Below are 288,358 nucleotides of genomic sequence, written 5' to 3' on the forward strand. Positions count from 1 at the left end.
GAGCTGCTTTCTAAAGCTGTCTGTTAACACTATGGCCTCATCAAAAGACATGCAGATGAGAATTATCCTTTTATCATCCGATGAAAGTTTTGATCTCTAAATTCATTTAATTGGGTGGAGGTCTTTTATTTCATTTTTAGTGTGCCAGGCTGACTTTTACTGGTCACACATCATACTCTCAGCAACCATGAACTGGGCTGATTTAAAGTCATTTCAGTCATTCTGGATGCTCTTTCCCATGCTTTTTTTTCACAGCTGGGTGGTTCCTTAGATTTTACCACTTTTTAATGAGTTGAGAGATTCTGGTCTAAAACTGGAGGGAAACTGCCAAGACCTCCACAGATAGTGAATTAAACTGAACAGGCTTCATAAATTTTAAAATTAATCACAGGGTTCACAGCTCTCTGTCTTAATTTTTCCACACATCTTTTATCACTCTTTAAATTAAGCCGGCGCTCTGAAGCTTTTTCATCTCAAAGGTTTGTTAGATGAGAATCAAGTCAAACCAACACTTTGACTTTAAAAAGAAAAATAATATTGTACTATTTGTGCAAATCACTTTAAAAAGTCCAGCTTATCATTGTATTTTTGTATAAAGTGATTCAGTAAGACAGTCAGTGTGTTCATGTTAGAAGAAGTTAAATTACTGGGTTAGTCTGACAAAAATGTAAACAAGTTAATCCAGCTAAAATCCTGCTAAATCGAATCCCTTAAAGTTGGAATAACACACCCATCTCCTCACAGGATCTCTGCTCAGACAGATTCTTGGTCACTTCTCTAACTAAGGCCCTTCTCCCTTGATTGCTCAGTTTTAACAGGTGGCCTCTTGGAAGAGTCCTGCACTCTAAAATGGTATTTGAATGTTTGTTGAAGTAATAATATAGTCTTTTTTTTATTATTTTGTGCTTGAGTGGCAGTAGTGTATTTTTGTGAGTCATTTTGACTTGAAATTGGGAACTGTTTCTTTAACTTTGAACTACATATGCTCAGGTAAAGCACATCAAGTTTGCTTTGGTAACTGCCTAATCTGCAGTTTTACCAAAATGCCTTTGGGCATTAGACACCTTTGCATCATAAGTGAAGTTATGGTATTTTTATGGTATTTTGGAACGGTATTTTTTCACCTTTCAACATACAACCAGTTAGCTGAATGCTAACTGTTAGCACAGTCAAGAGAATGATGGTTCATAACTAGTTGAGAGTGGACAGATCCCCCACCCTATTTGAGGCAGACATTTTCCTATTAATAGATTGATTCTCCGGTTGTACATTCATGCTGGGATATGGACAGTTATCCATTCAAATTTCTTTGTCAAGCTTTAACTCCAGTCAGACTTTGCATGCTGACTGAGGATCATCAAACGCTCCAAATTCAAAAATCAAAAATCTACTTTTACCTTTTTGGGTGTTTACAATCAAACTGTTGTTTGCCACACTTAGAAAAGGGCATTGTGTGATTAAGAAAACACCAGTTGGCCATCAGTTCAGTGTTGACAAAGGAGGAAAACTTGGGACTTTTTGGACTCCCAACAGGGGAATTAGCTGCACCAAAGGCAGAAAAGCTCTAGCTTCTAACTTAAATCAATAATCTGTGAGATGAAGCAACTATGATGGGTGTTTAGGACTTTATTGAACAGAATCAACTCAAAACTGATACTTCTATGACCAATAAGAGAAAAGTAAACCATCAGCAATATGATTATGTATATAATTTTTTTTTTTTTTTTGGGGGGGGGGGGGTTGTTGTTGTTTTTATTTTACAGTGTGGTGCACATGCTCCCATCCCAAATTTTTTTAGAACAAGTTGTAGGAATTTAGTTCCTAATTCAAGAGTTTATCAGTTTTTAAAAATCTCTTCTCCGTGTTATATCCAGTTTTTTATCAGTGGAAAATTCTTGCAGATTACTGTGGATCCTCCAAGGGCTGGAAAAACTCGTCCAGTGGGCTCGGATGGGCTTCAAGCAAGCTTAGTCCAGGTCACTAGTGTTGAAGAAGGGCAAGATCACGGACGAGGTTCCATTTCAACATCAAAGGGTCACTGATTCCAACAGTTTCAGCAATGCCGGTGAAGAGCTTGGGCTAGGTGTTAGACAGCAGCCTCAGGGACTTCTCTTCAGTGCAGTCCACCTACCGGGAAGTGGACAATTGGTTAAGATCAGTCGACAGATCCGGCCTCCCAGGCAAGTTTAAAGCGTGGATTTACCAGCATGGTATTTTGCCAAGGATACTCTGGCCACTGCTTGTCTATGAGGTCCCCATTTCCACCTTGGATCTTGGAGAGGAAGGTGAGCGCTTGTCTCAGGAGACACCTGGGGTTGCCTAGAAGCCTCAGCAGCATCACACTCTATGGGATCACCACAAAGCTCCTGTTGCCCCTGAAGTATTTGGAAAAAGAGTTCAAGGTTACATGGACACAAGAGGTGCTGATGTATAGAGACTCGAGTGACCCAAAGGTGGCCCTGGCAGGAGTGGAGGTGAGAACAGGCAGGAAGTGGAGTGCCCAGTCTGCAGTGCTAGATGCAGAGTTATGACATAGAGCGGGCTTTGGATTGGTCCCAACACCACCTCGGCACAAAGAGAGCAAGGAAAAGGAGAAGCAGAGGCAGATCCAGGAGGAGGTGAGGGCTGCAGTGGAGGAAGGAAGGATGAGCAGAGCGGATGGTCTGAGGCAGCAAGGGGCCTGGCGACGGCCTGGGACTGGCAGCTCTCAGAGGATCAGGAGAAACAGCTGAAATTCGCCCAGCACGTTGTCAGCACCAACCCAAGGCCAGATATCGTCCTGGTCTTAGAGAGCACCAAGAACATCATCATCATGGAGCTGACGTTGCCGTGGGAAGACTGCTTGGGAGAAGCACATGAGAGAAAGATGACCAAATACGACCATCTGGTCATCAGCTGTCGAGATCAGGGCTGGAAGGCGAGATGTGTGCCCGTTGAAGTAGGCTGCAGAGGATTTGTGGGGCACTCACTCCACAAAGCCCTCAGTGCACTCTGCATTACAGGAGGAGCAAGGACCAGAGCCATCAAGAACATCACCGAAGCAGCTGAGAAAGGCTCGAGATCCAGACAGGAGATCCATGGGGACAGGCGAATGCCACCTGAACACAAGCTGCAGTCTTGTCAACCACGGCTGGGTCGCCTGGGTGAGGGTGTCTGATGTTGCGAGACCCGGAACACCCTATGACCCCAGGAAACATCACTGATGATGTGTTCAGGTGCATCAGAAGATGTATTCAAGAGCTGTATATTGTCTTATTTTAAGCACATTTTATACAACGTCTGAACTTTTGTGGACTTGTGGTGTGTAAAATGATGTGATGCAGAGTGAATTTCTCAGAAATGTTTCTGTTGTTATGTTTCAATTGTAGAGTCCCAGCTTTATAGTAGTGGTAACCCTGAACCCACAGGATAGTGACCAGACTGACTGTAAAGGTCCTCTGTGTAAATGAGGTCTCTAAATGGTGATATTGAGCTTGTTAAACATTTCATTTTCTGTTTTACGAGTCTTTTTCATTTGCCTTTTTGTCCACTTTTTTCTTGTTTCATTTCAGATGTCCTTTAATTAAAGTCAGCTAATTACCGACTGTTGAAGGACTTCTGAATCCCCAGCTGGGCGTGGGAAGGAAAGGAATCTGGCAGAGCTAAAAGTGAAACAGCAGCTGACACCCAGACATTTTACACTGTTATAACACAAAACCAGATCTTTATGGACTCAAACGTCATATGCAGAGGCTTCAGGCTGCTGCTGGTTTAGTGAAATATTTCTATATTATCTAAATATGATCTAAGAGCACAACTTTATTTCTTTTTTTATGTAAGTTTACTTTAATAGTATCAATATTAAACAGTTTTAAACAAAAGAGGTGATGTAGATGGTGAAGATGGCTAATCTACAGTAACTGAGGACATAAACTCCTGTTATCATTGCTGAAAAAGTCTGAAAAAGGCATGTTTGGGCCAAAAATTGAGGCTGCAATAAGGCGTAGATGTGGTGAGTAATTATGGCCAAGTGTACCGTCCAGGCAGGTGTAGGGTTGCCACTGGTCATGCTTTGGAAAATGCTGGTGGTCTCCAGGCGTATCACCAAGGGAGAAAAAGGGCCCTGTGATGAATCCTAAGCACACTACATGGATAAAACTTATGTACATGACTGTATTTATTTGGAATGCATTTTTTTATGTTGATTTTTCTGACAAGAGGACTTTTTTTATTTGTGAACTGCAGGGGTTCATCCTCTTTTGGTTAGAGGATGAATGGAAGTAAAGGAAAGCTGTAAGCAACAAAGATTCCATTGAGAGAAGGGACTAATTTTAGATTTGGTAGCTGGTACCCATAATGGTACTTCACATATCTCTGTTAAAGATATCACTCTGGGACCTGAACAACACCTCATTGTTGAAAAATTAAGCCAATGCAGAAGTGCATAAACATGCAGTTCCTTGAGTGCCCACTTGGGGCTTTCTCCAAAGTCATGAAAGGATCATACACACCCCATGTTTAAAAGCCCATTTTCACAGCAGAGATACCGAGGACAACTGCCTGTGGTAGTTATATGTCTCTGGGAGGAGTACTATCACAGGACAGTGAAAGTACAGGGGTGGGTTAAGAAGGACTAGGGTGATTTTTGTGGTCATATATAAAATCAGCTGGTGCAAGATTTACAAGCTGGTTAAACTACTAACATCATCATTTTTCATAAAAATGGACCTGAAATCCTGATCAAATGCACTTTTAAAACTGTAATGAAGCCTCCTGCCACTAGTAGCTGTTGTAGCCTTAATTAATGCCTTCCTGTCAGAACTTTCTCCCAGCTCTTCACCAGACATAGATATGAGAAGCTAAGTGGCAGCCATACCGTGCATGTCATAGGAACAGCACGGTATGGCTGTTTTTTTAACTAGAAAATGGGAGTAAAGTTGCATAGGCTGTTGAAAGTTAAACTGGCATATAACTACTCAACTGAAGTGACAAGTAACCACATTTAGCATGATATTTTTCTGCAAAGAGGAACGAAGGCTGGCAGAGCTAAACGCTAATTTTAGCCCTGCTCTACACAGAATACCAGGCTCACATCACTGCGGACTGAATAACCTTGTGATGAATTTGAGTATTCTCTGAGCATTTTGTCCTCTCAGGACAAGTTAGTAAAAGCAATTTGAGTGGCCGTTTAGCCAAATAGGTACATACGCAGATGCCTGGTAACATCCTTGTTTTACACAGTCAGTGGATCAGATCCACTTCTAAACATTTTGTCCTTTTTCCTGTGATAAACATGTGATTAAAAACCCCTTGATTAAATTTCCACATCCATTCTAAGGTTGCAAGGCTTCCACTGGCTTCATAATCAGTATTAATTATCAGATCAATAATTCAAGCAGTTGTAATGAAAATTTAAATAATCCTCCCGAATAGATATACAAATATAAGAAGCAGAAACATGTGAAGCATTTTACTGTAAGTGGAATTAGCACTGACAGTAAAAGTTAATCCATATCTGCCTCTGAGTCATAATAATTTTAATAGCTATGTCACCATGGAAAATTTATGAACTGGTGCAAAGACATTCTGACAAATACAAGTCAGTGGAGCCTCTTAAACAATACTTGATTTTCCATTATTCAGCCTGTTAAAAATGTAAAACTTTGCTTTTCTACACATTTCTGTGATGTGGTTTCACACACTGAAAAGGAGAGCTAAAATAATGCTGTGTGTTACCTGAAAATAACAGCGATCACCTGCTTTGACAGGCCTGCACAGTCCACTGGTTTGTCAGAGAGAAAAAGGCAAATAAGTTGAGGTGGAGAGTGGTGAGGTTACCCTGAGAGCTGTTAACAAATCCCTCAGCTATGGAGCTAAGTGGGGTCTACAGACTATGAGTGATCTGTGCTTGCTCCACTGAACCTGTCCATATCATCCACAGCTCCAAGAAAACATGTGAACATCTCAAGGGACCCGTTAACTGTTCACATTTAAAATCACACTGTGCTAACAGGGCTGCTGAAAAGAGGGGGATTGAGGAAAAGGTTTTTAAAATGTCTGTCTAAAACAGAATTGGTTATTTAGGTCATTGTTGCTTACGTTAAAAAGCCCCTTTTTCATGATGTTTTACCCCATTTTGATGAAAATAATACAGGTGATGTAATATTATTTCAAACCAGAAAGACCACATGTTACCCTAACTGCAAGGCCCGTGACTCTTGTAAAAACCCAGCACATGTCAGAGTATCAAAAAAAGTTGAGATGGAACAGAAGCAAGCAGTGATCTCTGATGAAGAAAAATGAAGCCAAAGCAGAGATGCAAAAAATAAATGTCCACATGAAGTTGCATGCAAAAGCACTTGGCATCCCATGAACACCCATGTAAGAAAGGTCCATTTTGACAGCAGATAAAAACATGCATATTGTATTAAGTAAAGAAATTGTTTTAATCTTGTTCCATCTCTTAATGGGTGTACTGAACTTTGTGGTTGATTTTTTAAAATTATCATGTTGGCACCTTAATAGGTTAGCTGGTCAGACTAACAGGTGGGAATGTTGTAGCTGTTTCACAGAAGTTTACAGGCGAGTGACATCACTGAGACTACATCCATATTTTTATACAGTCTATGAACAGATAAGGCTTTGAAAGGGCTTTAGACCAAAATCATTAGGTACCCTAAGCCCAGAAATATGCCATGAGTAAGGCTAAAGAGATGATCGATGATCATGGCCTGCCTATAAACATAGCTGGGCCCCTTAAAGAAGCAGAAAATAGGCTCTCTGTAGATGTCATTGAATAACATGAAGGTGTGCCCATTGGATTAGTTATGCCACTTAGACCTAGTCTCCTGGCTAATGTTAACCTCCAGGGCCTGGCTGAGCTTTTGGTCCATGCATCATCCATCCATCAATCTTTTTCTGCATATCCGGGGCCAGGTGGCGGGGGTAGCAGGCTAAGCAAGTCCACCCAAACATCCCTTTCCCCAGTCACACTTTCCAATTCTTTCTTGGGGATCCCGAGGCGTTCCCAGACCAGACAGTAATCCTCCAGCACATTCTGGGTCTTCCCCGAGGTCTCCTCCCAGATGGACATGCCTGGAATAGGACTTTGTGCTTAGGATGCGGACACAACTCTCACTTTGGTTATAAAGAGACCTGATGGCTTTCCTCAGCAGCCACGGGACCTCATATTCCTGCGGTACCCCCTTCAAAACCCCACAAGGGACATGATTGTAGGCCTTTTCCAAGTCCAAGAGGACTGGATGAGCAAACTCCCATGCTCCCTCAAGAAGTCCTGCAATGATAAAGAGCTGGTCCACTGTCCCACAGCCAGGACGGAATTCGCATTGTTCCGCTTGAATCCAAGGTTTGATAATCGGCTGGAGCCTCTTTTTCAGGTAAACTTTTCCAGGGAGGCTGAGGGGTGTGATACCCTGATAATCGAGCACACCCTTGGTCCCCCTTTTTAAAAGTGGGGACCACCACCCTGGTCTGTCACTCCACAGGGGCTGTCCCAGCCCTCCACGTGACACTGAAAAGGCTTGCCAGCCATGACAGCCCAACAACATCCAAAGCCTTCAGCATCTCAGGGCCAATCTCATCTGCGCTTGCCGCCTTGCCACTGGGGAGCTTTCTGACTACCTCGGTGACCTCCGCCAAGAATATAAATGAGCAATCCCCTGAACCCTCAGACTCTGCCTCCTCCTCGGAGGATGCATTGGCCGGATTAAAGAGTTCTGCAAAGTGTTCCTGCCACTGGCCAACAACATCCCCAGTCTGGGTCAGCAGTTCCATATTCCTGCTGAGAACAGCCTGAGAGGAGCCCTGCTTTCACCTCCTGAGCCGTCCAATGGCTTGCCAGATAAACCTTGAGGCCAACCAAAAGTCCTTCTCTAGAATCCAGTTTGAGCTTTTGTTGTGGCTGAGAAAAAGTTTGTTGCAGGTCCTAGCAGGACTACACACTGTCAGACATCACTGGTCATCCAGTTAGGTTCAATGGGACTGCCTATGCTGTTAACATCAAAACAAACATATCAGGCCAATTTAGCAATAGAGGTTTACATTTGAAGAGGCAAAACAAATGAAATGACCATGCTTTTTTCATCGTCCATGCTTTAATAAGTAATGGTGAAGTTTAAAATAGAAACTGTTTATTATCATAAATTCCAAATTTAAGCCCTAAAATATCGCTGGTGGACATCCCAATACTTCGACATTCCGAAGGAAGTCGACTGAAGTAACAATAAATGGTTCCTTGCACCATGAAGGGTTAACAAGGGAGTGGCACCAATGAAAACATCAACACTTCATTTACCAGTGAAAAAGAGAATGATGTAAATCTGGTAGATTACAGTGAAAACTTTAATTTCAAAAACAACTAGAGAGCTACAAGTTGACCTCTCCAGATAAAATATCAGGTATCACCGTGTGACACACAAAGGGGTTATAGTGGGGCAGACTTATCCTTCTACTGTGCTCCTATCCAAGGAAGTAACAGAGGAGTAACAGGGGTACAACATTTGCAATATGTAATGCCCAGCTATAAAATCTGATGTGTGTTAAAGTAGGAGAGAGCATGTAGCGAGGCCATTTTATGAAAGGAGTAGTCATATGTTGGGAGGTCCTATTTACTGGACCTTTCAGGAGGCCCAGCCATGCTGACACTGCTCTTATTGGAGGATGATAATCTGCTTGTTTGATCTTTTTTGCATATAAAATTACCAATTGTTTTAGCAGACATACAGATAAACACAATTTCACAGAAAGTCACAGGAAATTGTAAGGCATTGGTGCTTCATTTGTCAGCTTTAAGGACCTGCAGCCCACAGATGCATCGTAAAAAATGAATTTATTAATTCAAATGAATGGACATGACTTCTTTTTGGTTGATAAATTACTGCAGAAAAGTGTGAAAAATTGAACTGAGTCGCTCTGATTGATGCTGCGGCTGTCAGTGAGCGCCAGGCCTGTCTGGCACATCAAAGCCACCCAGAACACAAGAAACTGGTGGCATTTCTAACAAAAAAGCACAATCTTCATCATTCCTCCATCATCAGTAACTTTACCCCATACTCAGAACTGATCATTTAGTCTGAACTGAGTCACACTCAATAGGAGGGGGGGGTAGCTTTGAAAATAAACTCTTTATCTGTGTGTTGCTGTTTTTCTGCCAACACCAAAAGAGCGACTGGACCATTTATCAGTAGATGTTTTTAAAGGAAAAGAAAGGCAAAGAAAAAAGGCGAGCCTACCTGATGTTTTCTCTCTTTTTTTCATGAGGCGCTGTCTGTGGTTGCGATCCCTTTATCTGCCTTTCATTAGCGCCTCGCTTGCCCTCTTAGTGGGGCGGGTGTCTGGGAGACAGTCACTTTCTCCCAGCCTGTGATGTTTCTGCAGATTACAGAGGGCCTTTGAAGCCGCTGCACTCCTCATTGCCAGGGCCTCAGACGGGCCCATGCCATCTGTCAGACTGACGACAAAGTAGCGGAATGGGGCTGAGACACCCTCTGTTGATCCACACTTTTGTCTTTTATGTGTCACATTTGGATGTCGTGTGAAAGCCACACCTTTGTAATCTGCTGCTGGGCCCCGCCTGAAACACTGGCCTCTGAAGCATACAAACACACACACGCTCCCACTGACAGGGGGAATAATGGTTCCTCCATAATTACTCTTACCTGTGGGCATCAGTCTCTAAAAGACACAATTATTGTTGTCCCCTCACAGTGATCTCTGGTTTCTTCCTGCTTTTCCAAGGCCCCTGAAATCACTGTCATGTGGGTCTTTTTATGCCAAAGCAGTGGGAAGGATTTGATTGTTCATGAGTTTAGGGGACAGTAAGTTTGTCTGTTAAAGGCTGAACTCGACTGCAGAGCAACCAGACACCAGCAGTTCAAGGTTTACTTTACAACTAAATTTTAAAACAGGAATAGATACAGTGAACTGCAGTTTTCTCCTAAATGTTGGGAACAACATTTTTGTTGATGCTCACTTTGCACTCCCTTCCCACCTGTTGCATTAAAGAAATGCATCGCTGTACAATGCTCAGAGTAAATTTTAATCGGTCCTTTTATGCATAAACACAAGCCTCACATTTCTAGGTGTTAATAGTTAATACCGACAGATGGAGAAGTTCATTACAGGAGTTTTGATCTGGTATAAAACAGATTGAAATCAACACTGAAGCCTCTGTATGACCTATAAAAGTAAACAACACCATCAGCATAGTGACTGGCTGTTTCCATAAAATTATTTTTAATGTCTGTTGCTGCTGCCAGTAGTAGATGTCAGATGAAATGATCAATGTCTGGATCAAAATTCATATTTTTTTGTCTTCTATGATGGCACCATGTCAGACTCGGTCATAAATATTGTCCTGTCTTGGCTGAGAGACTTGCAACGCTGTAAGTCCAGTACCCATCAGTTATCATCCTTTTTTCAAGGCTGGACTGGGAAGAAATTTTGGCCCTGGCATTTTCAGCTCAAACTCCTTAAAAGGGGTCAAATACGACGTAACTGTAGACACTTTTCCTTTATCCCCCCACCCCCCGAAATGAGTTAAACTTTCCCAACTCAAATTAACAGGCTGTATTGACACAGCTCATTGAAGTCACATGTATTTATTTTTTGGTTATCAACAATCAATTATAATTGTACTTTTATGTTTGGTTAACTAATATTTTTTAAGTTAAACTTCACTGTGGAAAATTTACAACACTAAAAATTATGTTTGAATCCAACTTAGAAAACAGATTTAAGTATTTTTTGTACAGCTACAAATTGTTTTTAAGATTTATTTTGGGCTTTTTGTGCCTTTATTTGATAGAGGAGGACAGTGGATAGAGTTGAAAACGGGAGAGAGAGTGAGGAGAGACATGCGGCAGAGGGCCATGGGCCGGATTCGAGCCCAGGCCACCCGCATACATGGGTAGCGCCTTAGACCACTGGCCATCCGTGCGTCACAACTACACAATTTTTCCACCTAAATTATACTCATATTCATTCATAAGGAGCTTTGCACTGGCCATTTATGGTTACATCTAGGCGTGTAAAGGTTGAAGCAGGAGGCAGATCTATGTGAGCACATTTCCAGGTGGATCAGGATTTATAAAGGGATGGCGTGTGTGCAGTTTTATAAATCTGAATTATTTTTGACGTTCGCCATTCCTGAGGTTTGGGTCCACACTTTGGGCCAATCTCATTTCTACCACTTAACCCTTCTCATTAGCCCTTTCCCTTCGTCCATCCCTTGCCCCTTGAAACAGAGTGGTAAGGGTTAGGGGTGAAAAACTTCCCTTAAGAAATGAGGTGCCTCTTGATTGCAGTTCATCATCACACATCACCGATAAAATCGGTGATGTGTCACATCATCAGAGGTGACAGTAAAGCTATGACCATACAGTGCATAATGGATCTCCATGTTGTTCTCTATTAATGTACACAGTTACTAGCTCTGGTTTACATGTGTACATCCTAAAAATACAATAAACTCCCATCCCTTTAGTTAAAGACTGAATATATGAGAAAACCTATTTTTCACTAATCATTTATAAAAGCAGAAAATGTTTACATTTACTCGCCTCCTACATTGTCTGTTGTGCCATTAAACAACTGAATGCAGTGAATGGGGGGAAACTCATCAAACCCCTTGGTTTCAATTGTGGTCCTGGAAAATATCTGTTTTAAGGACCATGCAGCCCTTGACCCTTAGCCCTAGCCCTCGATTCAAAAGAGAATTGGGACACCCTTTCACCTGACATGAATGTGCAAAACCAAGGAGAAGGGCTAAGATAAGGGCTAAGGGGAAGAAATAGGATTGACCCTTTTACTCTTGATTCTATGCACAGATTTATAAATGACACCAAGGTTATAATAGTTTGGGATTTTTCATTAGTTTTCATTTTTATTTAGTTTTTACCTTTTGTTTAAATTTTCAGTTTAGTTTTTATTCATTTTTACTGCTGGTTTGTTGGTTGGGTCTAGTTTTTATTTTACAAAAATGCTTTGGTTAAGTTTAGTTTTTGTTAGTTTTAGCATTAGTTTAAGTTTATTCAGTAATATGGGATGTTTGTTAGAGGCCAGACCTAAAAGGGCTCCTCACTTTTCCTTTTATGTATTCAATTTTGATATCTTATAACACTTAAGACCTAAAATTAACAATTTTGTTTAGTCTTATTTGATCAAATCAGGCCATTCTACTCTCTCCAGGCTTAGGTTCACTTGTCAGACAGTCTGCTGCCGTCGAAGACTAAAACTAAGGAGATTTTGTCTCTAATTTTATTTTATTTTAGTTAGTTTTGTTAGCACAGAATTAAGTTTTAGTTAGTTTTAGTTTTTCTTGTAAAGCCTAGTATTTATTCAGTTACAGTTAACTAAAATTATGTTTATCTTTTGTTTTGAGTTATTTAGTTAGTTTTAGTAGTATACGGACCTTTAATGAGACCCCTGAGCTCTAAGAAGAAGGAGAAAAGGGTGAATACAACAAAATAAAACAGGAAGTGAATACAATGAAAACCTTAAGTGTCTGTTGTAATGTTAGACAGCCAACCATTTTTAGCTTTATATGAAGAAATACTCCAAGGACAAGGACTTGGCAAAGGTAAAACCATCACCCTGATACTTAGGTAAATAGAATAAAGTGAAGGAAGGAGTTACATGACTCAAAAGTGAATGGTTTCCATCTATACGATTATGCAGTATCACAAGCTGGACCTGCAGGAAACAGGAGGATCCTACTGTCTGTACTATCACATACAATTCAGTTCTGTATATAAAGCAACCAGATCCATAACTTATATCATCACTTGTTTGTTTTTCCTTTAATATCCTATCTGATCCCCTGATACTTCACTTACATTGTCTCCTCTACACTGATGCCAATGAAGCAAAAACATAATACACAGAGGAAGTTATTCATAATTCAGTTTCAGGTCTTTAGAAGTTATGCTGTTATTAGGATGCTACGGGCTATAAAGTGAGATACCTTGCTTGTTTATCAGAATCCAGGTTAACTCGTTTTTAGGGGGAGGGTGGGGTCCCCGATAAACCTCAGAGGGAGAGCGAGATTAGAGGCAGCACGTTTCCACCTCAAATAGTGCCTCTTCCTGTGTTGAGATGATAAATTCTCATTGAATTTGGAAAGACCATTTCCCAGTGGCTGTCTTTTCAGTTTATATGAACTTTTCAAACGGCTTAGGATCTGACAGTGGATCGTCACCAAGCTCGCAGGCTTTTAACACAAACTCCCCTGTGTATTTTCCCACCCCAGGACCACTGTCTTCAGAGGCACGCTGAGAAGAAAGGCACAGATCGACAACCTCCCCCACCCCCCATCCCCACTTTTTTTTTACTCCTCCCTTGTCCTGTCACACAAACACACACTTGCAAATTTATGACGCATGTAAGCATTTTGATGTGTATGTGCTTCATGAAAACGCACACAGACAGCTGCCAAGAAGCATCCCCTGCAGAGTCAAACATCAGACCGCCTCCTTACAAAAAAATCCTCCATTATAATGGGACTTTTTAAAAACAGAATAATACATTAACCACCTTAAAGCAGAGGGTGATGCTAAACTACAAAAGCATTAAGTAAGCCCGATGAAATATACATTAGAGTAATTGGATCAGAGGAGACTCTGGCTAGCAATTGTAGGCAGATGCTGAGACGAACACATTTAGCAACTTCAAATAACTTCAATGTGGCGTTATATTGGCTGCAAGATACTCGCAGTAAACCCACCAGTTCACAGTGTGATGATCTTATTGTTCACCGTGATTTTTATCACTTCTTTGTCTTTAAGCTTGAAAACAACTGTCCTCAGGTATTAGAATGGCAGATTTAAGTATTTTCAAGCAGGATTTGGTAAATTAAGACATGAAAGTTTTGGAGAACCAATCATGATTGGTGCAAACCTTCATCCACAGACCTGAGTGGGATCCAAGAGGACCACATGACAGGAACATCTTAGCAACCAAGATGAACTGTTCAAAATTGATCATCAAAGCCACTCACAAGAGGTGTCTCGGTCACAGATAAAAATAGTCACTATCCGCACAAAGCTTTGACGGAGATGACTGACTGATGCTCAAAGATGCTACCATGACAGAGTGGCAGGCGGGAGAAAAACAGTGAAGCAGAAGATTGGCTTCTTCGCTTTGATGTTTGTGTCTGACTTGCTTGTGATTGCTGGTTACATCTTCAAACCCCTTCAGCGTTGACAGTTGTAATGACCCCAAACATTTCATCTGTCATATCTGAACAGAGCTCTGACAACTTCCAGTGAAAAGAGAGTACTTCTATGACCACACTTCACACTTTATTCTTACATTTTTCTTTAAGAAGAGAGGTTATTCGTTTAAAAATGTCACAGGGTTTTAATCTGATGTTATAACCCCCACAGCCTTACAACTTCCACCTTAAAGGTCTTTAATGTGGTGGCGATTCTGGAGTCTGGTGGGGTCCTGTAGGCAAGGCCGTCCATAGGGGGTGGCACAGGGGAGAGCTTTCTGCCCATGTAGAGCCAGATAAATTATATGCATAATCATGGTCCATTGTAAAGTTAGTCTTTAACTACCACTTTTATCAAAGCAGCATTTTTTATCCAGGTATGCAGTAGTATAAAGCCTTCCTAAAAACAGTTTTTCTTAAAACAGAATTAAAATGGGTTCAAATTGACAGAAAAGATGGTTAATGGGATTTGGAAAGGGACAGAAATGGGTTAAGAACAGCAAAACACAAAAGTGGCAACAATGAGTTAATAATTGAAAAAAATAGTCAGAAAGTGGCAAAAATATGTAAAAGTGGCAAATACCAATGCAAAAAAGTGGAAAGGGGTTAAAAGTGGCAAAAATGGGTGGAAAATGGGTTGACATGATATTTCAAAGGCAGCAAAAATAGGTTGATAATGGCAAAAAAAAAAGGAATAGAGTGGCAAAAAACGTGGGGTAAAAAGTAATGACTAATAATGGGTTATTACAAAAGTGGGAGAAAAGTGGTACATGGGATTTTAATAGTAGTAGAAATCGGTTAAAATAGCAAAATGTGTTTGAAGCGGCAAAAATACATTAACAGAGGAAAAAAAATGGCAGAAAGTGGATAAAATTGGTTTGAAGTTGCAGATATTGTCAAGACAAATGGTGAAATCCTGTTGAAAGTAGCAGAAATGGGCAAATAGTGGTGAACAAGGGTTGATAGTATCAAAAATAGGTCAACAAAGATAACAGGCGGAGAGAGACAGAAATGGGCGGAAAAAAAGGTGGAGAGGGTTTAAAAGTGGCAAAATTGCTTAAAAAGGTAAAAATGAGTGGTATAGATGGTGAAATGGGAATTTAAAAAGTGTCAGAATGCGTTTGAATTAGCAAAAATAGGCAGAAAGGCTGGTGAAATGGAATTTGACAGGAAGCCAAAATTGGTTTATAGTGGCAAAAATATGTGTGTATGTATGTGTGTGTGTTTTTCGGGAGGGGTGCAAAAAAAAGAGTGAAAAGAAGCAAAAATGGCCAAAATTGTGCAGAATTGATGAATAATGGCAAATAATAGTCGCAAAAATGGGCGGGAAAAGGTGGTTTAAAGGGGTACAAATGAATGATTTCAACACCAGAACCCGATTATAGTTTGACACACTTTCCAGCTCAAAATGAAGTAACTGTCAGCCAGGATGCTAGCACCAATAGTCCTGATTCAGCACACAAATATTGATGCCTTCCATAAATCATAACAAGGGGAGGGGTTGAATCTGTGGGCAGTCCTGCCTATAGGTTGCAATTCATGAGGCCCTAAAAAACAGCGCTCATCCTGTTCACGTTATAAACAGTCTGACACAAAAAACTCTGAACACACGCAAGGACCAAGATGATTGGTTTGTGGTGTTATTACAATAACAAGGAGCTCTTCCAGCCTGCTATCTAGGGTTAACAGCACACTAGATGATGTTCAAATCTAAACTGACTAAAAAAAAAATGTGGAAGACCGCAGACATAGGAATACTTTCAACAGACTGTAAACATTGTAATCCTCACAAACATACACATTAGATGATCCGGCCTGACCTCCAACCACACCTCTGGCGTTTTTGGAATTGATTTTACACTTAAGAGAATATGAATGAAATCCTGGCTGAGATGAAAGTATATTTATGTTGATGTTGTTGAGTAGTAAAAGTACGTAGCATTTTATAGAGCCGTGGTTTTCAAACGTTTTTTGCCCAAGGCACACCTAAAGTTAAGCCAAAATCTCAAGGCAGACCATATCCATATTGATACAAAATAGATTCTTTAAATAATGTAACAGTCAAGGCTGCCTATAAGGGGGGATGATGGCGAGAGCTTTCTGGGGCCCAGCCAACTAGGGGATCATGGAGGTCAGCAACACCATGATCCATTGCTAAGTTAAACTGTGATAACCAATATATTTAACCCAAATCATAAACACTCTTATCAAAGCAACAAAAAATTGAAACATCAGGATGCCAGAAAATAAAGTAGAAGATACTGAGACAACTTTAGTTGAGAAGAACTGAGTAATTGTAAAAAGAGACAACAAATAGGTTGACATGGCAAAATTGGGCAAAATATGGCAAAACATGGGCAAAAATTGGTTAAGAATGATTATTTTAAATGTGACAAATTTGGGCAAAAAAAAGTATCCAAATAAAGACAAAAGTAAGCAAAAATTGGCAAAACGACTGCAAAAATTGGTTGGAAGTGTAAAAAGGTGGGCAAAAAAATTGGCAAAAAGTCGCAAAAAAGAGTTAAAAGTTGACAAAAAGTTTTTCAAAGTGATGAAACAAATTTGCAAAAAATGGCCAAACAATAGCAAAACTAGGTGAAACTGGCAAAAAAAAAAAAAGTATCATAAATGGGTTGAATGTGGCAAGAAAGTTCCAAAAAGTGGCAAAAATGTGTCAAAAGTAGCAAAAGAATTGGCAAAATGGGTAAAGAAAAATGCCACTTGGTTAAAAGTAGCATGTATAAATCATTTCAACACCCAAACCCAGTAATAGCTTGTCACTATTTTCAGCTCTAAATGAGGAAACTGTTAGCCAGGATACAAGCACCAATGCTACTGTTCCAACATGAATGCATTGATATCAAGAAATCACAACTGGGGAAGGCCCATTCTCTGGGTTTTTTTCAGGGACCCAGCCAGGTCTGTAGGTAAGCCTGGATACAGTGCTTGTCATAGAGTTGTAATAATAACATACAGTTGTACAAATTCCCAAGGCACACCTAGACTTGCCTCAAGGCACACTAGTGTGCCTGACCACACCATTTTAGAACCACTGGTCTAGATGACTCTTCCCAGTCAGCTAACTTTCCACTAGTCCGTCTCCAATCCATCACAACTGCGCTGAGGTTTAACTGCATGCCCTGCTGTCTGTCAGCACCCACAACACAACAGTGGTTTTAAGTTCTTTGGCCCTCAGGGGCCTCATCCTGGCCTGGGGCCACAAGCATTTGCCTGCTTTGCCTGTTGAAAAACAACGCTTCTGTTTACATTCAAGAATAGAGGAAAATATCAGAGTTACAAAAAAAATCATTAAATGTATTTACATTTATGTGTTTAAAAAGTTAGCGCTACAATCAGAAACATTTTCCATTTTAATCATTGATAATCAAGAATGATTAAAATAAAAATGATTTTGTTTGTTTGTTTGTTTAAAATGTCTTCCTGTTTATTAAACGAAAAGGTCCAAACAAGATATGACTCTACATACATTATATAAACAACAAATGTTTGAGTGCAAAAGAAGTGGATTTTTTTTAATTGAATTGAATTGAATTTTTTTTAAACATATACTGAAACAGATAATTTAATGTAAAAATGTAAAAGGACTTAGCTATATGGCTTAGTAGCAATAAACAGCTTGTTGTATCTCGTTTGTGGCCCCGTTGAACCATGTGGAGGGCCGATAAGCTGTTCAAAGCTGTTTGTATTATTGTTGTGTTCATGCAGAGAGACCAAACGTCCCGGTTCCATCATTTCCAAAAGAGGGGAAGCAGTTTCCCATGGTTCTGCTGGGTTGTCGCTTTCATGTGGAAACAGTCTCTGGGTCCCTTCAGCCCCTCTGTTGTGACAGAGGATAATGAAATTCATGACATCTGCCATTTGTTAGCGTGTTTGGTGTAACTGATCTCCTTTTAATCTGTGGACTTCTAACGTGTGTGCAGCTCCACAGCTGGACTGAAGCAGATGGATCCCACGGTCTCTCTGGAGCTGCAGCGGGCCGGACTGGGGCTGGCATGTTTCCTGTACTTTTCTCCCAAAGCTTGAGACACATAGTGCTGAAAACATTACATTCAACCACTGTGGTCATAAGCACATTTTAGAAAAAACAATGCATTTTTTTAAACATGGTCACCTATTGTACTCTTCCTGAACTGATCCAAAGTCTGCAGAAAAACCTGTATGTGAATGTAAAATATACTTGACCTTATGACATTAAGTCCTCTATAGAAAGTCAAGTCACACATAAAGTCTCTGAATGAAACAATGTTTAATATTACATTTTCAGGTATCAAACACCCTTTTACATCAACTCTGATCACAGGAAAGACTCACTATGTTTCCTATTACCAAAACCTATGTCATCTAAGTAGCTGATAGGAACTTTAATGGTTTCAAAGATATGTGAGGCAACTTTAAAGCTGCAATTTTCATGACTTTACAATCAGCAAAAAAGCAACATACTAGCTAACATATTTTAAGCTAAACTCACAAAGCAGCTATGTTATCTACATAGCTACAGTGCTTAACAAATTTATTAGACCACCCTAACCCTAACCAAAGTAAGGTGTATGCTGCCCTACATGAACAGCATTGGTAATTACCAAAATCATTTTTTATGTTTCTGCAATGGTTAATACATCAATATATAGAAGCTCTTTAACCCAAATGATATTTTTAATGCTAAAATATATTGTTATCCATGAATTTTCAAATTTACTGATTTACCAAAAAAAAGAAAAAATAGCAAAGCACATTAATATTTATTGATTAATATGTCAAATCATAGTTATTTACTTGCATTCCTGAACAGAAAAATGAGTTTTAGTGGTTGTTTGTTATGCTTGATTTATTTCTGACTTGTCAGAGAAGCCCAGTGAGCCAGCTCAAATTTGGGTGAATTCAGTTTGAAATTCCTCATTCCTGTCCAAAATGGTAAAACATGGAGAGCTCACTGAAAATGAAAGAGTCCGCATTAAAGCACTTCATGATGCTGGATGGTCTCTGAGACAAATATGACAGGTGGTCTAATAACTTTGTTAAGCACTGTATGTAGCTAACGTAGCAATATAGCTAACATAGTTAAAGCTAAGCTCACAAAGATGCTATGTTAGCTATGTAGCTGCATTCTCTATGTAGCTATGTTAACCTTAGCTATGTTTGCTAAAGCTCATGTTGCTAAATCTATCTATCTATCTATCTATCTATCTATCTATCTATCTATCTATCTATCTATCTATCTATCATCCCAGTAAATTTTGCTTACTGCACTGGCAGACATGTTCAGGTTTTACAACCCATTAAAGCTTTTGTGTGTTTATCTTGAATTAAGATTTCTTATTGAGACATATCACAAAATAAGCATAATAACTTTTCTTGTTTTAAACTAGAAAATGGATAAATACATCTGCTCCTGTTTGGGTTTTTGTAGTGTAAAGATCCCTGACTTTCAACTAAATGCTCTTCATGTGCATATTCATTTTAAAAAGTATACTAAACCTTTGTTTAAAAAGGGTTAAAAAACTTAAAGCATTCCTCTCCTCCCTGGTTGGGTTACAGGAATACATCAGGCTAACATTTATCTGACCCTTTAATACCATAGATAAAACCTTGTTGGCCTTGTAACTGAACCTTTCTCCATAACATTATCTTAAAAATTTGACTGGTATGTGAAAGATGGGGCAGGTATTCCTGGAAGCACATCAGAAGCTAATTTGTTGTGGATGGTTTTGCTCAGATAGGAGACTGAAACATCAACAGTGTCAGAGTCAGCTCTTCATCTGAGAGCAGGAACGGCTGAAATGGATTCAGTCAATCTTCATTCCTTTCAAACCTTCTTCCCCCGTCCTCTACCCTCTTCATAAAACCTGGAATGTGCTTCAAAGAATGCACACTATCTTTCCTCCATGAATAAAACATCTGTCACTCATCAGCTGGTACAATATGTGCCGATTTAACAGAGCATAACAGCTCTGCAAGGAGAGGAAGCTCCAGACTGTACAGACTACTACGGATCCCAAACATAACCCGGCAGAATCAGCCACACTTTGGAGCTTATTTTGGGTTATATGGGCATAGATTTGGTCAAAGTGGAACAGAACATAAAATGTATTTTAGTTTGGTATCTTCTTAAGCATACATGTCTATAAATCAGTGCAAGTGCATGGTCTATTTCAGTATCTTTTATATTAAAAAATTTCCTGTCTGATTGTCTGACTCCAACGTAAATTCTGCAGGTTTTCACTGATTGTGATTTGATTAATTGAATGTGTGAACAAAAATAGCGTAAAGGTCCCCTGTTGATAGTCTGTGCTTTGTTGGCACAGCATGGTTCAGACGGACTCGACACACCTTGTTTGAAACATTAGCATGTCTAGTGAACCTTTTAGTTTTCAGAGAGTAAGAGTCTGGAAAAGAAGTCATTCTCATTTACCTGACTTAACATAACATTCCATGAGTAAGACTTTTATTTACCTTTATGTTTGTTTAAGCTAAATCTCAAACATAAAATTATATTTGCAAGCATTACTTGCCATGATGTATAAATATCAAAATCCAGTAACATCATAGCACTGGTACCAACACATCCGATACCTACTGTACTGAATTACATTACAGATTTCTGTGCTTATTTCAGTACTTCACAACCCCAGTGTGATCCCCGTCATTCCAATGGAAAGTCATGAAATACATTATGTAAAGAAGTAACACCTGTTTCCTTTACATATATGTTATATTGGCATCTTATTTCTGAATCAGTAATGATGAAGATGATGAATGAAAGCTGTCTATAGACACTTTCTATTCAGCTGCCAACTTTAAAGGGGGGGGGGGGGGTTGTTATGTTTTGTTTTGTTTTTTTTCTTTAAAGCATCAATTCATGCACCACGTACGCACTAGCAACTTTTAAAAAGATCTAGCACTGGTATCAGAAAAAATCCAAATGATACCCAGCCCTGCTTGTAATTATGTCATCTGATACATCTGCAGGTGAACTCAAAATAATGTAAGTACTAGTATAAACTGAAAGCTGGTTGAGTCACTGGAATTAACTATATTGCTGTATGGAAAACTGCATTTTTAGACCAATGTCTGTGACAGTGTTAAAGTGTTATACTACAAATTTTAGCTCTAGACTTTTCTAAGTCATTATGAGTTTGAAAGATATAGGTAATTTCCAAGAGTATCTGATAAAAGATGCTATTGACTTCCAAATGTCAAATTTGGAGATCACAAGGGCTGATATTTGCTCAAGGCTAAATATCTCTGACACTACTTCTTCAATTCTGACTTTCATTTGAAGTGCAAAAACTGAGTAGGAGGTCAACTGCCTTAACTTAAGAGTGTTTCTGTGTGCAGGGGATAGCAATTTATCTGCCCCCAAAGATCTTCTCATCTTGTTTTTTTTATTTTTTTATTTCTTCATTCTGATATTAAGACTATTTGAGCATATACAGCACATTTAGACCTAGGAAGCTGGCAGGAGCTCCTTGTTTAGTTTTAGGTTGTTTTGACCATTTAAGATGAAATCTGCTTGACTGTGTTGAAAGATTGTTATAAATAAAAAGAAACATTTCTAAATGTCCATATTGCTGGGTCTAACTGACAGAGTGGTAGTAGAGCCAAAGGGATGTTTATAAAAAATAAGTTTTCGAGGGTTTGGAATAGGGTTGAAGTTAAAAAACTGAGCGCACAGCGCCACCTACCGACGATGTAAGGGGTTGTATCAGCTCGCATTTTCACCGCCCATAAGACAGGGGGCGCTTGTGTTCTACATCGCTCTGCGTAGATCCCACTGTAGTGCTTCCGCTACAACTGATACATTGAGCAACCGGTTCCGATACAACATACAAACAATGGGCAAGAAGCACAAAAAGCACAAGTCGGAAAAACACGGATATGACGGTAATACCAAAACATATTTAAATGTGTGGTTAGTTAAGCAAATTTTAAATATTTTTTATTTAAACTGATTTTATTTCCAGCTTTCGCGGTTAGTCGACCATAGTGCCAATATTGCTAGCTCGCTAGCGTGTCATTCTACTTTAACTATCCGAGTGATTTACCTATTTACGTCCCGTATATTTCTATACAAATGCCGAGTATTGTTGGTAACAAAGTACCGCTGAAATAAGTTTTAGCTTTAACTTTTGTTTGTTTTCAACGTCCCACAAGATAGCTCGCTGCTGGCGGTGTTGTGGGTTTAAGGAGTGACCGTGTCAACTGGCGACTTGCAGCCAAACGTGCTGTGGTTGGTGTAGTTCTAAAAGCTGTTGTTTACAGAAAATCAAAATTTAGAGAATGTGGTATATATTTATTCGATGTTATAATTCTGTTATTGACTTTGAGACGAAAAAAAATGTTCAAAGAGGAATTTGCGGTATCTTTTTTTTGCCTTTGTTGAACTCGTAACCACAGACGCCTTCAGCTGTCCCTGGTTAACACGGTCACTCGTTAAACCGTTACACCGGCTACGCTTCTAGCTGTTCAGCCTCTACCATCTGTCAATTACAGTTGGCTGCGGATCCCTGTCTGATCCTTTTGTTGTTTTGATATCTGTAGACTACGGAGAGAGACCACTGAAGCTTGTGTTAAAAGTTTCTGGAAACGAAGTGACCACGGGAAGTTCCAGTCGGGATACTTTTTACGACGATCAACCGGTGGACTACGACAAACCAAAAGACAAGAAAAAGAAGAAGAAGAAGGATAAAGACAGGAGTATCGGGTCACCAGAGGATGACAGAGGAAGGAAAAAGGTATCGTCGCCCACAGCAACCTTCCACTCCGAAGAGTTTACAGACATTTTACAGGTAATATTATGTATTGTATGTACTATAATTTTAGATGACAAAGAAGAAGAAAGGACATGATGCGGATGGAGACGACGACCAGGATCAAAGCAGAACTCCTATCCGGTCAGAGTTGGACAAACTGGAAGGTAGTTTTTAGTTTACTCTTCTTAGCAAGTAACGTCAGTATCTTCTCTTAAATTTTCAACTATTTTTCTATTTTCCTCTCAGAAAAGGAACAAACGCCCTTGCAGGAAGCTTTAAATCAACTGATCAGACAGCTCCAAAGGTAAAACATTTTTCATGTCCTCTTGTCTTGTTCGGGATCAAGTAATTGTTTTCATAGTTCTTGAAAAGTTAATGTTTATTTTTCTCCGTAGGAAAGATCCCAGTGCATTCTTCTCATTCCCCGTGACGGACCTGATTGCTCCTGGCTACTCCTCCATAATCAAACGACCAATGGACTTTAGCACCATGAAGGAGAAAGTAAAGAAAGAGTGCTACCAGTCATTGGATGAACTCAAGGTACCTGCATGTGTTCTCTGCAGTCTGCTCCAACTAGGCACAGTGTTTATTCATAGCTTAACAGTTGAAAATCCCCAGCAAAACTTTCAAACATATTATCAATGGATACTCTGTTTTCAAACACATTGTTTACAGATATCATAGGCTTTATGATAGAAATATTGCAAACCTTTGCCGTATGATACCACTTGCAAATTTTGTTTCCAGATATTTTTCTGATAACGAAAATATTTCTAAAACTAGTAAAAAGTTTAAACTAAATCCCGATGTTTAAAGAAACATACACAAAGAAACGTTTAATCTCTTTTATTCCGACACTATTTATATTTTGGCAAATACATAACATAGACACAAATATGACATTCTGAAAGGTTAAACATTATTTATTATGCTAAAGTTGATTTTAGCTCATTGTCCATTTAAGCAGGAGAGGCTAAATGGCGATAAACTGATGATGTGCACAATGAAAAAGCCAACAAACATTAGACAGTGAACAGGTTGCAGCATTCTCTCTGCGCTGTAATATTTATCAACCATTATTTCTTATGAAATTGATCGGAGGTGCATTATTGTGCTTCTGAATATCCCTAAAATTTTTCATTTTTATTTTATGTATTATTTATTTTTAGATTTACTTTTGGGCTTTTCATGCCTTTATTCTATAGAGGAGGACAGTGGATAGAGTTGGAACGGGAGAGAGAATGGGGAGAGACATGTGGCAGAGGGCCACAGGCCGGATTCAAACCCAGGCACCTGCATGCATGGTTAACGCCTTAGACTGCTTGGCTAGCTGTGCACCCCACTTTTTAAAATTTAACCTTTATTTAACCAGGATTCATTTCCCATTGAGATACAAGAATCTCTTTTACAATGGAGTCCTGGCCAGGAAAGCAGTAGCAAAATAACAAAATGAAACGTGACGGACAGACAGGCCGCTGCAGTGTTTGGCTGCATCATCATGCTGATGATATCTGTGTAAATACTAAACGGCGAAATTAACTACAGTGTAACAGTTGAACTTCACTCTGTATATTGTACCACAGTGGTACAGTGATGTGTGTACAGTAGGCTATACATTGTTCAGCCGAAGTGCTGCACCCTTTATTCCCACGCTGTTGTCCGTTACTTGTTATCAGGGTCCGTATCACCCGCTCTGTGTGTCTGTGTCCAACATTACTGTTGCTGTTTAAAGTCCTTTTAATCCTTATCCACCCCGCTTTTTGCCGTGTTTGCTTCCTCGTGGGCACAGCAGGTGATCTCACGTGTACTGATGTAGTGCCGCCCTAGACCTAACCATCCGTGGGCAGTGTGTGGGCTGGCAGCAGGTCGGCACAGAGAAAATGCAGAAGAGCAGGTTGTAGTTTAACAGACATCAGAGCAACTCCACCTGGTGGAGATTTGGAGAGTACATGAGAGGGGAGTTCTTACAGTTTAGAGTCAATGCAGTGACACACTGATCATTAAGCATGCCATACACATTTACTATCAATGCACAGCTGGTTGAAAATCTGTAAATTTGTCCCTGAATGTCAAATATGCAGGGTTTAATGATTTAAAAAACACCCTGGCAAACAAACTGAAAATTAGATTCAACAAATATGATGTTTTAAATTGTTTGATGTGTTTTTGTCGTTGATGCAGGTGGACTTCAAGATAATGTGTGAAAATGCTATGATTTACAACAAACCTGAGACCATTTACCATAAAGCAGCTCGGAAATTGTTACACTCAGGAATGAAGATCTTGAGCCAGGTATGATTGTGAACATCTCACAGGCTACATACAAACCACACAGGAATAACAAACTGCTCAGACTGGTTCATTAAAAACAACCCTTTTAGCACCAAACAACCATTCAGCCATACAGTCATTTAAATACTTGTGTTTTGGTTAATATTTGCTATTTTTTTAACAATGCACAGGTATACGTTGATAATTAGTTAGTCACAATCAGACTATCGTAAGTCTAAAAGTCAGTGTGAGACCTTTCAACAGAAACGTCTTTAAACTCAGATAGTTTGTTCAGAAATTGTGTATATCTTATTCTCTGTCACATTATCTCTATATCATTATTTTACTTTCATCACACTGCAACAGTCTGTTTCTTGCTATAATCAACACATGGGGGCAGCAGACAATCTCTCAATCATGGATCACCAACCCTCCAGTTTGAGGAAATTTTCTCAAGCAAACATCTAATGATATGGTCTAAAATGAAGCTGTTTTACAGTAATGATTATTATGAATGGGGGGGCTGCCTGGTAATGAAACAATAATTACATAATAACAGTAATACAATATTGGAATTAGGATTTTATTGTTTCAAGTAGCCTAAAAGATAAAACCACATATTTTGTTTTAAAAAAGTATTGAAATAAAAAGGCTTAATTAAAAAAATAGTAATTAAAAGATATAGATTAAGAAGGTTCACATTTTCTTTCACTTTATTTTTTATTGGCGAACTCATTTTAAAACCTATTTTACAACCAAAAGTCTCAACAAATAATAAATATTAAACACCTTTTACACCTGCTTTTGTCTATCATTCCTTCCTCTTTCTCTCTCTTGAACTTCCCCTTATTTAGTGGCAGAAATCAGCTCAACTTAGTCTGAGAAAAGTTCACATCTGAGCTGACATTGTTTTGGAAGTCTGTGGTTGTAAAATTACTTTTATTTGACCCCCAAACAAAGCAGCTGTAAGGGACCTTTTGACAAGTTGTTGGGCTCCTAGTTCAAGTGGCTCAGATTGGATGTGAGTGCATGTTTGCTCAATAGATTTGTGTTTTGTCTCCTAGCAATGTTGGTAGGGTTTGATATCATTTGGGTTTTTTCTTGTACTGGTGTTTAATCGATACTATTTGTATGGTGCAGGTGTATTTTTTACAGAAAATAGTGTGTTGAAAGTCAGCAAAAGAATAAAACAGTCTGAGTATCATAAATGACTTGCAGAAATATCTTCATAAGATGCCAGTCCAACTTGGGAAAAGAAAAAAAAAACAGTGTAACTCAACACAGTAAAAAACACAAATTCCACATTTTTTCAATAGTATCAATATCTGGTTTAGGATGTGTTGATACCAGTACCATTTTGGTACAGGATTTCAATAATCATACCTAAATGTTTGATGAAATCACATTAATCAATTGTAAGGGGATTTAAATATACGAGGCATTCTGGTTTTAAATATCCTCTTGGGAGGAATGAATGTATAACAGGCCATCCATCCTTGATTCAAAGTTCATTTTTTTGTTGTCTCCTTTTGTAGCTCTTTGGGGTCCACGATCACGCTGGCGTGATTTCATCATACGCTACTTTTGTCGCTTGACAGCCTGAAAACAAAGCCACACTTTGCATTGCAATCACTTGGTTTGGAGAGCATGGTCTTTGAGCTTTCTTTCAGTTTTTGTTTGATGTCAATAGGCCAAGTAAAAGGAAGTATAGTCATTTTAATTTGATATAAAAATTAGTGTTACACATAGGAGACAGTGGACTACATGGTCTACAGGATTGGCAATGGTATTTTTTTTTTCATAATTTCAGCATATTGTAATTTCTTTTTAAAATGACAATATATTGTTTTAAATAACACTTTTTAAAAATCAGTTTTTGTGTGGTGTTGTGTTTTTGAATGATCTGTATCTAATACAGTAACTTAAACTTTAAAAAAAAGTAGTTTTCATTTTATAAAGTTGAGGTAGTGCCGAAAAAGATTATACCAAACATGAGCATAGTATTCATTTTCTGAGTGGTTTATTTTGTCAAAAATTAACAAAAGAGCCAAATAGCCAGTGGACCGCTAAGGGCTAATGTAGAGCATCTCATGTCTGCTTTCCCAGCCTCACTTTGTGTCTCCCGTTGTTTTCCTGAAACCTTACAATCAGCTGATTCCATTACGTGTTTCTGGACTCTCACACCCGCTATATTCATTCCCAATGCCTCATCTGATTAAATGATCTTGGTCTTTGAAATTGCTACTGTTAAAACAAGCATCAGTTGTACTATTTGAAATAGATTTTTCTTTGGTGCAGGTAGCCTGGTGGTTATGTGCACAGTCCAGTGGCTGCCGTCCTCTAATTTGGTAGCCCAAGTTCCGATCTGGCCCATGTCTTCTATTCTGCACTATTGCCTACTCTCTCTCTACCTATTTTCGTACTTTATTCACTGTATTTTATTTCAAATAAAAGGCATAAATAGTGTCCAAAAATAAATTCCATCATCATTAATGGATATTTTTTCTTTTTTTTCCCAAATCATCTTTCTTTAGGAGAGGCTGGAGAGTTTGAAGCAGAGCATAGAGTTTATGTCTGGCCTCGATCCCTCTGCAAAACAGACAGTGAAGCCTGAGGACCAGAGTAGCACCAGCCTTGACCAGAATGGAGAAAGACCAAGCACCGCCACAGACAGTAGCGAGAGCTCCCAGACACCCAGCACACCCAGGTACTTCAATCAATCAATTCTTATTTGTATAGCAACAATTCATAACACAAGATATCTAAAGACACTTCACAAAGACGGCAGCTCTAGACCATACCTTTTGTGTCTCAGAATAATAAAGACCCAAGGTTAATCACCATGAGATTGAAAAACCTTCACTTTAAGAGGCACGAACTATGAGCAGAACCAGACTCATGTTGACAGCAAATCGCCTGAGACCGCACTGAGGTTCAAAGGGGAAGGGGGATAGGTGGTGGAGGAGAAGCAGGAAGAGAGAAGAGGGGGTAGCAGAAAAAGGGACAAGAGAAACAACAAAACAAAAAATGGAAGCAAAGTTCATGGCTGTCATGGCCATGCCATTTTGTTGAATATGAATTAGGGCTGTCAAGATTAATCAAGTTAAATAGGATTGTTTAATGTCCACAATTAGTGCACTAATGTTTTTCAATCGTGGTCAGTCACATGATTTATTGACCCTCTCAGCACACTTTGGTTAATCCACATCACTGTCTTCCTGTAGGCACAGTGATGTAAAATAAATCCTGCACTGCTCCTTGATGGCTAATTTCACTGAAAAAAACACAGACAGCTCAGTGGAAAAGCCAGAAGTCATCATTCTGCACATTGTGTTATCAAACATTTATCTTTTTAATGCTCCTGTCTTTTCAATCCATAACAAGTTCCTTTTTCTGTGTTTAAGTTCGTATCTTAATCTCTGATCTACCAATAAAAGCAGGCCTGTATCCAAACAGGAAGTCGGTTACCTTTTAGTTTAAGAAAGTAGAAAAATCCAAAATGACACAAAAAACAATATAAAATGCAAAATATAATTTTGAAATGCAAAAAATGTGCGATTAGCTACACAAATTCTGATATTAATTAAAATTGAAAATCTTAATCATTTGACTGCCCTAACATGAATCTTATATCAATACTGATGATTGCAATATGTAAAGAATTAGCAATAACAACTATGGCTGATAGAAAACAGAACAATGTTATATGAGCATTAGCAGCTAGGATGATAATAACATAAAACTATTATTAATATCACTAAGAGTGTAGAGTTTCTCTTAGACTGTTAGAATAATGAGAATAGAAGTAAGGATGGTGTTAGTAGATGAAGAAGTTGTAGATGCAGTCTTATGGCTTGAATGCATACAGAGATAAAGAGAGAGAAGCTCAGTGTGCTCTAAACCTGAAGCTGCATAACTAAGGGCTGGTCCAGACCTGAGCCAGCCCAAACTTTAAGTCTTATCAAAGAGGAAAGTTTTAAGCCTACTCTTAAAGGTGGAGAGCGTCTGCATCTCCAACCCTGACGGGTAGATGACTCCTAAGGAAAGGGGTTAATAACTGAAGGATCTAGCTCCAACAATACTTTTAGAGAGGGTGCCACGATCAGGCCGGGTCCTTGCCTCTGTTGCCATCACACATGTTTCCTTTACTCAGAGCCATGTGGCACAGCAGCAGCTCTGAAGCAAGGATTTTCCAGATTTAAATGGGAGCAGTGAAAGGATTTTCATTCAGTAATGAGCTGTTTTAGTTTCATGGTTTAAATAAAAAGTGAGCTATCTTCTGCTGATCAAGACATGACAACATTCTTTTAATTTGAATATATAATAATAAAACTAAACTGAAGTGACCAGCTTGATTGCCACAGTTGAAAGCTTAAAGAAGAACTATATTACAAAACAGGGAGGCAAGGTTAAGGCCAAGTTGTCACATCAGCTAGAGGTCAAGATGCAGCATGTTGATGGAAGCATTTTTTAACAGTATCAGCTCTGTTGGTCTGTTTTTCTCTCCCACCACATCAGAGTTAAAGTCAAACAATGAAAGGAATGCCTTGAAGCATGCTTGGTTTTGTTTTCCCTCATGGCTGAGCATCCTTGAAATCAGTGTTGTTTTCTGGTGGTGTAATCAATCCTGACGATGAAAGTTGCGTGTCAGATATGACTCACCGTCAGAGGAAACAGCAGCGAAAGCTTTACTTTGCTGTTTTTCATTCTGATTTCTCGTTCTGTGTTACATCATCTGAGACCTGCATATGAAATCTTCCAATGGCATGTATTGGTGTCAATGTTGCTCTCACAAGTAGATTACCTAAAGAAATCAGGTTGAACGTAGGAGTTTGATGAACAGAAACACTTGTCACCCTGCAGCATTTTGCTGCTGTGTGCAAGTTTTCCATTCTCACGACAAAAGAAAAGCTTCGTCATTCATGGTCGATGTGTCTCAATCGCTGTCTTTCGATTTGTGTTTCTTTATAGACAGGACAAGGACTCCAAGGACGAAGCAGCAAAAGCAGAGAAAGAGCTTGAGGAAATTCGCAAGGTCATCGAGGAGTCTGGAGGAAAGCTGTCCAACAGGATGCTGCAGTGTGATGTGAGAGCTTAGGGTTAAACAATGATTCTATTCCTCTTACCTAACTTAAATATCTGCAATGAAAAATATCCTGACTCCTGCTCTAGCATGATGACAACATGAAAGAGAAGTATTAGATTTAAAAACCTTGGCTGTAATAATTTCAGCTCTTCTGTTTAGGTGAATGAAGGGTTTGATGTTTAAGACACTTTGAACCATTAGCTTAGAGAAATAAGAATTTGAGTCCTTGAAGTTGAAGCCATTAAGTGATCACTATTCATGCTCTCCAAGTCTGTCCCAAATGTTTGGCAGCAACATGGCCTTTTCTCTGAATCCTGATATTATAAACCATTTGTTGTTTAGTTGGAGTTTGCAAGACGGAAGTCTGATGGCTCCACCACTCTGGCAATCCTCAACCCAGCAGATCCATCAGTGGGAGGTGAGTCCAGCTGGAATAAACAAAGAACTCAAATAAGCAATGCATTCATCCAACAGAAAACTGAAAGGCAACTGTTAAAGTCCATTATTTTTAATCTCCTTTTTTAACTTAACAACTCAACTCCTGCATCAGTTTGTCTATTTCCAACACATCTGCACAAGAAAACATGGGGATTTAACAAAATGTAAATCACCATAACTATGTTGAACCAACGCTTGAGCTCAAAAGTAGCCTAGTTTGAACAGAAGTTGGAGTTTACCCACTACTGACATTTACTGGTGTGGATCAGCTGAAATAGTTCAACTTGGGTTTAATTTATAACTTAGACCTTTTACCTGTAGGTGTAAAGTTTTTGTAAAATACCGTTGTCCTGCTGCATCGTTTTGAGGGTGGGAAAATTTGGACAGGGAGGAGAAAGTGCATAGTTTTCCCTTAAATCCCCTCCTGCTTTAGGCCCTGTTTACACAACATTTTCAGTTGAAAACGCAAAACTTTTGTAGCCTTTTGCCTGTCCATTTATACAAGAACGGCGTTTTGAATGCCTGAAAACAGAACAATTTGGAAATGGGCTCCAGAGTAAATAGTTTTCAAAACTCCCCCATCTCCATGTAAACAAGGAAAACAACACTTTCTGAAAACATTTTGGATATTTTGCCCGGTTCAGAACAAAAATTTGCGATGAACCAAGATAGTTTAAAATGTCACTTGGGAAAGTTGCAGCTGTCTGAACTGAACAGCTCCAATCTGATAATGTTGCCTGTGACTCAGTTCTTCACATCGCAGCAGATGGTTTTTGATTTTGCAAGCAGATAAATGTTAAAAAGGAAACCAAGGTTTTGTTTGAATGGACTATAAATGCTCTGGAATACATGTTCAAAGTAGAATATTTCAGCAGATAAAGCACACTGTCAGTTTTAGAAATGATTCTGTCTCTTTTTTTTCTTATTCATGCACACAAACGTCAGACTCTCACCTCTATCGGTTGTAATCACTTGTCCATGAGAAATTCAAGGCTGTGGGAGCTAAATTTGAAAAGGATTTTTCCGAGCAGATATGCAAGTTATAACAAGACTAAACTTGCAAAGCATTTTTGTGATTATTTGTGCTGTGGAATTTTACTGCTATGCTACAGTGGTGATGACTAAGGAATCATCCTGCTGATAGTGTGATATTAGACATCAAGATGATAAAGATACAGGAGAAAACCAGTTAATGTGCAATACTGTCCTTCTTGTAGAGACAGATTTATTGAACAGTAATTTAAGAAATAATTCACGCTAAACTGAGTGACTATGAGAGTATGGAAATAATGAATCAAGTCTTCCAGTCACAGCGATCTGAACTCACAAGTTTTTAGAATGTTTCAGAAAAGGCTGTCGCAAGTAGTCGAGAGTTTTGCCTCGTCTCATCAGGAATCTTTGGTCTGGACTTGGATTGGGCAGTATTCACATTTTGATATTGTCCTACTCTCCCCACATTCTACAGGGGTATACAGGATTACTGCCAGGTGTTTAAAACCAGTGTTGCTGAAGCACTTGTCAGCATGCAGGCGCAAGCACAGCGAGCAGTGCGTACACCCTTACTGCATTCATACCTTTACCAAAATACTAAGAGTCTAAACAAAAATGTTTATGAGGCAATGCTTACAGGATGGAAGTGATTTCTAGTTGAAGCATTATTTTTAAACTTAAGTAAAATTACCAACATTTAAATAGAGGATCAAAATAAAGTTTCACTCTTTTTTCCTCTCAATCTACAACACATAACAACCTCTCTTTTCTTCCCTCAAATATGAATATTTATAATAAGGACGGTGGTGTAGATGTCCTTATTACCAGTGAACTGCACATTTTTTTCCTGTTTTCAGTTATCAATTGAATTTTATTAAAAGTCAACAATATTAAACATTCACTGGTACAAGCTTGAAAACAGGAACTTTTCTTGTTTTCCAATCCATGATTGACAACTATTTATAGATTTTAGTCGTGCTAGCACCATAAAGTGATTGCTTTGTAAAAAATGACCCAGAGCTATTGTGAATCAGTTTATATAAAATAATAGGATTTGGGAGAAATATTTCTAGAAGTTGGTAAAGTGTGCAATTGTCTTTGTTACAGATGCTGGTTACTGTGCTGTGAAACTGGGCATGATGTCCAATCGGTTGCAAAGTGGTGTGAACACTCTACAGGGCTTCAGGGAGGACAAGAGGAACAGAACCACTCCAGGTACATCATGTTTCTGCACACTTATAAAATCAGACCTCCTCTTGTTGTTTGAGCTGACAAGTTAGATAACGAGCCGTTGATCACACTTTCCATAGTGTCCTACATCAACTACGGTCCGTTCACCTCCTACGCTCCCACCTACGACTCCAGCTTCGCCAACATCAGCAAAGAGGAGTCTGACCTGCTTTACATGTCATATGGCGAGGAGTCCAGCCTGCAGGGCTCAGACAGGTATGTGCAGCAAGACCACAAATGCACTCACAGCTCTGTGGCATTCACACAAAACGTCACTGGAGGCATTCCTGGCTGATTACTCTCCAGATGTTTCTCTTTTGCTCCGAGGTCATTCAGCCCAGAGGAGGGGCTGCTGCCGTTGGCTGCAGACTGTGCCTCATCATGACTTCTAATGCTGTTTCATGTATATAATCCTCCCACTGTACACTCATGACAGCCCTGAGTTACTGCATCTCCTCCAGGAACTCTGCTGATTGACTTTGAAGACTTTGCATGGTTCATACTTTTAATATCCTGAGTGTGTATCTGGGCCAAACATCTGCAGAGTCAGTTAAATCTTAATCTTAATATTAGTAAGTCCTTTGTAATTGTACTTAATTATTGTTAACTTAATTATTTACAGTTGTTACTTAACATTTTCTTACAGCTTTACTAAATTCAATAACTTCTTCAGATTCTTTCAGCCATAGGGTTGCTATCTGGTGGGCTTCTTAAGAAACTCTGGGGGGTATACCACAAAGCATTTCAGCATACCCAGGCTTTCTTTAAGTACACTGGCTTGGGTCAACAAAGCCTTAAGCTGTAGTTGGAGAAAACAGATACCACAAAGCTGGTTAGCAACTTTCTCTGTAAACTCAGGTTTTCTGCTTTAAGCTGTGTGTGTGCTCTCAGAAAAAGGAGTGTTTAGCGCATCATTGAACACTTATTCTGTTTTTAGGAGGAACACCCACCAGTTGTCTGATTCTGTCAGAATAAAATAATAAAAAATGACAAAGAGGCTTACAAAAATGTGACTGCAGTTAAACCATGCCTCACTAGGCTTTTCCGGGTTGAGTAGGGACCAGTGGTGCTCAGTGCACCAACCTGTGCTGTTAATGTCTTGTTTTGAATTTAGGACTCTGTTCATTAAAAACAGAACTCCATATGGTGTTTTTACTAAACACTAATCCAACATTTTTGTTTCATGGATGGTTTCATTTTTCATGAAGGAGAAAAGCTGTTTATAATGGCCTTTCTGGTTTGTGCTGCAAGCATGACCCAGAAAGACGACTATTAACACCTTTTCTCTGTCATGTAAATTTCATCCAAAACACTGGTTTATTGTGTACAAAACAATGTCGTTTAATCAAATATTTGATTAAAGTTCATTTAAATTAATCTTTTGAATTAATTTTATTCACTAGATTACAGGGTCTATTAATTTCATTATAGTCTGAGTTTTTGTTTAAAACCAGCCGTGTTGAATGTCCTTTACAGCAGTAGTTCTCAACTGGTGGGTCGGGAAACAAAAGTGGGTCGCAGAGCTGTTTTAGTGGGTCAGGAAGGCATGCCTGAAAAAAAAAAAAAAAAAAATGAAATGAAGTCCATGATGTGTGGAAGGTCTAAGCAGACAGATACATTTGGTTTTACTCTGTTTTTCCATGGTAATGAGTATATTTCAAGATCTTAACTTAATTAACTCCTTTTCTGGGGGAAACAAAACTGTTTTTTTCATGTTAAAGTTCTTGTTGGTCAAGATGTCAAGAAATCAACCACAAAAAAAAAAAAAAAAAATACAGTGTATTCAGGCATGTCAGTTAAGGGTTTTATCAATGGCACATTTGTCCTGTCTCTTCAGTCACACAGTGCTGTGAAAAAGTATTTGCCCCCTTTCTGATTCCTGATTTTTTTCTGTGTATTTATCACACGTAAATGTTTCAGATCATCAAACCAATTTTAAAGACCACCCTAGTGAATACAAAATGCAGTTTTTAAGTAATTATTTATTTCTTAAGGGGAAAAAAGTCTAAACTTATCTCTAGGGCTGCAGTAATAGATTCTTTTTGTAATCGAGTACTCTATCGATTCTTCTGGCGATTAATCGAGTACTCTAAAAAGAAATATTGCATTTTTTTTATCAGTCACTTTTGCTTTTTCAAGAGAAGTAGTACTTGACAAATGAGAAAAGCGGCTGGGTCCCTTAAAATGAACTACCTCTTTATTAAAAATTGGTATTAACAGGTTCTCTAAAAATATTTAACAAATTGCAACCAAGTTCTGATGACAATTTACATTTCTTGAAGTTACAAAGAAAAGAAGTTAAATAATTACATTAGATTATGCCATATTTAGGGTTTTAGGGATCCTCACATTATAGCAAGAATAAAGTTTTATGATTCACACAGTGGCCTGATGATGTCTGAAAGGGGAACCTTTAGATTACAGGAATATGGTCTATTTTTTCAAAGAGACAGACAGACGGACCCAAAAAGAGAAATAAAAGTGGGAATTTTACTCAAAACAAATGAGTAACAATAGTGCTGACACCCTCCAGGGTTTGTCAGTTAGTTGATCAATCAGCTGTCATCCATCTAAAAGAGAGAGAAGTGTGAAGCAGTGGGCGATTAAGTAGATAGAGAGAAAGAGAGAGTGTCAGTTGTTGCAAACCAGACAGTGAAGGAGAAAAATAAGATGTTATTTTCTGATTGTCTCATAGCAGTTATGCTCTGAAGAACTTGGACACTCATTGACAACTCATATATATATATAAAGTAAAGTAGTAGGATTTCATTACAGACAGGAGAAAGACAGACATTTCAATTTCTGGTCCCTAAAAGTTTTTTTTTTACATCCCAACCTGTGGATTTTTTTTCTCCAGTTCCCCTCAACAAATACAAGCTGCATGCTGTCTGGGCAGTAATTATATATTGCGATATTATATTACACAGGATGAAACAAGTGGGTCCTATAACTTGTTGTCATTATAAAACCAGACAAACGTTATCTGAAAGTTACATTGTATATGATTAAAAAGTTATTGTGCAATAATCAATACAAAATCTGACAGACGATTTTAAGCCAACTGAGTAGCACGTCAGTTACCATGGTGATGGAGCCAGATTTAAGAGAGCCAGCCTCATGACACTGAAACCTTTGAGTTTAGGTTCAACAGATGAGGCTTATCCTCTAATCTCGCTCTATGGTACACCCCCCAGATCTCTGTGTTTTGAATGATTGTGGTGAAAACATTTCTCATGACTCTGTGGTAACAGCTGTACTCTGTCTAAGCCTTTATTTCTCTTTATGTGAAACATGCTATATGGTTTAAATACTGTTCATAGCAGGTCTTTGGCAGGCTCAGTTAGGGTAGGAGTTTGCAGGAGGATAACTTTTTTCTTCACTGTCAGCAGAGTCAACAGCTACTTCACATTATTCTTGGCTGAGGGAGTGATGTTAATTTTCACCCTGCTGCTGTTAAGGAAACATGAACCTTTAATGTTGTGTATGTGTGTTTGGCAGCCTGTCGGAGTTTTTGGCCAAATCAGACGAGTACATTTTCAAACTGGCAGATAATATCTTGGATGCGATGACAAATGGAGAGCATTCAAAAACCCTGAAGGAGACGGAGAATGTAAGCACCTAATATGAGATCTGGACTGATCCAGGTTCAGGCTAACGGCTCAGAATACAGCCTAAAAGAGTTTTCACTGAGTGATTGTTGTTTCTTTGCCTGTTCAGCAGGTGGAGGAGGATACAAATGCACAAGAGGAGAAGGATGACACAGAGGTGAGTGAATGCTGAAATCTGGAGCTTATTCCCACCAAAAAGCTGTCCTCTGTGATTAACAGCATCCACGCCTCTCTTGAGTAGCTCTAATGAAACAAACATTTTACATAATGTGATGTAAGGACGTGGAGCTCCTGCTGCTCAGCTCATGTTTTTGTATTTTGCCTCGTGTGTGGATGCTTCATTTTACTTTGACGTTTTAGATGACCTCTGCAGATGGTTACTGCATCAACCAGCTGTGTCAACATAGCAGAGGCCTGCCTTCAGCCATGATCCATCCACACATGGAAAGAACATTTCCCTTTAAAAAACAGCCGTGCCACTCATTCACTGCTCGCTGTTGAAGAATTTGGAGAGGCCCATGTTTTCTTCCAGCACTCGCTGGCTGCCAAGGAGCTGAATTGCTCCTCAGAGCAGCGCAGGAAACCAAGGAACATCCCCCCCTCCATTGCACACAGCAGCCTTCTGTACTGCCCGATTGCTGTTCTTGGCTGCTCTCCAGTTTACTCTCATCCCCTGCCCGGGTGTTGCAGCTTTTCATTAGGGTTTGATTATATCGGAATGAGGTAGCAGCGTGACTAAAGAAGCATCAAAAGGCCTGGATGTTCCCTTGAAGCGTCAGCTGTCTGTTGTGGAATGTTTTTTTTAAGTCTGACTCAACATGTTGCCCCCTCTCCTTTGTGTCTTGTAGGTAGCTGAACCCGAAGCACCCATCAGTAACAGGCTCGACTTCCTGCACTTCGCTGCAAGCCTGCAGGAGGCTGAGAAGCTTTCTGGGGGTAAAACTTTTCTTTTAGTACTTTTTACATAAACCTTTCATTTTCATAATTAATCAGAAAAACTGCAGCAATTAAAATCATTTCAAACACAGAATTAATCTCTTTTAAAGCCGTTAAAGAATTTATGTTTTATAATTTCCCACCAACTTGTAAACATAGTCATCTACTAATAAATAATAGTCATTAATTAATGACAACCCACTCTTATTGAGGCCATGAATATGAAATGCCTAACAGGAAACAGCCTGGTCAGGCCTGAATGCGTGAACAAAGAAATTCATAATTACCCTCTTAATGCTGTTTTGCCATTTAGGTTATTCAAACAACAAAAAAGCAGCTCTCATCTAAAGCAGCTGATAGATTTTTTTTTCTTTCCATTTAGCGTCCCATTATGTTTCCTCTTAGATCTTTCTAACAGCCCATCAGAGTTGTTTCTCTCCCTCTGCTCTCTCAGCACTCAGACGTTAATGTAACAGTGGAAAAGAAAGGACATGTTGTGTTCAACACTGAGGACAGGTGGGGTTACTGACCAGGTAACACGAGGAACTCAAAGAAAAAAAGCAATAACTGAATGTGTGTCGTCTTTCTTCTCCCCTCCGTCCGTCACAGAGGCCCTGCACTTCCAGCAGAAACTGGATGAGACTACAAAGCTCCTGCGAGACCTGCAGGAAGCTCAGCGGGAGCGCCTGAGCACCAAGCAGCCGCCGAACATGATCTGCCTACTCGCCCCGACAGCCAAGGAGCTGGAGCTGGGTAAGAGCCTCTGATAGACCTTTTTGTTCTTTATTATAACAACTGCCACCACCACTGTTGCCTTCTAACACTTCAATTAGCTCTTCACCATCCTGCACAAATGTTTGTGTTTTAGCTTAGATTTTTTATTTAAATTGCCACTTAGTGCCGGTGTGACTTTTCAAATCAAATAATAGAGCTGGCTATCTTTACTACTGATTAGGTAAATATTTAGCTAAAATTATTTCCTGGTTAGTGTAGCTTATTGTGGATACAGGAAGTGCACACAGGTGGGCTGCTATCATAATTACATCATTGGACAGGCTTATTACACCTGACATCATCAAACAGAGGCAAAATTAATTTGGGGGATGTCAGAGCATTTTCATGACTTTACAATCCTGTAGAAAAATCCAAACTACTATTTTCTCTTGTTTCTTTTCCATCTCTCTGTCTACAGCTGAAAAGGTGACAGGAAACCTGGCTGAGTTAACAGGTCAGGTGGCCCCGTGTGATGTCAGCAGTGTGTATGGCATCAGGAGAGCCATGGGCGTCGCTTTACCTCCAGAACCACCTGAGCCATTCATTGACCTCACAACTGGTAACAACTGTACTAAAAATATTGGCACCCATGCTGTTTTTACCTCTGTTATCTTAATAAAACACTTTCAAGATGTTGCACATCTAATTTATTCTCTCTGTGTTTCAGTTCAGGAGATGGTTGAACCAATGGAGACCTTTTCCAGCTGTTAGGATACAGCTCCAGTCATCACTGTGTAATCAAATTCCACATTTCCATTTTCATAAGTTGATAATTGTAGAAAAAGGTGCTCTTTGTGTCATTTGTATGTATTTCATTTAATAAACTTCTTTTCTATAAACAATGGCTGTTATGAAATAATGGAGACTTCAGACTTAGGAAAACATTTATTACATTCTGTAACTGTACAAAAGTAAATGCCGCTTTTATTCACATAGAGGCCAATACTTAATTATTATTAATAAGTAACAACACTGAGAGAAACATGGTGGTCTCATAAAGATAAGGCCATTAGGTCAGACAGGTCAAGTTTTCAGAGACGGATCAGGATGAGTGTGAGCTGAGTTCAGAGAAAAGTTCACAGCAGGCAGGTTGTTAGGTCACACAGACAACGACAGCATCACAGCTTTCCCTCTTCGCAGCAGAAATGCAGACAAGCAGCAGCACTTTAACAACTGACGTACAGCACATGGATTTTGACATTTGTCTATTTTCTCCTGAAAAGCAGCAAATATATTGTCATAAATGTAATCTGAAATAGTTCTCTCTGACTTAAAGACAAGTGGGCCTCCAGTTACTGAGTGGCCAGTTGTCCATGAATGGCTTTCTGTTATGTAAGAATCTCTGAAAAGGCATGAACAAGTCCTCCTACATGTCTCTATAATGCTCATTACACAGTAACAGAGCAGTGGGTCCAGACTTGAGTGTAAATGATCTAAACACGATCCATCCTTTAAAGAGCACAGAGGTCTTCAAAAATCCCACAGCTCTATTTGGCATTAGTACAACACACATCAACTACTGAGAAACATCTAAGTTAAAGACAAAAGTAAGAAAGTGGCTGAGCACTGGACGTAAACGTGTTTATGAATAGAAAAAGATGATTGTACGTTCAGACATTCCCTCCACCAGCCTGAGCTGTCTGATGGCTCCATGGTTGAAGGTGGTGCTTCACTGCGACATCACAGGAGCGCAGCTGTATGAGTCACGTTGTGCTGTCCATGAGTGTTAAAACTCTTGGCCTGTTTACACGAGTCTGTTTCCAGTTCTGTTTTCTACAGCAGCCTGACCTCAGCTCAGCCCCATGCTCTGCTGCTTGCTCATGTCCGTACACACAAAGAAGGTTTTCAGCTCCCCTTTACCCTTCACGCTGATAAATCCACGACACTCACAGGAGTAGCCCAGCTTTTGTAGGACATCAGATGTTTCATCCGTAACCTGGAAAACACAGAGGGCATGACTACAGCGACTTAAATGTCTGATTTAGCACATCTGGGAAGTTCCCTGCAGCTACATTAACTGACAGAGGGTTAGGACAGAGCATGAATCACTTATCCACACTACATCTAAAAACACTGAATAGAGTGGAAAATTTCATTTTTCCATGATATAATCTCAAAAGTGAAACTTTCATATATTCTGCATTAGTTACACTTGAAGTGAATTATTTCAAGCTTTATGTTTTCAGTCTTGAAGATTTAAAACTTACTGCTCATGTAACTCAAAAATCAAGTTTCACAAAACATTAGACTATTACATCTTACCAATCAAAAAGCATTTTAAATACAGAGTTGTCAACCTTGGCTGAGTTGACACTAGGCTTCACTATAAAGACATTAGAAGCATCGTTGACCAACAGCAGCAGAGGACATGGCATCCTAAATTGTCTCTACCTAACGCTCCACATCTATTCCTCCTTAGCCCAGGTAGGATGCTTATGACTTCTGTGATCCAGGAGTAGCTCCACACTAGGAACATAACACTTGTAGTCCATTTCTTGCACCCGTCTGTGTGTGGGGACTCGTGATCCACTGACTCCAGCCTCAGTCAGCTCTTTGAGAAGCTCCCCTAAGTTCCTGAATCTGCTTTGTTTGAGCTCATCCCTGTTGCTTATGCACCTTTCCTTACCACACTTTTCTCTTCCAGTCAACTTTCCATGAATATGTTTTGATTAGGGATGGGACCGATCCGATCCGATATTGGTATCGGGTCCGATATGGACGTAATTAATAGATCGGATATCTGACTGACGGCGCCGATCCAAGAGACCGATCCAAATCCATCCTACAGTTTGCCGTAGACATGAACGCACCGCAGTCTAACACCAGGCGGTCTGTGTGTAACTGAGCAGGTATTAATTAGGATGTTCTTAGCGGGGTAATTACCTAATCGATTAAACGTAAATCTATATTTAGAATAGTCAAAACTAGTCTAAAGATGAGAGAACACACAAAAAAAGCGTGTGTGACGTTAGCCTGATAACTGGCGGCGCTAGCATTGAAAGCTAGCGCTGCCCGCCTTCGTTCCTCTTTGCAGATTGATATCCTGCTTTGATATTTGGCCTCTTTTCACTTCGGGTGAGTAGTCATACTTGAGCTTAACCCTCGACAGCCCACATACCACTTTATTTCCATTTACTACTTTGGAAAACTGTCATACCGCAGTCTTCCTACTATACCCTAACAGATTAGCTGTTAGCCGTTAGCCACCGCCGTCCTTCCCATTATTTATATCCGGTGAAGGGTCAGAGAGGAAGGCTGCGGCCATTAACTGAAGCTACAGCAGTCTCTAGTGGCGGGGGGTTCATTAAAGAGCATTATAGACAGAGATTTATAACTTACACTCAGTTGTTGTTTTTTTTGGATAATGCTGATATTTATTTTTTAGTAGTAGTTCAAATAAATTTGTTTGGAATACATTTAAATTCAATTCATTTTTGTATTTTTTTTGCTTTTTAACAAGAGGAGCTGGGCGGTTTACTACAGCCTCATGGAACCTCACATTATATCAACAACGATAATTGTAAAAAAAAAAATGTGTGTATATATATATATATATATATATATATTTTTTTTTTTTTTTATGGAATCAATATCGGCACATATTTATCGGAATCAGATCGGAACTGAAAAAAAGTGGATTGGTGCATCCCTAGTTTTGATACAGCCTCTGAGACCAGCCGACCCTTCCAGCAGTGACCTTCTGTGGCTTATCCTCAGATTGTCTTCTGGACAAGAGTCAAGGCAGCAGTCTTCCCAAAGGTAGTGTTTTGTGTATCAAACCACAGTGAGTGAACAAAGGCTCAGGAAACTTTTGCAAATTGGACTTTTCCACAATATTCTATTATTTTGAGAAAGGGTATTCTTGATTTTTGTGAGCTGGAAGCTGTAATCACCAAGATTAAAATAAAAAGGTCTTGAAATGTTTCACTTTGTTCGAGATTAATCTAAAATACACTATAAAAGTTTCACTTTTTAAAGTATATCATGGGGAAAAAAATGTTAAATTTGATAGTCTTATTCCTAAGATGCACCTGTATTCTTTATATTTGTTTGACTTGCTGTCAAAAGGACTTTGTCATTGTTATAAAAGTAATAATTTAAAATTAGAGTGAGATTATTAAAAAAATATTCCTAACACCATTCATGACCTATAATAGTTACATCTGTGTGACTGTACCTGGATCTTTCCCAGCTCCCCTGTGCTCTCCATCCTGCTAGCCACATTCACTGTGTTGCCCCAGATGTCATACTGCGGTTTCCTTGCCCCGATTACTCCAGCTATCACTGGGCCATGATTTATACCTGAGGAACACAACAAAGAGTTACAATCTAGATTTTAAAATGTGTGACGGTTATCATGAAAATGAAGAGGAAGTGAGTGAGTATAAAGAGGAGAAATAGGATGAGATCAGATTCAATAAGAATGAGGACAGGTCCCCTACAGATATCAGGCTGCATATGGGATCAGATCCTTCATAACATTTAACCTATTGAAAAATGTTTCATTTATTAACTCCACTCTATTAGTTGGCAGACATTTTTTTTCAAGGACATGTTCTGACTAGCAGAAAAGTCTTTCAGAGCACTATAGCAGTCTGCAAGGACTTTTGTAAAAACACTTTATTAAACACTTCCCCGAGGACCTGACAAGTAAAGAAAACACAAATTCACAGCATCTGTTAAAAAGTTTGAGTTATAAGACTACAAAAATAATCTTTTACAGCTAATATTAATAAACAAACAGATCTCTGGATTTGCTTAACATGTAAAAGAGAGACTGAACTGATCAATTAATTAGAGTATCTTATTAACCCTTGATCTGACGCCCTCCAACCATTTTAACATCAGAGCACTTAAATACTTTTAGAGCAGGGGTGTCAAACTCAAGGCCGGGGGGCCAAATCCGACCCGTGGAACATTTATATCCGGCCTGCAAGATCATATCATATTTGTATTATAACTGGCCCACTGGTATGAGGTCTGCAGATTTCCTCCAGTATAAAAATGTTAACTTCAGCTTGATTATTTAAAAATCCTTGTTAAGCCTTAAAAACTTGAAAAAGTAAAGAGTAAGAAAGATTTCCTAAAAAGTCAAGAATGTGGGGAAAGAAATGTGTTTTTATTTCATATTTTCAATTTTGTATCTCAAGATTATGACTCAAAGTTATGATTTTGACTCTTCATTTCATACTTTGACCTTTTCGACTCACAATTTGGACTTTATATATCACATTTTTATCTTTTAGATTCCCAATTTTTAATTTTCAGTCATATTTTGACCTTTTCAACTCTTTAATTTGGCTTTTTAAGCCGATATTTTGACTTTTAAACTCATGGTTTCTAATTTGATCTCATATTTTGACATTCTAAATTATCACTTTTTATATCATATTTTGACCTTTTAGACTCCCAATTTTAAATTTTAGTATTGTTTTTAACTTTTTAAGTATTCAATTTTAATTCTAGCTCTTATTTTGACATTTTTAACTCCTAATTTTGGCTTTTTAATTCCCATATTACGAGTGAGGGAAGAATGGAGCTGGAGATCGACAGGCAGATCGATGCGGCGTCTGCAGTGACGCGGTCTCTGCATCGGTCCGTCGTGGTGAAGAAAGATCTGAGTCGAAAGGCAAAGCTCTCGATTTACCGGTCGATCTACGTTCCTACCCTCACCTATGGTCATGAGCCGTGGGTTGTGACCGAAAGAACGAGATTGCGCATACAGGCAGCTGAAATGAGTATCCTCCACAGGGTGTCAGGGCTCTCCCTTAGAGATAGGGTGAGAAGCTCGGCCATCGGGGAGAGACTCGGAGTAGAGCCGCTGCTCCTCTGCGTTGAGAGGAGCCAGATGAGGTGGCTTGGGCATCTGGTCCGGATGCCTCCTGGACACCTCCTTGGTGAGGTGTTCAGGGCAAGTCCCACTGGGAGAAGGCCCCGGGGAAGTCCCAGGACACGCTGGAGAGACTGTCGCTCGGCTGGCCTGGAAACACCTTGGGATCCCCCGGGAAGAGCTGGACAAAGTGGCTGGGGAGAGGGAAGTCTGGGCTTCCCTGCTTAGGCTGCTGCCCCCGCGACCCATTCTCGGATAAGCGGAAGATGATGGATGGATGGATGGATTTTGACCTCTCTGACTCACAATTTTAAATTTTAAGTAATATTTTGACTTTTAAACTCATGATTTCAAAATAGATCTCATATTTTGACCTTTCGAACTTATGATTTTAACTTTCTCCTCATATATTTGCTCTTTTAAAACATTATTGTTCTATTTCTAATATTATGTTCTGATCTTTTGAACAAATACAATGGAATTTTATCTCAGATTCAAGCCTTTAAACTTACCATTTTACTTTTTTTTAAATTTCCAAATGATTGATCATTAGTGCTGTTTTTTCATATTTTATTAATGGTGAAATGAGGTTGACAGTTATGGTTAAATTTGAACCCTGTTAGGCTCTCAGGTTAGGCCTAAATCCAGAATCTGACCCCTGCTGTGATTGAGTTTGACACCCCTGCTTTAGAGTAAACTATCAAACTTCTGATAGAGATCTTCCTCTTATAGAAAGGTTGAATTCATTGGATATTTAGAAAAAAACTATTAATTTCAGTTTACTCAGAGGATAACTTGCTTTCTTGTATCACAGCAGTAGATAATGTTGGTAATCTTTAGCAAACATGAATATTGCTCATGGGAAACAGGATGTGGTCCATGTCCCCTGGCTATGACACAATGCAGTGGTCAATCAAAGTATATCATCATGTTACCAAAGATGATATTCAACATGAGTGAACAAAACCATTCCTAAATAAAAGTTTCAGGAGTAGAAACTGTTTACACAGTCCAAAATAGAGCAGAGGAGGCTCAGGGCAACAGGGTGAGTTCACATTTCAAACACCACAAATAACTGAAACTAACAGTCACCGACAAAACACTCAACAGCGAGTGAATCAGAATAACAAAAAACATCCTGCAGATAGAATAAAAGGATCAGTTAGATAATGTGTTTCCTCTTTAGAAACATTTTCAGATATTCTAGAGACTGAAAGTATGAAAGCCTTTAAAGAAACTGCCTTTGAGTCGTGTTTGGGCTCATATGTAGCTGAATCATTGTGATAAAAAAACAAGGTTTTTTAAACACTCTGCTGACCCTGTCTTTACCTCACTTCTTGAGTATATAATTTAATTTTATGTGTTTAATGTGTGACATAAGTAAGACACAGTTATCCATGAGTGGGAATTTAAAATCAGCCTCAAGCTCCTGGTCAGAAGAGTCAGCCATAGAGCAGAGGATCCACATTTCCTGAGCTTAAAAAGATGGCTTCAAAGAGGGAAAAATAACTCAACATGTCAATCATTTTTTGCACAGTGTAACCAGGGAAACCTATCAAGTTTTTTTTGTCAGCTGGATACAGTACAACGCAGTATTCATCAATGAAAGGTTCCTGTTCAAGCTGCCAAGTAGCTGAACACACTCACCCACACGCAGCCTGAAGCTGTTGAAGGAATGTCTGTTGATGCCGTCCAACTTGCCGATCAGAGCGATGGCAAACTCCACCATGATCCCGATCTGTGCTTGCTGCCGCTCTTTGTCCTGAAAACCCATTTCATTCAAGAGAATCATTATGGCAGCTTAGTGTTTATATAAAAGCCTAAAATTGTGTTTTAAAAAGTTGACAAAGGCTTTAGAAACCAGGCCTGACCCTGAACTGAAGCAGCAGATACTACACCTGATTGTTCTCCTGACCAGGCGTCCCACTGAGCCCTGCTGCAGCCATGTATGTGCTGCCGATGGTCTTGATCTTCTCCACACCGCTGAATTTGGGCTTGGACAGCAGCTGTTGAGTTAGATAGAAAACACGATAGTGAGATTTATTCCTCTTGGCATGTAAACTGTCAGGATTCAACTCTTATTCTTAATCATTAGATCAGATAACAAACTGCACTGACAGAAATCATCTATCACAACTGACAAGACATTAGGGATGAGAAAGAAAAGAGCTTTTTTTTGTCATCTTTCGTCTCCTTCCTAACCTCGTCAAAGTCAGCAATGATCTCGTTTAGGAGCCTTAGGCATTCCAGTCCGTCCTTGTTGATATCACACTCAGTGTAAAACTCTTTGAAATCCGGCACTGAGGCGAACATCACACACACACAGTCATACGACTTGTAGTACAAGTCCTGTTTGGACAGAGAGACAAAGGAAATAAGAAAGGAACAATAGTTTAACTCAGGAGGAGGCTGCCTTTGTTATGCTATCATTTTGTACCAAATAAAAGCTCATCGCTAATTTTAGCCTGAAATTTACATAATTATAGGAAAGACCAGAGAGTAAAAACTACACTTATAATAAATGTAGGCACAATTTACTGTGAATGCACACAGCATCACATTTAAAAGATAAAAAAATCTCACCCTTTGGCCTTTTTTTTAAAAAAACAAAGCTACTGGAAACCCATTAATGATTTCTTGATCTGCTTTTTTGCTGGTCTCATTTCATGTGCATGACCCAAAAATATCAGAAAGAAAGTGTGAACCATCTTAGAAGTTCAGCAAGACAAGCATCATTTGACAAACTTCGTCAATTTTTTATCAAGAATACTTGAACTGAAATTTAATATCTTAGTTACAAACAGGGCTTGACATGAACATCTGTCAACCAGCCAAATGCAGGCGGGCTTCAGCTGTTAAAGGTGTTGCTGTGACTCCCACTGACCACTTTGGCAGTGAGGCGGTTTTGCACATGGGTCAGTTTTTACCCAAAATGAATGGAATTAATTGTGCCCCCTTCACACTGGACCACATAGTTTGTTGGTCAATGTGTATTTTCTCCAGGGTGGATGAGAAAAAAAATCTAAGTCAGAAGTACAGTGTTCTTTACATTTCAAAGAATTGCTGTTCTAGTTCAAGTACATTTTAGCAATCCTTATCATACATAATGTTATTCCCAACAAAAAAATTGGCTTGTAACTTTGGGATACTACTAGCCACGGAGGCTGGTGAGCAAAAAGGTTAATGCCAAGCCCTGGTAACAACACATTTAACTCTAAAGTAATAATCATTCATGAAACAGGCTTATTCCAGGGAAGTCTTACCTCGTTCTTTTTATTTTCACCCACAAACAGAGCTGCTACATGAGCAGGCAACACATTCTCCAGCAGCAGCCGGTTCAGGTTTTCCCTGGTCTCGATCTCGTCCTGTTCTGTGCGGTTCTTATACTTCAGCAGAAAGTCCTGGCGGAAGCACGACTCATTCTAGTGGAAGGAAGTGCAGTGAGTTAAGAGCAAATTAAAGGCTTTTTCCTCAGTAATTTTTCTCGTTCGGGATTTCTTCTCATCCTCAATTTCCTGCTCTTCATCGTTGCCAATAGAGATATAAGCAAAGACATCAAGAGACATTTGAACAATAAGATATTTAAGCTTAAAACCTTAATACTAAGTCAAAATTTCACCAGTGTCATCTGTTTTTTTTATTTAGTAAGTGATTCAGGATTTATTTTTATTTCACAATTACTGGAAAGGATATGTGAACAAATAATTAAAAATACAGATTAACTTGTGTTGGACCAGAACTGTTGTCATTTGACTAATTTGTGTTTTTTAAGAATGTGTGAAGAAAGAGATAAAAAGAAAGAGAAGGACAGAGAGGTGAAGATTGTTATTACCTGTTGTGAGATGATGAGCATAGTGACCAGGAACAGGGTGATATATATGCAGCTCATCACCTGAGGGTGTTTGACCAGCCCCAAACATTTCAGCTCTGATTCACCCTCACTGCTGCAGAACAAACATGAACATCCATATCTTTTTACATGTTTTAAACACAGAGCTCAGGCACAGGTTTTTTAATCTGTTAACAGTTATTTATTAACATTACATTTATATTAACTTAATATGGATGTTTATTTGAAAAAAAAAAAAAAGTCAAAACCTTTTACTTCCATTAAATTCATTCTTTGGTTGTTGTTCTGAACAAATGCGTGCTGGGTTTACCCACAGTCTTTCCCTAAACAGAAGAAGGATCCAAACCCTGCTCTAACATGATAAGATGTTTCCCAGACAGCCTGAGCAGGAGTACACAGCCTCCTGAACTTTTGAGAGTTCACTGAATAACATGCCAAAATATCCCAGGCACTTTTTTTGTGAAATGCTGCTTGGCCTTCGTGAAGTTAGGTACTTCCAGAGCCCAGATCGGTAATATGTCTATAAATTTCAATCAGTTGTGGATTTGAAGTAATCAGTGGATCTTCATGGATGTCATGTGTTTGGATTAAACATTTTACTGGATTTAGATTATTGGTACCCTTTCCAACTGAGCAGGAATTCTCTCTGTTGAAGTAATATGATCAGGAGGGCTTCAAATGATGTTAAGCAACCTTAAATCATTGTGTGTTGGTGGTCTAGTGAAGTGGTTCTCAACTGCTCGGGCATTAAGACCCATCTCCACCTCTTGAGAGAAATCGTGACCGAAACTTTTGAAAACTTGTTTACGTAAACATTTTGTAGTTTGCATCTAAAACAAAGAATGATTGAACTAAGAGGCAGGGCAACACAAACATGTTTAAGAAGCACACCATTACAGAAGGACAACTTATTTTACTAAATTTTCCAGGGAATTTTGGTCATTTCTTGTGGAATTTCCTTGTTATCATAATAAAACCTGCTGTGTTATCCATAGAAAGGAGATGAATAAGTTGAAATCTTAAGACAAATACTTCAATTTAATCATCATCATAGAAAAACCTAAAAAATACAAGTATGAGTTTACCATAGGTCCCCTTAGTGTTTTGTAGTCAGACTTTCGCCACATTTTTTTTCTCAGCAAAAATTTACGATCAACTGGAAAGAGCTCCATGACCCAAAATTGGATCCCGACCTACCAGTTGAGAACCACTGGTCTAGAAGATGCATAAATTGTGGGTGCTGTGTTCATTGGATCTTTAAATGATTGGAATCACAAGAAACACAACTTTATAGTTATGTATGGCATGAGTCTTATACATAATAGTAAATAATTATAATAATAGGGAGAAAACACACTGATGACCATACGTCTTTTACCAGGTTTAATGTTAACTTTCATTAACTTTGGAGGGAGTTAACAATTGACGAAGCAAAATAAACTCAGCACAAAAAGTAAGGAAATTTGTGTTTGGTAGATTATTTCTTTGTTGTAACAATGCTTCTTGGCAAGAAATCTCATACTGTTGGAAAGCCTGTTGATTTCCCTTTTAATGGTGAGACATTTGTACGCAACATGCATTTGTGGGATGAGCAGCAGAGCTGCTATGTGGGTTGTGCCCATGAAAAATGTGCCAAATCTTCTCTGCCAATGCCAAACAGCTTACTTTGCCTTTGACTCTTTTTTGGTGCTTGGTTGATTGGATGATTGAAGTTTGAAGAAACAAGACATATTGGCACTTTAACAATTTATTCATTTTACAAACAGGAGCCTCAGTAGCTTGTGGAAGCACCATACACAGCCACAACAGGCTGGCACCTCCTCCTCATGATGGTCACCAGCTTGGTCACACACTGCTGTGGGATGGCATCCCATTTTCAACCAGCATTTGTCGCAAGTAAGCCAACGTGGTTGTGCTGGTCACAACAGCACGCCCAAGCTGATCCCACAAGTGTTCAATGGGGTTGAAGTCAGGACTGCTGGCAGGCCATTCCATCTTCTTCACTCCCAAATTCTGGAGGGAGTCTCTGATAAACCCCGCTCTGTGGGGGCGAACGTTGACATCTTGGAGGATAGAGTTTGGTCCCAGACTGTGGAGATATGGGATTGCCACTGGTTGCAGAATCTCATCTCAATATCTCTCAGCAATGAGCTCTCTGCTGCTTCTCCACACTTTGACCCTACGATCCAGCTGCCATGGGCAGAATCTGGACCCCTCACTGAACATAACGTTCCTCCACATGTTCAAGTTCCAGTGCACGTGTTTGCATACCAGTGCAAACGGGCCTGATGGTGAAGGGCAGTCAAGGCAGGCCTCTGGCAGCCCTATGAGACCAGAGATTGGCTGCGTGCAGTCTGTTCCAGATTGTCTGGGCAGAGAGCCGTTGGCCATATCGTCCTGCAAACCTTAACTGCAAATCTGTAGAAGACAGCCTACGGTACCTAAGTGCTGACAGGGTGAGGAAATGGTCTTCTTGGGGTGTCGTCTACTTGGGATGCCCACTTCGCGGCGTGTCTCTGACATTCCCCGTTGGAACTTGGCCTTCAGTTTGGAGATGGTACTAGGGCTCACTCCAAACAATGCTGTAACTTGGTTTTGCGGGACAAGTTGCCGCATCGCACAGGCCCTAACGAGATCAGTCAAACATGGCATGCCAATCAGGCACCTGCTTGGCAGCACCTTGGGATATCAGAAGCTCAAAACAAGCTGTTTGGCATTGGCAGAGAAGATTTGGCACATTTTTCATGGGTGCGACCCTCATACTCAGCTCTGCTGCTCATCCCACAAATGCATGTTCCTTACAAATGTGGCACCATTTAAAAGGGAAATCAACAGGCTTTCCAACTGTAAAAGATTTCTTGCCAAGAAGCATTGTTACAACAAAGAAATAATCTACCAAACACAAATTTCTAGGGCTGTAGTCAACCGAAGAAAAATTTGGTTGACCAAAATCGCACCCAGGCACCAACCAATCAATTGGTTGTTCAGGTAAAAATAAATAAATAAATAAATAAATAAATAAATAAATTTTAAAAATCACCTCATTGGGGACCTGTTTAATCCATACAGGTTCCTCACTGCACCTGCTTGGTACTCTAAATAATCCTTAAATGAACGTAACAAGCCTTTCGAAGCATTAATATACATTTTTCAGGCCCATCACGTCATCCTAAAAATATAATTAATTAAGAGACGATCAGCGTTGATCTCCGTGATCCCAGCGCGGTATCTCTTTAAACTCATACAGCCCACAAAATAACCTCAGATCATTGTTTTTGATTCAATTATAACGGTAACTATTATCATTTGATCACATGATCATTTGACCCAGCCCATGGCATGTCATTTGCAAGCATAAAGCAGACAGCATGCAGCATTTATTTGGAGGTGAGAGGAAAAAAGTTCACTCATCTGGACTTAATGACCAGCAGACATCGCCTTTTATGTCCTCTGCTTTCTGCCTGTCTGTAAGAGAAGCTAACGCTAACGTGAACACTTTAAGGAGATTATAATAGGAGATGATACTACGCAGCCTATTTACCGACAGGTGAATTAACCTGACGCGGGAGATGGGGGTTGATGCAGTGAAGGAGGGCAGAGCAGAGACACTCAGGAGCACCACAATACAAACAGCCTGCAACTTTGTGATGAGTTGATGTGTTGTTTCTGAGCATTAGTGCTGTAAAATATCAGAAAATATCCCACTCTGCGTAGCTTTGTGTGCTTCTCTACTTGTAACTCCTAGAGCTGCATTGCTCCTCGTCCCCTGCAGCACATCTCTCTATCAGCCAGCTGCACACTACGCGTCTGCCCCTTGTCCAGTGTCTTGGGGTAGGGGGGCGGACAATTTACTGACCAGAGTGATCTCGGTCAAACAAAAGCTTTTCGACCAAACAATTGACCATCGAATTGAAGCCGTCAGCCCTACAAATTTCCTGAACTTTTGTGCTAAGTTTATTTATTTAACTGTGTTATTATAATAAAACTGGGACTCTGACCATCAGCATTGATTGCTTAAGTAGTTTTATGGTTGTTTTCTCTAAACTGTGATACACTGATTTACACCAAGTTCAGTCCCACCTGCTACAGTTCCAGCTTTCACTGATCTGAGTGTAGAGGAAATCTTTGTAGTCTTCAAACAGTTTCCTCTTGATGCTGAGGATGATGCTGTAGTATGCTGCAGAGGCCACAGCGAGGAAGAGCACTTTGAGCTCAAAGCTCACTCGCAGGAAGACTCCACATGCAATGAGTGAGAGGATACAGCAATAAACAGAGTACTGAGGAGGAGAGAGGAGAGGCATAGAGTTAGACCACTTTTAAAAAGCAGAAGAAACAAAATCACGTATTTGAACAGCCGTGTAATGTCGCATCACCTTTCCTTCAAACAAGTATGAAGGTCACTTGAAGAATAACAAAGCGGGTCTGTTAATATGCAAGGAAACATTTTTTGTTTTTTTAGATTACAAAGTTGTACATTTTTTGGGAAGTCAAACTCTGAATAGCTGAGTTCACTGAGTCGTAAACTCACAAGTAAAACTATAGACAACACAGACAAAATTCCTTCCAAGGATGTAATCCAGTAATCCATGCATTTGTGACCAAAAGCTCCTGATAAACTATATCAAACTGAACCCCAGTTTAAATCCAAATAAAGCACAATTTTAACTAAATTTTAGTATGTACAGAAACCTTTGGGTATCATTCTTTTCTGGCAGACCAGGAGACACATTAACATGTTTGAAGGTGCTCATATTTTCAGAAATCCACTTAATTAAGATTTAGGGTTCATAAATTCATCACTCACAGGCAGACAGAAGGTTGGCACACACAGGTTGTCATTGTCACCGGAACATTCTGTCCCATCAGTCTGAACGAAGCACTGCGGGGAGATCAAACAGATCTGACTGACAAGCAAACACTGAACGGCATGCTCTGAATTTTCTGGCATGGCAGTTATTAAGTATAGCACAGCTAGAAATAGCATAGAGTATATAATGAGCGCCTCTTATCACTGAACATGTGAGCATGGCCATACCAGGTTGAACACTGCCAACACAATGATGACCGTAGTTGTAATGGTGGCCAGGGGGAGGCGCACACATGGACGCTTTACCACCGCCTCCGACACAGCTGGCAGCCACTGGCATCTGGACAACTTCTCTGGAAAGAGGCGCTGCAGAATTTAAGGAGAAGTGAGGAGAAAGATGGAATCAAACTGGTATGAAGAGCCAGCATGTGGAGACATCCCAGGACAGACACTTAGTGCTGACTATTTTAAGTGAGGGAATCTGTCAGAGGTGAACACAATGTCTGTCAAGAACCCAATGTCAGGAGTCGTCTGTAAGTCAAAGGTTAGCCAAAGAAAGCTACAGAGGCATGAATGTAAAGGATAGCTCACATGACATGCTTCCTTTGTCACACACTCTAATTCCAGCACAGTGTAACACATACGTATGTGCACCTTATTCATCTTTTCCTTTCTTCTTTAATTTACCAACCAACTGCTGTTTATAATATGTCTATGCTAATGTTCTTTATAAACCACGTGCAACTGGCAGTAAGTGATGCTGGATATTTCACTGCTGAAAAAGTACAGTGTGAGAACACACTGATACTGTCTTACATGACTTTCCATGAAGCATGGTATTATATTAGTGTCAAAGATCTAGGGCTGTCAGCATTAATGCGTTAATTGTGATGGAGTAAGGTCAGTAATTAGTGCATTCATTTTTTAAAATCACAAGAAACTGCATGCTTTATTTTCCCTTTCAGCACACTCTGGTTAAGTGACTGCAGCATCTATTTTTTGGGGCTTTTTTACCTTTATTTTGATAGGAGAGCTGGAGAGAGGAAAACTGGGGAGAGAGTGGGGTAAACATACTGTACACCCAACATGCTGCAGGATCAGGAACTGGTGTGGTGACCAGTGTGCCAAGGACTTTAGCCTCATTATGTGGTCATCTGCTCTACCAAGCTTAAAAAAAAACACTGGAAACAATAACACTTTTAAATGTAAAATAACTGAATTTTAAAATGTGACACTAGGGGAGATTAATCACAACCAACTGCTGAACTTTGAGATTAAATTCTGATTACACCCAAGAAAGAACATTTGAAATTTCTAGTTTCATAAAACATAAATATGTATTGTAAAATAGGACAAAATATTATACAACTTAATTTTATGTATAATTTTACAGGAATAAACCAGCTTTTTTAGAATAAAAAACTTAAACCATTTACAAATCCAGCACCCTAATCCATAATAAGTGATTTTTCTCTAGATTTTAAAAGAAAGGTCATTCCTTGACCTGGAGGTGCCAGAACAATCACACCAGGTAAACATGCTAAGTTTATTCTCTGTACATTTTATCTTTTACATATAATGCCCTACTTTTTATAATTCAACCTGAATATGTATGACTATGGAGGTCTACTAACAGTTAATGAGTAAAATGACATCCTTCCCTGCATGCTTCCTGTCCTTTACGTGCACTGTGTGGCCTTCAAAGTAAAGAAATATAATTTTCTACAAAAATTCAGCATTTCTGTTTCTCTTTCTGCACAGGGAAATTAAATTCATAAATACCACTTCGGAGCAAAACCCATGTGAGTCATGCACATGTAATTCAGTTCAGGGCCAGGCCAGAATTATACAGCATGGAAATTTTACACTGAGCCACTTTTAGTGTGGGTTGCTATAAGAGCGATGACATGTTTTCTTTGCCTGTGAGAACTTTTTTCCTCTTTCCATAAATGTAAATGTTAATGGAGACAAACTGCCTGAAAGGAGCTGAAACTTGCACCTCTGTCACTTGAATATCAGAAAGTCAGAAAGGTTAATGCAAGACTCCAGACACACTGACCTGAATGTGATTGGCGAAACAGATCGCCATGATGAGCAGTAGCACACAGACTAATACTCCAAACATGACCCCCAACATCTGCCGACTGAAAGGCAGGGCATGTCAAAGATGAACATTTTGTGATCTATGTTGGATATTAAATGACAGAAAAAAATGTCTGCATACTCACTCCTTTGTGACAAACATTTGAACCACAAAGATGCAAAGGAAGATGACGGTGGCACAGCCAACATAATGCTTGAACATTGGCAGATCCAGCGCCCGGTACTTAGGGGAGGAACCACATGACATACAAGCCTTTATTTAGCACCAGAATGATATTTGAATATTATACATTTTAAGCTTTGTGAACAACTAACCTGTTTTTCTAGATCTTTCTTTGGAAACCACAAAGCTAAACTGCCAGTCTCTTCAGACTTTGACCACTGTCTGAGAGAGGAAAAGGAAGGCAAAAATAAAAGAAAGATAGAGAAGGAAGACAGGAGAGAAGGGAAACAAAAAACAAGATTGCAATTCAATTAGATAATGACATGTTTGTTAATCAGCACTTGACCACACAGGAAATAAACAGCTGCTTGAATAACTCTTCACACAACTCCAAAAAGGAAAAATAGCAATGTCTTGAAACGGCTAAATTTACAACTGTTGCCTCTCACTCTTTACTTCTTCACTAATTTCACTCATCTTAATGTAAGCACTACCCAGCGTCGATTGGGCCTGGAGCACTGCAAGTGCAGGCCAGTGGGGGAACAAGGAAGGGGGACAAAAGGCTTCAGCACAAGTGTGGGCCCTTAAGCTAAGTGCTAACATCAGTAGAGTTAAATGCTAACATGCCCATATGATGCAGGCACAATGTTCTGTTCTTATAATGGATGATAGGAGTTTAGTTTTGCAGGTATTGTGTCAGTAAAAAATTTTTTGGAGATTAAGTTTCCAGGTAAAAGTAGTGAGATAGCCAGATGTATTACAAGTTATCCTTGTCAATAAAAATGTTTGTACTAGGGATGCACCGAAAATTTGGCCACCGAAAATTTTCGGCCGAAAATTCGGCCCAAAAGTGTATTTTCGTTTTTCAGCCGCAAGACTTTTATCACCAAAACAACAAGGCCGAAACACAATGTTGTGATGACGCAAGCAAAAACCGCGGCCAGCACGCACTTGGATCAGTGGTTCTCAAATGGGGAAAAATAGCGCCTTTCTTTGCACGTCAGGAGCGACACGATTTTGCGAGTATATTACATTCTAAAATCACATTCGTGCTGCGAACATCTGCGGTGTGTTTTCTCTGTCCTCTGATAAACAGTGATATTTATTGATTGGAAGATAAAAGGAGGTTTCTTCCTCTCTGTCCTTCACTCCATGTGTAACGCGGCACTTTTACGCACAGCCAGGAGGTCAGTGCCGTTTTGTTTTGACTGTTTCATTCACTGTGCCAGTCAAGTTTGTAAGAGGAGGGACTGACTTTTAATTCATTTTATGTCAAATATGATCAATAATAGTATAAGGGCACAGCTGAGGCTCACGGTGAGAGGAGTTAACTCCCCTACAGCGCACAGATTGGCTCACCTGTTTGTGTTCCAGACTGGTCAGAGGAGTCATTTCAGTGAGCTGGTTGATCCAGAGTATTTGTAAGTCGTATGTCTGAGGTCAGAGGAGACTGTGTTGGTAAACATTTCACTAGACTAAAGTCCCGTTAGTTTAGAAACAGCTCCAGCTCTGCGAGTACCGCATTTACGTTCACATGGACATGTCGGGCTGCCTGCTGCCTGTCTCCCTCTCTACCAGGCTACATGAGACAAAAACACAAGCACTGATACAGACAGATATGAGAGGACAAACATCAGGTGGTATTGGAGAGGAGGATGTTTTAGTTCCTCTGTCTGCCTTAAAAATCAGCACCACCACCATGTGCGCTCGTCAGAGCGAAACTTTGAAAAAATATCCGCAGCAATGTCGCACTCCATTCATAAAAAGGTTCATGATTCATTTTTTGTGAAAAAATGCTGATCTATAACTAAGTTCATGATTTCAGCTTGAGAAGAGATCTTTATTATGATCCCATAAAGGGGCACTAAGCTGTCTTTTTTATAATTTGTTAATTATTTACAGGTTTTTTAGTTCTTTCTAGCTCTATGTCTTTATTTCCAAATTGTTCCAGAGAAGACCACTGCAGACCACTGCAGCTGAGCAGTGTTTTGCACACCTCTGGGTTTAAATGGTTTATGCCTTTCCACTCACAGTTTTCACTACATTAATTTAAATTCCCACATTTAGTGAGGAGAAGATGTGCCATGAATTTAGTCATGCATTTTTAACATTTAAAATGTTTGAAAAAAAAAATCTAATATTTGTAATTTGAAAGTGTTTAACAGTTACAAAGTTTGATAAATCAGACGGCTGTCACAGCACTGTTTAATGTCTTTCTTTTTAGCCAAAAATTTTGCGCTGTTTAGGGGGTACTTGGCTGAAAAAATACTTCACAGGGGGGTACATGACTGATATTAGGTTGAGAACCACTGATTTAATGTATACATGAATGGAGTCAAGTTAAACATTTTATTTTGTATTTTATCTTATTTTACATTGTGCATTGTTGGAATGCCAGTGCTTATTAAATATTTACATAATTTTTTTAATTGATTTATTCTTTGAAGCATTAATATTAATGTATGCGACTGCAATTGATTTTAGTGAGGTTAGTACACAGTCATAGCCATAAATGCAATGGTACTAATAATTGGCATAATAATTTATTTCGGTGTTTTGGTTTTCGGCTTTGGTTTCCTCATTTTCGGTTTTCGGTTTCGGCCAAGAATTTTCATTTCGGTGCATCCCTAGTTTGTACCCAAAATTCCAATCTAGTAGTTGTTCAGTGAAAATGTGGGCTGAAAGTTATATAGTAAACCTCAGGCTGGAGCTAAAGAAGGAGTCAGGAGACCGCCAATATCTTGATTCTTCCTCTGGAGATTTTAAGAGTCTGCTGAAAATTCCATGTAATTTCTTTTTATGGCTGCTTGAACACTGAAGTCAGTTTCACAGTGGTTGACAGACAAACCATAATAAGCAACAAAATAGCAAAGCTCTCCCTGGAGTTAAGACATTACACTATTATAATGGTAAAAAGTGTAACAATTTAATGTCTTATGAATAATAACTTGTCCTACTTAGTGGCTTCTCCACATGGGTTCTGTAGCATTGATTAAATATCATTGTCATTAAAATGAAACATGCATTAAAATGTTAACACACTACACAATTAAGCAAAGGTATGTGCACTCTGTGTAGTATTCCTTTTTTAAGCGATTTTGTGGAAAGTTATTTAAAGTGACTATAAATCTCTTTACATGCACAAAATCTGACTGACTTTTAAACATGGACATACTTGCTGCTGAGCTCATCTATCGTAGTCGTCATCTCATTGTGCAGTTCTTCATCAAACTTACTCTTCTGGGATTTGTTCCTGTACCAGAAAGCAAAACAAAATAAAAGAAAGCCAAGAGAGATGCTGAAACACTCAAAGAGACTATAACAAATGCCTAAAAACCTGATCAGGCCATGCAGGTTACTTTGGGTCAGATCAGCCGTGCATACGGGCAACTTGGTTAATGCAGTTCTGAGCAGTAGTGAGAAAAATAGTTCAGGTTCGTGTCTGTTAGAAAGTTACTTAAAGGGAGTGAGCCAGATGCAGAAGTGTTAGATTTTCTCTGCGGGATTCAGCGGGAGTGTCACTGCTGTGCTTCTGCTTGGAAACCCCCTACTCGATCAGGAAGGAAACACTCTCACAGATGCACAGGCCCAGATAGACTCAAGCCCCAGCCGGCGATCAGTGTTAAAAGGAGCATGTCGGTCTAGGTATAGAGGGTTACATGGTTTCTGACTGCTTTTTAGCTGATATGTTGGCAGTAGCAGTGAGAATCAATGATAAAAGAACAGTATTACACCACTTCTTAGTGTTGGGATGGCAAGGCTCTCCCCTAAGGCAATAGTTCTCACCCTGTGTGCGACTGAGAAAATCATTCAAAAGGGTGGTACAGATGATAACATTTGAAGCGTATTGAGCAAATTTTCCCGCAAGAAAAGAATCAGTAATTTCAATAAAAATAAAATGGCTAATTTTAACAAGAGTTTAATAACTCCTTTTGGGAAACAAAGCATGCTCATAACTTATTGCTGCCAGCTAATTAACTGCAGATTATAAAAGCTCATTATATTTAAAAAACAATAAACATGAACAAGATTCATTTGACTTTTCATGCCTGAGGTTGAAAACTACTGCATTAAGGAGATGAAGACCTTGCAGGGCATGAAGGCCCAACTCACTTATAGCTGCTGAATGGAGGTGTGGGCAAGGTGAATGGCTCTTCTACAGACTCATCTAAGCTGTCAGGGCCCAACGATAAGATAAAAAATTCATCATCATTCATCACAGCAGTTAGGAAAAATAAATCCAGGTAAAAAACAAAACAAAACAAAAAAACACGTGGAGTCCATCAAACACAGAAAAATACACTACTTTTACTGTAACCACAATTCAAATAAATTTAGCACAAAAAGTAAGGAAATTTGTGTTTGGTAGATTAGTTCTTTGTTATAACAATGCTTCTTGGCAAGAAATCTTTTACAGTTGGAAAGCCTGTTGATTTGCCTTCAAACTTCAATCATCCAATCCACCAAACATCAAACAAGAGTCAATGGCAGAATAAGCTGTTTGGCATAGAAGATTTGGCACATTTTTCAAAGGCACAACCCACATACTCAGCTCTGCTGCTCATCCCACAAATGCATGTTCCTTACAAATGTGGCATCATTTAAAAGGGTAATAAACAGGCTTTACAACATTGTAAGATTTTTTACCAAGAAGCATTGTTACAACAAAGAAAAAAAATCTACCAAACACAAATTTCCTCACTTTTTTGTGCTTCTGCCCCTTAATGTCATCAGGCCTGAGTGGGTGCTCTTCATTTTAAGTGCAGACATGTTCATCAGCTGCTGCCTCTGCTACAGTGGACTGTGCATAAATGAATAACATTAATTCTTTTCTGCTTTAACACAAACCCTTTCATGTGTACGGTGTCTGTTCTTTAAGGCATACGCTTATCTTTTCTAATAATATTTCTACAGCCCACACTATTGCTTAGTTGACCTACGTAATTCATGGCTTCTGTTTAAATATTTGATCATACTCTTACATAAGATGACTACTATTAGAAGCTCTAATCAAAATCAGTTTATCTGCAAATGATAACAAGACTCACCATAGACTCCCACCACTCAACAGGAATCACATCAAGTACAGCTGTAGATCCTCAATCACAGAGAAGTCTACTGTTTGCTTCCAAGTACAGATTTTGATGCCTCTGGTATTGGCTAACAATGATCATTATTTGGGTACCAGTGCAAAAAAATATCTTAAATTTGCAGACAAAAGGTGATTTCTGACATGTTTCTTATTTTGCCAACATCACAACATCACAGATCAGTGATAATTAAGGTTTTTCAGTTATAAAAATGTATATGCAAATACACAGAGATGAGGACCAAATTATTATTATTAGCCTGGTATTGACCCTGGTAGTTTTTGTTTTCTATGAAGCATAGAATTAAACTGAGCACAGAATAGATTCTTGTTTGCTTAACCTGGAGGGTTTTTTTTGTTTTTTTTTTTCAAATTCTCTTTAATTTTTCCTCAAAATAAGATAGGTGTGCTCACATAATATATTTTTCTGTGCTCAAAGCTTCCTTGCTCAGAATTGTGGCACAAATATAACTCCATACATAGGAAGACTAATAATTTTGTCACAAGTTAAGACTAACTCCTTGGGTGATCTGTTAATGGTTAAGTTTAAGAACAAATTCAGTATCATCCCCACATTCATTGATTCTTTCATGGGTTTAAAGTGCAAATAATGTCGCACTAACATATTGAAGGTCTAGCAATGGCTACAGGAAAACAAAAGCTTCACAAGATTATGCTTCACATTACTTCACACCATAAGCAAATATATTGTATTGTACTGTATTTTTCCCTTGGGTGTATGTATTTCTTTAAATATCTGAAGTGTTTTGTGTTCTTATGATCCTGAAAAGTTTTTTTCATTTTAATCATAATGTCCATGTAAAAGTATAACTAAGTACAACAGTTTAAAAATTGTGAAATACTGCAAACTTGGTGAAGCACAACAGTTTCACAATAGCTCTGTAGTGGAAATGTTATGAATATTATCATCATCGTCAAAAGTAAACAGAAGAGAAGTATGGGTCCAAAGTGTACTCAGGGGATACTGTTAGAGAGAGAGAAGCCAGTCTGCTTTAAAGATTAGCTCACATGTAAAGTAATAATCTGGAGCTTTAACATACTCTACATGTTTATGTCTAGCTGAACATTGTCTGGGATGTGACAGCTGCTAGAAAACAAATATGTCAATATGTTGTATTACAAATAATTACGAATATAACATGACAGAGCAAACAGTTAATGTTTTATGAGTTAATAGGAAAGATCTGGCAAGAAAGCTGATGGGAAACACACTTCTTGGTTCATCAAGATTGCTGTTGAGCAACAGTGTTGTCATCCTGGATGACTTCCAGGGTGTACATATACACATGTAGACTAATTCTTTTAAAAATGCTAACTTCTTCTAGATATCAACAAAATTGGGGCTTTGGGAGTAAGTCAAGGTCCTTACCTCTCAGTGATAATGGTGCCAGGGGCTGATCGTAGGGGGATGTCCTGGGAAAACAGCAAAAACATTCACACAATAAAAATGCATGACAATTGAGCGCTGATGGCAGTACCCACAAAATCTCAATATATGTAACTTTTTCATGAATAAATAATTGAAAACCTCACTACTTGACTACCACAAGTCACTGTTTGTTGTTTTTCTTGTCTTGGTTTTATCTCTAAAACATTTTGGAAGTAAGAAACTCATTTGAATTCTCTCTATCTAGCCTAAAGCATTTAAACCCTGAAGAATTAAAAAGTTACCATTTTTCCATTGTGTGTGTAGATACCCTTCTATATTAGAACAATCTGTAGTTACCCTATCTTTATTCTTTCAGTTATCACAACACATTGTCTTGAATCTGTGCATTATGATTTAACGTGGTCTTCAACAAAAAGTGATTTTTTACTTTAAAAATAACAAAAATTTTTACCTTCCAGCGTGGCTTGCCTTTGACGATGCTGCCTGGTGGGAAACCCTCTCTGCTCTGAAGATGAGCAAATGGTTTGACTGCACCCCACGACTCCAGGTAACGGGTCATACGAACAGAAGCTCGCATTTTCAGCCCATCATTCATCCGTGGCTTGGCTGCACTACGACTGTTTGATGATGGGTCCTTTGACTTGAGAAACAAACACAAAATTAATATTTCATTGATAGAACAATTTGGACATTGAGCTCAAGCTCTAATGCTGAAAGAGTACACCCTAATCATAAAGTCATAAAGAGCACTCAGGGTTGGAAGACTTCTTACTAATGCTGTGCAATTCTCTGGATTTTATAATGGGAGTTTCAAACTGCTCTGCATCTTGTTGTGCATGAGTTTTGAAATACTTGGTGGAGTGGCATTGATTTTTGAAGGATTGTTCTGAGTCAAAAGGTGTATGGGTCATCTAAATTTATTTGCAATTGTGCAACAACTGGAGGAGTTTTCTTTACTAAATCTCACAGAGAACGAGAGGAATATGTTGTCTTGTTATGAAGGGAAGGATTTGCCAGAAAAAAGATAACACCTTTGTAGAAATGGCTGCTTAAAATGAGAGGTATCACACAAATTCAAACATTTTTGCTATATGATTGATCCCAGGCAAAACCAGTTTGCAAAACTAGATAAGAATATAACACAAAAAGACCTCATGCTGTCTGTACCCAACAAATCAAATCACTGGTTTTAAAGCAAAAAAGACTGAAGGGAATATTTTTCTTTTGATATAAAACATGTGTAAGCACTTTGATCATTCACCCACTAAATACATGCATTTCTAATAAAGACGGACAGAGAAGTTACCCTTGGATCTACGACCAGGTAGGTCTGGACGTTGAGTTCCTTTAAGTAGGGGTCTCTGCTTTGGCCATCGCCTTCTTCCACTTCATACGCATTATTAAGATGTTTCAATGTGGCTTCTGTGATGTGAACACGCCTGACAGTGAGGAAAACAGTAAGACAAGCAATCAAAAACTTGACTTTGTATGTAAAAAGATCATCTAAATTGGTGATGTTTAGAGTTGTTGAGGAGGACATCGTTTTAATAATTAAGTAGCACAGCTAAATAAAAACAACAACAAACAGCTTAATTAGCTCACAGACAAATTTACTTTCAGTCACATTATTGAAAGCGTAAACCAGGGAGGCAGCTAACTGAGTCTGTAAAGAATTTATTATCAACTCTGATGTATACAAATGAGAAGTGAATTTGAACTAAGACACCAGCCTTTGTGATGTGATTTCACTGGTTGACAAAAAATAATTATACTGTATCAAACTCTGTAGCTGAAATTGAAATTTGCAACTTGATTTATTCATCAGTAGACAATGAAAAGGAAACTGAAATGGAAAAAGATACATATGTTAATAATGAATGAACAAATTTGGGGTTAAACATTTGAAATATTACCAGATTTTTATCAAACTAATACTTAAATGTGTGTGTGTGGGGGGATCTGCTCTAAAGGTTGTCTAAATAAGTTTACATATATCAACTAAAATCATCATAAAACACTCTTTTAAATAGTTTAAACAATACAACAATGTTTCTTACATTTGGTAAGAAACATGCTGGTATTTTAAATCCGTTTTTTAATCATTGAAACAACTAGAACAGACGACAGAAATGTATCATCTTTTTTTCCAGGTGGGTCATGGGGGGCTCAGCTTATCTTTGATACAAGTAGGGGGAGGCTCAGAGTACTGAAACCAATTAGCTCTGTGTTTACTGATATATAGTTGGTAATTTGCCCTGGAATTTTTACTTTACAAATTACAGACATGATCAATAGGATGAAAAACAATTATGCCCTCCACAATTATAAATTTTCATAGGTCCACAGGTAATACTGATCTTGTGTGGTTCTACATTAGAATAAGTTGTTACCAAAAGTTTAGCTGACGTCTTTGGACTAAAGATAAAATCGGACCATGCAGATTTGTGTATGAATCATTAGTTATAGCCACCCCTATGCTGATATAACCCAATTATTACATAAAACTGAGTTATAATTATCCATTTATGATTTGTTTGACACTCAGTCAGCAAGGCTGTCAAAATCTGAAAACAATCTGAAACACAAATGAAACAAAGGAAATGTCACAAATTGATTGAACCAACCCTGGAAGGCCTCCTGACTCCATATGATTGGCCAGCGTGACATCATGTGACCACACGTCAAACTGCCACTTGCGAAGGCCAATCACACCACAGAGCACATTGCCTGAATGCACGCCTACTCTCATGTTGATTTCCACTCCTGTTGCATCCCGTACCTGCCTGAAAGAAAATTCAAATCAACACTGTAACCCCCTGAGGTTGAATATTGTCCCTCAATGTAGAGCATGATCCTTTCAGGTACACTGGCAGTCCAGAGACAATGCAGTCATAAAGTCTGTCCTTTCCATATGTGTCTATTCTAAGCCCTTTTATGTGTGTGTAAGTAAACATGTAAAAACTGAACTGGTGCACCACTCAAAAAAAGATACATCCTTGACTTTGCTAAGTGAAGGGTAAAGTCATTCTCAGTTTAAGCAGTGGGGTTATAAAAGAGGCCTCTGTCACTCCAGCATTTGAAAGTCTTATTTTCACACCTGGATAAAGACTATGATCAACCAGGACAAATATTTATCTTAGCCTTCCTCATGTTTTCATGTGTTCTTTAAAATGATGTGTCAATTTCAGCATGTTCAACTCAAGGCATAACTACAGACGGTTTTTGCCGCTACAACTAGAGACATGACTGAGCAAAGCTTGATTTATAGCCATTCCACCCGTATAAAACACTTTTATGTGAAATATTCCATAGAAAGCTTTGGAACATTTTAATCTCCTAGTCACTTAGCCTGGTTTAACTTCACCTAAAGATGTACATTTAAAGAAAAAATACTGTATATTTCAGTCAAGGTTGAGGGTAAACATTGGCACAAACTCACTTAATGGCTTCACACATGTCTAGACCCATCTTGACACAGTTCTTGGCATGTTTAGGCAAGGAGACAGGCAGCCCTGATACACAGTAGTAGCAATCTCCAAGGATCTTGATTCTCATGCATTCATTTTCCTTGAAAAAAAAAAAAAGAAAAAAGAAGAGAGAAGAATACAGAAAATATAGTTTAGAGTGGCTGGGCAGCTAAACAGGATATGACTGTATACATGACAAATGTGGGAGCCATTAAATACCACAGTCTTTAGCTGTTGATATTTAAATGTTTTTGTAGTGGCTAGATAAGAAGTGAGTCTAGATTGCTCATCAGATTCCTCATGGCATGTTAGAACTTAAGCAAGTGGGGTTTTTCCCATCAGAAACTCACTACTCTATTCTTCACAGTACACTGCTACAGTTAACTTTGCAAAGCAGATGGATTGGCCAGATCCCATGTCTGTCATCAGGCGGCACCATCTTCCAAAGCTCTAGTCTAAAAACGACTGTGCCAGGTCAGACCAGATTGGACCAATCAGAGTCATTTGAGGAGAATGAGTTAGTAGCTATGGGTTGGGTTAGTTTTACTGCAAGCTAGTAGTAATGACTGCTCGGATGTAGCAACAGTATATCAACAGTTTTAGCAGAAATGTACAATATTTCTTTACTAAGGGAAGGGCAAAGAAACAATAAAAGCTTTTCATGACAGAAAAGATTTTTTTGTTCTCTTTTCGACCTACTTCAGCTTGAGTTTGGATAGTTATGGACGAGGTTTAGCTGTGTTGGTAGTAATAACTGCTGCCAATGAGGCAATTAGCCTGGATGCAGCTTCAGTGGCAGATTTCAATCAGACCTGGACGGCATTTCTTCATTGAAAGAGGAGCAAAGAATCACACTGAAAGCTTTTCTGGAGAAAACAATTTTGCTCTTCTCAACCAGCATGACTGTGACCACCAACTGGCTCCACTGTTTGTGGACTACGACAACACCTGCCTGCTAAGCTCACATTATTTACGTGTTATTTAGAGCTGCACATGTCTGCTACCTCATTTTGTCTTGTCACTCTGGTAGGTCCATAATGAATGTGACAGAACATTTGTCCAATTACCCTCTGAGAATTTTTTGAAAAGTCTTGCCCATCCCAAACACTTTGGGAGGGAGATATCCCAGATGGATGTGAAATATATCCATGCAGTGGACATATGAAACAGTCCATCTGACGTGTCAGGTGATGTTACAGTTTCTTAAATAAGTAAACCACCAACTGTGAGTTGAAGGGTTTCTGTTTGTAGTGATTAAAATGGAAATGTGTTGACTGATGTCTCACCTTGGCAATCTGGTCAAACTTCCCAAACAACTCATTGAGCATAATGACCAGCTCCTTGGGAGAACAATCACTGGCCAACTGTGTGAAACCGACGATGTCAGCATACAGAATACTGAAAGACAAACAGACAAAAGTAAAAGATTAACACTAAACATACTGACAAACAGAAATAATGTCTGCTCAGACATGTAAAGTGCAAACTTTACAGAAATAAGATTGTAAGTGTTACTAGTTTGGCTGACTCTGCACCTTCCTAAACAGAAAAATAATGAAGACCAATAAGGAGGTTTGGTAATGATGCATCACAAGATCTGAAAGGAAAATCAGAAATATATTCTTAAATACTAATGTAACTGCTGTCTGTAAAGGCCAGCTGGATGTAGCCTTTATTCAGAAGCAGTTAGTCAGTGATGTTGACAGGTTTTCACTGCAGTGACAGTGACAGGTGGGGATTTGAGTGGGTGGCATGGAAGTCAAAAGAATTACAAAGAAAGATCTTTGTTCCTTGTGAAATGAACAATTGTGAATATAGTACAATTGGAGACAGTACAATTAATTCCCCAGGAAAAAAAGGCAAACTCTTTTACTTCTTTATTCACTCATGCTCTGTCATGTTGAAAATGTAAATGTATCTCACTTTAATAATAAATATCTGGTAGTTTGTGCATGAACATTGAAATTAGGCTAACAAAAAGTACAGTTCTATCACTCATGTAGTGTGCTCTTTTGTTATTCAGTTATCTGGATTGTGCAAAGGGCATTCAATGACACAAACTTTCTGTCTGTGTCCACAACAAATTCAAGAATTTTTTTCAGCACCATCCCCACACCTAGGTTTGGCAGAGAGCTGTTAACATAGGCCTGGGCTGCTCAACAGTCCTGCCCTATAGTTATGGGAGGTTTATGCCACCACTGTAAAGGGGCTAAATACTGCTAGCGCTGTACTCATGCTGATTAACGCTAGTCTTCATTATAATAGGGTATAGCCTTTATTATATTATTAATGATTTAAAGTGTAAATAAGAGAAAAAAAGAAGGAGACCTAAAAACAGACTTTTAAGTTGTATAATTACAAACTCTTTCCTCTTCATCTCTCTCTCTACATCAGTCACTGTTTGCGACAATAACACATTTTGTTTTCTTGATTTCTTTGTTTTCTTCTGTTTATTATAAAAAAGGTATTTTTTAATACAATTTCATAATATTGTAGCACGTTGTTTTTATTTATGAAATCTTTCTTGGTGTGGAGTCTGCTAATATACTCAAAGTAATAGCTGTCTCATATGAGATCCTTCTGCAGACTGAACATGTATTTAAAAAGACACAAATCATTCAATTTTTTTGACCAAAGTGTTGGTAGTTCTCTTTACCCTCCCTAGACAACGTTTTAGATTTGATTACAACAGATTACTGACACTTCATCTGTGTAATGCTCTGATTTTAGTAAAAAAATGACAAATACACCAAAAGCCGTATGTCAAAATACCATGTTCTTTATGAAAACACTAGTCAAATTTGGATGAGAAATGGGGCCAAAAATCTGAAAGGTAATGCCCTGTTTTGAAAGAGTCTGTGTTTCAAAATGGATTCTTCTGTTAGGGAAAGGTGAGGTTTATCCTTGGAACATGTTAACTGTAGGTGTACTGTGTCTGTTTTATAACATTGAAAAAATGAACAAAAACAAAAAATTTGAATGCTTAAACATGAAATAAATTAGATGTATAATGCAGATGTTAAGATGTCATTACATGACATGTAGCCATAATATAATGATAATAATATCAACATATTTACTCATGAAATACTTCTAAATGCAAGAAAAATGTAATTTGGAAGCATCTTATTTGTTCACTATGCCCTTTAGCTGAAACAGTCACTAATACCAAAGCATTACGTACAGTAAACGTAAATAACGATGAGTTTTGGAAGTGTATGCAAAGATGATTCTAGTCCTAGCTGTGAGAAAGATCCAAAAGAGAGGTTATTGCTTGAGAGAAATCCAAAGAGAAGCCACTTAGAGAACTGTATAAATCACTCCAATTAGTAATCACTGCTGAGAAAAACACAGGCAGGTACTGAGGACAATGGCACAATTGTTGTTGTTGGGTAGGGGGGATGATATTAAGTGCTTTTAATATTCACATATATCTGTTACCAATCTGGACACCAAGCTTCCTCTTTTTTACACAGGTCTTGTTTAGCGCTGATCCCTGCTGGGAGCAGGTGGATGCACGGTGGATTGTCTCACTGAGTCTGTACAAGCCCACGACATGTCATTACAGGTGTAATGAGTTATATAATGCAAGGATAAATTACTCTTCCCTGTGTTTCACCTTGGCAGCATTTAACTCCACATAAGTGTTCGATATGGGGGGATTTGCAGTGAGAATGTGTGTCCCAGGGATGAAAAGCCCCATTGGGACAATATGTTAATCTTAATTAATGTTAATGGTTAAGCATTCAGGGTGCAGAACACATATTTAAGAATGCCCTGTTTACAAGAAAGGATCTAAGTGTCAAAAAATTAGTTATTTTCAGTCTTTATTCATCTCATTATTTTTTCTCTTTTACCATTGAGTTTTGAGAAATGATTCTACTGAAGTTTTAGACATATACAGTGGTGCTTAAAACTTTTGATGAAACCAGAAGTTAAGAACATCACTTAACATATAAAATACAAAAATCCGTTCTTGCATAGCTGAGCTTGAACCTCTTTAGCTTGTCTAGCCAATTGACTGAGTTTCTCACAGGTTTTCCAGACTCCCTGCTAAGGCTTTGTATTTTATTGCTCTTTTTCCTTCTTTACGACTCAGTTTATTTTTGGCTGACCACTGAGGTCAGCCCTACATATGGCTATGTCCGTATACTGACTGACTGACTGAGTGACTGACTGAGTGGGTGATGCTTTTGTATGAGCCATATAATACAGAGTTGCATTTGCTTAGACTGAATGCTGTCACTAATGGCTGCCTCCACTGTGTTAACTAGAGCCATACATACAGAGTTGCGCTGTGGGTGGGTTTTAGGGGGACTGAAAGCCCTCTAATGGCTGCCTTCACCCCACAAAATCACTCCCAAGCCGATTACTCCCTCCTGTTGTGGTGGGGACATGGTAAGGCAAAGCATTGGCTTCGCTACGTGTAGAAGTCATGGCAGCGGTTGAATATTCCTCTTTTCCTCCCAGCAATGTGAGTATTCTCGCTACAATTTGCCGTCTTTCTCTGTGTTACATTCCGACTCATCTCCTCGACTGGGCATGTGTCTTTCAAACTCTATAAACTCCAAAACTTTGAATAAGTTACTCATGTCCGCCATCTCCTGGTGTAAAGTGGTGACAGCTCAGACCTCTGCCATTAGCCCTATCTCCCAATAGTCCAGAATCCTTTAAAAAATTCCTGGATCCAGACAATGATCCGGATCAGTCCCAAAATCCAATCAGTTCTTCCTCATGCCATTTCTGACATTTCCTGAAAATTTCATGAAAATCCTTCCATGACTTTTTGAGTTATGTTATGAGTTATGTTACTAACAAACGAACAAACAAACAAACAAAGCCACCCAATCCCATAACCCCCTTGGCAGAGGTAAATATTACCTTAATACTATATATTTTTGGGGAACAAATAAATGTTAAAATCTACGTATTTGCGTTGTTAAGAGAACTTTACTTAAACGTTAACACGTCTTCATTGGCAGGGAATATGATAAATGTGCTGTTTATAGATAATTAACGGATATAAAAAACGATATGAATGCTGAAGTAAAAATTCAGCTCAATTTTACACATATAAAGACCCTTACATACCTGTCTGAGGAGAATTAGAAATGTTCATGACACCTGCTGCTGTTTTTATTTTATTTTAGAACAGTTCTTTAACAGTTAGTGTTTTTGTGTTAATATAAAATGACTACCATTAAAGACTTATATTTGATAAAAACATTTAATCTCCAGTAACACTGTCTGTACACGGAGAAGAGTTTTATTAAGAGGAGAGACAGTGAGAGAGAGGGCAGCATGTAGCTATGTACATTTAAGAATCCACCATAAAAATGGCTCACAAAAAATAACAATAATGACAAAGAGACATGGAGAGTGATGAACTATCTCCCTCTGGTGCGATCAGGGCTTAATTGCGTTCTGTCTGTATACTGGGGACCACAACGTATCGTCTCCTCCAGATTTGAGCCTGATTTTCTCTAACCAGTCTGCCTATTATGACATTACGACCCATTATGGCTTTTATGGCCACAGAGGATTTGAGGCAGAAAAACCTCTCAACCAACCAACCCCAGTGCTCTAGCAGACCTGATCAGTGAATGATTTAAAATAGCTGTCTGGTTTTATGCTGAATCATCATAGCCTTCTAATTGTTGAAGCTGCTTGTCAGCAGATCACAGAGTGACACTAATATCCTGCTCATCTGACCTCTGAAGGACCCCTGGACTCTGGAAAGAACAGCTGGAAGTTTGGCAACAGCCCAACCCATAACGGAGCACCTGACCTGCCTCTTTGTGTTAGCATGGCTGGAACTGAAACTCTAACCGCTGCTATGAAAGTATCAGTGAACACTGTGCTCAAAGCAGTGAGCTACAGAGCACCATACCAAACATTGTTAAATGTTGTAATAAATGCTGTGCATGTAAATTACAGCAGGTAAAGATATATTTAATTTTACTCTTAGTTGGGCACTGATGGAGACCTAGTGGTTATGATTTCAATTTGACATTAATGTAAGCCCAAGTAGCATTTCCATCATTTAAAAATATATATAGTAAAACAATCCAAACAAAACCAACTAATGCATGCATCTATTTGATACAATTTATCCTTTGTGCATTACATGTAGGCACACTGCTTCTACTGGCTATCTAATAGTCTTATCCCAGTATTAATACAGCTGTCCTTCTTCTGGTGGACCCACCTCCTCCATCTGGCTGACTGAAGCCTGCCAGGTGTTTCAAGAGACATATAACAGAAGTAATGACTGGTCTATAACCAGAGTAATTGCAGGGAGAGGTCAGGGATGCAGTCTATCATTCAACACCTTTTTAACTAGGGGGCCAGATGAAAATGTCTGTTGCCCTACACAATGAAACTCTTGATTGACTCTTGACTCTATCCTAATGAATGCTATTTGTCTTTGCTGTCTCTTTATCTGTTCAATCTATCTATATAATCACTTTATGGTTAATTCAACAAAGTTTCAAAACTGAAAAACCATTGAAAACTAAGAACCTGCAGTCAACATTTTTCCCAGTGTATCCACTTTTCTGTGAAGAGATTTTAAAATGGAATTCCCTTATTGACGTAAGAGACTGAGCCTTGACTACATTTATTAAATAAAAGAAAATCTGATGAGCCATCTGTCAAAGTTCGATTCAGGCTGACCTCATATCTGTCAGCATTTTCTAAACTAATGAAACCATCATAAAACAAAGAGCTGTAACTGGGTCAGTACTCTGAAAACAAGCAGACACACAGTTATCATTGCCATCATCAAAAAGCATTCAGGGAAATCTTCTTTGCACTGTGCTTTATCCACTCTTGTGGATTTGATGTTCTTGCAAAAAGAATTTCAATAAGTTCAGTCAAGTTGAAATATAATTCTCCAGTTAAAAAAGTTTTTGCTTTTTCTTTCAGATAAAACCAGAAACATAGCAAGAACCAATATTTGGACAAAAAAGTCTTGTTTTTAACTGTAAAATGCCAGAGCCTATCCCTTGTGTCAAACGTTTTATTTAACCTGTTTTTGAATAAGGAATAGGGTCTTATTGGGGTTAAAAATCTTTTTTAAAGAGTGACTTAGCAACACAAGCTTTAGATATTAAACACAAAACAGAATAATCTCAAACTTCAGTGCTGACAAAATTTCAAATAAAAAAAAACATAGAAAAACACTGAAAAAATCTACAGCCAGATGTCAATCCAGCCAAAGCAGCCGGAATCACTATCTACCTTCAAACAGTTTCTTTAAAATATAAGACAGGAAAGTCAGCATACTTCAAACAACACTTAATCCATTTTTAGCTTTTGATCAATAAGACGAACTTTACTGAAGTGCATGGTTTGTTTGGCAAAAAAAAAACAATCAAACCATGCACTTCAGCATGGTTTGATTGAGCACAGAGGTGACTGAGAGCAGTTGACTGTTCAGAAAAATGCAAAAGAAAAAAAGGAATCTATATCTTTGTGTATTTAAAGGCGGTCTGTGGTGGTACCTGACATTCTCGTGTCTCTTGACATAAAGACTGTGGAAGTTATTGTCTTTGACCAATCGCTGCTGCTCCTCTTTGTCTTTACAGTCCTGAAGGCGCTCCATAATAGCTAGCTTCATCTTCATGGAGATGTAAACCGGCAGCACAGACTGCAGCAGATTCTCCTGCAAAAACAAACATTACCAGCATGATTGCAAGCACACCAACTCAACAATTCCAGACCCCTCATCAACAGCTCATTCTCCTCATATTTACAAACTTTTGTACTTTTCCCTAGTAAGGACTTCAACAGAGGGCTTTTGGATTTCATTCAGTTGAGTATCTTTCAATTTTTATGGGTAAGGAATTAAATTTTCTTTTTAATTTTATTTAACCTGTTTAATGAGGAATAGGGTCTTACCGGGATAAAAAATATTTTTTTAATGAGTGACTTAGCAACACAAGTGCATAGCTATGGACATAAAACGTAATATATCATAGTCTCAAACTTCAGTGCAGGCAGAATTTCCAAATAAAAGAAACGATATAGAAACACTGGAAAGATCTACAGCCAGAGGTCCCATTCCCTGCTTCTTCCTATGCATTATGCCATTGTAATGACACTGAAACACAAGCACCAATATCTGTTTAGACCATTTAAATGTTTCAGTTTCTAATAGGACTTGAGAGCAGCAGCCTTTAAAATGCCCTGGCCTGATATACTGGTTTGAAAGTGTGGTGAAAATAATTTTATCAACATGCTGTCTTCATAGCCTGCTTTGGGAAATAGAAAATAGTGAAAGACTATTACAAACTCTGTAAGGATGTGCACACATTAAGTCTGGAAGATCTTGACTGCCAAAGTAGCCAGAGATTTTTTAAAAGCTTTATTCAGACAAAAATCTGAGGAAGAAACTTCTCATGAAATAATGAACTTCCTGTTCACAGAGAAGTGTCAGGTACAATCATCTTAGCACAATGGCAGAGTCAAGGTCTGCTATGAAAATTTATTAAAGCCATGCAATAGAATAACCGCACTGAATTAGAGGATGTAGAAAAAAATATTCTTTCATGTAGTCAGGGAGCAAATAAGACAAATGTACAGGTGAGATTCCAACAATGCAAAGTGGGTTTGTCTTTGCGTGTGTGAGGGGTAGGATGGGGTGAACCAGATATGTTTTAGTAAGAAAGAAGAGATTATGCTTGTGTTTGCTTTTATATGCACAAATAAATAAAAAGGCGTGAAAACAATTTTGAAGTATTCAATATCCTTCACTTTTCTTATTATGAATTGCTGCAAAGTAAATTTCAAAACAGTCCAGTCATTTCTGGACAAAATTTCAATTTTCTTCATGCTTTCAACTTTTCTGAACTGAAGTTCAGATTTTTCATTTCATCCTACAGAAGTTAAAATAATATGAGCCATGGACATTAACTGAAGTCTGTCAAATTTGTATGTTGCCGTTTTATAAACGTGTTCTTTCATACTGGTTAAGATTGTTCAGGTGGAGTGAGAAGAGAATCTGTATATAAACTCTTTTCAGTATCTATACCGCTTCTCCTGTTTAGCTCCTGTAGGGGGCTGGAGCCAGTCACAGCTGCCTTTAGGGGAGAGGCAGGGTACAACCTGGACTACTGCCAACACACATTCACACTCACACCTATGGGCAATTAAGAGACATCAATTAATCTAACAAGCATTTCTTCGGTCTATGGGAGGAAGATGGAGAAGTCTCACACATACAAGGGGAGATCATGCAACCTCCACACAGAAAGGTGCTGCCTGAAGGCAATTTGAATCATGAACCTATTTGTGCTTAGGCACAGCCCTTGTTTGTATAAACTGTTGCACTTAATTTCAGAGTATTGAAATCCAGTCTTCTTTTGGCTGTATAATCCAAAAGAAACATTTTTTTTGTATTCTTATTACTAATACTGATCTATGATGCTGCCACCATTATTGATTGTATGCAAGTTTTGTTGTGTGGCCACAGACTTTCTCACAGTTTTGGTTGAACATGGGGTTTTGCATTAGAGCAAAGTTCATATTACCTTTAATACACCATGCTTGTGACAGCTTTTGCCTGCAAAAGCTTTCACAAGCCTTTTATTTCCCCAGAGTGTTTCTGGATGCTCTCCAGGTTGTAAAGAAATCTCAAGGACTTAAAATAATGATATTGCATTGTAATTTAATTTGAAGTGTTATTGCAATAAGGTGAATCTATTTTGACTGAAAACATTCCAGTTTTTCATTTTTAATTACTTTCTAGAAAAACTAAAATGAAAACAAAAACAGAAACTGAGATTCTGAGTTAAAGCAGGCAAACCAAAAACAACAAAACAAGTTTATCCATTTTAACACTGGGTTTTAACAGCACAAAATGTGGAAGAGATCAAGGCATGGAAAGTTGTATGCATGATTCTGTCAGACAATGAGAATTTGTGTGTGAGAGTTTGCTCCACTGTGCTGCAACCTGAACTGCTTCTAGTCACTCTGGCTGACCTCTTACAAGGTTCAAATGACCCGCTACATTTTCCTAATACACAAAAATACCTCTCATCAAAAGGTTAGAGTACCAATGATAGAGAAAACTGCAAAACTTTGTGCTGCTGTTCATATTTTTTAATTTACTTTGGATAAGTCATGTATATTACAAATCTTAAGGCAATAAACAATTAGTTTTAGAGGACAGTGTTTGCGTCACAGACTTTCAAAGTCATTTATGACGTCCTTCATATGCTGCCCACACACATTTCAACAGGAACACACTCCTGCTGCTGAAACTAATATGGGAACACTATATGAGTTCATCATTGGTTAACCATTTAGAGAATTTCTAGGGTTTCCTTTGCAATATCTCTGACTGTTCTCTTTTGCCAACTCTGTGTACCAGTCCCATTTTCAGCAGCAATGCAAATACAACAGCAAGTTTAAATGTTAATGACTATATCATTCCTCTCTTTGTATCCTGCTAGGCAACACAACAGCTTCCCTGTCAGCACATTTAATGACCCGTACTAAGCAACAGCCAAAACAAATGACAAAAGGGGAACATTTTTAAAATGTCTCCGAAGTCAAAGCAAGTGAGCACAGATGCATTTAATTTAAAAGGCATCACAGAAAAAATCTAATTTGAAAAGGATTTGTTAGTTGCAATGAAAACATCCATGGGAGAGTCAACATGAGGCCAGCCAAAGGCAAAGCTTAAAGATGAAATAAAATTATTAAGAGCAAGCAATAACAGTTAGTGAAGAGACAGTTTCATTATTTGTCTGTAATGGTGTTTTTTTCAGCAAGTTCTGCGAAGTACAGAAGAATGCAATCACAATGTCCTGAAATTTATGGCAAAACTTTTAAAAACAGTCGTATACAATTTCAAAATCTACAAAGAAATCCTACATTTATTTTCTCATAAGTTAGGATTATGATCATTAACTTAGAGTTAATGAGAGAGTTGTATTGACATATTCTGGCTTAATTTAACTAAACATGTATTAAGAAGAGGAGCCAACTACAGTAAAAGATGCAGAAATGCTTTTCCTCAACTGTATTTTTCATCTTTACTTGACTGATGTTCCTGTTTCTTTTTGATGCATAGTGAATTGCTTCTTCATTCTTCAAGGCATGTTAATCACAGGGGGCTTTGACAGTGTCAGTAAGGATATATAATGACAGCTGTGGTAGTAGGGCTCTGGACACAAAATAGTGGCAAAAACATTTTAGTTTTTAGGACACGTGTATTTTTCCAAATGCTGAATGGCTATACCAACTTTCTTTATGTTTTCATACTTAAATCTTTAGCTTTTCTTATACTCTGTTTAGTGGCAAATGAACAACACCAACCTGCTGTCTCTTTTCTATCTCCAGCTTCATCCGCATGCTCAGGCACCTCAACGTGTCTTGAAAGGTCTGTCTCAGAGTTCTCTCCATCAGGACCTTGTGAAAAGCCCCCACCACACTGCCACACAGAAATACAACTGCGTTTGACAGCAGCTACAGAAACAGACAAAAGGCAGACATTAGAGTTGAAATGTTAACAGAAATACATACAAACATGAATGTTAATGAACTCCTGTTTCCTGATGGAGTAGGACATGAGAAATTACACATTTGCTTTGTCTGTGGATTTACAGTCCAAATGTGTCTGATATTTTAATATCTTATTCCAAGTATTCTATTAAAGCAGAAACGAGTCCACCATCAGCATTTATACATGCAGCTTTCTTTTGAAATGAAATACTCTCTCACTCTTAGTGTTTATTATAATTATGTTATTAACAATAAAAACATGTATTAATGATACAAGAATGACCAACGGATTCATAAGGAGGATAAAATGGGCCATGAGATAATCAATATTGGCTCAGTCATTACAGGAACTTTACATAAATTAGCACTGATAAAATATATCCACAACACCTTCCCATATTTTCATGCAACTGATTCTACCTGATTGGTAAGGTAGGGTACAGGCTCATCACTGTAAACGGTGAGGCGCACTGTGAGGACCAAGATGTGGGACAGCGAGGTGATCACACTCAACACCACAGCGTACCACAACTGGAATGGCAGCATGGTGTACACAGTAAAGATGATAAAGAGGAAGAAAGGCACCTGGAAAATAAAAGTTGGGGCATCAAATGTTTGGTCACTTTTCATCTCATAAAACACTGGAGACACTTACTGTACTATATACTTGGTTATGGACAGTGCAAGATAGAATATTAGAGAACTTCAGTTCTACTAATAAAAATGAGAGAATAGTTGTAGGTTTACAGGACGTTCATGCTGCCAGTCATTCTTTTAAATAATGACAGGTTAGCTGTCACAGGTTACCTGGTCCCAAGGCAGAATTAAAGGTCCACTGAAGATAAAAGTGTAAGCCATGGTGAGATGTGTGGCCCAGATAATCAGGCCCAGAAGAAGTCTCCATCGCTGCGAGAGCACCTCTGTACACACCAGCACAAACACGGCCAGGAACACACTCAGGCTGGTGCTTACCACGCTCACAAAGGCACAGTGTTTTTCTGCACTCTGCTCCAGCAGCAAAGTGTGTAAGAGAAAGCGAGAGAGAGGGAGAGATGGAGAGGGAGAGAGGAAAATATATCATTGCAGGTATACAGTTATATCTGCTTATTTAATTTGGTTTGGTTATATATAAAATGAGAACAAGCAGTTAACATATATTTGCAGTGAATGTGATTCAAGCAATGTTATTTCCTACTTTCTGATATCAGTATGTTATACTGCAAGTATTGATATGCTTTAATGTAAGAATGACCATTTTATGAGTTAGTTTTTCAGACAAAAATGCACAGGGACAAAGAGGCCATGCAGTTGTTGCATAACCTAAGTAAATCAGTTACAAACATTGAAGTATTGTGTTGTTTGTGTTTGTTTAAGAGAAAAAGGTGGGTTTCCCCAAACTTGATTACAGCAGAAATATTGTATATTTACTGTTAATTAATCCAAACCTCTGAAGAATGAACTATTAGATTATGAACTATCAAATTTGTATAATCCACAAGGACTTGTTCACTTGTTACATGTTTTTCTTGCAAATCTTTGCAGTACAATCTGAAGGTAAAGCTGAAGCTTTAAGAGAAAAAGAAGCATCTGAAAGCAGCTGTCAGATCAGTGAAGCTTCTGGAGGATATTTTTTTTCACAACTGTCTGAGCGCCATGTCCTGTTTTGCTCCTGGCCACCATCTTCCTGATTGAGTTACAGTAAGAGGCAAATATTTTATTGGAAGAGATTGTGTGCATGTATTTGTGTGGAAATCTGTTTGTCTGGACATCGGTGTGCATGTTTGTTTGTATTTTATGCCTATTTATGTATGCATAATTCCAAACTGCAGATGCGCACATCGTTGAAGTGGGTGTGAAAGAGTAGGCACCTCAGGGAAAGCACAAGAGAAAAGAAAGGGTTAAAAGAGTGCTCACGAGAGACAGATACACAAAGTCAGTGTTAATAGAGCTCTGCTTTAGAGAAGGCCATCTCTGCATTGTATGGTGAGCTTTCTGGTTACCATGGCAGCATTGGAAAAGGCCAGATCTCAACTAAGGCACTTTCTACTCTCATGCTGCTGTGAGTCTTAACAAAAGATTTTTGTGGGCGGAAAAAGAACAATTACTCCATATTAAAGGAGCTAAAACACATGTGAGCAGATACAGCTGGATTAATCAACCCATCGCACACCAAGAACTAAAGAAACAAAGAAAAATAGATGTACTCTTCTGTTCTTTTGGCATGCTATTTTTTATTCATTGTTACCAATTAATTATTGTTATAAATCAATGTATATTATCTGTATAGCATATAAGTTGGCTTACTTAAAAAAAGCTCATTTACATAGAAAACTATCATATTTACAGTGTGCTACAGCTTGTTTTTGCACTAAATTTTCCTGTTGTTACTACTGCCCATGTAAGGACAACATTGAGGTATTATACACAATGTAAACATCCTATAGACACACTTGAAAACAGAAAGATCCATTGTATTCAAATAAAATTTTAAGTACTTAAAAAAGCAGGCTGCTTAATTTCACCTCTTCATCCAATCACAGTCTGACACTGAAGCCTCAAGTGGCACTCAGAAAATAGGCTCAGGCTGTTTTCCTCTCAGCAGTGCTCTCCTTTTGATGTACCCAGGGAGGAGTTATATAAGTTGATAGTGACTTTTTGACACTGGTAACCACCCCCTGACAAGCATCTAGCCCCTCCTTTACATTTAACAACTCTGTTATACAATCTCTATGCGAGCATTTTCTCTTAACTCTCCTGTACCCCTGGCAACTGTGTGTGCAGGAAGACAGCTGAAAAGAAAGAGGACATGAAGGAGTGAGGGATGATATCAACATGGATGGAATAAGGAGGGAGTATTAAGGTATTTGCATAAAAACATCCCACTCAGTCTAGGAATAACTTAAATAGAAGTGCAGTTTGGCGCTTGTGTTTTCTGCATGAAGGATAGCATTTGAAAGGACTGTTAGAGGGTGAGAGATCTTTTGATACAATGATGAGAAAAAGGGAGTGTGCCTGAGACTCAGCAATGACACAATAGAAGGAAGGTTAATACAGTTTTTCCAACAGGGGAAAGTAAAATAATCGCTGATGACAGAAGCTAAGTTCACTTAATGAACTGGTCACTCTGCTACTCACCATCTTGCCAAAATCAACAGCATGTTGCTGTCAGCCAAAGTCAATGAATACCAGCCTTTTTCCTGTCCAGTCAGAACAATTATTTCACTCTCTGGACTGACATAGCCACATTGCGTCTTTTTTTATTTTTTAATCTGTTTTTTTAAAACTGAGCTTTTGAAGGTGGTTGTGTGTATCAGGGTTGTGTGTGAAACAGGAAGAGAATGGCAAAGTCTGTGAACAGACTGTCTGTGCTGAAGTCCCCATGTCAGCATCCTGCTATGTGGAAGTATTTTTCAACAAAACTGAAGTGTGACTAGCTGCAGGGCAACTGTTCAGTAGCTGACCCAGACTTAAACCTCTCTGCAGGGAAAGAGAAAACAATTTCCTAACAGAACATTCAAAGTAGCATTAGGCAACACATGTCTAATGTTCTTTAATAGCTGCATATCTAAACTGCCTCCTCGCCTTCTTCTGTTCCCTATGGGGAGTAAATTAAAAATGTATTTTAGTAACACTTTATTTGAAGGGGTTATGCATTAGACTGACTAAACACTGTCATACTCATGACATGACACCTGTCATTCACATGAAGGAGGCTTTATGAACATTTATGAACACTGCCATTAAGTGGATATCCACTTCTACACACCACGACACCACTGGACATCCCAAATCAAGAGTGGAAGTTTTCAGTATACCTTGGACTCTGCCTGTTTTTTCTTCAGCTTTATTAATTTCCTGGACAGTCACATAAGTAAAAATTAGATCTTACCCCACTCTCCCCTTTTGTTTCCAGTGCATTTCTTATGCAATGATTCGATATTATTGCAATTTTAAACATTCTGCAATACATGGAGTATTACAATACCATATATTGCAATATATTCTAATCTATACCATTTTTTCAACTGTTCAGGTGATTTGGCATTAGCTCTGCCTTCATTTTTATGATATTACTGCAGTACTTTAATTTCATGTGGCACTTTTTGCAAACGCCATGTGTCATGTCCATATTGGTTGTACTAACTTTCTCCTGCTGTATGGCCATCACCTCTGCCGACCTCACCGGACAAAGGGCACAACGGCATCATCAAGTGGAAAGAAAAGCAACTGATGATATTTATCCAGTATCATAGACTTCAGTTTATATTAACAATTAATCTAAAAAAAAAAAAAAAAAAAGAAAAGATACTTGGCCAAAGATACATCGCCATGCAAAATATTGCAATAATATGCTGCATTGATTTTTTCCCTCACCCCTAATTTTCTGAGTCCATTTGCATTTCAGCAAAGTCTTGCTTCACATGCAAACTGTAACACTATTACTCCCTCACTAATGCCTTTGGGCAGCTACACTGGTAGTGAGAAGGAGGCACTCATACATTAAGTGCATTGTTTAAGTATCTGTGGATTAAATGAAAGTTCATGATTTTAACCCACCACTCAGCTGCATTTTTCTCAAACCATAACTCTGTTGCTACTATCTATATAATCTATATAATCTATTTAATATATAATCTAATATACAACATCAATTCCTACACTTTATCAAACGCAAAAAAAAAAAACTTTGCACTATGAAAGGCAAAAGAAACATGCTCAGGGGAAATTAATATATTTTCTCAACACATCTGCACAAATCTTTTTGTTTGATATATGTATATTTCAATATGATCAACTGTTTTTTTATAATCTGAACAAAATACAGTATACCACTTTCCCACTATCAATAAAAAGATATTCTCTGATGGCAGAGGATACTATTGAGTTCCCATCTGTGCAAGTTCATTTCATTCCAATGCATCCTCACATTGCAGGATATAATATTCAGGAGTATTTCAGCTGGGGAGCTGGGAAGTGAAATGCCAACCTTATGATTAAGGGGGGACTGACTGTACCTGAGCAACAGCTATCACAGGTTAGACAGTTTCAAACAAGATAAACAGAAACAGTTTTTATTTACATGCGACTATTCCAACATCCTGAGCCATCATACCCAATATTTCATATCTGTGTTAACTGGGATGGAAAGTAGAGACACAAAGAGCATTATAAACCTGAATATGTTGTTATGTGTAGTAAAAACAGCTAATGTTGTATGTTATCTCAAAATTAGTTGATGGTTGGCAAAAGTGACAAACTTAATTCAGCTAAGGATTCAACTGTAATATTAATAAGTCAGCCTCATATCTAGAGCATCACCATCCATTAGATAGATGATTTCAACATAATAGTGTCTTAATTTGCTTATCTGGAATAATTTTATCAGTCAGCTTTCAAAGAAGTAGAGATAGAGAGGAAAACAAAGATTAACTGAAAAAAAATCTAACAAGGTTCTGGATAGTGTTCAAAAGTTGATGTGACTGTGTACTATGCATGTACATAACACAGAAACACAGAAAGGGCTACCATAGCCATAATTTTTACACTGATCATGAACACAACATGGGCTACACAATTAGTGCTGACTCTGATAATGAGTCAGCACAGCCTGAAGCCAGGTCATGTGTTTCACAAAGGTACTGTGCATCAGAATGATTCTGTATTCAAGAGACAATAAAGTGCATGATGTTGACATGTGTAGGTTCAAATGGAAGAAAACAAGAGAAATCTTGGTAAAATCCAACATCTGTGAAAGTTGTTCATTTTCTGTGTAATCAGTAGTGGTGTGACCATATTTGCATTTATCCAAACTGTAACAGTTCAGACACTGCAGTTCCTTACATGCAAACACACAGCCTTCACATGGTATCCCCACTCCAGATGGCAACAACAACAAATGAACAGGAAGCAGGCACAGAAATGAAGAAAAGTTACATGCAGTAGCAACTAGCTAGAGGACTTGGTGGAGCTATGACACTTGCCAACATCTTATCCTCAACTCTTCTGCATTGTTTTTAAAAAACCTCTGGATGTGAAAACAGACAGCGTTGATCCCAGTACAGATACCAATCCATTTTTCAGACTACATGCATATTAAGGATGGGAATTACTAGTGGCTCTGTGGTACAACATCATCATGATATTTAGGTCACTATACAATATTAAGGATGTCTTTATTTCCATTTTCTACCTCAAACAGTAATACCGTGCTGTTCTTACTACATGCTAACTGCTAATCTTCCCATGTTTACGTCTGGCGAAGTGCCAGTGAGAGCTCTGACAGGAAGGCAGCAGCCATTAACTGAAGCTACAGTGGCTTCTAGTAGTGGGAGGCTTCATTAAAGTTGAAAAGAGCATTAGACTGGAATTTCAAACCCATGTTTAAGAAAAATGATTGGTAACTAGTTTAACCAACTTGTAAATCTTGTGCCAGCTAATTTGATCATTTAACCATGCACATCCCTGTACAATATTATTGGCATTTTAACATTTTGAAATACATTGAGTATCGTGACACCATATATTGTGATATATTGCAGTTGATACAATTTTTTCAACTGTTTAGCTGATTTAGCATTAGCCGTGCCCTCATTAGCTATTGCTACAGGCAAAGGGTGCCACATCATCATCAAGTGGACGTAAAAAAAACTATTGATTTTATTTTCCAGCATTATAGACTTCAGTTCATGTTGGCAACTAATTTGAAAAAAATCAATACTAGGTTGGCATGAATCGATACAATATCTCCATGTAAAATATTGCATTACTATGCTGTATCGATTTCTTCCCTCACCTCTAGTGCATATACAACAGTGGAGAAGACTGGCTTCAATAGGACTTGGGAACCTACGTCACAACATGTTACATTGTGGGATGCAGTTGCCATGTTTGGGGCTAGGGTAGTAAACAAACAGAGATAGAGAGTGCTTGAAAGAGGTTGATGCAGTTCTCAGATAAGCAGCTTAATTGAGGAAGGAGAGGCAGCCTTTTGGTTTAATGCTCCCACCTGTGGATAACTTCTGAAATACATGAGTTCTGCTACAACCCTAAGCTCAAAAATCCAGAGCTATGAACATAAGTTTTTGTGCCTTTAGAAAATGTTTGTCAATAAAGTTAGTTTAATTCAGTTATTTTGCCTCTTGTTTTGATGTAAAAATTTTACTTGCAAATTTGTTTGAACATTAATAACTTGTCACCTTTTAATTTTTTTTTTAACTTTGTTTTTTTTTCAAATGTTATTTCTATAAACATCTATCAATCAATATCTATCAAACATAACACAAAGCTTTAAATGGATACACATAAATGTACGCAATTTTAATATTTTACTGATGAATGAAAGACAGACAAGAGTCATTTATTCATTTACTCAGATAAAGCCCTCTCAGCACCTGAATGAACTCTCTGCTACAGTATAAGTTGAAAGAAGACAGTAGTTGTCAATTTTTTATAATTATGGTCATAGGACACGGTGCCACACCCTGTCACAAAGCAACACCTTACCCTTATTGTGAATTTAAAATGCAAGAAAACAAAATAATGACAACAGACAGAGAAAGCTTGCTGCTGCCAATGCACTGCTAGTGGGCCAGACAAACCACAGTAGCTACCAACATGGTGGAGCTCCCAAAAAGCATCACATATTTCAGGTGCTCAAGCCTCACCACAATGCCCTTCCTGTGTGATCTCTGTGAACCATTAAACCCCTAGATATCAGTTTCACTGAGTGAGCACATGTTGTTTAAGTCTTCCTGTCAAAAGACAGTAGCAAATTTCAACACTCCCTTTTGCAAGCCATCATCTTATACCACCCCTCTCACCCTTACAACATGTGTACTGTTAATGGCCTTAATATTGAGAGGCAAGTAAAGAAGAAATAAGTCCGGCTTAGGACTGCACAGGTGAAAGACAAACACAAAAGGACACATCTACACAAGTGTTGATCTCTGATTTCTGGTTACAGCAAAGGGATTCTATATGCAACAGGTAATTAATGATCAAAACCTTAATCGATAACTTATCTGTCTGAGCTGCTGTATATTATCAGTGTTCTGCTACATAAGTTATAGTAATCAAAAGGTTTGAAGTCAAAATTACATTAAAAACACACACTCATTTCCACATGTCAATAACCTGAAGTGCTCACTTTGACTCAATTTGAAATCTGAAAGGTTTAACATTTCTCTCTGAGAATAAAAAGACTCACCAGTCCATGCGAGAAGAAGAGTATGAGGAGGATCCCACAGGACAGCATGGAGAGGCCCAACAGCAGCACCAGCGGCTGATACTGGCTGTTGCAGGAGAATTTGCGGTAAAGTGCCTCATTTTTCAGCTCCTGGTCATTCAACAGGTACTTCCCCTTGGCCGGCATGGTTTGAACTTCTTAAAGAAGCATATCAGGTGTTAAGCCCTGGAGAGCAGTGTATGTCTCCACAACTTCGGCGTGTTTTAGAGCCGGGGTGTTGAGGAAGAAGTTTGTGAGGAAGAACTCCACCGTTTAGGATCTTTGTAAGACCTTTTGCTAGCTCATGATGCACAAGTAAAATTTGTATTTTTCCTTCGGCATGGCATCTTGAATGTTGCAGCTCTATCCACCAGTCGCCCTCTGTGTATGCGCCTCTCTCTCTAATTCTCTTCTCTTCGCTAGTCCTTTTGTGTTGTCTATCCTCTGTCTGGAGTTGGCAGGCAGGCCCGCTTCATCCTCTGCCAGCTACTGTGTTGCTCCCTTCAGTGGGTTTGAGTAATAAGTCCAGGGCTGGGAGACAGAGTAGCAGGGGAGGGGACTTTGAGAAAGGGGGGGTTGAGGGACACCAAGGAAGAGTTGGAGGAAAACAGGAGCTGGTGAGGGCAGCAAAAAAGGTCATCAGCAATCCCACTAGCTGTTATGGAGTGGTGACATCAGCAGCTCCAATTCTCTAAGGTACCTGGAATGAGAGGACAGGACAGGGAAAGAAAAACATACATACATTACTACCAGTTTGATACCAGCTCCCTCAAACAGCACCTGCTTTAAAACTAACAAGTATTTTATCTAACTACTGCAATGTTCTTATTGAAATATAACAAACATACAAAAGTGGTCATAACTTAAAAATGCGGAAAGTGAAACATAAATATCTGGTTTCAAAGATGAGCTTCTGCTTGTTCATACCTGAACCCTGAAATTTTCACAATTCAGAAACCCCTGTTTCTGTTTAATCCAGGGAACAAGTTTGTTTTTGGCCAGAACTCTCACAGAAAGCTACCATAATGATGGGCCGCACCGCTAATGAGAGCAGTTCTTTGGGTCTGTTTGCTGAACAATACAACGTTGTGGAATGAACTTCCACACAGCCAAAACAAACCACAAAAAACCACTTTAATCTCCCGCAGCTGAAGAAACCCACAAGGCAGATCCACAGCCAGAGTTACAGTAATAAAAGGAGACAACAGACAGAGTGTAGGTAAGAAGTCTCAAGATGTAAGCTTGAATGCAACCAATAACAGTATGCATTTACACTCGTGTAGGTATGTTAATTACAGTTATTAGAGGACAGTACTCACAAAGAATCAAAGATCACAGAATCAGAAAAATTCTGTTTGATAATCCCTACTAGTTGGACCTTTATGACAAGAAAACAAACTGTAAATGCTATAAAACCTGCAAAATTAGCATCTCTGTGTGTTGTATTTACACCAGTAAGGCTGAAGTAAGATGCCAGGAAGGATTTGGGGAACCACACACTGTAGATATCTCTCCAATCTATTAGAGCACTTTAGCCAAACTGTAGGAAGCCCTGATAGGGCACATGCAGTGAGGTAAGGCGGCGACACTATGGCGATAAAAATCCTCCATTAATTCGTCCAAAAAATGAGTTTTCATCATAGTGATGAAAATAATCAGGGGGATCATGTATATGTAGTCTCTCTAGCAAATAAGAGCTAAGAGTATTAATTAAAAACACTGAAGAAGACATCGTATTGGCTTAAAGCTCAACAGACATGTGAACTTTGCACTGCTGTCAATAGAAACCTCATTTCCTCTAGTTGCTAATATTGTTGTGTGCAGTGTGTGACTCATTGCCTCGTGTTTGTCCCTTGAATAGCAACAGCAACATACGCTAAGTGCCATAAGAAGTAGAGAAGAAATAAAGACTCACACAAGCACACCTGTTGCATTGTTAACAATTGAGGAGTCAGCTTCAGTGCCTCCATCATGTCACATTAAAACACACATCATCATTGTAAGCATTTCTATGACGTTGCCCAAAAGTTTACAACCACTTAAAACTTTCCATTTTACTCCCGGTGCTGATTTGAGCAGCATCCAGCCAGCTACCGCCAGCCTCAGATAATACACCAGTGGCAGTCTGAGGACCGTAAAATCAAGAGGGAGAGCAGTGAGCTAAAACAAAGCACATAGTGCTGGTAGGGGATCCTGTCTTCATCTTGCTTCAATAACAACCATATGCAGACTTGCAAGAAGGGAGCCCTGAGTGAACGTTTAGTTTGGGGAAATCAATTACTTCCAGTAACTTCTAAATGGCACTTCAAAATGTTAAACCTGGGAATGTTATGTATGTATGTTAATGTATAAATGGTATAAAAATGGGCAGTTTATTTAACAGAAATGTTGACAATGTACTGTGTGATGAAGATAAAACTGCCTGTGTGTCATTTATCATTTGGTTTGTTTGGATCTGAGTTAGAACTGGCTTAGTTTTTAGTATTTCCTTAAAGAAAACAAAATTACCATGATCAGTCCTAATTTTCACCAGTTGTGAAAATTAAGGCAGATTGCAATACCAGTGTTTAACATAACAATTTAGCTTATGCTGATACCTATGTTTTTTTCATGGCTCCTCTAGGTGTCAGAATCCTGGTATACCAAAATACTCTGTTTGACCATGAACACAGTTGCTGAAAAAACACTCTAGTATAGTATAGACCTCTGTTTTAGCCCTTCTCAGAACGAGCCATTTCTGTGTCTGTGGCTTTAAATATTACTGAGCTGTCTGACTCCGCCCCTGACCACAGCCCTCTCAGGAAATGGATGTGGCACTCCTGATGTTACAATGTTACAGACACTTTTATCCAAAGTTAAGGACCTGCCTAGGATTCAAACCATGAACCTCCAAGACCAAAATCAGCAGGGTAACCCAAAGAGCTAACCCGCATCTCAGCTGGCAGCTGAGAGGAAGATCAGCAGAGAAGGCTGGAACTTTCTTCCAAGCGGGGCGGGCCAACCAAACCTGGGGGCAGTGCTTACTCCCAGAATGAGGTCATGAGGGGAAAATCTGAGAACAGCTTGTTTCAGCACACATTTTCTGAAAGGTGGAGAAAAGAGGGTGGAAGAGAAAGGATTTTTCTGGTATTTGAAGGGATTGTGGACAGGCCAAGGGCACATATTTTTGATAGAAAAGCCTGATAAAGTGATTTTTGCATAATATGTCCCCTTTAAACTCCCTTTCTGATACTCGGTTTGCACTTAACCAAGTGGTCATAACCACGTCAACATGCCTAAATGCATTGAGTTGCTGCCATGCGATTGGCTGATTAGCTATTCGTGTTAATAAGCAATTAAACAGGTTTACCACATAAAGTGGCCAGTGAGTGTTTATTATGTATCATTATTCAGCTAAAAAATATAAATTTTGGTCTACATTGCTCAGCCTTAGTCTGAGACAAACAATAGCATTGTTCTCTTACCTTCAGAAAACCTCAGTGGACATCAGCGATAGTTTCATTCGTATCCACCCAAACAAAGGAACAAGTACATGAAGGTATAAACAGTAAAAAAGGACTATCAGATGTTTCTTTTAGTGCAACAGCTAGATTATGGATTTTTACTCTGACTTTTGTTCCAATTGTCTGGATTTTTATTGTGTCTCAGGAGCTCTCAGACTCACAGATCAGCCGGTAAGTGACAAGACTGAACATGATCAGGGAGCAAGCTCAAGTGCAATCATGGACTAAAGTCAATATGCCTTAAAGGTACTCCACCACATTTTTCTTGAAGACTGAGGACAAAAGGTGAGAAAGAAAGAGGTTAAGAAAACGCCTTAAAGTTATTGATAAGGGCCAGATCCCCCAGGAACATGTGGTCTTCTGACAGTCATTTGGCCCTGCAATAACTCTCATTATGTCTAAGATCCTTCCCCCGAACATGTCTTTTTTGCTCTAATGCAGTTACCATGGCAAAAAAGCAGCACTGTCAGACCCATGGTTTTAGTTGAACGTGGTGACAGGGATGTATGCTTCACTAGAGCCGAGTCTCTCAACAAGCACAGATGAATAGCTGAGACTGTGCTGCAAGGACTGCCAGGTCTTTTACTATGAAAGCTTGGCAAATGAGGGAATCACAGCAGCCTCATAAACTGGCGTCACTGAATGTTGGCAGCCATACAAAACCAACTGACGTCACAGCGAGCCTGCAGCAGAGATGCAGAAACATACAGTGTCTGTTCCTAGTGTCTGTCATGCATACATGACACAAGGAACATTAGTGTGTGCATCTTTTACTGACAGATTTATAAACACAGCATCATGGTTTTAGGAAGAAAACAGTGTTGAGGGAGTTTTCATTTAATACTTTTTGGCAGACTTCAAAGTTCAATGATTGACTTTTTGGTACTTTAAGATCTCACATTACCAGAGTCACCAAAGAAGAAAAATTTCTGATTCTTTGGTATTTATTTATTCACTTTTTAATTCCAAGTCTTGATTAGAGATGCAGTGATTGTACAAAATTAGAGCCGATGTTGATACTGATGTTTGAAATCAGCTGATGGTCGATACCAGTGCCAATGTTTTTTTAATAACTTCTTTTGGTGTAAAACTACTACAACTCCAACATGTTCTGTCATATTTGACCATGAAAACAGATAAAGGAGTTTTTCAAACAGGTCACATCCTCTGCCCAATAAAAAATCTCTTCTAAGAATCTGCTCAACAGATAAACATCTAATACCAACATTATGCTCACGTTATTTGCCAATGGCTGATGGTCCATGTCTGTCAAAAGAAACTGATATTAAACCAATACATCTGTCCATACCTAGTCTTAACTGTTTTTTTCTGCACCTATATTTATGACAGTCTGGTTACCAAGTGCTTGTTTAAAATTCACGATTCCATAGTCTTCATATGGAATCGTGTTGGTTTACTTCATTCTCTTGCATTTATGACCGTGTAAAAGATCATTTCCTAATGCCTAAGAACATGTTATGTTATCATGGACATTAAAGGCCTGCTGCTTTGGTTCAGCCTGTCTACAACTTTTTCATCTACCCAAACCATCCTTACTTCCATTATCATTACGAGAACAGTTATTTCAATCTCAGAACAACTCTAACTGCTACAAACATTAAGAAAAGATCTATTCCATTAGCATCCAAGCTGTCTATGCCACTACTGCATAGTTCTGTTTTCTATCAATCATGGTTGTTATTGCCAATTCTTCACATATTGCTACCACCATTATTGATGTTATAGCAATACCCACAATACCTACAAAATGAGAGGTAGGTTTATGGTCACAAATTTGTCTTCCATTTGTTGTTTTGTCGTTTCTCTTGTCCCTTTCCCCTTCCTGCTTTTCCCTCACGCCTTACCTCTGCTAACCCTTTCCAACCACAGCACAGCTTCAGCAGATAGGTGTCAACATGGGTCTGAATCTGCTCAAGATTCCTGCCCCTTAAAGGGAAGGTTTTTCTTGTCACTGTAACATGGGGATTTGTGCTGGTCTTTGTAACAATAGGCTAAGTCAGAGAGTACAGTCTGGACCTGCACTAACTTTGTTTACAGAATGACACTACAAAAACAAGGCTGATTGATTGATTGATTGATTGATCGATTTTTTTTTTTAGAAATAACTTGGGCATTAATTTTGGGATCAGTGGTAAGTCTGACAACAAACATGATCAGGACTGTTATTGTGATTTTACAATGTACAGCAGCCATTCCCAAATGGCGGCCCGCCATCAGGTGTCATCTGGTCCGCGAGACATTTGTGAAAAAAGACAGAAATTTTTAAAAATATATTCATTTTCATTATTTACCTTCTTAGGTGTTTACAAGAAAATTGTTCACTCATTTATCATGATCTTTCTACAATTATAGCAAGGAAAGGTCATAATACTATGCAAAAAAAGAGTCAGATATGGTATGTTGGTATGGGAGAAGCATCGTAAAAAGACGCACGGCAGAGCGGCAGCAGTACAACTGCTTCACCTCAGCTTCACAAAAATGCTGTCCAAAAAGAGTCTGATACAGGTTGCATGATTTTTAAGACTGAAAGAGAAAGATTACTTTGTCTAATTTTGATTTTTCTTTTTTAAGATGAATTGTCCGTCAGCCACAAATGCAGACATCGTATCTCGCTTTGGTGAGTGATTTAGTTTAATCTCCAGCCTGATTTAACCTCTCATTATGAAAATGTGTGATGCCAAACTAATACCAACTAAATTTATTTACATACAATTTAATTTTATGTCAATAAGGCGTGCAATTATGGTCTTGATCACTAACGTTTAAACGGGAAATTGTTTATAAATCCTGTGGCGTATTTAACTCCAGGTCGCATTAAACGGTAAAAATTACTCTCATAATGATAGAACAAATTCTTTATAACCAAACATCTAATGCTAACCTGAATACAGGCTGTCCTATGACAGGAGAGGTCAGCGTTTTTGGTCTTGATGCAGCGTGAAAAGACATAATTACGCACAACGATGCATACTTCATGACACGCACAGGGATGTCAGGGGGTTCAGAGAGAACGGACATGCAGAAGAACGACTGTTGTAGCTCAGACATGTGTTTATAAGTCAAGTTTTAATTCAGTAGGTGAGGGTTTATAGCATTTTGAGCAGTATACTAATAGCGCAGCAGTCAGGGAAACAGGAACGCAGGATCCTTCTTTCTCTCTCAACGCGGTGCACTGATATTTATGACTGACCAGTTTAGATTACTTGCAAGGAAATCCTCTGTCTAAATAAGCTAATTAACCCATATACATACATATACATACACATACACAAACGTTTATATACATATATATATATATATATATATATATATATATGTATGTATGTATATGTGTGTGTGTATGCGAACATCCAAGAAATTTTAATGGTGTCATAAAAAAAACAAATAAATAAAATCCATGTCCGGCCTTCGGCTTTCTGTCCTTGCAATATTTTGGCCCCCAGGAAAAAGTAATTGGGGGACCCTGATATACAGTATATTATGCACCAGGGAATACTTCAGGAGCAATTTGATGCAAAACGCTCTTGAGGAAAGTCACAGCTGTGCTGATCAAACCCGACTCCTAACACCCAGGGCGCAGCTGTACAGCACTCTCTCTGTCCTTACTTCAAACCTTGTACAGGGTGAATCTGCAGAACAAGTCTTTAGACTTCAGAGAAGATGGATATTTGAGGGATTAATGTTATGAGCCAGTCCCAACACTAGACACCAAGGCTCCTGAGGAGCTACTCCAGTTCACAAGCTTTAATTGTAACGGAGACTGCAGCAACCCCCCAGGGTGCAGCTGAAAGAAGAATGGTGTAAAGTGTAGCTCAGCATGCAGAGGTTGTAAAAGTATTGCATGCAAAAACTCTATACATGATAAAGTACAGTCTGGAGAAGACTTAGACCTAGACTCCTGAGACATTAGACATTGTGGAGCAGTAGTGTTTTTTAAACAGTGTTCAAGCAACTGACCTAAACAAATAAAGTGGCTTTTAAATTTTCATTTAGAACTGGGCATACCTGTATGTCCACCAAGCGGTGACTTTGATCAGTTATGCAGTATTCTGTGAAAACAGGGAGAAGTTTAAGGGGAAAAGGAGCCGGTGTTTAGAAACAGTCTGCTGATGGCGCCTTATCTATGTACTTCTTGTGTCTGTGTGGCTGCTATGTAAGTGTTTGGCTTGCATAGCATTGAAATGCCTCCTGTGTTAAGCTGTGAGTCACTCAGGACTGGCAATTCCTGTGAAGACTGCTCCAGCGGACAAAATCAGCAGACTTCAGGCAACCACTGATAATCAATAGGCACAGGCAATTAATTTAGAAATGTCAAAGATTAGAAGAAATAGGCCTGGATATACATCTGAGTTTGTTAACTTGATTAAAAATAATAATAGAATTGTCATTAATAGACTAACATAGATAGCAGCTCTATGTGCGAAATTTACCTTAAATAGTTATCCATTTCCCTTGACTACATTAACAGATCATTTAAATTATCTTTCATATGATAGATCATATCTCTCAAGTACAGGAAGCAAAGTAAATTTCTAAGCACCTCAGTTGTGTCACTGGACATTAAAGCTTTCTTCTAGTTATCTAACAGTAGTTAACAACCTCAGGTGATGCTATTCTGAAAAAACATGACAAATTCCTCATCACTGATGGTGCCATTTACTGTAGAAATTTGTCATTTGAATCCTCTCTTGGAGAATGGTCAATCTGTTTTTCCGTGGTGAGTGATCTCATAGGTAACAAACCAATCTTTTTAAAACAATCTTGTCAGATCTTTTCAAAGCAACGCCTGCCTCGAAAGCTTTTCAGTGTGAGCAAACAGGCAGATCTCTTTCCTAAGCAAATCACTCTGCTTTTATGGCTGTCTTTGTGTTGGCATTCAATACGCCTGGACAAAAAAGGGACAAAGAGTGACCTCTGGAAAGAAAACAGCAAACCGCATTTCTCAGCCCAGGGTGAAAGGCACTCAGGGTAAAGGTCAGTAAAACCAAAGGAAACTTCAGATGTTTAGCTGGCTTACTTCCATCAAGCATTACAGCAAAAAACAGCCCAAATATGCTTCTGGTTCTTTTTCCTTTTTACAGTTTACAATCTGGTATTGAATGCGTGTTCAGCTGAATTCATAACAGAGTGTACTTTGATGGCTTTACTTCTGTTTAAAGCAATATAAATATACCCTATTTACTGAAATTGGAAACACAAATATAATAACTAATTAAGTACAGATATACTTGGCTTCTCAGAAAAAATACCATGTGTTAATCAGAATATACATCTGGATTTTCTTTAAAATCAGAACTGATTTAGAGGTAAGCCAACTTTTTAATCCTGCAGAAGCTTGCTCATACACAAAGCCTTTCCATAAAAAGATGACTTATCTATGTACAGCAATGCCCAGTGCTGATTAAATTAGACCTCCTGTCCTTTCCCATCTCCCCTCCTCTTCTCCCAGTGCTGTCTACTGGTATTGAATTAGCCCCATTTGCCAGAAGGAGCTGCTGAAAGCTAACAATATTAACAGGATGCTATCTCAGTACTGATATAAGCTTCAAATGCCACTGCTTTTAATAAATAAAGGAAGTGCAAGCTACAGTGCCACATGTTCAGAAGATGGTCATTAGTGCTGAAGTGTACTTCCACATAGTGTGGCCGAGTCACACCAGCACAAGTGAAACCATAAATTTTTCTGCTTAATATAAACAGAAACACAAAGAGGGCTCTACTGAAAAGATAAACAGATTTCAGATACAAACAAATGGTTTAAATCAAGTATTGAAACAGAGATTTGAATAATCCATGTTACTGCACACGTGACTGTTAATTGGGTTAAAAAAGAGACAGGTATAAATGCTGAAAAATGTAGCAGAAAAACCATAGAAATTGGGTATACCAACTACTACATCCTGGATGATGCTAGAGTGTTTCAGGGCTTGACGCTAACTTTTTTCCCAAGGAGCACATGTGCTCCTGAGTTGAAAAGTTAGGAGCACATAAAGAAATTTAGGGGCACAATGAAAATTGTTCAAATAATGTGTTTTCTGTAATAAACGGGATGCAAATAAACATTTACAAGCAAAATTATTTAATGATTTTGTATACAAAATGTACAGAAAGGTAAAATCATCAAGTTTTGACAAAGTATTACAATTTAATTTTGTCTTTAATGTTACTAATTTTGGTTCTTCAAATTTGGCAACTTCAGTCAGAGTCGGTCTAAGTGACTAATAGGTTTCATTTTTGCGTGTTTTGTATAGTCCAGGGGACTTGGTCCGTTTTGGAACGGAAAGTGCACTTTCCTTTGGTTTGGTTTGCATTCATACTGCTCTTGGTCAAATGGACCAAACCGTCTGAACACCTACAACCTAGGGGCACTGTCGTCACAAACGGCAGCCAAGAAGAAAAGCTGGCGTAGAAGAAGATGAAACGGGGAAATCCAGCTCCTTCAGCCAGTCTTTTTTCCACATAAACAATGAAAAAACACCGAATTACGCTGTCTTGGGGTTTCTGCTCTTGCATTGGGGCATTATGAGCAGCCAGCGAGATGGTGAGCTGTCCAACATGTCGTTCTTAACATGAGATGAATAAGTAAGCACGGACGACGACGTGCTGCTACGGCTACACAGACGCCAAGCAAGATACCGACATGTATTTGAGTATATTAAATCACATATAAATCCGTATATCATCACACTTAATTCCACTTACTGCCTTTGGGTCACAAGTTGGTCCACTTTGCTTTCACATTTCAAACGAACTGCACCAGGGTTCATTTGGAAGTGGACCAAGACCCCCTGTTTTCAAGTGGACCAGAGTCCGCTTGTTTGGTCCGCATCAGAGTTCATACGAGCTTTCACACCACTCCAAATGCACCGGACTATCCAGCAAAACGGACCAGAGTTCGTTGAAAGCGGACCAAACAGCTCTGGTGTGAATGCGCCCTGACTTGCCTTCTTTCTGTCCTCGCTCACCTTCTTTGAAGAAAGTTCGCGGGCTTCTGCTGACAAGCGGATCATGTGATGCTTCTCTACGGACCACATTGGTCCAGCACAGTAAACTCCTCCCTCCCGCTCCCTCTTCTATGCGCACATGTGCCCTTAAATATTTTTTACAGTTCACACACACCTATTTTTAGGCGCAAATGCGAGTGAAATGCTCACACTGTCAAGCCCTACTGTTTGGATGTTTGAGTGGGTGTTTGCAGTATGTTTTGAGTCTTAAACTTAAAATGCATATAATTTACAAAACACAAGTAAACTAGAAAAGCACCCTGAGAGCAAAGATCTTCGTCATTTGCCCTATCTCCCAATAATAAATAATCCTTTAAAAAAATTTAAAAATTCCTGGATCAGACGGTGATTCAGATCACTCCCAAAATCTAATCAGTTCTTCCTTATGCCATTTCTGACATTTCCTGAAAATGTAATCAAAATCCATCCATAACTTTTTGAGTTATGTTGCCAACAAACTAAAAAACCCTGCCGATCACATAATCTCCTTGGCAGAGGAAAAAAATGTCAAGCATCTTATGGTGTTAATTTCTTTACCATGCAGGCAATTAGTTGTTTTGTACTTAATTTAAAGCGTACTCAAAGAACCGAGTTGCTATATATGATATACCCTTAGTCTTAAGTAAAATGCACCAGCTGTTGTGGGATGAAATGTGGAATCATGCTCTCACAATATGCTGTCATGTGTTGTCGAAGCCAAATTACAGGCCAGTCTTGTGATGTTAGCAGAAAGCTACTCTTTTTCTATATCTCCCTCTTTTACTGCATCACCCTCTTCTCTGGCTGTTTCCACGACCGTTAGAAATGCACAAAAACTAAATAGCACAATAAAAAATAACTGGTAATGGAAACACCTAAATTTCAAAAAATCTCTCAAATATTGCTAAAAAGTTTTTTACGCTCTCGTGAGGAGGTATTTTAAATGTTTTGATACAGAAATATATCGCAAAAGTGCAATGGAAACAGTTTTTCCACATTTACAGGTCTCGTATGATGTCACATGACCAGTTCACTCGGAGACAACAGGGCACGGTACATGTGTACCCGGGTGGACTTAACATCATTCTTATAACCTTAAACGTGGCTTTTGCCATAAATATGGACTTTGCCTCAGATCTATCATCTGCTACCTTCGTCTTTTGTTCAATATTATCAAGGCAATCACTGTATATGTAATCATAACCGTACCAACATGCAACAGGTTTTGAGCATCCAGCTTCCTTGCACCGAATACTTACGAGATGAGAATTTACGAGAATTACGAGGCTCATGCCCAAAACACTTGTCAATGGAAACACATTCAAAGCGACATTGTACTTTGTCAGAATTTCAGAATTATCACTTTTATTTTGCGAAAAATTGTAATGGAAACCCAGCTGCATCTCCCTCCTCTCTATTTCTGCATCTCATCTCCCTCTATCCCTTTACTACATCAACACAGCTTTGGCGGATAGTTGTTCAGTATGAGTGTGATTTAGCTTGAGGTTTTGGCACATCCAAGGGAAGTTTTCCTTGCCACTGTAACTCTGTTAAATATTGTTTAGTGGTGAGCTTACTGTGGTGATCTAGACCTGACCTCTTTGTAAAGTGTCTCAAGATAAAATTGGTTATGAATTGGAGCTAAACAAATAAAGATGAATTGAAATCTGATGCACATAGTGCACAACATGCACATTAACAGATGAGCTTCATGGTATGCTTTGTTTTTCTTTGTTAACATGTTTACAAAAAATACATCATATAAGCAGAAACATGAGAAGAAAAACATTTAAAACTATCTGCCACTGTGAAAGAGAGCATTGTGTCCAGCTGGTGTAGCTAGCTACATCCTCATCTTGCTTTCTCATGTGGACCTGCTCCATTCTGTGACTGTGGAGCTGTAGGGCCTCTCTGCATGCCCAGCCCCCCTTCCTCCACCACCAATAAGAAAACCATAATTACCCCTTAGTACGCCAGCCAGTTTACTGCTGGCTCTGCCATTCAAAGAAAAACCTCAAACATTTGCAGCCTGTACAGCAGAGACCTATCTACATAGCAAAACAAAACCTAACGTAGAGATCATGCAGAGCTGCTTCTCAGACACGGGTGGCAGCTTCCCATCAGCCTGATGATGGTAATTTTCCTGGCTACCATAAAGCCCTGGCTGCTGCTGACAGGGCCATCTGGTCTGTGTTTATTGCAATCAACTGTCATAACTAGTGTTGTTTTTACAATGCTCGTGTTTCATACTGTACATGCACCCATACTGTAACTGCATTGACCCTCACTGTCAGACAGTCTGTTGTCAATGAGGACAAAATTACTTTTATCACCAGTAGCTAATATGTGTATACAATGTAGGTGTACAAGCTTGTAATGACGATTCATTAAAATACAGAACGATTCAATCCGATCCGATTTGATCCAGTACAATTTGATCATAGAATCAAAATATATTTTTGCTTTAAGAAAAATTAGCAAAAAAGGGGAAAACAAGATATTTTCATAATAATCCGGGTTTATTTGATCTTATTTATAAAACAGACTAAATGCCAGGCCTCCTGTGCTAACATTCTGAAATTATGTTTAAGAAAGTTTTCATCACACCCAGGTGCCCAGGTGTCTTACTTTGACATTAAATTGGGAGATAAATATTAAAACAAGTTTTAACTGGTACGTGTTCGTCCTTCTGTACCTGTAACTTCCTTAGCATTATTTATCCCCATAACATAACAAACTAAATATTAAATTTTCCCAAGAAGCACAAATTGAAACCAATTTAAAGTCACAAGGAGATTTGGACAGACAGAGCTCTGTGTGTCTGCTAGTACAGGAGAAGAAGGGGTTAAAATAATATTGAAAACAGTCAAATTAAAACAGCTTTCCGTACATTTCTTTCCTTTCATAATTCCTCTTAATGTGAGTAATCAGTCTACATGTCGCAAAACATGGTTATTTCCTTTTTCTGTGTATCTGACCGTTCTTGATTGTTTTCATTCTTGAATTAATACAGTGGAGAACAGCTGATCTCCAGTTCAGTGAAGTCCTCTCTGTTTAATATCATATTAGTGGGCTCAGATGTATTGATTATGTCACCAAATCAATCACTCCCAACAACATGTTACTGTGGTAAACCCTGTGAATAAAGGGGCTGTTGTTGTGGGGATAACTGAAGAGTTTTAACTCAGAAAAGTCTTTATTTTCAGGTCTGTTTGTGCTACATTTGGTGTAAGCATCTTATCTAAACTTTAGCTCTGCTGTCTCAGCAGGTGAGATTTATGAACTCCGTAGTTCTTAATCGCTTTTCTCTTAAGCGCACAGACGGGGGGACATTTCGAAAGTTATCCTTCCTTCATATTAAGTCCACATGGCGTCTCCCTGAGGTGCAGAACTGTAACTGAAAGACATTTAGGTGACAACCGGTGAAACACATCCAGCTACCTAGCAAGCACCTACGGCGAATGGAACTCTCTTTTAAAGGTAAAAGGTCACCGCGGGTCACGCGAGATTACAGACGTTGAGCCAGAGCATGGTGGAATGGGCTATGAAAACGAGCCTCATGAACCGATCTCTAACTTTAAAACTGGTCCAAAGACCGGTTCGTGCTCGGAGCGCTGACGTCAAGATCAGTTAATCAATCCATATCGAATTATCTTTACACCACTAAGGGAAACATATTCCATGATGGTCCTTCTCATTAAACACGCTCTCTGCAGTCCTGCAGTACTCAAGTCCCAAACTCAGAATCAAGTCCTGATTTGGTGGACTTGTGACTCGACTTGGACTCGAGCGCTGATGACTCAGACTTGGACTCGGACTCGAGCTTTAACTGCGTCAGGAGTCGAGGATGAAGAGGAGGACTCGGACCTTTATTACTGAAGACTATTTTTATCAGTATTATTTATTGTTTACCTGTGAGAAAACCCCTCATAACTGACAACTGTGTTCATGCAGCGCCCAGTGCGCTCACTTGCATGCGCGTTCACGTGAGTCTAACCTGCTGTCTGTTAAAACAACAACCAGGGAGAGAGCAGGAGAAGCGGGGGAGTCTGGGTGACAGAGAGAGGAGCTGATAGGTTGATAGGAAGCTTAGACCTGTGGCTCTTCTCTGTATTCCCACGGTAATCTTTACAAGAAATTAAACTAAAATACAGCCAGCCTACCTTTGAAAACCTGAAAATCTCCATCAGCTGCTCAGACTCGTCGTATTAGCTGCTGTTGCTACTGTACAGTAATCCTCCTCAGTCTTGGACAGAGTGATAAAAACTCTTAAACCTAGTAGTGAGTCCGTTAGTTAGAAATATCAATCCAACGTTGAAATCTGCATTAACAACGACGGAAGTAACGCTGATCAGTGAGCCAGTGGCATGTGGTAAAATTATGATGTGTTTAATGACTGCTCAGACTTCAGACTAAAGTATCGAAGGGGGGGCGAAGTTAAGACCTTTTCATGATGTTTTCAATGTCACAAGGAGAAAATTGGAATTTTAGTTTTTAGTGAGAAATCTGAATAAATCCAGTCATTTTAAAGGCGGAATATTTAGTATAAGATAGATGTAAAGCATGAGTTCAGTTAAAAACATGTTGTCTCATTTTTCCACCCTAAATATACAAATAATCCTGTTAATATAACTAATATTATAGAGGAAGAGTGTGATCATTAAGGAATATTAATAAGAGTATCATTATCAATAAAAATCAGTGATCTTTATCCTGGACTGGAATATTTTTTAGATTCCATTGACTAAAACTAGACTAAAACTATGAAGGGTGATCAGGACTAAATTGTGACTAAAAGTATTTTTGTCTAAAGACTAAAACTAAAAACAGTTGCCAAGCTAACCCTGTCTCCCATGTCTACTCCACCACTGGGTCGTAGATGTTTGGTTTTGGTTTTCTGTAAACAGCTCCTCTCATCCTTTATAATAAAAAGTTGAAGGAATTCATACATAAATAAAACACATCAATGCAGCCCACCTGGAAAGCTAGAATGGCTTGAAAAATAATAAAATAAATAATTTAATTTGGCTCTAGGTTTAAGGTCATGGAGACTAGTCTAGGACTCGAACACAGATAATGGGGATTCAACTCGGACTCAGGTAAAGGGGACTCGACTCGGACTCGACTCTTTTTTTTCCTTTGGTGACTCGGACTCGACTCAGACTTGAACACTAAGGACTAGGGACTCGACTCGGACTCCAGGTTTGGTGACTCGACTACAACACTGGCTCTCTGTCATCCTCGGAAAGTTCCAACAATAGAGGTCACACAACGAGACTGCAAAGCTGCAAAGGTTTTAGCAGTAGGAAATTACCTGTAGTGTTGTAATTTCCAGCTGTCTAAACCCCATTCTGCACCTCCCTCTTTGTCTGCATCTCCATCTTCTCTTTCTGCATATGCCTCTACGCTCTGTTTCTCCCTCTACACTGTTTCATACTCTCCCTCTTCTCTTTTCTGCATGTCCCTCTACACTTCTCCCCATCTTCCACTGTCTCTGCATCACCCTCTTCTCTTTCTGCATCACCCTCTTTCTTTATCTGCATCTGCTTCTTCTCTTATTCTGCATCTTCTTCTCACTCTTCTGTATCTTCCTCTTTTCTCCCTCTGCATCTCCCTCTTCTTTGTCTGCATCTCCCCCTTCTCTCTTTCTGCATCTCCCTTTTCTCTATCTCTACATCTCATCTCCCTCCATCCCTTTACTGCCTCTACACAGCTTTGGTGGATAGTTGTTCAGTATGAGTATGATTTTGCCTAAAGTTTTGGCCCATTCACTGAGTTTTCCTTGTGCTCTTTCCAAACACCATTTATGGGATATTTTTCTTCAGTGCCACAAGCAAAAAAAGAACTGAGACAATCAATCAGAGTTGAGAAAGACAATAATCAAACAAGGATCACAAATAGATGTACAGGTATAAAACTAGCACTACTCTGTTTTAGTTAAACCAATTAGACAAATAAGAACAGACTATATCATACGGCTGATCTGAAATCAAACACAGCAGTGCATCAAAGTGACAATAAAATAAAACTAGGGGGGCACAACATTTAGGGCCCTATGAAATTCATTTTATTTTTTTCCAAATTCCATTTTTTCCGTTTTAATTTTTTGGAATTCCGTTTTTTAACCTTTCCACTAATTTTACCATGAAAAAGAGTGTCCTGTTTATGTAAATGAATAAGATGTTCACTAATTAAATAGAAACAATCTTAAATCTATTGAAAAAGGCCACAGGTGGCCACGGAGCTGTAATTTAGGTAACCCTGATATAAAAAATTTACAACCAGTGAAACAGTCAGATATTTCCAACATTTTATGACACATCCACATGTATAATCACGTCCTAACTGGTTTATAATGTAAATGTTCTCTCAAACAGAGAGTGATAGTAACTTAATTAGAAGGTAACATTAAAGTTAAATGGTTAAAAATAAACCTGTTCTCTAAGCTTTCCTTTACTCTCTCAGTCTGTAACAGTCCATGCAGTGTGATGCTGCATGTGTTCTACTCCTGACTGTAACAATTTTCTCCTCATCTCTCTCCATACATTGCTGTCTGTCCGTCTGCCTCATATCAGATCGCTACGTTAATGCAGACATGTATTGCCTTGTTAAGCAACCAAAGGGAACAACAGTATACACCAGAGGAATTATTAAGCTAATTGTTACTCAAATTTAACAGCATTTAGACTACGGGACTTCATAAAATCTCGAGTTCGTCCAACTCGAGTTTAAGGCCTCTGAGGGGTGAGGAGGTCTTATAGTTGTGACTTCAGCTGTGTGCCTCGTGCACAGACACACCTCTCTCTCTTCCTGACTCTCTGGTGTGGTGAGGTAAAATAACTTGAAGCACAGATGAGTTTTCTTGTAGATGCAACATTATGTCACATGGTACTGCCTAGGGGTGGAGAAAAAATAGATACAGCATAGTATCACAATATTTTGTCTGGTGATATATTGTATCGTCTCATCCACCAAGTATTGATTTTTTTCAAATTAATTCTAATATGAACTGAAGTCTATGATAAAGGAAAAAATATGTGGAAAAATATGTGGAGAACGACATCAGGAATGCAAGCAGGGCCAAATGAGATGGAAATGACACGAGGTTTGCAAGAAGTGCTACATGAATAAAAAATACTGAGGAAATTCAACAAACATGAGGGCAAGACTAATGCTAAATCAGCTAAATAGTTGAAAAAATGATATAAATCACAATATGTATGGAATCGCAATACTCACTGTATTACAAAATGTTTAAAATCGCAATAATATCAGATCATGACCCAAGTATCATGATAATATCGTGTTGTGGGGTAACTAGTGATTCCCACCTCTAGTATTGCCCCGTGTGGAGATACGTGATGTTTGCCGGTGTTTCGTGCAGCAGCTTTGACATGCTTTGTATTATTTAGGAGGGAGTGTTTGTGAAGTGAGGCACAAGTTGTGCCCGGCTTTAGTGATTCCCGGAACATATTCCCCAGATATACATTCCTCTTTCTAAAAAACACAGCATTTCAGTCAAATTTATTCAATTTCTGCAATTTCCACGTTAAACGGTAGATTCTGTTTTTATTGGCCAAATCCGCGATTACGTCCGTGATTCTGTTAACATGGAAATCATAGGGCCCTAAATATTAGACTTCTGCCGATATCCAACATGCTGATACTTACACTGATATTTAAATGTAGTTCAGACCTAAAACTTCGGTCCTTAAAACACCCTGTAAAGTGTAAGGAATAATGATTGAACAAAAAGAAAAGACTCAAATTGACGTAGGCCTGTTGGTTAAGCCTAAAACTCCACTAACATATGTGTTCCTACGGCCAATAATTAAAGCTGATATAGGCAGATTGTTATAGCCAAAATATAGGTTGTAAATATTGGCAGAAATTTTTATATCTGCTGTTGCCAATATTTCACTTTTTCACATTAATACCTGCCAATACCAATATCTCACTGATATAATATTGTGCATCCCTGACTAAAATATTCAGATTGAAGGGATTAAAATTCCCTGTTGGGTCCATGCACAAACTGTGACATCATCCACAGAAATATTTAAACCTTGTGTTACTGTCAATATGATAGGGCTCTAAAAGCATTCCCCACATTGTTGCACATTATGCTCTCCTCTCTTCCTGACATTTTAAAGGTACTTCTACAGAAGCTGTACAAACAAAGTGACAAAATATAATGAACTCGAGGCTTGCTGATCATGGCTGAAGCTCTCAAGGCCATATCTGCCACCTTTTATCAGTACAACATGTTCAATCTACAACCACAGACAGTTTGGTTTAGAAAGATATATAATTAAGAGTTAAATCTAATTGCATAGTGCTCAAATCAACACATAAAGGTTTATGATATAGGGGAGCAGGTGGCCTAGTGGTCAAAGGCACTCCCCATGTACGCGGGCAGCCTGGGTTCGAATCCGGCCAGAGGCCCTTTACCGCATATCTCTCCCCCACTCTTGACCCTGTTTCTGATTCTATCCACTGTCCTCCCCTATAGGATAAAAGCACAAAAATGACCAAAAATAAATCTTAAAAAAAAAAAAAAAAAGGTTTGTGATATATAGAAATACAAAGGTTTTCTATGGACTGGAAAAAAAATTACATGATCGAAGAAACAATTAGTAATGTCTCTCGGGACACAAAAGCTGTAAATTGTGAAAATCTGGCCAAATGTCTACATCCTACTTACTGTGCTTTGATGGTGCTTGTACTTTTAGTGCTTTATAAATGGCTTCAGGAATCTGTGTTTTGAATACTGCGGTCATCATTGACCTGTCTGAACTTGCTCCTTGGTCATGTTTGCTTGAAGTCATTTTCTCCACTACAGCTGCTGCAGACATCTGTGGGTGGAGAGCCAGGAAAAATGCACTAGTTTTTTGTTTGTCTAAGTATCTGTGCAGGGGTGTGGGAAAAGAGGTAGTAGAAATTTCAGTGGATGCAACTTTTCTTGTAAAAAATTATCAACATTCAATTTGAATCCTTAACATTAGTGAAACTAGTGTTGGCCACACAGTATGCCTCGGCTTGACTATGGTAATCTGTAATGTTGAGCACTGATTAAACATACATAATTTATGCCAACACATTAACTGTCCTCTGTCAATGAACATCAGGAGGTGGGAACAGCCATAGCTGCAGATTCTAACATAACAGCCCTGCACCTGCATTAACATTGTAAAAAAAGGCACAACACACAAAAAGCACTGCTTAAAAATACAGTGAAACAGAAATGAGATCATGCATGAGGGAAATCAACTGGCTTCAAGTATAAACGTTTCACAGGGGTGTACAGAGAGGAGTCGGCGGGTCTGCATAGGATAATAGCTGCAGAGATGTGACTCAAACATAAAGCATCAGTGAGTGTTGTCAAACACATTTTGTCCACACACTCATGTGCATGATTACATACACCATCCAGCCAAAGCAAAGCTTCATGGTTCAGGCACAGACTGTGACAGCAGTCAGAAGTGCTATCATAAGAGGGGTGAAGTGGCATAAGGTGACAGGGCATTAAAGCCACACACTCCCATCCCTAAATACTGCTGATTGTTTGCCCTTCAGCCAAGCACTTGCCAGTAAGTGCTCCAGCAGAGGTACTCAGGGCCATTAGTAAATATCTTTGATTGGTGCTACACTGGTAACTTGTTGTGCACTGTTTCCATGGATTTCCTATTATGTATTAATAAAAAAAACCTGTACCCTTGGACAAGGCCCAAGCATCATGACCGGAGCTGATGCACTGTGTTATGGTTACTGGACTTTACAAGATAGGCATTGGTGAATAAGCTAATAAAAATCTTTATTGTCAGACTTCCAACAAGTCAAAAGTTTAATTTTTACCACAGCATCTCACTTCTTTTGCTCTTCGCTCATTTTCAGCAACCAGTCGCAATTGTTTATACTTGGATTTCAAAGTACAAACAGAGAGGACATCACTTCTGATCATAAAAATCATACTTATGTTTACAGATATGACAGTCAAACAGAAAAAGCACATTTCCCCATAGAAGTAATTGCAAGTATAAGCTGTACAGGTTCTACTTAATCCAAATATTTAATACATAGCTACCCAAGCACAACTAAGTCTGGTGACTACCTGATGTAGACGTGTAAAATTGCATGGATAGTTGTGCTTAGAAACATAATACCTTTTTGACAGGGAAAAGAAATGCTGACTGTATATTCAATAAGAGCTACATGGCATGGCACACTCTGCTAAGCCTTCAATTACAGCTGTGCAGCAGAGGAGAGGTCAGACGGTGGGAGTGACGCAGAAGGAGCACAGAGGGATCTTATTACCTCAAATGCCTCCTGAGAGCTCTGAGTGACTGTTGTGGATGAAGCCTGAGGATCTATCTAACTGCATCCATCATTACCAAGTAGCTTCATTAGCAATCTTAACATTTGTGTTCCCATACTGCTTCTTCATAAATGCAACTTGTGTTGAGCAACCTGAATTGAGCCTCTTTACCTTCTCAAGGAGGCTTTTCAATGACTGGCTTCTCCAGTGGCCCATTCCTTTTCCAGACTCTTAATGGAGACCTTGTCTATGCCAGCCTTACAGTATCGAGCATGGCTAGAGTTGCACATTTCGTGAGAGCCATCCCCTATGTTGTGCCGCTGACAGCTCAGGAATGTGCAGGAGAGCATTGCTGTTTCACAGCCTCACAGTCAGGAATGTCTGCCGGCAACAGCGCCCTTCTTGGGGTTTCTGCGGCTGAGTGGAAGTAAGAGTTTTTGGCTGAGTTAGGTAAAGTACAATTACTCCCTCTTGCTTTCTCAAAGGGATTGGCTAGAGATGGCTGGGGTTTCCTTTGTGGCTGCTCCCTAATGTGTCATAGACTCTTTCTGTACTTCATGTAGGAAATCTCAACCAGGTGTGAAGTGCTCATCCTGTGGCTATAAAGTATGAGCCACACTAGGAGTGAAATATTATTTCTATTTTTTTATCTAACATGGTGTGTTTGGTGGTGTGTGTCACCAATTAGAGCTCACTAACGACTAGTTTTAATTAGTGATGTACTGATCTGGTCCTGGTATCAGATATCATTGTGATCTTAAATCAAATTGCTTGGGTATGGTGACAATATACTAACCCATGGGGCTGATCCATGAAGCCAAAATATATACTGCTCAGTTTAATCCTATTCTGTGCTTGCAGCAAGCAAGTGCTTACACCAAGACACTGCCCTACATTCTCCTGTTGGTCTGTGCATGGCATGGAGGAAGTTGAAGCTTCCATGACAACAAGCAATTAATGCACAGCTCGTGCTTCAAGGGGTGGTGGTTTAACCAACCCCAAAAATCCACATACTTAGCCAGGGCTGCATTTCAAGTGCACAGTGCTTTGTCTTGACCCATAGCTAGCAACCTAGCACACAGGAAATGGAGTGGCACACAGCCCTGGGCAGCTGGAGATTCGAGACCACAAGATCATAGGGGGAACTACGAGGTCATATGGGAAGGCTATCTAATTTTTTTCTCCTTTTTGGGTTAATTTTTCATTCATTTTGACATTATTCCATGATTTTCTTTTGCTTCTTACATGACTGAGTATATATATATAAAAAAAAAAGTTTTAAAAATCAAAAGCAAAACAGACAAAACAGACGGACTTGCAATGCTTTTAAAACACTCAGTGGACACAGTTCATATGACACATATGGTAACATTTATCAGTAGAGTTAACAGATGTCAAAGCTATATTAAACTATGGTATTAAACTGTTCATTCAATGAATATCATAATAGCAGAGTAATAAACAGATGTAGGGCCCTATTAAATCTGTTTTATTTTTTTCCAAATTCCGTTTTTCCATTTTAATATTTGGGAATTCTGTTTTTTTTTTTCTTTACACTACTTTTACCGTTTCAAAGAGTGTCATGTTTATGTAGGGCTGGGTATTGTTAAGAACCTCACGATTCGATTCGATTTCGATTCTTTAGGTTGCGATTCGATTCGATATGAATTCAATGCGATATTGGTTTAAATGCTTCAATGTCAATTCAGTAAGAAGTAGAAATACACAAATAACCTGTTGACAAATTTTTAATGATTATTTTCATGCCAGTGTGAACATATGTGGTAAGTCACCTCACATTTTTGAGCAATAAAACATCTGAAAATAAAATATTGCACAACAATAACTTATTTGTGCATATGGAGTACAAAATTTAAAAAAACATGACAGTTCTGTATAAACACTGAAAAAGTAAAGTGCATGTTAACTTAGTATTTCTTTCCTCTTGGAAACCGTGATAAACCTCACATAACATGGTTATGGTTGGTTGTTGTTTGGTCGAGTGTGGCCTTCGTCCATACAACGTGAATCACACGCACAGCGACCCCCACTGGCCAGGGGGTGAATTGATTCAGAGGATTTGCTGAATTGATATTGAATTGGGGGGGGTATTGCGATGCATCGATTAATCAATGATCTTACCCACCCCTATGTTTATGTAAATGAAAAAAATGTTCACTAATTAATCAGAGATAACCTTTGATTTATGAAAAAAGGCGGCAGTTGGCCCAGGAGTCACAGTTTTGATAACCCTGATATAAATTAATTATAACCAGTGTAACAGTCAGATATTTCCAACATTTCCAAACTCCAAACTGATCTTTATAATGTAAATAAAGAAATCCTTCTGTTCTCTCAAACACAGGGTGATAAAAAGGAGGTAACATTAAAGTTTAGATAAAGTAACCTGTTACCTAAACCTTTCTTTAAGCTAACAATATGTAACAGTGCATGCAGTGTGATGCTGCATGTGTTCTACTCCTGACTGTAACGGTTCTCTCCTCATCACTCTCCATCCTCGCTGTCTGTCCGTCTGCCTCATATCAGTAATGATGATTAATGATTAAATCCACACCAATAAACCCGATATTGAACATCTTTTAATCCATTTTAATTGAATTACAATCATTTCTTACCACTAGCTCGAATGCTAACTGCCATATTGTTACTCTCTTCGAGTGTCTGTCAGCCAATAGCAGGCTGTTCCGTAATCATGTGATTCTGCACAACATAGCAGAAAAGAGAGATAGAGTTCAGTGCACTTGATGATTTATACAACTGTATACATTAAGTACACATCTGTAAACAAAAATTGTTAATATGCAAATTATAAGTTTTATATTGTATTTGGAAAATTGCAATAAAGTTTGTATTAAAAAAAAGAGAGAGATAAAGAGAGCTTGTGATGCAGCCCCCTGTATTATTGTTATTTTAATATTTAGCAGCAAAACCCAATAATCAGCAGGAAAACAACGTTAGGGTCACAGAGATGCTGTACATTTACAGTTCTATTTGTTGAGCCATGTTTTGAGTAAAATGTAGGTCCAAAATAATTTGCTAGTCTGAACAGTCAGAAAGTTCAGACTGGTATCGGATCAGTACTCGGTATCGGCCAATACCCAACATCTCGGTATCGGAATCGTATCGGGAATGGAAAAATGGTATCGGAACACCCCTAGACACAACATATAAACAATGGTAACTGATACCTGTTCATGCCACATGATTTGGTCGACGGTTTGTTAAGAAGGTCAATATACTGCAACTAATACTGCTGTTAAACTGATGCATCTGTGCATCCCTAGTTGGAAGGATCAATTAATTTTTATTTTTGATCAGATATAAAAGTAAAATATCACACTTAAATTTTCTTTTCTTTTATACTAATAAAAGAATGATTTAAGTTTATGAGCATTTTCTTGTAAACAAAGATTTATATGAGTATATTTGTACGAGTATTTCTTGGATATAGAGTACTGTTCTTTACGAAAGTCTATTTTTAGTAAATTATTATATCATATTTTTATTCTTTTATTTATTTATTATTTATTTATTTTATTATTCTTTTTAATTCTATTCTATTTCTAAACCAGGACTTCAGCATCATGTGCCACATGCTGCAGAATGATCATTCATTTCTTAATATGACAAGATGAAGCTTTCAGATCACATCAGACCATCAGATGCCTTTTGCTAAAGACTTCACTAAAGAAGCAGCTTCTGGTATCGGTTTTATGTTTGAGAGACACTTTGATGAAATCTCAACTGATTATAGTACCAAGATCTTTGTGTGCAACCTTCCAAAGTTTTCTAAACCCCATGTTCAAGACACAGATTCTTTCTTGTATCCAGTAAGGTCAGAGTTAAGTTTTTTTCCCCTAAACTGTCAGCTGTCAGCAACCACTGAATGGCAATTTAGAGAAGATTGCATAATTTCATTCCGAGAGTGTAATAAATGAGGTATAAAACTACATAGAAACACGACGCTAAAGTCATTTTCCAACAGTTTCTACGATGTTATCCCTCCGACTCTTCCCTTTATTCAATTTCAACAAATCAAACTGCACATCTTCAGAGTCCTTCACAGGTTTTCTGAGTCCAAAATGTTTTAAAGTGAAGGCCAACCGTAGCCTGTGACATGCAGTCGACCGCACAACATCTCACTTCCTTGGCAACCGTGACTCATTTCCCTAGCAACACAGCAAGGACAGCTTCATAAAAAGGGAACTCACACTGCGCAACTAGTCACAGATGAACGCCGTTATGAAACCACCAAAGATTTTAAGTTAAGAAAGGGCAAACAGAGATCTGGTTACTTTAGATAAACAGATGCAGTAAGAAAAAAACATTTGTTATTGGTTTCCTGAAACATGGCTCTTGCATTGTAGTGTGTGCAGTGGGTGCTGAAAGTTAAATCTTTTCCTCTTATACTAAGGGAGCCATGTAGACACAATGCATTGCACAAATCTTGTCTGCTAAGAATATCTGTTTTTCTAGCAACCAGAATATGATACAGCATCACAGGATAGGATAACAAGTCATCATTTATGGATTAGCATCCTTTTGACATGTGTGACATTGGAGCCAACAGCTTAAGACCGCTCCACTGGACCAGTGCATACTGAATAATGACAGAAATGTCTGTGTGAACAGCCCTACAAAGTAAGTGTGTGTCTGTGTGAACCAGAAACAAGGTCTTTGACATAAAAAGGTCAAAGGCATGAATTAGCAGAGCAAACAACAAATTAAGACTCAAATAGCAAATAGAATTAGTCAGTGGTCTATGATTCAGCTCATCAATATGCATCAGGTACAGGATGACAGAATTTTAAGTTCTCCATGTGCATCATCAGACCTGCAAAAAACATACAAATGCCAATACTTGCAATATAAAGCATTTGAGAAGGAAATGATTTTTCAAAAAGGTACAGGAAGGTGATTGATCAAATGTTCCCCTGTTACATTTAGTACAGGCAAATCATAGCGGAAGACAAAATGAGGTACTAGAAATGCAAAGCTCTGGTAATAATCTGAGCTCGACAGGCTAGCACTGACGTTTATGAATGGTGGAATTTGTTGGTAGTAAAACTCATGCCCAGGCTGGTTGAAAGAAGAGCTAAAACATCTTTTCCATCATGAAAAGCTTTCAGTGCTGTTCCATGCTTTCTATGAAATGAGGTCCAGTTCCGATAAAACTACCACTGTTGCATTTGAGCTTAAAGCTACACCAGCAGGAGCCATTGCTACCCTCTCCCAGTACAAATAAACCTCACCCATAGCTAGAGCCTTGTTCTCCTCAAGTGACACTGAGTGGTCAGGTCCGTTTTAAGACCATGTACAAACATTTCAGATTGGAGCTTTGAAAAATTGTAACATGTTGGGTTTTGCCTACTTTGGATACCCAGAAAATTTGGATAATCATACATTCTTGTATGCTACATTTTTAGCATGAATATAATGTATTTTTGGGACAGATGTAGGCTGGGTTTGATAAGAAAGTTCACATAGTCTGTAAAAGTTACAAATAAAAAACTGTAAGCTGGATGTTTTAACTGACCTTTGCCAATAAATAGGGAAGTCAGAAAGAAAAGGTGATCCTTTAAAATTCATTTGAAATTTTCTTGAGTACTACCATTGATTCCATTGAGTTGCTTATCCCGCTTGGATCGTTGTGCCTCCAGTGTACTGAACAGGTAATCTACAAGAGAGTCAATCCATGCAAATCACTTATTAACCAGTCTAGTACAATGAGTGTCTTATTGAACCACAGAATGTTTCAGATCTTCTGTGGCAAACAGAAATTACACGTTCCTGATAGAGCGTCATCACAAATACATTCCCAAAGTATACTAACTGGCGTCCCAAATACCACTTAGGTTATGCCAAGATATAAATAAAAGGCTGATGTTTCAGCATGAAAACTCTAATAAACTGTATGAGAATGCAAAGAATTATTGATGAAATGTTTTGTCAACATTTAATTATCAAAATTAGACTGTTTAATTACAAAACTGCAATGATCCTATCTGACTGAGAGCTTTTTACCTGCTTTACTGCAGATTTCTCTTTTCATTTAGTGTCCTCAGTAACTAATGTCTTTTACAGGTAAGCTATTTTTCAGTTCTAAAGTGAGTTCTGCAAACTCTGCGTCTCAATGGCTCTTCTCCAGATGGGGTGCTCTCGTAAGCATTACATAATGTCCTTGAACCACTGCAAAGCACAAAAAGCACTGAAATTGAAATGGGGAAAAAAGACAGAGAGAAAGACACCCACACATCTGCACCAACTATGCTCACACCAGCATTCACAGGAGGCATGCAGTGGCTCATACCAGCTGCAGGGTATGTCAGTGCTGGACACAATAAGGCACACAAATTTATCTCATATACTGTATTCATGTCGAAGAAATTTACAACCTAATCAGTATACCATCCAAGTGTTTTTGGGCATATTGTGCAAGATTAAAAGAGATTGATCATTCAAACATTTGTATCCTGTTTTACATGATTTAGTTTAAGTGTGCTTTATGTAAAATAATTTGGATCACTAAACCCTTGCAGGCAGACTGAAATGTTTTCACAGAGGGGCTGTAGGCGGGGAAGATGTCCAGAAAATGACACAATATAACTGTCAGTAGGGTGAAGATATTTCTTCTAATGGAACTTCAAAGGACCCTACCTCAGAAGCCCTGATCATTCTCAAAGGAGCAAAATAAAAGAGGGCACAACCCTCTTAATCAGCCCTGCTATTGAACATTTCTGACTGATAATTATACAAAGGCCTGAGTGATAAATCAATTTTACCAATTCACTTTGTATTCATGGTAAAGGGTCGATTTCCAAAAATGAAAATCCAGATTTTTTTCTTGAATTCCTTTGCTGCTTTTTTTTTTGTTGCATAGTTGAGTAGAGGATGCACTGGTTGGAAACATCAAATCAGAATGAGATTACTTTGGATACTAATGCATCAGTTTGCTGGTTCTCGCTCTTCTTTATGTAAACATAAATTCCACAGATGCATTTGAGCAGGTGTACAGTGAGGAGCAGAGGTGTGTCTCGGACAATGCAGTATTACCTGCACCAACTAGACCAAGGCATATTTGCAGACTATTTGAGCACTGTTTCTACTTTATCCAGAAAAGAAAAAATGCTTGGAAATCTCTGTTTCTCTCTGTACTCCTTACATAAACTGTGAGAAATTAATAAACTACCTCATCAAGCTGAACAATAGAAACATCTCACAAGACATTTTATTTTGGTTAATACAGGTACATCTAAAAAAATTAGAATATCATGATAAAGTTCAATATTTTTTGTCACTCATTTCAGAAAGTGAAACACGTCATCACAGCATCCACCGTTGATGAATTTATACGTGTTGATGACTCAGTATACAAAAGTATTGCTTTTAGGCTGTAAAATAGCAGTAGATTTATACGATATCTGATCTAACACCTGAGTTATTTCACCCGACCTGGGATCAGTAGATACAGAGCCCAGTGAGGAGAGAGAGAGAGAGAAAGCGGTTCATAGCGGAGAGTAATCGCTCCAGCATCTAATCTGGAGCCTGATCAGAGTTCCAAGCACTTCTGCTGAATGAAACACAGACTTTTTAAGTCGTAGGAGCCCCTACAGCCGCTTTTCTGCGTGTCCATATAACATGAACAAACATGAATTAAAGGTAAGTTAATTTAATGGATCATAGTTTGTCATTATAATTTTGTAACAAGAGAGGTTAGATTAGCCATGTGATTAACCCCGGCACACACTCGTCCGCGTACTCCTTTACGCACAGAGGATGAAAGGTGTGTGTTATCCTGTGAGCTGCTGTTTCTAACTAAAACAAGGGAAGAAGCTTTATTTCACAAACCAGTAAAACCTCTCACAGTGGTTAAAGCCTGACTTTGCTAGAAACTGGTCAGAAATGTGGACTGGACTGGGATCCATTAGAATGAGATCATAGTGGAGCTGTGTGAACTTAAATTCTTCAGCTCTTATAAAATCTGTGTAACTTGTTGAAATACAATGACACAAAATATATAGTTCTCTAAATCTTTCTAGAAAAATCCTGCTGTCTCTTGTGTGCAGCTGCTGCCTCTGCTCTGAGGTGGGTCCTTCTGTTGTTACTTCACGCTACTTCACATTCCCGCACTTGTGCTCCTTCATTTGCATCCGTGCTGTGCCCAGGCCCACCTTGTCCTTCTGTGCCAGGGCCACGAAGCATATTGGGCCGAAGCACGGAACAATTGCACTCACACTGGCCAAACGTACCGGACTTTAGGCTGAAACGGGCCCAGGCACAGTACGGATGGCCTAGTGTGAGTGCACCCTTTATTAGGCTTTGGCTTTTTTAAGCTAAAAGCAAATACAACATTTAAACAGAGACTGACAGCACACATTTCTCCAGGGGTGCATTTTTCAGAGAATAAGCATGTAAAAGGTCAGAATATATGAAACATCACCATAGAAACAAACCTTTGCACACAGCATCTTCAGATGTAATTTAATAAATGTGGGCTTGAATCGTGACAATCATCAGTGTCTATCAGATTGGACCTGCTCTCTCTGTTTGGGAACTCAAAATACAGACTTTTAGTTGCTGCTGCATGCAGAGAAGCATTTGTTTGTGATGACAGGCAAGCTAACCCAGGGACATGATACTGTACATTATAATGTGGAATAAGAAAGAGCAGAGGTTTAAGGAAAGGCAGTTGCTCTTATCTTTAAGGAGTCTGGGGAGCTTTGAGTAAGGATCCTGACTGGCTTTCTAAAAGCACTATATATGAAAAACAAAAAACAGCTGTCATCTTTGTAACAGAGCCAGGACCCTGCACAGAATTCATCAAAGAGGATAATTAGCCAAGACCTGCATGTCTGCAAATTCATACCAAAAAACAGCCCAAATACATTGTTACTATATACCAAAAGCAGGCTTGCATAACATTTTGTGGGTACCAGAAAGCAAGATACCTTGTACAATTACATGCACAGTTAAATCAATCTAAGGTTACTGCTCACTTAGGGCATGTAATGGGACCACTTTCCCATTATGTTCAACTCTGCTGTGGTAGGTGGGGATATGCCCCCTTTTTAGCTAGTTACAGGAACTTTCTCCAGTTAACATTGCTAACATGTTAGTAAGGGCAAACTGTTTATGTCAAACAGTGGAAACATGGACAACTTTACAGCTCTGTACAATCTGTACATACTCTACCCTGGTACAAAAACAATGCATGCTATCCTTCTGGCTTAGGTGATATAAAAAAGACAACTTTACTTGTACTAAACCATTGTTGTTGTTCAGGTTTCATGGTCAAAGCCCAGGGCAGAAACTATGAAGGATGCACAGATCATATAGGCCAGTAAATCAACAGTGGCTCTGTAGAATCTGTCATCGCATTCCCCAACAGCCACAGTCATGTTTCAATTTGGCAATTTCTCCTTTGGCAAGATGATTAACCCCAACTTGCTCCCACTGCTGCATCGGTGGTGTATGGCTGCATATGAATGGGTCAGCTAATACTGATGACCCCACTACATAACAGCCTTAGCCATCAGTGTGTATGTGGAGTGAATGGTTGTGAATGGGTTAGTGTGACCTGCAATGTGAAAGTGCTTTAAGAAGTCAGAAGACTAGAAAAAGTCCACTGACCATTTACTAAAACTCAGTCATATTATCTTGGTGTTTAAGTCCAACTTTGAAAATTTTGACTTTGCATAATTTCAGCTGGACTAACATGTTTACATGCATGCATGTAAACTTTCATGTGCCAAGTAACAGGATAAATGGACATTCCATAACTGCATGTAAATTTACTGACTGACCAGATTTTTGTTTCATAAAAACAAATTTAAAAGTACAGTGTGTTCTAGTTATTGTCAGGTTACCTTAACATATTAATAATTCTAAAAAAAAAGGTTTTATTTAAATTAGGGATGCAAAATATTGGATTTTTTGCAGATATCTGATATGCTGACATTTCCATTTTAACCAATATGCAAACAAAGATGTTTCAGTGGATACTTTCTCACAAACAAATTCAAAGAAGAAACTGGAGCATACGAGTCCTTTTAAGGCAGTTTGATCAGGAGCAGAGGACTTTTTGACTCTGATGAAGATGCAGTGTGCGTCAAAACGTTAGTCCTCTACACATCAAATTGCATACAAGTGACTTTTGTGATCCAGTTTCTTCTTTGGATTTGCCTGTGAGAACATGTGCATTGAAACATCTTTGTACGTTACTGGTCCTTTCTGAGAGCACCGACCTTCACCTGTGGAGGGGCTCAAGTGCAAGAGACTCGTTCTTCACCTATATACACACCTTTATTTGAGTGTAAAAAACATCAAATGTATCCAGTGCAAAGAGATGCTGACTCAAGCATAGATGACAGGAGCAGGACAGTAGAGAGTTTAGTAGTTGTTTGATGTATGAGAATGTTCAGGGTTCACAGTGGCCCCCTTTGAGTGTGTAGTCCCCTAGGCAGCCACCTATACCTGATGGTGCAGTTGTACATTTTGCAGATATTTAAGGCCAAAATATTATTTATATGTAAACTTGTAAACTTATGTACACTTCTTCAATCCTCCAAGACCTGTGAGTAGGGGGATACACAAAAGTTTTGCTGCAGTAAACTGTTGACTAAACGGGGAAAAATGGAAGTTGAGAATGAGTTATGCTGACAGTGACATCAAATATTTTCAATCTTTTAACCATTTATTTTCTGATTCTGTTAGGCTAAATATCTTCCTTAAGGTTTCAGAAATCACCCATAAAGCATGCCCTGAACAATTATCCTCTGTGTCAGAGTACCTACATGTAAAGACACACACCAAACATCACAAGTCACACCTGGGAACGGTGTCGAGTTTTCGTCGACCCTGCCAACATGTCTACACTTGACATAACCCAAAATACAGGAATGAGTTTTCGACTGCACATAGGAACCTCAACCAGCCAAGTCAAACCCTGGACCCTGTTTAAGTGTGCCAACCACTGGCTCACAATACTGTCCCTAAGGATGACAGTGCCTCAGAAACATTGCATAAACCTTAGCAGAGTGATGGTTTTAATAATCTTAGTGATAGTTTGGGTTGACAATACCCTTTGTTACACAAATAACCTAGAAAATTACATCCCAGATGTTAAATCCTCCATGAAAAGATCTGGATAGAATAAAACTGCATTATGCCAGGGCTTTAAACAGATGGTCTTTTCATTTATGAAGGATTTTTAAAGATTTGTCATCAGCAGTGATGATTTTTTTCATTTGATGTTTTTTTGTTTGATACTTATGCATCAAATGGTGTGGGCTTTATGTGGCAACATCTATGTTTTTTTTTCTACAGTCACTGCTCCATCAATCAAAGATTACTGAAGATTTTGTTTGCAGCAAAAACTTCTGTTCAAAACATTTCAAAAGTCTCCCCTTCCAAAAAAACCCCCAAACATACAAACAAACAGCCTAAAGAATGGGGGGAAGCCTGCCTAGAAATGCCAGTGGACAGTCAAAAAGGGGAGATAAAGTCTCCTGCAGATTTGATGACGTCAATGGCAGTAACCTTTGAACCTTGAGTAACTTTAGAGAATCCTCTCCCAGCAGTGTCCTGATCATGTTCGTTATTTTTAAACAGGGGGGGAGCTTCCTATGATTTCAGAGCACAATATGGGGGGAAATCCTGGGAGTGAGAGGTAGAGAGAGCCATCGACTAAGTAAAGGTCATCTCCATCTTACACCTCTGCTTCACATACTTATGAGGGGGTGTAATGAGATGATGTTAGGTTCATTGTTAACAGATCAAACAAGCTTAAGCAGGGCAGAAAACAATCAGAGATGTAAGTGGATATGAATCACTGACCAACGATCTGCTGACCACTGTTTTGCTCTGTTTTAAGGCCTGTTTACAACCTGCTATGTTAAACACTCTGATGTTACATCTATTGTATTACAAATACATACATAGAGACAAAAATACTGTTGAGGTTATGTCTAAAGCTAAATGTGGACCATGGTGTCTTTTATTTAAGCTTTCCTTTGGCTTCCTAAAATTCCTTTATAGAAGTAACATTTTCTTTCTCCCTCCTGGGCTGGGTAATCATGACTACCATCATTTTATTTCACGGATCTGATTGCCTGTTACACAACTCAATTAATGCCAAAATAATAATAATAATAATAATAATAATACATAATAAAAAGGAATCACTGCTATGACTGGTGTGTGGTATTAGGTGATATTCAATTTTCAGGATACCTTTACAATATTTTAGTCCAGCAATGGGAAAGTATATGTGAGAATGATAGGGTTTCAAATTCAAGTTTGTGATAAGCAACTATTTCATACCACTGAGTGAATATTTGTAATTAAAGAAAAAATGCAATCCAATTTTGGTACCGGGGAGGTTTTTTTGCCATGGTGTCAAAGCAGGCCTTGAGATTGTTTGATTTTTACAAGTAATTTATTGAAGTTTACAATTGTTGCAACAACCTTTGTTTGCACTGTCAAAGAAGTAAAGGTTTACTTTGTTGATTTGTTGAGATAAAACACTGAGCTGTCAAAGGTCGCTGGTGGTAGCAAAGATCAAAGCAATTTCTGACGGCAATACAGTACAACTTGTATAAGATGCTGCAGCACATGTGAGGACTAAAACTGGGGAACAAGAGAGTGCTCCTGTTTTAACATCTCAGCACTGGCTCCTTTATCCTTTTCTCTCTTACAAAGCCCTAAATCAGGCATCAGCTTCTCTTAAATAGCACCATAGTACTCCTCTAAAACATAGGCCTGCAGTTATCAGATCCCTCTTCTTTCGAATCATTTACCAGTCTAAGCCTGAGAGGTAGACACCCTCTGCCTTTAAAAGCAGGCTCTTCAAGCTAATGTTTTGGGCTGGCTTAGGCCCCTAGTTACGCTTCTATGGGCTTGAACTGCTGCGGGTCCAGAAACATTCAGCTTTTCACTCTCTCTGCATTCACATCATATAACTGCATGTCACTAACTGATTTTTTCATATCCCATGAAGTTACTAATCACCACTTCTCTTCCTGGGAGCTCCTGAGCTCCCTTGTCTTGAAGGCTCCTCTGGATTGTTGGTATGGACAACCAGCAGCTATGGACACACCTGACTCCAAATGCTGCAGCTATTTTTGTCAGCCTTATGTCTGTTATCCTTATCATTAATGTTGAAGTGAATATAAGAACTGCTCAACTTCAACTGCCTGTTATAACCTCCTATTTTCCATTTCATTGTAGTTGCTAAGGTTAATATTAGAGATTAGTTTAATATCCTGCATGATTGTATGCAAACATTACCCACAATGTTATCTTAACTACTGGTAAGGACTACTATAATTACCAACATCTGTCCTCTCCATTTAATTATCATTACATTTGTTAATATTAAGAATGACTGGTCTACTACCACACATGGTTGTTATTTGTAAATTTGTTGCTGCTCTGTTTGCTTTTCATATACCTCTCTCCTTCTGCCTCTCCATCTATTCCCCTTCAGATGGCTGTTCAACAGGAGGCTGGCTCTGTTTGAAGCCTTTGCCAGTTAAAAAGGCTGTTCCTTTCTACCGTAACTTTGTTAAGTGTTTCCTAGTGCGGTGGTCATAGTGGATTAATGTTGGGACTTTGTAAATAACAAATCAAAAAGTATAGTATAGATCTGATCTGCCTGTCAAATGCCCTCAGACAACATTTCATGAACTGGCACAATACAAGAAGAGATTGATTTATTGATTGATGACTAGTTGTGCTTTGTGTGTTATGTAGGGCCCTATGATTTCCGTGTTAACAGATGGAATCGTGGAATTGGCCAATAAAAACAGAATCTACTATTTAACGTGGAAATCGCGGAAATTGAATGAATTTGACCGAAATGCTGTGGTTGTAGGCAGAGGAATTTATACTTGGGGAATATGTTCCAGGGAATCACTAAAGGGGGGCACAACTTGTGCCTCACTTCACAAACATCCCGCCCCCTCCCAAACAATACAAAGCATGTCAAAGCAGCTGCATGAAACACTGGCGCAGTACCGTGCAACATTATGTTGAACCTACAAGAAAACTCATCCGTGCTTCCAGTTATTTTACCTCACCACACCAGAGTCACAAAGAGAGAGAGAGGTGTGTCTGTACGCGAGACACACAGCTGAAGTCACAACTATAAGACCTGCTCACCCCTCAGAGGCTTCAACTTGAGTCGGACAGACTCAAGATTTTATGAAGTCCTGTAGTCTAGATGATGTTACATTCTAAAACTCATTTTTCTCTTCAGGAATGCAAGTAAATAACTATAATTTGACATATTAATCAAGAAATAATAATGTGCTTTACTATTTTTTCAGTTTTTTTGTAAATCAGTAAATTTGAAAATTCATGGATAAAAATAATAATTATATTTTAGCATTAAAAATATCATTTGGGTTAGAAAGCTTCTACATATTGGTGTATTAACCATTGCAGAAAAAAATAAAAAATGATTTTGGTAATTACCAATGCTGGTAATTTAGGGCAGCTGTGTCATAAAGCTTACTTTGGTTAGGGTTAGGGTGGTCTAATAAATTTGTTAAGCACTGTATATCCAAGGTATTTACCGCAGTGGAGGCAGCCATTACAGACGGCTTTCAGTACAACTACACGCCGCCCATAGTGCAACTCTGTGTGTATGGCTCTGAAAGTATAGTCACACTCAGTCAGTCACATACAGAACCATGTGGAGGGCTAACCTCAGTGGTCAGCCAAATAAGTGAGATAACATAGGTACAGAATCTAATCAGTGCATAAAATGTCATGCTACAATTGGCTCTGAGGCACTTCCAACACTGCCACTGGAAAGACAAACAAATATCCCAGACTAAAATCTGTTCATGTCTGTTAATCAACCAGAAAAAAGTCCAATTAAGTCAGAAATATGTGATGTCGCTCTTAATTTGCAAGAATAAAGCAGGCCAGGAAAGGAGAAAGAGCATTTATAACATGCATGTCAGAGGCTGCACTGAAGGAGGATTAGTGCTCATCTCTGGCTGGAAGCATCGTAGTCAGAGTTAATGAGTCCGATTAGTCCCCAGTGAGTGTTTACGGATTAGCACACAGTCCACCATGAGATACCCTTCTCATTTCAGCCTAAAGAAGAGAGACAGAGCATAGAGCCTGCTGGAAAGAGGTTGATGAAACATGAGAGACAAAGAGAGGGAAAATGGGGAAATGGGAGATGAGGAACAAATGGGTGAAATGATCCGATTTATGAGTGGCTAGAAGCCTCTGGAAAACATCATGGGGTTTAATGAAAACAGAAAATGCCTGATATGTGACACTACATGTGTGTACACTGGGAGAAGACAGAGCTCTGTTCATTTTCTATAATAACAGAGACAGAGACAGGGGAGAGGTTCAGTAGTTTTATCTAGATGCACACCTTGGACTTACTGAAAAAATATAGCTTTTTAGTTCAGAGACAAAGATGTTATTTAGGAAAGAAGCGGAGTTTGGTGTGCTGTCACTGGTCTTTTGCACTAATGTAATGACAAGCTTTTTTTCACAAATCACTAATCATAATGCAAATATTTCTATTTCTTTGATATTTTTCAGTTTGTTTTTTGTTCTCTGTTTAAACTTTCATCTTTTGTGTCATTTTGGTTTATCTACCTTTTCTTGTCTTTTACAAAACACGCTGTGTGAACAGTTATTAAGTTAATGATCACTGCTGGGATAAAAAAGATTTCTTCTAACCAACTTAAAAGGAAACAAAAAAGACAGTTAGAGCATGTGTTTCTATGTCAGACAGAAAGTATCAACACTAGCTCTAAAGAAAACCTGCAACACACCACACTGACATTTCCTGTGGAGGTTCCCTACATTTCCTGTCAAGGTCACTGTCACTGTCATTGTAACCACGACTGCATGTTGATCACATGCTGTCAAGTCCCCCATGCAAGTTCACACCTTCATCTCTTAAGAATAAGTGATCACATACAAGACCAACAAAGTTGAAAACTGATGGGTCCATTTAGGATACTTTAAAAAGGTCTTGGAAATATGGCAAATAATCACACTATACAACCCCACAATCTTTCAGTTTGTAAAGTTTAGTGACCAACCTAAGTTCAACTTGAGTGTAGAAGCATAGCAACTTTTAAGTTGTGGATTTCCAGTGTTGATACTTCACAAGGATACCAGTTTAATTTCACTGTCATTTTTGTGCCCACTCTCTTCTTCACCAGCAGCTCATCGATGCTCTTCAGTGTTTACTCACAGGCTAAAAACTATTTTCTTACTTGTTTTTGTTGCTATTTCAACATTAAATTCTGGATTAGGATGCCCATATCATGTGAAAATGTCTAAAATGTTAGCACTGCTATTAAAAAAAGTTTGCAACATTTGCTTTCGAGAATACTTAATGTACCAGCCATCACTTTTGATTGGTTCAAAAAAAAAGGAAAGCACCATTATGTCAGGAGCCATGGCAAATGCCTGAGAAATAAACAGTTCACCAAAGAACACTCACCAGCCACTTCATTAGGTACACCCTGCTGGTACCAGGTTGGACCCCCCTTTGCCTTAAAAACTGCCTAATTCTTCATGGCATAATCATAGTCACCAACAACCATGCCACATCAAAGTCACTTAAATCCCCTTTCTTCCCTTTTTTGATGCTCAGTTCTAACTTCAGCAACTTATCTTGATCACATCTACATGCCTAAATACCCTGAGTTGCTGCCATGTGATTGGCTAATTAGCTATTTGTGTTAGCAAGTAATTGAACATGTGTACCAAATAAAGTGGCCTAGATAGTGTTTATCACTGATGCCAAAATCTATGTGCACTAGTACTGAAAATCCTGTAGTACCTGCTAAATTTAGCCCCACAAGGACTCCAAAGGAGTTGTGTCATGTATTTTACATAACATTTAAGGTTGTTTATGCACAATCTGACAATGTAAGATTCTTAAGAAGAAAAGTTACATTTTTTGTCAATCCTTAAAGACAGATCCCTGAAAGTACTTAATCATCACTTTGAGAACCACTTTTTACGCTACCTACATGGTCAGCTGAGGCTGCATGACATAGTAAAAAGAAACACAAAACAACTCAACCACTGGTCATTAAGAGACTCGTCACAAAACAACGATAAAGATAGTAGACTATGCATCACTCCCAGCAGCACAGATCTGCTCTCGGGTTGCTGTTCTGTTTGTGTCCACACATGTGTCTATGCAGCACAACCCACAACAGACAATCCCTGTCCAGATCCAACAAAGTGTAAAATTATTCTAATAATATGCACAATTATAACAGTTCCTGTCATGTCAGAATGAGATACATCCCAGCATGACAATGGATAATTGCACACCAAAGGCAAATGCCAAAGTATGGTGTCACAGTTGTATTTTTCTATGGAAGAGGCTCGGCTTCACAGCAGAGAGCTGATGCACTGATCCCTGACCAAGACCTTCACCCCAGCCTCCTGTAGGGCTGCTCTCTAGTCATTTATGTCTATTGTGCTGGAACAAATGAGCTTCATACATCAAACTAATGGACAGTTTGCCCTCTCATTTGATTTTTAACCCTCTATGCATCTTTCATTGCCCGGGCAAAGTGTTTTTGTTTATCTCACTGTTGGAAAATGCTGACTTTTAACTGGTTGGATGATTAAAGTGTGGACGTTACAAGTGCCTCATCAGGCACTAGTAACATCATAACCCTCCTCTATTAACTACTGCTGACAAATGAATGAGTGATGTAATCATCCTAATGTTATGCACGCCACATCGACATGCCATCACCCTTATGGTGATGGTGACAGGATTCATAATCCATATGGCCACAGACATGAGGTATAACCCGCCAGTTTGTGCACTGCATTATGAAATGCATTTGTAATTTAATCCCAGTGTTTACACTTTTTTTCTCCTTCCTCTTCTCTTCATATAATTCAGTCATGCTGACCACACAGGCTGTGAAGCTTCAGCAAACTGTTTTAATCAGGAGATGCATGTTTTGGTGATAAAAAAAAGAAAAAAAAATATGCCAAAACTAGCACAATGTTTGGTTGACACACAGACAAACCACAGAACTTCCAGCATTTAAACTGAAGTCTACCTTACTTAATGAAGGGGTTGGAAAATAAGTAATCTAAACTCAATACAGGCCACAACCTCTCCCCCATACTGCATACATCAACTACAACATTTCCATTGGTGCATACTTATCAGTATAAACATGTAACCAACTGTTGTAGCATTGTGACTCATTAAAGCAAATGGTAGATGCAAGGAGGCATGTAGTTTTGTTCAGGTGCTGAGACTTTTTATATTCATGTATTGTCTTATTTAAGCAAATGCAAAATGTATAACTAGACTGGTTATGAGTTTAATGTAAGAAGGCCCCTGATTTTGACAGTTTACTCAAGTCTTGCATCCACATTTGCAAATTACCTTGCCTGCAGCATTACATGTGCAAAAAAACTTATCAAATTTCAAAATATGAAAGGTAAAGAGATGAAAGTGGAAGGTCAACACTGAATTGATTTGTTTTTTACATTCAGAAAAATATTTAAGTTTCAACCCCATCAACAGTGATGAAAAAAGCCCTAGATATATTAACTTTGAATCCAACCATAGCGCACTCCTACATTTAAATGAATAAATCAATCAATGAAGGAAAAAACCTCCAATAGAAAGGAATGTGTCAGTGAGGTCTGCAGGTAGTCTTCAGTATTTTTTCAGTACTCTTCAATCTGATGCAACATTGTTTCATGTCAATGTGGCAGAAATCTGATGTCTCAAACATTGGAAAACACTACATTTAGTTGAAGGAGTGGTTATTTAAATTAACTGGGTTACAGCCACTTGACATCTTTTATTTTGATTCTTTAAAAGGAAGTGACTTTTTCTTCTGCCAACCTTAGACAAAGCTCTGAAGTGCGAGGAGCAACTCTGGCATTTTGAAAATGAATAAACACGATCAATTAAATGTGCCTGCATACGGATTTTTACCTATGCAGACACTTGCCACAGTGATGATTATCTCTGCATGGTGTGTTTTAGTTTTAAGATTTTATGAACTTTGATCCAGACTTCCTTAGAATGTAACAGTACAGGGTTTGTGATATAAGACATTTTTGGAGACAGTACTTCTATAGGTTTAAAATGTGAACCTATCTAATATTCAACATCCATCCAAGCTACTTAGTCATCTATATCATGGCAGCCTCTTGCTATCTTAGACATTTCAAAAGATAGGCTAAGTGGCACAATCTTGGTTCAGGAAGGTCAAACCACGCGTTCTCTTTATGCGCAATGCGCATATGACTTTCTCTGTTTAATTATTTTTTTCCACTCAAAAAAAATGTTTACCATCTATCGTCTACCTATCATCAGGTTGTCTAAACATAAAAGATGGTATTTTATGGCAGCATCATAGGAACATAATTATCATGCAGGGCAGCTTACCATTTGAATGCCTTTTCCCGATAGTGTGAGTTTTAACTTCTTCCACACTTCAAGGTTTGTTTAAATCTTTTGCAGTAGAGGGTTAAAATTTATGTTGCCATTTCCTCTACATCCTCAGAAAGTTTAATACCAAGGTATTTCATTCCACTGTGTACCCATCTAAATCTAAACTTCCAAACATAAATGGGTGGCATGATTTAGAGAGGGGCATGCTTCAGATTTATCCCAGTTTAATGGAATAGCCAGAAAATTTTGAGAGCGACTGAACAGTATTCATCAGATCTGGCAATGATGTTAAAGGGTCAGAGGCTACTGCTAAAATATCATCTAAATAGAGTGGGGATGCATGATATTATCAGCAGTATGGCGTATCGGCCGATAATAGCTTATAAAGTTATTTATCGGCATCAGCCGATAATAAAATTTACGCCAATCTGTACAGCTGATAATGTGACGTCATAATTAAGTGCACGCATGATGAGGCCGGATGTGCGCCAACAACAAACCCAACAGGTTGATTGTGTGTGTGAAGTTTGAGGTGTGGGAACAAGACAGCAAAGTAACTGTGTGAATCGCTTGTAAAGTAGCTGCTTTTGATAAAATGTTTCTGACATGGAAAATTGAGGAAAAAGTACGAGCAAGTCTTCCTACGTGTCAGTGCGCGAAACATGGCAAAAGCTGAGACAGACTTGTGTGTGCCAAGTCTCCCCTGCACACTCTGCAGCTGCCCTGGGTGTCCTGTCTCCAGTATTGGAGATGTGGGTGTCACTGGGTTGTTAAAGAGCTGTTTACAGTGAAAAGCCCATTAAACTTGGTTGCTTAGTTAGTTTGTGCTGTTTAAAGCAGAATCAGGACAACTACTTCAGTTGAAGTATTCTTGAGTCTCAAAGGTTTAAAACCATATTTAAGCTCTGAACTATAGCTAGATTTTTTGCATTTAAGAATCTGTCTTTTTGTTGTTGTTATTTGAAGCACTTTGTCAGGAGTATGTCAGGGAGCCATCCTGCAAACTGGCTGAGTAAAAAGGAGAATCAATCTAAATTTAGAAGCTATTTCTTTTTTGCACAGTGGAGCTCAGTGTCAGCAGGTTATTTTGCTGCTGTTTATTGCCCTCAAAGATGCAGATGACTTTGGTTGTACTGTTAAAAATACATATAGCATGTAATGCACATGTAACCCAAAGACATTACTCTACGTTTTTCATTAGTGTATGGCTGTATTTGAAAAAAACAATGCATCCGTCATTTCTGATAAAAATCAATCTTTTGTCTGTTTCTAAAAAAACAGACTACCAATATTTGAAAAAAAAAACTTGTAGTACAGGATGAAATTGGTGTTTTTTACAGTGGATAAAATGTAATTAAATATTGGTATGGGCCAAAAAGAGTTTTAAAATATTGGCATATTGGATATCGTCAAAATTCCAACATCATGCATTCCTAAAATAGAGTAATAGCTTGTGTTCTTTATCACCTCCTTTAACTCTGCTAATTCCTGGGCTTGCTCTAACAGCCACTGTTAGTACCTCCAAATAGATAATAAACTATAAAGGTGCTTAACACCCCTGTGGACGCGTTCCTTGGGTTAAACTGCAAAGGGGGAACACTATTCCCTTTGTCATCACTGTAACTTTGGTTTCTTTATTCAACATTTTATCAAATTAATGCAATTAGAGTTGAAGTCAAAATGAGATAGAATGGAGAGCAATAACTGTAAAAATGCCTTTCTTAACATCACAACCATGTGTAAAGCAGGACTGAACTGAAGACCTATGATCTTATTTACTCAAATACGTTTAATTTATGAGACAGACTATGAAATGAGAGGGCACTGGTATTAAAACCTATACCCTGATTTTAATTGATTTTCAAGGAAGTGATAAGAACAGATAAATTCGTTCAAGTCAGCTACTACAAGGGATGCATAGCCTATTTGTAAAAAATAAAGTGTTTCTTACATATTCTGGGGTCATGATTAGTAAGAGGACCGAAGTGAGAAAAAAACAACAGTGTTGCTTTTAGTCATGTATTGATCAAACTTTATAGTCCATTTCTAAGCACACCCCAAAGTGCCTGAACTCATCATGACTATTTGAAAACACTAGCATAGTTTCATAGTTCCTGCCCATCATACATTTTAAAGAGTACTGACACATCAGTGTGATAGGTCAGTAAGATGGAAAATAAACCACATAGCCCCTGATATCAGTTATAAATGAATACGTTTTGTTGAATCAAAAATATCAGCGAGAACAGTTTTATTACTGAGAGAGCGCATGTTACTTACGCACAGCAAAACGGAAGCTAAACTGAGGTGAACCAAAGTAAGCTAAGTGAAATCACCCGAAAAATACACCGACGTCAACACCAAAAATTACGGATGGCAAGATGAGCCAGGTGAAGGAGCGAATTAAAACTTAGTTTAAAAACCTTTTTTCAATATACAGTTCCAGGAAAACTGTAAACCTATGCATGACATTCGACCAAAAAAAAAAAGCTCTACAGAAAGAGTAAGAACTTTTTGGCTAGCAAGCCCGGTTTTTAACTGTCTTTGTTTCAACGAAGCAGCAGTTAACCTTTCTTGGGGTGTTGTTTATCTGCCTCATGGTATTTCTGCGTACAACCTTCCACCACATATTTTCGAGGAAAAAACAAAGTTTTGGTGTCTTACCTGCCACATTTATTTCCTCCCGCTGATACATTTAAGTAGATAACCTGTAGGTGCACGGTAGGAGCGCGTGCCGTGATCCCCGTGCTCCTCTCCTCACCAACTGTCAGTCCGCGCGCTGCTCCGAGAGAGGAAGCCCCACCTCCTTCATCTATGTCAAACGTCGCTCATGAGCGCGGCTATTAACGCTTTTTCCTTATTTCCTCTACTGTCAATGTCAAATTTCATTTTAAACGGCACCACCAAGAATGTTATGAAAGTGAAACATTTCAACATCCACAAAGAGAGAAGTCTGGAAGAACATGTCTCGACACGCTGTTGAATTGAACCGTTTTATTGCATGAATTGTAGCTGCAGAGAAACGTCTCAGATGAGTACAGTTGGGTTTGAAGCCTTCCTGCAGTGAAGAGAGATGGTCAGTGGACATTCAGATGGCACGGCTAACTTCATTCATTTTTCTCCTTGCCCGTCTGCCACGAGACCAGAGCTTATATACTGCATTTTAACCCTTTACTGTAGCAATGAGATATGGGAGGGGGACAAAACCATTCTTTCTTTTCATACTTTAATACAAGCAAGCTGTGTTCAAGCGTTGATTTATCAAGTGTGCTTTACTGTCCAAACACAGGAGATTAAACTCGCTCGCATGATATCTCTTAGCTGCTGTAGAGTGAAAATATAGAATGTGAAGTGGTACTTATTGCTGGCTCCTATTTTGTTTTATTGTGTGCGATTTTGTCACATTTCAGAGAGAGTTAATAAAAAGGGATTGTGGTGTGCTTTGGTGACTGAATACCCCCAGCAAGCACTCAGCTTAAGTTCTTTGTTTATGCAGCTGCTCATTTAGATGACAGTCAATTACAGAAAATAATGCAGATATTTCCAACATCCAAATGCAGTATACAAGCCTAAACTCCGTGGGATCAGGACTTAAAGCAATAACTCCATCTACAGGTTAGTAGATGTACTGCACCAACAGAGGGTGGGGGTACCAAGTGTTTGTATCTAGGATAGTTTTAGAAAATAAAATACAAATCAGCTCCCTTTTGAAGTAAGTAGACCAGCCACATATTAAAACAAAATTCTCACCGAGAACTTGTTAAATGGTCTCTTTAAACTTTGCAAAGTAACTTGGTCACTCAACTGTCACTGGAAAAAAAAAAAAAAAACAACCAAAAGAAATATTTAAGGTGGCATTGCTGTACCAGAATATATTTCTTCCCACCACATCTCCCCACTCATATTTCAAATATAGGACTCAAAGGTACGGGCTCCAATGGTAATTATACATTTATCCATACTATATATGCATATAATTAATAAAAAATAAATATATTTGACAAATACAAATGATTCTGTAGTGGGTAAATCACCAAAGGAACAGATTATCACCCACGGTTTGTACTGGTAACACATTTTTTCAAGTGTAGGATTTTTCAATAAAAACCATTATCATTCATCCTTATTATTTAACTTTAAAGCATCTACACTGTGGCTGTGCTATTGGGTTCCATCCAGACATCTATAGGGCTGTATGTGAGCACTGGCTCACTAAAGGCTAACTGTTAACACTGTAGCACACTCTCAGAGAGCAATCAGGAGTAAAAGTAGATGCTGATGATTTATGTTGGCAATGAGACCTAAACCAGCTCTCGGCTTTGGCCAAAAAGCTGCAAGCACAACATGTGCATGTTTACATGTCTTCAATCGGTATATCTTGTAAAAAGGTCATATGAAACATTTTCCTCTTACTTGTTTTTTTAACCATTTTTTTGCTTTTGAATTTTTTTTTTGTACAAATCTTTGTATAACCTGTTGAGACATAAAGAAACAGATTAAACAAACAGAAAAATCAACCAACAAAAACAATCTCATGCATAAGTTATGTCTCTCTCTTACTGATTGCATTTGTAAGTTACCATTAAAAAAACTGTGTAGATATTTGCCTTTTGTTCAAAATTTTTGTTTTGTTTTTGTACATTTTAAGCCACATCTTTTTTTAATACCATTTTTGTTCCTATTCTCCAGCCAGCAGTTCCATGTATTGCTGTAGTGCAGTTTCCAGACCCCTGACATGTCTATTCTTAAACAGCAGGAGGCACCAAAGCCATGTTGTGTAGTAGGTGCTGGCCGTGGGAAGGAAAAACCACTTCATAAAAGAGGCTCTTAGGAAGCGAATGTGCGTTTATCCTTTATGATTTCAGTTCAGGTCCAAGAAAATAAACCCATTTCCTATTACAATCTGTTTTTTTTTTTTGTTCTTTTTTCCTGCTAGAAACTGTTGCTTGTCACCTCACAAGCTTGACAGAGAGACAGACACTGCAGATGTTTTAATACTTCTATCAACCTCCTGAGGCTGGAGTCTGGCAGCAGATGTGGGACAGGACAGTCAGTCAGTTGAAGACAAGGACGGGGAAGAGGGGTGAGGGGGGGACGGGCGAGGTCACCCCTATCTGCAGAGGTCATCCTGTGTAGAGTCCCTCACATTTTTCCTCTTCTTGCTGTTGCCCTGGTGATGTGGTTTGTTGCTCTGATGACTTTTGGTGCTGGAGGAGGAGCTCTGCTGCCCGTGATGGCCATTTTTATGGTGGGAACGAGACGTCCTGGCCTGGAAAAAGAACATAAAAAAGTTCTAAGTATCTGCATGATTCTTTTACATGGTTTTGTGTCTTTATTAAATATATTTTTGATAACACAGTCATACAAAATTTGGAATTTAAGAATGCAATCACTTTTATGATCTACATCTTAAAGGTTTTTTTTTTTTTGTTTGTTTTTTTTTGTCCGTTACTTTCTAACATTTGGGTGCATGATGTGATGTATGTTCGAAACTGAGCATACCTTTCCTCCTTTGTTGCTTCCAGATGGAGTGCTGGTTTTGTGGCTCTGTGTTCGGTGATTATTGACAGCAGCAGACTTTTCTCTGTGAGTGCTGGAGCTCCGGCTGGACTGCTGCTTGGCTGTCTTACACGGCGTGCCATCAGAGTCCTAGGGAATACCAACAATAATTGATGCGTAGATAGTATGACTCACTTCGTTGCTAAGGTTTACTCATAGATCTGTTCTAGTGTATGATCACACTTGTGTGTATATCAGCAAAACTTACCGCATCGCTGGAGCTGGACGTGGAGGATGTGGAAGAAGGCGACAGTGGGGAGGAGGAGGGAGAGGAACGCAATGAAGGTGATGGGGAGGAGGAGTTGGATGAGGTTTTGCTGTGGGGCGCTGACGGCAAAACAACAACAACGTCATCATCATCATCATCATCATTCGGGACATTGTTGTTGCACTCGTCCAGCTGCTGGGACTCAAACAGTGTGACATCATTTCCTGAAGAAACAGAGAAGGTACAATGGTATGCTCAGTTCCAGACCAGGAAGCATGTTGTTTAATCCTTCTAGTGGCATGTGTTCTTTTAAATTCAGATACAAAACTAATTAAAGCTCTTTAAAACGGCTTTTGGTTTGTGTAGGTTTTGGTTTCCCATGTAGAAAAGTGTTTCAACTGATCTCTTTGCTAATATTTTCTTGCACAAGAATTATCTTTTAACAAGTCTTTATCTCTCTTTTAACAATCAAATGTGTCACTTATTAAGAGTGGCAAATATAAACAAAAGCTGTTTAGGCAGCATCTATCACTCTGACACCAATCCTCCAGCAACAGTTTAAAGCATTACTTAAAATATACAAATAATCAATTCTGTCACTGATGGTATCATTTGCTAATGAGACATCACAGTCATTTTAGTCCATTTCATAACCAGTGCAACACTTTTAATTGGAGCTTTAAATAATTTTATTATAATGTATAGGGTTTAAACGTACTGTTTAGTGGCAAATCATTATGTGACGGGCTCCCCCAGTTCTTTCTGATCCATTCCCTGTATTCATCCACCTCCTGCGTTACTCGGATTATTCGTCCAAGTATGCTGCAATGAAAAACAAAAGCAGGCATACCCATTAAACCAGTGTTAAAGAAAAAGCTGCTGGAAAACTCTGTATGATCAAACAGAACCAACTTTCACAAAGGTGGCACTAAAAACTTAGTTTTACCTTTAGTATGATCCTAAAAACCAGTGATGGATTCTGTGGTTACTGTGGCCACTAACAAATAGCATGGCAATCAGACAGCTGCCTGACTTCATTCCTTACCTCTCTGTTTCATTGTTGGGGTAGTACTTGGCAATTGGGGACACAGCATGGCTGAGCACCACATAGGCATAGTCAAATGCCTGCTTCACCTGCATGGCACCGTATGAACTGCGACCAACGTCATTGTCTGTTGGAAATGAGATGTACTCGTTTAAGATTAACACATAAGGTGCCTCTAGATACAATAACAATATCTCAGAGGGAAAACTAGACAAAATGCTTCCTTTCCTTTATATTCTGTGAAAAATGTTTCCTACCTGGCTGCAGAGGGTCCTCAATGTAGAGCATGGAGGGCCTGTAACCATCCATCATGTTTTTCTGAACCTCATCTTTGGCAACGTAGCAACCTCCGTCTTTTATCCTGATACCCGTCTTCAGGTAGTTAAAGTGGCGACCGTAGAGCTCAAAGAATTCAATAAGGAGAACACCAATGTTGATGTTGGGACTGCACACATCCTCCCTGTAGTGAAGCTGGAAAAATATGCACAGTGAAAATGTCTGAGTGACTGAAAATTGTTAAGTGAGTGGGATTTACACTGATATTGTGCCAATCCTCTGGCAGGTCACATCCATAACAGTGGGCTGGGTAAAGAAAACATGAAAAAACAATGCCTCTAGCGCCAGCGATCCCTGGAGAAGAGGCTTACAGAGATATGCATAAGGTAAGGAGTGAGTTGATAATCAAGAGTAATTGTTCATGACCATGTGTATATTACCTGCAGAAAGCTGACAGCCATAAGAAAGAGACTGTAGGACCCAATTCCACCAGTAAAGACTTCATTGAGGTCCCTCTGCAGTAGGAACTGCTTCAGCACGAGGACCAAGTAAGGCAGTACTGGATATTTCTACAGGACAAAATATAAAAGGCTGGCAGTGAGGATATGGTAGGAAAAGCCCTGGATCCTTTTAGCCCCCTCTAGAGGTAAATGGGAATCTTAAACCTGTGTCTTATCCTACACCACCATCCCAATCGCATATAGGTACATTACAATAGGTTTTACTTGAAATTATCTTCTTGCTTTTGACTTGGCAATGCAAGTTAAAGTGGGTTATAAAAACAACTTTAAACATAACAAATAAGATATTTTATATTCATAAAGCCACAATTTTTATATGTAGACCTAGTGATGTTTCTGATTTCTTAAAATTTTTGCTTTAGACCAACATGAGCAACTTAGAACCCTCATCTTACCCTTGAAATAAAAAAAACTGTAACAGTTATTTCTGATGAGGAAAAAACAAGATAATTTACAGTGCAGTAAACTAGGACTCTTAACAACCATATTCACTTAAGCAAAATTCTGGAAATTATGAAGAAAATAAGAAAAACAAACAGTACCTCTTTGAATTCCTTGATGAGTCGAGCAGCTTTAACACCACTCTTCACATTAAAGCTGATGTCCACTTTGACCTCAGTAAAGGAGTCTGTCAGTTTGATGATGGGAACCTGTAACACACGATAAAAATCAGGTGCAAATACTGAACACCAACAGAGCAACAGGAAATAATTGGGATCAAATATTTGGCATCGGTTTCACCTGAAATGGTCTCTTGAGTCATTTGTTTGTAAACCTACTGCTACAAAGTGCTTGAAGTCTATTGTAAGCCTGAAAACAAAACAAGTTGCAATCAACTACATGCCCCGCTTTACTGCCTTAATCCTTAACCAAATACTTTAAGTCCAAATCTACTCTTAAAAATCCCAAACAAAGGTAAAACTTGACAAAGAAAAAGCTCTTCTCTATTCACTTTTTTGTTCACTTCAATGAGATAAATCTTTGATGGAAAGATTCATTCTAAATAAGTATTACTAGAAAAAAATTCAAAAGAAAATTATGGTACAGTATGCAAGAAGCTTGAAAGTCAGAAAACATGAATAAGGACATGAATATGCGCCTGAATATGGACACTTTATAGAACAGTATAAACATGTTGTTGATCAGTTAAAAGAGCCTCCAATAATGGGCTTAAACCTGGTGATCCAACAACTGATATCCTGAATATGACAGCTTTCAACACACTGACTTGTGCCTGATAATAAACAATAATCTATCATAATGTATGCCTCAAGTTGGAAAGATCTTCTGGTATAGTTTCAAGTAATTTAATTTCTTTCTTAATCCACTACTTATTTTTTTAAACACTTGTTTTACATCAAACTTTATGTTAATAGGAAAGGTTGTGTAATTAGCATAGGTATAAATCCTCAGTATACAGAGTATGATAGGTGCAGTGTAAATTGGGAATATAAGCAACATCTAACAGTCAATTCTAGATTGCAATGCTGTGAAACTGTGGCAAGCAGTGGATCGTGTTTTTTTTTTATGTGTATGTGCTATTTGGTTCCTCCTGTGGTACCATAAAAACATGCAAAACGCAAAAAATCCAAGGTTGCAGTGCCCCTATGTGTGTATAAAATGCTTATTCTGAGTTAATTAAATTTTTCCTTTTTTATGCATTTGGGTGATTCATTACTAATTTAGATAGACCTACTCATAAATATTTTGTTTCATTTTTACCCAGTTTGTTGCACTAAAAGCTACCTATGTTAAATTTTACACAGTGCACCTTTAAACTGAATGACTGAAAAAAAGGTTTTAAAAACTTTTCTTCACAGAATACGTTGGTCACAAAATAGTACCAACCCTATCATGTGGAAACCAGTTAAAACGACTACATTTGAACAGGGCAACACAAGGCACTCTTGGAAATGAGTCTTACTGTTGCTTTGTCCAAAACTTTGATGGAGTTCTCATCTGCAACATTCCTCTTCCGGAGAGCCTCTTCTAGCGTCCAGAGGGGGAGGGTCTCCCACTTTCCAAACACTACCAGGTCAATGTCACTGGGAGGAAACAGAGGCATTTGGATTAGTAACAGGTGGGAAAAAAGGAACATTTCCTTTTTAACACCTTTTGCCACACCAGTTTTCTCCTTTTGCTAGAAGTGATCTCATTTAGTGTTTAAAGTTGCTGTAAAGTCATTATAAAAAACAACAACTGTATTTCAGGTTTGTTGTATGACAGGCAACTGCGTTATGAACCATCAGGCCAAATTTCAATCATGAAAAACACATACAAGTGAAAAAAAATCAAACTTTAAAATCATGAAAAATGAGGCCTGAAATCTGCTCTAGGATGGTGTAGGTTGTTGGTTGAATGAGCTGAAGCCACGCCCACTAATGAGAAATACAATCGTCTCAAATTCTCAAAAATGCTTCTGACCAGAGACCTGCTGCCTGGCTCTGTGTCAGAGCAGAGCAGAAGTTGGGGATTAAATGTACTATTTTCTGGCACAAATCTCTCCATTTTCAAACTTTGAATGGCCAGTAGGTCACCTTGGCTGATAGATTGTTGAAATTTACTTCACAAAGAACAACAAACAGCATGTAGTTACCTGTTAACTTTCAATGAAGGCAGTGACATCAGCTAACAACAGATGGTACCGACACAAACTGCTCTGTGATTTTACATCGACATAGTGATGTATACTTGCCGTGTTCAAATAAAACCAAGCCAGGAAACAGGTGAAGAACTTTCTAGTGGTCTAAACCAAAAATTCAGTCACACAAAGATCTCAGTGTTTTCATGTTTACAGCAACCTTATTCCAACATATCTAGTGTGTTTAGATGAAAAATGTTGGATTTCACTTTACAGGGACTTCAAAAGGACCCCTACATCAGCAAAATGTGCGTGTAATAAGCCAAGTTCAGGCCAAAAATTCAAGACGCAATAAGAACGTTTTGTAACATCGCTGGAGACGCAGCAGTCCAAACCGAGCTATTGCAGCTCGAATGCAAGCTGTCTGATGCACCTGTGATCCAGGTTGTCAAGTTGCAGACAGTAAGTTGCAGGACGCTGCAAACACATAAATGTGAAAAACTGAAATATAAATCTTGTTCTGAAACTCTGTAAATGCCAATTTTGATAGATACAGTCGTGCTATGAATACATTTTTACACTGAAGTTTCAGACTGTAAACACTCCTGTCTCTTCCATCGGCTGCATATCATGCTTAGTTTTGTGTTGATATGTACCATGAAATTTCGCTGCCACCCTTCAATGGTGATCACAAGGGGGTTTAGTGATACATCACTTTTGTGCATAGTATATGATATAAATGTGACGTATTATCACAACATCATAAACACATGAAAAAAAAAACAGTAAATATGCATTTACACTCACTTTTGTAGATACACATTTAATGTGCAATCATTTCAGAAATAATAACTTTAAAGTGAGTGACCATTAGGGATGGGTATTGTTTGGATTTTTTCTGATAATTGTGCTAAATTGATACTTTTTACACAGTGCGGATGACTTAACGGTGCCCGAATCGATATCTTTGAGAAGAAAAGTGTGTTGAAAGTCAGTGGCAGACTAAAAGCTGTCTGGGTATCATAAATAATTTACAGAAATATCTTTATAAGATGCCAGTCGAATACAGAATAAGAAAAGGAAATACATAAATATACGAAAATAAAACACACATATTCCATAATGATTTTTTTTGCCATTCATTTGGGGTGTCATGGTATTGAAATTAAGTATCGATATCTGTGTTGTAATTCGGTCCAGTAGGTATCAGAGTTGGTCAGTACCAGTTTTCGACACTCATCTCTAGTGACCATAAGAGTTGTTGCGCTGGAAATGATGCATGGTCTCCTGCAGTCGCAGCGGTGTGAACTGGGAGGTGTTAAGAACATTGCAGTGTCCTGTTGCAAGCAGTTGTGGATTTTAACTTGTCTCATTTTGAATCTTTGGTCTAAACTTGGCTTTATATAAGCAGTGTGTTTACTGAAAAAAAAGTAGAAGCGATTTCTAAAAAAAAAAAAAAAAACACACACAAGATCAGATTCACATTCACATTGTATAAAGGATCAGTATCAGTATGAAGTAGTTTAGACAGTGGCAAAAAAAGGGCTTTGTGTCTGGGTTTCATGAGCTAGCCATTAAAAACCCAAGACACTCCTGATTGGCGTGCATACATCCAAACAGCCTAGTCCCATTAAAGGGCTCAGTATAGTGTCTAGTATAGAGTCTATTAATCAAGGTGGACTGGCTGGGTGTCTGCCACAGTTCTCTCTCAGAATAAAGTACTAAACAAGATCCAGGATCAGCCGTGCTAAAAGCAATCCACTGGCTTGGCAGAGAACTGTCTCCTTAACATAGTTCAGTATTTTTGGTAGAGGGCCAGTTCACAGTCACATTTGGGCAGAGATAAACTGAGAAAATGTGTTTAAAGCTCCAGGGTGGTTTAAAAAAATTACTTACCTTGTTGGTAGATAAAGACCTGTGCTGAAACTCCCAAACACTTGGACCTGGAGAGATGAAGTGTACAGTTATATAAGGCAGTTCATACATAAATCTGTGAGCGTTATCATGTTTAAAGTTTTGTTTTACCTTCTAATGTCTAATTTTCTCCACTCTCTTACTTTTAAATGCAAAAAACAAGCTGAGTAGACCACGTAACCATACATTATGCTGTTCTCACACTTTACTTCAGTACTACAAAAACCTGTTCTTATGTCTGTACTAATATTATTAATATACAGCTTAACTTGTTGATAGAATGATATGCCCAAACACAACACACAGGTGTGGCATAAAAACAACTACTCGGGTAAAATTAAAGCCATGTGCAGAATGAAAATGTTCATCTGTTCGGGTTACATTTTGAGTAAAAACTTGAGGTTGACTTTCTCCTGATGAGAAATTAAAAATAACAGCATGTTGACAAACACACCCCACCCTCTGTTAGCCAGTTATCTCTTAACCCTTAGCCTCTATGACGTTTACAACATCCGGTGCACAAAAGTGTGTCCAAACAAAAATAGATTTAAGCCCTGACCCTGGTTTTACTCCCCTGAACCATCTCTCGACACCACACTAACCAGGAGAGCAGATTCTGGTTTACGGCCTGGTCACATGTGCAGGCTAAGCTGATTGCAGAGCCATGTTTGTGAACAAGAGCAGAGTAAGTCCTGGAGACGTCTATAGAGGATGAGATAACTATAGGTGGTCACGTAGAGGAGTTAGGTTTTATCCTGACTTGGCACTTCTCCAGTTAAACTTTTAAAATCCCAAACTGATCCACAACAGAGAAAATTCCATGGGCATTTTTGGTAAAGCTGACTTACACAAGCTTCAATATCTATGACAAGGGGACTGAGGGCGCGCTCCTGAGTGCCTGAAGGATTTGTACACATCTAAGCTCATCAATTAAAGACGCATCACATTGAGTGGATGGCTAAGTTACTCTCTTTCACGCCCACAGTGGAAAAAGAATAATACAGGGCAGGACTGGGACAGTATTATGCTCCTTATTTTAGGTACTCCTAAGCCCAGAGCAGACAAACTTTAAAGCACACTGCTCTATCAACGGGATCAGGAACACCTAGGGTGGTGCAGATAGAATGACCCAAACACAGTACTATGCAGTGGGGAGTTAACAGAAAACAAAGAGAAGGAGCTTACAGCCATTAGCTTGATTTCCGAAACAGTATGGCTTATAAACAAAGGGGGATGATTAAGCGTTGGGAATTAAAGGCACCTTTGTCCTAGTAACTGATCAAAAACAGTGTTTGAAAGTGATCAGATTTTTTTTCTATAAATCCATTCCTTCTGGTAGAAATAAGCTCTATGCTAAGTGACTTAAAGATTATGCCCAACATTTTTGTGCAAATAGCTGGAGGCTACTCTTATTCCTAAAATCAAATCTGTAATATTTATTATCTAAACTGAAATAGCAAAAAATAAAAAAGTTCAGACAGTTGAAGCGGTTGTGGTGATGTTGTATACCTCAGCACTGGGCCACAGGTCATGGATGACTCCCTTTATTCTGTCCACCACCTCCAGCCTCATCTTCTCCTCCTCTGGCCGTGGGGAGATGTATTCGTAGAAGTCATTGACCTCCTCATGCAACCTGGATAGAATAAAGACAAAACAGTGTTATGAGAGGTCAGGGATTTTTTTCCCCTCTATGGTTACAGTTGGTACCTGAAGATTGTACATGGAAGCTTTGCCTACAAAGATATTCTTAACAACCATGCAGCGTTGTCACTTGGCCAGCATTATTTAAAAAATACGTTATTCATGCCATAGTGATATTCAGTATTTAGATAATAATTTGAAAGGCTATTTAATAAACACATATCCAAGGGCTTTCACTTATATTTGCAATATGTCCTTCCTGAATCAAAAATAAAAGCACAAAGGTATTTTTTGTAACCATTTGATTTGCATTACAAATCTGTGGGTAGCTAGCATGAGCCTTATCTGACATCATGATAATGCTGTGAAAGTAAGACCATTATATGACAATCCATTAGGGTTAAATGTTCCCGGAACAGATACTCAAGGCCTGCTCAGACCACTGACTTTTTTAGTTGTTCACAACTGCACCATGTCAGGCTGTGCAGCTAAAATCTTCTTTCGTGATGGCTGACAGACACGTCACACTAAAAGTATGATCCGGAGCCCTCATCGTATTCTGACGTCACCACTGTCTCCGCGTCTGTGTGTAAGTACACTGGTTGTCTGGGGGCTGGGTCAAAGAGTGTCAATCACTCAACAACAGAAGCGCTCAATGTGGTAAAAGATAATGGATAACAATTATGGATGTATCAAGAGAGGGACAATGTGCACTGGCTCTCCTTCAGATAGAACTTAAGGTATGTTAGTTGGGCCCAAGTTTTGACTATGAGCTGCGACGGTGCAGTCAGCCAAAATCTGAATTCTGTTCAGATAGTAGAGAGAAAGCAATTTTGTAAACATGGTTTTTCTTATTGATAACAATAAAATTGGACTTTCCTGACAAGTTTAAAGTCAGTGCTTACTGCAAAAACAATGGCTGTGATTAAGTGCACAGTTCTAGTTGTCACAATGCTAGAATTTAAAACCCTGATGTGATACAACAAGTATGTAACAATATTCATTCATGTATATATGCAACAGCAACAATTTTTAATTTCTTGTATTTGCAAAAAAGTGCAGGCAAATTGTTGCCCATAGCCTAAAGAGCACAAAAACATCAGCAATATTCATTCAATTGCTTCCCAAAAGATCAGGAATCAGAAATACTCCAGCTTTTCTCTAATTAATAATCTAGTTGGCTCAACCTGTAAATCCATTTGGATCATCTCTGCGCTCTATTTTCTAATCCTGGCAGTATAACGTTGAAAGTATGACTGAAAAGGCATAGGTTTTTCCTATTATTGTTGTTGCTTTTTTTACTTCACTACTTTTGAATACCATCTATGGTTAAAAATAAAGTAGATTACAGCATTAAGAACATTTGGACATCATGCACTTCCTTCATATTTCTAGCAATGGGAATGAATAAAAACCAGAGCACCAAATATCAAACATAAGAGACTGGCATCAGTGAAGTATTCATTCAAGAATGCGGACATTTAGCCACATCCCATGTCACACATCTATTTTAGCCATGAGAAAAGAGAATAAAACTAGTGGTGCACTCATTCTTTCTTTAATCTGCTCACTCCCTGCTAGCAGCAAAAAAAGTCATAATATGCAATGCCAAGGGACTGGCTGCCAACAAATGCAGATGTCACCCACTGACAGGACATCGCTAATGGCTCAGCTATTATCACACGAAACCCTAGTTTATGCTCTTAATAATAGACTGAGAGTTGATCCCACCTTACAAGGTCATACATTATTCAAAACTTTTCTCCTTATCCCTCTGTTATCCCAATTATCAGAGCATTGAAACTGTATATGTGATGGTAATGGGAATGTAAGATACATGGTTCAAATCTCAAGGTTTGTACAAAAAACTGACGCTGCAAAAATGCGATGCTAACTAGAAAATTACTTTTTGCAGTGATAAAAAGGTGACATGGAGTCAGGCAGCTGAATGGAGTAATTCCTGTGACTTTCTGTACAAGGCATGGCCAAGGCAGATTTTATATAAGAGCAGAATAAGTAATAACTTTGTAAAAAAAAAAAAAAAAAAAAAAAAAAGAAAGTCAACCTTCCCTTTGCAAATAAAGTCTCTAAAAGAGAGCAGGCGCCTCCAGGATTTCTCTGAATTGTTCAATTATTTGCATTTTTAGTCCTTTTGGAGGTGAAGGAGATTTCAAATGTTATACCCTCATAGTATGAATGCATGAGCTGAACTTGGGCAATAACATTCTTGATTTCTGCAGAACAGTGTTGATGACAATGTATAAATAATTATTTATCCACACAGCTATGTAGTATGACCTGACTCTTACTAATAAGACCAAGACTTTTACAACTGCTTATCGAAAGTTGGCTGTTTTAACCACAAATAGTTTCATGTTTTGTTTCAGGTCCCTGATGACAGAAAGATTCATTTTCCCAAAGAGAAGTAGCAACGTTTTTCCAAAACCCACACTTTCTTTTTAGGGAAAACATTAGGGCCAAGCAAAATCAAAACAGGAAGCTCTACTGTGTTCCAGTGTTATGGCAGTGAAAAAAATGTACTCAGTAAGCGAGGACACCACATTTGTCCTTGGAACAGGTCACTCTGCCCACATGCACTGATCTTTCACTGACCAGTTTTGTCTACACACATAGAGGGACAAGTGGGTGGACAAACAGAAGCACAAACATGCAGGCATATACTTAACCAAAGCATGTGCACACCAGAACAAAATTCACAACAACTTGTAAACCCCCCCTCAGCAAAAACACAGAAAAGTGATACTTTCACTTTGACAAATAAAACTAGGTGACAAAATGTCCAGGTGTATCATGAAATGTTGGACTAAAAACACCAAGAGCAACCAGCACAGACCGATAGTTGTATGGCCTCACATATGTTTGTCCTCTTTCTGAATTTTATTTAACAAGGACTCAACCTGAAAAAAAAAAAAAAACTCAAAGATGACTGGGAATTCAACAATATAATTCAAAAGGCCCACTACAGTCTAGAGAAGTAATGATCAGTGAAAATAGCAGCACAGGGCACCCTGCACTCGGTATTTGCAAAAGCACTGAAATATTTACATGTAACAAGTAAAGATATCAAAACTTATGAAATGTGCATTAAGAAAGATACTTTGTTAATAAGATTGTCAAAATGTTCAATAATTTTTCAATACCACATGCCTTAAATTAAAAGAAAAAAAAAAAAGATATGGTCTTTTTTTTAACTTCAAGCTTCTACAGGTAGGGGGAGACATACAGAGACAGACAGAGAGGGAGGAAGGACCACTAACAAACAAATCAGTGATACGGATAAATCAGTCTATGCTCTTGGTTTACTGTAGATTTCCTACAGAATTTTGAAACCCAACAGGACCCACTCACAGACCTCTATGAAGATTAAGGATTTAATTTGATGCTGTTGGGTCACACTACTTCTTGTTCCCTGTTTGTGACTCTGCTTTGTCAAAACCACCACCCCACTACCTGTTTAATTATTGGTTGGTATCCTGCATTGCACACTGCACTTGCGTACCCACATCTGGGAAGCGGGTTAGTCTTAGGTTGATGCCAGACAACTTTATGCTGAACTTTACTATGATATTTTCAAAGTGCAGTATTTTTTCTATTATGATAACAATTTGAACAGAGTTTCTACTAATGTAAGACAATTTACAATGGTAATCATCAAATACCATTGTATTCCTAACACCACGTCCTAACTAGGATTGGGCGGTAATACGATAACACTGTATCCTTGGGTATTTAAAAATGGCCACGGTATTTCTTTAATTACATCACAAAGACAGTGATGTGTGAGCACATATTTATAATAAATGCATCCAGAATGCATGTCTGTAGCAGCAGCAGCTGGAGTGTGAAGATTTAACAATAGTGATGATATGACTCCTGTTAATGATGTCAGGCCATCTGTCAAACAACAAACCAGGAATGAAAAGGATACAGGCATATATTTTCTGGTGCCATGGCACAGTGCTCTGGTCTCCTAGCATAAGACGTGCACTAAAGACCTAGCATTAAATGTGCACCGCTTGCTGCAATGTGATCCACAGCAATGTTTGAAAACACCTGAATTTCTCTTTCTGGAGGGGCATGAGTGATGAGAAATGAACTGCAGTTTAATGTTGATGAGTTAGAGCAACAAGCAACACCAGGCACAATTAAAACCATTGAACATTTTTATTAACACTTAAACATATCTTTAAATCAGTAGTTGCCGGCTGTTTTGGCAGCTAACGTAGTCTGTAACTTTTAATAAGCACTGATGCGCAATGCAAAATTAATCATATTTATGGCCAATTTTTATCTGTTTAAGAGCACGTGCAACATGTGAATCATGAATATGGATATTATTAATGCAAAACTATCCTCACTTTGTAAAACAGGTTTACAAGCTCTGTTAAGGGAGGAAAGGGAAAGAAAATCAAGTAAAATGTCCTGTCTGACACTCCTGTTTTAATCAATGATTTTACATCTTTTGAACATCTTTTATCAGAAAGATCTCATTTTGGTTTTAATTATTTATAGACCTCGAAAACCTAGTCATGTTTTTATCCAGGAGTTTTCAGAGTTTTATCACGGTTTATTTCAAAATATGGAAACATTATGATTTTAGGTGATTTTAACATACATCTGTTGTCCCAGCCAGTCTCTCTCTCTGTTGATTTTATGGACATTCTGGAATCTTTTAATCTCACCCAGGCAATCCAGGAACCCATTCACTCAAAGGGCCACACTCTTGATTTAGTTTTATACTGTGGTCTTAGTCCTGATTTTATTATAAAGGATATCTGTGTGTCAGATGACAAACTGGTTTTATTCAACATGTTTTTATCTCAACCACCTGTTATTAATAATCCGTCTGTCCGTAGGCGAGCTTTTAATCCACAGTCTGCTAGTAAGTTTAAGGAGCTTTTTAATTCTGCTTCTTTAACTGCCTTTAACCCAAATTTTAACACAGAAGAGCTTGTCTCTCTTTTTAATCACACATGCCAGACTGTCATGGACTCTGTCGCACCTTTTAAAGACAGGAAGGCAAACATAGTTCCCCAGTCCTGGTTAAATGATATACTAGTGGCTTCAAAGATACTGCAGAAAAAAACAAGAAAAATGGAAGAAAACTGGTTTACATGTGTTTTGTGTTATCTGGAAAAGTGTAATGAAGAGCTACCAAAAGGCAGTTAAAGACGCAAGGGCAACATTTTATTCTAATTTAATTTTATCCAATCATTCTAGCCCCCGAGTTTTATTTAAGCTTTTAGAGGCCATTATCACCCCCCCCATCTATATGCTGCCCCTTGGTCATATAATCCAGAATTGCAAAGTCTCCTTTCACTGCTACGCAGACAACACACGGATATACCTTCCCCTGAGACCTGAGGACCCTAGAAGCCTAGCTGCTGTTACAGACTGTTTAAATTATGTAAACTTTTGGATGGCACAGAACTTTTTGCAAATTAACAACTCAAAACCTGAAATTATATTGTTTAATCCCCACTACTTCCCATCCATCAACAGCCACCTCAGTCCACTAGCAGCAACAAACAGCAAACCCACTGGGCCTCAGCCTGTGCAGCTGGGTTCCTGCATTGCCTGGGTTCCAACTTGGTTCAATTGTTTTTATGGAACTTGATGTCTGTGTCCTGCATGCATCCAATGAGGTTCACAATGTCTTAGTTGTGTAGTATCGCATGATGTCTACACACTGATTGTTGTCTGACATGCCTTAGTTTGCATGGCATCACACGACATCTGGGTTTGATGTATTTTGATGCTGATGAATTCTTATCTTGATCATATTTTTGGTTAGATCCTTTAATTGTTTTGGATTTTGCTGATGTTGTCAGGTGTCATTTGTTCTGTCTTTTTGTCCTTTATTTGGAATTTTTGCTTTGTTCTTCTGTTGCTTCTACACATGTCAAAGCACTTTGTAAACTCATGTTTTTATTTATTTATTATTTATTTAACATTTATTTGACATGGATACATAACATTGATGCTGTGATATTTAATCATACCCAGGTCCCAGATGCACTGCTTTAAGTGTTTATAGCAAAGTGCTAATTTTCAACACCTGTCCATGGGAGGCTTTTAAAGATTAGACTGGTAAAAAACAGGGAAAGATTAAGAAACAACAGAGATACCTAAAACATAGTACATTAATAAACACATCAGAATTAAAATATCCAAGACAGATAAAATACAAGTCCAAAAATAATAATAATGAAAAAAGCTGTATTACAGATGGTTCCTTCAGATAAACATGTTTACAAACACGTTTTATATGTGTGAACAATATTGTTGCTCTTTCAGCCATGATTTATTACCGTTGTTAAAACCTTTTAAATTATGTTGCATTTTAGCTTGGTTGGTAGATTATTCCAGAGTTTTGCTCCTGTGACAGAGAAGGCTGATTGTCCAAAGGACGTTTTGCGCATTGGAATTCGACAGTTACCATTTACAGCAGCCCGTGTGCTCGCTTGATTAGAGTCCTGATATCTGCTAACAAATTTACCAAACATAGATGGAACTAGATCATGTAAACATTTAAAAAATATTTAAAAAAAAACATTTCATTTTCAATTCTGAAAATGCACTGCTTGATTTCCCTCATTATTTAAATGGAAACGGCTGTTTATTAAATTAAAAGGTAAGCACCCCAGCTTTATGTCCTCCTTTGCTGGTTGATATCCTTGTAGTACAGAATCATGACAGTATGCATTAACCTCAGATAGTAATTCCACAACTAGCTCAACAATAGACAGACACTGCAGGGCATGAATTAATGAAATCATTAATAATTGAACCTACAAACAATTCTAGAGCCAGCCAGATAGCTAGGGTTACAACTTTAAGTCGTCTTACCGTGCAAATTCCTGCTCAGGATTAAGACCCACCCCTTCAGGGTTGCTGGCCCACTGACCATGTAGTGTTACACTTGCAAAAGGAAACCTTTTTCTCCCTTAACAATGCTATCAAAGTGCAAGCTCGGAGACTATCAAATGTATGTTTATTTCCAGCAGTAGTTTGAGCAGCTTGAGACATTAAGTTGATATCATTCTGTCAACTCTAAACATATTCTTTGATGTTTCATGTTACAAGAAAAAGTGTCTATTTGTGTCCCCTCATCTGACATATTAACTAAAAACCACTCTAAATTTTGATTGACTAATCTCTTTTCCCTGTGCACACTGAAGAGGCTTTGGCCTGCACCACAGAGAGATTAGGTTTCATGTAAGGATAAATGAAACTCAGCTGCTACGTTCTACATTCACTTTGATTTCATGGCTAAGAGAGCATTACCATCTTGTATCATTCAGGCACCATGGATTAAAGCTTAGAAATCATTTAAGTTAATGTCATTAATGTAATTGCAGTAAAGGTTTTAAAGGTTATGGTAATAAAGAATCTTGTTTTCAGGCCCATTGTACTTTCAAACATCATCAATGAGCATCTTTGGGCTTCCACAGTACATCCTGATAAGTGAGTGTTTCCTTGCCCAACAGCAGCCGCACTGTTAAGTTTCATTTCACAGCAAATAGACCTCTGCTGCCCCCCTATCATCACGTGATGAGAGCACCCATAGAAATCACTTCTCATGCCCCGCCTTCTTGACTCAGGTTACATCTCAGCTCTGCTGCCTGTGCCTGGGGAGCACATGCACTCTTGGCACAGCTTATCTGATAATCCCTCTTGCATATATCATTGTAATGTTATGTAATCTCATGGAACAGGTTTCCAGAGAGCCAGTGCTCCAAGAGGAGATAAAAAAAATCTTTCTGCTCCTTAGCACGTCTTATTTCATCACATTTCCTTCTGGCATGACTATTCTGGTGTCACTGAAATGCTGCCAGTCATGCTTACAGATGGCTGTCTGTAATGGTAGTTAGTTGGAGCTGATTGCTCTGTAAATATGACTGAAATGTGAGAGAAGGACAGCAGTAAAAGGAGGGTGATAACTGCTATGGGGACTTGAAAAAAATACTTAATGCTCTTTTGATAGTAAGTCAGGTATGATGGTCTTCACTCTATTCTCAAAATATGCCAATAGAGGGCATTTTAATATAATTATTGTGGTAACTGAAATAGTGTTTGATCTATATAATATTTGTAAACAATAAGGAATGTCAATCCTAGTAGTTGTGTGCGTCATAAACCTTTGTTATGCATTTTTATGCCAAATTTGGCCACAAAAAAACACAAGCAGCTTAGCAGCTTAATGTCCCCCTGCAAAACACAATATAGTTTGGCGTAGATAGAAAACCCTAGATTCTCCGTAGACATAGGCTGTTAAAGCTGTGTTTTACCTTCCATTGGTGTACTCTTGTGTAAAGGATTTATGCCAGAAAACTGAAATGATAGTCTCTTAATGATTAATGATTTCTTAATGTCACACTTGACCTTGGCTTGAGATTAGATGGAACCTAGCACATAGGCTGCTTTATATCCGTGAATCCCTGTATGAGGAGAAAAGGTAGGATCAATGCATCTCTACTGCAATCTTTTTTCTTTTCACTCTATTATGCATATCTTCATCTTCCTGAATTATAAATCACTGCTGCACAACAGGAGTCTTGATATTCTTACAGCACGCACATCCAACACCTTGACAGAGAAGCATAATCTATCCGTATTGGAAAAGAAGGATGGGGAAGGTACGAGAAACAAAAATTTGGACGACAGAGGTAAAGAAAGAGGAGAGAAACAAGGAGAGCTGCAAAAAATATAGAAAAAAAGCTGACACATAAGGGAAAAAGAATGATAGAGAGAAAGAGACAGAGAAGGGACTGGGTGTGGTGCTGAAATGCCTTCATGTGAACGAGGGCCATCTGTTAGGATGAGTAGGATGAAGGAGAAAGAGGTTATTGTTGCATCACACTGAGCACTACTTACTGACAGTTCAATACTTTGTCTTAATGGAACAAAGGTGTCCGTCAAAGCACCTGTAGCATGGATATCGAATTAAATACTGAAAAATGCAGCATTGAAATAATATAAGTATGAAGAAGCATCTTCCTGAAACACTTAAACTGCTGAATTAACACAGATTGTTTGATGGATCAAACATAGTTGATCATCCTTCTTAGAAAGTGTCAACATGACCCTGTTCCCTGAAGTCCTTTGAATTTTTTTGGTGCATGTGCGTTATGTGACACTGATCTGTCTAGGTTGAGAGGAAGGCAAACAAGTGACCACACAAACTGTTTTCTTTAGACACAGAGGTGTCCCTGTCCTGCAGGTGGTTGATTCATTAATGTTTCATCAATGAACTGATCTGGGGTGCTAAGTAGGGTTGTTACGATATCGATACCAGTATCAACTCAATAATCAGCAGGAAAACAACGTTAGGGTCACAGAGACACTGTACATTTACAATTCTATTTGTTGAGCCATGTTTTGAGTAAAATATAGGTCTAAAATAATTTGCTAGTCAGTTCAGAAAGTTCAGACTGGTATCGGATCAGTACTCAGTATTGGCCGATACCCAACACCTTGGTATTGGAATCGTATCAGGAAGGAAAAAATGGCATCGGAGCACCCCTGGTGCTAAGTGTTGGCCGCTGCGACAAACGGGCTCCAGTTACATAGAAACACTGACTGTTGATAGCATGGTCACGGTTGAGAGATGCTGCAGAGAACTTTGGTCACCTGAGACAGTTAAGAGTGTATTGCTAGTGTCAGGGTACACAGTGCTACAATGCATCAACTCGGTTTGAGCCCAGCTGCCCTGCTGCGATTTGCATTGTAACATCTTAAAAGCTTAAACAACCATTTAAAAGTTTTTCATAACCCATGACTTGCTTGATTTAAGTCCAAGCTGATTTAAAGACCCTGTAAAGTGAAATCCCAAATTTGTGTCTTAACACACTAGATATGTTGTAATATGGTTGCTGTAAACATGTGAAAACACTGAGATCTACATGTGACTTAATTTTGGATTGAGATTGTAACAAAGTGTCTCACCTCTTTCCTGGCTTGGTTTCATGTGGGCAGGGCTAATACGTGGGCTCATGATGTCACAAGCCCACAGTGGGGAATGACCCCACCCCTCTAACACTACAATATAAAATCACAGAGCAGTTCATCCAAATACAGTCTGTAATTAGCTGATGTTACTACCTTTATTGAAAGTTAAAAATCTGTTAAATGTGGGTTTTTGTTTATTGTAAGGTAAATTTGCAAAATCTATCAGCCACAGTGGTCTATGGATCATTTAAGAATCATAACAGAGATTTGAGCCAGAAATCGTACTTTATCTCTTCTTTAAAGGTCAACAAAAGGTCAAGGAGCAGGATAATAGCGTGGGTGCTTTCCTCAATTCAGACTGTAACTTTTTTTTTTTATCTGAGGACCATATTTTCCTAAGTGGGCATGGCTTCAGCTCATTCAACAGACATACCCACACCATCCTGGAGCAGATTTTACTGACTCCTTTTTCATGATTTTGAGGGTTGATTTTATAAACTAAGATCAGTTTTGTTCAATTGAAATTGGCCCTGGGGGTTCATAACACAGTGACCTATCATAAAACAAACCTAAATACAGATCTGTTTTCGCTTTACAGGGTCTTTAAAAAATGGGTCATGGTTTAAACAGTGTCTGAGAAGCAGCTAAGAACACAGTAGCTCCATACACTTAATGGCACCTCTGCTAATGTTAAAGCTAAATTAATGATAAACACGCTATGCCCAATAAGCTCTTCACAATAAAAGCCCATAGTCGTTATTTTGCTCAAGTGCTTTTATTGGAAATGCCCACATCAGGAAACACGGTGTCGTCAGTAGTAGGTGAACACACCTCAGCAGTAGAGAAATGAAACTTAAAATTACAAGTGCATGAAACCAGCTTCACCTTTTCCTCTTTTCAAGTTATAAGTTTTTTAGCAGTGCATTTTTTTAAGAAAGGTATGCAATAACAAAAGCACATTCTTGGATGAGTATTGAGATCCACTACAGACATGGTAATGGTACCAACACATCTGATACCTACCACACCAAATTACAACATAGATATCAAAACCTCATTCCATTACCTCGCCACCCATATGCAACCGCTGAAATGAAAGGCAAGAAATGAAATATGTGTAACTCATGTGTTCAGTCACACTGGTTTACTTTTCTTACTCCATGTTTGATTGGCATATTATAAAGATATTTCTGCAAATCATTTAAGATACCAAGACAGCTTTCATTGTCCCGCTGACTTTCAACACACTTTTTTTCTCTCAAAAGTATAGATTCAGGAACCTTTAAGGCATAAGCGCCACATCAAAAGTATCAATTCAGCACAGTTATCAGAAAATACCCTAACAATACCTAACCCTAGTTGCAAAGAAGTGAACACAGAGACTTGTACAATCATTTTTCTGTGATCTAGTTTCACACATGAGTTGAGTATGCCATCACAGGCTTGTTCTAGGGGGAGGAGGTTGTAATATCTAAATAACTATTAAAATGTGTTATCTCCTATATTTTTTTTAAATATCTGGATATAACGTTGTTACTGCAAAATACTTTTATATAAATTCTAGGTTATATTGCCTAGACTTACAGTCAATATATAGGTTGTTAATATCAGAGGAAATCTACCAGTAGTGATAATTAACTTTCAAGCCAGTACCTGCTGATAATAAGCTTATTCACTTAAAGCAACAAAGTACAAGTGTGCTATTTTGCTGCTCTTATACCAGCAAAGAAAACTCACATGAACTCTTTGACCCCTATGGGAAATAGATCATTGTGTCTAGTGCTTCAGAATAAATGTAATACAAATGGGAAGATTAGCCTTAAAGTATTAAACCTACATAAGCTGCACCTCAAAGTATTCTTTTTGCACATTTTAATTTGTTTTTGGTAAACTGCACATGTCAGGGTTCCTTCTCTTTGCCACATAAGAACTTACAGAGTACTAAAATGCTTACACTGAAAATCTAGTATTATAGCAACACTTGCAAATTGTCACAAAAACAAACTTAACAGGAGCTACAACTCCAGAAAAGTGAAAAGGTGTTGTCAAACACGTGCTGAGAAGGTCACAGTCTGGACGCTCTACTGTTTTGTGCTGCTTGCTGACTGCATCAGTCTGCAGCAGGGGAAAGGTTTCCATTGGACGGAAGATGGGAAAAAAAGAAAACGCATTCTGCACTACACATGGCAAGGCTGAGTTATGGAGAGCTGCCCACACGTGCTGTTTAGAGAGGGCCTGAATCACCTACAGTCCAACTGAACAGCATGAGGGCTTCTCTCTCTACATGCTTACATACTCTGGCTGGGAGCCAGCCGGCGGGCAGTGAGAGGGAGGGAGAGAGGGCTGAGAGACATGGACATTCCAGGCAGCAGAGGCTGTGAACCATACTTCTAATACTGGAGCCTTAGTCACAAAAGTGCTATCTGTGTGCTAATGTTGGGAGTCATAAATCTCTAAAAGACAAAGATAACTATGGCAATAAAAGCATGAACCAGGGCTACTCATCAGTAACATTTAACTACATAATTCATCAGCCTACAAGTGTTGTTTTGCTTCACCACTTCAAACTTGCTGTCAACACCAGACTCCGCCTAAATTCATCAAGGTCTGGCCACTCTGCCACTTCTATAGTTCTGGGCCAAAAGAGCAATGTAAGCTCTTCACATATTAAGACTGTTCAAAAACTCTGTAACAAAGTTTAGCCACCATAACTCTTTGCACTTACATATTTTCATTGCATCTGCAGCAGCATAGTACTGGTGCCCCAGTGTGTGGTTTCACATTGCATTAGGAGTACAAGGGCCACCAGGTGTAAACAAACAGGGAACTCCACATACACACAGTCAAACATGCACACATACACACAACACTGTTCCATCTTGCCATCCAGATCAGCAGCAGTATCAATACGCCTCAGTGGTTGATATATTGCAGAGGAGTCATAATAGGGACTATAGTGTCCTGCTTGAAACTGGGAATTAGGGAAGTAAACAAAAAGTAAGGAAATTTGTGTTTGGTAGATTATTTCTTTGTTGTAACAAAGCTTCTCTGCAATAAATCTTATACCGTTGGAAAGCTTGTTTATTACCCTTTTAAATGTTGTCACATTTGTAGGGATCATGCATTTGTGGGATGAGCAGCAGAGCTGAGTATGAGGGTTGCACCCATGAAAAATGTGCCGAATCTTCTCTGCCAATGCCAAACAGCTAATTTTGCTGTTGCTATTGACTCTTGTTTTGAGCTTCTGGTACCCCCAGGTGCAGCACCTGTGAGCATGGGCCCTGCTAGAGTGGTCAGTAGGGGTCTGCACCAACAATCGGCAAGCCACGTTTGACTCATCCGGATAGGGCCCGTGCGATAGGACAACTTCAAGCTGGTGTTCCGCAAACCAAGTTGCAGCGTTGTTTGGGGTAAGCCCTAGTACCATCTTCAAACTGAAGGCCAAGTTCCATGTAACGGGGAATGTCAGAGACAGGCCGTGAAGTGGGCGTCCCAAAAAGACAACACCCCAAGAATACAGTTTTCTCATCCTGTCAGCAAGAACTCTATCCTCCAAGATGACAACACACTCCCCATCGGAGTGGGGTCTATCAGAGACTACCTCCAGAATTTGGGATTGGAGAGGATGGAATGGCCTGCCACCAGTCCTGACCTCAACCCCACTGAACACTTGTGGGATCAGCTTGGGCATGCTGTTTGTACCAGAGTGACCAACACAACCACATCGGCTGACTTGCGACAAATGCTGGTTGAAGAATGGGATGCCATCCCACAGCAGTGTGTGACCAGGCTGGTGACCATCATGAAGAAGAGGAGCCAGGCTGTTGTGGCTGTGTATGGTTCTTCCACACAATACTGAGGCTCCTGTTTGTTAAAGGAATAAACTGTTAAATTGCCAATATGTCTTGATTCTTCAAACTTCAATCATGCAATCCACCAAACAACCAAACATAATCTTATCTGGGCGTCAGACATTAGTGAATTAACCCAAAGATATCTTATTATGGAGATCGGTGCCATCCGTGTTCAATCAGTAAGTGCGGAGTGGTCGCTTGCTCTGCATCTCTCTCTCTCTCTCTCTCTCCAGAGACTCTTTCATCAGGTCTCTGCTGTAAATGCATCCTCTCCTGATAAACGTCGACTTCTGCCATTGTTTAGTTTGTGAATGTATGAAGAAACTCCGTCAAGTTACCGCACTGGTTCTGATGGTAAATTAATAAACATCAAACTTCCTCATGCAGATCAGCTGTTTTAAATCAACTTGTGGGTGAAAACAAATAATGACAATCTATGTTTAAAGTTGATCTAATATAAAAAGGTTACTGATGATAATACTATAGCAGAAACACAGTTAGGGAGAGAAAGAAAGCAGAACAAGTGAGAAACAGGTGAGCTGCTGTGTGTGTAGCCTATGAAGAAAGAAGGGGGTTTGCAGTGGGGAGGCAAGACGAGTTTATGTTAGTTTGATTTTGTGGAAAACACCAATAAAACAGACAGCATTAATTAAACTATGATTAAAATAATCAACCTCTTTAATAAAGGTTTTTTTAAATAACATACACAGATAAAAACTTAAAATATTGTCTTTACTATTGCAACAAGGAATATGATAATTAAAAGGAATGGTCATTTTTGTGACTTCTTTCAGATAAAGATTAAGCATTGGACGACGACATGTTGCTATGACTACACAGACGCCAAGCGAGGCGTCTCTCCTCCATGGATCTCTCCTTCGGCTGCTTTGGCGGATTTTTTATGTGCTCATCTGCCCCTAAATAGTTTTTACAGTTTGCAAACACCTATTTTTAATCCTTAGGTGAAAACAGACCTCCACAATCGCCTGCAAGGAGAACACCTGGCCGCCTGCTTGAAAATACCCATCAATGGACCTGATCCTGAGGACTTCCCATATGAAAAGACTTCAGAATATTTTTTTAGGAAGCCCCATAAAATAAAATGCCCTGAGAAAGGGTGCAAACTCTGCAGGAACAAAATTTAACGATATTGTAACTCCTTTTGATTTAAGTTACCTACTTGATTTATTTAACCTAATTTCCTATTTATTTATTTATTTTTATTTATTTCTTTAAGTAAGCTATTGTATGTTTTATTTAAATGTATTTATTTTAAGCTAAATTTATTTGGTGTTTGTTTCCATTCTACATTAAATTAAAGTTTTATATTCAAATCCAAATCAAACTCCTTTTTTTTTTTTTTATTTATTTATTTTTGCGCATGATGCCCCCCCCCCGGGCGACCCACCACCACAAATAGATTCCAGTCCTGTGGGAAACCCTGTCATGTTTGACTGGCTCCTCATAGATATTTTTGCTTACTTTCAGCACACGTTTTTTTTTCTCTTCAAATTAGCACAATTATAGGACAAACCCATACAATCCCTAAGTCTAATCCAAACACAACTAAATACATCTAAACACTCCATCTAAGGGCATGATGGGAAAATTCAAATCAGTTACAGTGCTGTACAGTGGAAAACATATGTTGCAAATGCTACAAAAAAATGTGTCTGTGCTAAGAGGTTTTCAGTCCTCATCGCACAGGTGCTATGACAAAGTGAGAGAGGTGTGTGCATGCCACACACGCAGACAAGATTTTAGGTTTGACTTGTTGCCCCAAAAATTTCACTCCACTTTTATTTGAGATTTGTATGTCATGCCCAGTCAATATATTTTTTTCATTTCTGATACATTTTAGACTAAAGCGGAATGTTTTTTCCTCTCGCCATGCGCAATCCTGTGCATCCGGAGCGCGAGCAGCCACGCTCCGGGATGCTGAGAGAGTGGCCTGCTGCAGCTCTAACAGATGGGGCAGGCTCAGGGTATACGTAGTACAGGTGTCATTATGTTGAAGAGGAGCGCTGCTTTAAACCCAAGTTTTATTTTAAGGCACATAGGTTAGACGATGTTAAAAACATGTATCTACTAGCTTACCTCTCCGTTAGCCTGGTCCTTTCAAATCATGCACTGACGGTCGCAGTGAGTTGGCTGTCAGTGCGAGAACAGAGCTTTCAGTCTGTGCTAACTTCTCATTAAAGATTAATGTATAAAACGATGCATTTTTTTCTCCACTAATATTGTAGCTGCTGCTGTTTGGTTAACAAGACAATACGCATCTGAATTTAGCATACAGGTCCGGTATGACATGGACAGACAGACAGCAGTTTATGATGGAGAGATGAGGGAAAGAGAGAGAGACAGGAGCACAGAGGAGAAGATCAATACAGCCACACACTGCATAAACTTTGTGTTTATTGTTAGGGTAAAGACACGATTTGGAGGTTGTTTTTATTACTTTTGAACTCAAATAGTACTGATGTTATGATTACACTGTTAGAGAGAAAGAGCGTCCGTTCATTTACATTAGCTCTATAAACATCAGACCCCAGTGTGATACTACAATATAGACCAAACTCTAACAGTGTTTAATTAATTTCTACTAATGTTAGGAATATCTTCCAAATACTCTGAGTATTAGTAAATATATAAGGGCTGTCCAAACTATGGGCTGTGGGCAAACTGTGGCCCTTGGTCCTTTTGAATTGGCTTGCAAGAAATACATTAAAAAGACCCACATAAGACCATAAAACTTTACTATATTTCTTAGTTTGACTAGGGATGCACAATATTGGGGTTTATACAATATGGTAATATTTGCAAATTAAATTTAGCTGATATCAATACCAATATATAAATGTAGTTTAGACCTAACACTTCAGTCCTTGAAACACAGTCTGAGGATGAACAAAGAAGCATACTTTAGTCTCTACAACACATTAAAGTTTAAGTAATAAGGATGAACACAGAAAAAGACTTCAGCTGTCTGTTGCACCTGCCAATAGTAAATTAAAAAAAAAAAGATGAATACAAAGAAAAGGATTCCATCAGCAAATAGCAGCTCTGCTCTAATCATCTTCAAGCACCACACTTCTGTAAAGTTAGTCAGCTTCCAGCTGTTGGCTCTTGTTTGGTGTCTAAATGTGGAGATGAACCATCAGCGTCTTTCTTCTTTGTGACTGGCTGTTTGCTTTGGTAGACATTAATGAGAGCTGTAATTTAGTCTGTTTTGGTTTTGTTTTTCAAGTACATTCACTTACTTAGCATATATTTTGGTTACATGTTGGTTTTAGAGATGTAACAAACATTTTATATATTGTGCTACAGGTTTTTGTTCTGTGCTACAAGATTATCAACCTCTGTAGCACTAGCGCTATGGGCAAAAAAAGTTAACTTACAGCCCTGAATTGACTTAGTTGAACTAATACTTTAGGATCTGCACTGTCAAATTACTCCAACACTGAAGATCATTACACTAATAATGAAGCTCTGATACGGGACTACATTAAACACAGATATTGGTCTGTGAGGCCAAAAAACAGTACTGGCAACATCAACAAAGAGAAAACTGCATTATTTCATCAATAACTCTTTCATTAAAAGTTAATATGGAGGCTGACCTTAAAAAACCCTCTGGGTTTGAGGCAGCGCTCATCTTACATGTGAGGCCTACCTGTAATCATATATGGCTTGTGCTGGGTTCTTATATCACCTGCAGCAGCAGGAGCACCTTCACCATCTTCTCCGCTGTGGCAGTGAAGCAAGGGACTAACATTCAGATCAAATTCATAATGTGCCATATGTACAAAATAAAAAGAGTGGGCACCAGTCTCAAATCTTGAGTCTGAAGCCTTTGAGAGGTGAATTAAAGTTCAGTTTTAAATCAAATCTTTGGGCCTGGCAACCGTGTTGTGACACACACACACACACACACACATATACCTCTCTCTCCTAATCTCACATCCCACCAGACGAGAGGAAATGACCCTGTAGCATAGACCAGTTTTCTTGTATATGTCGCACCGTACAGCCCTGACTGATCATGCATGATCAACCTATAACGGATATGGAGAACACTGACACGATAATCCTCTTGGTGTCTGTGCTAGAACTGTTACATTTCAGAGTGTATCTCATGGCTACATATTGTTGATTGGCCACAAAGAACAACTTCTCCTTTTTTGATAGTGTCCATACTATCTCTGTGTGGATGAAATTTTTCTTTATCCAATGGAATATCAGCAGAAAACTAAAAAAAAAAAAGATAAGAAAAAAAATCTTGTCCTGGCATTAACTGTACTCTTAAAAATATGATTCAGGTTAAATAGATGCCACTGTTACTGAAAAATCTGATATCAAAGGTCCTACTCATTTTTTCATTTTGATTGGTTAGTGCTGATGTTTCAGAAGTTAGACAATTCCATCTGGGAGGACTAGGTGCACAGCAACAGGGAAATCAGCTGGTGATGAGGGCATTGTTGTTGTACTCAGGATGCTAAGCACTGACATCACTCAACTTTGCACAGAAAATGGACACTGCCGTCACAAAAAAGGTGACAACAGATTCAGCCCCTCTTTTCTTATTTGGATTAAGACATCTTTTAAAAAATGCATTGAACTGTCAGTTCCCACCCTGAACAAACCTAAATTACATTTAAACATAATGCAAAGACACAAACTGACTCAACTTAACACAAGGGGACTTAAATCACATTTCGCTCAGTGTCCTTTCAGCCTCAAGATTCTCAAGATACACTGATATCCCACCAGAGATCATCAATAGTAGCTGTCAAAAAACGTGAATTTATATGCAGCTTTTGTATCTTCTACTGCAAACAGATCTGACAAAATATGATTATCTTCCTTTACAGTTGGAAAACCTTCCTTTACACAAATTGATGGCAGTGAAACAAAAGCAGAATGTTTTTATTTTGGGTTTCAAACTGCTGTAGTAAGCCAGATAGCATCCAAAGCCATGACTTGCTAGATACAAACTGCCAGTCAGAAGAGAGCTGGAGGCGGCAGTCACGTAAAAGCAGACACCATTGCTGCAGAAATTAATGTAGCCAATTGTAACTGTAAGTGATGTTATGAAACCAGACGATTCTGTGTTTTTTATTACATTTGCCTAAGAATGTTTATATTTGGGTTGCATTTATCCATTGGGAATAAAAACAAAAGATACTGTTTTAAACACCTTGCTACCACTTATGTTTTGTGTTACACCAATGCATCAAATTGTTTCCAGTGTCTCTGTTAGTGTGGTTTAACTGTGTTTTAAAAGTGTTTAGCTGGTTTAAAGTGTCTTCCACTTTGAAATACCAGATCAGCTGAACTATAAAGGAATTGTCTTAAAGCCATTTAAGAATTAGTCTTGAAAATACATGCATACATTTGGCAAACATGTAAACATCAAAAGGGTTATCTGAAATGGTACTGGCAACTAAAAGACAAAAAGTAACAGTCTATCTAGTGAATCACCTTTACCCATCTGATTTCAGCCTCTCTCGGTGCCTCTATCTGTTGTAAAGGTAATGGAACTAAAGACTGCATCTCACCTCCACCATAAAATCTACAACCCAACACAGGATGGTTACACAGGTTATCTGGATACAAATGGGCCACTGCTCTTCAGTGCTTTACTGGCTTCCAGTGCCCACAACTGAAATCTTAACAATTGTTGCACACCACCAGAACTGAGATGGAAAACTCCCTTAGAGCTCCTGTTCTGATTGGACAAACACTGAAAGGGCTCCGGTTTCTCTCTCTGGGAGGGTTGGTTTTGTTTTGTGGGAATGTGGCCGTGTGAAGCATGTAAACACTGATCCTTTTCCATCATGAGGCACACTGCCTGCTCGTATTTCTGCTCCAGAAAGACTGGAGATGTGTAAAGCAAGAATAAGCACATGTCCTGCTTCTCTAGGAAACCCCTCTGACCAAACATAGTAGAAAGACTATCCCATTAAAACTGCACTTAAGACTTCAACCACCTTTACAGATGTGGCTACTTGCACATTTTAATGCATCAAAAGGGAAATTTTATGAAGACTGATATTGTAATAGCCAATTAAAAAAATGACTGACACAAAAACTAGAATTTAATCTAGGAATCATTCTTATGACATTAAATGTTCAGTCACTTGAAAATTATACATCTAAGATGATCACTTCCCTGTGGAATTTCTAATCATGGAAGTGAGCAGCGACATGTCTGCAATGTCTCTTTGAGCCATGTTATAACTTACATATATAAAAATCATAGTTAATGGATAATATAAAACAGCCATATTCTGATTACGCAACATTCAATATGTAATAGTCTTACATTTGGTAAAGTTTAAGAGCAACCTAGAAACAGTGAAAGAAGCAATTTGAGAGGCGAAAAGGTGCAGAATCTCTGTGTTGATAACCTGAATACATCATAGTTATGTGGGGACAAAAAGTAAACCTGAAAATGCTTTTAGCTGCCTACTCAACAAAGCTGGGATAATTTTGTTTCAAGTGTTCAAAGGCTTACCAGAGTTTTTCCTGGCTCAAAGTGAGGCAGAGGTGGTATCATACTAATCACGCACACTCAGATCTTTCTAGGGGGGTCTAGGGGTGTGCCCCATAAGAAAATAGGTACATTTTCAAATTAATAAGATAAATCTAGTGCACATTGAGAGCAAAATTAAGAGGCTAAATCTGTTAAAAAAAATTCTCTACAGTTTTTGCTCTTGTAGTACCTCAACCACAGATGCACTGATTTCAATACGACTGACCAATTCTAATTTGGAACTGTCTGTTCTGACCTACCGATTAAGTTTTTAGATGATGCCAGTTTCTGTCCCTTCTTTTTTTTGGGGGGGGGGGCTTCTATGCCTTTATTGACAGAGGCGGGCAGTGGACAGAAATGGAAACAGGGATGAGAGCTAGCCCAATCTTTGTCAACACACGTTTGCCCTTCAGTTTCATAAAAAGAATATTACCAAATATTAATTAAATAAACACAACATGCTAACCAGTGTTCATGTGTGACAGACAGAGCATGCAGAAGTGTGTGCATATATACATGCAGCGGGCTTTCATATGTCTATCCTACAGCATTAAGTGGAGAGAATGCAGAAATGCAGAGAAAGCCTTATGTTTCCTAAAAACTTACAAGGCTCCCCTCGCTTGTGTGTGTCTTTAGCTCACGTTTACACAGCACAGCGTTGGTCTGTGCTGAGGGGGATAAACCTACGAAATTTAGGAATCACGTTCCTTTTCTTCTTTTTTAGGCAGTTTTGTCTGCCTGTTGCTGATACAGTGCCACCACACCAGCGTAATACTACAATTTTAAGTTAAAATGACATCCACCTAGTGCTATGCTTGTCAGAAAATAACAGTTTACATGATATCAGAAGTTTGAGAGCTGGAGGCGGTACAAATTAGAATTACTATATAATTATATAATTAAAATGCTAGAGGCTACAGCCTCATGATTGTATATGCATGAAAAACCCTGCTTACAGAGTCTCACATTGTTGGGTCTAAAATACTCCTACACTTTAATGCCAGTTAGTCAGCAAGTCTTTTAATGCTGTTGGAGTGCTACTGGAATCCCATGCTTCATCCAGACACATACGCTAGGGTTTGCCTTAGAACATTATGTGAACTGATTTCTGGAATTTAAGACATTTATGACACTCTGTCCACACCTGGCATTTTAAGCACTGGCAGGGCTCACAACCGCAGTCTCAAAGTGCTACAAAAGCTGACTTTTTCAGCTGTAGTATATGTAACATTGTTTTTAAACAGTTCTGTGGGCATCGTATTCATATTTCCTGTTTTTCTTAAGGAAATATTAACAAGGAAATAGGAATACATAGGAAACAATGTAAAAGAATCCTACCTGGAAGCGGTAGCAGGTGTAGATACATTTTAGACTAGTTGAATCACTTTCCTTTCCACCGTTATCAGAACTCCTGCCCTTTCTTGGTTTTGATTAGTCATAAGAAGCAGCAGTGACAATCTGGGCGATGTTCCAGAAGTTAAACTGGTTTCAACTGTAAGCCCTAAGAACACTTGCCTACATTGGCACAGCTAGACCCTAAAGCACTGGTTGCTTGCATTTTCAATACAAATTAAAACCGCTTTCACTGGTGAAAGTGAGTGGAAATAGGTCGTAATGATGTTAAGTTGTCCCAGCATTACTTGTAAGTCAATCAAACCAACCATTTTGTGGTTTGACCAAGCTTTTTATGCACAAAACTTTTTAGACCTACTTAAAGCCCCTGATTGGATAGTACAAAAAGGACCTGTCCCAAACTTTTGTATTCTAATCAAAATCAAGTATTTCAACATGAAAATCTAGAGGCAGCACAGACTGGTTAAAAAAGGGATCTATATCTGAACATCTGACTAAAGGAGGGGTGTCAAACTCAATTACAGCAGGGGCCGGATTCTTGATTCAGATCTAACCTGAAGGCCGAACAGGCTCACCTTTTTAACCATGAACTGTTAACCTCATTTCACCAGTAATAAAATATGAAAGAAAATCTTGCACCGATGATAAATGATTTTGAGGTTAAAAAAGTTAAAAAAAAAAAAAAGATAAGTTTAAAGGCTCATAATCTGAGAAAAGCGAATGTATTCGTTCAAAAAGGTCACAACATTAAATTGAAATAAAAACTGTGTTGTTTCAAGGCAAATATTTTAGAAAGAAAGTCAAAATTATGAGCTTAAAAGGTCAAAATATGAAATGAAATTTGTAATCATGCAATTTTAAATCAAAACGTGATTCAAAATTTTTAATTGGCAGTCTAAAAGGTCAAACTATGGGAGTATGAAGTCAAAGTAAGGAGTTAAAAATATGAGAGAAAATACAAAATAATAAGTTAAAAAGGTCAAAACATGATATGAATTTTTAAATTATGAATCTAAAAGCTCAAAATATTGTATGACAGGTCAAAGAGTCAAAATGCTCAAAGTACGAAATAAAAAAGTCAAAATTCCAATTTTGAGTCCTTATCGTGAGATGCAAAATTGAAACTAAAAAATTAAAACAAAAATCAATTTATTTTCCCACCGTCCAGACTTCTCTATCCAATTATTTTAACCTCTTCTTAAGATTTTATGACTTAACAAGAATATCTTAAATCATCATGGATAAGCTGATATCTTTATACTTGAGGGAATCTGCATGCTGATGGGCCAGTTATAAAACAGAAATATCATATGATCTTGCGGGCCGGATTTAACTGTTCCTCGGGCCAGATTTGGCCCTTGGGCCTTGAGTTTGACACCCCTGGACTAAAGAGAAGCCTGCCATGTTTGATTGATACACTGTAACATGCATGTTCCATGCAGGAAAGCATGCGCTACATGTGGAGATCTGTGGAATTCACTTGACTTAAAAACAGCAGCCACGCACATTGTGCAACATTACATGTGTGCATTTTGAAATACATTTCTTGTAATGCTACAGAGCATATTAAGAAAGAGTAGTTGTGGTTGGACAGAAAGCCCTCAGTGGTAGTGAGTGTGATCGAGGCTGTGAGGTTCAGGTTCTGGTATTAGCAGAGCTAATCACTAAAGAATGTACTTATGCAAACACACAGAGCTTCCTCATAACTATAAACGAGGATCAGCCAAACACAGCGCTCCACACTCTGCTGTTCTGCTTGTCTACACATGTCAAACAGAAAGGGTGTGGAAGGGGGCAAACTCTGCACCTCAAAGGTCTTTAAAACAAAGCTCCACCCCCTCTAATATTTTCCCCTGGTTGTAATACATTTAAAAATTGGTTTGGAAAGGAGCTCCCAATGTAGCAAATAGGTAATACATGCCTTGTGTATTTGTTTTACCATGTGACTAAATACTGTTGAGAGAAGCTCTAGTAGGAGCAACAGTGTAAGCACAGTTGAATGCTGCCTAATGAGTCAGATCTCTGAAAGAACCCAAGCCTCTAGTTTATGATTCACTTAATTGCTCACTTAATTAAAGAACTATTCATTAAATCAAAACTCTGATAAGTGAAAGGAGTGAAAAAACATCAAAGATGAACAGCAGCTTCATAGCCCAACTCCTTACCTTGCTGGATTTTACCAGCACTACCTGTTGCTATTGTATAAGCACTGTATAAGCAGTGAGCAAACAGAAACCAGTTTTAACTACAACTTTGACGAACCCTTGCCGGACTGTTTACATTTTCAAACATTGCATTATTTCAGGATAATTCAAGGGTGAGAAGTGCAACTTTTCTTCCCCAAGTAGCAAACCACAAGAATCTTGCAGAAGCTGTGAAACCATAACCTTTAAATCATGTGAGCAAGAGCAGCTTTCTTCTCTTTAAAGAAAGTGAATTCTCTAAATAAATCTCCAGGAGGAGGAAAGCTGAAAGCAATGCCTGTTAAGGTGCTGAACAGCATTTGATGTGATTATTAGTTTATTAACAGTTAAATTATCTTGAAGATTTTTAGTGATTGTTGAAGTTTCAAAGAATACTGAGAGGGAGTACATGGGTAGAGGGTATTTCATATTCATAAAAAGAGCCATGTGGTGAAGGTGCAGAGACATGCTGCAAAGTTTAAATTTATGATGATTCAACTTGGGATTTGTTCACTAACTTACTAGGTATATTCTGAGTCAATCAGATTTTTTGAAAAACGTGTGTAAAAATTGTCTTTTTCTTTGCTGGTTAAGTAGATTTTGGTTTCACCACTCCATTTTATTGTAATTTATGTTGTTTTAAAATCAATACTTGAGTGCTATGTATGTACATTTCAACTGTCTGTTGTTAAGGATGCACATTTTTAGCTTTGTATAATACTGAGACATTGAATCTTTATTTATGCACTTATCCATCCAGTCAATCATGTCTGTAGTATTAACATTCTTGCAGCACCACATCTCTGTAGAAATAGTTTTGTTTTTTTTTTAAAGGCCCTTATTTTGATTTATGACAATATATTTTTCAGATAATCTACGGTTTTTCTAGGCTCTTGGTACAGTTCAAGATGTTGAAAACTTTAATAATTATCAGATAACTCTTGCACTTTTCAAAATCAAAATCCCCACAAAGGGGGAGTAAAAGTTTTAGGTCTAACGGCAATGTTATAAAAAGTTTTTTAGTTGGTGGTTTAAACTAGCCATCAGTAAAGTGAAAAAAACAGTGAAGACATCTGTGCTAAAAAGAAGCTTAGGTATTAAGTAACGTGATAACTCAAGTAAGCAAACTAAATGTAGTAAATACGATTGACGTAATTAATACCCCATCAATGTATATAACAACTATATATAATGGTATCAAGTTATCCAACTTAGGATTCAGTGGGTGTGGATGAAAAGGTGGGTGTGGTGAGACTTGCAACCTCAGTCTTCTCTCTGGTTGTCATTTCAGTGTGTGCATGTGTGTAATACGTTGAGATAGCAGTTTAACTATAAAAAATTAAAACTCCTGGTTTACATACTGAGAGCAAAACATCATTGTTGTCTCCACCCTCAGCACTGATAACCAACCTGTCTAAATATATAAAAGTGCTCCTTACCCGATGATTCCTTCAGAGTAGTTCCTTACTTTCCATGGCGTGCCCGTGTAACCGTCGTAGCCCCCTGTGCTGAAGCCGCTGCCACTGTTCAAGAGGCTGGAATTGAATCCGAAAGTGCTAGCTTTGTTGTCTCTTTTCCTTTTGTTGGGGTGTCCGTCCGTCTGTCCCTTCCACAGCACAGCGACCCCGCTGCCCTGCTGCTGCCCCCCTCCAACGACACCGCCCCTGCCAGTGGCTCGGTTGTTATGGTTGCTATTGGTTTCCAGTGGTATAAAGTCCCGTTGTTCCGTTATCTCTCCGTTCCCCATTGAGGTCGACATCCCCTGAGTCCTGGCTTCACCGCTACCGGTGTTTGAGTCAAGTACCCCGTTTCTGTTGGTGGGGACAGCTCCCGACGCCCCGTTCACGATCGCTTTCAGGCTCTGAGATCCAGTGGTGAAGCTGTTATTTACATGCAAGTACCCGAGTCCTTGTGTCGTCTCCCAAATCTGCATCCACAGGTTGTTAGCTGGTCCACGTTGTTCTGGTTGAAACCAGGCGATTCTCGGATCCATCAAACGGCACTGTAGGCAAACCGCCCCCCCACCCCACCAGCGAGCAGTGCTCAGCTCGTGTGCAGCTAGCCAGATCGCTAGCTAGCGTTAGCTAGCGTGCTATAGCCTCGTAATAGCTGCCGCTAGTTGAGGTACTCCGCTGCTTCTAGAATCTGGTAAAAACAAAACGCTCCTTCTTAACGACGACAAAAAAAACAGCTGTCAGCCAAATTCATCCACAGTTAATGTAATAACAGTAATTCTAGTGTTAAAAATTCAAGCTCAAGCGAAAGTTGGGGTTGGAGACTGAAGAAACGTGCTATAGCTGCTTGTCGAAGTGCTTCTCTGACCCTTTCCTCCTGATCGTGGGTCCGTCAATGGCGGAGTGTACATTGGTAATGCGCATGCGCCAAGTGAAAGGGGGCGGGTTGATATTTGTTACGCAACAGACAACTGTTTCTTGTTACATAACTTCTAATTTATCTTTCTCCCATAGAAGTGAAGTAGACAAGGTGTTAGTACAACTACGCTAAACCGATATATTACCTAATAGTTATCATTTCAACACATTTATATACATATTTAAATATGACATACCGGGATTTATCCGCATTTAAGTGAGTGATATTTAATTTTGATTAAGCAATACTTTTACATTTGAGGAGCTAAGTTAAAGACATTGATTTATATTAAACTTGCATCAGTTCTATTAAGTTCTCAATTCAATTTTTTTCCTCGCAGTCTCCCATAACTCATTTCCATACCTTCATATCCATGTCCCATAATCTACAATTCGCTTTTATTGCTGCTTTTATTAATAAAGGCATCATAACCTACAGTAATATTAAGCACACAGCCTCAACCTATTTACATCTTAAATCTCTGACAGAGTAGGGGTGCTTTTCTATCTCATTTATAACACAGTTCATACAGTGCAAAAGAAAACAGACACAACTTGTAAAAAATCAAGATTTATTTAAAAGAAAAAAAGGAAATCATTCAAGTCTGATGTAATCACTCTACATCAAATCATTTTTGGCAATGATATGCAACAAAACAGATACTTGCCTTTAAAGCTGTGAGAATCCAGAGTCAGTTCTAAAGAAATAACAATTACACTGTCTGAAAACAGTGTAAGTTACTCAATTTATTTGAAATTTTGTTTTAATTTGCAAAATAGACAGCACAAGTGGCAGGACTTTAAGTCAGAGCAGATGTTTTTGATTCCTATGAATTATTAGAAATGTTAATGCTAACATCAATTTAACTGCAATTTGGAAGTTGGCTGCAGAGGCTACTATGAAAGAGCAAGAACCACTCCTTAAATTCTCACTGCATTCACAGCAGTGGTGCCCCACAGTTTTCACTTGGTGCTCTATCATGGGCGGTGACGAGAGCCCAGGGGCAGAGGCAGAGAATGTGTGTGTATTTCTAAATGTCTGTCTTGTCTGATTTTATTCTAACAACCTTGAAAGCGATAAACCCCTTTCAAATAAGTAGGCTTTTAAAACAATGTACTTTCCCTATTTAATCTTCTTCCAGCCAAACCATCTGCAACACAATATCCATAAAATTTTTTTTATAGAACATATATAGAAATTTGCTCCAATGAGGGGTTGTAATTTAAAATAGCTCTGATTTCTTGTTGTTGCAGCAGACTGACAAGCCTGACAGGCCTGTTAAAACATGTAAGAAAAGTAAATATGTCAATACCTGGCCTCAGCTCTGCAAATGATCAATTCAAAATTTATCAAAATACAAACTCCAATTCTCACCATTTTGATGCACATCAACCAAGGAAGCAAAAAAACAAACAAAAAAAATGTTTACTGCAGCTTGCAGTAGCTCATAACTAAAATTGCATGTCACCATGTCATCTTCCCAACACAAAACTTCACATCTCCTTGTAAAACAGTACATTTTTATAATATCAACACTGAAACAAAATCAAAAACAAATGGTAAACCATCCATGTAAATAAATATTGATGGTCTCAAACCCATATTCCGTCTCATATCTGTCCAAAGTCATACAGGTTCAGCGACCACTAGAACCTGGAGTCTTTATTTTTTCACCACCTTCTCCAGATAACCAATAAATCTTCTAAGGTTGATTTTGATGTTGTCTAACACACACAGCTGCTGAGGGCTGTACTTTCCTCGTCCTTCTTTACGAATCTAGCAGAAAAAGAAAAATAACAAGTCATTTGTGAATGAAAATATCACTCTATAGGAGAGATAAGAGTGTTGGTCATTTCTATTCTTAATGAAAAGGGGACAAAGACACTTATTTTTCATGCTATTGTATGATATACTGTTGAAATGGGGTATAAATAAATTAAACTTCACTGAAGTAAAGGCTGGGTTAAATTCATAAAAAATGCACTTATATCTTAGTAAAGACCATAGACTCAACAAAACATGGACACAGGCTCTGTGCTTTCGCTCACTGGTGTATTTAGAAAGTAAATGAACTCTCAGACCACTTATTTCAAATTAAAACCTTTGTATATGCAGCCAGTCTCAAGCAAACACTTGCTAATTTACTTGAATATACAAGAACATCTCAAAAAATTAGAATATCATGAACAAGTTCAATATTTTTTGTCACTCATTTCAGAAAGTGAAACCCATATATTATATAGACTCATTACACATAGAGTGAAATATTTCAGGTCTTTATTTCTTGAAATGTTGATGATTATGGCTTACAAATAATGAAAACCCAAAATTCAGTGTTTCAGAAAATTAGAATATTGTGGAAAAAGTTCAATATTTGAAAGTCATGGTGTCACACCCTAATCAGCTAATTAACTCAAAACACCTGCAAGGGTTCCTGAGCCTTTAAATGGTCTCAGTCTGGGTCAGTAGGCTTCACAATCATGGGGAAAACTGCAGACTTGACAGATGTCCAGAAGACAGTCATTGACACCCTCCACAAGGAGGGTAAGCCACAAAAGGTCATTGCTAAAGAAGCTGGTTGTTCACGGAGTGCTGTATCCAAGCATATTTATGTGTCAAGCATATGACGCCGCATTGATGCAGTAATTCATGCAAAAGGAGGCCCAACCAAGTACTGAGTGCATAGAAATGAACATACTTTTCAGAAGCCTGACATTTCTGTTTAAAATATCCTTTTTTATAGATCTTATGTAATATTCTAATTTTCTGAGACACTGAATCTTGGGTTTTCATTATCTGTAAGCAATAATCATCAACATTTCAAGAAATAAAGGCTTGAAACATTTCACTCTATGTGTAATGAGCCTATATAATATATGGGTTTCACTTTCTGAAATGAGTGACAAAAAATATTAAACTTTTTCATGATATTCTCATTTTTTGAGATGCACCTATACACTGCACTCACTAGTTGGAGGATTTTAAGTGCATACACACAAGCGGAAGGTACCTTTGCCTTGAAGACAGGTTGAAGTGCCTTTAGTGAAGGTAGTAACTGGATGTTTTTAGCAGCTTTCTCTGCCTCGTCTCCATCTGCAAACACATCAAACAGGGCATCGAGGGCTTCGCCATTCACAACCAGGTCAGCATCCCTCGTGGCAACTTGAAGCAAGGCCTTCCCGATCATCTGCACAGACAGAGATTTTTAGAGGACGAACAAATATTCAAAGAGAAGATAAGAGAGAAGCATTATACCTGAAGTGTTTCAGCAGTTCCCTTCTCTTTGGCTAATGTGCTGCCAGTGATGCCCAGAATGGCGACGGCATTAACCCTCACACTGACAACTTCACAGTGAGTGGCTGCTTCGCTCAGACTCATTAGCTGCTGGGGGGTCATACACTAACAAAAAAGAACAAACAAAGCAGGCAGATATTAAGCTCTCCAAATTATAAACCAAGCACCATCTAGTGTGAGCTGACAGATGATATAAAAGTTTGTAAGGAATCTCCACAAAGGATATACAATACATTTTTGTACAGCTAAGACTGAGTGCCAGGCTTTAGTTTTTGATGATATAAATACTGAGATCAGGCAATCACTTCTGAAACATGTTCACATGTCCTTGAATTGTGTTTACGATGGAGTTTTACAGCGTAAAGTAGTTCACAGTGTAAAAGCAAATCAGTATGCAAATTAGTACGCATCTATCCTGGTAATGATCCTCAGTGTGATAAATGTCACCTGGAGCTTTTCCATTACATGGAGACGCTTGGCTTGACTCAGCATGGCAGCCAAGCGCGGCAGGGGAATTGCTTTTCCACCACAGTTGTGCTACCTGTTTGAGGGTGTGTCTAGTGCTGATGACACAGTGTTGAGTCCTCATCGGTCTAATCCACAGACTGATCTCTATGTCTGATCTGATTGACTTTACATCGTTATATAGCAAAAATTAACTGTAAACTGACAGCGCAGCACCTCCCTCTTTTGCCCCTCTCTCTGCGATCAAAAAGCAAAAAATAATTCATGCCTATCATCAAAGAGAGAATTTTCCTGCATAGAAGTTTAAAAACAGTCTTCTGATGACTGATTTATGGGTCTATAGGATAGCAGAAAATTAACAATCACATTTTTGGTTTGGGCAAAAGAACTGCATGCTTTACTAGCGCCAGTTAATAAATTAAAGACTGTCTATTGTGGACCAAATGTTTCAAACATCTCCAGTATTTTACTTTTAAAAAGTCTAGAATTTACTTGTCCATGAGAATTGGAAAGGGTCAAAGTTTTTATATTACTAGGATGTGAAAAATCTTTAATCCTGGACCAGTGTGAGAACTCAGGCCATGTGCAACTATCGGGTCAAGTATGAGGACATAAATCAGGAGTTTTGGTCTTATGTCTCAAACGTTTCAGTCACACAATGAATGCTGTTACACAGCTGTAGTCAGTCCAAGTAGAGGCAGGGATAAAACATATCTCCCTGTGGGATGAAAATCTATCATCACAGGGTGGAATTCAGCAGCAGAAGGGGTAAGTCCCCTGGCCAATCGCACACTGTGAACCACTTTAACGTCACTGTGGCATGCTTGGAGGCAAGGCTGACTTGCTTTGACTCTCCTCTAGAGCAAGACCATTCTCGGCTCGGTGCAGCTAAAGCGGTGATGGAAAAGTAAATCAGCATGACTCGGTGCGGCCAAAAGTCATAGTGGAGAAGCCCCAGTGATGGGGGAAAAGCCCCAACCTCAGACCATCTAGTCTAGCCCACATGATTCAGACCTGTCCTGCACTATCTCTATATTGCAAATATTTTTGATTCACTCTCTGCCATCACTAACATCCACCCCTCACTACTGGTTGGCCTGTTTGGTGTTCTGTCCACTGACAACGCACTACGCTCCCATTTTATTGATCTTGTAGCTTTCTTTACTTTACCAGCAAGGCAAGGAATTTTGATGCACTGAAAGAGCCCTCGTGAATGAAGGATGCCCTGTACTTTATGAAATCAGAAAAAAAATCAGATACTCTCTTTGAGGCCTTAATACAAATTTGCCCAAAATATGGTTACCCTTTTAGAGCCCGTTAGATTCCTCTAGCTGGATGCTTTCCCCATTGACTGATTGACGTTTTCTACAACACTTCACCAACATCACATACCAACCTATGCCAGTAGTGAGGTATGCGCAATATATAGAATGCTGTTTTCTTCAAATGTCCTCTATAATTAATTCCTTCTCTTTCTATTTGTTTTTTGTGTGTGATTGCATTCTCAATAAGGATGCACTTTCTTAGCATCCTTATTGTCTTTGCTAATGTCTACGCCATGCAGAATTTTTATGTACATTATTAATCCAGATATTGTGCAAAGGATTTTTATTATATGACCACTGCTGTTGTACAAGTTGAAAGTTCTTCTTGCAAATGTCAAAATAAATCATATGTAAAGCTAAAACAAAGGGGAAAAGTGTAGCTCCAGTGTTTCATTTAACATTGTAAATGCACAAAAATAAGGGAAAAGAGCCCCTTTGCTAATTTCAAATAGCTTTTCAGAGCAAGAACTACTCACTTAAAAATAGCTCTGTTGAATCTTTAGAGAATTTTATCAAAAGTCTAAGAACAATTCAACCCTGAAGATGTCATCGAGGTCATCTCAGCCAGGGCTTGTGGACTTCAAAAGGAAAGGAAAGTTCGAGGCTATGTTATGTTTCTTACCTGGGGGATATTTTTGGAGGCAATCATCTGTAAAAGAGATCGCATGGCGCTGATGACAGCCTCTAGGAACTCCTCATCTTTAGGGATCTCTGAACACAGTAAAAAGTAACTTGTTAGTAAACAGATGAGTAAACTGCTGTACTACTGCACCGGATTATTCTTACAGTTTAATTTAACTGTGTTCATGCATTATAGAGGAAAATATGTCTTAAAGGTACAATGTGTGAAACTGGTCAGATTCTAGTTCACAATGCACACTTCTGGTGCTCATAGTGGCAACCTGGTATTTTATATATACAGATGATTAAACCCTAAGATAAAACCTACTAAAAAATTGGATTAATTTTTACAAAGTTTGTTCTGCTAATAGCTACTAGGCAAAATATCACACACTGTACCTTTAACCCTAATGTAAATGTTGCCTTTGTGATGCATTTCAATATGACACAATTGTAAGACCTTCTGCTCCAAAAACTAGCAAGGACAGGTGCTGTGCTGCCTCCTGCAGGGCTTCTGCTCCTCCCAGCGACTCTGCATCCATGGTGGAGAGGATGCTGTGAAGGCAGGTCAGTGCCCGGGACTGAACACGCTGCATCCTGAGGAAAAGAGGTGAAGATGGAAATGAGATCAAATCATTTTGAAAATACCATTAAAAAAACACACAGATACCATGAACAAATTCTGATAAAAGAAAGAGGATGTGTAGTGAAGATTACTTTTTTATCAGGCTTCTCCAGGAGGGGTTCCTTCGGCACACATCCATGGCCTCTTTTCTTGGTGAGCCAGTCTTTTTGAGGACCTTCAATAAAAAAAATATTACAACAAAGTATTTTGGCAAATACGATCAACAAAGAATTAAGTTCACAAAAAAACTCTTATAAAATGACTAATGGCTGTGACGACTTAGCACTACATTTTTTTTGTCTAAAGTAGCCATACAAAAAAAAGAAATACTCTGTTAAGGTGTGTTAATCATGATTGCACATTGACTCTAAACTTTTGTCTGTCATCATTTCTTCCAAAAACTGTTACATTTTTGTGATTTTTTTTTGCATAAGTCCAAGTCATTGAAATGGGTAACTGATTATACAGAACAGCAGCTAAAGCTGTGCCAACCCCTTCAGTTTCTTAAAACAGTATAAAAATCGGTTAAAAGTGGCAAAAATGTGTTTAAAGCGGCACAGATGGGGGAACAGAAGTAAAATAAATGGGATTAAAAGGGGAAAAAAAACTGTATCAAGAGGCAAAAAATAGGAAGAAAAGGGGAAATAGGAGGCAAAAAAGACTCAACAGTAGTGAAAATCGCAGAAAAAGTAGTGAAAGGGGTTAAAAAGTGTCAAAATAGGTTAAAATGTGGCAAAAATGTATAAAAAGTGGGAAATAAAAGTGGCAGAAACAGGCTGAGAAAGTGGTTATAAAGGGTTAAAAAGTGTCATAAATAAACAACTTCTTGGACTAGCCAGGATACTAGCACCATTGCTACTGATCCAACACACCTGCAATGATATGAACAATTAATTACAACTGGGGAAGGCTAAATCTCCGGGTTTGTCAGAGGCCCAGCTAAATCTGTGGGCAGTCCTAAGTACGAGACCATGCCTCGCACTACAAATATTCACAATGAATAGAAAATAATCTTACTGGACTCGGTGTGCAAGGTTTGGCTGCCTGACACTTTTTTTTATCAGATTATGGATCCAAGAAACGTATCCCAAAATGACAGCATCAGTGCACAAAATGTTGAGACTTAATCTAAAACAGCTCCAAAAAAATCTACTTTTAAATGCTGTTAATACCATAGCGGTGTTTTTCAAATTTTTGCAAAAGGCACAGCTAAGATCAAGCTTAAATCACAAGGTACACCATGTTCATACCAATGCAAAATAACTAATTTAATATGCTGCAGTATCTTCCTTTGTTTTGTTTTTGTGGTAGTTATAACAAATGCTCGAGGTAGAGATTCCCATGACACACCTAGACTTGCCTCGAGAACACAAGTGCGCTATGAAACATCATTCTAGTTTTTTGTTTCTGAACATCATTCTAGTTTTTTGTTTCTGTTAGAAACTTTGACTGTGCTGCTGCCAGTGTTGGACTCCAGAAAAAGGTGTATTTAATCTTAAACATTTTTATAAATAAATAAATAGATTAGTAAACAAACATTAAGCAGGGTTGCATAAGTGCTAATGTGGTTAAGGTTAAGTAATTACATCAGTTCAGCTTGTGGTGATTGATGGGTGGAGTTTACCACATAATCAAAACAACATTTAGGTTAGCAGTTTTAGAAATACATGGTCAAATAACAGCTCAATAACACTTTAAATGCTTTTGTAAACGTTTCAACACCTCAAGGGACCTCTCCTTTCTAAGTGACAGATATGGTGAGAACAAAAACAGGTTTTTGCCTTTTCAGGGATGTTGTGGTTGATTAAGGCTGCATGGACTTCAGCAGATAAACACAGTGGAGACATTAGATTTGATACTCCATCACAGAGGCCATCAGGGCCCATGTCACTTTCATCGCTGCTCGACTCCTCCTCCCACTCATCATCTGAAGGGTCTGGAGACACAAATGTAGAAAATCAATCAAGGAAACAAAGCTACTTATAAAGGATACCCAAGGGCCTGAATCAACTCAAATGACTTATGTATGTTCTTTTTCAAAAGCCTTATTCGATATGCTAAAAAATACTGGGTGGGGGTGTCACAGGACATAATGTTGATGAAAAATGCCTGGGGTCAGCACTGCTGTCTGTGCCCGCAACACTCACCATCAGAGCAGCACATGTTGACAATGATCTCCAAGGACGTTTGCTGGGCTGTCAGCAAGGCCGTTGCCTCCCTCAGCTCCTCCTTGCCCCTCTAGACAAAAACAAGCAGCCATGTGAGTCAACAAGCAACCAAAACGATGACTGTTAGCACCGTTATCACCCGGCCTGAGTTCAGCTGCCTGCCACAAAGAGGAGATTCATTTCTACAGATGCACTCAAGCATGTCCAGCTGCACCTTTGAACTGTGATGCACTTTCAACCCAATAAAGGAGGTTAATTTAGGAGGTTTAAAAAAAGTAGAGGTAGTTAATCTACTTTCTGTGGCTTTGTGTTGTGTTAAGACAAAATGATCTTCCATACCTGTTTATTTACACTGCTACTGTAAAAAAAAAAAAAAACATAAATGGTTTGAAATAGACCACTAGTGTAACCAGTAATATTAAAGTGTGTCCTGTAATGCCACCAGTAATTTTGGGGCTCTGTGACAGATATTAGGAGGACAGCTCCCCCTCACTGAGGTCTAGTCTGGAGAATGTGATGGAAGCCAGAGGCTGCTCCCTACATGAACCTTGCCAAGTGTCCCCAGAATGTGACTTTTTTTTTTTTTCTTTTTTGCTCTGTCAGTCCTGCTCGCACTCCAGGATGACTCATGCACCACTCTTTCACCAGGCATAACTGCCTCCAAAAACCAAAACCAAACTGTTGCCTCTAATAGACCACCATACATTTTCCAAAAATGTAAGAATTTAGGTTAGTCTTTCTCCATAGAAGCCCAAGTATTCCATAGTAAACATGTTACCTACGATAGTTCAGACACTGCCTTTTTATTTTGATTTTTAGAGTCCACTTCTCTTAGCTATATGTGGATATAAATTAATTTATTCAGACAGCATTAAGCTGGATCTATAACTTCAAAAGTAAATAAATAAGTTAAACAGTGGAGAAAAGATACAATTTCAAACTTAGCTGTAAATAGTTTTAACAAAAAAGTGCACTGCCTTGATTTGAAAATGCAGAATACAGGCTCCAGTGGTGTCTGCTCATTTGTTCATTAAAGGTGCAGTGTGTAAAATTGGGACTATCAACATCTAACAGTCAATTCTGGAGTGTGATGCTCATTTCTCTGGTGATAACTGTGGGAACCAGTGAAGTTTAAAAATCAATACATGCTTAACTGTTATTTGGTTCCTTCTATGGTGCAATAGAAACAGGCAAAATGCAAAAATCCAAGATGGCAGCGTCCTTGGAGGGGACCCTCCCTATGTATGAATAAAAGGCTTATTCTGAGTTAATTTAAAACATAAATTTAAAAAATGTGTTATCAGATGTCAACACTAATTTAGATCAATCTACTTATAAATGTTATGTTTCATTTTAACCAAACTTGTTTTGCTAAATGCTACTAGGCTAAATATTACACACTGCACCTTTAAAGTCACTGTCAAGCTCTGAATCAGCCAACAGCAGGCCTCCAAAGCTCTCCTGTTGTGGTTCTTTTAAAGTGACCAAATCTGACACAACGGCAGCTTCTGTCTTTATGTCAGCGATGCATTTAATCAGACGTATACAGAGTAATAATAATTGAGCAGAGATGATCATGCTGGTGAGCAGGAAAAAGTACAAGCCCTTTTATTATGAGCACAAAGATCTCACTGGTTCTTTGAAACTTCATCACCCATGCAGGATAACTAGAAATGAATTAGCCTGCATGTTTATGTATGAATTTCATACATGCACAAACTGAAATTTTCAGTTTGAGAGCACTACTTGTGTTTCTTTACTGTTTTATCTATTATAATCTGTCATTCATCATAATAAATTGTTATGTATCTTTGGCATCAGCTGATATATACTGGCCTGACAAACTTATCAGTAAAGATCTAACAAGAATTAAATCATGTTCCTGTCAGCAACTCAAAGTTCATACAGTCTTGGATGAGTGTGTTTTTACTGTGTTCAAAGGTCAGAAGACACTCTGAAACTGTTGCATTCATAAATAGCCACAGACTGCTAATGCACCATACAAGAGATACCACTTACAGGTAAGAGGTCAGAGAAGTCGTTATCAGCCCTCACGGCTTTTCCATTCCTCCTGTGTTTAGGTCCTTCCTCCTCCTCGGCCATATCCTCCTCAGCCAGCTCTCCTGCTGCCAGCTCTACGGCGTCTGCAGAAGCTGGTGTGTTTCTGTTACGCTCCTCTTCTGCCTGTTTGAGTTCAGGTATCAGTGATCCTGAGTCCAGGTCCAGGCACTGAGACAAAGTGGCCACCACGGCATTGAGGGTCTGCGCCTGACGGGCAGCTGGCAGACTTCCCTTCATGTTCCATAGAGTCCCTGATGAGCAGACAGGAAAGACAAGACTCATCAAGAAAGACTCATTAAAGTTAAATAATATTTGTTCCATTAAATGAGGCATCCCTGCTTATGGAGGACACCTATGTTTCTTACAGCAGTGGTTCCAAACCTTTCTCCTTAGGGACCCCCACTCCCAAAAACCCCCAAAGACCCATTTGAAAAATTAATCAAATTCAATTGTTTTCATTGAAAAATACCAACATAACAGTCCTACTTACACTTATGGTATTTTAGGTCCAGTCTACAAATGTTTAAAATGGAGCAGATCTGTTAATCTTTTAAGGAAAAAAATACAAATTTTCAAAACTAATAAGTCAGAATTTTGGGAGAAGAAAATGTGTCATTTTTCAACTTAAAAGTCCTACATTTATGTGAACCAAAACCTAGAATTTCTGAAATTATGAAGTCAGAAACTGATGATTGCATGGACTTCAGACCAAATCAGATGAATGTTTGCTTGCACAAGTTCTGCAGTTGAGAGCTAAATCAAAAGATACCTCTTACTGGGACTGATCAATAGGAAACTGTAATTTTAGCCCAGAATCATCACTGTAGTCTGGGGTTATCCAGCCACTGTTCTAAGTATGGTTTCTATTAAATTTACAACTTAAAATTTCATAAATTTATGACTTTGAAAACCTGGAATTTTAGAGCTTATACCAGGCCTATTCAATTAGCAGCCCAGGGGCCACATGAGGCCCAGAACCAGTCCCCCAAGTGGCCCAGCCTGTGGTCATGCCAGCGATGCAGAGGGTAACCTGTTTCACAAGTTTTCATAAATTCCCACAGTATTTCAGATCATGAATGTAACACTCTGCATAGCCCAGCAACAGTCTGCCTACAATGCAGTACATTGTTTTGAAGCGTGGCTAGCGATGCTGACAGAAGTAGCCACAAAATACCAAGTATAGAACATGTCCTTTTCAACTTTAGCTACAACTGTGCAAATTTAGCTTTTATGCACTTTGAAATATGCCTGGATAAGATGTTACCAAAATTATTACTTATAGAATTTAATTTAATTTTTTCAATTTATTTATTTATTTTTATTCAAGTGGGAAAAAAAACATTTTTACTACCTCAGATTATGTTCAAATACAGCTCTGTTGTTGGGTTTTCACGCACTTTTTGACATGCTTTTTTCATGTTACCAAATTTTAGATTACAAATAAAAAGTGCATATTTTTCATCAAATTGATATGCAATGGTCCAAAATTTGACATTAGCAGCTGCTTACTGGGGGCCGAACATGTCTGGCCCAGCTATATTTCTTGATTTTAAAATTTGGCCCAGCTGAATTTTTAAATGAATAGCCCTGGCTTATACTGTCAGAATTACAACTTTTAAAACTGAAATTCCGAGTTTAGTTTCTTATAAATATAACACTTTATAATCTTAAAATCAAGTTTTTCCCTCAAATATTAAAAAAATCTCTGAAAAAAATAACAGAACATCTTTACTTTGAATCATTTAGGGTGACCCTAATATGCCACCATACATTGTTTCCAATCATGATTGTAAAAAAATATATGTACACCTAATTTTAAAAGCGTCATAGCAGACCCCCCACCTCCCGAGATCTTTTGTGCCCCACTGGGAGTGCCCAGACCCCAGGTTGGGAACCAGTGTCTTCGAGCATGTGTAATGATAGTTAAATTTTTATCATTGACAAAGAGATGACAGGTGATAAACTGTACCTGCAGCTAATGTCCTGAGGAGAGTGTGTGCCATGCCAGGCTGAGATGATAGCAGTGTATTCTCCAGGACTCCGAGCACAGCAGTATTTAAACTACAGAGCAGCTCTGGGTTATCCTCAGTCACAGTGTGCAGACAGTGAGCTGGTTGGTTTAAAAAAGGGAAGAAGATAGATTATAAATGTATATGCTTATGCCCGTGTTTCGTTATGCATATGTCACAACATTCAAATGTGAATTTTCTATCAAACATATTCAAATAAAATCTAAATAATAAAATATTTGTACGTGCATTCCCAGATCTTCTTTATATATAAACATTTACAAAGAAGGAAAAAAAAATTGGGGTACAGATAATTATTTTTTGAAAAGTGATGTGTACTTAAATCCTAAACTTAAGTTTTGCAAATCCTTTTTATGTGCATTTATTCTTTCTGAGACGGACTTGCCACCATGCTAATGAAGGTCTTTGTTTTAAAACAGTAATGTTTGCCTTTTTTTTTTAATCTCCATCAGGAACAACAGTTTATCTTCAAAAATAACTTTTATAGGTCGTTTGTAAAGTCAGTGGAAGTTGAAAGTCATTTCTGTAAACAGCACTGTAATGGACTGTGTCCATAACCCACGTTTTAGCACACATTTTCAATACAAAGCCAAAATTTCCTTTCCTTTTCCCTGCCCTTTAAAGGTCAATGCTGCATATCGTTGCACATTACTGCCACCTATTGATCAGGAATAATGTGAAATTTTACTAAAACCTGCTACAGTTCAAAACCCTATTGGGGAACCGTTACTGTGCATGGTAAGATGTCAGTGGGGATCTAAATGTACCAGATCTCAACAAGACCTTTACTGGAGCTAATGAAAGTCTTGTGTATGTTGATGTGACAAAAAAGGAGATTTATAATAAAACTTCTACCTTGTCTGGAAAGATGTAGACTTAACTTTCATAAAATCCATTGCATAATTGATGATATATATGCAGTTTATCCCAAATATTTCCCAAGAGCTGTTAAGCAGAGGAATGATTTTTAATTCAACTTTTCCAAACATCTTAGTTCTATTTTGGATGCTGAAATTATTTTACTTTGCACACAGAAACAAAATTCTTTTACAAAAATCAAAAACTACCAGGGTTTAAATTACTAGCCCTCTTTATGCTAGAAGTTTATTGTGTCTCTTTTTGCTGAATACCAGCCTGCAGTTTTCAACAAGTCTCATTCCTGAGGAATCCCAGCCCATTCTTCTTTGGCAAATCTCTCAAGCTCCTCCAGATTTGACTGTCTTCTGGCATGGGCCTTAGTCTTCAGTTCACCCCATACATTTTCAATGGGATTCAAGTCAGGGCTTTGTGCAGGCCAGTCAATAATGTTCACTCTGGTCTTCTGGAGGTAGTCCTTTACCAGGAGTGACGTATGTTTTGGGTCGTTGTCTTGTTGGAAGCCACAACCCAGGCCCAGCTCTGCTGCTGACTGTTTTGAGTTTTCTTTCAGAATCTTCACATATCCTTTTCTCTTTGTGATTCCTTCCACCTGTATGAGATCCCCTGTTCCAGATACACTGAAGCATCCCCACAGCATAATACTCCCATCGTCACGTTTCACTGTCTGGGGGGTGTTCTTTGGGTTATGCACCTCTACTTTCTTTCTCCAAACATAAGCAACATCGCCAAGGCCAAAGAGCTCTAATTTGACGTCATCTGACCAAAGGACATACTTCCAGTATCAGAGTCTTTCTCCAGGTTGTCTTTAGCATCCTTCAGTCTGGCTTGAAAGATTTTTTTGGTCTTCAACCTCACAGTCCATTCCTGTAGAGAGCTCTAGTGATGGTCACTAGTGTCTTGATAGTTGTTCTGGGGTCTTTAGACACATCTCTCACTAATTTTCTTTCCAGAGTCTCTGAAATCTTTCTCTTCCTACCTCTGCCAGGCTTGTTCTGAACAATGTGGCTCTCTTTGAATTTCTTTATGATACTTCTAAATCCAGATCTTGACACTTGAAAACACTGTGAGAACTTTATATATCCTTCTCCTGCTTTGTGAGCATCAAAAATTATTTTTCTCCCATCTTCAAAGATTTATTTTGTTTTTGCCATGATGCTTTCACAGTGACAACTCAAACCCTTGCTTGAGTTTTAATACTGTTTGTAAATTAGAAGATAATACTCAGTTTTAACAAAGTTAAAGCACATCATTGCCCAACAGAGGTTTATGCAATGGCTCAACAAAAAGGTCAGTTCTAAATGGTAGTTTTTGGTTTTGTGAAATAATTTTGCTTTGTTTTCCTTTTTTATACCTTATTTAGTGATGCAAAACATCATAAACAATACAAGACAAGTGAGAAACACAACCCAAAGAGTACTATGAGGAAAGAAAGAGGAAAAGAAAAAAAAAAGGAACGAACGAGATTTGTTTGTTATATTTGTTTCTTTATATATGAGAGCCTATATGGGTTATAATAAAGAAGTAATAAATAATCAAAGGGGGGGTGTCTGAGGAGGCAAAAGAAATTAAATGAATTGAAAAGAAACAAGGAGAAAAAAAGAAGAGAAAGAAAAAAAAGAAAAGTGTGCTTCCTTTTTTGCCTGTATTTTCCTGTTTTATTTTTTATTTTCCCTTTTATCTTCCCCCATGTCTTTTTTCCCTTCTTCTTGTGGTGATGTGGAGTGGAGGTAAGCACTCATCAGTCGCCCACAGACCCTGCAGAGTGAGCTGGCTGATGTGGTCACCTCCTGATTTTCTCTCATCCATCCAAAACAACCCCCAGACCCACTGAGAGAGAGTCTGTTTGGAAAGGTGGACATTTCATGAATTTATGAACTTGATTTACAATTTTTATTGATTTTCTTTCCTTTTTGCTTACATGTTCAAAATTGTTACTGATACTATATTGATAAAATAAATGAATAAATAAATACATACTCATTTTTCTTCAAATTCTTTATCTTTTTTGAGGGTTTTCAAAGGGAGAGGAGGAGAGAATTTATAGTGGAGAGGGCAGGGCATGATTGTAAGAGAGATGAAGAGAGTTGGGGATAGAAGTGAAGTTTGACAGAGGAAAAAAAAAAAATCATAGTATTTATAATAAGGGGAGGGGGATTGTTGTGTGAAAAGTAAAATATTGTAAGCATCCAAAATAAAACCAGGATGTTTGGAAAAGCTGTGCTAAAATTTCTTGTTCTGTTTAACAGCACTTGGAAAATATTTGGGAAAAACTAAATATCTTCAAAGGGGGGACAATAATTTCATCCTCATTTGTAGATTTGACCTACCAGCAGAGATAGCCAGTTCAGTGTTGTGTGGGTGTCTTTCCATACACTGAACCACCACATCAAGGAGACCAGCTTTGTTAAACACAGACAGCGCCTGACTGCTGCTCTCACTAGAACACATCATGAGACAGACATGAGACACATGAAAAAATAAAGACGTCTTGCATCACCATAAGGATAAGTAAAGAGTTAAACTGGCTGACCAGAGATTCCACAGCAGATTCACAGCCTCATTGGCTACATCCTCCACTGGATTTTTCTGGTCAGTCATCGATACAGCAGCGCCATCAAACCCCGCACAGCACTGCAAGACAACAACAAAGTATTTGTGGTCAAATACAACTACTGACCTCAAACACTGTCAACTTTCTGTTTTAACTTGATATAAGGTATTTTTATGGAATAGGAACATGAATTTTCTCAAACATATTCCCTTGAATAAAACCTGAATTTTAAAAATCTAAACTGCAGAAAGCAACATCTGCTGATGAAGAGGAACTGAAGTGATGTGGTGAGCTAAAAGCAGAGGCAGAGTCTCACCTCTCTAAGCAGTGCTGTCAGAGGAGTCATGACGTCGTGCTTCACCATGTCCTCACACACCTCCTGACCTCCGCATGCACTCAGATTCCTGTAAGGGGGAGACAGAAGTCCCAGACACACACTCATCGTTTTGTCGGGGGGAGACACTGCCAGAGATGCTGTTTGTTATTGTGTGAATATGTGAGAAGGGGAGCCCAGAGGAGAACTGTGAGGGATTGACTTATTTTAGTATGTTGTAGTGGGAAGGTTCATTGGAGGACAATAGACAAAGAGAGGGGTGAGGTCATACTTACAGTAGTTGACTGATAAGAGGATGATTTTGATTATGTTCACTGTTATTAGTTATACATTACCAAATGTAAAATCAGCAGACACAAAAGGGCATTTTTGCAATCCTTAAGGAGTTTAAGTATGGGCTGTTTGGGATGCAGCAAATATAACATGCAAATGTGATCAGGTTCTCAGAAAAAAATAGCATTAAGAGAATTAAAGATAAAAATGAACATATCAGGTCTCAATATATCAATATATAACCCTTCTTATCCTCTTTCTTTCAGCAAGACATTTTATTGTAGTATGGCGCCCCCTGTAAAGCTAAACTGATACATACTTCTGTACCCCAATAGTTGTTTGATAGCAGACTGTGACCTTCAGTAAAGTAACAAAATATTGAAAATGTAAAAAATGTATCGACAATAAAAAAATAGCATTATGTTTTATATTTAATGGTGAAAGTTTCTCCTTTTTATTCTGTACATTTGCGATGAGTTTCAAAAAAAGTTTGACATTTTTAAGCTGTCCCATGTTTTAATAATTATTTTAAAATCTACATAATTGACTCTTATTTCAACAGTATTGATGCAATCAGTTATTTTATTACAACAAAGTCTGTCTTCTCATGTGCTGGCCGCCAACTGAACACCTGTCCTCTCTTCTTGGGAAAGCCGTGGTCCTTCAGCATCTGCTGCAGATGTTTTAACGGTCCATGGTGATTGTGGCAGAGAGAAGATCCCAAGAAAAACTGATCTTCATCAACGACAACCCTCACCATCCTCTACACAACACCTTTATCTCTGCACTTTTAGGCAGAGGAGTGAATTCAGTGGCAGACTGCTGTCTCAAACCTGATCCAGGCACAGACTCAGAAACTCCTCTGTTCACCAGACCAAGTGTTTGTAGAGCACCTCTCTATTATGGTAGGGGGCAGTACACAGTAATCAATTCCATTTCTGGACTCCATTTCTAGCATTTTCAAATGCACAGTTGCACAGCCCTTTAAGAGACTTTTTTGTGTTGGACACTAATTCTTTGATTGTCAAATCACTGATATTACATCACATTATACCTTCCATTATGGGGATGTCAGAGCTATTCACATTATTTTGTTTAGTGTGATATTTTAACATTTATTTATAATTTGTTTGGGGAGAACTTAAGGATTAATTTTGATATCTCTAATGTTATTGTATAGAGTATTTAAGTATTGATTGGGGCTTTTGTTTTGATGTATTTGGTAGTTTGGCACAAGGTGATGTCTATATTATGGGCAGGTAGGATAGGATGGGCAAGCACCGGGGAAGGTGAATGTTTTTTCTTTTTCCCAGGAAGGCATGAGTTAGGAGCACACCAGGAGAACGCCAAATGTTTGTGAGAAACCTTTGTGGAAAAACCAGCTAAGAAGCTATATATTTTCTGCATGGACACTGACATTTTCAATCCTGCATAAGATCCACTATCCCCGGGCCACAGTGGTCGGTTTGATTTTGAGTGTTGAGTGTTTGTTAATTGACATGAGCAAATCGCCATTAGAGGGGATGAAAAGTAACTAAACATGTACTCAAATTACTTTACTTCAATTGTCTTAAACTCTTTCCACCTCTGCTTAAATATGAATGTTTACATGTAGTAGACTCTTGTTGAATTTTTAGTACCTCCATGCATGCACTGCTGCACTTTGCCGTAACTTTTGTACAGGTCTACTTCTTGTTTGTGATTTTAAATTGTATATCTGTTCATTTGTTCTGTTTAATTTATTTTTGAAGGTATAGTATAATTTTATTTTTGTAAAGGTTTAACTTTGGGTCCTCTTTGTAGGTGTTTTATTTACATTTTTGTATACATAAATACACATATTTTAGTGTAGTAATTGAAATGTATTAGATGTTTCATGCCATGTATATTGCTCGCTGCTGCTGCATGAAGGAATGCTCAGGATTTGTTATCTGAAAACAAGATTTGAGACAGCTTGCACGTAGTTTAAAGAGAGACCTGTGATACTGTATGATCAATATGATTTCTGAGAAGTCATTCTAAGAACCTCTTAAAAACTAGCAATGCTTTTCAAATGCATCTTTTTGTAGGTAAAAGGAATATATTTGATGTCCCAGGCCATCCTATTAAAATACTGCTTTTATTGTGTGTTAGATCACAAAGTCAGCCCTCATTCCCCAGTAGTTTGTTTTCTTTATTTTATTTTTTTTTTTTGGTATAATGATATTGTCATAAACTGATCTGTTATTGACTTGTGCCACTTTGTTATGTGTCTTAAGAACTTAGAAGCTCAAAGGACATATGTTTGTCAAGACTGCCCTTCCTCTGATTAGTGAGCATCATTTCACTGTTGTCTCACCTGAGCGCTCCTGTGGCAGTCTCCCTGACAGCCAAGCTGCTGTCCAGCAGCATGGGTCCAAGACGCCTCACAGCATCTCTCTGGAGGAAACCTGGGATGGTCTGACTCTGCTGAACCACACGAGAAATGCTGGCACATGCAAACTCTCGGACGTCTGCACCAGGACTCTGCAACTATTGAAATACATGTAAATCATGAAACCGACAACATGAAGGGACCTGTTCATCGTGTCTTGTAAAATACTTCTGACAGTTTTTCCCTGGTGCTTCAGGTCTGTATGACAGCGTGATTAGAGCTTAGACAAGTGAATCAGTCGCAAAGGATTTACAAAAAAAAAGTACCAAGACAGGAATCCTGAGTATGAAATCATACGTGTTGGTATCAGAGTGGATAATCAATCTAGTTTCTGTCAGAGCAATATAACTCTGACAAATGTCCATTTGGACTGCTTAAATAGCCGAATAAACGAATAAAACATATGGCACAGCTAAAAAAATCACAGCTCTTATACGAGAACGTTTATGCATTGTTCCTACTTTTTCCAGTAACTCCGCAGCTGGACAGCAGTCTTCATCGTGCTCTTCCTCCACAGCGTCCTCTCTCACAGCATTGGCCGGCAGTCCGACAGCGTTAAACTGTGGACGCTTAAACTTTGTAGTTTTACTTTTACCCATTTTAATCCGGTTTAAAGTGCTAACTGCGCAGGTAATGCGATTTTCCTTTCGTAAACTGGACAAACCTCAGACTCGTACTCCGGTGCTGTCGGCTCCAACCTGGTTGGGGGCCATGTGGAAGATTGCACTACGCCGTAAAGTGGTTCGTACTAACAGAAAGCTGAGATGCTGTCGTAAAACCAGCAAAGGACGAAACAACTATGGAAACAATATGAACATGTGAACATCTTGGTGTCTTATAACAAACACAAATAGGATAGTCGGCAGATCATATAAAAATAACGAGGCAACATATTATATGTTACGTATTTATTAGGTATATAACTTTAAAAATAGAAACATTCAGGTAAAATATATGCTCAAAATCAGAAACAAACATATCAAAGACAAACGAGTAGATCAGCTTCTGCTGTGATGAGATCCACCAGCAACACAGTTAAAAGGCCCCTTTCCTGTCTTCCTCCATACAACTCATCCATACAGATGACAATGTCCATATTGGTGCTGTCCCCCTTTTTGCTGCTCAAACCACCTTGAGGACTTAAAGCACAGAGTGATCACCAGTAACCAACAAAAACCAGGACCACTATGACCACACTCGAGCTTTAAGTTACTGGATGTTAGGTCGTGGCTTGAGAATAAGTTTCCCCGTCTATTAAAAGAAAGAAAAAAAACAGGGGTGAGGAGTTTAATAAAACATCATGTTGTCTGACCAGAATAAAAGTCCTAACTCTAAGAGATTTGTTGACTTACATCATCACAGGACATGTTGTATTCTGCTAAAACTGTCCGACAGCGAGCAGCAATACTAAGGAGTAATGGTCAAAGATTAAAACCAGTAAAACTCATAAAAGTGAAATAACCCAAATATATCCTGCATCATCTACACCCAGGCTATTCAATTGGAAGCCCTGGGGCCAGATCAGGCCCCCAAGGTCATTTCTAGTGGCCCTTTAAAGATTCAATATGTAGAATTTCTGCCCCTAAATATCTTTATTAATTTAAAAAGTGACCATTCCTATATTACATATTTTTAACTGAGGTCTTACAGTGTCTCAGATATTTCCCAAGCCTTCACAGCCTCCTTCTCTATATTAGTTCTAGTTTTAAATTGAGGACTATGTTCAATTAAAATGTCACTTTATAAGGCGGATTTACTAAACAGAAATCCAATGTTTGGTTTTCATAAATAAAATTCTTGTAGTGAGGAGGAAATGTGATGAAAAGATGGGTACAGTTTTTCTCCAGAATTTAGCAAGTTCTTGGTAAAAATGAGCCACAAAACAATGCTGTCTCAGATTTAGGCTCTTTTAAAAATTTTTTGAAGTGTTATACCCAGAAACTCTGTGTTTTTTTTTTTTTCACTATTTTGCTGTGCAAGAGCATGCAAATAGTAGCCAGAGCTCACTGGAAAACCCTCCAATGTGGCTGGATTGAAACAATTCTGCAAAGAAGAGTGGGCCAAAATTCCTCCACAGTGATGTGAAAGACTCATTTCCAGTTATCACAAACGCTTGCAGTTGTTGCCACTAAGGGTGGAAGAATCAGCTATTAGATTTAAGGAACAATGGCTTTTTCCCATAGGGCCAGGTAGGTTCTAATGTTCTGAAACCTTTCACTGTGACAAATATAATGAATAAAATGAAATAAAATTAATTAAAAATTAGGGAGTGGGCGATTACTTGTTCAGAGCATCATGCAATATCTCTCAGGCCCCTCATGTGGATGATTTTTCAGGAAGTGGTCCCCATCCCAAACTAACTGAATAGCCTTGATCTACACCATGATTTTAATGGCTTGGCTTTTTCACATCACAGCTGTGTGCAGATGCTAACATAATTTGTACAAGACTAACAATACACTTCACCCTGCTGCTTCATATAAACTACAGAAGGCAAAGGATACATTGATGGTGCCACAACTCTTTTGTGTATCCCAGCAAAGAAGAGAGCTATAAGAGTGATGCAGCTGATGGTGAAGAAGGGGTGATTCCATAGAGATGAAAAGAAAGAAACCTGTAGACAACAGAAACAAAGCAACATGAAACATTCAATTACAGATTAAAACACCTATGAAATAAAAATCAATCACTCCTGCTCTGTGACCAGCCATGAAAACAAGATGTGAGTACAATTTAATATTAAAGTAAATTGGTTCAATTTATTTTTTAAGACAAAATCCTGCTTTTAGGCATAGTCATAATCTCATCATCTTAAAGTGACACAAACCAGTGAAAATCAAGCATAAAGAATGCACAGGGATTATTTTTTACACTTTAGAATTTCTTGACCACTGAATCCCTAAAAGGATATACATACATATATTTTACTTCATTCCATTTCCCTTGATCACAAGTACATTTCAGTTGCTTCCTCTCTTTAGATATACAGAAATTAACTCCTTATCAGGAAAAACATTGTTTTTATCCAATTATTATTTTTTATACAAGGCAATAACTTTGAGAACTTTGAGAAAATTACAAAAATGAACTCATCATGAGAAAATGGAGTAAGATAAAATGTATGGATGTGCTGTATGTCTGTTTAGGGCTTCTATACCTAACCAATCATTGTGTAATTAATAACATATTTTTTCAGGCTCCATAGATCTTACCTCCCTTTAGTTCACTCCCTAAAAATCATCATTTGACAAAACAAGCTTGTTTTTGCATTTTTTTACATCTGCAACATAATAGTGTATGTTTCATCTGCTGAGCTTCAGTTCAAAAGTAGAATTTGTTATACAGCAGATGCACTCTGGCTCACTTCAGTGGTATGAGCCCAAAAATAAAAAATTGAATGTAAAGTGCTCACAATTACAAGTACAAAATTAAAATAAGATTTGCTGAATATCAAAATTATGATGCAGATTTGTAAAAAGTAAAAATACTAGTTTTATCAGGTCTGTCACTAAGAGGAGAAGAAAACTGATTTAAGTGTATACACCAATGCCTGCTGATTTATGATTGGTCAATCAAATGTACTACAAACACAAAACAAAACACTTCTAATGTTGAAAATTATGAGCACTGTGGACCAATTCTTCATCATTATACAGAACCTGTAAATAAAGATTATTCGGTCCCTATCAGTAACTTAATTTGACAAAAATACCCGGCTGTGTCTGTGACCTGGATTACAGACAAAATCTGGATGGACTGTATCTACAGTTAAGAAATTACATTAGTAGACGTGTTTGTCCAAAAAAATGTACCTTCTGTGTGTCGGGGTCTATTAACCAGTTCCAAGCCCCAGTGGCCGTACACACAGACACTACGATTAGAATCACTGAAACAAAAGGACAATGAAACACAGTTAAACAACTTGGGTTGTCAAAACATGGTGCAATGTCGCATGTTAAAACAATCTTGATTATTCTAATGATTGACAGTATTGAACAGCACATAAGCCTTAAAAATCTCCATATCAGTCAGATTTTTAACCAAAAACTGTCGTGAAGAGAAGAGAGAGCAGCCCCGGATAGCAGCTGGTTAACTCTGATTCACAAGTTAGCAAATTCTAATTTTCTGGAGTCTTTTTGGAGTCTAAAAACATGCACAAGTTATCTTTATGTCTCTTACAGCACAGCATAGCGGTTTCTCAGACAACAAAGTAGCAAAAATACTTTGAAAATCATATTTATAAGACAGATGTAAGGGAGAGTGATTAGTCAATCAAAAAGTACAAGTAGGCTCCTGCAGAATGTAAATATATCCCCAAATACAGTATTAGCCAATGTATATGAGATATTTGGACAATACTAAAACTGGTATGGATAAAATCTGATTTCCGCCTATTTTGTGTCAAGATTTAAAATTCTGATATCATTAAAAAAATCCTTCAGACAACACATAATTACTTAGTGGTCTTTTCAAATTGTTTTGATACCAATTTGAAAATATTGGTTTACAATGGTCTCGGTGAATACTCTGATTGGCTGGACAGCGTCCATTAACGTTTGATATCTGGATACCAATACAACTTCTCAAGTAGTTCCAGTCAAAACTCTTTACACTGCTCTAAATTAATTCACCACAGCCGTAGCTGAGAGGAGTAGTAATTGGTTTTGTTAATTTAGCAAATGAACATGGTATAACCGGGATAATGCCCTTCCTTACGTAAAACAGTGTTTCTGTGTCAGCATGGACTGTTACTTACTTCTCCACCTGCCTGTTGCGGGTTGTAAACAGGAGACATACTCTGTCAGTCTTCTCTCAAACGCCTTCAGGTCTGCAACACAAATAGACAGATTGATAATTTAGTATCTCACCCAGCTGCCATGGCAATATGACTTAAAATCCTAAAAATCTCAAGTTTTCAGATGTGATATTTTCTCTCTGATATCGCAGAGCAGTCCTCTTCAGTTCTAAACCTAACTTTTTATCGAGGTCGCTTGCTCAAGCCAAAGCAACTGATGAGAAGAAACTTAAGCTGCTGCTACATACCCAGATGTTTGCAGTCTTTTCGCTGAAGTAGATGGTCAGACATATAATTGGCAAATGCTTGCTGACTTACAATATAAAACAACCAGAGTATATACGTTTCTTTAAACGTTAAAGAGATCTTAAAGGGCTTGATAAATAAAACCAAGGGCTAGCAAACATGCTAAGGTTCGTCAGCGGTGTACCTTTAGCTAGCTTATTTCGAGCTCCACCAAGCTTTGAAATCACATTTCGGGATTAGGTTTTGAATCTTTTACTAGTTTAAAGCTGCCAGGCCAGCACAAATAAGTAGCTGAATAAAAAGCGTGCTGAATTAAGCTACTTTCGGAGTCATTTACCTTCGGCCTGCTCCAGGGAGTTCATGTCTGCTAGTCCCAGCACCGCTGTCTGTGGTTGGCTGTGCCACGATTTCCGCTCGGCGGATAGTCAGGCTGCAAGGACCAATCCACATTGGCTCAGCCAATCAGCTTACACATGATTGGGTGTAAGACAGATCATAGGCGGGACAAAAAGTTCCGCCCCATGGCCGGGGGTCCAATAAATCCACCTGAATAGACCCGGCATTTCTGTTCAGGGCGGAAGCGAATGCAGGCAAATACGAGGCCCTCACATAATTTGTTCCCCCTTCAAAACAATATTCTTAATTCTTATTTATCAAAGAAATGCCTTTATATAAACCAACAAAAAAATAACTGTAAAGCAGTTGTATAAAAATGTCAAGGGGGGTTTTCAATGCCCATTTGGAGATTCTAAATAGGTACCTTGTAAACAAATATCAGACCTAATCTAAATATTGAGTGTTTATTCCATTGACAACAGATGACAATTTACCTGAATGATTTATATTCCCTTTTTTGGTGATGTGTTACCAAAACCTCAGAAAACGTGGTCTCGTGTACATATACATATATATATATATACACACACATATATGTTTCTCAAAAAATTTTAAATGTTTGTATTTGATCAATTTAAGTATGATACCACTACAACACAAAAAAATACTTAATCCAGTAGATTTTCCTTATTTTACGCTATTTTCCCTTAATTACAATATAATCTTGTTTTTTCAGAAAACACAAGATTTTGATATTAATAGGTAAATAAGTTTCCGTAAGGCATAATAAAAAAAGACTCTAAATGGAAATGTAGGTTACATGACAAAAGCTCTTAAAATATATCAATATTAACACTTCATTCATGTTTATAAAGTTAACATTTATTGTGAATACATTCATTTGGTATACATTTTGAGAGAATTTTCTTTATTTTCACATTTATTTAGGCAAAAATCACATAAATGCACATGTAGGTATTTTTGGCAATGACTGACTCATGATTAGTTGACTTATGTATTCACTTAGTTAATGGTAATATTTACATGCATTTGCCCTTTTTTCTTCACTGAGAAACATGTCCATCATCTATATTCTACATAACTTTAGAGGGATTTTGAATTGCTGAGAAATAGGCATACTTGAGCTCATGATTAAACTTGCTTTACTACCAACTCACCAACTCTGGAATAACAAATAAAATGCATTCAGTGAATAGATGTCAGAGACCCACTTAGTACTTGCCATTAATATGTAGTTCTCCTTCTTTTTTAAGTGATTATTTTCAGAGCTTGTAGTCTACTGTTTTAGAAACAGGCAGCAGTTTATTCTTTAGTTTTATGCTAAACTTTTCTTTCAGAATTGATTCTATCTCTTCATCTGTTATGTCTCTCATGTCTAGGATATCAACACCTCTCTCAGGTTTGAAGGTGACCTCGCTGTATGTCCAGCCAATAAGGGCTCTGAATCCTGTTGGGTTTTGCAAAGAGCAGATGGATTTATTTGTGAACAGTGAAGTAGGGTCTGTCTGGAGTTTCTTGTTGATCTCTGAGAAATGATCTATCTCACGCTGCGCCAGTGTGAAGCCATAGATTGTATATGTATCCTTCCTGTTTACCAGCCCTGATTTAGCAAAGTCTGGATTCAGAAGCTCCGGCTTTCTACCAGTCTTCTCCAGCACCCAGAGGTCACCCTTGTCTGTGAGACGAAAGATGCCCGCTGCCTGAGGTTGGTCTTTCCCAGAAATGAGCTCCAGAGGCTCCCGTATTTGAGAAGACACCCCAAAGCTTACATCTGCTATATAAGCCTTTCCATCGATGGTGACCATGTTAATGAGATGAGACTCAACTGTTGGAAAGTCATTGAGGACACTGCTGAAAACTCTGGAGCCCAAGGTTGTGGTGTCATAGCCCATTTCTCTCAGCACCCACCCAAACAGTAGGTTGTTCTCCATGCACCAACCTCCACGGCTGCACCTGACAATCTTTTCAAAGATGGTCATCAGGTCCAGGGTGATCGTCTCACCACTGTGAATACTGAGGTTTTCAAATGGGATCGACATGATGTGCTGTTTGTGGATCAACTTCAGTGTCACAAGATCAGGCTTTTCAAATGAGCCATGGAAACCAATTCTTTTGAAGTATTCCTCCAAATTCATCTTGCCTGTAAAATGCAAAATATGGCTTTATTATTCCATCTTTGCTTTAAGACTTAAGAAGATTAAAAGAGTCAAAGCATCGTAATCTTAGCAGTTTCTCCAAAATAATTTAACATGTGAAAGCTGGTGCTACACAGTACGCACTGAGCACTGATAAAATGCCTGTATGGTTAGATGTCTAGCATGATAAAGTTCTAATCCCTGAGACACAAATTCAGAGAAATAGCAAAGATGTTAAAACATACTACTTTTAAGTTGATAATGCAGTTTGAAGATGCAATGTTGAGACAGAGCCTCCCTAAATAGAAACTGTGCTGCAAAATCCTCAAATAAAAACAGAAGGAAAGAGTTGTGTCTTTTCAGCAGACAAAACCAGGCTGGTTGTGTAAGTTGCTTATTACTGTGGGGGGTCCTCTGTCAATCAGTACTAGATGTGTTACTTCACTGTGGGACAAAGTATACCACGAACAGCAGACAAGGAAAATTATCATATTACATAAGTCTCTAAAGGTTTATAAGGAAGATCAAATGTTGCAGATTTCTGTGTTCATTGTAGTCCCTCCTGTATCATGTTGGGAAACACGATTTCTTTTTAATTTGTTTGTTTGAAAAAAGTGACCAACACTTTTCTACATCAGAATTAGCTTATTTGCTTACCAAAGTGGACAGTTACTGTTAACCTGTTTAAAGATGTCCACATCTTTAACAGTTTCAGTTAATTTCAATGAAAGGTAACATTAATTAGGCATTAAAGCCTGTCAAAAGTCAAACAGTCTGTCCATACCGTTAGTTTGTTCTCATTATAGTGGTTATCTTAAAAACCACTAATGCTATACAGTAATTAAAAAAAAGGAATTGTTCTTTTGATTCTAATGAGCACAGCCGCCACAACCTATGCAACTATCAGCTCAACAACAAACAAAAGATTGCAATCATTTTTTTGAAGCACTAATGTTCTCTCATTTCAAAAATATCAAAATTCCAACAAAAGCAGTCCTGCTTTATTTAGGGAAACTGAATTAAACAAAAGTTAAATCCTAATTGTTTTAGTCAATTGGATCTCCACATTATAAGTCAATTAAAAAAACTGAACACCAATGATAAGGCCTGGGGATTTTTTTAATTAATGGGCGTGTGTCCAGCTCTGTGGAGCACAAATTCTGAATTTCAACTTCAAAAATACTGGTATTAAGGTTTGCTACATGAAACTGAGAAAAAAATCGTCAAGAGATGGTTTATCATTTCATACCAAATTCTATTCAGCTATGGGAATCTTAGCACCACTGGGCAGAGTACGGGAACGTCATGCAGTAAATACTACAAGGCCCTTGGGTGAGAGGAGCCCACTACACTTCAACAGGTAGTTATGGTGCAGACAGAGGGGGCAAAGATAACGTTTACCAGAGACGAAATTTCGTGGTGCGCCCCTGTATCGTTTAAATTTGATGCCAAACCCAACCAGTGCAACTTCAGAGGGTGGCCATAGTTTGTTTTTGCTGAGCACAAATACTACACTTTAAAGTTGAGGAAATAGTAGTTGTAACTTACAGCAACGTATATCGATCCTTGTTTCCTGGGTACACCACGGTCTAGTCCAGCAAAGTTGTGTTCTCCTAAAAGCGGAACTGTCTCAAATAGTGATGGGAATTTCGCTCTTTACAGTGATCCGTATCGTTCGGCTCAGCTCAGAAAGAAGAGCCGGCTCTTTCCGCTCCTACACAGCTCTTAATTTGGGAACCACTTTTGCTTCATTTGGCCTGGAAAATTTAGCAATTTCATGCCATATGATTTGATATTTGTGCTGGTATTTTACTCCAACGATGCTGATTTCTTAAAAATTGATTTTCATTTAGTGTAACTTTTTTTCAAAATATACTGTCTCCCTCAAAAACCTTGTAGGTCAGATTAAATCTGCTCTCTGGCTCGACTGTATGAAACATCTGATACAAAACATTAATGTTACATCATCTACTATTTGTCCTTGATGCATGGTGTGCTTGTGGTTTAGTAGTGTGGAGAAAAGATAATCCCTACCAATCAATCGCATAACAAACAGACACATAAAGCATATATATATATATATATATATATATATATATATATATATATATATATATATATATATATAACGAAATGATTTAAAACAGCTACCGGGATCAAGACCTTATTAGTCACTTTAAAGAGTTGGTTCTTTGAACTGATTCGTTCATGAACGACCCATCACTAGTCTCAAACTTTGGGCTCCTCCCCTTCACTGCTGAAGTTCCACTCTCCAAAAAACACTCCAGGGTTATCCTGAATCCATAGTGCTACTTCTGATACATTAAAGTAAGTTATTTCCTATTATAAGTGGTCAAGAATGTACAACCAGTCACTGCATGTGGTTTTATACAAGGTGGAGTTAGGATTTTTTTATTGCAAAACGTCTGAGCTTCTGTAGATCCCGACATCTAGCCTCATCCTCATGTTTTGATTTTGTTGTCCCGACTGCAGATGGCTAAGGGGCTAACTTTAGCTTAGCACAAGTTTTATAGGAAACAGGCGACCAGACTGGCTGCTGATGTCGGGACATCCGTTTGTTTTAAAAGCTGGCTGAAGAAATCTAAAAGTTTTCTCCGGGGCGGTTGTAAAGTTATCCTGTGCATTTAGTTTGTAAGACAGCGGTGAGAGTAGCAATCTAACGTCAACTTGCTAACATGGTCAAAGTAAGGTAGCTTCACTTTGAAGAACTGCTGTGCTTAAAAAGTGATTTATATGTGGATTACCATAGCATTTTGAAGAGCGGTCCTATGCATTGAGCCTCCCCAAGTTTGAGGATTTATTTGCATTTAATTTAAAACTTAAGCCACTTAAATAGCTTTTACGTAGAAAGGATGTAAAATATAGTGGTCTTCATTTCTCCACACAATTTTAAAATGTATGGAGTGAGCTATCATTTGGGTCATTAGTACAAAGATGCCATAACTGTGTTTCTAAATAATGCCAGTGCTAATAATATAGAGTGAGCTTTAAGGAATGTATGTAAGGAATATATTATGATGCTGTAATGTCAGTAGTATTTGATAACTGGCAAACACACAGTGCCTATAAAGAGTATTCACTCCCTTTGGATGTGTTATCCTTTTATTGATTCAAAGTGAAAACAGATTTCTACACAGTTATGTCAGTTTGATAAAAACGTAATGTGAAATATGTGACTGAATAAATATTCACCCCCTTCAAGGCAGTATTTAGTAGATCCACCTTTGGCTGCAGTCACAGCACTGAGTCTGTATGGAAAGGTCTCAATCAGGCTTGCACTTCTGAACAGTGACATTTCACTCCATGATTCTTTGCTCAAGCTCTGTCAGGTTGCACAGGGATCGGGCTTGAACAGCACTTTTCAAGTCCAACCACAAATTCTCTATGGGAATGAGATCTGAGTTTTGACTCGGTCAACCCAGAACATTCACTTTGTTGTCTGTAAACCATTTCTGTGTAGCTTTTGCTGTATGCTTTAGGTCATTGTCTTGCTGGAAAATAAATCTTCTCCATAGCCGTACATATCTGTATAAGATTGTCCTCCAGGATATTTCCTATATTTTGCAGCATTAATGCTTCCCTCTACCTTCACAAGCCTTCTAAGGGTTGGCTGTCGAGAAGCATCTCCACCGCATGATGCTTCCCCTGCTATTCTTCACAGTAGCAATGGTGTGTCTATGATGTTATGCAGTTTTTAGGGACAGCCAAACATAGTGTGTTGTCTAATGGCCAAAAAGTAGGGCCCAACCAATTGATCAGCCTGCCAAATAGGCACCGATGTTAACACTTGTGTTTTTTTGCATTTTAAGAGCAAGCGATAAGACTTGGTTTTACTTGGACATGACGTCTGTGTTCTATTAATTATCCAGTAGAGGGCGCTCCAGCCCCTTTCATGTCACACACTCTTACAGCAGCGTGAACTAGTCCAGAGCAGCTTGGCTGAGTATCAGATTTGTTTAATGGTTTGTCTCGATGGTAAGTTTATAACTAGTTTGTTAAGTTAACAGTAACTCCATATGTTTCTTGTTTCAATTCAACCCACTTGTCCATGAGTCATTAAGTGCCTTGTTATGTTGGTGAAACTTCTGTTAGCTATCTGAAGTTAGGATAACCTAGCTTAACATTAACTAGCTATAAACTTTTGCCGAGTCAGTAACCACATAAAGAACGTAATATTGCAATATCTAACAGTGATATGCTCACTAAGGAAGACACATGCTGCCAGATAGGACCAGAGTAACACAAACTATGACCAGCAGGGCTTGGGGGGAGTTTGATTCATCATGACTTCAAGGTAAAGAAAGATAGAGGAGAGAAAATGTGAATGCATGTTAGAGGACATCAAAGAGGTGCATGTCAAATCTACCTGTGACTTTTATGACAGTGCTTATGTACTTACCTATGACCTACATAATAATGAAGTCATCATTTGTAAATTAACTCACTGACTACTGTATTGGAGACATTGACACCATGTAATAACAACATCTCTACCATGAATTCTATTTGTATATATGTATTTATGTGTGTGTGTGGGTGTGTGTGTGTTGCTGTTGTCGAAAGAGGTGTTCCTAATATTTTGACCCTCTGTGCATGTGAGTGGGGTTGGAAAAATATCACAGACTCCTCAGTATGATGCTCCTCACATCAACACCTACTACCACCTCAATAAGGAGCAAACAGAAGAATTGTCAGCTCTCTGACAGTCATTTTTTAAATTTTATTAATTCACCAGAAAAAAGTAAAAATTGATCGTCAATCGGCTGATGTATTGGTTATTGTAATTTTTTATTCCTTAATATCGGCATTTGCTCCCAAAAATCCATATCGGTTGGGTCCCACCAAAATGCACCCTTTTGGTCTCATCAGACTAAAGAACTTTCTTCCACTTGACCATGGAGTCTCCCACATAACTTTTTTGAACTCTAGTCCAGATTCGATGAGTTTTCTTCAACTGTGACTTTCTCTTTGCCACTCTTCCATAAAGCTTTGACTGGTGAAGAACCCGGCAACAGTTGTATGCGGCGGCTGAAGCTTGTAACTCCTTCATAGTTGTCTCGGTGGCCTCTCTCACAAGGCTCCTTATTCACGATTACTCAGTTACTGAGGATGGCCTGATTTAGGCAAATTTACTCATGTGCCGTATTCCTCCAATTTCTTGATGATGGATTTAACTGAACTCTGGGGAATGTTCAGTGCCTTGGAATTTTTGTTGTATCCATCCCCTGACATATATTTTCAATAACCTTTCTCTGAGTTACTTGGGCTGTTCTTTTGTCTTCATGGTGTAATGGCAGCCAGGAATACTAGTTAATCAGGTACCTGACCTTCCAGACACAGGTGTCTATATACTACAATCACTTGAGAACCATTCACTGCACTCAGATGATCCTCATTTTCACTAATTGTTAGACTACTCGCACCACTTAGCTAGACCTCTGCTGAATTAGGTCAGTCACTATAAAAGGGGTGAATATTTATGCAGTCACTTAGTTCACCATATACGTATATTCTTTCTGTTTATTTGACATTATTTTATAAAATTGTCTTTTCACTTTGACATTGAAGATGTTTTTTGTCATTTTATTTGGTCAAAAAGACAAACTATATTGACCATGATTAACTTATAAAATCAACAAAAGGGTTAAACAACCCAGTAGATGAATGCTTTTTATTCGCACTGTATGATGAAAATTTAGTCCACTTATGCTTACAGCACTGTTACTTTCTCATTGAAAGCAAGCTTGGATGATTGCATGATGCTGTAAGAGTTATATATTTATATAGAATTAAATTAAAAATGAAAACACTATAATTTTTAAGGTTGTATTTACTTGTTTTGTACAGTGTAAAGACTAAATTGGAGCTGTGTTATGCTTTATTATTTGTACTGGCTGAGAAGGATGGGATGTTTTTCCAGGAGACATTTGCCAATATCGTAGTTTGGCTTAACTGTTCTTACTGAATCATTCTAATTGTTCATTTAAATAGGGCATATTTGCCATAAAACATTTGGTATGACATGGATGCATTGTCATCTCTATAACTTACCTCAAAGTATAGTGTGTGTGCCACATACTGCATGTGTCCGTTTTTTGAATTGCAATGTTTTTAAATGTAGGATGTCTGGCTCTACTTATCAACACACATATTGGCGCTGTTAAAGCTGTTTTGCTTCAGTCTCAATTTGGTGCACAGAATTTGCAAAAAATAAAAGTTTGGGATGTTCCATGCCGGGTTGATAACAAAATGTGTGTTTTTTATATATCAAAGCATTTAATTGCTTTTATAAAAATATTTTTTAAAGGAGTGAATTCAGTCTTTTGAATGAGTTTATTGCAAATGTTCTTGCAGTTGATTACACAGCCTTTGTCTCAACATGCATGCAACACCTTTTAGCTTCTGGCTTGCCAAATTGTGAGAATCAAAGGTGTCCTAAACATTTTAGTTTTAAATTTAACTCATGACGATTTAAATGGTGTCATCATCATTTAAATAAAGTAAGCAATCTTTTAATTATTTCCATTTGTATTTGATCATTGTTGGTAAATCAATGAACAATTTTTTTAAAGTTAGTGCACTTTAAAAAAAAAAAAAAAATCAACTATGAGTTATTTTATTTCTGTATTTGGCAAAAAGCAGACATTCCTTTCTGGTTACTCATTTCTCAAATGCCTTGTGTTTACATTTATTGTACCATAAAGACACATACTAATACCCAAAAGTCTTTCTGTAGTGTTAAGTAAATGGTTCTACAAAATAGTCTCGCTCCCACTCCTCCTTTAGTCATTAACATTACCTGGTAGAAAAATGTTTTGCCTAGCAATTATTTCCTTTCTCCTCCAGTGGCCCAAAGATGATCCACACGTAGCAGGAGAACAGTGCAGAAGAAATGTCTCCCAAAGTACCAAGTGGCCAAGGCAGAGGGGATTTTTCTGCGGTGCAGGTAGCTGTCCGGGTGCGTCCCCTGCTGCCTAAAGAGCTCCTGCACTGCCATGAGAACTGTATCACTGTGGACTCAGAGCTGCATCGAGTTACACTGGGCCATGACCGACACTTTCTCTGTGACTACCTGTTTGAGGAAACTTGCTGTCAAGATGAGGTCTACTCTGTGTCGGTGCAGCCACTTATAGACGCTTTCTTTCAAGGTTTTAACGCTACAGTCTTTGCCTATGGACAGACAGGCTCAGGCAAGACTTACACCATCGGAGAAGCTAATATTTGTGAGTCTTTGTATCTTTTCATTTTTCCTTCACTTTCTAATCTTTCACTTAAGCTGTCACCACTTTTTAGTTCAAAGAGTAGTCTTTTTCTGAAAAATACCACTTCACTCAAAGACAACTAGAGGCCGCGTGCTTGGTGAGGTTTTAACTGTGATGTCTGTTATCAAAGGTTCCTTTAGAGAGGAGGAGCAGGGCATCATCCCCAGGGCTGTTGCAGATGTCTTCAGGCTGCTTGATGAGAATGACCTCACAGACTTTTCTGTTCGAGTCTCCTATCTGGAGGTCTACAAAGAGGAGTTCAAGGATCTACTGGAGGTGGAGACGGCCAGTAAGGACATCCACATCAGAGAGGACAAAGGCAACATAGGTATGGAATTAGCAGCTTTTGAGCAGATTTGTGGCTGTGATATGAATTTTTAAATTAAAGTTTGTGTTGACCTCCATTTTATATATTTTCTGTGATTTTTTTAGTTTTGTGTGGCGTAAAGGAGTGCGAGGTGGAGGGTCTTGATGAGGTGCTGAGTTTACTAGAGTCAGGAAACACCGCCAGGCATACTGGTGCGACCCAGATGAATCCAAACTCCAGCCGGTCACACACCATTTTCACTGTGTATATGGACCAGCGTAGAGGAAGCTCTCGACTTTATGGGACAGGTACAAGCTCTGGACCACAAATGCTGTCCTCCAAGTTTCACTTTGTGGACCTGGCAGGGTCTGAGCGTATATTACGGACAGGCAACACTGGAGAGAGACTGAAGGAGAGCATCCAGATTAACAGTGGTTTACTGGCTCTGGGAAATGTAATTGGGGCGCTGGGGGACCCCAAGAGGAAAGGCTCTCACATACCATACAGAGATTCTAAAATTACAAGGTAATTTGTAAAAAGTTCTTAAGATACAGAGGCATAGCAGTCTTATCTGTAATAGTATGAAATTTTACTTTGGTTTGACCTGTATAATCCATGTTTCCTCAGGATCCTTAAGGACTCTTTGGGAGGAAATTCAAAGACTCTGATGATTGCCTGCATCAGCCCGTCCTCCTCAGACTTTGATGAGAGTCTGAATACGCTCAACTATGCCATGAGGGCCAGAAACATCCAGAACAGGGCGACAGTCAATTGTAAGCGTGAGCCAGATCGGGTTGAAGGGCTGGAGCAACAGATCAAGGCCCTCCGAAGGGCTCTGGAGAACCGCCAGCGCTCAGAGACCCGAATTATTTCTCATGCTGATCCCAATCGAAGACCTCGAGTGGTAGACGGAGAGATCAGCAGACTGCAGGCCCAGAGCGCTCACTACAGGACGTGTACAGACACTGCCTACAGGTTAAAGCACACTCATTATTTTTTTGGATGGCATTATTTTTAAAAGTGCTGTCTGGGTGTTATGAAATGTTTTTACCACTATTTGTAATATAATACTAATAATTACCTCTCAGTATGGGAATACAATTGGTATTGAAGCTGCTGGTGCCTTGTGCATTATTTAAGAACATAATAAAGCTAAGGGATATTAAAGTAATAATATATATTTTTACTTTTTTCATGTATAGATACTAAGTATATAAAAGAAAGTTTCAGTATCTTGAAAAATTAAACAGAATTCTGCTCTGGGATTCTATGAGTTTAACCGTTGATTGCACATAAACAGCACACAGTGCTCCCTTACCCATTCAGTGGAGCATTTAGTGACATATACCTTCATATTTCTGCTCACTGATATGTCCCAGGATGCTGCGGGAGCTGCAGAGCGAAGGCGCTCTAACTGCAGAGCAGAGTCTGAGGGTAAAGGAGTGGTTGTGCTCAGTAGAGGAGGAACGAAGCGGACTGACCACAGCCTCAGGACCAGACAGTGGCATTGAGAACAGCTCCGCCGAGGACAGTGTCGCTTTAAGGAGAGGGAGACCTTCTGTGAGGGGCCAGGTATGCCTCTGTCACACTTCTTCAGTAGTGTTTCTTCATTTTAAGTCCAATGTTGGGATTAAATGGGTGTTTTATGTTTTATCTTCCAGGATTCAGAGGCTGCAGAGGAAAGGTGGAGCCATGCCAGTGAGAAAGATGGAGAAAAAGAGGATAGTAACGCTCAGCTCCAAGCACAGATCCAACGGTTGGAGAGAGAGAACACAGACTTTTTAGCTGCTCTTGAGGATGCTATGGAGCAGTACAAGCAGCAGGTAAGATGCTGCAATCCCTAACAAAATGTGTCCATATCATACAGATTATAAAAATATTACTTTTGTTGCCTTATATGGCATGTGATTGCCTTCCTTCTTTCTTCAGAGTGACAAACTACAGGAACAGCAGGACTTGATAACAGAGCTGCAGTGTCATCTGTCGGCCCCAGGATTGATGGGCCTGGGTCTGAACTTGAGGCTGCGACCACACACAGCACCCATGGGATCCATGCAACACAGTCAGAATGGAGGCACATACAGACAGGTAACCAGAGTGTGGTCTTTATTATTGTGATGCTGTCATTACTTTGGTTGTTTATATATTTACCATATATGTTGTCATCTCATTTTATGAGAAAAGCATGTCAATGAATTCTTCTTGTCAAAATGTTTGTTTACAGCATTAACATAGCAGTAGGACCAGGTGTCGAAATCTAGGAATAACTTTACAGTCAAGCAAAAGCTTAAAAAAATGGCTTTTTTTTGAGCATGTGCTGCATGGGCTGTAGTTTGGACTCCAGTGCTATAATATCAGTACAAGTCAATTGTATGGGCTTCACTTGCATGGTAACAATACAGTTTGCTTATATTGCCAGAGCGAATAAGAAATTTCAGAACCAAAATTAAGAACAGTAGTAAAATAATTGGAAATTAGAAGCAGAGATGTGTGAATGATAACAGAATAATAGCTTGTGTAAAAAATAATGTTGTTAAACTTACACTATAAATTTAAAAAATTACAAATACGTCACTTATGATGTAAAAGTTATGAAAAAATAGAGTAATTTCTTAAAATCTACTTTTTATACTGTGTATTCACAAATGTATTTTCTTTATTTATGTACAGTTTGTCCATTTGGTTTGTCTAGAATATCTTATACAGTTGGTGTACAATTTTTTTTTCGCGACTAATTGCATGATTTATTTTCCCATTCCCTTGCTACTGGTTAATCCATTGCAGCGTCTCACTACAGTCACAGTGATGTAAAATAAGTTAACCACTGCTCCTTAATTTCTCACTTCACATTGAAAACTTACAGACAGTTCAGTTTACAAGTTAAAAGTCATCTGCAACTGTCCCTTTATTTCCTGTCCAATCCATTACAAGTTCCTTTTTTCCAGGGTAAAGTTCATTTCAAAATCTCTGATCTGCCTTTATAACAGGTCTGCAGGAAGTCACTCTTGAGACAGTAGAAAAATCTAAAATGACACAGAAACAGCTTTGTGTGTGGAATTTTAAAATGTGATAAAAATGATTAGAAGGATGCAGTTAATCATGATTAACAGAAATTCTGAGATTAATTACAATTTAAAAACTCAGTCTTTTAACAACCCTTTTCAAAAGGATCAAGTTAAGTTTTTTAAGTTACATGAATGTGTTTCAGTTTATATTTTTTAGCCCTCAGGCTAATATGTCTATGGTTACAGGTTAGTGCAGTTAGCTCCCTTGGGCAGTATGATCAGGAGGGGGGCCTCTATGAGGAGCAGGAGACTCTGGGAGGAGCAGAAACACAGGATGCAGAAGAGGAGGGCAGTCATTATAACCCCAGCCGGGAGAGACGCAAGTATGATGTGTTACATGAATTCTAAACTCACTGTGTGTATTCTCATTATTTAGGACTTTTGGACTCAATTCAGTAGACATAGAAGAGCTATCATCAAAATCATGTTTTAATTATACATTATCCATGTTATAACCCTGACAGGCAGTTTAATCAGACCTGGACAAAGAAAGACATGATGTCAGGAGGACTAACAGCTGTTGGTCGAGGGCTCACGTCTCAGCTGCCTGAGCCAGAGCAGCACCCCTGCTTAACCAGAAAAGCATGTAAGTCCTACAGCTTCATTGGCTCCTACATGTTAGAAATAGATTGAAACATGGCTTTGATAATGAATTGGAAGCTACTTTGTTGCATTGCTTATTAAACCATCAAAATGGTTTTACACATTTACAAAATGTAAACTTTTTGGTCCACACGTTTAATTCACATTCATATTATCATTGAGTTAGCAAAATGTGCATGAGAAAAAGGGCTGTGACTTTTTTTCCACATTCATTGTGTGTTTGTGTTGAAGTTGTTTGTGTTACTTAGACATGCATTTTTCTACTGAGCTAAGTGTGACTGTTTACAGGTTTAGGATCTCTGGATTATTTTGTTTACACTGAAAGATCTTTGGATAACATTTTAGAGCACTGCCCAAATATGACTTTATCTATATCCTGAGCTGTTGGTACTTGTGCCTTTTCTTATTGTGGTTGTTCTTGTGTTGTAGTTCAGGCTGAGACACATCCAGCAAATGTTTATGGTTTTTTAAGAGGTGCCTTTTGGCATCTTCTATTCCTTATCACCTTTCGTGTTCTCTCTGTAATCTCTGTGTAGCAAATGCCAGCGCTGGGGAAACATCTGTGCGTGAAAGTCTGAAAAGTTTTGAGGGAGTTACAGAGTGGGGACTTCATCAGGCTCAGCAGAAGATCAGAGAGCTGTCAGTCACCATCCGCATGAAGGAAGAACTCATAAAGGAGCTAGTCAAAACAGGTGAGTCTAATTATTCTTTCTTTGTTGCATCTTTTTAAGTATGACACTGTAATCCCAGTTTTTTAGGGTCATTTCATTTGGGTTTTTTCTTTAGGTAAAGATGCTCAGGCCCTGAACAAGCAGTATAGCCATAAGATCACGGCTCTAGAGAGTGAAGCTTTGCAGGCTCGACAGGAACTGCAGGAGGCCCAACGGCAGCTGCAGGATCTAGAGAGACAAGAGAGAGAGATCAGCGCCACGGACAAGACCAGAGCCCAGGAGTGTCGCAGGAAGATTGCTGCTGCTCAGAGCAAAGTTCAGGTTAGACCGCCACACTTACAACACAGAAAGTAGACAACTAGAGATTAAAAACATATGATTTATGTGTCACGTGAGAGCCTTTTTATAGAGAAAATGTCAGTACAAAGTCTGAGACACTCAAAAGGAAAATGTGTTTCTTTTTTTTACTTAAAAGGTTCTCAGTCAGCGTCAGAGGGATACTGCTCGTCTCGCTAACCTTCCTGCACAGAGCGAACGTCGTGTGTTGGAGCTGGAGCGAAGTGTTCAGAGTATGAGGCAGCAGCAAGAGCAGCTGCAGAGACGGCTGCGCCAGGAGAGTCAGCAGAAAAGGCGTTTAGAGACTGAGATGCAAAGAAGAACTCACAGGGTCAAGGTACCTCAGTAGCATACAGAAGAAAGGCAGCAGTATTTTGTAATGCATCACAGTGAGGCTTCAAAATTGAGAGAAACACTGCTCCTAAATGGCAAAGTACAGTCAAAGTTAAACCCCAGAAAGTGAGTAAAAGAGATATCTTACTCAATTTCTCTTATTAAATTCTGTTTATTATTTGAAAAATTAAAAAAACACCAGGAATTTATTTTTTTGTGCTTTGGATTCTGAATTTTTTTTCTGTGTGAGAAAGAGAAGTTTTTCTGCATAAGCAACAAATGTACTTTCTTAGCACTCCCCAGTTGTTAAGTGTTAAGCCATACCAACTACCCATAAACCAAACTACAGTTTAAACTAGACATATGTTTAAATAATATAAGGGCAGAATGCATGAGGGATGAGACAGATTTGTTTTGTGATTGACCCTTATCTTCCTTTTTGCTCCCCACCTCTATCTATAGGAACTTGAGATAAAAAATGAGCAGCAGCAGAAGATCCTGAGAATAAAGACAGAGGAGATTGCTGCTTTCCAGAGACAAAGACGCAGCGGCAGTAATGGCTCTGTCATCTCATTGGAAGAGCAACAGGTGAGACATGGATATTAAAGACATTATATCCACATGAACTTTTCATTTATCAAATAAAATGCCCTTAAACCTTGAAAGATTGCTTGATTTTTGTGAGCTTCATTTCTCATGCCCTCCTTTTTATGTCTATATCTGCCTGTTTGGCCTTTCAACCCAACTACCGCGAGCAGAAGATTGAGGAGCAAAAACGTTGGCTAGATGAGGAAATGGAGCGAGTGCTGGAACAGAGGAGAGGGCTGGAAGACCTGGAAGGAGAGCTGAATAAACGAGAGGAGATCCTAGCTAAGAAAGAAGCCCTGCTGCAGGAACGCAGCGGTCTAGAGACCAAGAGGCTCCGCTCCAGTCAGGTACCAACTACAGCTTACACCTGAATTCAGTTGTATGAGAGAGTAACAAAAAGTAATGGTTCTTCTTCTCCTCCCCAGGCCCTGAGTAAAGACCTTGTGACGCTTACAGGGCGTATTGAGTCCCTTGAGCAGGAGCTGAGTGAGAGGAATGGTCTCCTTCGCAGCAGCAGCGCTCAAGATTCGCAACAGATTCGCCAAGAGATCTCCAACCTGCGACAGGAGAAAGATTCACTGCTGAAACAGAGAGTAGAGCTGGATGATAAGCTGCGGCAAGGGAACCTGCTTTCACCTGAGGTTAAAAATTACTTTGGAGACAAGAATAAATGATATATACTTGAGGTTATTATAGCACTGATAGAGTAATGTATTATTATATATAAAAAGAGTCTTTGCTCTCATTAAATTGGGGAGTAATACCAACAGTAACTAAAAAATATGCGGCAAGTCCCATGTAGAAACTATATTACTATTACTTGTTGATCATCAAATGTTTGTCTGTTTTTTGATTGTTTGTTTTTTTGCAATTTTTAGGAGGAGCGAACACTGTTTCAGTTTGATGAGGCAATCGAGGCGCTGGATGCAGCCATTGAGTACAAGAATGAGGCCATCACTCAGAGGCAGAGGCAGCTGAGAGCATCTGCCAGTATGCTGTCTCAGTGGGAAATGAACCTGATGGCCAAACTCAGTTACCTATCTGCCTCTGAGACCAGAGCTCTGCTGTGCAAGTACTTCGATAAGGTCAATGCAGCACTCAACCAATGACTCAGACACTACAGATAAGACTATCAGAAACTGTTAACTTCAGCACCAGTAAAGCTGAGCAGTGTCAAAGCTCTTCAAGTGTAAATTCACTCACTTTACTGAAGTTTGTCCGTATGTATGATCCTGTAGGTGGTGTCTCTTCGTGAGGAGGAGCGGAAGCTGCAGCTGGCCCTGGCTGAGCTGGAGATGCAGCTGGATGAGCAGCAAAGGCTGGTGCAGTGGTTGGAAAATGCCCTCGATCGCACACAGCTGGACATGGATCGCAGGCTCACACAACAACAGAAGGAGCATGAGAGGAGTATTCAGCTTCTACTGCAGCAGTGTCGAGGTGCTGAGCACAGGGACTTTTTTTACTATGAAAAAACTAACACCTTACACAGAAAAAGTAGTTTCATGCATTAGGCATTTATGATTTACATTTATTATTTACTGTTGTGGGGAAATAATCAAGTCTTTTTTGCAAGCATATCCTTTTCATTGAACATTTTTCTAAACACCAGTTTGAAATTAACAGTATTTACATGTTGTCTTGTGTTTGTGTCCCCTCATCCCTGCAGAACAAATGGATGAGGGTCTGGCGGGTAGGCAGCGGCAGTTTGAGGGATGGATTCATAACCTCAGTAAGGAGCTGAACCACTACAAGGCAGCAAACCTGGAGCTGAGTAATAGACTGAGGGAGGTCTGTGGTTCAGCCAGCCAGCCAAAGGAGCAGGCTAGAGGTGAATATATCTTTCAATCGTAGTCTTTTTAATATCTATGATTATGATAGTTGTTTTAATTACAGTGTGAAACCACACGACTCTGATGTTGGGAGGCTATGCTTTATTTTGCCGCTTAAAGTAATTGCTTGCAAATACGCTTCACAAATCCTCAGGATATAACACCATGTTGATTTTTTTTCTAAGTTAAAACATGCTGTTCAAGAAAATATTTTTAATCTAATTTGAGATAACCACAATTTAATTATTTTAGTTTAGTTCAAAGCCTGAAGATACTCAGTTTAAAATAACTACTATAAAAACTGGAACAAGCTGGAACAAGAGAGAGATCTTTGCAAACTTTTCTTTGCATTCTGTTGAAATCTGGCCTCCAACATTTTACTTAGCATAAGATTTAGTTTACAAGACACACTTGTATACCTATATTTTTATCCAAAAAGTTATCTATTAGCCCATCTACCCATGTGACCAACTTACCCACATAAAATGCTGAGACATGTGTCACCATGACCATAGGTGCAGCTACCATCATCACCCGCGACCAGTGGTTGGAAATTCTACCTCATGCAAGTGTGCATCACAAGCAGCTGCTTCAATTTGCAAAGCATGCTAGGATACAGAGTGACACAAAAACCAAGCTGGCAGCGCCGCCTTTAAACAGCTTTTCTCCCTCGTTAGGTCATTATCCTGCGCTCTAATAGGATGGTGGTTTACTGTGAAGTAAATAAACCTTGTGGAGTGGTGGTTTGATTGTAGGACTACTCCGTGACCAGTGGAGGTGGGCAGCATGTCTCTAGGCAAACTGGTTTTGGATCTGTGTCCAAAACTGTCAACGACTGGTAAACTTGCAGTGCTGTTAGTGAGCAGGATTGCATACTCCTGGCAAAAACAGACATTACTGAAAGAGCTACACATCTGCACAAAAGTGCATGTTGTGGATTTTGTTGAACATAATGGAAATTATCACACAGGAAGACAGTTCAAACCCTTTTCCCTTTGGGAGACCCCTGAAAACAGACTTATATAGTGGTGCAACTTGTATTTTATATGTAATGGTTTCCAACGACTGCCAAACCATTAAACACATTTACTAAAAGAACCAAAAGACAAATTGGCAATCTGGGAAAACGTCAGGATCTGAATGGATGGAAATCATCCAGAGTTGAAAGGGGGATGAAAATGAGAAGTAATGCAGAGAGGTAAAAATGTCATCCAGTACATCTGCCTTGCTCTGCCCTGGCTCGTGCTGCTCTCTCATTCACACATAAGCTCATTGACATCTGACATCCTATTCTCCAGGAACCTATGAATTTCAAATTAAAACATGTTTTCTTCCAGTCACTGCATCTGAAGATAAACCAGCAGGCATCTGCAGCATGGAGAAGCTGACCCGCTGCTGCCCAGAGGACAGTCCAGGGGGCAGCAGGGGGCCGGGGCAGCCTGACAAACCCGTGAGGTCCAGGGAGGAGATGCGAGAGCTGGTGAACACCCCTCTTCCATCCACCTGGAGACGCTCCTCCCTCCCTACAGAGGAACCTGCTGTCATGGAGGAGTTGTGCCTTCGAGCAGCAGGTGACATTCATGTGAACCGTGTAGTTCAAAGTGGTATTGGGTCCTGGGGTGGGACTACGTCGCTGCCTGTTGTGAAGTCTCGACGTGAGTCCCGTCGCTCCAGCCTCAATGTTGGGCCACTTACTTCAAACAACACACTCATCGATGTGCGGAAAAATCCTGTCTGAAAATGTATTTTGTTACTTTGAAACATTCACATAGATGTTTTTTATCCTGTTTTTGTATTGTACATTAAGGTTTTTTTAACTGAACAAGGACTCCCACTGATTTTTACATGAAGCACTTTTAATGAGGTCAACTTTGTTTTCATTTCATACAGTATTTTTAGCTATGTGTTTTGTAATAGTTGTGTCAGTCATTTGCATCTATGTTAAATAAGGTTCTTTTGCTCTCGAATCGTGTAGACTTTTACCTTTTACAATATTTTATATTAAAATGATTTTGATGTTCATACTTACATGCAGTGTGTTTCCATTTATATTATAAGGTAGAGCTTTTTTTTCTCAGAAAAGGTTTATCTGAAGCTCAAATTTCAACTGCAACTGATAAGACACATAAGAGGAAACATTTTCTCTCCTCCTTAATCCTTTTTAAATAGACAGGCATGTTGAATGTTATCACAGCTGGTGTAAATGTGGCATGAAAGCTGCTATGAAATGTTAGATTAGTGTAGGTGTGGTGTGGGTTTCTGTGCAGCTGTGATTGACTTGATTCAAAAACATTACATTTTGTCAGCTCTTAGAGTGATTCAGTTGTATCTTTATCAATCTTCATATAGTTTTATAGAAAGAAGGTAGTTAAGAGAACTAGTTATACATGTAGAAATAAAGACAGTGGGCTTTAGTTGTAGCTCTAGCTTGCTGACTTAATCTAAAATTTAAAGGATTTTGTTTACATCTCCTCAAGTCTCCAAACAAAAGGAGCTCGGAGCATGGCTGTCGTCATTAGATTAAGATGAAATTAGCTAAAATTAAAAAAAAAATCCTGACTTTTAAAACAATTTAGAATCCTGATTAACAGGATATTGTCTAAAACCAGTACCACAGCTTTGCCCAATGTTTGATACTGGCCTGGTTTATGCAAACCAGAGCTTCATTATTGACGTTTCTTATTATGACTGTTTGAGAGCACATGTGTGTCAGAGGCTTTCTTGTCTGTATTTATTGTAAGTCCATGTTGTCATCCAACTTTGCCTCTTAAGAAATAACCCTAGCATGTCATTTATAGTAAATGGATTTGAGCTTGTCATGTTATTTTCTAGTCTTTAAAGGTGCAGTGTGTAATATTTAGCCAAGTAGCATTTAGCTGAACAAACTTGGTAAAATAAAGCAAAACATTTCTAAGACGGTCTATCTAAATAAGTGTTTAGTCATCTAAATTCAAAAATAGCTATTTTGAAAAAAAAAACAACAACAACAACAACAACTCAGAATAAACCTTTAATTCATACATAGGGAGGGTCCCCTCCATGGATGCCGCCATCTTGGATTTTTATATGTTTCCATGGTAACAGAGGAAAAAAGGATAAATAAAGTTATTGTATTGTATTGTATTCACACTACAGATGCACATTAAATTCAACTGGTTGCCACAGTTTCCAGCAGAGAAATGCAATCTAGAACCCACTTCTAGATGTTGATATTCAGTTTTACACACTGCACCTCAAAGCACCAATTTCAACCACATGACATCTTTACACATTCACATTCACACACTGATTCCAGAGGCTGCAGTTAAAAATATTTTTAAATATTTACAGACGTAACAACAGCAGGGGCATTTTGGGGTTTTGTGTCTTGTCCAGGCTTAGATGTTTGACTGCAGGAGCTAGTCTGTAAACCTTCAGACCTTCTGCCTGAGAGATGACAGGCTGTGCCACTGATCACTGCTGTGAATAATAGCTCAGTAATTCTGTAAGACACATTCTTCATGAAGAAGAATTTATTTCTCTGTAACAGATCCCATAGGCAGCTTCAACCCTTCTGGGGTGCTGAAGCACCCCCAAATTTTCAGCACCCATAAAAGATAGCGGACATTTCCAAACCACATTTCAAGACCTGGAAGATATTTTGGTAATATAACTTTTATTTCTCAGCTACTATTTTTATTAAAACGCAGCAATAATGCAATATGTCAACTTATGTGCTATATGTGATGCCTGAAGTTGGCATTTATTCAATCGAAAATATCTTGTGGAACAAACTGTTTCTTAGTTTTATTATTGTTAATTTAATAAATGATATCCATATACTTAAACATTTAACTTGTTTTTTCAGGTGTACTAAACACTTGCAAAGATGTCTACACACCACAGTGTCTTTAGAAACTGAGCACCGCTGAAGTTCTGAATCTAAAATCACCCCGATTGATCCTCTCTCCTGTAGCGCAGCACAGAAATTAATGAATTCAGGCGTTTGGGGGGGTGTACACCATTAAAACAGCAGAGGGCAGTAGATCCTCATTTTTTTCAGTGAGTAGCCTTAAATCCTGTTTTTTCTTGCCTGAAGTGGTCCAAAAGGGTTGGTCAGTATTTTTTCACCTTGCTCTACAACTTCTAAACAAATTTATACCAACCTTTAAGGCAAACCAAGCTGACTAAAAGTTTGAGCTGACAAGCTGAAGATTTAAATGTGCGTGCAATACATTCATCAAAATGTGATTTTGATGCTGGAAAGTTACAGCACTCAAAGAAATGTAATATGGATGAATGCTGATCTCAGGGCATAGTATCAGTTTTTTTCTTCATACTATCTCCAAAAGCTGGCCTGGCAATATCAGTGTTTTGGACTGGGTTGACCAAACTACAGCAGTGACTTCTGCAGAACTGGCCTGGAGTATCTGCACTTTAATACAGAATGAATTACACTTTTTACCCTGTCTGATTTCACGTAACTTTTTTAATAAAACAAGTGACGGTAGGATGTCTGATTCCTATGTGTATAAGTAATTTTTAACTGTAATGGGAAAATGCAGTTTTCTATGTTATGTAGTCTTTACAGATATGACACACAGATAACTACATCAGCATGACTCATGACCTACTCAGGAGCAGCAGCTCATCTGTTCACAGGATCATCACAAGGACATTCGTTTGTTTTCTGTGCTTTTTATGTCTGAGTAAGAGAAATGAGAAAGAAAAATTGCATTTAATAGAGAAATGAAAAAGAAAAATTGCATTTAGTAGAGAAATGAGAAAGAAAAATTGCATTTAGTAGAGAAATGAGAAAGAAAAATTACATTTTCCCATTGCATAACTTTTTAAAAGTAACAACACCGTGAGAACATTCTGTACACTCAAAGTCCTTGTGCCTTCATTTTCAAGGACTTGAAAAGATGTCACAATTCAATTTCAAGTACTAAAAAAGCAAACATTTTATGCAGTGGGCCACAAACAGCCCACAACACATCCAGAAAAAATGATTACTCTGTAAGTTTAGCTTCAAGCACTGGACTGGGATTGGCCCTGGCATTTTGTGGTGCAAACTGGCCCTTTTTTCTCCAGTCAACATGACATAACTGCACTGCTCCCTCATCCCCTGTTCAATGGTCTACTAAAACATTCCCCCAAGCTACTACAAAGCTGAGTGGTTAATGCCAAAGACAAAGTGATGTGTATTCACTCTTTCGCTAACTCTCTTGTTGTCAGAGGGGCACATGGTGGAAATTAAACAGGTAAATATATATACATAATATGAGACTGGCCCCAAAGTGTGTCGGTCAATCCAACACTGTTTGCCTCTGACACAGCCAATCATAGATTAGAATTTTGGGGTGGCCAATCATTTTCCTATGGTGGCCACCCCCTTGTGTATTGTATGCAAAGAAACACATTAGATTTCTATATTTTGAGGAAAAAAAAATCTAAGAATAAATTTACAAGTAGGCTGCCACCGCAATGCAGTGGGTAGTGTCAATGGTTGCATTGTTCTTTCCCCTATGTGTCATTCTCAAAGTCTCTCATTTTAACCCAAGTGCAGTTTGAGTACAGAGAACAATACAGAAGAGTTACTGTAATTAAATTTACATTTATTTCACCAGGAAAACCTCACTGAGATTAAGAATCCCATTTACAAGAGTGTAGAGTGTAATGTAGATCAAGGTGAGTTCAACCAGAAAGATGTGGAAGAAGGACAGTGGAACTGTTTAACATCAATTCCCAGAGTGCATTGCACAGCAATGACAGATTAAGTTAATCTGTATTTTTCAAATTTTCTCAAAATGTAGAAATAAAGTGTTTATTTGTGCAGCATACACATAGAAGACATTTAAGTTAATCTAAAAAAGTAAAATACGTCTTATTATGCAGGCTTCCCTTTAACCCCACACACTCTCCTTGCATAGAGATGCCATCAGCTGGTCTTTGTGATTTGCAATAAATGTATAAGAGCTGGTGAAATTTAAATTATCTGATACTTGAGAATAATTTCAAACACTTTATGTTTTGTTCTCAGAACACATAAAGGCGATTTTAATTGTTTTATTACCTGCTAAAGTCTCCGTTACCACCACCAGGAGGCGACAAATCAGGTATTTAAAGTTGTATAGAGTATATTGATGTTTAAAGTATGGAGGTGTGTTTTGTTGTTCGTACATATAAGTTAATTCAGCACTACTTCATAATTTTTATAATTAAATGTAAAAACTCATACAATTAATGGACATTAACAATTGTCTTACATGCTAAACAGTCGAACTTTTCATTATAAAATTAAACCATAAATAAAATAACAAATCAATAATTCAGAAAACAAATTCACTATGAAGACAGGGCTAAAAGAGTGCCAGACACATCTGATTTTGACCAACAATAAAAAAGACGGACATTGAAAGGAAACAATAAACTATCTGTACATGAACACACCTCCAAAGCACGCACCTAACGGTACACTCAGGTCGAACGTGATTGGACCCGAGCAACTTGCCGTCGTCATGGCGTCATCACAGCCGGGTGGGAGGATGAGGCGTTCAGGGAAAAAACGGCAGAGAGGAGGTGAGAAGAGACCACTGGAGGCTGAGTGAGGGGACACACGCGCATCCTCACGAGCTCGGTCACACATGAAGGCCATCCTGCTCGTCTGAAGGCGCGTGAGCCTGGAAGAAGAAGCACCCTCCTCATCACGGATACAAACACAGCATCCAACAAGGATACCTCACCAACCGCAGCACCCCGTGGACACCCAGCCTCGAGGAAGCCGGAGTGGGATTTTATCGATCAGATCCACGCGCGCTCACCTGTTTGTCATCGCGTGGCTGTACACAAACTCGCGTGTCCTCGTGCATATCTGGAGGCTGATAGATGCTACGGAGCGTCCGTGTGGATGTTTTCAGTGTCCGTGTGAGCAGGAGGTGTCTTACACGATGTCAAAGTGAGTGTTTTTGGAAGCAGGGGTTAGTTTTAGAGACCAGAGCTGCCCATAGTATTTAAAATGCATCTTTTCCTCAGTCTGCAGCTGCACTGAATAAAGATAGATACGTTTTTTATAAAAAAGAGAGAACTGGGAACATTTACTATGTTGCATTCAAGTTTGATAGTTAAAAAAGGCTTCACAATCCAAGTCACAATTATTTGGAAAGTCAAAAGAGCCATTGTGTCACATTATTTGTACTAAAATCGTACAAAAATACCTACATTATCTGTTTAACCCTTTAGACAAATACCTTGTCAGGGTAGTTTATAAGTATGAAGGTAAAGTAGCCTACACAGGCCTATTCAGTCATAACAAGAGCTCAATTTACTAAACCGCTAAGTTCACACCTTTAATAACACCTTTTATTCACTCTGTTTTTACTGTGCGTAGATGGCAATTATTATCTCTTAAAATAATTCTAAAAAGTTTGGATAATTACAGTTATAAAGTCTATGAGAATGTCCTCCCACATATACAAAGAAAGTGACTCACGCCTAGCCAGAGTATCTACTCTCCAATTAAAACATCTGACGTCAGACGCACTGACAAAAAGCGTGATTTCATCACAAGATAATTATTAGCTATAGAATAGATTATAGTAAATGGGGAAGACAGTGTATATGGCTTTTACTTACCTATTACAAAATGTGCTTAAAGGAAAGACTACACAAAAGTGTATAAAGTGAAGCCAAAGATTCAGAAATCATTAACTCAGTGACATGGTAAAATTAAAGCATCCAAGGTTAAGGATGAAAAAATGTTATATTATATGATATTATAAAGGTATTTACTCCCACCTACAGAGCCCATGTCATAAAATTTGTGAATTTTCATGTGAATAGAATCTTAACAGACAAGAAAAACCTATTGTGGAGCTGATTACGAGCTAAATTGTACTAAAGAAATCAGAGGAATTTTATGTGATAGGTTACAAAGCAGGGTAAGGCAGAGAGACTAGATGCATGAATGCTGGCCAGACTACAAAATATAAAATAATCTTTAAGACACATAGGGATATAGGATCAGGTTAATAGAACACTTACATAAAATATTAATAAATAATAATAATATACAGTGAGTAAGCAGGCCTATTCTATTTGCCAAAAAGGGAAGTGATTAATGAAATAGAAGTTCATAGAGCTGAGGTCTCTCTGAGTGACTGTGTTAAACACAAACTAAAAGATTTAAATAAAAAATTAAATGTATTTTTGAAAGCTTGAATTCTGTTGTTTCTTTTGGCGAAAAATCTTGTTGATCTATTTGCTATTTTTATATCATTTGCAGTGTTATAAATCTGATAACGTGCATTTTTTTTCTAGAGACTGTCAGACCTACCTTTCATTGTCACAGCCAACAGAGGAGTGTGTTCCTGTCTTTGGTTATCTAGCTGTATGAGTGTTCATCGTCCGTCATAAAGCTAGATAACCGAAAGTAGGAATGAACTCCAAACTCTCTGCTGCCTGCACGGAAGAGAAGAAACAAGACAATATATGCCATTCTAAGGGATGTGACATAACAGGTAAATGAAAACTAAGAGGTTTTTTGTACATCATATGGGTTTAAAATCACAGCAGCCTTGGTTAGTGGATTCATGGATTTAGAAATTCTCATCAAGCCTAATCTTTGTGAAACCTTGCTGATATTCTTCATCATCTCTCAAAGAACATGTTATTCATCAATTTAGACTGATGGACAATTAAGGCAATCAGGTAGGCAATTTGGGAAAATTTCACTGTTTTCTAAATTTAAAAATTCAGTGAAAGATGGAAAATTATCTGCTTGCCAAAGCAGAAACAATTTGCCAAAATATCTTTCTATTAAATTCTGAAATACTCCTGCAAAGCCTTTAACATGCTTCAAAATGTCATCATCAGGTTTTGAATATTTATTGAATATCTTATTCAGCTGTTTAATTTGTGAACAAATTATTAATTTATTTCATACACTAGCTGTGTCATTTTCTCAAATTGCAGTCAAACTAAGCTCAAATATTTTTTACACGATTTCTCTTCCGTGAGATTTATCATGTGGAACGACTCCACTTCAACCTCTTTGGAGTTATTTTTGTGATTATTGATCCTACTTAGCTATTTAAAAGTAATAAATAAACAGATGAGTAACAATAACCTAAGAAAAGGAGTTTCAGACGTCATTGTACAGTCATTCGATAAACTGGCTTTCTCTCTCAAGTTTCTGTCAAACAAAACTATTGCAATAAAATACAAAACAAATCCAACATTTAACGCTGATCAGTTTTAGCAGTCATTTAATAAAACCTGTACAGTTTAGATTCTAATAATTAAAAAATACCAAGCTTCCACCACACATCAAAATAAAAACTAAGCTCTCTGCATAATACTTGGATGACTTAATGTAAGTTTTACAAATCTATTTTTATTATACTTTTTAAAAATAATAACCTGCTGCCTTTGTTACAGCAGAACTCAATGTTTGCTCTTTATGTGCATGGCTTTGTAAGCTTTCTGATGTCGTTTAGATCCACTGTAATACATGGCTGTCTTTTTCAGCTCTACTTTCTCACAACCCTGTCGACTGACATTACAAAAAACACATGACCAAAATTTCAAATTAAAAAAAACATTTATTTCTTTATTTTAGATTTATTTAGGGCTTTTAATGCCTTTGTTGGAGAGACATGACAGTAGATAAAATCAGGAATTTGGGAGTGAAAGTTGGGAATGACATACAGGAATGGAGCCAAAGGTCAGATTCCAACCTGGACTGGTGCTTTGAGGACTGCAGCCTTTGTACGTGCTGTGCATGACTGCTCCGTCATCAACAGCCCACGTTAAACAAAGAAAAACAAAACATTCATTATTTTTCACAAACACAATTTCAGGGATTAATTCAGATAATGTTGCAGTTTTGTTTAAATGTCACACCTTGCTAACGAAGAAATAAAACATTCCCCAAACTGAACCAGTCATCTGTGTGCTAACCTCTGACAGAAAGGCCTGCTCTGTACATGTGTGACTGCTTTTGTGGAAGCTCAGCCTCTCTCTGTCAGAGCATCAGTATGGAGGCCATTTTACCAGGGTCTCCCGCTGTCTGTAAAATGGTTGTTGGCACAAAGCGACCATGTTAATTGATCCATCATTTGTTTTCTGTAATCAGTCTGTAAATCCTCCTGTTGAAATAACCTCATGTCTCTGCTGTGCTGAGTTCTGCAGCTCATTACTAAGGTCACGTAACTCACACCTTCATCATGCTGAGTGTATACAGTATGATGACCATGAATTTAACAGAGAATGACTGAATTAGTGATTCAGTGATGATCTCATGAAAGCAGCAGAAACAGTCCTTGAACACCCTCTCAGATCCACTCTATCATTTGGCCAGCCTGATGGGCTCAAGTTCACAGAAAGAGTTTTATGGTAAATTTTAACTATAACACATACACAATCCAAATAACATACAATCAATATCTTTAAAAAATAAACATATAATAAACATATCAAGTTAATAAATAAATAAGATAAATGTAATTTCCCAAACCCTGATATTGTGAGGGAACTGAATAAAACACCTTTTGGCCTTTTTTTTTAGTAAAGGATGATTCCTAAAACAACTCATATATAAATATAAAACAATAAATATATAAGTTATAAAACTCATTGTATCATTCTAATATTTTTTTGTAAATTATTTTTGTCTTATTTAACCCCTTAACGCCTGTTGTCACTTATTTGATACATACTTTTATGATACCTCTATCTAATCAATATGATCAATAAATTACTCAAAAAAACTTCTGAATACAATCTGATAAATGATAAAAATGCCCTCAAGTGGATTATCAGTTACCAAAAACACCTAATGAATAAAATGAGATGCTAAAAATATATTTGTTAAATTTTATGGAAATTTTGATTTTTTAAAAATTTCAATAGAAAGTTAAATGAACATTTCAGTTCCAAAAAATTAAAATTTTCTGGCTATTATTTACGTTTTCAGGCTTTAAGGGGTTAATAGTCTGATAGAAATCATTGGAATAATATTATTTAGGCCTAATTTATAAACTGAAAATCCTCTGTGCCAGTTTAGAAATAAGAAGTTAAACTTGAATAACATGAACACAGAGTAGATCATTTGGCCTCACAAGGCCCTAAATAGGACTCTTATGTGAAATATCTCATAGGCTTACTGAAATTACGATAGATTAGGAATGAACGAGCCTTTACATTTTAGTGGTAATCAGTGAGTCATTTGTAATATCTTACTTTAAATGTAATGAGCAGAGAAAGAACCAAATGTGCCCTTTTTAAGTATGGAGAACACGTGTTTTATGAATCCAAACCCATCCTTTAGCTAAAGAAGAAATAGCAAGAAATGAAGAATTGCTGAAAAATACAATAAACAGAACAAACCTTTAGTCTCAGTCGGTAGAGGCCTGCTTTTACCCAAAGGCCATCCACCTTACTGATAGGAATTCAACGTGTGTAAAAACGTAATCTCCTTTTCCCACTTTTTATAGACTACAGAATCTTCGTTTTTGCTCCAGGTTATCACAGCTTTGTAGATTTGTACCCTCCCTTCTGATTCAAATGTAGATTCATGGACAGTTTTATAGGCACACTGTTAATAGGCCCAGTACATATAAACATTTAATATGATAGGTAATGGCTTTGTTGAATGTCCAGCCAGCTAATAACAGCCCTACTGTAGGCTACTTACCGACCGAACAGCCCGTTTATCCCGCACGTAGCTATAAAAAATAAAAAGCTGTAAATAAAAACGCTTCCTAACAAAGTCTTTGCATTAAAACCGTCATTAGCTCTCACCTTGCTTTCTTCGTCGTGGGATAAAACAGCGCTGCCAAAAAAAGAGGAGGAAAAACAGGACTGTGGGTACAAAGATGGGAATAAAGGAAACAATCAGAGAATCCAGCAGTAATGAATAGAGGCAGACAGGCTGCTTATTAACATAATTGCATAGAAACGAGGAGCAGAGAGGATTTAAAGGCGCAGCAGCAGCTCAGCTCTCTATCTCTGTTTGGACTAAAATAAGCTAGCAGTAGTAATGTTTACAGCACGGACGCAGGAAAGTCACTAGTTAGAATTTTAGACGTAATTGTAGCATTAGATAATTTATTTTTAACGTTAGAACTTTCCTTTTAATGATTCAACCTTAAATAAAACCGTATCCTGAAATTCAAACGCTGTTTCAGGCCTTCACATTAAAAGGACGAGTAGCCTGAGAGTAAAAACACGTGGCACGTTTGCTACTATTTAGCCCCACTAGGCCTTTAAAACAATGTTTCAGATTCATCCGTCAACTATCCAAAATGCCACCCAACTTCACCTGCCTTGAAATGAATGTCAAACACCAGATTTATTTCCTATACAATGTTCCCTGTTAAAATATTCAGAGAAATTCCCTTTAGGGATGCTTCTAGATTAGCTAAATTCAATTCAATTTGGGGGGAATATTGTATGTTTTTTATTATTCTTTTTTCCAGTTTTGTATTCATTTTTTCCATAATAGCCATAGCCTGATTTTTTTTTTAGCTTAATTAAAAAGAAAGCTTCAAAGATGTTCAACATTTAGGCTATCTAATTAAATAAATCAAAGCAGGCCCCTGTTCCACACTGTTTAATATCCTTTCTTTTTACACATCTTGGTTGGAAAAATCAGTTTTAAAGATTTTGTTCTCTTTTCATGATACAAACACACTGGACAGAGTGGTGGCTGAGGCTTAAAATAAGAGGGGAGCTGTTTCTTTATTAGACACCAGGCTGTAATTACAGCATCAGCTGGGGGAGGGGCTGTGAAGCTGCTGATAACATGGAGATAATAATGTATGATAATATTGAGCAGCAGTGTAAGTCAGCCTTATTAGCCTGACAAAAATGGATACTTCTTTGTCAAATTGTTACTCTTCATGCAGATGGCTCTGGCTGATTTGTACAGTTGAATGAATATCATCAAAACCAGCAATAGAACCTACATTTTTAATAACTGTGTACACATATACAGTATGCATGCACTTCCTAACAAAGAAAAATCATTACATCCCTAAGGCTGCTGGTCATATGGAAGGATGTTTAATAGAAATGATCATAGAAGATAAATTGTTACATGTAAATTACATTTTTAAGCACAGTAGATGATTATTTTTTATGAAAATACCAGCGTCTTGTTTAGGCTGTAATTAATGAACCATTAAAGCAAAGACACAAAGTGACCTGCAGCTGAAATGCATCTGCACACACGAGTGTAACTCCTGATGCACTAACACACGTGCAGCTCCGCAGCTGCATGGGAGCCTGTTGGTAAACACTGATTCAAATTAATATTCTGATCCTGACTCCGCTCCACAATGGCTGCATTGAAAAAGAGCACTTGACAAAGGTCTATCACCTCTCCTTCAGTGCTGTCTGTGTGAGTCTGGGGTCTCCTACCAGAATGATGTTTGAGAAAAAGACTTTGGCCATTAGTAAATCCAACTTTAATATCAATAGATAACATCTTTACAGATGTGTGCAGGCGTCTTTATGTCATAAATACCACAAATACACACAAAAAAATGTCTCCCATTATACCGAACACTGGGAGTGAATCCAAAGTTGATTTAAAGTGAAACAAAGTTAAACAAACACTACAAAGTGAAACACAAAATCACCAAATGAATCAGGTTAAATCTTTTAAAGTTACTTGGCCTTGACTATTTTTTTAAATATATGAATGAAAGTATTGTCTAAATCTAAAAATCTTAGATCCTTAAAATTTTTATCTCATCCATAAAAATAAGCAAGGGATGTTGTTGAGAAGACATTAAACTATACTTTAGAATATTACTGAATGATTACTTCTTTATATTTTTGCCAGATACCAAAATAAAAGCCCATTTGATTTAATTTGATCAGTTCCACTCACACAGACATCAGAGATACACAGAATAAAGTCCAGATTAACATACAGATAACTTTCAGGCACTCTCTAAGGGAAAGAAAAACAGCTTTTGTTGTCAATGACGGTGCCATGATAATGACCGTGAACAGGTTAAGTCCCAACAGGTCGGCCCAGCCTCATAGACCCACCTGAGCCGTCTCCTTAAGGTGGATGATTGAATCAATGGATCATTACACCTCTGCAGCCCCCACAGCTGCATCCCTTCTTAATCTGGGAGTACATGCGATTATCCTGCTACGGCTCGTTCTTAGCTTTGCCACAGCGACAGGGGACCTTTTCACAACTCTGTTTATTTTCCCATGGTCCACTGAGTCTGGGTGGCTCAGACCCCTGATGTGGACCAGATGATTTTTAACAGCTTCAGTATGGAGCAAACAGGGAGTCTGAGGCAGAGAGACGACGTTGAACACTTATAATATGAGACACTGAGCATTAGCTCTATAATCATGATGATTCTGATACAATTATTACAGCCAAATACAAATAATATAATATTGCAGATTCTTCATTAATATTACTATCATCAATACAACTTTATTATTATTGTCATTGGCTGTATTGAAAAACACAGAGATAAATTAATGTTTTATCACGAATTTAAAAAATGTATTATTGATTGAAATTAAATTTCAAATTTAAAAATGCCTTCACAGTTGAATATTATTTTTACGAACTGGCACGACATAAATAGTTGGTCCAAATTTGTTTTTTTCTCCTGAACAGGCAACACGTTGATATGATTCTTACAATATAGTTTTCAGACATATTTTATAAACATAAAATGTGCATCATGAACAGGATGATGGGAACTGAATCACAGAGTTGATTTCCATTCTCTCCCGCCAGTCGCTCAGACTGTCAGTCAAGTTCAAGTTCACAGGGGTGGAAGTGTCTCGACTTCTCATTCACGTCTGTTGTCGCTCCACCAAGACTTCCCCCTCTCCCCCCCGAACCGTGGTCTGACTGCATGGGGCTACTGTGACAGAGGGGCTGTGGCGTTGTTATGGCGACAGGCAGGACGGCTGGGTTATGTGCTGCTGAAAAGGACAAACTGTCAGAGAGAGAGAGAGAGTCAGGTCCCCCCAACAGCTGGGAGCAGACACCCCCTCATCCCCCCACCCAGCTAAGGCCTTTCACACACCACCAAGACCCTGGGAACTCTGATAATTTCACATTCATCATCCTCACACACATGTACATATTTCTCCCTCTCACCTTGCTACATGAAGGTTCATGTGTTGTGTAATGTGAAACAAGAATAACAGTCATGTCATTTACATTTTCAATCTGACGGGCTATATGTGAGTGAGAGAGAGATTTTGTTGTTAAGATCTCATTCAACTCTGAGCATGAAAAGAGGATCATTTGCATAAACTGCATGCTGTCTGTCTGAGGGTTTTTGGGGGTGGGCACTGAGAAAAGATATGAGAGAACATGGGGAAAGAAAAAAAAAAGAAAGCCGGATGATGCATTGAGGAGCTGCAGGAAGAAAGAGGAGGTTTGAATAAGAGAGAGGGTGAAAATTGGCAAAGAAAAGGTCTTAGCATGTCTCCCAGTGGGATTAAATTGTCCTGGATCGTCTTTATATAATGTGCTGAATCTGGCAGCAGCATGGCTGCAGTGCTGATCTCACGCCTGAACTCCATCAGACCAGAGATGATGCAACCAGTTAAAGACAAGTGTTAATGTTCAAAGATGATCCATATGACTGAGTAATAACAAATGTCCTGTTTAAGCTTAAGTTACAGAGCTGTTGGTGATTTTCTTTTTCTTCTGTGTTCTTTTTTTTTTTTTTAACTAGAAAACGACTTTCATCATCCTGACATCACATGTCCTCATCATCTCCTCTTTATATGACATCAGTGGGTTGATCTCATGGACTCACATGGATTCATGGACTTCCCGCTCTGTGAACTGAAGCTGCAGCAAAGAAATGACTCCTGTGGCCTACATGGACTATGAATCTAAATACAGTTATAATTCAGGGGAAGATTTAGATTAACTCAACCAACAAAATTCTAAAGCAAAAATGTTCTTAACATAAAATCTATATAAATGTACTTTAAATATGTCTGTATTACTTAAGTTTGACTGAAGTTTAATTTTTGATCAGTGCCCACAGTCAAATGCTTGACTTTGATATCTGTCAGTTTTGTTATACTGAATAAGTCTTGTAAAGATTTTTAGAGTTATATATGAAAAAGTGAACAATTTATTCACACCTCAGTATTTAGTTAAATATGGATGAGATGTTCGATTTGAGCTGAATGAAAGTGTTGCCATATTTAATAAACTAAATGTGTGATAAATATTACAAGTGTGTATTTATTCATTCATTGAACAGCTCAGAAAGTCAGGCCTCTATCAGTAAATTTCAGAGAAAGATAACCAATCACAGAATACAAAAGTAATATTTTTTATGCATTATAGGGTTTCTTTGATCTTCACATTTTGGGCCTACTTCATTATTTCCACTAGCAGTAGCAGGAAACTCAGATTCTTCATTCAGTCTCAGAACATAACAGAAGCTACAACTACCACCAGGTGGTAGTTTGTGAAAGTGTGTGATGCTATTACCTGTTCCACCAATTTTTAACACATTTTGCCATTGTTAACACATTTTGCTGCTTTTCAACCATTTTTTAAAATTCTTGCCGCTGTGAACCAATTTTTGCTGCTTTTCACCAACGTGTGCAACTTCTTTTTGCCACTTTTGAACAATTTTGATGTTATGTGCTGCTTTTTCCACTCTTAGCCGGATTTTTTTCTGCTTTTCACCTATTTTGCAACTTCTCTTTGCCAGTCTTAATCCATGTTTGCCTCTTTTTTTTTTCCATTTTGCTACTTTTCACCATTTTTTTTAATCATTTTGCCACTCTTAACCCATTGTGCTGCTACTGATTTATTTTTACAGATTATTTTGTGTCAATCTTAAAACATTTTTTCCACGTTTAGCTATTTGGTTGCTTTGACCCATGTTTACACTAAAAGAATTTTTCCCACTGTCAACCCATCTTTCTACTTTCCCCCCATTTTGCCACTGTTAAACAATTTTGCTGCTTTTCACCCATTTTGCCACTTCTTTTTGCCATTTTAACCAATTTTGCTCCTTTTACGAGTTTTTGCTACTTCTTTTTGCTATTCCTATCCAATTTTTGCTGCTTTTTCACTAATATCCTATTTCTGCAACTTCATTTTGCCAATCTTAATCTACTTGCAACTTTCTGCCCATTTACACTACTTTTTAAGACTTTTTTTTCCAAACAATAACTCAATTCTTTACCATTTAAGTTGTCTCAGTTTCTTTGACTTTATTTTCTGGTATCCTGATGGTTGTGCCTATCATTGCTTAGCTCTGAAGTCTGATATTACTTTCCATAACCATTTATATCAGTGTGTCCATCCAAATAGAATGCATTACCATTAAAAAGGAAATTCTATTTTGAGATAAGGGGTACATTTTGAAAAAGGCTATATTGTACTACAGCATAAATAAATAAAAATCATTTTCACTTTTTTGCTTGAAAGGGTGGTTACTATCCAGGTTAAAAGATGAAACATGGTTAACTCACATTAATTAGACCATGAATTTGCTGATCTCCGTGGGTCCCTAGTTTGGCTTGGCCTCTTGTGGACAGCCTATAGTAGTGGGACAAGCAAGGGATGAGCACAAGGCCTAATGACCTAGACCGTCAAGATCTAATGAGTTCATCCGTTAGTCAGAATAGACGTTAATACAAAGTTTGAAGATGACTCCTCAAAAAATTCTTGAGCTGTTGTTTTCACAAGCAAGGAATAAACTTAAGGCCAAATGTATTTGACCTTCAAAATGGAATCGGTTCATTGTTTGGTCAGAATGGGGGTTTGAGCAGAGTCTTGAGAGAACCCTGCAACCCGAATTTGAGGTTAACAAGAAAGTGATGAACATGAGGCTCGGTGACTTTTACTCGAGTCAGATAGACATTTGAGCATTAAAACAGTGCACCTCCGCTCTCAGAAACCACCAGCACAGAGTTATGAAAGAGGAAATACACTCCAGTCCCCGCACTAACAAGAAGGGGAACATAGATATGAGAAGGCCTTAGCTACATCAATGACAAAAAGCACAATTAAGTTTTTAATTAAATGTGACTGCATCCATTCATACTGTTTTTCATGTAAAATCAAACAATCGAGAGGCTGAGTTTTAGGCACAATATTCACCTGTGACTTATCTATTGAGCAACCAAACATTTAACTCTCCATTGAAATGACCATCAGATCATTTAAAATGACATTGCTTTGAAACAACTGTTGCTTTCCTATTCATAACATGCATTACATGTGACACACAGACAGACTGGATTGGACAGCCTGTCCGGTTGAAGATTAGCGACCTTCCTCCCACATTGTAAAGACCTCGTGTCCACAGAGTGTCGACCTGCTGCCGGACACAGAGAGTCATGACCTTTCACTCTCCTGGGACACAGTCTGACCCGGCACAAGCCTGCGGACAGACTCAAAGACCTCTGTGAGTTTTTAAGGCCTTTATTACTGCACTTTTGAGTTTCCTTTTCTCCATTTCCACAGCGACCTCTATAATGTCCTAACTTGACAAGCCAAATACTCCGGTGTATGGAAATCATGCAACATGTAAAATAGAATACGAGGGTCCAACACAGGATAGTTCACAAGTTTCACAGATTTTTTTTAGTTGAGAGGCCTAGTTTTATACATCATGTTACCATTTAGTTGACATTACATGCTGATAAATAAAAACCTAAAGTTGGTGGAAAACTTTTGATCAGAAAATATATTTCAGCTGGCTCAAATGAAGAAGATGCTCCAACTATTTCCCCCATAAAATGTTGGATCAACTAAAATCTGTATGTTTTCTTGGTGTGTACCTTACATAACTTAAAAAACTCAATATAATGTGTTGTATCAACTAGTTTAGTTAGCAAAACTGCTCCAAATAATTCATCATTTATCCACATAATAGCATAATTGTACTTTTGTCTGTAGTAAAGAGAAAGAAAATCTGAATTGTGTCTTAAGAAAAGTGAAGTATGCATTGAAATCTATGTTTTAATCCGTCTTTTCATCTTCATCTGCAGGCTGTTGTTTATATCATTGCACATTAAGCCCAAGTTGAGTGAAATATTATAATAATAAAGGAACATTTCTTATCATGTGGAGAGCTTTTAAACTTTTGATCACAGTTGAGATTTTACTTTGTATCATTTCCAAATCTGTTTCAATCAGTGCAAACTTCCATTGATGTCTAAGTAGTATGTGTACAGTGTTAGAGCTGTATGCAGTCTTGGTCCTTTTTGTTCCTTTTGCCCGCCTGTAGTCTGTTGAGCTTGTTAGGTAATGCTGATTTTCAATGAGGTGTACCTGCTTAAAACCCTGTCATGACTTCAGACGATAGACCTCTGTGGGGCTTTTGTTTGCATTTTATTAGTTGATTTTTATTTATATGAATGATTTTTTTTACCTTGTGCCTTGAAATGTTTTATATTTTAATGCTGTGTTTTTGCTCTAAATGTAATAAATATCTTGTTTTTTCCTCTGTAAAGCACTTTAAATTGCTGTATATATGAATGGTGCTCTATAAATGAAGTTTCTTCATCTATTGATTTTTTTCCATGTATCTAATTATTATAAAAGCCCACGTATTTTAGTATGGTAATATGTTTTCTTTTGTAAATCAAGGACAGATCAATGGGCCCACTAAATTCTGAAGCACATAGACACCTCATCCTTTACTCTTTGCAGGACGTCATGTTTTTGAATCAGGAGTCACAGGAAGTTGCATGGATTTTTAAAGCTTGGAAAATTATCTGTAGGCTTTTCCCTGAGGGCAAAGCTGACTTTTTTGAGCTGTTAGCACACATATGAGAAGTACCTCTTCCCCTGCATAAACAAAAATCTGGTTTATAGGCAACATTTTCCATGATAGGGAGCTGAATAACAAAATTGTTTTCATTCAGGCTTACCCAGTGATGTCATGTGAAAGTTTCAGTGTCGGTAGTGAGACGTTCAGGGCTCCCTCAGACGTCTCATCTCTGTCTCATGAATCATGAGCAGGCAGCTGTAGAGCAGCTCTGTGTGCATGGAGGGCTGAAGATGATGCTTCAGTCATTTATATCTTCCAACTGAGTGAGCTTTAGGTCTTGTACTCTGCGTTTGCATAAGAATAGAATCAGGTCCTGTGAACTTCCCCAACCTATTGACCCGGCTCCCCAGACATGAATGGCTGCGCTTTGAGGCTCCCCAGCCTCTCAAGCAGGCTCTAAGCATGCCTTAAGTCCCAATCATGGTAATTTAATATATCTGAAGCCCCTGGCTGTTTGCTGGAGCCCCTCTGCAGTTTGTTTTAGGCATTCTCTTCTCCTCACCTCACCAGCACTGCTCTGTGTTTGGTAGCTCTGAGGGGCTGCTCGGCTCTACAAGTTCTCTTTCAGTGGGTAAATAAGCCTCTGGTCCACATAATTAGAGAAAAGTTCTTCTTTTATTCTTCAGTCTTTTGATATAGAGGAAAGATGAAAATCTTTCTGAGCTGGAGAAAAGCATTAACACTGATGCAGCTTTCAGTCAGTAAGTTTATGACAAAAATAACTTTATTTATATTCTTGAGGAGACAGACAATATCTCACTTATCTGTAGACCTCATTTTATGTTTTCCTGCCTTGGGTTTGATAATGATTATTTCTTTTTTTGTTTGTTTGTTTGTTGTTTTAATAAAACTTTGAGTAACTGAAACCAAAGACTGAAACACTACCAGATGTGCTGTTGCCATTTTCTTGTATTTTGGTCTCCTGTTATAAATATGATCCATAAATGCAGCAGGATGACAGCTGACCCGTACTAGCAATTTCCTGATAAATTTCATAATTAACTTGGTTTTTGTTCATAAAGCCCTGCATGAGCAGACACCTGAATGTTTCTCTGAGCTACTCCACCTCTGCATCAGCAGCTCCTGTGGACATCTGGTGAGTCAGTAGGCAGTTTACCATAGGTAGAGGTATGCAATTATCAGGGGCCTTCTTCTCCAAGGGTCCTCAATGAAAGGTGGGCATCAGATTCGAGGTATATCCAAAATTACTTTAAATAGTTAACACATATATTTTACACCAGGATGAGAGACCTTGACGTGTGATCATTATGTGTTTCATGTGAAAAAGCCATCAAATTCTTCACTTACTGTTCGGTGAGATTTCATGTGTAAATGCTGCTGTCACATCATTTTGGCACCACCTGCTGGAGAGAAAGCACACTTTGCTCCCTCAGTACACACTCCTTTACCCTCCTTCCTGCTGGTACCTCCTCACACACAGAGGCAGAAGGCCTCAGGCAAAGAGCAACACGAGACCCTTACCCATCATGCTTAATGAAATCATAGAGTGAAAGAAATATCTGAAGCATTTCTTCGCAATTACCACAGGCCACAGGTCTACATAACCAAAGAAAATACCCAGATGTGACCAGGCAGTTCTTGCTAATCACCTCTCATTTAAGTTATTTAAAAAATTATTTTCCAAAATTGTGTATGCCATCCAATATTTTCTGATTTGGTATTTGTATAAAGAGCTACTTGCTATCATTTGATTGATAGGAAGGCACATGGGAGGCTTTATGAGGGTCTTAAACTCAGTAGGAAGGATCAAGGGAAGTTCCAGGTCAACCAAACTTAATTCTGATGCTATTTCCTGCATTCTGGGGACTTGATTTACATTCTAATTACTCATCTTGATTGCTGACACTATGGCTGATGTATACCTCACATTTGACGCCTTACAGTAAAACGGCTTATCCGCATACATGCAGACATAGCTGATACCACTGATACCAGCACAGAATGTCTGTCTGTGTGTGTGTGTGTGCTTCTCTTAGACCATAGGAGCAAAACAGTGAGAGGTTTCATTGGTTTATACTTTATGTCTTGATAGAAGCTTGAAGTAAGCCAAAAAGATATTTATTTAATTTAAACCAAAGTAAATTTTTTTTCTTGAAGGATTTATGTTTTGGAAAAATGCACATCAAGCTTTAGGATTTTAGCATTAAGTCAGTTATAAAATAACTGAATGAAAATGAAATGAAAAATTTTATGCAATTGCAAACAGCAGATAACATGATATATGGATAAGGAATTCAAATTTATTTATTTATTTTTTTTTTTGGCACAATTGGATACCCAAAAGGGCTCATCACTTTTAATTTAATTTCTTCAATGTTGATATTTGTATAAAACCTTATACCAAAAATTACCATTGTGTGCAGTCCTCTCCAATCAAATCAGGGGATTTGACTCTCTCCAGGCTTGGGCATACATGTCAGTCAGTATGCTGTCAAAGACTAATACTAAGGAGATGTTCTCATTAATCCTATTTTATTTTAGATAGTTTTCTAAGCACATAATTTAGTTTTAGTTAGTTTTCATTTTCTTTTGAAGGGTTAGTTTTTATTTAGTTTCAGTTAACTAAAATGATTTCTCCATTTAGCTAGGGGTTAGTGCTGTTGACTCACAGCAAGAAGGTCCCTGGTTTGCTTCCCAGTCAGGGCCTTTCTGTGCGGAGTTTGCATGTTCTCCCCATGCATGCTTGGGTTCTCTCCGGGTACTCCGTCTTCCTCCCACCACCAAAAACATGCTTATTAGGTTCATTGGTGACTCTAAAATTGGACGTAGGTGTGAATGTAAGCCTGCCTGGTTGTCTGTCTCTATATGTCAGCCTTGCGATTGACTGGCAACCAGTCCAGGTCTGCACATATAGCATAAAGCATTGGATGCAGTGGTGTAAAGCAGTGGAGACGCGTTCTCTGCAGTGACAAATTGCGTTTCTCCATCTGGCAATCTGATGGACGAGTCTGGATTTTGGCAGTTGCCATGAGAACGGTACTTGTCTGACTGCGTTGTTCCAAGTGTAAAGTTTGGTGGAGGGGGCATTATGGTGTGGGGTTGTTTCTCAGGAGCTGGGCTTGGCCCCTTAGTTCCAGTGAAAGGAACTCTGGATGCTTCAGCATACCAAGAGCTTTTGGACAATTCCATGCTCCCAACTTTGTGGGAACAGTTTGGGGATGGCCCCTTCCTGTTCCAACATGACTGTGCACCAGTGAACAAAACAAGGTCCATAAAGACATGGATGAGAGAGTTTGGTGTGGATGAACTTTACTGGCCTATACAGAGTCCTGACCTCAACACCTTTGGGATGAATTAGAGTGGAGACTGAGAACCAGGCCTTCTTGTCCAACGTCAGTGTGTGACCTCACAAATGCACTTCTGGAAGAATGGCCGAAAATTCCCATAAACACACTCCTAAACCTTATGGAAAGCCTTCCCAGAAGAGTTGAAGCTGTTATAGCTGCAAAGGGTGGACTGACGTCATATTAAACCCTATGAATTAAGAATGGGATATCACTTAAGTTCACATGAGAGTCAAGGCAGGTGAGCGAATACTTTTGGCAATATAGCGTAACTGTCCTAAATGCTGATCTTTGCTTCTGTGCATTGTAATGGTTTGGACGATGGCACACACGTTCATGTTTTCTCCAAACACACTGGTACTGAATCAGCAACGTCATCAAAGTTTGGGACACAAAAACCCCTCAGCCCTGCAGAAAGCAAAACCTCTGAGAGGAGAAATGTGTGGAAAAAAGAAAACAAAGCTCCTATTTGTTTCGCTTCCCTTCACAGCCCAATCAAAGTGTTTAATTAACACGGCTTCTTTTCACATAGAGGAGATCAAATAGTAGCAATTATCTGAGCAAACTATGATGAGATGGAATACCCAGCATTCATAGCTGCACATTTGACAATAATCTCAGCCTTCAACCTGGTTCACTGCACAAGCAGAGCTCAGAGGCCCACTCATTGAAAAACTAATGATCTCTAATGAAGCTCCATTCAAAAATCTGCAGCGTTTGCAAAAATCTTTTACGTGTGCACTTTTTTAAGGCATTAAAATAACACACAATTGAGTATTTTAGTATTTGGACTGGAACACAGTTTTTTTTTTATCATTTTGCCTCTGTTCACAACCTCAATGGGTTTGAAATAAAACAATATGACTGAAGAGTCAACCTTTTAGGAGTTACAGTCATTTTTATTCAGAGTACCTCCATCATCAAGAGCTCACAAGTATTTGGACACACTAAAAATATCAGAAATAATACACAATATGTAATACTTGGGTAAAATTCTTTGGCAGTCAATGACTGTCAGAAATCTTGAGCCCATCACCAAATTCTGAGTCTCCCCGGAGAAGCTTTGCCAGGCCTTTAATTTAGTCACCTTCAGTCACTTTTTGTTTGTGGGTTTGTTTTTGCACCAACTTTATGAAAGCTCTTGAATTAAAGGTAAAAGCATAGACAACTGATTGTTTTGTTTCAAACTCACTGTCATGGAATATTTTTTTTTTTTTTACTTGTGCAGGATCCTTGACTGTACATGTATACAGAGGGATATATAGTTTTTGTCAGAGGGTCTGTTAATCAGAAATGTTGTGAACATGTTTATCCAAACTACATCTACATCAGTAGCTCTTAACAAGCCTTGCCTCAAAACCCACCACCATGCCCTTATGAGATATCACTGCCCAAATTCCTTTTATTCCATTTATTTCATGAAAAATGTTGCATTTGAATCTCACACAGTACAAAACATATCACATCAAATTAGTTTCATTTTGTCTGGTAGGTTATATGAAGTTAGGTTAAGGTTAGTTTAGTTTAGTATAATTTAGTTTAGATGCATTTGGTTCAGTTCAGTTGAGTTCAGTAAGAAAAAAAAGTCTGATTTTGGTAAGGTTAAGGTTACTTTCTGCACACATTTCTATTCACTACAGTGGTACAGTGGTTCCCAGCCTTTTTTCCTTAGGCCCCTCCCCCTTACTCGAAGAAAAGCCTGTTTACTTTCATGAAAAAAATGAAAATAATTGTCTTGTAAGGTAAGGTTGTAAGGTTTAAAAAGTTGTTCATTTACAAGAAAAAAAGACTAGAAAAATTTTACTTTAAAAGTTGTAATGTAAACCAAAATTTAGAATTGTTGAGATTATAAAGATGAAAATGTTAAAATTCAACCACTGTTTTCAGTTGTGTTCCTTGTACATTTTTTGACATTACAATGTTCCAAATTTAAGATTTTAAATACTTAAATATTTGAGTCTATAATGTCAAAATTTTAACTTGGAAATTTTTTGTTTTTCTCATAAACTTAGGACTTTTAAACTCTGAAATTCGGAGTTTGCTTTCCTGTTTAAATAGGACTTAAAATCTCAAAATGTTTGATATTTTCCACCAAAATGTTGACTTTTTCATCATAAATGAACAGATTCTCTCTTCTTTTTCATCTTTAGGTTGGCCTTAATTCACCTTCACAATTTTTTTCCTATCGTGATTTTTGAAAAATATATGAATCTTATTTTGACAACCTCAGACCAGACAGGGTCCCGCGCCCCCCTTGAGATCTTCGGTGCCCCCTTGGGGGTGCCCAGACCCCAGGTTTGGAACCACTGCACTAGTAAATATTTCTGACTTTAGAGCTTTATTTGAGTCTAATTTTTATCCTAGCAGAGAAAAACAGCACACATTAATGTTTTAGAAACTGACGCAATATTGTTGACGTAAAAAACAAAAATGGTCCTAAAATAGAGCCTTGTGGTATCCCACACTGTATTATTTCTTGCTCACACTTTCTATCATTCTATTAGATGCATAATTGTTGAGCCACTTCGGGACATTATCATAAATTTCATATCCATACAAGTTTGCAGTAAATTGCAATAACTGACTGAATCAAATAATTCAGAAAGATATGAAAAATATCATGTCTTTTTTTTTAATGTAGTCTGATACTTACCCAGTAATAGTGAGGGGCCGTATTATGGCCATCCTGTTGTCTCATTATATATTGTCTATTAACAAGGCCAGATATCTGTGGGATATACACAAATTACAAATAAAAATACTCAACAGTATTTGCTCCTTTGCTTTTAGAAGTGTATTATAACTCAAATATAGTACATCTAAATATTTCAACCCGTCTATGGGCTAGGTGTAACTCATAATAATAACAAAACACAACCTCATTGTTAGTGCAATATCTGTTCTCCTGTCATAAATTGTACCTTTTATTTACTTCATGTTATTTTACCACACAGAATTTTACCAATTAATTTAGTATGTCTAGGATACACCTAACTGAAATTTGCTTGTTATGAAGACATTTTTGAGGGCTTTCTGAGGGGTTTGGACCTTAGTGTAGGACCAGTGGTCCTTCTTAGAGACTTTTTTGGAAACTCAAACTCCATTTTTCTGTGATTTATTCACTCTTGGCCTCTTACTCTTATCAAAAACACGTATTTATTACTGGTAATAATCAGGCTTCAGGCAATCACTGACTTTTGCTAAATGGTAAAGTTTTTAGAACAATATAAGAAGTTTAAATATCAATAAGAATCAACTTCTTCTCTATTATTTCATTACTCAGTATCAATCATACGTGTGATGTAATTCTCATATTAACATGGTTATATGATTGATATGTACTGATTATAAAGACTGAAATAAATTTGATTGTTTTTTTTAATAACTGGGAGCACTGAAAATGTTGCAGGCTAATCATCAGCATGTTAATATTGTTATTGATAGCCTGTTTGTTCTCATACTTACTGTTACGGCCCCAGCTGCATCCCCTCTCCTATGTGTGAGATTAACCTCTGTGGCGTGTTCTGTGTGTGCTTGGGGGTGTGTTTGCATGTGTGTGCTGTGATCTTCAGGTAATGTCATCCACCTGTGCTGCCAGCTGAGAAGCTTGATTGGTGTACAGCTGAGCTGAAGCAATTAGCCAATCAGAGAGGACCTGCACCTATAGAAGCTCCCTGAAACACCAGTTTGTGGAAGCTTGGTTCAGAACCAGATTGTTCCTGTGCTGCTTGTCCAGATAGCCATTAATGTTAACTTTGAATTGTCCTTACCAGAACTCTAGTGTTTGTTTTGTTACTTACTAGTGGTAATCTTAGTAATTTGTTCTTAGTTAGAACTTGTGATGGTTTCTGAGGTACTTGTTCACTTAAGATTGGGCCAGAAATTTTGTTTAGTTTTAGTCACACACATACATCTCAGGGTTGCTTTTATTGTTAGTCTCGCTAGGATTTAGGGGTGCTGTTCCTTTTTGATGTTAGATTTGGGTCAATAGAGTAGGAAGTTAGGTTTATTTTTATTTATTTTCACAAACTAGTAAACTAGCTACTAAACTTTAGTTACAGTCTCCCATTATATTCTTTTATTGGTAGGATCAGCATCCATCAGACTTTCCAGTTACCTCTTGTTTTCCACATTTTGTAAAACAATTTTACCTCTTTTGCAATTAAATAACTTTTGGTTTAACCAGTTCAATCTGGTTTTGTTACTTCCCTTTTTCCTCATAAGCCTGGTCGTAACACTTACCTCTTAGCACATGCATTTATTAGTTTTGTAAAAAAAAAAAAAAACAAAAAAAAAAAAACATGCATGCTACTGAGACAGTTGCTCAGATTTTCCCTGTTAAATTCATTTTCTTCAAGTCAAAATTTTATACAAGCTCTGTTTCACTTTTCTAAGTAGGACTTCCTCAAGTGTTTGAAATTCAAATTCAGGTTTGTCATTGCAGAGAAACTGCAATAGCCTTATACAGTTTATAGTCTTATGCATATAAGCACGTAACCGTAGAAGTTATGGAGCACCTGTGCAAGAGAGATAAGTTGTGGTTTTCCTTGTGTTACGCTGTAACTCTTAATGAGGACTTACTGAATCATGGGAAACAATGCAGAGTGACTGTTTGGAATACAAAATAGTTTTTTTCCTAATGTATGCATGATTAGAATAAACTTATGTTTCATCACACCTGAAATTCCTTGAATTAGTTACTCCACTGGTAGCTTTTGTGCAGATTTTAAGTGCTGCAGAACACCATGCATGTTAGGATAAAGCCATGACAATTTTTTTTTCTTTGAAAAAAAAATTTAAATTTTGAAATTTAAACACATGCAGAGCCCCGGCACACACGCATATTTATTAACCTGAGAGTTTCTGACAACAGGATCCCAGTTGCGAGGCTGGGAGCAAAGAGTCTGAATTTGACGAGAAGAGCACACAATCACAGGGCCACAGTGTGTCTCTGTGTCCGGGCAGAGTAGTTTGAGCACATCAGGTTTTGTGCGTCTCTGACGAGATGTGACAGCCCAGCTCGCACTCAAAGATCCACGAATTTGGTCCATTTTTCTGCCTTTTCCATTTACAATGCTTCAGTGGAGATTTCTTTATTTCAGAATGGACAATGGTCTCTTTCTTTCTCACTCCCTACATCTCCCTCTCTCTGCTTCACACACAGACACACACACACAACAGACACACACAGACACTCTCACAAAGCCTCGCTGGCAGACGCACGCACACTTGCTTGCTGTCATGCTCATTTTGATGGTAATTAATGACATCACCACTGCGTGCGGGTGCATGATGTGTGTGAGTGTGTGTAAGTGGGGGTGCGTTTGTTTGTTGAGCAAACCGTGGGAACAGGGAGCTCTCCAGGGTGGCGAGTCAGGGCCTCCAACAATACATATGCTGTTGCTTTTCACCCAAACACCCTCCCTTCCCAGGAGAATCATTCCTCTCCCTCCTCTCTTGTCCTTCGTTTTCCCTCCTTTTTTCCTCAATGACTCTCCCTCCCATCGTTCGTCTGCACTGTCACAGTGAGCAGTGTGAGAGGACTGCCCCCTCTCTGCCACTCTGTCCCATCAACATGAACTTGATGATGCTTTCTGCTAAACACTGCAAAATTTATAATGTGTGCTCTAACAGTGTGTAACCATGATGAAGGCATGAAACACTTCATAGTTTTGGCTTTTCACATTAAAAGCACTGATGATTTGGATCACTGATACATTTCTGCTGCGCTTACATTCTCATCAGGGCTGGACAATTACTAATAAAATTACTGCAATTAAATAGCTTTTTGGGTACTTGTACTTCCTTCAGGACATTTTGAAATCAGTCATTTTTCTTTTACTTAAGCATGTTTTTAGGGTGTTATTGTACTTCAATACTTAAATAAATATATTACTGAGTCAAAAATGAAGTAAAACGAAAAACTGCCTTTGCTTTCACTGATTTACTAGTAATTTCACTTCTACTTAAGTAAATTTGATCAAAAGTAATTGCACAGTGTAAAACTGATGAAGTCAGTTTGTAGAACTTTTACTATTAGCTTCTACAGAAGCATGACCTTCTGTTTCTTGTTTTGTCTATTGTCTTTCAAAAAGTTTCTTTATAAAAGAAGTAAAACTTGTGACTTTTATTAGTCCACAAAGCTGCTGATCTTAATTTCTTATTAATGCACTTTCAAAGACAGCTTATACAATCATGCAAAGAATGAATCCAGCCATATGAACCTAAGGGTAAGAATGTCACAGATTTAAAAAGAACAAATTTGTAGAACATGGAGAAAAATAATTTTTGGCTCTGCTGGAAGTTCAGGTGGTTTTATTCATTCTCATGCTCCCCTCTAAATCCGGATAATCTCATAGAACCTAAAACATTAGAGGAAACTGATTACCCAAAAAATTAAGTAATACTCAGAAAAAATAGAATTACTAAGTAGCAGGTACATAGCCATTTTAAGCAATATTGACTCAATTTTATGTTAATTTAGTTGGTAACTTTACTCATGGTGCAGAGATGTCTATTGCCCGAAGGCTTTTGGGAAAAACCCAGAAGGGAAAGGGATGGTTGTCAAATGATTTGAGTTCAATGACAAAAAAAACCTTAAAGTGATCGAGTACTGTTTATGTAAAACTAAAACCGAGTTCTATGAAATCAGAAAATTTGAGTTAAAATAACGTTTTTTGGAATTTTAAGTTAACACAACTCAATTTTCTAACAAGCTTTTGCAGTTCAGTCTTACAGTGTATGCTGCATGCACCACTCCACACATGCTCTCTCACCATCCACCTCTCACAATCGTCAGATGTTCACATCACCTGGTCACATTTATTCAACAGCTGCTGCTTGCAATCTCCTATCATATTGCCGCTGTCTTTTCAAATATGGCTTTCTCTTCAACCAGTGAATGCCACTATTGTATGCAACTCTTCACCTCCTCATCCCTGCCAAGTCTCTGCAGTTTAATCACCGTCTTCATACCATCAGATTTAGATGGCATGGTCCGCCATCGTTCAGTCAACCACAGCCCTCACAGTTTGTTCAGCTTTTTCATCTCATCAGTCTCAGACGACCCAATCAGCCAATACCTCCACAACCACTATCTGAACTCAACAGAGGATAGACCATGCTACTGCTGCTCAGGGCCGGCACCTTTCAATCACCCCGTTCCCCCATAAGGTTCAAGATTCTCTGACAATAATTCAACTTTCATGTTTAACTGTACTGTCCCTTGAGGGAAACTTGCTTTGCAGACTGATATCACAGATTTAAAAAAGCATGTTTATCTTTGATTTATTAACCAGTCTTTTCTGATCTAAATATTGGATAAATACTTGGGAAAACAAACAACATTATGTTTTCAAGGGACACATTCTACACTTAAATATATGCATGCATGTCCTCACAAGGCTTTTGCACTTAAATGTTTTTAAACTTATATGTTATGTTCCCTTTTAACCATGTGTGCTGCTCAATCTAAGGTCAAACCTACAACATTTTTCATTTAATAAATTTAAATGGTTGAAAAAAAATGTGGGGAAATCTGAGTTTTGGTCTGAATGATATTGTTATCTTTGTAGTCTCACTTCGTTGATCAAGCAATGATTACTTACTATCTTCAGGCTCTGCTCTATCCCTAAGATCCTTTATAGAAATATTCTTGAGGAGTTTTTAGCACTACCACAGGGCACAGGTGACACAGCGTCATTTCTGAATCTCGTGCTCTATTGATGTCAAGGTGTCTGTGGAGTGCACGTGTTCTCAACTTATCAAAGACCAGAGGTCACTAGTGAGGAGCATTTTTACTCTGCTCTTCATTCTGTCTCAGTCTGTTAATCTGCAACAGTCATCACAACATGACTGACGCTGGCTGTGATGTGACCTCAGAGTCACACTCACCTCTGCCGGGAGTTTTTATGAGTTTAGAAGACCATAGCCAACATCATTTTTCAAATGAATAAAATTACACATGGGCAGCAGGTTAGGAATAACCCTATAAATAAGGCCTGCCAGCTTGATCATATAATGTAGACTACATTGTTGAGTTTTGGACCTTGAAATGTTTTATGAACTTTAATGCACCATGGTATTCAGCTGTTGTTTCCACTGTTTTCTGTCGGGCCCCCCTTTGGCAGATAAAAATATTTTCCAGGCCCCCCCACCCAGCACATCAACACATTAATATACACAAAGTTGCATGTCCATTATTGGATACATGGACACATTTTACAGCTCAGTAAATTAAATACTCTGTTTTTTACTTTGGCACAAATACACTACATGCTATTCCTCTAGCTAACAGTGATATCTGAAGGCAGATGACAATGGAACTTTTGCTTCAGTTTGCATTCATGCTAATCAACCTCCTATTTAAAGGTTAGCACGGAAACTGTGGAGCATGTGAAGAGAACTTAGTTCAGATTGTGACTGAGGTGTATACACGGAGATATGACTATAGATAGTGCAAACAGCTGCAGCTGCACTGAGGCTCATGCTGTATTGGGGCCCATGACATGAGTGGACCCTGTCAGATATAAGTTGGCCCTTAAAGAAGAGTGGGATGGAATTTAGATTAACAGCTGTTTTATTATTATCATTCATATGTGAAGAAATGTGCTCCTGCTGTGTGTCTGTACGTCAGGTTGTGGCAAAAAACTCAGGCAAAATACATGGACAGCACGAGGAGTAAGACTGGGAGAAACGCGTAGAAAGACAATTGATCAACATGAAGCAAGACAACTTCCAAGGTCATCAGTCACACTGTTCCAATATTCAACCTCCCAAAACAATTCCAATCTGAGCCTCAACAACCTGCCTTCAAGTCAGATCCTCAGCAACCCAAGCCTCATCAGCTCAAGCCTCAGCAGTGTGCCTCCAAACCCAAGACCCAGGTGAAACTAGAGAGGGTAATCACAGTAGAGGGAAACTGAGGCAGGAAGAAAAACTGGAATCAAACACAAGGGAAGGCAACTACAAAATAAAACAGGAAACATGAAACACTTCACAAGATAGTGACCAAGAAACACATAAGACCTGAAAGACAACAAAACAGTACACTAGAAACTTAACTGTTTTAGCTTTTGATTCTTACAAAAGCCTTTCTAGGGATGGGTGTTGCATATTAGCATTCGCAACAAACACTATGATACTTGCATGGGATGCCTGTTCTCAGATGTCTATGTTTATTGTATCTGTCCCTAATAAATAAGCCTTAGAGAAGAAAAAAAAAGAAAAAAACTAAGGAAACTGTGGTGTTTATTCTTTGTTTTAGTTTGATTGTGACATTTCTGGTTAATTCTCACTCCCTCTGACCCGTGGATTCCCCCATCCCTGCACCATTACCTGTGTTCAGTAAATCTGTTAAACTCGTCATCTGCGTCTGCATTCTGGGTTCAACCACACCACCACATCACAGAAACACTGCTAACACTGGTGGATACAAAGACAACAACCAAAGGACTACAAAGAACAAAACACAAGGAGGGAAACTCAAACACAAGGGGGACCAAGGCTTAACAAAACACACTAAACCTATACAAGAAATAATGAAACACAAAAGGTAATAGACTAAACAACACTAGCAACATGATTAAACAGAGCACAAAATACACAGAAACACAAGGGCTACAGGAAACACCTTAAGAAACCAAACTAAACAAACCAGGATCATGACTCTGATTAAAATTCATGATGACAAATCATCAAATCTGCATATAAATGTCTCAGATGTCATTCAGTGCAGGCATGCAGTAGATGTCCATCAATGCGCTGGGTAACCTGAATATTAAAGCAAATTCAGCTGTTTGGTAGTTTCATTAAAATTAAAGTTTTTGAGGCATCCTTTTAGATCAAGATGGATACATTTGCTACTGTCTGTGGTGTTGATCAGAGGCTGGTGTGGACATCTTTATCAGGGTTTTCTGCATGGTGGCATAATGGGACGACTGCAGCTCAGTAGGGTTGGCCGTCTATCAAGTTTGATTGAAACACTGAACTAAACCATTATGAAAATATTGTCAGAATTCAAAGCTAAGCCATAATGTGAACAAACATCAGGCTGCGACAAAATAAAGCACAAAGAACTGAGTCTATGGAAAAATTATGAAACAATTGCAAAAATGGGTTGAAATTGGCCAAAATAGGGAGCGAAAGGGATGAAATGAAAGGTGGTGAAAAGTGGGCAGAAAGTGGCAAAAGAAATTGTGTAATAGCAACAAAAATGAGGAAGAGTGGCAGAGAGTGGGCTAAAAGTTGAAAAGTGGCAAAAACGATTGAAATATTGGTGAGAATTGTTAAAAAGTGGCACAAATAAACATCATTTTCTGCTCCAAAATGAAGCAAAGGTTAGCCACAATGCTAGCACTAATGCTACTGATCCAAAACACATGCACTGATATCATCAGTAAATCACAACTGGGGAGGCTCATTTTCTGTGTTTTTCAGGGGCCCAGTCAGTTCTGTGGGCAGGCCTGGTTGTTGTTCTTGTGCCTAAATGTCAGGTCACTGATGGCACTAACTCTGCTGTTGACCACGCTGCTCTTATATGTACATGCGGTACATGTGACTTGGAATGCTGTGGTGCACATCGGAAAATGGGGCTCTTCTGAAAGCCACTACATAGTTCAAACAGAGCTGTCAGATGACAAGAAAAGCCAGTAAAAGCTTGCGTCCATTAACATTTACTACTACTTGTCTGTTGTGGAATTGTCTAGAAGGACAGAGTGAGCCTGAAACATGTAAATGAGGGTGTGCATCTGTCTGTGATGAGGTAGAGGACTCACTAAATATATTTGCACATGGGCCTAGCACCATGCTGTTTATTCATTTTGTATACATGCAAAACTAAATTGTGTCTTGAATGTAAAAAGTCAATTTCAGTCAGACTATTTTAAATGTCCAGGTTTAGTCGGACTGATATAATTCAAAGTAATGTAAAATCATCTTGTGATGGGAGATTACCTGCTGTACTGCATATGAAGCACTGATTGAATTCTATATATTGTGATAGCTGTCTTTCCATGCTGCACTGTTTCCATCATCAGCACTGAGCAAAAAAACAAGCCGAATAGGAAGTTATGTAAAAAGTTTCCCTTTGCTCATAATACTCAGTCTGTTCTGCAGTAATTAGAGCTCGGGGCAGGTGGAACACCTCATTATCTAAAGCATTCAGTTTGATCCCTCACACATGTTTTAAAGCACCTCTCATTTCTTCTCCGCTCACTCCAGCAGGGAGGCAGTGGCCTTTGTGCCTCAGCTAAAGAACTCCTCAGCTATGAATAGTGATTTCTCTGCTTGTCCTCCTCAGTGGTCCTGCCAGCGAGGTTGTCCCCCCTGAGACTTTCCCCTGTGACCCCAACAAATGGACTCTCGTCGAGTGAATGAAAAAGCAAAGATTGGCCTTTAGTGATGGCGGTTCTTCAGGCAGCAGACGTTTGATGAGTAAGCACAATGACAGAAAGGATCCTACAGAGATGATGGTGGAGTTCAGCTGTCAGTGGGACGTCTCATGATATGACATCATCATTACAGGCTCGGGACAGTCAGGGGTACACCCAAAGGATATTTCTTAATATAAATCATTTCATCAGCATGAACATTGAGTTTCTAGTAGCTTGTCATGAGAAATTGATAAATTCCTTTAAAAAGAACAACACACGTCTTCAGTTCTTTGTGTTTTTCCAAAACAAGGCAACAAAATGAAAAATTCAAGCTGAAGCTGTGGCTGGGGATTGTTACTGTCATTGTTGACCCTCTTGAAGAGCAGGAGTTTGTCATAAGTGGATTTGAAAGTTTTATCTAGGTCATAAAACCCCTCGGTATCTCCTTCATGGAACCTGCTCAGTGAAGATAGAGAGAAGAGTCGCCTGTAACATCCGTCTGAGAGCCCAGATGGACTCTACAAGCTCCAATCAGCTCACAAAGGTGATATAATTGCCAGGGCAGGATGAGACAAGGCCACCGCCTTTGGAGTTCTTCGGTCTCCTCCTTTTTCCCATTGCACCTTTTCTCTCCCCCCTCTATACTCCCTGATTATCCTCCCCTCCCTCATTGTCCCATTATCCCCCTCCAACAACAGGCCAATTTGTCCCTCCAGCTTGGCTCCCGCCTCCCCTCCTGCTGCGTTATTTAGCCCCTCTTCTGCACTTCAATGGCAGGTACTGATTAGAGAACTTCCACGACCTCCTCGCTATGCCTCAAAACTCCCCCCATGGCCCCCCTCCCCTTTCCCAGCAACCTTTAATCTGATTACAGGCTTTCTGCAGCTTTTCAGAGGAGGCTAGTCCCAGGAGGACAATAGCAGACCAAGTGGTTTCACAAACACTCTCCCCAGGGTCGGATGATTCACAAGAGGAGCTGCGTCCATTCTGCTCCGGCATCAGGTCCATGCAAGGACACTGTGGGTTAAGGCACACAGCTCTGTTACAGCAGGTCTGTCTCCAAACTCTTGGACACAGTCATGATGAAAAATCACAACAAGACTTGGAAAAAGACAGACTTGAGTCATCATGTATATAACAGTATGTTATATATTAATAATTCTGTTTGTTTTGGTACTGAAGAGAAAGATTTGGAGTCTGAAAATGCATACCTGTGACTACATGTTGTAACATTTTAGTACAAACTAAATCACTAATCTTGAGTCTTATTTTCCCTCCAAAGTTTGCTCAGATTCACCTTTAAACTGCCAGAGGATAAAAAGCATCCTATATTAGAGTTTGCATGCCCATGCTGCACTTTGTCATTAGACCTCATGATTTGAAATAACTTAAATTCCTGCCAAACTTTCTTCATGATTTAATCAATTTAAGGAAAATAGATCAGAAAAATTAACAAAATCAAAAATAACACAATTCTAAAAGAAAATATCAACATTAATCAGTCAAGATCTCACAGCAAAATGGACATTTCCACCCAGTAATGAAAAGTTCAATGTAGAGGTGTGAAAATATTCATTAAAAGTGCAAGAAGAGACACCTCAGGGATAATCGCCATCCGGTATATGAGTTGCACTTGGAACTAGAAAAGCGCTCGAAGAGCGCAGACCTCTGCCATTAGCCCTATCTCCCATTGTGTGAAGAATCCTTTAAAAACATTCCTGGATCCAGACGGTGATCCGGATCACTCCCAAAATCTAATTGGCCGATTACTCGCTCCCCGGTGGGGTGGAGACACAGTGAGGCAAAGCATTGGCTTTGCTATGTGTGACAGTCATGGCAGAGGGTGAATATTCCTCTATTCCTCCCAGCATTGTGAGTATTCTCGCTACAGTTTGCTGTCTTTCTTTCTGTTGTGCTCCGACTCGTCTCCTTGACCGGGCGTGCATCTTTCAAACTCTATAAACTCCGAAACTTTGGATAAGTTATATGTCTGCCATCGTAAAGTGGTAACAGCACAGCCCTGTCTCCCAATAGTAAAGAAGCATTTAAAAAATTCCTGGATCCAGACGGTGATCCAGATCACTCCCAAAATCTAATCAGTTCTTCCTTATGCCATTTCTGACATTTCCTGAAATTTTCATTAAAATCCATCCGTGACTTTTTGAATTATGTTGCTAACAAACGAACAAACAAACAAACAAACAAATGAACAAACAAACCCACCCGATCACATAACCTCCTTGGTGGAGGTAATAAAGGAGGCTTGGAATGGGGGCCCCGGTAGTTTAGTGGTTATATGCTAGGCTGTTGTCCTCTACGTGAGCGATCCAGCTGGGTCAAATCTAGCCTGTGGCTCTCTTCCAACGTGCCATTCCTCACTTTCCCTTCCCGGTTATCCATTCTTTTTCTCAAATAAGGACACGAAAAGCTCCAAAATGGAATCATGAAAGACAGAGAGAGATAATTGGGGATGATAAAAGCTCAAACTCACCCTGAAGTGGATGATCCTTTCGATTCAGTATAGCTAACCTCCTCAGGACTGGCCTGTTAGACTTTAAATGGCCTGAAGCCCAGTCTGCTAAATCCCTGAGATTTTGGTGGGTGCTTCCACAAAACTCCCTATGCTGGGTCGGCACTTTGCCACATTAACTTTGGTCCTGTACTGCCCTGGCCTCCTGATGTCCATCCTGTGCCAGGCTCGTGCCACATCTGCAAAACCAGATGCTGAAAACAGCTTGTGAAGTCTAAAGAACTGTGTCAGCAAGAAGAAGCAAGAGGCTTACTTCTGCTAACGCCATACCTACAAATAAGTTTTTTTTTTTTTTTTTAATTTTCATATTTGTGGTCTACAGGACCAAATTTGTTTGCCTGTAGTGACATCTCAGGAGGAAATTCAGTGGACTTCAGTAAATCATTCTGAAGCCCACAAAAATTTTATACAACTTTCACATGTAAATCCAGGATGTAAATTTTTCAAGAAAAAGTGCCTTATTAGTAAAAATAGATGAAAGATACATGACAAAAACACATTTTGAATATGAAGCTACTGAAAAACATTGGGCTCATACTTACAATTCAAACAGATCTGTTGAAAAGCTAAAATTAACCAGGTATGACAGTCGATAAATATTGTGTTTTATTGTGCAAGTAACAGACACAGCACAAATAAACCACAACACGGTGTAGAAACAGATAACCCTTCTGTTTACTTGTTTAACCCCATCAAGTAGTCTGAGTGCCGTAAAGCTTTTACCACCTGATGGAGCATCACAAAGCTCATGTGCTCTCAGTGTATTTAGAGTTCATTAATGTCACAGTGAATGGTCAAAGAGTGACCCCACTGACTGACTTGTCCGAGCCTCATTACCATCAGAATACAGCGAGCACTGAGAGCAGAATCCTGCAGGCAACAGGTTAGCCCTGTCCTGAAGGACTCGGTTTAACCCTCTTTGACTCCACACACCCACACCTTAAGTCAAGTTCACATTTTGGTCCTCTGTTCAAAGACATACAATCTTTATCATTTAAACAGAACCTGAAGATACACGACAGCCTTAAACTGCCAAAGATATGAGTTAATGTCAAACCAAACTGGAACTATTACAGAATCCACATCAAAATGTATCAAAATTCTTTATTTCTTAAGAAATCATTGTGTTTATCAATACAAAAACACATAGCTAGACAACAAAAAAAAAGTTATTCCTAAATAAAAGTTTGAACTGCTGTTTTTTTTTTTTTTTGTCTGGTACAGCATTACCTAGCAACTTTTACCTCATACTGCCACCTTGTGGACGTAGAAATCAATTGCAGTTGAGGGGAAGATATTTCACAGAGGATTTAGTGATTTTTGTTAGATCAGTTGCATGTATTTAAATTGTAAAAAATATTCAGCTCTGATTATAAATAACATGATTTTTCTGCACCAAACAAAGAAGAAACCAGGCATTCCAAACACGAAGAATGTAAATAATGAGTAAGGAAATACTTTAAAAGCTGTTATTATAATTGCCTGATCATTTAAATACTTTTAAAAGCAGGCTGAAAACTTTACTCCTTGCATCAGTCTACAGTTAGATTTTACTGCCTGCTTTCAGTGTGTGTGTTTGTGTGCATGTTGTGTGATCTAATCAGTGTGGATAATTTTGGTGTACATGTTTAGCTTTTACTTCTGCTCAGAAGTTGTATTTTGTGTTTCTCAGTTTGCAGTACAGTTATTGTGTTGCCCTGTGTATGAAATGTGCTATATAAATAAAGTTTGATTTGATTTGATTTAAAAAGCCAACATGTTTCAGCAAGTTGGTCATCAGGGCTAACAGGCAACAGTTGTGGTGTGGTCACACGTCTACATCTACGTCTACGTCTACAACTACAGTCAGTCAGTTATGGTCAGTATGGTGTGGCTTCTTCCATTACTAGTGGCTTGTAATGGGAGAGGCCACAATATAATGACTGATTCATGAGCCCTAGTTAAGGTCTCTCACCTGACTTTCTTTTTTTCTGATTCTTGTGACTGCCTGTCATTGGCTGTAATTTTTATACAGAGGCTTTTGAATTACTTCCTATTGTTATTTTTACATTTTTCATGTTTGGAGTGCCCTGTTTCCTATTTTATATGGGCATAATTCCCCCATTATCTAGGAGCACCCAACTTTGTTTTATAATTCTTACTCTCAAATCCTCCTTTGTTCTATACTTTTTTAAACTATTTGATTTCTGGGTTTGCTTGCTCTTTCTTTCATATTTTCCATAAATGTAGCTTTTATACTTATGTGTCTTATTCTAGTCTCATCAAGATTTTAATGAATCTGTTGCAATGAAAGAATACAATTTCCCCCTAGCTGCAGGCACACCTAGACTAGTCTAGGTGTGCCTCTGGAATTTGTGCAACCGTACGTCATTATAACAACTTTATGACGAGCACTGTACCCAGGCCTACCTACAGATCTGGCGGGGTCCCTGAAAAAAACCCCCAGAGAAGGGGCCTTCCCCAGTTGTGATTTATTGATACCAGTGCATCATGTTGGATCAGTAGCCTTGGTGCTCTATCCTCATTTAGAGCTGAAAAGAGTGGCAAGCTATTATTGGGTTTGGGTGTTAAAATGATTTATTCATGTTACTTTTAATCAAGAAATGCTTCTTCTACCCATTTTTCCACTTTTTGCTTCTTTTGATACATTTTTGCCACTTTTTTGGAACTTTCTTGCCACATTTAACCCATTTATGTCACCTCTCTGCCATTTTCACCTCATTTTGCTCTTATTTGGCCATTTTTGCCAATTTTATTCATCACTTTGAACCCATTTTTGGTAACTTTTAACCCTTTTTGCAACCTTTTTTGCAAGTTTTCCCCCCTTTTTTACACTTTCAACCAATTTCTGCCACTTTTAACTAATTTTTGCAGTTTTGCCCATTTTTTGACTACTTTTGCCTTTATTAGGCCACTTTCAAAACCACCAAAATCATTCTTAACACATTTTTGCCCATGTTTGGCCACATTTTTCCCCAACTCCCACTCCAACCGATTTGTTGCCTCTTTTTACAATTATTCAGTTTTACTCAATTAAAGTATCTTTTACTTTATTTTCTGGCATCCTGATGTTTCTGGACATTATGACCGAGCTATGAAGTTGACATTACTTTTCAAATAATAACACTGTTAACATTACCAATAAAAATGTAATTCTTTTGAAATGGGATTGTATTTTTAAGAAGGCTATACCTCAAAAAGCATAGATAAAAAAACTATTTTTTGTTGCTTTGTTAAGAGTGTTTATTATTTGGTTTAAATATATTGGTTATCACAGTTTAACTTAGCAATGGTTTTGCTGACCTCCATGATCCCAGTTGGCTGGGCCCCAGAAAGCTCTCCCCATCATCCCCCCTTATGGGCGCCTTTGACTGTAACATTATTTAAAGAGTCTGTTTCGTATCTATCGGGATTTTGGCTTAACTTAAAGTGTACCTTAGGCCAAAAAAGTTTGAAAACCATTGCTCTAGACAACAACAGCTGACCACGATCAGTTCATTCACTACAGCTAATGGACATACAAAGCTGCTCGTGCTTTGATCCGTAGTACTACACAATAAAACATGCCACTGATTTCAAGCTTTTTATCCATCTTGACTTCTCTTTAACAATAGTTTCACAGTAGTATTTTCTATTCAGTTAAATAAGGCATTACGTTAAGTTTTCAATGGTGAACTGCATCATATATTTCATAAAGAGCCATCACTGCAAATGTAGAATGAACACAATATCTTTATTTTGTATTTATAGGTGATTTAGCAGTTTTCAAATATAACATCAGTAACACAACAAAAAAAAAACTGTCACATATAATCACATGTTGTATACTTTGGTAACATTCAACACTAAAGCAACCAAACCACTGGAACTTGTTTCATAGTTACTCTATTAACTAAAACTTCCACCTAAAGAATATGTAAGTTATACTACAAACAAAACCTATGTACATTCAGCTTATTAAAGAATTATACATCATTTAAAGAAATAACTAAATAAGATAAAGAAATTTAATAACGACTAATTTGGTTGCACTGACTCCTTCATGCATCCACTAAACATCTTCAATCACATAAATAGACTCATCTATTAGAAGTACAACATAATCAATAACAGTGTTTAACATTAAGACATTTTATAGTCATTACAGACAAAGATGTGCAGCCACTGATGTGCAGGCATGCACAAGCTTCATTGAAACATAAGTGTCTCTGATCCATGCCTTCTTCCAGTACCTGATTTTTCAGGTTATTAAGCACCTACAAATTACGTTTGATTTACAATCATTTTCTCTTAATGAAAATTATTTTTCATCAATTTGTGCAGCATTGTCATATCATCACACTTCCAATCAGGTGCTACACAAAATAATCAGGTGTCAATGGTTCGAGACAAGAGCAGCAGACATGCCAAAATTACTGTTTAAAATAAAATTGCCAATTTTAGAGGGTGGCTCCTTCATAAATTAGTGTTGTTTCACTGCTGTTCACAGCTTCATGTAGTTCAAAGAGATATTAGGGACACCGTCTTACTCTGGGCAGCTTTAACTCTGGTCCACGGAAAAGTTTGACTCAGATCTGTCCAAGAAAAAGATGGAAAATTAGTACAATTAGAGGACCCCATTAAAAAAAGATAAATGTGTACTGATGGTATGTCTACTGTGATTGAGCTTACATGTCTTGGTGCTTGTGAATCATGTGGTTGTTGTACTCCAGGACAGGAGGGATGGTCTCCTCATCCTCGGGAACCTAGAACACAAACACACAGGTTCAAATAATGAGCCAGAGACTGATCTGACTGGTTTTATAGTCCAGTGTTTCCTCTTACAAGGGCAACCACTCTTACCTCCCAGTAAACTTCATCATCAAAGCAGTTGTCATCAGCAGGGTCACCCCAGACTGGGAACCTCAAAATCAAACCTTTAAAGAGAGAGAAAAACCTCTTTAAGCAATTCATGCATCTTTGATCTGCCCATGAAAGTGTTGCTAGAATTTAAACTGATTCTGTTTGACAAAACAATGACACCAAATCTATTGACTTAAATTCAGGGAAGCTGGAATTGGCATTTAATTTGATTATACCTTTTAAAAAGAACATTTTAAACATTATTAGTGAAACTATTTAGTCCTATCCTCTTGGTAAACTGTGAAATACCTCTATTGTATTCACTTAGATGTTACTTCGATGAGTTTTATGGAACAAATTTGTCAAATTACCGACAATCGCTCCTCCAACGAGTCCGAAAGCAATGGATACACATGTTCCAGCAGCCTGGAAGCCTCCCTGAGTTCCTGGTGATCTGTTTGCAAAATCGCCTTCAAAGTCAAAGACGTTGACCAACCTGCAAGTAGTGAAAACAAACTTTTAATGGAGCTAGTTTGAGAGCATTTTAAAGTTTAGTCTAGACAAGTGTGGTACCTAAGGTTATGTTGGAGTATAAAAACAAGGCAAGGCTTTGTAAATTTCAGGTTATACATGTATCTAACATGAGTCTGGGTATGTGTGGTCACTCACCCCTCTCTACTGTAGACAGTTTCATCGGCAGCTGCAGCAACAATGGCACCTATGAAACCGCCAAGCATGCCTGGCATAGCATGAAGATTGTGGACACCGCATGTATCCTGGAGCTTGAGACTTTTCTCAAGGAAGGGCTAAAAATGAGAAAAAACGGCTGTTAAGTAGCCACTTACCACAGGACCAAGTCTTTGTTTTAAAATAGCTAGTATTTTCAGATAATATGAATTCAGAGATGAGTGCACTTCTCTTCAATTTTTACACTGACGATAAGTTTATTTACATGTTTACTCCCCATAAATTTACAATACACAAATTATGACATTGAAAAATCATAGCACTCATTCAAAATCAGACCATCTACTATTTTAAATGTCCCATCCATCAAAAACAACATCATGCTTACCGTGATAAACAGGTAACCGAAGGTAGAGATGATGCCGCAGCAGAAACCAACAATGAGTGAACCGTAGGGAGTGATCATGAACTCTGCTGCCGTTCCCATGGCAACACCACCTGCCAGAGTTGCATTCTGGATGTGAACCTGTCACAAAATAAACATTATGCGAGCCAGGTTAGACATACCCATGTTACAAAAGAGAGACCTGTTTATTTGTTCATTTTTCTCTGTGATAGAGCGTTACCATGTCTAGTTTTCCTCTCTTCTGAGACATGCTGGAGATGGCCACAGTGGTGAGCACACAGGAGGCCAGGGCCAGGTAAGTGTTGATGGCTGCGCGGTGCTGTCCGTCACCATGGTCGGTGATGGCTGAGTTGAAACTGGGCCAGAACATCCAGAGAAACAGTGTTCCTGTGAGGGGAGTTGGAATTACGTCGAGAGGTGTTGTTAGAATGAATAGGTTTGAGGTCAGTTCTCAGGATATGTGAGGTTTGAAAGTGCTGAGGTGTAAAAACACTCACCAATCATTGCAAACACATCAGAGTGGTAGACAGATCCGTTGAGACGTTTGCTTTGGTGAAGGTTTGGTCGATAGAGGACCCAGGAAATGGCCAAACCATAGTATCCTCCGAAGGCATGGATGACCATGGAGCCGCCGGCGTCTCTGCACTGTGTGAGGAGGACGAAGAAATTGCAGCAATTGAAAGAGAATTGGATAATTGTTTGGTTACCAACTGGATGGTTGTGTCTGGTGGTGCTCACATGAAGGAGATCGAGGATGATGTATTCCTCCACAGCAAAAAGGGTGATGCCAAACAAGGTGACGACCATCAGCTGGACAGGACTCACTCTTCCCAGGAGGGCGCCGTACGCAATCAAAGAGCCGGCGCAGCAGAAGTCTGCGTTGATAAGACTATGGAAGGATGAGGAGAGAGACAGAGACAAAACCTGAGTAACTGGTTTATAGTTTAAAAAACATAAATGTGCCCTCTTTTCAAATAAAAAAGAGCCTGAACTAATCAAACAGAAATAAAGAAGGCCTTATAAAAAGCGTCAGGTTTGTGATTCTCCTTCAGTTAATGACTGTCCTAGCAACTTCATGTGAAGCTCAAAATGATTTTAAAAATGTGTGGAAAAACTGCTAAAAGGGCTGCTTGTTGGAAAAAACACCACACTCCCTTTGACTAAGCTGGCTAAAGGCCTAAAAAATAGGGAGATCAAAAATCATACATAACAAGCTGTGAAAAGTGTCAAACTATTTTCTCCTTTTTGCTGTAAAAGTTTAATATAAGTTTAAAAAACTGTAATAAATAATCTGAATATAAACTCAAAAAATAATATATAACATATAGTGTCTGAGAATGACAAAAAATATATAATTAGTGCTGCAGAATAAAGAAATATTAACAATATCATCAAGTATTATGAAGATTTTCTGTACAGATATGAAGGTCAGCATTGAGGTATGACCCCTTCCACAGGTTTAACCACATTTTCAGTGGATGAACCTGAGTGACTAGATCTGAAATCTGTACACTGTACACACATGACGAAAGTAACTGCTGAGCCTCAAGAACACCCGGAGGCATGACCAAAAAATAGATTTGTTTTCTTGTCCTGGCAGCTGTGACAAAAGAAACTCATCAAAGTTCAACTCTAACAGGTTCAAGAATGCAGTCGGGTTTTTGTGTTACATAACACCTCAGCAAACCCGCCAGCATTTCTCCTCGTCACTGATGAAATGGCGAGACCTACCTCTCTACTCCGATGGAGATTTTTCCGGTGGTGAGGTCGAGGGAGTGGAACCAGCCCTGCATGAGAAGAGCCCACTGCAGCCCGAAGGAGGCGATCAGGAAGTTGAAGCCCACGCCGCCAAAGCTGTAGCGTTTCAGAAAGGTCATGAGGAAACCAAAGCCAACAAAGATCATGACATGGACATCCTGGAAGCCTGGAGAGAAGGGAAGAAATAGACTTCTAAATAAAATGTAATACATTTCTAGAATTACTGTATAAAAAATTTGACTAAAATTTGTGCTCTCATTTTTGTTCATTAGTTATGTCATGATTAAAATGCTAAACTCAAATGTTACTGCTGATAGAAAAACATCATGATGAGATTGAAAAATACTGGGTTTTCACTTGTCAGATTGACATTAGCCAACCGTGTCAAAGGATATTTCTTTGTGCAGTGCAAATATTTTTGAATTGATAATATATTTGAAAAAATGTTCTTTGATGTAATTCTGCTTTGTCATAATATTCAATCCACCTGAAAAAAAAAACAACAAAAAAAAAAAACGCTTTCATAATAATACATTTTAGGGTTATGTTGTTTGGAATTTCAATGCAGTACCATTTTGTAAAGTGAAATTTCAAGTACTTAATAAAAGCCTAAAATGAAAGAGACTGTGCTTCAATCTAGAATGGTGCAGCTCTGAGCTATTTTCTATATAATTAGTGACAATTAAGAATTACAGGATTAGTTAAAAAATGACAATAACCGATCACTGACAGAAGATCATCATTCATGCAAGCTCTCTGATGTTGTACTTACTTGGATATCTGAAGTAAAAATCATTTTCAATGTCACTGGTGATGTTGCGATCATTTTTGTGCTCAATCCAGAGACGTGCATCTGACTCTTCATCATACCGAATGAAAACTCCAAAGAGGATGATCATAGCAATCTGCCAGACAAAGCAGACGGCCGGCAGGCTGACACGAACGTTGGTATTCTTCGGTCTGCAGAAATAGCTGCTCATGCTCTCTGCACAGTTTCCCATCGTGACGACTGTTTGCTGATGATGCTCTGATGTCCTTCCTCTCGCCTGGCCCTTGCTCTGCGCTGGTTTCCAGCAGCATCTCAGCAGGTACATCTATATATACGGACCTTTGGAGGGGTGTGCTCCATCTCTCCACTCACACGCAGGGGGTGGGCACACCTATCATGTCAACAGGTTAACCACTCCTCATCTGCTCTCCTGTATACCTGCTGCTACAGCCAGGCCAGGCCGGCAACACCCCCTGAAACAAAGCAGGAAATCAAAGAATTAATGCATAAATGTGTTATAAAAAAACAGAACAAAAATAAAGATGTTTGATGCAGGTAGGGCTAATGAAGAATTGATTTATTTATCAAACATTATTAGAAATATATCCAAGTTCACCGATCACAAAACATTTTAGTTCTTTGCTAAGTATAGTGCCAAACAATTGTCAAGCAGCTTCAGAATCAAACATTGTACAGCATGTAGTCGATGTAATGATTGCTTGTACTTGTATAGTGAAACTGTTTGTAGAGTGGTAATTATGTGATCAGCATCAAGCTGCTTCTGCGCGAGCTCACCTGTCAGTCAGGCTTAAAGTGTGTGTCATCACATGAGCAGCGCAGAGAATGAAGGTAAGTCTTTAACTTTGGCTGTGCTGACAGGTTAGTGTTATTCCACGGATCAAGGAAAAAAAAATTAGAAAGTGGATACCTGATGTCCAGGAAGCAACATTTATTTCTTTGTTAGAGCCTTTAATAGAGGGTTTACTGAGCAAGAATAAACATTTCCTACAACAGTTTATATTGCCGTGAACCACAAACCCTCTCAACTGTAGCAGAAAATAGTTCAGCGCTATGTTTAAGGACCATTTGATAAAAGTTGCAGCAGCATGTGCATGGTTAAGTGGTTGAACACAATACTGTAATACAATAATGTGAGTTGTGACTAAAGTGAACTGTAGAAATAGTGGCTAAAAACTTTTTTGCCATTATATTTAATGCCAAAGCACCCTGGGCACGGTCTGGTCATTATGGTGTATCACACTTCATGCTTGTTTGTCCTCCTCCTCTGAATCACATGGACTTTGTGTTCTGTTCGTGGTTTTCAATCTTAACAAGGATCTTGCAGCTCAGATTCCATTTTAAGGATTCATCAAATGTCGGGTCTCTGCTGTATCTCTGTGACAAGAAGTACATTCCAGATGATATCTAAGGCTCCTTGAACACGCTCAGCCTCTCCACTCATTAGGTAACACATTATGAATCACTGGTGAGATTCTTCTCTCTGATGATATTTTAGGGCGTGCTCAAGGCATAAGCGATGATTTACAGCACCTGCTGTGACTAGACTTCAGTAGACAGTACAAGTTTCTCTGTTCTGTTTATTTCCAAGAAACACTGCCAACGTACCGCCGGGCTTTGCAGACTTTAAAAACTTATGAGGATGAGTAAGCAAAAAAGTGGTTGGATTAAATAATCTTGACAGATACATCTAACAAAACCTACACGTTTCATGCAGTTTACAAGTTTTCACTGTGTTGTCCATTGCCCTTTATAACACTTTTTTTTGATAAACAGGTGGAAAACATTAAACTTTCAGAGCAACCTGAGTTTTTACCTTTTGCTTTCAATTGTCAGCTAAATTCAGGCAGACACTATATATCTTAGAATGTGTTTTGATTTACAAACCAGGGCGATTTTACAAAAAATGTAATAAAATAATAGTTCAGTACATAAAGGAGGATAAAGGGAAAAGCTTCCCTAGGCCCAGCCATGAGAGGTAGCCAGTGGAAGTTTGAAAAAACAGATTTTGCAAAGCCAATTCTCTGGCTAAATTCCATGTCTGTCATAAGACAGATCCATCTTGCGAAGATTTAGTCTGAAATGTTTGTGCACAACCTGGGAGCAGACAATTAGCGCCATTTGAGGAGAATGAGGGTGTGGTTAAGTTGTACTGTGAGCTGGTAAACAACGAGGTGAATTGCTTGGATGCAGCGATAGTGTCAGGTTTTTTTTTGTTTTTTTTTTATCAAAGCTGGACAATATTTCCATATTAACAGAAAAAGAAACAACCACACTTAAAGCTTTTCTTGAAGGAAAAGATGTTGCTCTTCTCTCAACCAGCTTCAGCATGAGTTTGATTGGCCAGCTGGCTCCACTGATGGTGAAAAACGATAGTGGCTGCCTGTCCGTCTCAGGTCATGTGGTTTACTTATCAGGGCTGCACGTGCCCACTACATCATATGTATGTTGCTCTGATTGGCCTGTTATGGATGTGACAAACAGAACATTTATCCAATCCCCCTGAGAGAATTTTTTCAAAGTTTCCTCCAACCTCAAACACAGACAATAGGCAGAATATATCCCATGCAATGGATATGTGAAACAGTCTATCTAGTGTGTCAGGTTATAAAAACACAGCCAATCCTAAATTTAAGTGATGATTGACAAATGTTTATTTCAAAGTTAAATATCAGGGGGGAAGTAACAAATTACAATTATTTAAATCACTGTAATTAGATGGTGTTTTGGGGTACTTCTAGTTTTTGGTACACGTTGAAATCAGTACTTTTACGTCTACTTAAGTACTGTACTTTGATTTACTTGTACTTTGTCCACTTTTGTTGACTACAAAGTAAGCACATAGCAAGAGAATGATTCCACATCACATCCCAAACAGCTGCTGTAAACAGCAAAAACTAAAGTGTTGATATCTCAGGGTTAAACATTTTAAAGTTAATTTTACTCCCAAAGTGTAATTCTAACTCCATTCTGAGTGAAATGATCAGTGTTGGAGTTATTTGACTGTGTTGATCCACCAGTGTTAGCTCTACTCTGTGAAGAGTCGACTGATCTGAGCTCTGCCCACTGTCATTTCAAACTGGGGGGATGTAAAGGCGAAGTTCCCCATCATGCCCATGGGCAAAGTGTTTAGATGTTTTAGAAGTGTTTTGTTGTGCTTGCATGTTGCCTGTTGTACATTGATCCTTGCTGAGGTTGTATTGCTCATGTTTCTGGTGTATTGTTGTTGTTTTTTATGTGTGACACATTTACACTATGAGTGAAGTTATCAACTGAGTTAGAGTTGCCACTTTAGTTGTTATTAAATTTAACTCTATATGAGTTGTATGACATCTGTCAATTTTGCTGTGTATTTTACTTTATTATAGAGGTGTGACTTCACCTGAACAAGCTGGTTGTAGATCTATTCTCTTTTGTTCTTGCAAATAAGGAAATAAAAATAAATGCTTTTACTTCAGGAGATGTTCAGTACATTTACTTTTACTTAATAGATGTGTACTTTTTCCAACTCTTCCATTAATAATCAAGATAACAGAAATAGTTGTTATGGAGGACCTAGCTAGGCATTTGACTCAATGATAATTGAAACTTTTTAGATTGCTCAAAATGTTGATCTGAACCAGAACAATGATGTTCAGTAGGTGGCTGGCTCCAGTGTCACAGATCCATGCATTGATAAAAAGAAATTAAATCTGGGGAGGGCCCACTAACTAAATGTTAAAGGGGTCCAGTCATTTCCACAGGCAGACCTGGTCCAGGACAGCAGGATTCAATTAAAATAAAAATTGTTGTTACAATTCATTTGCCATGCTATGTAACTTCATGCATCTAGTGAAAAATATTGGCAAATGTTAACAGTGTAAAAGTGGCTAAAGTTAAGGAAAGTTATAAAGTCAAAACCTAATCGTTCTAAAGCAACTGTCCCTTCTATTCCTCCCTTTTTGGTCACAGCTCCACCTGCTAGGTTACAGGTGCATTTCTGTTATCACAACTGAGAAAGCCTCGGGAAATAAAACTGTTTTAGCTGTGATGCTAAAAACCCTATTTCTGGATAATATCTCCTTTTGCAGCAATTCAAATTTATCATGAGTTCTTCATGTTGTTCCCTACATAGCAGCTTGACCGATCTTAAACTTAGCTCACATACTGAACACATGCAGCTTGTCACAGCTCACTGAGAATGGCTGGTATTTGTACAGAAATATGAGTATTTATATTATAATTTAGTTCTGTCTTTTGACAGTTGAACTATAATATAGTCCATTTGTGTGGTACAGGGTGCTTTCAGTATAATAGCTTGTAAAGTTTGTCTCCATCTCTAAGGCAGAAAAAGGAATACAATCTTATTTGCAAGAACTATTCAGTAGTTTTCCCTTTAGTTACTGGCTACTAATGATAGTTTTAGTGACTCTACAACAAACTTCAAATCCTCTGTTGACACTTGCTTTATCTTTATTTCAATAAATTATTTGTACAAGTCTTTTCCTAATAAGACAACTGAAAAAAACCTAAGGTCATGTTTGAAGATCTGTCACAGGACACATGCACCCTGCAGAGATGAGAGGTTTTGTTCTCTGGGCATTATTTTTTAAAAATCCCCCTCAAGGAGCTGGAAAATGTCATCGGGTTTGGGTCAACTCGCTTGTCCAGCTACCACTGTGGGCTTGTCCCTCAGACAAGATAGATGGACAGATGGATGAGGAAGTACCTGTGTCTATTAAAATGACAATTTTAAAGTTTACTTAACATGAGAATAACATGAAAACCGCCGTGAATAGCTTTTATAGAAATGTTAATCACTGAAATTGAATGATGTCGTGATGATACAGGATTGTCCACCTGTATGTGTGTAAGAGCATGTGACACAGGGACTGATGGGAGGCTTCAGATCGTATCACCCAAAGACATTTCAGTTATGTTCTAAGTCACATGGTGAGAGGTATGCTCTGTCACAGCCACACACAGTCCAGGAATGATGCTGCTGGAGATATTATGAGGACCTGTCAATCTAAATGTAAGAGAGACACAGATCAGTGCATGGCAGCTATTCAAACAACAAAGATTTTTCAAGTCTTTCCTTTCTTTATGGCCCTAGTATTGTCTTAAAAAGAAATATAACTGTGGCATCCAGACAGGCTTGCTAAGTTGTGGTTATCACTCCAAACATCTAAACAAGGGCACTTATAAAACAGCAGAACAAACAAACATTCAAGTTCAGATTTTCTCTCAGAACTCATGAGCGGTTATTCAGGTATCACATAACTCCTTTCCTTCCATTACTGAAAGACATTTTTAAAACATCATTAAGCATCTGATCAGTCATATAATTTACAGCTCAATTTATCACTGAACAGTGTTTGACAGTTGTATCAAAGGGAGGCTCATTAAGTGAAGTGACTCCTTACAGCATATTTGATTATGCAATTGCTTTCTTTTGATACACTGCCTGCGAACAGTACATGAAATGTCAATCAAGCCTTTTTTTTATTTATTCAAAAGTGACAAGAGGAGTGTGACTAACCAGGGAAGAATCTTCTAGAACTCTGCATGTACACAGCCACACAGCCAGATGCCACACAGATACGGGAGCGTCAGGCAGTCGGCTGTTTCTTGGTGACAGAACTTCCACTCAGGATGATGTTAACCCTAGATAACCCCATCACAGGGTTCTGATCTGAGGAGGAGACACAAGCTTTACTTCGTCAAGAGCTATCTCTGACTCTCACATGGTTCATAGTGTGACAGCAAATTCACGCACATGCAAAACAAGACCGGAAGTGTCACTCAGACTCATGTGCCTCAGTCCCTGATTCTTAACTACAGACTGACATGACCACAGAGGTGGCTTTACAATTCACTTTAAAGTCTCAGAAATTAACAGCTACGCGTCAGCTTTGGTATTTCAAAATTTTTAACTCAAGATGGTAAATCAAATTCAGACTTACAAACTAAAGAATTTTACAGATGCATTTACTGTATAAGAATACTCTTTGTAGAGAGATAACTTTACAGGAAGATTGTTTAAGTTTATAAAATGGAGTTACTTTTTTGCACATATGATGTTAAATAATATTTATAATAATATTTCTAATATTTCTAGATTTGACCAAGATGAGAGGCGTTGGACACTGAGTGCTGTTGTGTTGGGGTTTTCTCTACTCTCTGCATCTGCAAATGACAGGTGGTGAGGCTTTAACTACTGTTTGTGCTTATGCACCATAAGCAGTTCAGAGTATGCAACACTCTTGGACTCACAGGGCATGGGTCCTGTAAGGGGTCCACCTGGGCACTTTATAGATCTGCGGGGGGCTTTAACTGTCACATTGGCAATGATGTAATCTGAAGTGGTAGGAATGGTCTGCTCGATCTAAAGCTGGGTGGTATTATGTTCTTTAAAATCTGTGCTGGTTATGGATTAACCATAAAAAAACACCATATTTAAGCAGAAGGATGCTCACATGTGTATTGGCACCACAGCACCCTAGGCCAAAGATCAATGATCAGTTTTGTTCTTGTATCATTTGACCTGCAGTTGTACATCAACTGATCACAACCTGATGGTTATCTGGATCAGTTAATAAGGAATGCTGCCAAACAGACCTCGAAGGGTTATTGGATGAACGTTCTGTCTGTCACATCTTTACGGGCCAATCAGAGCAACAAAATATAGCCTGAGCCAAACACTGTCACAACCACAGGATTCAAAGGGTGCAAAGGAATCTCTCTTTTATGGAGCAGTTAGAGGAACAGTAGCTACATTTCAGATTTTAGCTTTTCGAAAATTTACTTAAATAACTCACTTTTTTTTGCAAAGCTAACATTTTATGTATTTTGTAAGCTAAAAAGTAAATGACAGTCAAATGGCATGTTGTTTTGTTACATGATTCTAGTGCTGGACAAATACTTGTTTGAATTTCAATTAAAATTTTAGCTTACTGCAATCATGCAAACAGCATAGTTGTGATTAAACGATAACTGCCGCATGCGGGTTTGTCTATAAGATTTGTCATATAAATATTTTTTTTTGCTCTAAGCTTTAAGCTCTAGCTCTGTGTGTTGCAAAAGTTGGAAACTCATTTCATAACTGTGTTTTATAATCGTGTTCTCAAACCAATCAAAATCATTTTAAATATGTTTTTTGCCATAATGGAGCAGCTCTACATGAAAGCTTCAAACACTACTAGACAATAATCACGTCAAGTACTGATCAAAAAATCTGCTCCACTGGCCAATCTTGATTTCCTTGTAATCCTTTATCCCTGAAGATGAGCAGCAGAAGTTGAGTGCCTATGTGCAAATTCAAAAGACCAATTTTATATGGCATAAAACTGCAAGAACAGTGTAAGATATCATTGTTGTTTAAACGGGCCATTTATCCTTAACTGGACAACTTGCAACAAAAAATGTAGGGAATAACTTAAGAGTATACATTTCTTCATACACCACTACACATAGTGGGGGGTAATGCAGAAGTGGGGGTCCTTGGTCCCTGTATGACTACAGTGAGTGCTGTGTCCATATTCTCAGCACAAAGTTCACGGTTCCAGTCCTAAGCCCTGCACTGTCTACAGCCTGGAGGATTTACAGTTTAGGAAAAATTTCTGTTTTTTGCAGATGATATTCTATTAGCTTCTTTAGGCAGGGACCTCCAGCAGGCACTGGGATGGTTTGTAGCTGAGTGGGAAGAAGTTGGGATGAGGGAAAGCTCCTCCGAGTCTGAGGCCATGAATCCCTGCCAGTAAACTGTGAATTGCTGAGGTGGGGAGTCCCTGCCTCAAGTGAAGGAATTCAAGCATCCCAGGTTCTTTTTAATGAGTGATGGTGAAATGGAGTGTGAAAAAGACAGATGGACTGGTACAGAATCAGCAGAATTTTGGGCACTATGCCAGACCATTAACCTTGCAAAGCAGAGGGATATGCCCATTTCCATGTTTCTCACTGGCAAATCCACCTTGCAAAGCTCCCATCTGAACTGTTTGGGCCCGGTTAGAAAATGACAGGACCAATCAGCGGAGTCGTGACATATGCAAGAGGCTGGTGCAATTATGGCAGAGGACATTAGCGTGGATGCTGCTAAAGCACCAGTTTTATCAGAACTTGACGACATTTCTCCATTAAAAGAAGAACAAAGAACAGCATTGAGTTGTTTTCTTTTCATAAATGACAAAAGTCGTGTACTGACATGTCCACAGTCTCCATGGTTAGCGTTTTGCTGTTCTCTGTGGAGTTTAGTTGTTGGTAGGGGTGCAGCTCAGTAGCGGCTACGTCACAAGTTTTGTTGCTCTGATTGGCCCGTAAAGATGTGACAGACAGAACGTTCATCCAATCACCCTACAAGTTTTTTTTTTCATGAAGAGGTATTTAAACTGAAAGGCAAAATTTTTGATTTACCAGTTAATCTACATTCTATCCCTCACCTACAGTCTTGAGTTTCTGATAGTGACCAAACCAAGCATATGTGATACAGTTACTGAAATTAGTTTCCTCCAAAGGGTTGGTTGTTGCAAACCTTAGAGTTAAGAGCAAAGACAAATGAAGGGAGCGTACAATAGAGCTGTGCTCCTTTATGCTGAAAAAAGTTTGAGGTGGTTCTGGCATCTGATCAGGATGCCTCCTGGTCACCTAACCTTGGAGCACAACCAGTTGGGAGAGCCAAGGGTAGACCCAAAACTTGCTGGAAGGGATTATCCTTTTACTCTGAGAATGTCTCAGGAACTCCTGTCCAAAAGCTTGGGAAAGCCTTGTTTTTCTAAAATATCTCAAAAGGATGAACAAGTTCCTGGCTACTCCTCATCAAAGTTTTAAAATGTCAGTTTTAGAATTTTGATTCTGGCACACAGAACATAAGCACAATTCATTTGAGACCGTTTTTTTAGTCCATATAGCTGTGGTTTAATTCATACCTTTGGTTGCATTTTGGTAGACACAGTTCACTGAGCTGAGACAAACAGAGCCTCTCTGACATATTTCATGACACATGAACAGAAAAAAAAAACTGTCACAGTCTATAAACACCACAGAAAAAATTGCCATTAAACTTAATTAACTTAAAAAAAATAAAGCAACTTATCTTCAGATAATAAAACAGATCTGAAATAGATCTAAAGTGCATGAATAGGTACATTAAATGAGGTTATAAACAAGAATGAACAACCAGTTACATATACATCTGGACTGAAAGGCTTATTAATCAGACAATAATCTTTTAAAAGTACCAGAACTAGAGCAGCATACTAACATGCTCTGAGTTATGTACTTCTGTGAAGTTTCAGTTCTCGTGTTTTGTTACCTTGGAGCCATATAAAGCCCGGCCTCCAAATCATGGGACAGTCACTTGACAACCACGAGTTGCATAACATGCACAACCAGAAAGTTTTTTTTTTTTCATGTGCAAAAGCGTTGAGTAATGGGTTGGAAAAGCAACAGAAAATGAATCACACAAACATACCGCCTGCGATGAGTGACAGGTGCCACACCTTCCACTCTACAGGTGTACTCAACTCTCTCATCTTAGGGACCAAATCCCAATGGGGCCCTTTTGCTTGGAGAGACACAAATATACCTTAAAAGGGGCTCTGCCCTTAGACTTAATTGTTATATGGACTGGTGTTATTTTAGTTATAGGCTATTATCAGATTTCAAACTGATATCATGAAGCATGTGGACTAAAAGAAAAGAAAAAGTCATCAAACAAAGCTGTTGGGCTGTTCCTTTCAATTGCTTTTGCATTTAAACAACCTCTGGTTGTTGCTGCCATGCTGTTGAGCTCTTACCAGAACTTGCCGCCAATTTTGGAACAGCTCTGTTGTGTCAAAACACAAGTAAACTTCTTGTATTCAGGTTACATCGTCATGGTGTTTTGCACCTGTTGAATAGCTGCACAAGACTTATGTTGTAAACTCAGAGACCACAATCATACACACCTTAGAACTTGTGTGCAGGAAGTTAATTTTATAAGAGTGCCTTGTTCAAGCAGTCATTCTTCACTGATATAATTAAAAAGAATATGATCTTATGCTGAAGATAGCTCACCCCTTCAACAACAATGTCATGCAGTTTGCCAAGAATGTTTGCCAAATGTTTTGCCAGTCAGGCAAGATTGTTTTCAGAGAGCAGAGTGGATTTGCTTACAGCAGTGGTTCTCAAATGGTGTTGCACAGCACACCGATGTGCCTTGAGGCACACCCTGGTGTGCCGTGGGAATTCTTATCAATCTCGATTAAACTTTTAAATGCATTCTGTTGTGGTGTGGTCCTTGCTAGTGAATTGGTATTTAAAGGTCTATATGCTGGAGTGAGTTCATGGAAAAGATGTTGGAAAACAGATCCATTTATGTATTTAGGAAAATATAAATGTGGTATATACTTCCTAGAAATACATAGTTTATAACTCCTCTCTTTCTTCATTGAGGTTGTCCATGATTTCCAAATTAAACTAGTTTATTTCTGCCTCCCACTGATATTTCTCTGTCTGAAGACAGTCTACACCAGGGTGACTCAGCCTTATTCTACCAAAGAGCCACATTCCAAAACCAGGGATGTAAGAAGATCCACAGATCAACTGATCCATAGTTGAAATAAAATAAAACAGTGAATTGATTTAAAAAAAGCCAAGATGGCTTAGGAGTGCTGCTTTAACGTATTTGTAAATGTCAAACACAGGTGCTCTTAGGGCTCAAGGAAAAGTTCATGATACCAAAAACAGGGGGGGAGGTCAGACTTGTATTATGTATTATGTATAATGTATTATGGTAAAAAGTGTCGTAACCAGAAAAAACTAAGGCACACTGTGTTGAAAAAGTTAAAAAGCCTTTAATAAATGGACTAAAGGGCCTACGCTTTTCAACTCACAAAGTCTTCATCAAGGCATTTAAAAACAAGTGACTGTCCACAGATTTTCAAGGCAGTGCCAGCAGCCTTGCAATCAGTCAACTGCTTCTCAGGTGCAGTGAGAAAAGTAGGTGTGTACTCTTAATTGGCGCACTCCAACAAAGCAAACTCAGAGCAAGAACAATAGTTACACAATCCGCAGTTACAAAAAATAGACATCAAAAACAATAAACATGATCATAAAGGAAAAGCAAAAAGTCAAAAACATGACAAAGAACATACAAGATAATGATCCCACAGAGCTCTCCCATTCTTTTGCTAATCTTCATATCCAGTGAGGGGGGAAATGACCTGCAGATATGGGGTGTTGTCCAGCTCCTCATTTTGTCTTGGACTGTGATGTCCCCAGAGAGAAGCGAATAATTATCTAATATATTAGAACTAGTTAAAAGAAAAATACCAGGCTCATTTCACTGGGTTGAAAAAACTCTTTAATGGCAAAGGGAAAACAGATTTCTACATAGAAATGTTGATTTAATGACAATATGTAAGGTAAAATAAGTGACTGCGTAAATACTCAACCCCTTTAAAGCTTCTAACCTAATTCAACAGACTTGATGTGACATCACATTCACTTCACCTGAGTGAAGTGAATGTGTTTCAACTGATTAGACACACGTGTGTCTGGGAGGTTATTCAGTATTCCTGGCTACCATTACACCATGAAGACAAAAGACCACTCCAAGGAACTCAGAGATAAGGTTATTGAAAAATAGAAGTCAGGAAATCCCAAAGCACTGAACATTCCCCAGAGTTCAGTTAAATCTATCATCAAGGAATGGAAGGAACATGGCACGTTGTAAATTTGCCTAAATCTGGTCATCCTCACAAACTGAGTGATTGTTCAAGAGAGAGACCAGTGAGAGAGTCCACGAAGACACCTCTGACTACTGTGAAGGAGTTACAATCTTCACAGCTAAGCTGGGAGAGACTCTGCATACAACAAATGTTGCCAAGGTTTTGTACCAGTCAAAGCTTTATAGGAGAGTGGCAAAGAGAAAACCACTGTTGAAGAAAACTCAAATTAAATCTAAACTAGAGTTGCAAAAAGGCAAGTGGGAGACTCCATGGTCAAGTAGAAGAAAGTGTTTTGGTCTTTTGAGACCAAAATGGTGCTTTTTGGCCATCAGTCAAGAGACTCTATGTTTAGCAGACACCAAACACTGCACATCACCCCAACACACCATCCACACTGTGGAGCACGGTGGTGGCAGCATCATGCAGTGGGGTTTCTTCTCTGCAGCCAGCCCTGGAAGGTTTGTAAGGTAGGGGGTAAAATGACCAAGTCAAAGCCCAGACCTCAATCCAATAGAGAATTTGTGGCTGGACTTAAAAAAGGCTGTTCATGCCTGATTCCTGTGAAACCTGACAGAGCTTAGGCAATTTTACAAAGAATGGAGTGAAACTGCAGTGTCCAGATGTGCAAGCCTTACAGACTCAGTGCTGTGATTGCAGGCAAAGTTGCATCTACTAAATACTGACTTGAGGGGGTAAATATTTATGCAGTCACTAATTTTCATTATGTATTTAATTTAATCAATACTCCTTTGCAGAAATATATTTTCACTTCAACATTAAGGAGTTTTTGTAATTTTTGTCAACAAAGCAAAATTATATTGAGCATGATTGATTTATGAAATCAGTAAAGGGGTAAAACATCCGAGGGGGTGAATACTTTTTTATCAGCACTGTATGTTGCTGTGTACATGAGGAAGTCTTTGACCTTTCTGTGTCACCCTCTTCTCTTTTTCTGCTTTCCTTTGATCCCTTTTCAACCCCATTGAGCTCACTGTGGGTCTTAATATAAATCATATAACAAATACAGTGCAGACATGCTCTCTATGTAAAGTGCCTGAGTTAACATTGGTTATAATGCAGTGCTATACAAATAAAGATTGATTGATAGATAATCATGTATTTGAGATACAGAAGTGCTTTCTCATTTAGGATATCTTCCGCTAAAGGGGGAGATGTCAGTGAGGACCACTCATCAGGATTCTAGAAGAGGGGGAGCAGCAAATTCATCTTTGGTGACATTAGGTTAGGCTGTGTGCTACTCACGATATATATTCAATGTATCGTATTTTTATTTTTTTTTAACTCAGTCTACATTCAAGTATTTTACTTTCACACGACACGGCAAGCTTGCAAGATGAAAGGATGATCAGATTACAAGATGTTCTTTTCCGTTGTCAAAAACCTCCTGGAAGTAAACTTTATACAGTGGTTGAGCAACATCTATTCAAAGCACATATTTTCATTCTCCGTGGGATTAATACTAAATTGAGGTTGGCATGAATTCCTGTAGCAGAAAAATACTTAATCCCTCAAATATGAAAACTATGATGCATGCTTCTGATTTACCCATCCAGAATAAATCAGGCTTAAAGGACAGAAAATACACATAATCACAAAAACCACCTGTAGCTACACCTCTAACACTGAGATAAATGTATTCAGTGCCAGACAGAGTCTATAACATTGTTTGCATAGAGGTGTGTACCGGTACGATGTAACCTCTACATGACTCTACACTGCCATCATAATAAGACATGTCAGTGTCACTGAACAATGTCACCTGCCCTGCCTCAACAAAAGCCCAGGGTTCTGAGAAGTTCATCTGATTTGATGGTTTTCTGGTTTCTTTTGTGAAAAAAAATATCAGGGAATTATGCTTGACAAAACGATAAAGCTTTATTTTATCTTTAATTTTGTGTCTAGCAACTGTCCCTTCTGTTAACCATTGTTTTGTTTGCAAGTCTGTTTCACATATCATTAACCAGAACTTATAAGACCAATAAGTTTCATTCCATAAAACTATGATTAAAAATATTTTTCATCAGCCTTTTTTCCATGAGTGAGACTGGCTAAAAATGAATCTCTGATTATAAAAATTAGGACTGTAAACAAGACTAAAATGCTGAACTGAATTTCCCCACCGCGTTTAAAATCTGTCAAAGCACATGCAGAGGTGAGATGAATGGTGTAATATAAATGTTCTATAATCATATTAATTCCCCATTGGCTTGTTCTGTCTAGTCACTCATCCCAGATCATTGGTGAGCTGCAGTGATAATTGTCCTTTCTGGAACTTTGTCCCATCTCTGGAGCTCAGTCAGAGTGACCATCGGGTTCTTGGTCTTACTGATGCCCTTCTTTCCCAGCTCTTGGAGGAGTCCTGGTTATGCCAAACTTCTTCAATTTGAGAATTATGCAATTATGCAGCAGAATTTTTTTGTATCCTTCCCCAGATCTATACCTTGCAACAATCCTGTCTCTGAGCTCTGCAGGCAGTTCCTCTGACATCATGGCTTGGTTTTTGCTCTGATATGCATTGTCAGCTGTGAGGCCTTCTATAGAGAGGTGTGTGCCTTTCCAAATCATGTCCAGTCAATTTGATAAACCACAGGTGGACTCCAGTCAAGGTGTAGATACATCTCAGCAAATATCCAAAGAAATGGGAGGAACCTGAGCTGAATTTCAAGCGTCTTTGCCAAGGGTCTGAATACTTATGTAAATGTGATATTTAATTTTTATTTTTCATAAATTTGCAAAAAGTTCTAAAATTGTGTTTTCACTTCATCATGATGGGGTACTGAGTGTAGGTTAAAGAGGAAAGAAAGGAATTATTTCAACTGTATCATCAGGCTTCAACATAAAATTGAAAAAAGTGAAGGGGGTCTGAATACTTTCTGAATTCACGGTATGTGTTTCAATATTTCTAATTTTGTAGCAGTGTCAGTGTACCTTTGATTTATATGGGGTTTTTTTAGCGTTTCCGGGTTGCAAACAAACTTACCCTCAGGGAAATAAAGATGGCACAGTGTGTTCACATTGACGCTTTTCCTGTTGAGGAGTCATGTGCTGACACCTGACACTGAAGGGCAACAAAAGATAAAACATCCATTGCTTTTAGAGTTAAAATAAAGTTTAAAAAAACATCAAATAGAACAACAAAAATCTATAATGTGAATAAGCATCAGATGCGTACCGTACATTCTTAATCAGACATCTGTAGTTCTCTATGACACGATGCATTCACTTTGTCTCCTAAATGTTATCTTCCTCGTGATGGAAAACCACTTCCTCCTTCTAAACTGTCCTAAGAATTTACCTTAAAATGTTTCTGAGCCGTAAATTTTCCCTCTTGACAGGACGTTTTCCTGAACACAGTAGAGTTTTCTCTAGGTGAGGCCAGGGGTGCATTTTTGCAGCCTGGTACACAAGAAAGGGGTAGATGTTTTTTAACCTTTGTTTACTGAAAAGGAATTCCCACAAATGGAAATGCAGAAAAGGCTGCTCAGTTACTGGTAATGGCATGTATTCTGTTGAAACACAAACACATGCTTGAGAAATCTTTTAAGAAGGACCTTACAGTCAAACAAGTACAAAAACACAAACACACGTTTACTTCTACTTTTAACACTTTTAAACACCTCCACTTGCACCTCTTCACTTCAGCAATATTTGGATTAGGCGACCCATCAGTCAATGCTACCAAGTCAGTTTGGGCTCAGAGTATTGGGATTATATATTCTGTCAGAACTGGTATCAATGGCACAGTAAAAAATGATGTTAATGGATGATCGTGAGCCAAATTCTTGGTAAATAATCCACACAGAAATTGCCTCGTATCATTAAAGTTAGCATTATGGCTGAATGATTTATTTTTCTGGCTTCAACAGTGAAATAAATCAGTTTTAGGCCCTGCCTGATTGTCAAACCTCAGATACAGGAGGGAAAATGCAGATTATATCCTGGTTGTCGGACAGTGGACCATCTCTTCACTCTTGTAGGACTTCTTGAGAGAGCATGGGAGTTTTCTCATCAAGTCTACATGTGTTTTGTGGACTTGGAGAAAGCTTAGGATTGTGTCCCTTAGAAGGGTGAGGTCCCTGAATAACCAAAGAGAGAGTTGTGTCTGCATCCTCAGCACAAACTGTGACACATTCCAGATGTGTGTTGGCCTCCGCCAGGGTTTGCCCTTGTCTCCAATTCTGTTTGAGATGTCCATAGACCTCTGAGTTCAGTCTCTGCTTTTAGCAGATGATGTGGTTCTGTTGGTTTCCTCAGCTTGGGACCTCCAGCGGGCATTGGGATGGTTTGGAGCTGAGTGTAAAGCAGTCAGGATGAGGGTCAGCACCTCCAAGTCCAAGGCCATGGTTCTCTGTCGAAAAATGGTGGATTGCTCCCTCTGGGCCGGGTGGGCGTTCAAATATCTCGGGGTCTTGTTCACAAGTGAGGGTAAAAGGGAACGTAAGATTGTCAGGTGGATTGGTGCAGCATTAGAAATACTGCAGGCATTGTTCCAGACCATTGTGGTGCAGAGGGAGCTGAGCCAGAAGGCAAAGCTCTTCGATTTACCAGTCGATCCGCCTCCCAACCCTTAAATATGGTCATGAACTCTGGGTTTTCGAATTCAGACATCCAGAGGGATCTAAGAGTTGAAAGGACCCAGTTGAGTTGGGTAGGGCATCTGATCAGGATGCCTTCTGGGCGCCTCCCTTTGGAGGTTCTCCGGGCACATCCGGAGGAGACCTCGGGGAAGACTCAAAATGCACTAGAGGGATCATATATGCTGTCTGGTCTGGGAACACCTCAGAATCCCCCAGAAGGAGCTGAAGAACGATGACTGGGGAGAATGATGTCGTGACCTGCTCAGCCTGCTGCCACCATGGCCGAGCCACAGATAAGTGGAAGAAGAGGGATGGATGGATTTATTATTTTATTATCCTCTCATCCACACCACGTGTGTAACGTTTCAGTTTTAGTGATAACAGAACAGTATGTTGTGTTTACATTAGTATAAAACCGTGCTGTCTGACAGCAGACATGCGAAGATAACTTTCAGAGGATGAAAGCATCGTGAGAGGAAAAAAACAAGAAGGCTGCCACCTAGTGGTTCACTGATGTTTTACTAATCCACAAAACTCTTTCCAACTTCATTTCTACAACAACAAACTCTAGTTCTTTAAATAAAAGGTCAATTTGCTTTATATATGCAAATCAAAATGCAATGCTAGAAACACATAAAAAGACAGAGAACACACTGTTAATGTACAGGCTTGTATCATGTCATTTTGTTGTGAAGGGCTCTGAGCTCAGTCCGAAGTTTCTTGAAAGATGGCCTGTTTCTGGCATCGTACTGCCAGCAACTGCTCATCATATTGGAAATTTCCACAGGGCAGCTGTGTGGAGCAGGCATACGGTATCCTGAAACACATGATAAATATCAAACCAGGAAAAGATCATTTTAGCACACAAAAGGCAAAAAAAGTCACATGTCAGAGGAAGAGAGAAGGCAGATCATCTCTGACAGCCTGGTGTAAGTATTTACCCCTCTCCACCTCTTCTCTCGTCTGTTGGTTGGACATGCTCGTGTAAGGTGTCATTCCCATGGAGAAAGTCTCCCAAAGTAAGACGCCAAAGCTCCACACATCACTCTCTGTAGTAAAACGACCTAAAGAAATCACCAGCAGAGGGCAGCATTGGCAAAGGCACATGGCAGTGTTGAATTCAGTATCAGTAGTGGTAGAAGTGTAACTGGTTGTGTCTGCAGGGTACGTTTAGTTGTGTTTTACCATAGTTTAAGGCTTCAGGAGCCGTCCATTTGACAGGGACCTGTCTGAGGCCACCCTCTGCAGAGTAGACGCCATCATCCTGCTGACGGGACATCCCAAAGTCACTGATCTTCACCACGTTGTTCTCTGCAACTAGACAGTTTCTGGCTGCCAGGTCCCTTTATAACAAGACAACAAGCCACAGAGAGAAAGCTGTGAGAGGGAAATTTCCAGAGGATGAGGAAAAATGGAGACAAAAGAGACTAAAACATCATGCTTAAAAGAAAGACAACAGATAGAACTAAATAGAGGGAGAGAACAGGCACTCTTGTCATGTCTCTGGTGTAGCATGTGTTTGACATGCAGCGTTACAGGCTGAGCAGCTACCAGCACCCTCTCTGATCTGTCCCCGCCAGCCAAACAGTGCAGAGATCCTGTAATGAGGCACATGTCTCCTCCAGAGCTCCAACAAGCTCCACCGAGGCCTCAGTCAGAGCAACGCAATAACTCAGATTCAACTTCAGATCCCCTCAAACACAATGTCTTCACAGAGAAAATTTGTTCTTAAGCTTTAAATCTTGTGTTTCTTACTGGACTTTATCTTTTCATCATATTTCTTGTATTAAGTGCTTTGAGATGAGGATTTTTAGATAGCTGAGGTTTTCTATGTAGCCTTTTGAGTCTCTTTTTTTAGCTGCAGTTGGACTTGTAAGTAAGTTTTCCTCTTTCTGTGAGAAATTGTTCAAAATCAAAAATCATTACATGCATTTCAACAACTTTCACTGGCTGCCTGTGAGTTAAAGTTGATGTTTAAGTCTTACTACTAGTGTACAGTGATGTGAAAGACTGTGAAAGCTTCAAAAGTTTGATATTAAAGCTTCTTTAAGAACCTTAAAGTGACAATAATAATAATATCTGGAATTTATATAGCGCCTTTCAATAAACCCAAGGATGCTTTACAAGAAATACATAAGACATGGACAAACTATGTGATGTGTAGGATGGGTGTAAGGGGTGGTTTAGTGAAGACTGTAGGCTGTGATGAACAGGTGGTGCTTGAGACGATTTTTTGAAAATATCCAGAGATGGAGCGCTACGGATGTCTGCAGGCAGATTTTAGAGGGGTCTGGCTGCAGACTGTATATTTCTAAAGGCCACTCACAGGCTGTTCATCTGAGACACCATAGCCTACATATATATCTCAGAAAGGAAGTGCTGTAATTTGCTGGTACAAGGTATTTCCAGTTTTAGATTTTTTTTAATTCAACTTTATTCATAATGTTATTAATGTTAATACATAAGTCACTGTAACTAAATTAGCTTTAACAACCTATTTAAACCAAAATATTGCTAAAGCGAACATAGCTAGGTGGATAACCTACCAATGTAGCCTACAATGCCGCTTTATAAGCTTAGCTTTAGGTATGTAGGTATGTTAGCTACATGGCTCCATAATCTATGGCCAAGTTAGCTTTAGCAACATGAGTTTAAGCAGAAATGTAGCTAAAACTAACATAGCTAAGTAGATAACATACCTATGTAGCTTACAAAGCTGCTTTATAAGCTTAGCTTTAGCCATGTAGGTATGTTAGTTACATAGCTTTAGCAACAGGACTTTAAACAAAAATGTAGCTAAAGCCAGCTACGCAGATAATGTAGACATGTAGCGTATATAGCTGCTGTAGGAGCTTAGCTGTAGCTCTGTAAACTCGAAAGCTCAGTTTTATATGTAGCTTATGCAGCTAACGGAGCCATGTAAGCTACACTGGCTGTGTTATAATGATTTTATGAAGGACAACTGTTTTTCCTGTTAGCAGACTGTTTACTCAGATTTTTTAAATGTTTTGTCATTAGATTTTGCAGGTCAGGTTTTCAACCTGTAATTTTTGGTATCTTAACCCTTACCCTTACCCTAAACGGAAGTTAAATCTGATTTTATTACTAAAGTTTTAGCATGTATTTCCGTTCTGAGCCCTCAGATGAGTGGTCTGTGAAAGTGGCGGTCAGAAATGAACGTTCTTCAGCCAGACTGTCTCGGGGTGATTACTTACGATGGTAAGTAATGTTTTCTAAAAGAAAATCTCACCCTGCGTTCTTTTTACATTTCAAAAAAATTACTAATTGGGAATCTTTGCTTTGCAAAAGGTAACAGAAGCTGATTTAGGCGGAATGATTTTCCACCTTCCTCCATACAATCAATTAAGACATTTAAAAGGTCTACAGAAGTAGAAAGAATCATCTCTTCCCTGAAGGTCTTGTTTGCTTTTTTATGACATAAAAAGGTGTGCGTAATAATCTAACCTGGTTGTCACCAGCTATAAACTCCTCATTGGAGCTTTAAGTTGACAGTCTTTCCTTCAAAAAGGCCTCCACCTGCTCCTGTATCTACTATAAGCCTGAAAGTCACACAGTTTGGTCATTATTATAGAAAAAACAAAGGAGTAAAGAGCATTTGCCTATATTCAAAATGTCTCTGTTTCAAATCCATCTTCTCCTGATTTATTTTATCCTTTAGCATTTATTTGGTATAGAACAGACTGAAATCGAAACCCATACCTCTACATAACTCACAAGAATAAACAAGACCATCATTTATGACTTATTTATGATCATTAAGAGATTAATTAAATTATTGTGTAAAAATTCTTCTGATAAATTGACTGGACAAGACCAGAGGAGAGATAAGGGGTTCTACTTTGTCCACAGGGCGACAGTCCCTAACTTCCTCCAGGGTTTTTAATAGGATATACAAAATAATATCTTCACACTTTATCTTAGTAACAAATACAACTATAATTTTAGAACAAGAAAAAAAAAAAAACGATCAATGAAGAAGTAGACCTGATATGAATATGTATTGAGGCTGTGCTTGATTTATATCAGTTATGAAAACTCTTAGTTGTGTAACCAGTGTCAAGGTTTTTTTTTTTTCTGAACCCATCTGAGGTCAGCTCAGCAGTCTTTACACAGTCTCAACAACCAGAAATGTCACTTGTGTCTCAGTTAATGAAAAAAAGCTCCACCCCCTGCCCTGAGGCTTTAAGAAACAGGTTTTCTGATCTTTATCCATGGCAGTTGCAGTTTCAAACTGAGTTTTATCTTCTGTTCCTTATAGTTTGACCATAAATATTGTATGCTACTTCAGACAAAATATCTCAGAAATGTACACAGTACAAACACAAAGCCCTGTCGGGGTCACAGCTGAGTCGTCTTTCTCACTACAGTAAAAGAAAAAAAAAACAGCATTTCAGTCAGTTAGATCCAGCTTCCTCTTCAAGGACATAGAAGCTCTGTGTGGAAACCTTTCATCTCTTACTTTCAGTCCGCTGTTTGATTATTGTGACCGCATATAGGGAAGTGTTGTGGGGGAAGCACAACTTTGTTTTACACTTACTGTAAGTCAGGAAAGTCTGGGAAGTTTATTATGTTCAGTATATAATGTATCATCAAGGCTTAAGATACTGTCCATCTGCCCACCGCTCATGTTCCAGTCCATGTATCATAGTAAAGGAGCGTGTGGAACCATTATTGTCTAGCACAATGTCCTTCTGTGCTTTATTGATCCTTTTCTATAAACAAGGGTGTAAAAGCTACAGCAAAGTTTGGAGAAATCTCTACTTAAAGCACACAGACCTCTGATCTGAAGAGACTTTGTTGGTTTGTGTTTTTTAAATCTCTTCTATGGGGTGTACATATTTTCTTCCAAAGATTCATTGCTGTCTGCAACATGTATTGTTGCTTCCTAAATGATAAAAATAGTACTCGAAAGTGTAAATCCAGTTGTATATGTATGTGCATATAATGCTTACATAAGCATGAATTTAGATATTTAAACCTATATAGTTTATATCCCCATGAAATATTCCAGTAATTATTGGCCTGAAACTCTAATCGTGGCAGTGAACTTTGAGGCCCCACCTTCATTTGCCTCCTAATCTGCCTCATCAAGACCCGCCCCCCCCACCAACATCTTCATCTTTTTTATGTTTTGCTTATGTAGCTTTTTTTGCTATAGCTTTAGCTACACTAGTTCTGTAGCAACATAGTCTACATAGCTAGTGTTGCTTTATGAGCTTTGGATTTAGCTACGCTATGTTATCAATGCAGCTAACATAGCTACCTTGGCTTTGTTAGTTTTAAATTTAGCTATGCAGCTTCGTTATCTACGTAGCTTATGTAGCTGTTAGCTTTAGATTTAGCTATGTTATCTATGTAGCTAATGTAGCTCACATAGCTTTGTTAGCTTTAGATTTAGCTACATAAAAAATCCCTCCCACTCATGCACAGGGTGAACATGTCAACTCCGCACAGAAAGGCCTTGACCCGAAGGGGAACCAGAAACCGTCTTGCTGCAAGCAACCCCTAGCCCATGCATGGCCAAATAGCCCTGCCCAAATCTCGTCCTGATGAATAATAATTACTGGTGTTGTTTAAGTTCTTTTATACCATGATCTTGGTGAATACTCATTTCTGATTGGCTCTGGGAGTTCCACTGGTATCCATTAACTTCTGATAAATGGATAACTATGGAACTTCTCAAGTTGTTCTGGTCAAAAAATCTTTACTCTGTTCCACATTAATGCCATTAGACGAGAAGAGTAGCCATAGTAACATGACTCAGTCATAATCTCCAGGGACACAAAATAGCAAATTAAATACAACAATGATTTCATTTAATTTATTTGGTGAATATGACGATATTAATGACTGAGATGCTAATGAGGAATGAGAAGAGTATCCTCTGAACATCACATGATGGTGTCATAACACACAAGCTACAAGAGGTGCACAACTTATTTCCAGGCTCACCTTAACACTGAGAGGAGAGTGTTGCAAAAAAAATCACTGCCCTCCAGTCCTAACTTCAACAAACTACTGTCAGAAGACTTAAATAACATAAGAAAAAGGAATTAAACAAATAACCGATGATAATTGGACACCTCATAGGGCATTAACCCTTACCTAAAACCTTAAACATAAAGATTGCCCTGTAAATGACTGGTGTAATCCCTTTCTACTTGTGATGCTTTTTTTTCCATCTACTTTGGTAAGATTATTTGAAATACTTCCTGTAGTGTGATTTTGACATTCTATAAATCCTTGTGCTCAAAACGCCCCCCAAAAAATGCAAATCTGTGGGCACAGATTGTAAACTTTGGGAACAGATTTCTACATGGTTCTTAATTTAGTTTCACCCAAATTTAAGATTACGCTGCATGGGGCAGAGGTGACCTAGTGGTTGAAGGCGCACTCCATGTACGGCGGCCCAGGTTCAAATCTGGCCTGTGGCACTTTCCCGTATGTCTCTCCCCAGCTCTCTCATCCCTATTTCTGATTCTATCAACTGTCCTCCACTATCAATAAAGGCATAAAAAGCCCCAAAAACATCTTTTAAAAAAAAGAATACTCTGCACTGCTTTTGGCCAACAGCACAACATGAGCAACATGTCCTCTCTCTGGAATATTTCCTTGCATTATTTTCCTCTCATCAAGTTGATCCTCAGCTTGGTGGTTTTAATGGAATAAACTGACTTTGGTGTTAAAGTTCAGGGTTTGGGGAGCCCTTGGTGCAGCTAAATCTCATACACAGTTATCAGATATTCACACATGAGTTGACCAACCTGTGGATGCACTTCTTGCTCTCCAGGTACTCCATGCCAGATGCAACATTTTCAGTCATTTTGACTAACACCTTTGTTTTCAGGCTGTGACTGTCACGCCGCAAGAAGGAAAGAAAATCTCCACCTTATGAAATGTGAAGACACACAATAATGGTGCAATAAAGCTTAAAGCTGTTGGGTAAACACACTGACACATACAGAGCTGGTGTCCTGTGGGGTCAGGTTACCTTGAATGAGCTCCATGATGATGTAGATGGGCTGTTTCTGAGTGCACACACCAATCAGACGGACAATGTTTGGGTGGTTGTACTGCTTCAGGATCCTGGACATGTAAGGGGAGTACAGGGAGGAGCGTGATTATATGTTAGTAGTGATCTGTGTATATGTGTGTGTGTTTTGGGTGGTTGGGTCTGTGCTAACCTGGCCTCCATCAGAAACTTGTTCTTGTGCTCTGGTGCAAGGTTCTCTTTACAGGATTTCACAGCTACAGGAGAGTTATCAGAACGTAATTGACCACTGTACACTTCTCCAAAGTTTCCCTGTTAAGTAAAAATGAACATATGTAATCAAGATGACAGTTTTAGGGACTCAAATTTGGCTAGATACAATAAGACAAGTAAGCAATGTTCATGTTAAGCACTGTTCCTTTGGTTAAACTGGGTGTTAAAGGGCAGTTTTCTTAACTTTTGTTGCCTCAACACCTAACGGTTTTATTTTAAGGTTTTAAGCCAAAGTATGTTCTTTCTGAATGTTTCGAGCTCTTCCATTGCCACATTCTGCTGAGTAGTGGAACAGGAAGTAGCCCCAGAGGTTCTCATTCAAAACAAGAAATGATGGACTATTCAGTTTCAGTCCACAAGACAACATGGTGCTGCTACAGCTTTCCAAATACGGTATAATCATGACACAGAATGAAGATAAAGGGGGAGCCATTGTACAAAATAAAGAATCCTATTAGGACAGGAAACATTAGTACCAGTTAATAAAGGTAAAAAATTAATGCATTCATTTTTTAATCTGGACTGATCACATGCTGTGTTGTCCCTTTCAGCACACTGCAACGCCACCCTGCAGCCACAGTGCAGCCAGAGTGATGTAAAATAAGACTACCACCGCCCCTAATGTCTCATCTCACTTTAAAAACCTCACAGACAGCTCAGTGGACAAGCTAAAAGTCATCTGCACCTTTCTATTTCAAACATTTACTTTTATACTGATCCCCCATTTTATTTCAATCCATAGCAAGTTCCTTTTTTCTGTGATGGAGCCAATATACCAAAAGTTATTTTCTTTCAAAATGAAAGCATGACTGTGTACAAACAGGGCATATACTATCCTTAGTTTAAGTCCGAACAAAAAATCCAAAATGAAACAAAAACAGTTTTGAATGCAAAACAGAGGGATTTTAAAATGTGGAGATTAATTGCATGTAACTACAGAAATTTAGAGATAATTCCAAACTTAAAATTCTAATCGTTTGCCGGCCTCAGTCTTATAAAACAGAAATATTGACAACTTAGTAATAGTGAACTTTATACTCCTCTCTCAAGAAACTGCGTGGTTGGATTTATTCAGAATATCACCTATTATCCAACAAGGCTTTGAATTATTTCTTTGATTTGTTGAGATGAACATGACTTTATGATCCCAAAAAACTGTGTTTGCCTTTATTCTATATACTGCTGCAGATTCACAAAAGTATGGTTGAGCCAGTACCTGGATGCTGAACTCTAGCAGCCTTTGATAGCACCTGTTTCTAAGGACATTGACCGTTTTCTTACGCCTATACCATTCACATACTGAAGTCTCACTCTTCTCATGCTCAGTGTCTCCATTCTTGCCCACACTTGCAGTGAAAAGTTGTCTTTGTTAACAGCTTTCAAGGTCAGTAAGTACAAACTTCTAAAGCTTTTCAGACATGCATTTTGTACGCTCACTTCTCTGAGTCAAACAAACCAAACATCTCTTTTCCACAAATAAAGTCTGTTCCTCTTTTAATTTCTTATCTCACCACATGTAGCAACACAAAAAAGGAAGTGTAAAATAAAAAGATACAAACTTGATATGATCATAGCCTCATCTTTGAAGGCTCAGAATATGCTCTGCTGCACTTTAATTAATGTATTTTTTAATAAAAAAGAGAACATTTAAAGATAAAGACTTTGTTTTTGTTTCACTGAATTATCTTCCCATGCCCCTGGTAGTATGCAAAGGCATCCAGACATTGACCAGGGCTGTGTCAATCCTCCTTCCCACCTGATGGTGCACTCAAGCAGCCTACTCACCAAATCTTAACCTTACTGCAGCCTCAGCTTTTTGGCTCACTAACCTTATGCACAATACTGTATTTTATTCTCTCACTTCTATGATTCTGTCAACAGATGCTGTGTTTACCCACCCGTCCAATGAGTTGTCCCAGGACTATATCATCATGGTCCAGGACCCACTTGTCCTAAAGGGGTTAAACATGACAAACAAGAGAAATAGTCAGTCATTGTGCTTTTTCAGACTTTAGAGGTAGAGGAGGGTGATAGAAACAAAAAGAGGGAGAGTAGAAGGTGAGATCTTTAGAGAACAAGTAAAGGTCCACACAGCCCTAGAGGACATGCATCCATACACTCTACTTTACCTTGTATCCCTGAATTAAAAGTACATTTCAATTATTTTCCTCAAAATCCCAACTTCATCTTTTTATCTTTAGATAAAATTCTTAGTTTTCCCAAGTTAATTCCAGTCATTATCTAAAGCTCTCAAGAAATATCCTTGGCAAAATACCATTTATAGTTAAAAAATAACAGCAAAAGTAAGACAAGATCTGAAGAAAGAAAACGGAGTAAAGTAAAATGTATGGACGCATGTCCACTTAGGGCTTCCATAATTCTGGCCTTTTAGGGTTGTTGCATGTCTGTGTATACTGTATGTTAGTGTGTCACATCAGTACCTTTAGTACAGGCTTCTTCAGCACTATGTTAGACTTCTTAGTGATGAATTGTCGTGATGATTGTAGGTGATGGATCAGCAGCGGGATGCTGTGAAAGCTTTCACCATCCAGACGGTACAGATTCTACTGACACACATGGAAAAGCATTCACAGAAATGAAGCTCAGCGTTAGTTCATGCAGGACACAGTAGTCAACACAGCGGTCCATTTAAAAATATGACATACTTCTCACTAATACCTGCTTTCATTAATGCTCATGCACCGTACTGCTGCTGCTGGCAAAGCTAAACCTCCTCCACCCCAGCCTCTTCCTTTATAGCATTAAGCTTGTTGCACCCTCATAAAACAGAGTCATGCTACACTTGATTAATTGCTTTTGAACTAATTTTATTGTATTCAGTACGCATTAGTAAGTATTCATCCATATGTGGGTTTCTAGCTATACACTCCCTAGAAAGTCAGAGTATGCTGCTTGACTAACTCAGGGATCATCACAGACGTCTTATTGCATAATGTCATATATGTCATATCAAATTGTATTGTATCATATCGTATTATTTCATATGGCATCTCATCTCATCGACTGTATTATATCTTATCTTACTGAACTGTATCATATTGTACTGTATTATACTGAACTGTATTTTATCATAAACTGAACTATGTTGTATTTTATCATATCATATCGTACCATACCAAATGATGTCCTATCTAATCATATCGTACTGTATCATGCCATATCTAACCATATAATTTCTGATCGTATTACCTCGTATTGTATATTACCATTTTGTATTGTACTGTAATGTACCACACCATACCACACCGTACCACACCGTACTGTATGGTATCATATGGTATTGTATCGTATTGAATTATCATTTAATGTCGTATTGTATCATATCATATTGTATAGTATTGTGTTGTATCATTTTGTATCTAACCATATTATTTTGTGATTTATCATATCATCCTATTTTATTGTATCACAACATATAATATAGTACTGTATAGTATTATATTGTATCGTATCGTATCATACTGTATCATATTGTATCGTATCATATCATATTGTATCATATTGTATTGTATCCTTTCATATCGTATAGCATTGTATCACAACATATTGTATAGTACTGTATAGTATCATAGTGTAGTGTAGTGTATAATATCTAATCATATTGTACTGTATCATATAGTATCTAATCACACCCTATATGACCATATCATATTGTAATGTATGGTAGTGAATCATATCATATATCGTATTGTATCATATAGTTCTGTATGGTATCAAAGCTTATCGTAGCCTAGCATATAATATCTAATCATATCGTATCTAATCATATTGTATTTTGATGTATCATATCGTATCCTACCTTACCATACTGTGTCTAGTCATATCCTATCTAATTATAACCATTCTTATCTTATCTTATCATATGGCATCATCTTGATCCTTACCAGATCAAGTCAGAAAGTCTTGACTATATTACGTTGTACTGCCTTTATTTGACAGGACGACTGAAACAAGGCTAGGAGGATTCGATCCTTCAACCAGTGCATCCAGGACTGCAGCCTCTGCTAAAGTCAAAACCTGCACCCTGGCATCGTATGGTCAGTGTCAAGTCTTGTAGAATAAATCACTGTTTGAAAATCCCTACTCTGTTTTTTGACAAACTGTCTAAGTTAACAGGCTGTCAAGACTTAGGCAGACTGCCTATGCCACTAGCTTCTCCATCTACACCAGCTATAATTCACTATCCTATGGCAGAGTATACAGAATAGTTTGGAAAACATTAAAATTGTTGAGCTTGTTTTTCTCATATGCTTCCATCTTTAGTGCTTGGAGAAAATTACCACCATGCAAAAAATAGCCTCAGATAATTTACATACTTTCATAACTTCCTCTCAAATAAATAAAAAGAGGGAAGGAAACTACACCATTCTTATAATAATACCTGTAATCCTGAACATTTAGATGTTTTTTGATTAGAGTGAACACCACCACAGAGGTGGCTTTGTTTTGTTTGGTTGTGCAGATTTACTTACATCTGTGTTCTGAATGAGGAAATGCTTACAGGCTCCTTCCCACTGCACAGACAGCACATAACCCTGCTTCTCTTGACTCTTCCTCACCAAGAAGTCTCCATCAGTCTTCAGCAGCTGCTGGACTTCCGGTCTGGGGATGGCTCCATGGTACCAGTCCTGCTGGCCCAGGGGACGGTCCACCGCCTGAACAGGAGGCGCCTGGAGGCAGGAAAGAGAAAAGCAGACTTTCTAAAGCTGACATGAATAAGTCAAGAATAAAAAGTGGTAGAGGATGGATTTTAAGGTGATTCTGCGGAGATTATATAGAGATACTTCAAAGAAGAGTCTGCTATGCTTTAAAGTCTAACTGCACCACCTTCCTGCCTCCAGGGTACCGCAGAGTGGAGAGTCAGAGAGCAAGAATAGTTCCCACTTAAAGAAAAGCAGCAAATAATCCGGGCTGGAAGTCCAGTGCAGAACAGACTGTGATATTACTCTCTCAAGATGATCTTTTGCATGCTGCATGAAAATTTATTTTCGCTGTGCATTATGTAAAAGACCATCTTGAGAAAATAACAGATTAAAAGTGGGAAGAATCACAACACGATGCCTTTTTCTGTAATGAGTTTGTGTACAGGGCAGCTGCTTTATTGCTCTTCATCTGTCAGCTATGATTAAACTGGCTTCTGAGATTTAAACTAGAAGTAACTTTACTCATAAAACCTCTAAAAGTCTGGTGGTGGTTCAAGAGCAAGAGACTCCAAATAAAAAAAAGACCTGGGGCCTGAATGAGCTCAGCCTCAGTGGTGTGTCATACTCTGCCACTTTCTCCAAAACATGATGAAATATTTGTGGTGTGGTTGGAGATTTAAGGGCATGGACATAGGCACACCACAAAACTTAAGCATGAAGGTTAAAGAGAGAGCGGAAGTGGAAGTGTTCTTCAGCTGAAACACTTCCACTTCCTCTTGAAATAACCATCAACACCAGCTTTAGAAAAAGATGTAGTCTAGTGTAAAACCTACCTCACTTTTAGGTTTAAAGAGGCCACTCAGGTTGTTGATGATACCGTCCACCACAAGTTTGGAAGAAATTTGGCCGTGGTTCTGAAATTCAAATAGACAAACATACAAAAAATGAAGGGCTCTTCAAAATTGGTAAGATAAGTAAAGTGTACCACTAAAAAGAACTGTCCTTTACTCCCCAAGTCTCTCATATTTGTAATTTTACAGCTCTCAGCTTCTGTTAGAGTTTGTGTTGATGTTGGTGCCCCCTGGGGACAAAGCAGGGCCTTTTTCTGTGTTTCTTTGTGGATATTTTCCAGTACAACTGGAATCTTGGTTATTTGCCATTCCTGTGTCTTATACCAATGTATAATTTTTGGAAAATAAAAATAATAAGTTATGTGTAGTCTAGATTTTTATTTCCGATGAAGTTGTGGTTAAAGTTGTCCACATGTCAGTCTTTGTTTGTTAGTTGTGCAAATTGTTTTTTGGTTTTCCAATATCTTTTCTGAAATTGAAAATGTGTGTGTGTATATATATATATATATATATTATTTGACATATTAATCAAGAAATATTAATGTTCTTTACTATTTTTTCAGTTTTTTTGTAAATCAGTAAATTTGAAAATTCATGGATAACAATAATAATATATTTTAGCATTAAAAATATCATTTGGGTTAAAGAGCTTCTACATATTGGTGTATTAACCATTGCAGAAACATAAAAATGATTTTGGTAATTACCAATGCTGTTAATTTAGCGCAGCTGTGGCATAAACCTTACTTTGGTTAGGGTAATAATAATAGTTAGGGTGGTCTAATAAATTTGTTAAGCACTGTATATGTATATACACATATATACATATAAATATATATATATAAAGTAAAGCATGTTAGAGCAGCAGGTGAGCACCGTGACACCAACCATATGGTCACAATGTTAGATTTTGACAACAGTTTAAAAATAAAGTCAGTTTTATCAATAATTATTGTGTTTTCTTTTGTAGTTCATATGAAAATTCATTTTAGTTTGTTACAGAGCTAAAACTCCTCACAGAAGCTTAAAAGGGTTGACAGTCTAAAAAAGTTGCAATCCTAAAGGTTTTCTGTAGATGACATCCCACAGGAGTGGAGAACTTCTCTTGGGGGGCAAGTAGTGATTTCTGCATAGAGAAACAGTACTAGAAAGGCCATGTTTTGAGCTCTTTAGGGTGATGACAAGCTTTCAAAGTATGAAAGTATAACATTCTTCATTCTTAAAGCTGCTTTTGTGTCCTGAAAGTAGTGAAATATTCAGGCAAAAAAATGAAAAAAAGTTAAAAAAAAAAAAAAAAAAAAAACAACTCAAAGAGAAATGGCAGCAGGCAGGAATTTAAGAAAAGCTTCTGTCTAAAGCCAAGACAGGCAGTGTTACACAACACTAGTGTATAGTAGGTTTTCGCAAAGCAGTCTGGTTTGGTTCAGTACACCTTTGTTAGACTTTAGCACATTAAACTCTGATCTTAGCTGGAAACTGACACTCAAACTGTGTTAACCATTAATGCCTGTATAATCGTTCATGGCAATCAATCCAGTAGTTGATAAAGTATTTTAATCAAAGGTAAGTATAAAGAGCTTTATGTGTAATTTCCCAAGTAACAACAGCTGAGCTAAAACAGCAGTTTTATCAGGCTTGGACAACATTTCTTTATTAAGAGAAGAGCAAAGAACCACTCTGTAAGCTTTTCTCAGTGGAAAGAGGCTTTTGCTTTTCTTTCTACTGGCTAGAACAACCACAACTTAACAAAAGTAATCAAGCATGTAGTACACAAATAAATGTGTTCTTCTAACAGGTTAACATATATTTCAATTTGATCATTTTCAGCAAAAGAGAAAATGATGGATTTATCATTATGACTATTACTAGTGCTAGTAAGTTTTTGCTAAAGTTTGCTAGGACCTGAAACTGGGCAGTACTAAGAAAATATTTTGAAAAGAAATCTTTAAATTTTGTTTTTTAAGAAGTGAGAATATCCACAAATTGAGTTCTACCACTGACTTTGTCCCGCTTTTCCCCTTGGTAAGTGCATTTAAAGGTCACATATTTTACCCTTATGAGACAAGTTTATATTGGTCTTAGAGGTCCCCAAAACATGTCTGTGAAGTCTGTTGCTGAAAAAACACTCCAGTATTGGATTTTTGTATGTCTAAAAACCCCTCTGTTTCAGCCCTGCTCAGAACGAGCTGTTCCTGTGTTTGTGGCTTTAAATGTTAATGAGCTGCCTGACTCCGCCCCTCTCAGGAGATGGATGTGGCTCTCCTCAGAGAAGGGCAGAACTTTCTTCCAAGCAGGGAGGGCCAACTGAACCTGGGGATTGGGCTAACTCCCCACATGAGGTCATGAAGGGAAAATCTAAGAATGGATTGTTTCAGCACACATTTTCTGAAAGGTGGAGAAAGAGAGGGGGGAGGTAGTGGATTTTTCTGGTACTAGAGGGGATTATGGACAGGCTAGGGGCACATATTTTTGTTAGAAAAGCCTGAAAAAGTGATTTTTGCACAATATGTTCCCTTAAAAAATGCTGTTGTTTCTGTGTTGCCATTAATACGAGGTGCATAGTAAAATACTGTTTTGTTTGATGCCCTTTTCCCACTGACATAAGTTTAAATTTCACTTGATACAAAACCTTTATTTCACTTTAAACCCAACCTTTTTCTTTTAAGAAGCAACGTAAAAAATTTTGAAATATGGCTGACTAGTAAAACTGATAACTAGGTGAGGAGCTTTAAAAGAGGAAGCTTAGACTGTACATTGCTTGTGTTTGATGGGAGTGAGCTGGTGTCTCCATCAAGTTTCAAAGCAGAGGGTGGTTCTCTGGATCCCAGCTGGTCCAGTTTCTCCTTCAGAAGAAGCCTCTGGGCCTCCAGTTTGGCCCTCAAGCCCTGAGACAGAGCAACCTGCTGCCGGCACTCCTCCAGAGCATGTCTCTTGCTGAACTGGTAGACCCTTGACAAAGCAGCAAGAAAAGTAGGCTGAATTATATATGTGTGTGGGACCTTGCTGATGTAAGCAAACAGAAAGGTTACAGAAGTAAACACCAGAGCACGCGGGATGCAAAAAGAGAGTACAAGACCACACTGACATCAGTAAAGAGCTTGTCTGTGCAAATAGATCTGCAGATGCTTCCTACTGAATAATATAGTCAATGAGATGGTGTCTCTAGTGACAGCTGTCCTGGACTTTTCATTAGGTGAAGAGCAAACAATGTAGATAAAATAAGATACATAAGACCAACAATGCAGAAGTAATTATAGTTTCTATAAAAAGTATTCACCCCTTGGATGTTTTATACTTTTATTGATTTTATAAATCAATCATGGTCAATAAAATTTGGCTTTTAAAAAAATCACAAAGATACTTCTTTAATGTCAGAGTGAAAACAGATTTCTAAGGAGTAATGTCGATTAAATAAAAATATGTAAGGTAAATTAAGAGACTGCATAAATATTCACCTCCTTAAAAGAGACTGACCAAATTTAACAGAGTTTTAGTCAATTAGTACAAGTAGTCTCACAATTAGTGAAATGGAAATCACCTGAGCAGTGAATGTGTCTCAAGTGACTGTAGTATAAAGACACCTGTTTCTGGAAGGTCCAGCTACTGGTTAATCAGTATTCCTGGCTACCATTATGCCATGAAGACAAAAAAAAACACTCCAAGCAACTCAGAGATAAGGTAATTGAAAAGTATAAATCAGGGGATGCATACCAAAAAAATTCAAAGGCTCTGAACATCCCCAGAAGTTCAGTTAGATCCATCATCATGGAATGGAAGGAATATGGCACATTTACATCTGCCTAGATCAGGCCATCCTCACAAACTAAGTGACCATGCAAGAAGGAGACAAGTGAGAGATGAAACTAAGACACATATGACTACTCTGTAGGAGTTACAAGTTTCAGAAGCTGAGATGGGAGAGACTCTGCATACAGCAACTGTTCTTCACCAGACGTTGTTATAGGAGAGTGTCAAAAAGAAAGCCACTCTTGAAGAAAACTCATATTAAATCTCAACTTGAGTTGACCAAAAGGTATGCGGGTGACTCCATGGTCAAGTGGATTAAAGTTCTTTGGTCTGATGAGACAAAACCGGGGCTGTTTTGCTATCAGACTAGACGCTATGCTTGGTGGAATCCAACTACTGCACCACAAACACACCATCCCCACTGTGAAGCATGGTGGTGGCAGCATCAATCTGTGGGGATGCTTCTCAGCAGCCGGCCCTGGAAGGCTTGTAAAGGTAGAGGGTAAAATGAATGCAGCAAATGGAGAATCCATAGGATCTATAGGAAAATCCTGTAGGACAATCTTATACAGTCTGCTAGAGAACTATGGCTGTATTTGCAGCAAGACAATGATCCAAAGCAGACAGAGAAAAATAGCATAGAAATGGTTTAAAGACAACAATGTGTATTTTCTGGAGTGGCTGAGTCAAAGTCCAGACCTCAATCCAATAGGGAATTTGTGGTTGGATCTGAAAATGACTGTTCACTCCGGATCCCCGTGAAACCTGACAGAGTTTGAGCAATTTTGCAAGGAAGAATAGAGTAAAATTGCAGTGTCCAGATGTGCAATCCTGATTGAGACCTATCCACACAGACTCAGTGCTGTGATTGCAGTACTCAATACTGACTTGAAGGGGGTGAATATGTAGAAATCTGTTTTCACTGACATTAAAGCCAAATTATATTGACTGTGATTGATTTATACTAGCAATAAAAGGGTAACACATCCATGGGGGTGAATTTTTTTTATAGGCACTGTACCAAGTAGGCAGTGCAGATTTGAAACAGACCTGTGGCTCTTTTCCTGCATGCCTGCATGCTCACTTTCTCTGTGATTTTCAATGCCCTCTGCTACAAAGGCAAAAGCCTCCAAAATAAATACAAAGAAAGCCATAATAACATATAAATGGCTTACAAGTATAAATTTAGTATGTGTTTAGTGTCTCCTGAATGCTGTGGGTTTTCATGTCTTAAATAAAAATAAGGGAAAATGAATCTCAAGCAGGCACGTAGTTAGTGGGAACCCAGCCAGGCTGCTCAGTTTTACATGGACTCAAGTGAACAGATTTTCAGCTACAAGAGGTCACTCAAGGTCAACCTCTGACAGCACGTCACTGTTAATTTACAAAATGTTTCCTCAAATTCAAACCAAAGAGCAGCACAAACTCTGCTCACCTCTTTGAGCCAACCCTATGCTCTCCCCAGCTGCCCTAAAAGGTTCCAACTTTCCTCAAATACACACGCTGTTTCCTGTTGTCCTCCGGGAGCCTGTTCTCAATCGTTCCCACAGGACTGCAAACCTCAAACACCTTCAGACAGCCTTATCAAACAAGACAAATCAGGGCATCCAGCTCCATAACTCTGACCATGGTGCTGTATTATATTTCATTTGGCACTTACATCCTCCTGAGAGCACCCTGGTTATTAGCTGCTGCCCGGCCAAGAGCACCCTGAACTCTCCTGATGGGAAGGACCGCCCTCAGAGGCAGAGGTAATTTGTCTTCGCTGCTACCAAATGTTGTGTGGTTTTGTTTCCAAACTTGCACATTAACCTCTGCATGTAGCATCAGAGCATCATTGATTTTAACTTGGGTGTTTGGTCCGCTCACCTCTGGCCCTTCTTGACACCTTCCTGCTCGGCCTCCAGTTCCAGCTCCAGCTGCTCCACGGAGGTCTGCTGAGAGCCGAGAGTCCGAGCCAGATCCAGCAGCTCCTCTTCTACTGCCGTCAGTCTGGAATAAAGAGACAAAAGCAACGGATGCAAAAGAGTCTGATTCAAGAGGAGGTAAAATACAACAAGGAGGGTAGAGAGGGGGAAGTAATTGGGACCTTTACTAAAGGGAATTGGTTTTAAGTGGTCTGGATGAGATTGTGTTGTTTGTTCTCACTTGTGCTGAATTGATTCTAGCGTGAGATCGTTCAGTTCAATCTCTCTTGGATTTAGCCGTTCAGTTTCCTCTTGAACACTACAATCAAACTCTACACAGGCAGGGATTTCCCCCACAGACCTGCAAAAACAAACAGTCCACAGTATCATAGCTCTGCATGGTGAGCTTAGATGATTGCATTATTGCTGTCTGGGGGGTTAGTTTCCCCTCAGCCTACCTGTTCTGGTGGATGAAGCTCTCATACTCTTTGAGGGGATCGATGGCTGTTAGAGAAGAAGACATCTCCCTGTGGATCCGCACCACCTCATGATGGAGGAGAGTGGAGATGTCAAAATACTCCTGGAAGATCTCCTTTCTGGTGGAGAAAAAATGTACTCACATGATCGTATGTTCAGAAATGTCATGAACATTATGCAAGTTTTGGCAACATTCAAATCACACACCGTATATATGGCACATTTTTATCTCTGCTCTTTTTCAAAAACACACACAGAGGAATTTTCTGGATGGTTAACGGTAGTTTAACTAGATTACAATCAAGAAAGATGCACTTTTACCATATGGAGTCCAATCAAGCTTGAAAATCAAGCACCCCTAATAAACGCCACAATCTAAAAAATGATTTGAACAAACAAACCAAACATTTAGGATTGAGCATTAAAGTGTACAGCAATGGATTGAATGCAGCTTTTGAGTGTGACATGTTTATCATTGTTTACAACACATTTAAGAAATCATTCCTCTTTAAAAATAAAAAAAATATGTGAAAATAAACTAAAAAAAATTGAGCAGATGTGCTTTTAATGTCAGCTATCCTTTTAAAGGTGTAAGAATGGATATCTCTTATACAAATGCAAATTAAAAATCTGAGTTTTTATCATAACATTTTTTTATTCTTGGAGTTTGTGGTGTTATTTGTCTTATTTCTTTTCCAATATTCCTTTTGATTTTTGTGATCTGATCATGCGAGATATCATCTTGTGTGGTTTTATTTCCTCTACATTGGCTGCATCTTCATATGAGAATGTCTGCCTGACAAATGCTAAGTTAATATAAAGGGACAATTCTAAATAAGCATGCACACTTTAAAGTATTTGTGACCTTACAGTATGAGCACCATGTCCTGCTGCAGGGTCTGCAGAGCACTGAGCAGAGCTGGCTGAATCTGACTGTAGTGCTGCTGATGGTAAACTTGAGCAGCTTGCACGGACAGCACATACTCATTATGCAGCTCGTAGAGTTTCAGT

At 38.5% G+C, this 288,358-nt stretch overlaps 9 protein-coding genes, 2 long non-coding RNA genes and 1 pseudogene across 17 annotated transcripts in view; 3 read left to right on the forward strand and 9 right to left on the reverse strand.

Moving 5' to 3' along the window:
• Positions 1 to 2,732, forward strand: part of LOC121503937 — a 4,510-nt pseudogene extending 1,778 nt beyond the window's left edge.
• Positions 2,733 to 22,002: 19,270 nt separating this feature from the next.
• brd7 (bromodomain containing 7) lies at positions 22,003 to 39,152 on the forward strand. Its single transcript, XM_041785432.1, has 17 exons — positions 22,003 to 22,111; positions 22,769 to 22,962; positions 23,051 to 23,144; positions 23,227 to 23,284; positions 23,376 to 23,520; positions 25,162 to 25,272; positions 27,786 to 27,958; positions 30,223 to 30,337; positions 30,680 to 30,755; positions 32,873 to 32,980; positions 33,076 to 33,211; positions 36,494 to 36,605; positions 36,713 to 36,760; positions 37,452 to 37,539; positions 38,149 to 38,292; positions 38,732 to 38,872; positions 38,981 to 39,152. The coding sequence occupies exons 1-17, from the start codon at positions 22,063 to 22,065 to the stop codon at positions 39,022 to 39,024; spliced, it is 1,836 nt and encodes a 611-aa protein (XP_041641366.1). The 5' UTR covers positions 22,003 to 22,062; the 3' UTR covers positions 39,025 to 39,152.
• Positions 39,153 to 39,189: 37 nt separating this feature from the next.
• Positions 39,190 to 127,843, reverse strand: adcy7 (adenylate cyclase 7). 4 transcript variants are annotated; one of them, XM_041786590.1, is made up of 27 exons: positions 127,714 to 127,843; positions 84,751 to 85,468; positions 77,352 to 77,549; positions 76,965 to 77,129; positions 76,359 to 76,508; positions 72,539 to 72,699; positions 66,320 to 66,431; positions 65,006 to 65,133; positions 64,191 to 64,349; positions 62,873 to 63,005; positions 62,018 to 62,206; positions 61,546 to 61,589; positions 59,180 to 59,239; positions 58,242 to 58,319; positions 55,219 to 55,288; positions 55,029 to 55,126; positions 54,860 to 54,944; positions 53,029 to 53,166; positions 52,798 to 52,872; positions 52,074 to 52,270; positions 47,976 to 48,084; positions 47,407 to 47,565; positions 46,346 to 46,492; positions 46,042 to 46,149; positions 45,791 to 45,905; positions 42,491 to 42,615; positions 39,190 to 40,249 (listed from the first exon to the last, which is right to left on the reverse strand). In XM_041786590.1, exons 2-27 carry the CDS (start codon positions 84,913 to 84,915, stop codon positions 40,103 to 40,105), a joined length of 3,315 nt encoding a protein of 1,104 aa, XP_041642524.1. In that variant the 5' UTR covers positions 84,916 to 85,468; positions 127,714 to 127,843; the 3' UTR covers positions 39,190 to 40,102. The 4 variants fall into 4 exon arrangements, with proteins under 4 accessions (XP_041642524.1, XP_041642508.1, XP_041642516.1 ...); XM_041786574.1 differs by having other exon boundaries at positions 47,976 to 48,087; XM_041786582.1 differs by lacking the exon at positions 127,714 to 127,843 and adding an exon at positions 108,227 to 108,246 and having other exon boundaries at positions 47,976 to 48,087.
• A 185-nt stretch (positions 127,844 to 128,028) lies between these two features.
• On the reverse strand, positions 128,029 to 165,033 carry tent4b (terminal nucleotidyltransferase 4B). The gene is made up of 12 exons (XM_041787227.1): positions 164,131 to 165,033; positions 138,663 to 138,786; positions 137,136 to 137,182; positions 134,583 to 134,703; positions 133,201 to 133,308; positions 132,578 to 132,706; positions 132,119 to 132,332; positions 131,862 to 131,988; positions 131,535 to 131,638; positions 130,817 to 131,040; positions 130,552 to 130,698; positions 128,029 to 130,318 (listed from the first exon to the last, which is right to left on the reverse strand). The coding sequence occupies exons 1-12, from the start codon at positions 164,682 to 164,684 to the stop codon at positions 130,160 to 130,162; spliced, it is 2,058 nt and encodes a 685-aa protein (XP_041643161.1). The 5' UTR covers positions 164,685 to 165,033; the 3' UTR covers positions 128,029 to 130,159.
• Positions 165,034 to 165,648: 615 nt separating this feature from the next.
• On the reverse strand, positions 165,649 to 184,823 carry heatr3 (HEAT repeat containing 3). The gene is made up of 15 exons (XM_041794638.1): positions 184,565 to 184,823; positions 184,029 to 184,201; positions 181,400 to 181,487; positions 181,063 to 181,163; positions 180,860 to 180,969; positions 177,593 to 177,733; positions 175,582 to 175,874; positions 173,542 to 173,632; positions 173,176 to 173,330; positions 171,487 to 171,569; positions 171,230 to 171,366; positions 170,771 to 170,859; positions 168,320 to 168,463; positions 168,075 to 168,251; positions 165,649 to 166,840 (listed from the first exon to the last, which is right to left on the reverse strand). The coding sequence occupies exons 1-15, from the start codon at positions 184,700 to 184,702 to the stop codon at positions 166,727 to 166,729; spliced, it is 2,034 nt and encodes a 677-aa protein (XP_041650572.1). The 5' UTR covers positions 184,703 to 184,823; the 3' UTR covers positions 165,649 to 166,726.
• Positions 184,824 to 184,996: 173 nt separating this feature from the next.
• Positions 184,997 to 189,552, reverse strand: cnep1r1 (CTD nuclear envelope phosphatase 1 regulatory subunit 1). Of its 2 annotated transcripts, none has more exons than XM_041796524.1 (6): positions 189,482 to 189,552; positions 188,860 to 188,931; positions 187,916 to 187,989; positions 186,608 to 186,717; positions 185,456 to 185,510; positions 184,997 to 185,354 (listed from the first exon to the last, which is right to left on the reverse strand). In XM_041796524.1, exons 1-6 carry the CDS (start codon positions 189,504 to 189,506, stop codon positions 185,313 to 185,315), a joined length of 378 nt encoding a protein of 125 aa, XP_041652458.1. In that variant the 5' UTR covers positions 189,507 to 189,552; the 3' UTR covers positions 184,997 to 185,312. The 2 variants fall into 2 exon arrangements, with proteins under 2 accessions (XP_041652458.1, XP_041652372.1); XM_041796438.1 differs by lacking the exon at positions 189,482 to 189,552 and adding an exon at positions 189,147 to 189,292.
• Positions 189,553 to 190,393: 841 nt separating this feature from the next.
• On the reverse strand, positions 190,394 to 193,255 carry LOC121515489 (arylamine N-acetyltransferase, pineal gland isozyme NAT-10-like). Its single transcript, XM_041796325.1, has 2 exons — positions 193,185 to 193,255; positions 190,394 to 191,641 (listed from the first exon to the last, which is right to left on the reverse strand). The coding sequence occupies exon 2, from the start codon at positions 191,634 to 191,636 to the stop codon at positions 190,764 to 190,766; it is 873 nt and encodes a 290-aa protein (XP_041652259.1). The 5' UTR covers positions 191,637 to 191,641; positions 193,185 to 193,255; the 3' UTR covers positions 190,394 to 190,763.
• A 625-nt stretch (positions 193,256 to 193,880) lies between these two features.
• On the forward strand, positions 193,881 to 208,656 carry kif7 (kinesin family member 7). The gene is made up of 20 exons (XM_041786042.1): positions 193,881 to 193,964; positions 198,504 to 198,880; positions 199,050 to 199,247; positions 199,352 to 199,751; positions 199,854 to 200,201; positions 200,606 to 200,798; positions 200,888 to 201,049; positions 201,156 to 201,314; positions 202,478 to 202,614; positions 202,756 to 202,877; positions 203,431 to 203,586; positions 203,681 to 203,886; positions 204,041 to 204,238; positions 204,697 to 204,822; positions 204,993 to 205,169; positions 205,248 to 205,463; positions 205,701 to 205,907; positions 206,061 to 206,259; positions 206,489 to 206,650; positions 207,989 to 208,656. The coding sequence occupies exons 2-20, from the start codon at positions 198,550 to 198,552 to the stop codon at positions 208,387 to 208,389; spliced, it is 4,098 nt and encodes a 1,365-aa protein (XP_041641976.1). The 5' UTR covers positions 193,881 to 193,964; positions 198,504 to 198,549; the 3' UTR covers positions 208,390 to 208,656.
• A 7,572-nt stretch (positions 208,657 to 216,228) lies between these two features.
• LOC121512043 lies at positions 216,229 to 218,559 on the reverse strand. Of its 2 annotated transcripts, none has more exons than XR_005992086.1 (4): positions 218,433 to 218,559; positions 218,326 to 218,356; positions 216,591 to 216,699; positions 216,229 to 216,415 (listed from the first exon to the last, which is right to left on the reverse strand). It is a non-coding gene; the product is annotated as an uncharacterized LOC121512043 (long non-coding RNA). The 2 variants fall into 2 exon arrangements; XR_005992085.1 differs by having other exon boundaries at positions 216,534 to 216,699.
• Positions 218,560 to 220,196: 1,637 nt separating this feature from the next.
• On the reverse strand, positions 220,197 to 233,260 carry LOC121512049. Of its 2 annotated transcripts, none has more exons than XR_005992088.1 (3): positions 233,215 to 233,260; positions 227,753 to 227,808; positions 220,197 to 221,614 (listed from the first exon to the last, which is right to left on the reverse strand). It is a non-coding gene; the product is annotated as an uncharacterized LOC121512049 (long non-coding RNA). The 2 variants fall into 2 exon arrangements; XR_005992090.1 differs by lacking the exon at positions 233,215 to 233,260 and adding an exon at positions 232,403 to 232,452.
• Positions 233,261 to 247,409: 14,149 nt separating this feature from the next.
• Positions 247,410 to 252,438, reverse strand: LOC121509116 (ammonium transporter Rh type C). The gene is made up of 11 exons (XM_041786355.1): positions 252,117 to 252,438; positions 251,318 to 251,510; positions 250,325 to 250,475; positions 250,084 to 250,231; positions 249,807 to 249,973; positions 249,569 to 249,706; positions 249,163 to 249,299; positions 248,865 to 248,989; positions 248,494 to 248,567; positions 248,323 to 248,396; positions 247,410 to 248,225 (listed from the first exon to the last, which is right to left on the reverse strand). Exons 1-11 carry the CDS (start codon positions 252,436 to 252,438, stop codon positions 248,192 to 248,194), a joined length of 1,563 nt encoding a protein of 520 aa, XP_041642289.1. The 3' UTR covers positions 247,410 to 248,191.
• Positions 252,439 to 269,090: 16,652 nt separating this feature from the next.
• The window catches only part of fes (FES proto-oncogene, tyrosine kinase), a 25,066-nt gene continuing 5,798 nt past the window's right edge, over positions 269,091 to 288,358 (reverse strand). Inside the window, exons 4-18 of the mRNA XM_041791568.1 lie at positions 288,218 to 288,358; positions 287,329 to 287,466; positions 287,112 to 287,231; positions 286,833 to 286,955; positions 283,970 to 284,165; positions 281,199 to 281,279; positions 280,195 to 280,392; positions 278,143 to 278,265; positions 277,600 to 277,653; positions 275,622 to 275,740; positions 275,429 to 275,523; positions 275,202 to 275,325; positions 269,602 to 269,759; positions 269,358 to 269,480; positions 269,091 to 269,233 (exon numbers count right to left, since the gene is read on the reverse strand). The exon at positions 288,218 to 288,358 is cut by the window's right edge and continues 43 nt beyond it. Coding sequence (XP_041647502.1) covers positions 269,091 to 269,233; positions 269,358 to 269,480; positions 269,602 to 269,759; positions 275,202 to 275,325; positions 275,429 to 275,523; positions 275,622 to 275,740; positions 277,600 to 277,653; positions 278,143 to 278,265; positions 280,195 to 280,392; positions 281,199 to 281,279; positions 283,970 to 284,165; positions 286,833 to 286,955; positions 287,112 to 287,231; positions 287,329 to 287,466; positions 288,218 to 288,358 — 1,936 coding nt within the window. The remainder of the gene's footprint in view (positions 269,234 to 269,357; positions 269,481 to 269,601; positions 269,760 to 275,201; positions 275,326 to 275,428; positions 275,524 to 275,621; positions 275,741 to 277,599; positions 277,654 to 278,142; positions 278,266 to 280,194; positions 280,393 to 281,198; positions 281,280 to 283,969; positions 284,166 to 286,832; positions 286,956 to 287,111; positions 287,232 to 287,328; positions 287,467 to 288,217) is intronic.

This window comes from Cheilinus undulatus, linkage group 1 (assembly GCF_018320785.1).
Source record: "Cheilinus undulatus linkage group 1, ASM1832078v1, whole genome shotgun sequence".
Classification (NCBI taxonomy): domain Eukaryota; kingdom Metazoa; phylum Chordata; class Actinopteri; order Labriformes; family Labridae; genus Cheilinus; species Cheilinus undulatus.

Coding starts and splice junctions, on each gene's coding strand:
- brd7 (XM_041785432.1), top strand. CDS start 22,063: ATGGGCAAGAAGCACAAAAAGCACAAGTCGGAAAAACACGGATATGAC. Junction 36,761..37,451: donor AGGAGAAGGATGACACAGAG/GTGAGTGAATGC, acceptor TGTGTCTTGTAG/GTAGCTGAACCCGAAGCACC. Junction 38,873..38,980: donor ATTCATTGACCTCACAACTG/GTAACAACTGTA, acceptor TCTGTGTTTCAG/TTCAGGAGATGGTTGAACCA.
- adcy7 (XM_041786574.1), bottom strand. CDS start 84,915: ATGCCGGCCAAGGGGAAGTACCTGTTGAATGACCAGGAGCTGAAAAAT. Junction 76,509..76,964: donor TACCCTACCTTACCAATCAG/GTAGAATCAGTT, acceptor CTGTTTCTGTAG/CTGCTGTCAAACGCAGTTGT. Junction 42,616..45,790: donor CAGCTTCAGGCTGCGTGTGG/GTGAGTGTGTTC, acceptor TGTGTTCCTCAG/GTATAAATCATGGCCCAGTG.
- tent4b (XM_041787227.1), bottom strand. CDS start 164,684: ATGGATCCGAGAATCGCCTGGTTTCAACCAGAACAACGTGGACCAGCT. Junction 131,989..132,118: donor TGAGGACCCTCTGCAGCCAG/GTAGGAAACATT, acceptor CATTTCCAACAG/ACAATGACGTTGGTCGCAGT. Junction 130,699..130,816: donor CGTCCAGCTCCAGCGATGCG/GTAAGTTTTGCT, acceptor GGTATTCCCTAG/GACTCTGATGGCACGCCGTG.
- heatr3 (XM_041794638.1), bottom strand. CDS start 184,702: ATGGGTAAAAGTAAAACTACAAAGTTTAAGCGTCCACAGTTTAACGCT. Junction 184,202..184,564: donor CTGCGGAGTTACTGGAAAAA/GTAGGAACAATG, acceptor GTATTTCAATAG/TTGCAGAGTCCTGGTGCAGA. Junction 171,367..171,486: donor TGGAGAAGCCTGATAAAAAA/GTAATCTTCACT, acceptor TCTTTTCCTCAG/GATGCAGCGTGTTCAGTCCC.
- cnep1r1 (XM_041796438.1), bottom strand. CDS start 189,189: ATGTCTGACCATCTACTTCAGCGAAAAGACTGCAAACATCTGG. Junction 188,932..189,146: donor AAAAGACTGCAAACATCTGG/GTATGTAGCAGC, acceptor TTTGTGTTGCAG/ACCTGAAGGCGTTTGAGAGA. Junction 185,355..185,455: donor ACAACATGTCCTGTGATGAT/GTAAGTCAACAA, acceptor TTCTTTTAATAG/ACGGGGAAACTTATTCTCAA.
- LOC121515489 (XM_041796325.1), bottom strand. CDS start 191,636: ATGAATTTGGAGGAATACTTCAAAAGAATTGGTTTCCATGGCTCATTT.
- kif7 (XM_041786042.1), top strand. CDS start 198,550: ATGTCTCCCAAAGTACCAAGTGGCCAAGGCAGAGGGGATTTTTCTGCG. Junction 199,248..199,351: donor AGAGGACAAAGGCAACATAG/GTATGGAATTAG, acceptor TGATTTTTTTAG/TTTTGTGTGGCGTAAAGGAG. Junction 201,315..202,477: donor ATGGAGGCACATACAGACAG/GTAACCAGAGTG, acceptor CTATGGTTACAG/GTTAGTGCAGTTAGCTCCCT.
- LOC121509116 (XM_041786355.1), bottom strand. CDS start 252,438: ATGTACCTGCTGAGATGCTGCTGGAAACCAGCGCAGAGCAAGGGCCAG. Junction 250,232..250,324: donor TCATCCTCGATCTCCTTCAT/GTGAGCACCACC, acceptor CTCCTCACACAG/TGCAGAGACGCCGGCGGCTC. Junction 248,568..248,864: donor CGTTGGAGGAGCGATTGTCG/GTAATTTGACAA, acceptor CTCTCTTTAAAG/GTTTGATTTTGAGGTTCCCA.